This window comes from Dama dama, chromosome 5, assembly GCF_033118175.1.
Source record: "Dama dama isolate Ldn47 chromosome 5, ASM3311817v1, whole genome shotgun sequence".
In the NCBI taxonomy this organism is placed as follows: domain Eukaryota; kingdom Metazoa; phylum Chordata; class Mammalia; order Artiodactyla; family Cervidae; genus Dama; species Dama dama.
In genome coordinates, this window is record NC_083685.1 from 122,446,740 (window position 1) to 122,669,132 (window position 222,393).

Genomic DNA, 222,393 nt, shown 5'->3' on the forward strand with positions numbered 1-222,393 from the left:
CACCCAGCCCCTCTGGCAGGACAGTACTTAGCACCCACCTCCTGTCCGGAGAAGCTCGGGGCTCAACTCTGCTGCAGGGCTCTGGGGCCTGCAGGTAAAGCTGAGATGGCTGGGGGAGCTTCTGGAAGCTTCATGTGCAGCCCTGGCACCTCTGTTATAGGAGAAAGTGGCCAGGTCAAGGAGGCCCTGGGCTCCTATGTGCCAGAGCTGGCTTCTGGGGGTATGGGCAGCCAGCTAGAGGGTGCAGGTCCCTGCCAGCCAGGGCGTGAGCCTCCGCCCACCCCACCAGCACACCGTTTCCGGTTGGCAGGGTGGGCAGGCCTCTAGAGGGTACCCAGCCAGCTCACCTCCACTGCCTGAAGACCCTCTCAGCTGCCTCATTCCAGAACCCCACCGTGGCCCATGCAGCGCCGTCCACCCACCATGCCCTGACCTCTGCCCTCATCCGCCCCGAGCAGCCCGGTCCTGCCCACCCAGGTCTTAGCAGAATCTACCAGTAGCTTCTACCGCTGGGCACACTGCGGCTCTTCCGTCCCCGCCACCCCATCCTCCCCCCTCCGCCCCCACTGGAGGGCGGAGGTCTGCATTCAATGCCCTTAATCAAGATGAGGGGGCTCCTGAAGCTGGGAGTGGGGCCGGTGTGGGGGTGCCCTCCCTCCCACCCACCTGGCACCCAGGGTCCCAGATCCTGCTCCCCCACCCCCCACCCCGTAGCACACCCGGCAGTTGCTTCTGTGAACTGCAAGTCCTGCCTTTCTGTTTCTGTTGTAGTGAAAGCTTCTGCCGTTTCCTTCTTGGACCATGAAGGGCAAAAACAAAACAAAAAAAATCACAAAAAAAAATTCACAAAACAAAAAACAAAATAATAATAAAAAAAAAAAGATGTTCAGATCCAAGCAACAAAAACAACCAACCAAACCGAGAAGCATCCACCACGTCCGAGTCCGTGAGCCCGCGAGCCGCCGCACCCACCGCAGCGAGGGAGCAAGTCTGCGGGAAGATGGGGGGTGGAGGGGTAGGGGGGGCGCCTCATTTTCTACCAAGTCTTCCTTCCGGGCCCCACTCGGGGCAGCGTGGGGCCAGTGGTGAGAAGATGCAGGCCCGAGCAGGAGGAGCGGCCAGCAGGACTTGACCTTGGCTGCTGACGGTGCCAACAGAGGGAACGGGCGCGGGGAGGGGGTCGGCTTCTCATCCCAGGGCTTCTGCTGTGCCCGGTCACCCCCCTACCCGTGTCTCCTGCTCTGGGCCCCAGCTACCCCTCCTGCCTCACCGCCAACACCCGTGTCCTGCAAACCTGAGGAAGAGGAGGTGGCAGGGACTGACCAGCAGCAGCCCTGGGCTCCGAACCCAACACCAAGGGCTGATGTCTTTCCAGAACTCCGGGGCACCCAGGGCCCCTCCACGTCAGGGGGCTCCGGCTGCCCAGCCAGGGGGTGGGGGCCTGCAGGCTGAGGACTTGCTCGGACTGGTGGGTTTCTGGTTCCCTTTCTGGAGGCGGCCCTGGGTCTGGCCCAGGGGAGGGAAGGCCAGCCTCACCGCTGCAGCTGGAACAGAGGGACAGGACTGGCCAGCGCCTGGCTGCAGGGTGAGGTTGGGGTCACGGTGCTGTGGGTCTGGATGGCACGTCCGAGCAGGGAGAGCGAGGGGGTAGGGGAAGGCCTGGGTGGTCCGCGGCCCTCTTCCCCTGCTCCCAGATCAGGTCCCAGGGTGGCCGCAGACAGTGGGCAGCAGGGAGGAGCCCCTGGCCAGGCAGGGAGAGCTGGAGTCAGGGAAGCAGCAGAAAAGAACAAAAGATGTAGGCTGCCAACATGGCTCCACTGTCTCATGAAACTTAAAAGGTGAAAAAAAGAAAAGAAAATACACCTCACTTTATATTCAGCATCAGCTCCTGAAGCTACTGAGACGAGTCTCCTTTTCTATTCCCGGTGTACATAGCCCCGCGCCGCCTCCGGCTTCGTCCTCTGTACAGGCCCCTCGACCCTCTGCTGTTCTGGGCCCTTTCCTGCTCCGCACCCCCCGCCCCTGGCCCTGCGCCCCCCCGCCCCCCACCCCCTGCCCCCCAGGACTGCAGCCAGGCCCCAGGCTTCCTTTCTTACCATTCTGTATGCTTCCAAGGTGTGACCATTTAAATCAACCGTATTATTATTATTAAGATTATTAATAAAGATTTTTCTTCGAACCAGGACGACTCTTTTTGATTGGCCGGCCCCCTGGGCACAGAGGACCAGGACAGGCAGCTTCTTTCTCCCAGGAAGCCAGACGGCCAGGGGGAGTCAGAAGACCCTTCTGGGAGAGACTCTAGCACCCCCCATCCTCTCCTCCAGACTGTTGTCTCCTCCAGCCCATCCCGAGTCTGGAGGCAGGGCTCCTAGCCTGCGGGTAAGGTCTGTGAAGTGACCGGCAGGGTATAAGGCGGCAGCCCCACCCCACCACCCCACCAACCCCCCAACTGGCTGCCGCTCCGCAGTTACTGCCCCACATGGTCCCTGATGGGGCCTGACCGCAGGCAGACCCCAGCCCGCCCCCCACCCCAGTGGGGCATCTGGATGAGAGAGGGCAAGCTGGGCGGTTGAGGCTGCTGCACTCGGGGCCAGCCGTGGTCCCGAGGAACGGAGCTGCTTAAAGGTAAGCCCCCTCTTCGCCACCCCTGTGAGCCCCCAACCCTGGTGGGATGGGGTGGAGGAGAGTGGCTGCCACCCCCCAACCCCCACCCCCGGGAGAGGAGGGAGAGCTGGGAGGCGAAGCAGAATTCAAACCAGCAGCCTGAAAGCCGTGGGCTGGGGGCTGCGATGGGCGGCGGACTCCAAACCCAACCACACTGCCCCCTCCACGTCTCGCCAGGACCCGCGCTCTTCATTTTTCACAGCACCGGATAATTTATTTCAGGGCGATTACACACACCAGAGGGGCACGGGCTTAAATGCCGACATATTAATTTTCCTACATACGAGCCTTTACGTCGGCGGGACCGGGGGCCGTGCTCTAGGGGAGCCGGGGCTGTGCGATCCCTCCGCACGCCACGCTCCGCTAAACCCCCTTACCTCTAATTGCTTGCTCACCAGACTGTGAGAAAATAATTGCCACTATAAATTTTCCCTCCTTCTCTGCATAAAATATTCGGAAAACCAGCACTTAAAAAAGGAAGAGGGGGGTGCTCCTGAAATAAGAGCAGCAGGGCATCAGAGCTGTGCTGCCCACTTCTGGGCGCCTGGCTGCGTGCCCCCTGACCCCCATCCCTGGGGCGGCAGGGGCAGGCGGGAGCCCTCACCCCCAGTTCAAAATGGGGAGGCTCAAAACATTTCCAGGGAAAGTCAAGGGAGCAGTTCCCCAACCCTGACAGTCTCCTGGGAGAACCAGGGGTGCTGGGAGGCTTGTTCAGGGTCAGACACTGGAGGTGGCTTCCTGGCCTGCCGGAGCCATCATCCCCTCCCAAACAAACCTCTTCCCACCCTGGGACTGAGCTGGGCCGCACACGTGGGGTGTGAAGAATAAAACGTTCCCAGTTGGGAAAGACCTGGAACCTGAGTTCCTGCGTGGGGCTGTGAAAGGGGCACATGGGCACCTGGGAAGCAGGGCAGGTTGAGACAGAGGCCATTGTCCGCCGAGAAGGAGACTCCTGTGTCCTGCGCGAGCAGGCTCAGTGGCTAAGTCTGAGTGTCTGACTCTTCAGCGACCCCGTGGACCGTAGCCCCCGTCCTCCTGTCTGTGGGATTTCTCAGGCCAAGAGTACTGGAGTGGGTTGGTATTTCCTTCTCCAAGGGATCTTCCCGACCCAGGGGTCAACCCCACCTGTGCCCTGTGTCTCCTGCTTGGCAGGCAGATTCTTTACCACTGAGCCACTCTCCTCTCCCAGTTCCGAGGGCCAGGGCGGACGCAGTGTGGCTACAGTGCCGCCTGGCGGCCTCTCCCTTCCCTACAGCCTCAATCAAGTCTGCTGACCCCAAGCTGGCATAGGAGGCCCACCCTCCAGCTGGGAGGTCACCCCAGAGTGTCCTGGCCCTTGGCATCATCCACATCTCGTAGCACAGAGGGGAGGACAAGAGGAACAGGGAAGTAACACCTCCATCACTGGCCTATGGGGCCTGGAGGTGAGAGACCCCCCAAGAACAAGGGCCAACGGCCTTCACCAGAGGGCCACAGCAGAGCCCACTTGGGCCTCGAGAGGGGAGGGGAGCAGGGTTCCCCAAGGCTGCGGGGCCAAGATCCCTCCCAGGAAGCCACCCATGTGTCAAAGGGGAGCTGTGTGGCAGGAGGCGCTGTCTCTGGCTCGCTGACCCCCGCCTCGTCCCTGTGCAGAACCGCTGGGCAGCCTCAGCTTGGGCAGAGGATGGAGGGAGGTGCTGCAGAGAGAAGGAAGCAGGAGGAGGGACCGCAGTGGAGAGAGCTGCGGCCCCCGAGCCGTGATGCTCCGGGCTAACACCTGCTCGAGGGACCGGCTGAGCAGGAGGGTGTGGAGGCAGGAGGTGACCCAGAGCCCCCACACAGGGCTGGGGGCTGCTGGGTGCAGCCCAAAGGGCCTTCCTGGGCGCTGCCCGGCCACCTGCTGTCCAAGCTCACTGGGCTCACTAGCTCCCACCTATAACCCAGAAGAGACAAAGCAGGACCCAGGGCCAGTGGGGACATTCCAGAAGTGGCTCTGGCTCTGGGGAACAGTATACCAGGAAAGCCAGGTCACCAGGTGGTCTGGCCCATGTGCCCACCCTGCTGGGGGCTGGTGTGACCTGGCACAGCCTGGCTGGGGGCTCCCACGGCTGGGGTAGAAGGCACCCCGGGGAGCCCCTCCCAGCACCTGCAGGGGCTGCTGTTCCTATGCTACCACCCCCCCAATCCCAGCTCTGCACCCCCATCATGGCCCCTCTATCTCATTCCCACCCTTGGAAGCATCTCAGGGCCCTCCTGCCACTATGAAGCTCCTTCCTAATTGTTCCAACTGCAGGAATGAAAGGTCACCATTGTCAGCATAAGTGTCTCTCAGCCTATTAGGCAATACCCTTTACGGAATTCTCTAGGCTAAATGTTCCCAAATCTTTTCACTTGTACCTAGTATAGTATCCTATTGTACCTGGTATAGTATACTACTGAGAGAGATGAGACCAAGGCTGGGGTGGGGCGGGGTGTCCATTCACCTCTGGGAATTATCAACTCAGCAAACCGACTTCTCAGCTTTCCTATTGCAATGCCCCAATGAAGAGCCACAGCCTGCTCGCCCACGGTCTTCTCGTCCAGCCCTGGGGACCCGGGTCTTTCCTGAACACTTGTGAGGCCCCGGCGCAGAAGAAGCCTTTAGCCTTGAGATAGGAGACTCTGCTTTAATGTCTGCTCACGTGCGGGGCATGGAGTAGAGCATGGCCGCCCTGCCCCACTCGGCCCGAGGCAACAGGAACCCCTCTTTGGGGACAGGCTCCACCAGGAACTCCACACGGCCATCCCGGCCAGGCTCCGCGGCTGCCACTGCCAGGTCCACTATCCGATACTGGTTGACAAAAGCCAGGCCCAGCAGCCTGGGCCTCCCCGGCTCCGAAGGCCCGCTGCTGGGAGAGCCACCTTCCGATCCTCGGCAGCAGTGGATCCGGAAGCACCGGACGCGGGGAAGGAGGTAGGCCCAGTGGAGAGTGCAGCTGAGCCGGAGCCCGGCGGAGCCGCCCTCCCGCTCGGAGGTGGCCGGCTGCCAGCGCACGTGTGAGACCGTCACGGCCTGCACCTGGGGGAGCGGCGTCAGCAGGCTGTTGGCATCCACCACCTGGCAGAAGAGACAAGACTAAGCTCAGCCCGGGAGCCTAGGGCAGGTTGGGGGGTGGTGGTGGGGGGGTGCCTGGCTCTGCACGGTCCCAGCCCTGGCACCCCTACCCCAGCTCCCCTCTGAGCCAGAGGAGGGGGCAGGCAGGTGTCCGGCCTTGTCTGCAAAGGGCACAGACGCCCCAGCTGAGCTCCATCCAGGTCCCTGGGATGCCTCACCTGGAGCTCTCCAAGGCGACAGATGAAGTTCTCCTCCTTCTGGCTGCCCGGAGGCCGGGAGAAATTAACAAAGAGGTCTTGCAGGAGGCAGCCCCGAAGATTCACTTCGTAGCAGCTGGGAGAGACAGACAGAGACCAGTCACAAGGGGCCTCAGCCTGGCACCTGCAGACAGGCTGCTCACAGAAGCCCAGAGCCACAGGGAGATCCATCCCAAAGTGGACCCTGTGATCAGTGGGAAACCCGGACCTAAGCCATGACCGTGATCATGACTGCTCCCAGCAAGCATCCTGGGCTTGTGCCATTGAGCTGCCTGAAATCTGGGAGGACTGGCCCATGGGCCCTACATCCCTCCAATTCTGTGGTTTCTCAGTGGAGGGCCCCTCACTCTCCAATCCCCACCATGGTGTGGCCATCTTCTGCTGGGGGCTCAACAGGAAAGACGGGGCGGGGGGGACTCACCGCTGGACCCAGCCCCCACTGAGCTGCTGGCCGCAGCGGCCCACCCATTTGGCCAGCTTGGTTGGGGGCACTCGGAGGGGTCGGGGACTGCGCCTGGAGCTGGTTTCTGCTGGGAGAAGAGACACAGAACTTTAACAAGGGGAGTCCAAAGGAAACTGCACTGGGAGGTGTCACTGAACAGAGAGCTAGGGGCCCCCCCAAGACACCCTGGTGGCCCCAGGTGCTCAGCTCAATGGGTTGAGGCCTTGGGGGATGGAGGACAGGGAGGAGAGGAGGGAAGCTCAGGGATGGATGTTCAGGACTGGCCCGGGGACATCTTCCCTCTCGGGGCACTGCTGGCAGGAGAGCCGCCATGGGCACACACGTCCAACCCCACGCCACAGGGCCACCGCAGCCCAGAGGTTCCGGCTGAGAGGTGAACCCCCCGTCCACGCCTGGCTCAGAGCGGCACCTGGACCCCAGCAGCCTCCACACCCCTAGCCTCCTCCTCCCCGAGAGACCCCCTGAGAAGGGAGAAGCCTGTAAGGAAGGGAGTCACCAACCACATCCACTCACCACTCAGCGCAGAGATGCCTCCCACGTGACAGCTGCCCGCGTCCCCTGTGGTGAGCTCCAAAGCCACCCCCACAGCCGAAGGCCCTTCCAGCTTGTAGACCAAGGACAGGAAGATCTTGGGTGGCACTGGGACCTGCAGGGAGAACAACCTGGAGGAGGAAGGTCCAGCGATGAGAGGCTGCGGGGAGACTGCTGGAAAGCGGGCGCTGCTCCGAGTCCCGCCGCCAACTTTTCCCTCCAGGATGGGGAGGGGGGCAGGCCGCTGGGCAGAAGAGGCACGCAACAGAGTGCAGGCAGCTGAGGCTACTCTCCTGGATGCTCAAAGCGGCGAAGACGGTAAACTGGATGTTGCATGTTCTTTACACAGTAAAACAAAATCCCAGTTTGTCCTCCTCCTGGCCTCTGCTGCCCACCTGCCCGGTTTTAGCAACCGACAAGGATGACAGGGGCAGCTGATGGGCCCCAGGTCCCGGCCCCCCTCACTCACCTACCTCACAGCCACGGTTCCAACCTCGGGCGGAATCAGCCCCCGGATGAGCAGAGAGCTGCCCCCGTTCCAGGCATCCTCCAGGCAGCAGTGTGTCTTCACCCAGCCCCGCCCGTTCCCTTCCAGCCTGTGCTCTCCAAACAGGGGCTGGATCTCCTGGGCACTCGGGTGGTACCAGGGCCCCACGGCCTCCTCCTGAAGGGTGAGGCAGAGGTGGAGGGGGGCACTGGGGGCAGACAGACGCCCCTCCCACCAGTCCCAGGGGAGGGCCAAAGACCCGAGAGAAGGCAGCCCCTTTGCCCAGACGCAGCCACGTCCAGGAAGCCCCTGGCCCCCAGCCATGCAGCGCAGGACCCACACACCTGGCCATAGCAGACTCTTCGAGTCCCCATGCCCAGGCAGAAGGAAGTGACAAAGGGCAAGGAGCAGATGCTGTGTGTGGGCAAGTAGCGTTCCAGCAAACTCCAGAACCTACAGAGAAATGCATGGAGGCTCAGGTCTCCAGAGGGCACTGCAGGGCCCCGAACTCACTCTCAGGACCCTAGGCTTTCCTGCACCCCTTTCCAAGTGATGTTGGCCCCCGCTGAGCATCTGTGGGAAGTGGTCCCTTGGGGTCCCCAACTTTCATCCTTCCTGCATAATTGGTCTCAAGGACCCCCAGAGCAGCCAGGGCAGCAGAGCCCCGTGCCTTGTCTCAACCCCCACTCTTCAGGTGAGCATGGCCAGAAGCTGGGGAAATCACCTGAGACTCTCCCTGCCACTGGCCACACCCAGGCCCTGGGACGCCTGGGACTCACTTGTCCTGGTTCTGGAAGAAATCGCCCTTCTCCAAACACTCGTACACCCAGCCAGGCGCGAACAGGGCCGCCGAGAACCCGTGCTTCCGAATCAACTCCAGCGACTGGGGAGACAGAAGTCAGGGAGATGCCCCCGTGCCAACAACCAAAGTCCACGCACAGGATGAGGGGCTTAGGGAAGGGGCAACCTCCGGGGCTTTTACGGTTCATCCCTGCAGTTCCGCAGCTGCCCAGAAGAGGGCGCGAGGCGGCGGGGAGGCGCGGAGGGAAAAATCCAAAGGGCAGGGGTCTGTACGCGGGGCGCCCACGGGAGACACGTCTCTCTCTCTAACTACACTTCATGTTCTATTATCAGACTCACAGGGGGCGGAGAGAATCTTCAGTTATTGGATTAATTTATTCACTTAAAAGCTTAATTAATGAGTTGAGAACGTCCCCGCGCACCTGGGACGGGCAGGATTGACAGCCTGGGGATGGGTTGATTCCCTGTTTATCCCACACCAGGTGCAGCGCCCCCCGCGGGCCCCTGTTCCTCTTTTCTCACAGCCGACAAGACTTCCCTCGCCAGAAAAACCTCGCTAGTTAATCAGACCAGCAGTTCCCAAAACTGTGGATGTGTGGCCTCAGTCCTTCGCCATGAGCTAAGGAAACACCACAACGTGCTCCCTGGCTTCTGGCCCCAGCCCACCCCCCTCCACATGATGCTCTAACTGCCAGCTCAGTGCCCCTCAAAGCACGGGGTCCAGAAGGAAGTAGAGCTATCGATGAGACCCGTGGTCGGAACAGGTGCTTTTGTCCCTCAGCATCTATGGAAAAACCATACCATCTGTAGAAATGGGCTGAAAGTTAGGATTTTAGGGCACAGCTTGTGCTCGGGACCTCGGTGTCCCCACTTGGGGGAGGATGATTGCTGCCTCTCTTTCCCGTGAGGTGCAGGTGGGAATGAGGGGGCCACAGGAACACGAGGCACCCAGGCCACGGCCACCACCTCCCCGGCCTCAGAGGCCACCACCCACCTTGTTTGTGTCGAACCGGCCCCCGACGACATTCCCGCGGGCGAACACGTCCACACCCACGTACACGTCAGCCAGGCGCTCCCCGGCCTGCCCCAGCATCCGCTCCAGATGCTCCTCCCGCCAGTTATAGTTGGTGAAGAAGCCGTCGCAGGAATCGAAGAAGACCCTAGGGGGGCGGCACAGGTGGGCCGTGAAGCTCAGGCCTTCTCCCCTCAAGCACCTGCATCTGCTGAGCCCACAAACTACATGCTGCCTGCCTCCAGGACCAAGTAGTCCCCAAGAGCCCGCACCCAGCTCACAAACTGTGGCCTGTAACCCTGGGCGCTGCCAGGCTGACAAGGCGTTAATTCTGTCTGCTGGTGGTCGGGGTACCAAACACCTCTGCCCTCTCCCTCACTTTCCCTCAGGGCAGCTGTCTATAGACAACACCTCCGGGAGGCAGAAGGAGCTCCCAGCCCTGCCCAGGGGCCCGGGCCGCCCTCCTGCAGATTCACCTGTTCTGTTCGTTGAGCTCGTCCTGCCATTTGAGCTGCCCGCTGCTCACCACACTGTCGTACCAGAGCACTAGGCCCCCGGGGACCTGCTGATGCAGCTGAGAGGTCAGGTACCGGAGGAAGTGGGGCACATTCCCCACGGCGGCCAGCTGGAGAAAGGGGTGGAGACAGACCTTCCGTGAGGCCCAGAGAGGCCTGTCATGAGGAGTGCCTGGCCCCGGACAGACAGGAGGACACTTAACCCCAGGGGCAAATAGGTCCTAGAAGCCCCTCGGCCCCACAGCTGCTGAGCAGCTGGACCTCTGGTCCAGCCAGAGGTCCGACTTTCCTTTCTTTCTGAAGCAGGAAGGACATGAACTCCGCAATCCAGAGAAGATAAAACCCAATGAAAAGGGAGGACACCATGAAAGGGAAGTCACACATGCAGCCCAAGCAAAGCAGAGACAGAGGAGGAAGACAGGGCCGCCTCGAAGGAGCCAGAGAAGCAAAGCTCAGCCAGGCAAGGCTCCTGGACATCACGCTGGAGAATGTCCATCTGCCTGTGAAGAGGCAGAGGGGCTGGAGGTTGGAGCCAGGTCTAGCTGGGATGCAGGAAGCGCTGCGGTAGCAGGGACCCGGCCTGGTGAGGCTGAGGAGCACAGCGGAGGGTCCCCACGGGGCGCAGGGGCTGGCGGGCCAGGCACCAGGGGCAGGCATGCTCACACTCAGAGAATTCTCAATGTTGATCAGCCAGCCGTCAAATCGGAAAAACTGGGCGATCAGGACCAGCTGATCAGCCACCGCCCGGTACGAGCGCTCGTCCCCGGCCAGGAAGGCCTCGCAGAGCCGCTCCCCGTCTTTCCATTCAGTGATGAAAGTCCCTGTGGGGCAGGAGAGAAACGAGTTCGGGTCAGGGGATCATTTCCCCTTCTACCCAGCAATTCCCAGGGTGTGGTTCCTGCACCATCAGCATCACTGTCACCTGCAAAAAAATTGTTAGATTCCAAATTCCCAGTGTCCCCAGATATCAGATGATTCGGACACCCTGGGGGCAGGGCCCCGAAATCAGTGTTAGACAATAAATTATTCAGATGCAGGGAAAAGCTTGGGAAGCACTGCTCTCCCCCAAGGGTGGACCACCTACATCCTACATCCTGCCCCCAATTCTTGCAAAAACAGGTTTACGGGATCACAGTCAAGCCCATTTGTTTGTTTATTGTCTGTGGGAGCTGCTATCTCTCTGGCAGCCCCAGTATGTGACTCAGTGGCCTGGAAAGCTGAGAATATTTCCTTTCCAAAACAAGTTTGCCTTCCCCTGTCCCTACTCATCAAGGCAGGTAAGGAGGTCTACCCAGCCAAGAGTACCCTAAGCCCAAACCCTTTTATTACTGGGGCCCCTGACAGGTGTGCCAATGAGTCTGGTTGGGTTGGAGGTGGGTCATTGGCTCTTACCCAGCACGCAGACCCCATGCCTGTGGGCAGCGTTGGTCCAGCCTACTGGGGGGATGGTGACCGTGTGATGGCTGAAGTACACAAAGATGTCGATGTACTGCCAATGGTAAAAAGAATAGGGAGTCTGTGTGGCTGAGCCTTGAATAAACCTGGGTGAAGAAAGAGAACAAAATCAGGACCCAGAAACAGACGAGGACATGGTGACCCCAGGGTGAAAAGGGAGGGCAACACAAGTGAAGTTTCTCTTTAGTTCCATCCAGTTGGCACTAAAGGTTGTTGTGAGCCAGGCCCTGCCCAGTGACTGGGCTGAGAAGTAGCACCAGGTCACAGCCCAGATGTCAAGAGGGTTAGTTTTGTTTTTTTTTTTTTTTTTTTGCTGCGTCGGGTCTTAGTTGTAGCAGGTGGGATCCTGGGGCTCTCTAGTTGCAGTGTGAGCTCCAGAGCACATAGGCTCAGTAGTTGTGACATGTGGACTTAGCTGCCCCACAACATGTGGGATCTTAGTTCCCTGACCAGGGGTTGAACCCGCACCCTCTGCATTGGAAGGTGGATGCTTAACCACCAGACCACCAGGGAAGTCCTGAGAGGGTTATTCTTAAGGGAAGCATTTTCACCAGGCCCAACAGGCACTTGCTATCAGATCCGAAAGACTGAGCGTGTTTAGCCTCAATGGACAGACAGAACACGAGGAAAGAGACCTGGAGGGGCTCACGCAGACCTCCCAGTGCCCGGGGCCCTGCTCTATTCCAACATCTGCAGTTCACTAGGACACAGCCGGCTTGCAGGTACAGTTGGGGTTGACAACCACATGAGGTGCACCAGTGGCTTCACCACCCGCTTCTGTACCTTGATGGCCAGCTCTGACTCAAGGCTTCCCATCAATTATGATGTCCAAGCTTATTTTATGGATATTTAAAGATCTCTAATGGTTTCCCCAGTGACTCAGTGGTAAAGAATTCACCTGCCAATCCAGGAGACCTGGGTTCGATCCCTGGGTCAGAAAGATCCCCTGGAGGAGGATGGCAATCCATTCCAGTATTTTTGCCTGGGAAATCCCGTGGACAGAGGAGCCTAAGGGGCTACAGTTCATGGGTTCGCAAAGAGTCAGACACAACCTAGCGACTAAACAACAAGATCTCTAAGCTGACCCTGCAGGATCTTGGGAAGAAATGCCCCCAGCTGGGGTGGGGTGGGGGAGGGAGTGGAACGATTCCAGAACCAGCAGGCCAAGATAGAACGGGACTAAGGAGGGTGAAGGAAAGAAATCAGCAGAAGAACCAAGTTACTGGGCCAGGTGGTCTGAAGAAGGTCCCTGCAACGGTGCTTTCTCCAGCCTCCCTGACTTCAGGTGCAGGCAGTCCACAGAATCAGTTTCAGGGCTGAAGGAGGCATAAGCTATCCCCTAATCCAGTCCCCTCTTCTTGCAGATGAAAGGCTGAAGCCTGAGTTCCTCTCCCAGTAGGTGGCAGGGTGGGCTGGCTGACTCCTGACTCCACATCCAGTGCTCCTTCCACCACCGGGCACAGCCCCTCCCCTCCATCCCATCACGCCAGGCCATGCGCTCACAGTGTCCTCACTTGTCATCCAAGTACCCGCCCATCATGTCATGGCACATCAAAGTTCGGGGCCTCCGGCTGCTCAGAGGGGGCTGCCGACACTCGGGGGGCCCCAAGGCCACATTAAAGCCATCCTCCGCATCGGGTGTCCACGCCAAGAGTTCCTCCAGGGAAGACAAGTAAAAGCTGATGGGTCTGGTGGTGTCCTTCTCATAATATCTAACTGATCAGAGGAGGGAAACAGCGAGGAATCAGTGGAAATTATGGAATTCATAATAGAGAACTTGAGATGGGGAAGGGGCAGCCCTGCCCAGAAGCCCCAGAGTGAACATGGACACAGTGTTCAGAGCCTCGGTCCTTCTCACCTGGCAAAGGGTCTGGGGTAAAACTGACCACTTCTCGAAAGACTGCTTCTTCTTGATCCTCTTCAATTCTAAGCAAAGAAGGAGTTGAATTGTTTTTGTTGTTGTTGCTGTTTTTAATAATAGGGTAAAGAAAAAGAACCTGTAGAAGCAAAGGGACCAGACCCCATGAAGACGTGCAGGGGAGACGTTCTCTGGTTTACATTTTTTAATGCAAACTATGGAAACGTGCCTTTGCCCATTCTGTTCCCTCACACTAGAACGCCCTTTTCTGCAGTCTCCACCTACTGAAGTCCTCCACCTCCTCAAAGACCAGTTCAGATGTCCCGGGCCAGGCACCCTCCCTGTCCTCCCCAGCATGGACACTAATAATCCTAATTACACCCACTGGTCTGCACTGAGCAATTAAAATCTCTCTGCAGACCCAAGGCCAGGGGAGGGAGGCATGGTCAACCCATTTCTCAGATGAGGATGTCGGACCTTCTGGTCAGGGCGCCAGGATTCCCAGACGCGCCCGCTGCTGGGGTCGCACCCAGGCTCCGAGACTGTCCGTGCCTGCTGCTGTGCGGGGCGGGAGGGACGATGGGCAGAACGCGCCGCGAACAGTGAACGTGGGGGCCGAAGACCGCTGTCCTGAGCCCAGGGCCTCCCTTGGCCCGGGCCAGGGGCCCAAAGACTCCGGCCCACTGCCCGGCCGCCGGATCGAGCCGCAGAATTCTCCCGGCGACCTCTTACCCACCTCCTCCTGGCCAGCCGCCCTCTCGGCCGCCGATCCCGCTGCTTCTCCACGGTCGCTGGCGCCTGCAGCCGCCGCTCCTGCCGCCGCGCCGCCGTCCGGGTCCCTGTCCCTGCCGCCTCCATGACGTTGCCCCGCCCGCGCCACCCGCGGCCACCCGCCGGCCACCGGCCAATCGCAGGCCGAGACCCACCGCCCACCGGCCAATGGGGACTTCTCTGCGCGACTGCCCCGCCCCTACTAGGCTCAGGCTGGACACCCGGCTCGCTCTGTGGGCTGGCGCACCTGCCGCCCAGCCTTTGTAGCGGAGGAAGGCCTGGGGGCGGGGCCTGGGGCGGGGCGATGCGGTGGGCGTGGGTGGGCGGGGTCTTAGCCCAGGACTCCGGAAGACCCCTTTGTGTGAGTTCATTTTCAGATGAGCAATCTGAAAGTCAGTAAATTGTGAAAGTGATATCTGAACTCAGTTTGCTTAACCCCTGTTTCAAAGATAATTTTCTGGGAAAAGTGAAATCATAATTCTCATTCAAGTATAGATATGGACAAGTGTTAAAGACTGCCCTCGTTATTCAGACAGAATTATAACCAATTCAAAAGCGAATCAAAAAAGAGATCGTGTATAGATCAGGAATATTGAAATGAGTACGTAAATAGAGGCATAAAGAGTTTTTCCGCTGGGTGGATGGGGGGTGAGTGAGATCACTGAGCCTCTAGGCAAGACAATTTACACGTAAAAAAGATGACAAAAAGAAAACTAAAATCAGATGAAGAGGTACAAACTACTATGTATAAAATAAATAAGCTACAAGGATATATTGTACAACACAGGGAATATAGCCAATATTTTATAATAACTAGAAATGGAGTGTAACCTTGAAAAACTGTGTATCACTATGTTGTATGGAAACTTATATTGTACATCAACTATGCCTCCATATTTTATACCTCAATTTAAAAAAAAAAAAAAAAAGCTAGAATGAGATAACAACAGGATATGCAGCATGTAGAGAATGCATAGTTTCCATTGAAGCACCAATTTTTTCTGCACCCCCAAATCTGCAAGGCCCCGCAAAGCACACAGGGCCTGGAGGTATCTCAGAGATAGCACTTCCCCAGCATCTTAGGACAGAGGGGTCCCCAGAGTGTGGAGTGTGAGGAGAAGGGCCTGGACCCAAGGCTGGGCCCCACAGGACTGAGTGTGGGCCGGCTTGAAGCACTGCTCACCTCGGTCCCAACACCCCTTTGTGCTGCTTGGGAATGGCCTGCTGAGCGAGCCAAGCTGAGTGGGCCTCTTTATTATGGCTGCAGACTTTGAACTTTATGAGGCCCCAAGCGTCCATAAACCCATAGAGTGGGGAAGATGACTCAGCTGTGAAATATGGATCCTGGCCGAGCCTCGGGGAAGATGGGGCCCTGGGGATCAGGCGACAGTGATCCCAGGGAGGACAGGGACTGCAGCACCTGGGAAGTCTGCCTTGACCCCCCCCCCCCCAGGTGGGGGGGTGGGGGCAGTTGTAGGGTCACGATTCCCCTCTGGCTGTGCTCAAGTGAGCACAGAAGATGTGGTGTCTGTATTTGATCTGCATTTAAACCACTTACCTGCAGCTTAGCAGTGAAAATAAATTTTCATCCTCCGAACTAAAACAAAGTTCTTAGAGATTCTGTAGGGTAATTCTTAGTGTCTGGGGAAAAAATATATTCAGACCTCCCTTCTCTGCTCCTCTCAGCAGTGTTGGCCTCTGGTCTGGGGGTCAGGGAAATTCAAGTCGCCCTGCACACCCTCCGCCGGGCCAGGAAGAGCTGGTTTGCAGCCTCTGCGTTGGCCCCTACTTCGCTGCCTGCTCTGCAGGTCCCTGTGGTTCCTGGTCTCAGGGTCCTTGTCCTGGATCAGGATGAGTCTGGAGGTCCCCACATTTGCCTCAAGCTCATGCTGGTCCCCATGGGGCTCCAGAGCCTCCAAAGCCTGGATTGGCCACCTAAAATCCTTACCTTGTAGAGTTTCCAGATAAAGTACAGGATGCCCAATTAAACATGAACGCCAGATAAACAACGAATGGAAATGGGACCTGATTATACTAAGCGATTATTTCTCATTTATCTGAAATGCAAAGTGAACTCGATGCTGAGTTTGCTAAATCTGGCAGCCCCCATCTGTGAATTCTCACTGCAGCCTTGTCCTGCCATGGGGGCCCCTGCTGACATGTCCTGGCTCTGTCCACCTTCCTGGCTCTGTCAGCGCAGGAAGCCAGGATGGCTCAGGACCTGAGCCTGGAGACCCCCCTGCCTGACCGACTGACGGTGCCACTGGTTTGCTGCTGCACCGGCCTCGTGTATCCTGCACTGGCTGACACACCTGACCCTCACTCGGACGTAGGGGGAGAGCTGGACTCACATCTGCTTGCTCGTCCCTCCTCCGCTGTCTCTCTTCTGGCCTCCACAATGTCACCGGCCAGAAGCTAGAACCAGATGAGTGGACATCACCTGATCCACAGGCTTGGTTGTTCATAAGCTAAAGGCAGCAGCTAATTGTCCCCAGTATCCTTTCTTCCCCCTTGTACTTTAGGGAGAGAAGCCCATGTCTTAGCTGACTGCTGCCTGCCTGGATGAAGATAGCATCTCCAGCAGGCCTGACAGTTAAGAGGGGCCTGGCGAACATGTCTTGTTTTCCAGATGAGAATGGAAGTCACACTTGCAATTCTGGCTGTGCCTGCAAAACAAAGGAACACACCCACCCACACACACTTTTTCTTCCCTGCTTCCTGCTGCTGGCCAGATGGGTGTGAGATGTGATGGTAGGAACTGCAGCAGCCTTCTGGTACTGTAAGACAGAAGGCATATGGAGAGGGCCCAGAGCAACCAGAGAGAAGGGGCCTGACTTCCCCGATGGCACAGACCACAGTATAGCCCTGGAATGCTGGTGTTTGGATTCCTATGTAAGGAAAATAAACTTCTGTCTGATTTAAGCAATACTATTTTGGTATTTTTTTATAGTAGCTGAATCTAACTACAACAGAGGGAGAACACAGGAATTTATTTATTTTTTAGAACACAGGAATTTAGAAAAATTTCTCAAAATAATAGCCTGCCTTACAAGGCTGTCACCGTTTTTTGCAAGACCTTGTTAGCTTATTCTTTCTGCGTTCCTTCTGCAATAAATCCCAGTTTCCCTTCATTCAGAGAGCTGCCTCAGACCAGCTGGGATGAGAGCAAAACTCACATTAAAGACTCCAGAACTATAGCTCTGTGTGGTCAGGGCTCCCAGGGTGGCTGTTCTCTTGTTCTCTGTATATCCACTGCTTGACCAGTGCCTGTTTCACCTACGTCCTACTCAACTGACTGACCTTTCTACATATTTTCCCCTCCTGCCTGAGCTAGATCGTTCTAGACCAGATAGCTTATCTAAGGGACAGTGAGGCGCATGCCCCTCTGCTGGTTTTCCCGGTAACTAAAGAGTCCATCAATGTCAAATCCCTATGACTGGGAACCTCCTCCTCCCCGTGCCCCCTCCACCCCTCCCCGAGAAGTGAAGATGCTTCCATGTCCTGCCTGCCATCAGCTGCACACGAAACATGGGGTGTGCTCCAAGACCTTCCTTCCAACATGGAAGCCCCTCTATCCATTAAACCCCTCATGTGTCTGTCGCTGACTCTGGGTTCTTTTTCTGGTCTTGAAGCTAGGCCTGCCCAGGGTTTGCAGGCCTGTGTGGTGCAGCCCAGGACTCTCACTCCCCTTTACAGAGTTCTCCCAGGTGCTCAGCAAAGGCCAAGGAATGAAAGGATGCTCGGCCTGGCCTCACCTTTACACCCACCTGAGTCTGTGCCCCGGCACCTGCTTGAATGTCCTGCACGATGAATATCAAGCCCCTCCTAGTTCATACCTGCCTGTGCACCTCACAGATGCCTATCTGTGAACACACACTCCGCAACAATCATGGCAAACCTGGGGCGCCTGCCTTTGCTGGGTCCCTGTGTTATTAGACTCGCACAACGGTTATGTTCATTTTCTCTTTATAAAAATTTAAAGGCCTGCAGATAAAATTAATGTTCCCTTTAATCCACCTCCCTCTTGATTTCCTCCTCCCCTGTCCTACTGAGACCCCTTAACATTCCCCCCAGTTCTATCAGTTTGACCTGTACCCTTTCAGATGTCTTAAAATACCTTTACACAGCTATATGTATCTGGAACTATATAACATTGTTTGCATTTTATAAAAATGGTATCACTCGCACACATTATTCTGTATCTTGCTTTTCTCACTCAGCAATATTTTTTAAATGAAGCCACATTGAAGGGACTTCCCTGATGGTCCAGTGGCTAAGACTCTATGCTCCCGCTGCAGGGAGCCTGAGTGGGAACCCTGGTCAGGGAACTAGATCCTGCAGACCCCAATGAAGATTGAGGATCCCACATGCCACAACTAAGACCCAGCACAGCCAAATAAATAAATAAAATTTTAAAGCCACTTCGTTTTAAATAACTCTAATTTGTTTTGACTGTTATTACTATGCTATCATTCTGACACATCAGTTTACTTACCTATCTACCCATGAAAGTGAAAGTGAAGTTGCTCAGTCGTGTCCGACTCTTTGAGACCCCATGGACTGTAGCCTACCAGGCTCCTCCATCCGTGGGATTCTCCAGGCAGGAATACTGGAGTGGGTTATCATTTCCTTCTCCAGGAGATCTTCCCAACCCAGGGATCGAACCAGGGTCTCCTGCATTGCAGGCAGACGCTTTACCGTCTGAGCCACCAGGGAAGCTCCTATCTACCCATAGGTGGACATGTAAATAGTAAACATTTGCTTGCTATTATTTTTTAAATGTTAAAATAAACATCTTTGTATAGACCATTTTGGTCGTACTAACGTTTCTTCCTTTTTCAGATAAAACAGGATTAGAGTTGCTAAGAGTAATAGCATACACATTTTCAGTTTTAAGTCACTAACAAACCACCAGCCGACATCCTCCACAGCATGGGGTAAATACAGGTTACTCCACAGCCTCTCAAATACTGATATTATCGAACTTGAAGATTTTTACTCCCCTGGTGGGTGCCCATAGGGGTCTGGCTGTTGTGTTAAATTGAAGTTGCAGTTTTTCTTGCTGGTCAGCCATTTGGAAATGAGTTTTCTTCCGTGTCAATCCTGTTGGGGGGGCTTTGCCCATTTCTACTGTGTTGTCTTTTCTTCCTGAAGTAAGAGTCACATATATGCTAAATACTAATATTTTGCCTCTTATATACATAAATGGAGCAAATGTATGTCTGTTTATTTTTACTATAGGTCTTTTAGATTCCTGTATGGTCAAGTTTACTACTACTGTCTTCTGTGGCTTTGCTGTTTTTCTCCTGTTTCGGAGGGCTGTCCTAACTTTAAGGTCATGAAGATGCTTTCCTGCATTTTTAGTCAATAGTTGTCGGGTTTAGTTCTTTGCTGTTTTGTCTACAACTTTCAGATGCCTTTTGAGGATAGGCCTTTAATATTTCATCTTCCTGTCTGGTTATTGCCTATATAGATTTTCCTCTTTCTTCCTGGGCCAATTCTACCACAATGAGTATTTTCTTATAAAAGTATGCACTTCATTGAGGTTTTCCAAATGTAGGACAGTAAGCCATTTCTAATCATATTTTTAAAATCTCTTGATTATGCTCTCTCTTCAATTCCAATGTTGCTTATTTGTGTCTTCTTCCTTTTTGTCTTGATGCAATTTTTTTTTTTTCTGAAGGGCTGTCTATTTTATTAGTCCTTTCAAAACATAAACTCTTCATTTTGTTCTAGTTTTTGTTTGTTTTATATTTCACTCATCTCTGCTTTTATTTTCTTTCCTGTTATTTTCTTTGGATTTATTTTGTTGTTCTTTTTCTGGTTTCAAAAGTAGACTGTGCGGTTCACTTATTTTTAGATCTTTCTTGTTTTTCTGTGAATGCAGTTGAGGGAATACATTTCCCTCTGAGAATGACTCTCACTGTCTCCCAGTTTTTGATAGCAGCAACTTTCACTTCCAGTAAGTTCTAGATGCCTTGTCATTTATGTTAGTGCCCCCACTAACTCATCCAAAACAATCCTTAATTTTGCTGTGGTAGAATTAATCAGCCTTTTCTGTTTTGATTAGTACTTTTGTGTCTTTTTCAAACTGTATTTTACTACCCTAAACTGATGAGACTATGGAACACTGCACCCTCTGTTACTTTCTAGAAGTTTTATTTTCTTGCCCTCCCCTTTCAGATCTACAGGCCATCTGGAATTATTTTTGTTTATAATGTGAGGGAGGAAGTCACGCTTTATTTTATTTCATTTTTTAATTGAAGTATAGTTGATGTACAGTGTTATGTTAGTTTCAGGTATACAGCAAAGTGATTCAGTTTTATTTATATATACACACTTCCCTGGCGGTTCAGATGGTAAAGAATCTGCCTGCAATGCTAGAGACCCAGATTCTTTCGCATTCATGGGTCAGGAAGGTCCCCTGGAGGAGGGCATAGCAACCCACTCCAGTATTCTTGCCTGGAGAATTTCACAGACAGCGGAGGCTGGTGGGCTATAGTCCACGGGCTCACAAAGAGTAGGACACAACTGAGCAACTAACATTTTCAATTTGCCAAGGGCTTCCCAGGTAGCTCAAACTGTTATTAATCTGCCTGCAATGTGGGAGACCTGGGTTCCATCCCTGGGTCAGGAAGATTCCCTGAAGAAGGGTCTGGCTATCCACTACAATATTCTTGCTTGGAGAATTCCATGGACAGAGGAGCCTGGTGGGCTTTAGTCCATGGGCTCACAAAGAGTAGGACACAACTGAGCAATTAATGTTTTTAATTTTCATTTTATATGTATATAAATATTCTTTTTGAGATTCTTTTCTATTATAGGTTATAACAAGATATTAAATATAGTTCCTGTGCCATACAGTAGGACATTGCTGTTTGTCTATTTTGTACATACATTTTTTTTATCACACAGACCCTCAGTCATTCATGATTTTTGGAAAGACTGTCCTTTTTTAATTAAACAATTTATTTTTGTTTATTTATTTGGCTGTCCCAGGTCTCAGTTATGGCATGCAGGCTCTTAGTTGCCTGTGGGGTCTAGTTCCCTGACCCGGAATCAAACCCAAGCCCCCTGCATTGGGAATGTGGATTCTTAGCCACTGGACCACCAGGGAAGTCCCTGTGGTGTGACTTCTGAGCCTAGGTCTCAGGAGGTCTTTCTCAGTGTCACTTCTGTACAGATATAAACTCTATTCTGTCCTTCCAGTCTTTTGTCTTTCCTTGCTGCTTACTGGATATTTTCTTCTGGTTTAGCTTCTAATTCACGATTTTTCTCTGTATAACATGCTGTCATACGCATCCACTGAATTCATTTCACTTGTTTTATTTTCCACTTCTGTATGGCTTTTTATTTTTCTCATTAGTATCAAAGTCTTTGCCACAATTCTCAGTCTTGTCTTTTATCTCCTCAAATATAGCAAGCATAGATATTTTAATTTTTTATTGTGATAATTCCAAGAATATTTCCCCCATATTGTTGTTGTTTAGCCACTAAGTCATGTCCAACTCTTTTGCAACTCCATGTACTGTAGCCTGCCAGGCTCCTCTGTCCAGGGGATTTCTCAGGCAAGAATACTGGAGTAGGTTGCACTTTCCTTTTTCAGGGGATCTTCCTGACCCAAGAATCAAAACCATGTCTCCTACTTGGCAGGTGGATTCTTCACCACTGAACCACCTGGGAAGCCCTTTACCCCATATGGTAAGAATTTAATACGTACTTATTGGGTATTTTTCATAGGTAGGCTGTCAAACTGAATGGACAACTTAGTGGACATCTCTATTGAACAGTTGGATCTCAATCTTTATGCAGGGATGTTTTCAAAGTATCTAGAGTGTGTGGAATTCTAATCTTACTTGTGAAACCCTCTAAGGTGGAAATTTCTTGTCCTGCCTGGTCATCTATCTAAGGATAAAAGGACTCTGCTCTCTTCTTCCCTAGGAGGAGCTGGTTACCAGAGCCAGTTGAGGTAGGGGCATTTGAGGTCACTATGCCTTTCCAGTCCTTACTCCAGCTGTGTAGGGACTTCAGAGAGAAAGGCATGGTCTTCAATTAACTGTTCCTTCTGGAATGCTTCCCTTGGCACCTGAGTCAGTCTCCTGTGTTTGCATGATCTCATCCATCGGTTGATTCCAAAATGCTTGTTAAATGATGCTCTTGGAAGAACTAAACCTGACACTCCCATCCTACCTCTCTGGACCCTGGACCCTAGCCCCAGGCTAACTCAAGCCTGGGGTAATGTGAGTTTCCGCAGCTCAAAAGAGAAAGGCAAGGTATTCTGGTATGTGCATTATTTATTTGTTTTTATGACTATATTGAAAATGTAATTTATATACCATTCAATTCACCCATTTAAAGTGTGCAATTCGAGTGTTTTTCGTATAGTCATAGAGTTGTGCAGCCACAATTACTATCAATGTTAGAACATTTTCATCACTCCAGAAAGAAATGTCATACTTGTCAGCAGTCATTCCCCATCTCCCCCAGCCCCAGCCCCTGGAAACCTCTAACCTACTTTCTGTCTCTATGGACTTGCCTATTCTGGGAATTTCACATAAGTGGGCTCATACAATATGTAATCTTTCATGACTAGCTTCTTTCACTCAGCATAATGTTTTTAAGGTTCATCTATGTTGTAGCCATATCAGTGCTTCGTTTTTTATGACTGAGTAATGTTCCATTGTATGGATATGCCACATTTTATTTATCCTTTCATCCGCTGATGAACATTTGGGTTGTTTCCACTTTTTTACTACAAGTAATACTGCTAAGAACATCCACCCACTTTTTGTGTGTAGATATATATTTTCATTTCTTTTGGGGAACTACTGGGTTATCTGTAACTCTATGTTTGAGGAAGCACCAGACCATTTTCCAAAGCAGCTGCACCATTTTACATTCCTTCTGATGTACAAGAGTCACAGTTTCTCTATATTCTTGCCAACTTTTATCATTTTGATTGCAACCATCCTACTGGTGAGAGACATCACTTTGCCAACAAAGATCTGTATAGTCAAAGCTATGGTTTTTCCAGTTGTCATGTATAGATGTGAGAGCTGGACCATAAAAAAGGCTGAGCACCAAAGAATTGATTTTTCAAATTGTGGTGAAGACTCTAGAGAGTCCCTTGGACACCAAAGAGATCAAACCAGTCAGTCCTAAAGGAAATCAACCCTGAATATTCATTGGAAGGACTGACACTGAAGCTGATTCAAAGAGCCACCTGATGCAAAGAGTCATCTCACTGGAAAAGACCCTGATGCTGGGAAAGATTGAGGGCAGGAGGAGAAGCGGGGCAACAGAGAACAAAATGGGTGGATGACATCACTGACTTAATGGACATGAGTCTGAGCAAACTTCAGGAGACAGTAAAGGACGGTTTAAGCCTGGCATGCTGCAGTTCATGGTGTCACAAAGAGTCAGACATGACTTAGTGACTGAATAACAATCCTGTTGGTTGTGAGGTTGTAACTCACTGTGGTTTTGACTTGCATTTTCCTGGTAATTACTGATGCTGAGCATCTTTTCGTGTGCTTACTGGTCATTTGTTTATCCTCTTTAGAGAAATGTTTATTGAGACCTTTTGCCCATTTTTAACTGGTCTTTTTATTACTGGGTTGCGAGAGTCCTTTATATATTCTAGATATAATTTCCTTATGAGATACACAGTTTCCAAATATTTTCTTCCATTTTGTGTTGTTTTTTCACTTTCTTAACAGTGTCCTTTTATGCACAAAATTTTATTTTGTTTCATTTTGTATTATTTTATTTGGCAGCACGGCATGTAAGATCCTAGTTCATTAACCAGGGGTTGAACCCACGCCCCCTGATGTGGAAGCACAGAGTCTTAACCACTGGACCACCAGGGAAGTCCCTAATTCATAGAATTTTAAATTTTGATGATATCCAATTTATCTATTTTTCTTTGTGTTACTTGTGTTTTTGGTGTCACAGGAAATTATTGCCTAATACAGGTCATGATGATTAACACCTAGGTTTGTTTTTTTTCCCTAAGAATCTCATACTTTTAGTTCTTATATTTAGGTCACTGATCCATTTTGAGTTAATCTTTGTATATTGTATGAGGTTGACAGACAACTCTACTGTTTTGCATATGGAGGTATCTTGTTTTATTATTTTCTGTAACCTGCTGCTTTTTTCATGATTTGGGCAAGAAAAAATCATATTATCCCAGTCTTATTACTATGGCCAACTAACTTTCCATCATACCATTGTCTTCCCATAGTGAACTCCACTGAAAATTATCCTTGAGTGTGCACACGCACACACACGCACACTCTCTCTCTAAATCCCCATAGGATTGGGTGTGCCCTCCTCACTTCCCCCATCCCTGGCTACAAAGACTCCTGAAAGCCCTAACACAAGCAGTTCTTTCCTTTGGCTGAGTCATCAGCTATTTCTAAGTCCTTTTGGGAAAACACTAATATTTGCATTGCAACTGAGTTTATCAGACCTTTTCCAGGGAAGGTTAGCCAGTTTCTCAGTAGCCAGAGTCAAGACGTGAGGAAAGGAGCCCCTGCAAGGTAGACTGCATGGGATGGGAGTCAGGCGAGGTCGGTAACTAGGTGCCACGCATGCTGCTCTTCTGAGAAGGTGGCATCCATGTCACACTGCAGTTAAAGTCCTAGAAGAGTCCTCTAGAAGCAAGTACCGTGTCTTGTTTGTCACCACGCCCCAGCACTTGGCACCTGGGCTAGCACAGAGCAGGAGCAGGAGATATATCTGGAGAGAGAACAAGCAGAGTGGGAATGCCAGCAGGAATGGGCTGGAAGATAGGGTGTGGAAGAGCTTAAAGAGTGAGGGACAGTGAAAGGGGATCGGGTGGGCTCCAGAGCAAAGCCTGCCTCCTCTCCCACATTGGCGTGGCCGGCCGTGGAACAGGCATTACATGCTCCACGCGACTGTCCCTAGAGAGAGGGCGGGCAGTGGGCACCTGCCTCAAGCTGACTTGTTCTTTCCACTTGCACCTTTGGGAAATGCGCTCAGCCCCTGCTCCCAGCTGCATCCTCTGTCCAGTGGCCTCAGCTGTGTGGAGGTGGGGCCCGCTCTTTGTCCTGCAGGGAGCAAGATTGCAGTGTCCGTCTGCTCCGGTCTGGCCCCACCCCAAGGCTGAGTACGGCCACACAGGCCAGCTCCAGAACCAGGCAGAGGGAGGACAGCAGCTGTTTGCCAGCCTGCTGGCATCAGCGGGACCAAGGCAGCTTCAGCACTGCCTGCTGGCAGTCTGATAAGGGCACTGGCCACTAACCCAGTTGGCAAGCAGTGGAGAGAGAAGAAGAAACGTCTGCTCTTCACTGCTCAGGCGTAAAAGGCGCTGTCAGTGGGTGTATTCAAGCCTGCAAGCAGCTGTAGTAGGTTGAATTGCGTCCTTCCAAAAGATGGATCCAGGTCCTGACCCCCAAGACCTGTGAGCGTGACCTTATTTGGAAATAGGATCTTTACAGATGTAATCAAGGCAAGGATCTCAAGAAGAAGGAGATGGTCCTGGATTTAGGCTGGGCCCTAATTCCAACAACTGGGAGAGAAGGGAGGGGGAGATTGAAGAGATCCAGGAAAGAAAGCCATGTGAAGACAGAGGTAGGCAGGAACTGGAGCAAGGTGGCCACAAACCATGGAACACCTGGGGCCGCTGGAAGCCGGAAAAAGCAAGGAAAGCACCTTCCCTACCGGCGGTCCAATGGGGCCTCGTCCAGCTGTGAAATGCGTTCATGTGAGAAATGAGGCAGTTCATGGCCCAGCCTATGGCCACTGGCTACTCATGTTCCCACGTTCCAAGCTAAAGGCTCCCAGGCCACCAATGGACAGTAGGCGGGGTTCCAGCAGGGGAAGAGAGGATAGAAAAGAGGAGGACTTGGGACTTCCTTCATGGTCCAATGGTTAAGAATCTGCCTTGTAATTCAGGGGATGTCAGTTCCATCCCTGGTCAGGGAACTGGGACCCCACATCTTGCACAGCAACTAGGCCAGTGCTACAACTAGAGAGTCTGTATGCTGCAACACAGGATCCCATGTGTCCAACTAAGACCTGATGCAGCTAAATAACTAATTTTTTGTTTCAAAAAGAAAGAAAGAAAGAAAGGAGGAGGATTTGGCTCAAGGACCAAAAACTACGCGGGTGTGATGCTGAAACACACAATTCCGAGTTTAATGTTTTCTGGAAGAGCACCAAGGCAGCACAAAGCAGCAGGTGGGCACCCTGCTCACCAGCAGGAACAGAAACACAGTTTTCAAAGTCTGACCAGCAGAGGGAGGGATGTGGGGACCCCAGACCCCACAGCCAGGCCCGGCGAGGGCAGAGGGATCGGTCAAGATCGGGCATTACCAGCTTGTGAGCAGGAAGCCTCCTGTCGGGCCTAGGGCCCAAGCAGGCAGGGAGACCCTGGCCCTGGGGGTTGATGTAGGGAAGTGGGGGAGGGCTGCCTGGCCAAAGTCAGCCAAGAACTAGAGCACCGATCCAGGCAGTGCCCCCACACCCCGCTCAGAGCTCTGACACCGGCGGTGGGGATATGCCCTCTTTCAGAAGCTAAGCTGTGCAGGGGCTCCGGAGACAGGCAGGGGGAACCTTCCAGTCCCTTCCAGCTCTCCCCTGCTCTGGGGCCCAGGAAAGCCCCCTGTTGCATGGTCTTGGGCTGATGGTCAAAGAGGTCCCAGGGGAGGGTCCTGGTGGGCTGACTGCTGAACCCTCTGGGGTGCAGGACTCTGAGATGGTGTATGAGCAGATTTTATTGAAAATATTGTGCAATCATGACAGCTGCTACAAAATCAAAGGCCCCTGAGCCTTCCTTAGCTGACCCGTTGGAGAAGAGGGGCAGAAAGCCCATGCCAGGGTGACAGGCATGGAAGCCCTGCCCAGGATGCCAGGGTGGGGTGTGGTGGTGGGGGGCCGGTGAACAGAGCCATGCAAGGAGGCATGGCTTGTCTGGGCTGTACTGAGCTTTGCTCCTCAGAGACCCACCTGCTACCAGGAGCCCACGGGTTCCACTGAGCAAACTGTCCCCCCAACCAGAGGCTGAAGCCGAGGACGTGGCTGTCCCTCTGAGGAGCTGACACTTGCTGCCCAGTTCGAACCCCCTCACCGTTGTGGCTCAGAAAGACCAGCTGAGCCCCTGGGCAAGGCCACAGGAATGTCCACGGGACGTGGACCTCAGTCCAGCTGTCCTCCAAGAAGGTTCGTATGTGGCCTAAAAATACTAAGCCAGTGGTTTCCTCTTTAGTGGATACCCGTCAGCATCCACTTTAGATCTTGTCTTACCAGGAGCCTTCCGCTGCCTCAAGCGGAGACGGCCCTCCTGGGAGCCAGCGGGGCTGGCCGAAAGACAAAAATAACAACTGCCTCCCTCTCTTTTCATGGCTTACTTTGCTCCTTTCACAACCTTTAGAACTGGCTTAATTATTCCCAGTAACGGGAGCAAGGGTGGCTTGCTCTGGGACACCCTGGTGCATCGTTGTCGTGGGGCACGTCTGTGGGGGGGTCTCACTCAAGGACGTGTACACAGAGGGGGACTCCCGCAGGCACACCCACCTGGTGATTGCACGTGCAGACACAGCAAGGCTTGGGACCACCCCGCCGACGTTGCTTCCCGCTCCTGTGAGGGGCGTCATGTCGAATGCCAAAGCAAGGAGGCGTGAGGGGCCTGGGAAACCTGGATGCAGGAGGGGCTGACCAGGAGTGGGTGAGGGAGGTTCCAGATGGGGGGGTTGGGGGTGTGGTCCAGAGGAGCAGGGTGGGGCACGGGGAGAAGGGGAGGTGAGCCTGTGGCGACGGAGGCTGGCAGGTGGCTAGGGCTCGTTGGCCGGCTTGACCAGGTAGCCGCTGAAGGTGATGTAGGTGTCAAACTCGTCGCTGAAGATGGCGTTCTCCCGCTCGCCCTTGAAGAGGCGCACCCACACCTCGTCCTGGTCCCGCAGCTCCAGCATCAGGCTCTGACTCTGCATGATACTGCGGTCGCTCACCTGGGCGTACAGGATCACCACCTCCTCCGCGTTCTTCATGATGTGCAGGTACGTCTCCTTCTGGTTCCAGGTGTGCACGTTGAGGCTGAAGAAGTAGATGCCGGGCACGTAGCAGTAGAATTTCCCCGTGAACATGTTGAAGTGGCTGTAGAGGTTCACGAACTCTGTGTCGAAGATCACCGTCTGGTAGTAGTCATTGCTGTGCAGGGGCTTCTTCCGGCCCACGGAGAAGGCGGCATAGTGGTTCTTGCAGCGGTCCCCGGGGGCCCCCATGGACCCTTTCTGCCCTTTGGGTCCCGCGTGGCCCCTGGCACCCACAGACCCTGTTTTGCCGTATTTGCCTTGCAGGCCCCGGTCTCCCCGGTCGCCCTTCTCACCTAAACAGGACGGGAAAACACACGGTGTCAAGCAATCTCAAGGATTATTCTGTTTTCATCTAGAAGCAATCAAAAAAAATTTTTTTCTTCCTTCTGGAAAATCCCGGCAAAGTAAAGCGTTTATCCAAAAGCAACGGGAGCAGCAGCCAGGCCCACGGCTCCCTCGGAGCAGATGAATTGCCGACACAGGGCCCCGGAGATGTAGGACTCGGGCCGCTTTGCTTCCCGGTTCCGTTGTGCTGGGCTGTGCAAGCTGATGTGCTGCTCGCAGGACCGTGACCCTGAGGCTCGCGGTGCAAATGCAGGTGGGGTGAGACCCAGAGCTGTCCTGAGGCTCCTTCTCTGGTGGCCCTGTCCCCAACCTCTCCTCTTGGAAGGGGGCCAGAGCCTCAGAAACGGAATTCCCTCCTCCCCCCTAGATGACAGCATGCCTCAGCTCGGTGCCCCAAGGGAGCCATCTGCCCCTGCCCCCTCCTCCTTCTCCCTAACTCCATCTTCTGCCCCACCCTCCGATCAGGACAGGGCAGCGCCCCCTCCGCTCCCCAGGGGAAGGTGCGCTCGGCTGGTCTCTGTGCCTGACCTTTCAGGATGGTGATGTTGATCTGCGGCACTGGGATGGCCTGGTACACGGGAGTACCAGGGTCACAGCAGCGGAGGCACCGAGAAGCAGGGCCTTCCTCGTCCTGCCTGGGGCCGTATTTTTCATGCTCTTCTTCATCCCTAAGGGAGTAAAGACATTACCATGAAAGCCAGGAGCTCTCAGAGCCAGGAACTCTTCTCTCGTCTTCAGCTAGAGGGTCTGGGCTACCTGACGCACCTGCTGTCCCTCAGATGTGCTCCTCTCTTGCTGTGCTCTGGGATCAGTCATGTCTGACTCTTTACAGCCCCATGGACTGTAGCCTGCCAGGATCCTCTGTCCATGAAATTCCCCAGGCAAGAATACTAGAATGGGGTGCCATTTCCTTCTTCAGGGCATCTTCCAGATGCAGGGATTGAACCTGTGTCTCTTCTGTCTCCTGCATTGGCAGGTGAACTCTTCACCACTAGCACCACCTGGGAAGCCACATCTCTCTCCCAGAAGTGCTGCCCTGGCTCTTGGTGAACTCTGAGATCCTCAGTGAAGTGTCAGAAAGAGCCCCTGCCCTCCGTTAACTGCAGTGACCGTCATGGAAATAACGATGACAAAAACAGCAATAATTTGAGGGCCTGGCAAGATGGAGGCTGCATGGGAGAAATCTGGCACCTCTAGGAGGGGTCTCTGGATGACAGCCCTTGAATGAACGTCGCCTTCATGTATCTAGGGCTTCCCTGGTAGCTCGGACTGTACAGAATCCATCTGCAATGCGGGAGACCTGGGTTCGATCCCTGAGTTGGGAAGATCCCCTGGAGAAGGGAAAGACTACCCACTCCAGTATTCTGGCCTGGAGAATTCCATGGACTGTATAGTCCACGGGGTTGCAAAGAGTCGGACACAACTGAGCGACTTTCACTTCATTTCAGTTCACTTAATTTGGAACTCTGACCTCCAGGATTCTAGAAGACACTATGTTAAGCTGACTCGTTTGCAAATGAGAGGGCTCAGCCAGACGTGTGGGATTCCCGGGAGCTGCAGCAGCTGGAGACTCTACTGCCCTGTTCACAACCTGACTTGGAAACGGGCTCCTGAGGATCCCGGGGAGAGCGTGGGGAGGAGGGGAGCAACTGCTCCATGCTGCCACCTCCCGGTGTCACGCTGCACTGCACTGTGCTCTCTGGCTGTTTGGTTTTGACAGCACCGTCTTGGAGGTGGCACAGTCCTCTCATCAAGCGGTCAGCCCCTTGTTTTACTCTGCTCCTATTTTCAAACCACAGAGAATCCAGGAAAAGGATCTCCATGCCCTAATTTCAGCCACCTACAAGCTCTAGGGGCTTCCCTCGTGGCTCAGTGGTAAATAATCCACCCGCCAATGCAGGAGACTCAGATTCAATCTCTGAGTGAGGAACAGCCCTGGAGTACGAAATAGCAACCCACTCCTATGGTATTCAATACCGAAAAACGGTATTCTTGCCTGGGAAATCCCATGGACAGAGGAGCCTGGCGGGCTTCAGTCCCTGTGGGGGCGCAAAAGAGTCGGACACGACTTAGCAACTAAACAACAAGTCCTAGACTCTCAGAGGAAACCCTGCCCCACCTCCCAGCAGAACTCTCCACAAAATTTCCATGAGTCGCATACATGAGAAGTGTCCCAAACTGACGGCCCTTCACTGATGCTCAGCCCTGGAGTCTTCTCTTTCCAAACCCTGTCTCCAGCAGCGGCAGCAGCATGACCACTCATCCAGAATGGGACCCTGAGCCTCATTACAGATGCTTCTCTGGCCTTGCCGCTCCATTCTGAGAATCATGCAGTCCTGAGGGGTCAGCCCAGTCCACCATCAAAGTACCTCCAGGAGCTGGGCCCTTGGCTCTCCCCACATCTGGGACCACTGGCATTTTGAATGCTCCCCTGGAATTCATCTCTCCCTTGCCAGTTCATCCCCTGCTCTGCCACCCTCCAGAATTCTTTCTAGGACACCATGAAATGCAAATCTCTCCACAACTCCCCTATAGATGAATCTCCAGAGAGATCCTTCCTCACCAGGCTCATCCCATCCTCCCATCCTCCACCCTCCAACACTGGCTCCCACTACTCAAAGGACCCGCCAGCCTTACACAATCAGACACTGGAACCGTTGCCCTTCACACGTGTTGTCCTGGCTGCCAGGCAGCTTCCCCTTCTTCTGTGCCTGGGATGCTCCCCCAGTGACCTTCAAGACCCAGTCACTTCTCCACCTAACTTTCCCCGACCCACCCACCCCCACCCACCACATCCATCTTGTGGACACACTTGTACTGCAGAGCCAACCTCACTGAAGTGGGTCGTCCGTGTCTGTGCCCCCACAGCCTTGGAGTTCCTGCAGCCCAGAGACTGTGTCATTCATGTGTGTGTCCAGTGCCTAGCGGATGGCCATATCAGTAGCAGCACTTGATTAATGTTTGTTGAATGAAAAGAAGGAGAAGAGGAAGAGGAGAAGAAAAGACAAAGGTCAAGAATGCTGTTGTGTGTGTGAAAGGGTGAGTCACTCAGTCATGTCCAACTCTGCAACCCCATGGACTGTAGTCTGCCTCTGTCCGTGGAATTCTACAGCAAGAATACTGGAGTGGGGGGCCATTCCCTTCTCCAGGGGATCTTCCCAACCCATGGATGGAACCTGGGTCTCCTGCATTGCAGGCAGAGTCTTTATAGTCTGAGCCAGCAGAAAGGCCCAGGAATGATGTTCCTTTGCCCCAAACCTATGCGAGTCCAATATATTCCAAGTCAGCCCAAAGCTGACTAGCGAAACATGCTGATGAAACTCAAAGCCAGCACTGGGTGTCTAGGACCTCTTGTTTGATGAATGACATTTCCATCAGTAATCCTAAGTGTTTTATGTATCGCTACAAAATATCCCAAAGATCCTAGAGTCTGTATATCACTGAAGGCATATGTATATGAAGTGAAGTGAAGTGAAAGTCGCTCAGTCGTGTCCAACTCTTTGCGACCCCATGGACTATACAGTCCACGGAATTCTCCAGGCCAGAATACTGGAGTGGGTAGCCTTTTCCGTCTCCAGGGGATCTTCCCAACCCAGGGATCGAACCCTGGTCTCCCGCATTGCAGGCGGATTCTTTACCAACTGAGCTATCAGGTATATGAAGACAATGCCATGAGGAAGAAATTCATAACTTTTCAAGGAAAGCCACCACTTCCCGTGTCAGTCTTCACGCATTGTCCCCACCTGGCAATGTGATCAGACAGCAGGGTGGTGGAGACCACTCTCGGTCTGGCAGCATCCCTGCCTTCTACTTCCAGGTGGTGCTTAGAATTCTAATAGATACGTTCAAAGGACAGGCAAAAATGCAAAGAAACCAAAGCCTGGGGTGGGGGGTTGGCATGTCCCTTTTTTAAGGATGTGACTGCAGAACCTCAGGCAGACCCACATTCCTCTGGGGTTGGAATGAGGCTGGGTTATCCGCAGTTGCAGATAACACGCCCGGGTCACTGAAAGGAGAAATGCTGCCTCCGTCCCCCAGCTCCTCAGCCTCAGCCTCTGCCCCTTCTCCAGTGGCCGTCAACAAGCACTCGGGGCGGGGGGGGCGGGGGGGGGGGGCGGCCCGGACTTGGCCCTTATCCCCACCACTGAGCCGGAGCTCTGGCACCCATGCCCCGCGGCCTCACCTCTCAGCGTGGTCCATCGGCGGCTCCCTGGTCCCCTCCTGCTCCTGCTGCTCCTGCTGCCCATGGGGCACTCGGCCCAGCACCAGACCGCAGGCGAAGGCCAGCAGCAGGCAGCATGCCAGCGCGAGTCCCAGCCCGCGGGAGCCCATCTTCCCGCCGAGCCCTGCTGGGGAGACACACGGAGGGTGTGGGTTGGAAGAGCCCCACCGGGAAGAACAAGCCCATGGAGCTCGCCCCAGCCACCACGCCAGGAGGTGCTTCGCTGCCGCTCCTCCTGGGAGGGTGATCACACACTCACACACTCAACACATTCACATACCTCGCTACACACTCCCCCACACACACACAAACCCCAGTGCACATTCGTGCACATACACACATACTCACACCCTCTCTCACACAGACAACACACACTCATACACAAATACACTCCACACACACTCAAGACACTCAGCACACTTGAAACACACTCAAATCCATACTCTTGTGTTCACACTTGCACACTCGACACACTCGTGAATACTCCCATGCACTCACATGTATGCACACTCAGGCACACATGCATGCCCACCCCCAACATGCACACTCTCAGCACACTCACAAACTTAATACGCACAGACTCGCACGTTCCACCCTGGAGCACCCGGCTGCCTGTGGCTGTTGAGCCTGGCTCTGCCCAGCGCCCCCATGCCTCCCAGGAAGGAGACCCTTCAACCCTGAGCTCTGCAGATGATTGTGTCTTGGCCATGTCAGGACAATGAGCAAAAAATCCCGAATGAATTTGGGGGTCCACTGTGCAGCGACCCTGGCCCAGCCAGCACCGTGGGGGCTGGTGTGCAGGAAGGTGTCAAGTTGCTCTCTGGCCACCAGGTGGCCCACCAGTGAGTGTCCTTGAGCATCTGATGTGGGGGTGGGGGGTGAGTCTGCCCAGCCCCAGAGGGCACTTATCGTCATCGAAGCCAGCTCCATGTGTCTCCAAAAAGCTCTGGACAGGACCCTCTTCGTCCAGGATTGAGATAGTCCTTCTAGAAAGAGCTGACCACTGGGGAGTTTCCCAGTGATCCCACTAGGGGGCACTGCTTGGGCTTAAAACAGACACAACATCTCACCTGTTTCTCAGTCTGAGTTACCACCCTGGCCACCCGGGGCCAGCCGTGGGGTTTACACGCGTGTGGAGTCAGGACTCACGTGCACCTCAGCTATTTCTGGCGGCTGGAAAACCTCCCATCATGGAAGGGAAGACAGTGGTCAATCCCAACCCATTTTGTTCACCAAAACATACAATTTAACATGGAAAGGGCTGACGAGGACACTAAATTGGACCCTCTGGACTGCGCAGCGAACGGGCTGAAGCTGGGGGAATAAGAACGCCCACCCCCCTTCTCAGCCAGGCTGGGGCTGGGAAACAGGCCTCATGAGGAGCAAAGCATCAGAGCAAGGAAACGGAATCAGAAGGGCCTGTCTGATTCTCTGATTCTTCTTTAATTCCTCTTTTCATGTCTAAGGGGAACGAAAATACTGAGAGCAAGTTCTGTTTTTCTTGGTAATCGTCTATCCAGGTGAATGCTCCTTTCACACGTCTTGGGCCTCCGTGGACGTACTTCACCTCCCCTGGTTCAGAGACCTCGCAGCCCGGGAGGGCACGAGCCTCTCGTTGTGCCGACTCTCAGCTTTGTTCTTCTGTGTGTTAGTGGGCTCGCTGCTTTAGTGCTGAGGACAGAATGCTCTGGCCACCCTCCCTGCTGGAGCCCCATGCCAAGTCAGGAAAACCTAGGGGAGGCAGAGGACCAGGACCCAGAGCCAAGGGAGCTGAGGCTCTCCCAATGGGTCCTCAGAAATACGATGAGATTGAGCCAGGAAGGCTGGCCTCTGCGGGAACCCCACCCCAAGCCCCCAACCCACACTTCTACCACCTCTTTAATTCTCTGCACACCCCCTCCACGTTCTCTACCTGCCAAGAGTCAGAGCCCAGAGACCTTCCCAATGACCTAGAGACTGGTTGGAACCAGGCCCCACCACTCAAAATGTTCACTACTTCACCTCCACTTCACAAAGAAAGTTTGTACTTATAAGTGTAATTCGTAAAACACATATTAAAAGGATCTCTCCTGGACTTTCCTGGTTCCCCAGCGGTGAAGAATCCACCTGCTAATGCAGGGGACACAGGTTCAATCCCTGGTCTGGGAAGATTCCCCTCGCGGCAGGGCAATGAAGCCCATGCGCCACAACACTGAGCCTGTACGCTGCAACTACTGAAGCCCACACGCCTTAGAGCCCGCGCTCCACCGACAGCCGCCCCAGGCCCGGTGCTGGGGATCGCGACAGCATTTCCCTTCATCCGTGCAACCCTATAGGTTAGGGTTCCTGCTGAGATTACTTCCTCATTAATAGGTTTTACCCCATCAAAGGCCTCAGATGGACCTGCAGTGAAGCCTTTAAGGAGACAATATTCATTCATTATTATACCAAATTTACCACTGAAGAAGGGCTTCCCTGGTGGCTCAGATGGTAAAGAATTCGCCTGTCATGCGGGAGACTTGGGTTCGAACCCTGAGTTGGGAAGATCCCCTGGAGAAGGGCATGGCAACCCACTCCAGTATTCTAGCCTGGAGAATCCCCATGGACAGAGGAGCCTGGCGGGCTACAGTCCATGGGGTCACCAAGACTCGGACACAACTGAGTGACTAAGCACCAGTGAGGAAAAAATGACATCGAAAAGTCGATTAGCCTAAGGCTGCCCAATTTTTAAGCTGTGGGGGCTGGATTTGAATTCAACAGGCTGCCTTCTGATCACATCAAAATCCTACCCAAGACCCAGCCAGGTGCTTAATATTCCTCCTGAAGGTCTCCCAGACCCTGGTGCATGACTGTGTGCTAAGTCACTTCAGTTGTGTCTGACCGTGAGACCCCATGGACTGTAGCCCCCCAGGCTCCTCTGTCCATGGGGATTCTCCAAGCAAGAATATTGAAGTGGGTTGCCATGCCCTCCTCCAGGGGATTTTCCCAACCCAGGAATCGAACCCACGTCTCTCATGTTTCCTGCATTGGCAGGTGGGTTCTTTACCGCTAGTGCCACCAGGAAAGCCCCCCAGACCCTCAGCTGCAACCAACTCCCCCTGCTCTTTGTTGTGTTTCTCATATTGTCTCATCCTGCAAAGAGTTTTTCTTGGCCGGGAAGTTTCTGCACTGCAGACCCGTGACCTCCTCTGGGCCTGGGACATGGTCTTGTTCATCTTGGACCCGCCAAGCATCCTGCAGCACCCTCTACTTGACAAATATTTGTCAGATTGAATTCTCCAAATTTGTTTATTGCCCTATTTCTGTATTTCCTCTGTTTTTCCTTGGCGCCTTGATAATTACTCTTGTTTTCCTCTTCAATGCCAAACTTGCATCACTTGAAAGGAAAAGAGGTTTTCCTTTCTTTAAACATCTTATCCCCCCTGAATTCAAAGTAATATATAATTCATTTGGGGAAAGTTGGAAAATAACAGCAAAAGGAAGGAAAGCGTTATCTTGGATTCCTTTGCCCCCAGGGTCCCTCAGCCTCGGCACCAGGGACATCTGGGCCTGGACCAGCCTTTGTTGTGGGGTGGAGGTGGGGGGAGGTGGCTGTCGTGTGCACTGCAGGATGTTTAGCAGCATCCCTAGACTCCACCCACTCGCTGCCATCAGCGCAGCCCCACCCCCAGTTGTGACAGCCGAAAACCTTCTCCAGACTTTGCCACGTGTCCCCCGGAAGGCAGGAATCCTCCCAGTTGAGAATCAGTCCTCCACCCCCGATGGAAGCACCCTTCTGCACGTTGGTATGTCTCTTTCAAAGTCTAGAAAGGGAATTTTTCTGTACCTGGGTCAGAAGAGATGGAGACCAGGATGCAGCTGGGGAAGGGGTGGTGATATCGGCAGGGGAGGAGCAGCGATGGCCCGGCAGGGTCGGAGGCGCCAGGCGGACTGACAGAGGGCAGCAGAGGTTGGAGGTTCTCCTCAAGGACCTCCTCTTTGGAGCCAAGGCAAACCCAGATTGAAACCTTTCTCTCTTCACAACTATCTTCAGAACAAATTCCCCAAGTCCCACAGCAAAGTCAGCATCATGACTATGATCATTTTACTCACTTTGGGGCAAAAAACAGTGTTGCCCAACTTCCAAAGAAACTTGGCTCTGGCCCACTTTAGTGATTTCCAGTGAAACAAAGTCCCCTGCAATGGAGGGGGCGTGCACCCCAGAAAGGTGACTCAGGAGAACATGCTGTGCTTAGCGAGGCACAGGAAGGACCTGCTATGCAGGTCCAGGAAGTGGCCCCCTGGACACCTCGGCCAAGGGTGTGTAAGCCTTCTGAATCTGGTCCTGCACGGTCCAGTCTCCTGGCTGCCTTGCGGTCAAGGCGTCTGAGGTCGTTTCCAACATGACTCAAGTTCTGGACTTGCCCATCCCAAACCCTGCAAGACACTCAGTTGCCAGATTCCATGGCAATTCCATGAACATCTTTTTCTACCACTCGCTCCCTTCAGGACCTGTGGCTCCTCTTCTCGTCTCCCTCAACACTCCCCAATCCCCCTGCAGCTTAACCTCCTCCCCTCTTCCAACAGTAGGTGGGAGGGGAAAAGGAGGAATTGGGTCCGTGGCAGGGTCTGGAGGAAGGCAGGCAGGGTGAGAACACCTCCTGGTTAATTATTTTTATCTTCCAGAGCCCCGGAATGGATGTGTGGGGAATCCTTTAAGGAGAGAATTTTCATACACAAGTTCAAGTTTCTTTATATCTGTTTAAAAATCGGTCCCATCACTTTGGGGGGCCCGCCCACTTCCAGGGTGTCAGCCAATGTTCTGATGGTGAACTCCCAGCCCTCAGGCTCCACATGTTTGCCTCGTTCCTTGTGGTCACACCCAGCTCTGTGCCCTTTGACAAAAGCATTTTATAACCATGGTTTTCCCTCTTCCCTGATCATCATCAGGTAACCAGCTGCTCTGAGAGGCGAGAGAAGCCCGGGATCTCCCTGGATTAGAAGGAATTTAGAAGACAAGTCCAAACGGCCTGTGTAGCTCAGGAATTGCCTCTCAGCAGAAAACTGAACACAGCCACGGTTTCCTGGACGCCCGTGACGTGCACAGCATCAGGCAAGAGCGTGGGGGGCAGGAACACCACTGCACATTATAAACACCCCAGAACCTCAAGGCCATCACCAGCCAGTGAAGAAGACAGATACGTGCCCAATCGCAGCTCAAGGCAGAACAGCAGATGTTGACTCAAAACGAGACATTCTGGAGGCTTCCTGGGTGGCTCAGTGGTAAAGAATCCACCTGCCAATGTAGGAGACACGGGTTCAATCCCTGATCCAGGAAGACCCCACGAGCCGCAGGGCAGCGAAGCCCGTGCACCACAACCATTGAGCCATGTGCCGCAGCTACCGAAGCCCGCGGGCCCTAGAGCCGGCGCTCCACTACAACAGGGGCCGGGCAATGAGAAGACCACGCACCACAACTAGAGACTAGCTGCCATTCTCCCCAACTAGAGAAAAGCCTGCTCAGCAACGGAGACCCAGCACAACCAAAATGAAACAAACTAAAAATAAAAAAAGATACTCGTCTACAGAAAAAGAGAGAGAGAGACATTCTAGGCCCATGCTGTGTGCACTGCAGTGGCCACTAACCACCTATGGCTATTTCATTTTAAACCAATTAAAATTAAAGAACATTCTAAGGACTTCGCTGGCAGTCCAGTGGTGAAGACTCCACACTTCCATAGCAGGAGGCAGGGATTTGATATCTGCTTGGGGAACTAAGACCCCGCATGCCGCATGGCATGGCCAAAAAGATAAAATAAATGAAAGATCATTCTAAATTCTGTTCCCAGTCACGCTAGCTGCGTTCCAGGGTCTCAGTGGCTACGGGGAGCTGGGAGCTACCATACTGGAGGGCACAGAACAGAACATTTCAATCACCGCGGAAAGCTCCATTGGGCAGCTCAGTCTTATTAACATGAAGTTGGGGGGGGGGGGGTAGGGGAGTAGGAAGAATGAGCAAACGGCAGGCCAGAAATCTGGGAGTCATTTAGATGCCTTCCTCTCACATGTCCACCACACCGGATCAGTCACCAACCCTCTTTAATATCTCCTGAAGGTCTCTGCTCCTCTGTACCAGCTGACATTTTCCAGGAGCTCTGGCCGGGTCCCAGACCTCAATTCACACTCAAGACAAATATCTTCGTCTGGCCTTCCTAGGGCCTGGATGTCAACCCCCAAATTTCACACACATCTCCTGAGAAAGCTGGGCCTAAGATAGGATGTCTTCCCACACCTAATGTCTTCTAGGTAAGAAGATGACTTGGCTCAGCATCCAATCAGAGCCTGTCTCAACGCAGCATCAACCATCCCTCAGCCCAGCAACCGGCACATCTGCTCCTGCCCCCCCAACCCCTGCCCATCTCCTCTCCACCAGAAAGGAAGCCCTGGGGCTGCCCCTCTCTGCTTCGACATCTGGCGGAAATTCTCCACTTGAGATGCTCAGAGCTCTCCAGCTGCTGCAAGAAGTCCCCTGGACTCAGATCCTGAGGTGCCCAGAAAGGAGAAAGCCCCATGTTGGGGTGTCCCCTCTGGCCCCGATGACCATCAGGATTGTCTAACACGTGGCGTCTGCTTTCCTTCCCCAGAAGCCATTCATCACACTCAATTTCCATTTACCAGGCTCCTCCAGTGATGGGCAGGAGGGAGGCAGAGTGACTTCCCCTTGATAAATGACGTTTGCTCACCAATCCCAGGAACCCAATTCATGTCTAATTTTCCCTTCTTTAATGGGGCAGCCCCAGCTGGTCTTGGGCCCTCTCTGGCTTCCTCCCAACACGCTAGAGGAAGCAGCAGTGGGGGATAGGCATCCTTTATTAAAGGAACTCCAGTCAGGTAAAGAATTTGCCTGCAAAGCAGGAACTGCAGGAGACGCAGGTTCGATCCCTGGGTTGGGAAGATAACCTGGAGGAGGGCATGGCAACCCACTCAGCATTCTTTTTGTGTGTGTGTGTGTTTTCCTTTTTCAAAAAAGTTATTTATTTATTTAATCGGAGGCTAATTACTTTACAATATTGTGGTGGTTTTTGCCATACGTTGACATGAATCAGTCACATGTGTACACATGTCCCCCGTTCCTGAACCCCCCACCCACCTCCTTCCCCACCCCATCCCTCTGGGTTGTCCCAGAGCACCGGCTTTGACCCACTCAGTATCCTTGCCTGGAGAATCCCATGGACAGAAGAGCCTGGCGGGCTACGGTCCATGAGGCAAAAAAGAGCCAGACGCAACTGAATCAACTGAGCACACACGCACGCACGTGCTGGTCAACTGGGGGTGAGCTGAGCCTTTCCCAAAAGATGGAGGCATTCTGGCACTCATCTCCCTCACCGAATCTCCCTCTTTTCTTTTTTCCAAGAAGCTGTTCTCTGGCTTAGAGGAAGAGGGTTTGGGGGTTTATTTGGTTCCCTCCAAAGCCCCAGGCCAGAAATGTCATTGGAGTCTTCCAGGGCTACTTGCTGATGAACAAGCAAGGGCTTCCTTTGCACTGACTTGGGACCAAACAGCCAAGGAAAGAGGGGCCAGGCCTCCTCCCCATCCTGAAACATCTCCATCCTCTCCTGGGGCAACTCGCTGTGCCTAGACCAGAAAGGGCTCACCTGGAGCTGAGAGCAGACACTGCCTACATCTCTGCCCAGGCCCTGCAAACCAGGAGACCACGTGGGCTGCAGGCGGCGGGCCTTCAGGGGCACCTGGCCAGCCCAGCCTCCCCAGTGCAAACAAAGATTTCCTTGACTAGAGCCCTGTCCTTAGATCACCTCCCAGCTGTGAGGCCTCGGGCGGCAGGCTTGCCCCCGCTTTGAGAACCGTGCGAGAGAGAAGAGCCACTGACAGCTCGTGCCTCGCCGGAGCCCGCGCTGCAGGTGGCCTGGCCCCCGGCCCACTGCCCCGCAGCGGTGACACCCTCGGAGGGCTGACCGCCCCCAAGACGGAGGGTGGAAGTAGCTGGGAATTCCACAACCACCGCACCATCCCTTTTACAAGCAGCACAACCGTTTTCAATTTTCTGGGACCTGAAAATCACTGCCGTGTTTTACAGCCATCTCCAGGGATGGGGCGGGGCGGGGGAAGCTTGGCAAAAGGTAGAACGTTGTCCCACATCTAGTGGCTTCTAAGTCAAGGGTGTAATTTAGCTCAGCATCCAACAGTCCCGCCGCCTCCAGATCCAGCCCAGACAGCTCTGGCGTGCGCTGGGGAGCGCCTGCCGGCGATGACCACCCGCCTTTCTGCCCCCACTCTGGCCCACCCTGCGTGACCTCCCCTTTAGAGACAGGTGTTTTCCAGACTGTGTCCTCAGCTCTCAGCCCCTCTCACTCCAAACGCTTTCTGCCCGTCTTTTCCTGTACGATGGCTTCAGCAAACAGCTCCTCAATCCTTGTCCCCAGCAGGCGTCCCTGACCACCAAGCTCTGGGCCTGCTCTCTCCAGAACAGTGGCCTCTGGCCCCTGGGGCCAGATACATGAATGACAACTAAACAAAGTGAAAATTTCCATTCTCCGTCACTCAAGCACGTCTTACACGGCTACCCTCTTGGACAGCACAGCTGGGAGGACACATCCATGGTCGCAAAGTCCTACTGGACAGGGCTGGTCTGGACCCAGGTGTCCAGCTGTCTTCAGACCAGGTCTCCTCACTCTGTTGAATGCGCGAGCCCCTGGTTAGTTCACTGTCTTCTCCCTCGGCCCCCACCAGCCCTGCTCCTACTCCTGCACATACAACTGTTCACACAGGGGCCCCAGGCTGGCACCTGGGAGACCCCTAGACCCCTGCTTTTCCTGCACCATCACCAGGCCTCCTGAAGGTCTTCTCTCCCCATCCAGGTTGCCATCACCGCTTTTCTCTCAGTCCTGCACTTGTATCGCCTCTCCTCTGCCTTCCAAACTGCTTACCAGAGGCCACTTTCAAACCTGCACATCTGAATGCCACCCTTGGCCCCAAAGGCTTCCCATGAAAATAAAGGAAATGTTTAAGCTCTTGAGTTTCACCATCTAGCTCCCGTCTCATCTCTGGCCCCTTCATCCCCATCCCTGCACCTGTATCCTTCACGCCAGTCACTTAGAGCCACCAGGAGTCCCAACACAAGTCACACCACGTCTCATTCTCCATCTCTTTCTCCTGCCACCTTCCCCGTCGCCGTGTCCTTCAGAGCCCAGCCCGATGCCACCTCCTCCAGGAAGTCTCCTCCCTTAGCATCTGGCACAGAGCGGCTCCCTTGTCTGGTCTGCTCACAGGCCAGGAGGTCCTAACACACAGGAGATGCGTCTCATTTCACACGCGTCCCAGGTCTGACTGAATTCCACGCTCCATTTCAGGCCTTCTCAAGTAACAGAGCCATCGTCCAAAGAGGACTCAAGCCAGTGTGTTCAGATCTCTAATTCGGAACTTGGGTGGTCTGTGGTGGGGGGGAAGGGAAGTGGGGAGAGTGACCAAGGACACACTAATACGTGTCGTCAGAATGCTGAATCCTGGTGTGACCAGGTAGCCATCTTTGCCTCAAATGCTCCTCTTATCAGCACTCAGAAAGCCTTTTGCTTCAAAAAAAAGAGTTACGGGCTTCCCTGGTGGTCCAGCGGTTAAGAATCTGCCTGCCAATGTAGGAGACACAGGTTCCATCCCTGGTCTGGGAAGACCCCACGTGCCACGGGGCAACTAAGCCCATGTGCCATGACTGAGCCCGCGTGCTGTAGCTACTGAAGCCGCATTCCTGGAGCCTGTGCACGATGAGAGGAGCCGCCACGAGGAGAAGCCCATGGACCCCAATGAAGAGTAGCCCCTACTCACCACAACTAGGGAGAGCCCACGAGCAGCTACAAAGATCCAAAAAGAAAAAAAATTAAAAAGAAGAATAAGAGTTGCAACCCACTGCCTCCATCAACCAAAGTTACAAGCCACCTCCAAGATCCTGCAAAAGCCGTCTAATCAAATGATGGTACGTCCACACAATGGAAAACTGAAAACAAGGTGGTTGGTCAGGGCGGCAAACTCAAGTGCCTTTAGCCATCGACCGTGGTCTTGGGTGTAATGTTATAGGGAGGGGTAGAGATTGCGACAAACCAGGAAACACATGCTCCATTTAAAGGCATTTAAATAAACAAATAAATGATGCTGGGAGGTGGGCAACTTCAGCCAGCAGCACCAAGGACTGACCTCTGTCAACAGATGAGTATTTACGGGCATGAAAAGATGTTCATAAAATGCTGATGAGTTTAAAATGCAGGTTGAAAACAAACGTACGTAAAAACACATCCACACACGCACACAGTAACTGCAGAGATCCGAAGGCCACCCACCTGGCTGCTAACAGCAATTATCTCCGGGTGATGAAAATATGGATGTTTGCCATTTTCTTATTTTAGTGTCTCTGGGGTTTTCCCCTATAATAGTCACATATTTTTTTCACATTAAGTACACATTATTTTCCACTTAGAAAAATGACAAATAAGCCCCACCCCGGGGATTGAGAGAGCATTTTGTTTATTCTGAGGAATTTGAGTCTCTGCGAGGGAAAGGAGAATGGGGGAGGGGCCTGGGGACGCCGTGGCAAGTTTGGGGCTCAAGCCAGGCTGTGTGGAATATAAATTGTCGTCGTGCTGAAGTCCCATGTTCTTTCACAAGTGTGTGCTGAGTGTCTGCTGAGCACTGGGAAGAGGGCTGGGTTCTAGCAATGTGATGGAGAAAGAAGAAGACACAGCACTCCGATCAGGCAGCAGAACCCTGGAGCTACCGTGGATACCGGTTATGCAGGAAGGAGAAGGCACCGGAGCTGGGCTAGAATCAGGCCAGCCAAAGAGAACATGTTCTCCAGGAGCAGGAGATTTGTTCTGCCTTTCACACACCAGTCACTGGTGACTCGCTCCTGAAGGAGGCTGCCTGCAGCCATCAAACAGGAGGAAATGGAGAAAAACCCGTGAGCCCATCATCAGGCATGGTCAGGCGTGTTAGTGGGCCCGTGAGCAGCCCTGTCAATTACCAGAGATTGCTTCTCACAAAGCTCTACCGCAACCACTGGTTAAGCACCTGCTGTGTGCTGGGCTCTGGGCACACGCCTTACGGAGGCTACTGCCCTTGACCCCTACAGCCACTTCGATTTCTCCAAGGAACCAATGGGCTCAGAGTCAGGGAGTCACCCACTCAGGCCCTGCTGTGGCAGATGCTACAGCTCACGTGAGACCTGGGTGTGTCTGACAGCAGAGCTCCTGCCGCTGTGCCTCAAGGGGGGCCTCCAGGAAGAAGCCAGGTAGGATGAGCTGGTTCTACCAAACCACGATCCAGCGGGCACCCCCCCCACCCCACCCCCCACCACTGCTGCCCCTGCTGGGCAGGCATCCACTTGCTTAGCTCACTCGGTTACTGAGGGAACAGCAGCAGCGGCCCCGGGCCCTGCGGAAATTATCCGCTAGCTGGATCCTTGTATCCATCCCTCCAGCAGCGCTGAGGGCCTGTCCCAGGCCCAGCACCATGCGGGCACCAGGGTATCCCTGATAATTGTCTCATCAAAGTGATATGCTAAGATCTCCTGGGGCTGTATCTTGATGCCCACCGCTGGAGCTGAACTCCTTTGGGTTTAGGTACAGAATCACCAGGAACCCCTCCCCCTCAGAATGGAAGGGTGTGGGGGCTGTGGCCCATGAATGTAGATGTTGAGGACACTGCTCTTGCAGGTTAGAGAGCAAACGGTGCATGGGTGAGGTCTGGAGGGGAAGGAAGGAGGAAGCACACAACTCCTGGGGATGGTGAACGTCCCACCCCGATCCCCATGCCCTCTGATGCTCAGAAGCAATGGGGTCTGAGGCTGAGTGCAGCTAGCAGCGGGGAATGGTGTTAGAGAATCGACGTTGGGAGACTTCCCTGGAAGTCCAGGGGCTAAGACTCTGTGCTGCTAATGCAAGGGGTGCAGGTTCGATCCCTAGTCAGGAAGCTAGGATCCTGCATGCTGCATGGAGCGGCCAAAAAAAATAATAATAATAATCGACATTGGGGATGGACTGAGTGTGCCCTGTGTCTGCCTATCCCTCAGAGGTTGCCTGGGGTCAGGTATGCGGGCCCCAGAGGAGAGGTCCCTGCAGAGAGGGAACCAGGAGAAAAATACAGTATCAGGAGGGAACAGAAGTGGAAAGGGCAAGCATCGAACTCCAGCACAGCTTCCCAGCTTCCCAGGCCTGGTTCTGCTTGCTCCATGGGGGACATTCTCAGGGTCTCTTCCTCAGGGGTCTACCCAGATTACAGAACCATGGGTCTTGTTCTCACGTGAAAGTGTGAGTCGCTTAGTCATGTCCGACTGTTTGCAACCCCATGGGCTGTAGCCCACCAGGCTACTCTGTCCAAGGGATTCTCCAGGCAAGAATACTGGAGTGGGTAGCCAGATCCTTCTCCAGGGGATCTTCCCGACCCAGGGATGGAACCCAGGTCTCTCACATTGCAGGCAGATTCTACCACGTGAGCCACCAAGGAAGCCCCTTGTTCTCATAACTATGTCTTAAATAGAGGGAGGAAGGGAACTTCCCTGGTGCTCCAGTGGTTAAGACTGTACTCTTCCATTGCAAAGGGCACGGGTTTGATCCCTGGTCAGGGAACTAAGATCCTGCATGATGCACTGTGCAGCAAAAAAAAAAAAAAGGCGGTGGGGAGAAGTGGAAGGTGGGGGATAGATGTCCTGAATGCTGGAAAACCTGAGAGCCAGGGCCACTCCGAACCCCACCCAGATCCACCCATCTCTCACCAGAACTCACTCCAGACTCTTCACAAGCAGAAAGAGCCCAAGTGTTTCCAAGCATAGCCCAGTCACCCACCCTGACCACCAGCCTCAGAACCTGCAGGCAGAGGGGCAGAGCCCAGCCCAGCCAACGTCTGGCTTGCACCCGCCCACAGCTCCACCAGGGCTGGCAGTCTTCCCAGGCGAGGCCCTTTTCCTGTGCTGGTCCCCAGGGCAGAGGGCGGCTGGTAACCAGATGTCCCCACTTGCGGAGGGGGTGCAAGGGAGGCAAAGGGTTTGGGGCCTTCCCCCAAGTGGGATCCTCCAGTGGCCAACAGCAACATCAGGCCCAGCACAAGGCAGCATGAACCTGGTGTCCACAGGCTCCCCACAGCCCCATGGCCCGGCCTGCCTGTCTGCCTCCCTTCCCATCCTGCGGCCCTGCCCCTAGCCTCCTGCCCTGCTCCGTCTCATTTCAAGGAAAATTTCTACACGAGCCAGGGGGGTGGTCAGGCAGGGAAGTGGTCAGACATGGAGGAGCAGGCAGGCCCAAAGCGCTCCTGATGGCCATCCTGAATGGGACAGGAAGCCGGGACAGAACTGCCTGTGCCGTCCACAGCTGGAGAGGGGTTCACTCCAAAGCGCCCTGGGCAGGCCGGGGACAGCTGGGTGGGCAGTGGGGGCCTCCCACGCCCATTCCGCTTTGAGCTCAGTCCTGGGAAGCAAGCGTGGGCAAGGACGAGGGGCTTCACAGGGTCTGAGAGTTGCTTCTGCCTCCAACTGCTCAGGTACTGCTCGGTTGCAGCCTTGACGAGGACCCAGGGATAAAGATGCCCCCAAAAGTCTCAAGAGCTCCCACGCCTGCTCACGGCACCAAGCCACTCTCCAAGAGGCAGGAAGATGAAGGTCAGAGGTCACAGGCCGCAGTGGCAAAAGTTTCACCATGGGCTTGGGGAGGAGGGGAAGAGCCAGTGTGCCCGCTTCTGCATGTCCGTAGTTAAGTGCAGAACTGGTCCTGCCAGGCCGGGGATGCCCAGGCAGGGCCCCAGGGTTCCTGAATCCTGGGAACCAGGGGACCGGCTCCTTGGGCTACCCCAAGAGCACGGAAGGAAGCACCTGTTCAGGCTCTGATGGTCCTTTTCCAAATCCTTCTCTATGTGAGCAGGTGGTCCCTCGCACTGTGGGAGAGGTCAGTTCAAGGAGATGTCGAGAGTCCCATCCAGGAAGCTGCCCTGTCTCATTTGACTTTATGAGAAGGCAGACTTCAGCAGGTAAAAACGGGAAGAAAATAATTAGCCTTAGCACACGTGGTAGTTAAACCACCAAGATGAAGTGTCCTGGGATGCCATCGCCCCCACTGAAGGTCGCTGGGCTCTCAGAGCAGGGGGACAAAGTTGCTTCCAAAACAACCATTTCTCTCTCTAGTGGCTGAGCAGGCAGAGTTACCTTAAGTTGTCAGCAGAATGTGGGGACCATAATAGAAGGGAAACTTTCTATTCTTCCTCTACTTTGCAAACTACCACCTCTCGCCCACGATCCTGGAGCCTCAGCCACCCCCAGCTCCGGGAACAGGGGCCCACACAAGGGTCCGGCCCGGGAAGACAAAAACCCAATGACAAGCTCACATCCAGCGCGGGCACCCAGCAGCACGACTGTATCTATGAAATTCTTTTCATCTTTGTTTTGATGGGTAAAGTTCAATGCCAGAATACTTGGTTTATGAGTCATGCTAATTACAGCTGGGGGGGGGGGGTGCGGGTGGAGGGAAGGGAGAGAGGCACCAGGAAGAACAACAGAAAGAAGCATGTTGCAAAAGAATTATGCTGTGCTGGTTGCCCTGAATGGGAGGTTACATCTCAGGAATGAGGCGGGAGTTGCCTACAGGCTTCCCGGGGCCATGTCGGCTTTCTCGGCTCCCACCTGCGAGCGTGCCCCTCGCTGGCTGGCTGCACCTGCCTCAGATGGGCAGTGGTGTCCTCTGGCTGAAAGACAGTCTATCTAAGGCCTCTAGCACCTGCATTTCTCTATCCTCCTGACCCGCTGCTCACTTTGGCATCCCAAGAGACTCAAGGTGAGAGAAGGAAGGGGGAGCAAGAGATCCAGAGGAGAGGGCCAGAGTCCCTGGGAAGCAGAACCTGGCTGTCCTGGCTCCAAAGAACTTTCTCTGTGGGCAGCTGGGAAGTGGAAATCTGCAAACTTGAGAAGCTTAGGTTTTCCAGCCTCTGTTTGGAAAGCTGCACATCCTTGAGCAAGTCATATCCCTCCTCTGGGCACAGAGATGCAGGCCTCAGGTCCTCCACCTACTGCCTCTGGGCAAGCCACAGTCTCTCTGAGCTTATCAGGGATGACAGTGCCATTGGTAGGATTGTTGAGAATCAGCATTTGCTCATTGCTTACTGTGTGGGAAACACACAAATACACACATGCGCGTGCGCTATCATCATTTATACTGCTACTATTATTGTTGGGTCATCCCTAAGCTCCTCTTAGCGCTCAGGTTAAGGAGAGTAGAGAAGGGTGGGAGAGGACAGCTCAACCCTCTGGTTCCCCATCTCCCTTTCATCTGTATGTTTCAGTCCCCCATCTCCCCTTCACCTGTATATTTCAGTCCCCCTGTGTGAACACAGTTCACCTGTGTTTCCAGCCTCTCTGGTCAGCAGGGACAGTGAGCAGGCCTCGTGGAGCATGTACTTCTTCCCCGGCCTCTCCCGGCAGCACACACAGTCAAGTGCCTCTATGTGTGACCTTGCACGTGGGGCTGTCCGCGTGCTTCCCTGAACTATAAAAAGCAAAGGCCCAGCAGCCTCTGAGGACCTCACATCCTCCCCCGGGGACCCAGGATGTAGCTGGCGGTTGAGAAAACTCAGTTTCTCAGGACACTCCCCATTTTCAAAGCTTGGAAGGAGGAAACTCCTAGTGTGCCAAACTGCCTCCGTTCTTAGAAACCAAATGAAAGAGAGAAGAGACAGGAACAAGTCACAGAGCAGTCCTCCCTCCCGAGGGGGTCAGCCTGAAGCACGTTGGGGTCCCAGGGAAGACACGGCAGCCGTGTGCGGCGGGGCCCAGGCTCACAAGACATGCATGCCCTGAACAGGTGGGCTCACACCGGTGCTACAGAGATGCCTGGCACTTGGTGCTGCACCGAGAGGCATGTGCTGTCCGGAGGCTTAAGGGCAGCTCAGTGACTCCAGCCCCAACCAGGGCCACCTTTGTGGTGCCAGCAGACCAGAGGGTCCCCGGGAAAGGGACATTATTTTTTCCTGTCCAGACTGGATCCCTTCCAGGAACACCAAAGCCATCAGATGCAGGGGCCAAAGTCAGCATTCCCTGTTCTGTATGGGTTCCAAGTTGCCCACAGGCAAGGCTGGCTCTCATGTGAGCCAGGAGCTATTGGGGCAGGGGCTCCCCACCAGGAGTAGGGGGGACTTGGGTATCATTCCTTTCCTTTTCACACCCCGAGAAGAGTGAAGCAATGTAAACATGCCACAAAAATCAAGGGAGGTCCAATCATTCCCAGGGGCTTCCCAGGTGGCTCAGTGGTAAAGAATCCGCCTGCCAATGCGAGACACGCGGGTTCCATACGTAAGTCCCGAAGATCCCCTGGAGGCGGAAATGGCAACCCACTCCAGTATTGTTGCCTGGGAAATCCAATGGACAGAGGAGCTTGGCAGGCTACAGTCCATGGGGTCGCAAAGAGTCAGACACCACTTAGGGACTAAAACAAACAAACAAAACCAGTCATTCCCAACAGCATCTGCCACGGAGCCTCCTGCTTCCTGGTCACAGAGGGAGACCACCGCCACGGCTCTCCGTGGCATCTCCACCAAGGCAGGCAGCAGCAGGAACCCGCACCGGACCCTTCCCGCAACTTGTCTTTCTGCCTCTTGGCGACAAGTGCCCCCGACCCCTCCCACCACGCTCCTCGCCCGCTGCCCGCCCCAGTCTAGGTACCGGTTCTCTGAGTATGCTGAAGCCAGAAAAAGGACCTCCGGGCCCCACTACCCTCGCCCCGCACACACACCCCGCCCACCAGGCCACCTACCGCCAACCCCCGGCGTCCGGGAGCGAGCGGGGCGCCCGCGTTCTCCCCGCGGCCTCTCTTACAGCATCTCCCAGCGGCGGAGCCTCCTCCCAGCCAGGTCGAGGGAAGACCAGACTTGTCGAAGGAGAGAGCAAGCAGGAAGGAAAAAAAAAAAAAAGAGTCCTCCGGAACAGAGGGCCCCGAAAGTTTGCGGGGGAGGGGGGTGGGAGCGGAGGTGGTGCAGGCAACAGCCGACCCCTTCCCAGCACCTGGATCGCCTGGACTCCCAGGTCTCTTTGACCAGAAGCGGAAACGCGGTTTCTCGAAAGTAGAGGAAGAGCCGAAGAAAGCGGGACAGACGTGTAAGGAGCAAATCCCGGCCAGATGTGAGCGGCCGCGGAGCCTCGAACGCTCCCAGCGCATTTTATCCAAACATCAGCCGCCGAGGATTAACTGTGTGTGTGCCCGGGGGGAGCGCCCGCGCTGCCCTCCTCCTGGCCACCCTGGGAGCCGGAGGGCTGGGAACTGGCCAGTGGGGGTGGGGCTCTGAGGGTCTGGATGTCCCTCCTGGTGTGGGGGTGGCCGGGGGTCCAGGACAAGGACGGTTGGGGACTCCCAGAGTTGCTGGGTGGCAGGGGGCTGGGCTCCGAGGCTCTCAAGGGACACTTGCAGCCACACCACCCCCATCGGTTCCCAGATGGTGGCAGACCCGAGACATCCCGCTGGGGTCCAGGGGCCACCGACAGGTTTGAGGGAATCTGTGAACCCCCAAACAGAATGCAAAGTGGCACATGTGCCCGTGAGTGTGCACACACAGGTGTTATTGGACGCTGACGGTCTAATACTTTGATCAGATTCTTAGAGGAGGCTGTGATCCAAAGGTTAAGAACCCCGGCTGGGGGTGCAGACTTTCTGGGTGACATGTGAGCCAGGGTGGGACCAGCAGGGATGTCAGCGTTTCTGTCTCTATCGGGCCTTTCATTCCTTGATATGAAAAACAGACATTTTCTCCATCTTATACAAAAGTTCTTTTGCAACAGCGTCCTTTGCCCCCCCTCCCCTTTCCCTGCATCCTGACAACTGCCCTAGGCTTCTCAAGAGCTGCCCCTGGTCAAGCCGGTCTCCATCCCCAAAGTCTGAGATAGTTCTAGCATCTTATCATATCAAGAGAAGTGAAACAATCTGTCTTGAGAAACACAACTCTGTTGTAATGATAAAATTGTGGGGGGAGGAGTTTCTCCCCGTCTCCCACGGTCTCTCCAATCTGTTTGGATGTCTTCCCTGCACTTTTTGTTTTGTGATCACTCCTCCCAGGACCTCTCCCACTGGCTCTACTCAGTCAGGAGATGTAGAGGCAAGGATGCTGGATTGGGGTGCTCGGGGCAAAGTAGAGAGACTGAGTCTCACTCTTCCTCACCTTGGAATTTCTTCTCCACCTCTGTGCTCCACATGTCTGCCTGGAAAGCTAAGATATCAAAACAAGAGGAGGAGGGGAGTGCATTTCTGACATGCACCCAGCACACCTTCTCACCAGGGCGAGCTGAGAATGGTGGCGATGGAAGAAGACAGAGAGGATCTGGGTGGTGGAGAGTCCCCGGCCATCAACTCGCTTCTGTGGGAGCAAAGGCACGAGTGACCCTGATCCTCCGTAGCCTTGGAGAATTTCAAGGACACCATGGAAAGATTAAGTAAATGCTTTTCCCCTGGAGATATGGTTTTACTTCAGCTGGCGTTAGAAGACTCAGAACTGCTCATGATCTTTGGCATGTGTCTGAGACTTGGCAATCCCTACATCCCTGGTAGCTTATCCACACAGGAAAACCCAGAGATAAGCTCGTCTTCGTTCCGTGCATAACCCGAGGACACTTCCCGGTCAACAAGACCCCAGGCCAGCACACCCACTGACCTTCCTCTAGTTGTCCTGTCCTCGAATAACCTTCAAAGCAGGGAGATGGCAGTAATTGAAGAGGCCAGTAGGCTACATCTTCATGCATCCTCTGTGGGTTCTTCCTGGACATTAGAGGATTCAGGTCTTTCTCAGAACTCCTGTGAACTGGGAACCCCCTGAGTGCAATGGGAAAGCCCTCCTTTGTCCTGCCTAGGAGACTCAGACCTGGGAAAGTCCTGGACCAATACCAGAATTCAATGTGCATGAAGTTGGGCATACAGCTTGAAAGAGAAACAGACGTGGAGATGGAAGGTTTGTTCCCTTCTTGCCTCCATGCAAGATGGCTTTGGTGTCGAAGAACTAAAAGACAGTTACCTCTAAGATCATTCCAAGACATGAGTTCAGAGGCCCAATATAGAGCAGAGCTCTAGATATACAACCAAAGAAGGACCGTCCCTTTCAGCAGCAGTTGGCTTGTCCTAACAGGAGGCTTCGAGTCTGCAACCAGGGGATGCTGCCCTACCTCGGTGGGTCTTAGTCTACAAAGCAGAGCCAGGTCCAGGGTCTCTTCCTGGAACCTGTGAAGACAGATGTGTCCAGAGTACAATGCAACTGTCACAAGCATCCTATCCAGTGGGCTTTGGGTGGGGCCCCTTCATCAGACAATTGTGTCGTCTTTAGTGGGATAAAGGAAAGACATGCATAGTCTCACAACACTTTAAATCACACTGTTCTTTCATGCCAAATTGAGGGGAACACTGTGTTTTCAGAATGTTTTGTATTGCGGGGGATTTGGGGTCAAGTGTGAGAATATTCATGATAACTATCATTACAAGAATGATCTTTTTCCCTCTTTCCTGTTGATTTGAGCCCCCAAATCTCCCAAGAGTTAGAAAGAGGTTACTCTTCTTTTTTTTTTTTTTGAGGCAGAAACTGGGGGGTGGGTGTGTTGATATTAAATGTGGCAACAAGAGCCTGGGGTTTCCCAAGATAATCATGAGAAGCAGAAGACTCTGAGGCGTGGGAAGTTCCAGAGAACAGGAACTGAAGTCTGAGTACACGTTGGGTAGTGCCATTGGGGCCCACAACCCAAGCCAACAGACAACTGGGCAAAGATTCGAAAGTCTACGCTCCCAGAGAAAGCAAAGTCTGCCCTTAAGCAAAGAAATATTATGTCACGCAAATACGGAGCTGGCCGGGACCTTCATGCCCTTTGTCAGGTATTTCCTCAAAGTGGTAAGTAGTAAAGATTTTGGCGATGTTTGATTCTCTTCCATCGTGGCTATAGCTTGCCTCCCCCAGCCCACCCCAACCCCACCCAGAGCAACCAGGGCAGAATGTTCTCAGTTCAGCAAATATCTTCCCCTAGGACAGTCTGGGCCAGGGCTAGGACAAGAGTGATACTTTAAAAAAAAAAGCTAACAAATCAGAACTCAAAGCCAGCAGTCATGCCTGGGGCAGAGTTCATCAACCCTGTAATGGGTCAGAGGCCAAGGCCAACCAGAATGATGACCCTCCACCCCACGGGATCGAGGTCTCTTAGGTTCCCAGAGGAGCCATAGACCACGCCCATCCTGGAATTCCCTAGGAGCCCGCACCTCCTACACAAGGATGTCTGGGCCAAACTCCTAAAGTTTTCCTGAACATTCCCACATTCTCAGACACGGGTTGCTCATGGGATGTAAAACCCAGCGGCTCACGGTGGGGGGAGGGGAGCACACTGCCCGGAATCTCTGCCCAGAGGCAGCACATTCTGTGCACTCCCTGGTTTGGCAATTCCTTCTCTCTTCCCGGGCACGTCACGATGCTCACTGTTTTCTCCTCCTTGGAAAAAACTACGTGACCTCAGTTAACGTCTGCAAGACGCGCAGCTCTAGATAAGCAAAGCCTGTTATTAGCAGCTCTGTGATTTTTTTTCCCACTGAGGCCTCTCCCAGCTATTTTTGGGCCGGGTTGCCCAGCCATCCCAGTCTCAAGGGCAGAGATCGGTATTGCAAACTTTTGAATTCTGTTCCAAAGGGTAACGAAAGGCAGGCAGGCTCCGGTGGTGGTGTCCCTCGGCCAAGGGAGGGGGGTGGGAGAGATTCCATGGAGATCTGGAGAAGGAGCTGAGATGGAAACTTGGCAGCCAGACCCAGCTTCCCTGGCTGCTGGCCCACCCTCATTGCTCCTGGATGGCACTGCCCGTGTTCTGGAAGGCTCCGGGGCAGGTGGGAGTTGGACTGATAGCTGTCAGGATGGAACGGGCTAATCTGTGAGTGACCTTCAGGCCTGGAGAAGACACGCCCACTCAAAGGAGGAGTCCCCTCAGAACTCCACGCCAAGTTGGGCAGTAAGGGATAGAAAAATACAGTCGCCGTCTTTCTTTTGCCTTTTATATGCCTCCCGACTCTAATCAAGCCACTTAATGCCCCATGCCTCAGTTTCTCCATCTCTCAATGCTGACTCCCGTTTCCTAGCACTTTCAGTTACCAAGAGAGAGTCCTAGACAGACCAGTTAGGTAAGACTACTTTACTTGATGCACAAAACAGGAGGCCCTCTGGTGGACGGCACAATTCTATGCCTTTCACCATGAGTGGATGAGTAAGTAGACACATGAATGAACAATTAAAGTGAAGAATTTTTTAGTCTTTCATGCAGAGCCACAGAAATCAAAGGAGGAGAGAATTTCCAGGAGAAGGTCGTGGCTAAGTCTCCTATGATGCACAAAAGACAAGGACAATGAAAATTAAAGAAAAACCTGGTTGTACATGATTGCTGACTGGGAGGAGGGCAATTTCATGCCACAGCCTTCTGGGAAGGTAGTGTCTATTCACCAGAAGATGCAAATCCCCTTTGACCTAGTCATCTTTCTTCCAGGAATTTATCCTGCAGATATACTTACAATTGGGCTCCAATAAGTAAGTTCTGGGATATGCCCCCAAAGCATTGCTGTAATGCAGAAAGATCATAGATACCTAAAATGACATCATTAGGGGCCTGGTAAAGTAAATTACAGAACATCCACACAGCAGATGGCACGTGTCTCCTTAGAGAATGAAGCTGCTCTCTATGTAATGATATAGAACAGGCATTCATGTGAGGTGAAAAATTACAAACTTTATTGAAAAACATTAAAGAAGACCTCAGTAAATGAAAAGGCAAACCATGTTCTTGGGTAAAAGACTCATCACTATAAAAATTTCAATTCTCTCCCAATTAATCTACATATTCAAAGCAATTCCATTCAAAATCCTAAAAAGCTGGGGTGGGCTGGATGTTGTGGGAGGGAGGGGGGAATTGTCCTACAACATATAAATGCTTATTAAAAAGAGGCAATAATGAGGACAGTGGTATTGAAGCTACTATGAAAAAATACACCAGTACAACCTAATAGAAAGCCCCCCAAACAGACCCACGTATATATGGAAACTGGATCTATGACCAAACAGGCAGTATGATATGCATACATATCAATGGGAAAAGGATTATTTTCTGAAAAACACCAATGAGATATTGGGGCATCTGTAGAAGAAGAAACAGAAGTGACCAAAATACATGATATACAACCTCTCAGTACTCAGACACTATCCCAGAGAAGATATTTAATGCCATAGTTGGCAAAATTAATAACCTGATAATATCTCTGGAGTGACTTGATCTCTCATCCACTGCATAGTTTTATTTCTTGTTGTAAAAGTTATAATAGGCATATATATTGTTCAGGGATACATTGTGAAAGTGAAAGTCACTCAGTGGTGCCTGACTCTTCGCGACCCAGGCCTGAATACTGAAGTGGGTAGCCATTCCCTTCGCCAGGGGATCTTCCCAACCCAGGAATTGAAACCAGGTCTCCCGCACTGCAGATGGTTTCTTCACTGTCTGAGCCACAAGGGAAGTCCATGAGTACTGGAGTGGGGAACCTGTCCCTTCTGCAGTGGATCTTCCCAACTCGGGAATCGAACCAGGGTCTCCTGCATTGCAGGCAGATTCTTCACCAGCTGAGCCACAGGGAAGCCCCAGAATACTGGAGTGGGTAGCCAATCCCTTCTCCAGGGGATCTTCCCGACCCAGGAATTGAACTGGGGTCTCCTGCATTGCAGGTGGATTCTTTACCAACTGAGCTATCAGGGAAGCCCCATATATATGTAGATATCTTAATAAATAAAAGATTTGAAGAATTTAAAGTAATAATAATATATATGATATATATGGTGCTGGAGAAGACTTTTGAGAGTCCTTTGGACAGTAAGGAGATCAAACCATTCAATTCTAAAGGAAATCAACCTTGAATATTCATTGGAAGGATTGATGCTGAGGCTGAAGCTCCAATACCTTGGCCACCTGAGGCGAAGAGCCAACTCACTGGAAAAGACCCTGATGCTGGGAAAGATTGAGGACAGGAGGAGAAGTGGGTGACAGAGAATGAGATGGTTGGATCGCATCACTGAATCAATTGACATAAGTTTGAGCAAACTCTGGGAGATAGTGAGGGGCTTCCCAGGTGGCTCAGTGGTAAAGAATCTGCCTGCCAATGCAGGAGACTCAAGAGACGCAGGTTCGATCCCTGAGTCAGGAAGATCCCCTGGAGGAGGAAATGGCAACGCACTTCAATATTGTTGCCTGGAAAATACCATGGACAGACGAGTCTGGTGGGCTGCAGCCCATGGGGTCGCAAAGACTCAAACAGAGCTGAGCACGGCACAGTCAGTCCAGGAGACAGTGAAGGACAGGGAGGCCTGGCGTGCTGCAGTCCTCAGCGGGAGCTGAGTTAGACGCAACTTAGTGACTGAACAAACACAAATATGGTGTATGGCCAGGATTCAGTTTAGCATGATAGGAAACAAATGAATTCAAGAAGGGTCCCCCCACCCTAAAAAAAGGCAGAACCATGTTTAGCACATTTGCATTTTTTAAAAGGTAATTTAATGTATGTGTTTATGATTAGTCTGTGCGTCATAAAAAAGCTCCACAAAAAACTAGTAATAGTGATTTGCCTCTGGGCAGGGAATGCCAAACAGGGTAGTGGGGGGTGGGGATTGTTTTTCACTGTGCATCGTTAATATAATTTGAATTTTTCCCTTGTGCATCTGTAAGCTCTGGAGAGACCCAGGGGTGTTTGCAGGCACCAAAAGACTGAATCAGGTGCAGATAGAGCGCTGAGGCACCCTCCTAGCCCAGCTCTTGGGTGAAGCGCCACTGCTATCAGGCTTTTTTCAGGATTTCTAAAACAGGCACATTGCAGGACTTGGGAATGTAGGGCCAGGATCCCTTTTAACACTTCCAAGAAAACAGTCTGGGGGTTGGGAAGGAGACTGGCAAAAACAGGATGAAATCAGAGACCCTCATTTGGGAGAGGGTTCGTTGATTGCAAATCAGTGGCAGGGAAACCTCCACCCCATTCCCAGGACACTTCTGCCTGTAGCCCTGTGCCCGAACCTTTTCTTTGGAAACGATCAACATTCCGATGTGGCCGATTAGAACAGTCAAGGAGAGGGGCTCTCGGAAACTGAAAGTGTTAGTTGCTCAGTCATGTCCCAATCTTTGCGACCGCACGGACTGTGGCCGGCCGGACTTCTCTGTCCATGGGATTCTCCAGGCAAGAATACTGGAGTGGGTTGCTATGCCCAGGGATCGGACGTGCATCTCCTAGGTCTTGTGCAGTGGCAAGCAGCTTCTTCACCACTAGCGCCACCTGGGAAGCCCTAAAGAATAAGGAGTGGGGCGCGGGGGGTGGGGGGGAAGAATACTGGAGTGGGTTGCTATTTCCTTCTCCAGGGATCGACACAGGCGGATAGGGTTGCAGAAAGGGGCCCAAGCTTCCCTCCCTCCAGGCGAGGGATTCTACAATCTCAGCTGGAGGAATGATAACTCCTTTCTCAAAACCTTCATTCCATCCCCCCAACTTCCATTTAGGCCAAAGTTCCAGAATAATTGGCCGAAAAGGGCCTGCAGGTGGAGCACACCACCCTCGGGCCCCCTCCCAGCGAGCGGCTCCTCCCCCTTGACCTGCTCGCTGAGCAGCAAAAAAAACCACAACTCCCAGAAGCCCGCCGTGGGCGTCGGCGCGCAGCCGCAGAGCGGGGGCTGCCGGGAGCGTGTTGCCCGGAGGCGGGGCGAGCGCGCCGGGCGGAAGTTGGCCGCCCGCTGGGTCCCCGGCGCTACCCGCAGCGAGGCCCCGCCGCCCGCGGGCCCCGGAGCCAGACCGCACCGGGTGAGTGACGGCCTGCCGGCGGCTCGCCGGCGCCTGCTGCCCGCTCCGACCCCGCCGCGTCCCTCCTCCGACCCTGCAGGCTCCGTCCCCCTTCTCCCTGAACGGCGGCCCCCGCCCCCCTTGACTCGCTGACTAGGGTGGGACGCCTCCCTCTCCTCTGACTTGTAAGATTCTTACCTCCTCTGACCTACGGGACACCTCCCCGCTCCGACTTAGGAGATACCTCCCTCGTGTGACTGCAGGACGACCCCCTCTGACCTGGGGGACTCGTCCCACCTGACTGGCGCGGTCCACCACCCCCTCTTACTGCAGGACTCCTGGCCCCTCGGACTAGGCTGGGGCATCACCCCCTCTGAGCCTGGAGGATGCATTCCCTTCCTGAGGCTTAACTACCCTTGAGGACAACCCTGTCCTGCCCGCTGTGATTTCATTACCAGCCTCTCTGACCTCTGCAGGGCTTCTCCTGACCAGTTAGGGAACCCCTCCCCTCTCTGACTGGCACTTTGTCACACCTGCAGCAGGTCAGCGTCCCCCACCCCAGCAGGCCTTCCTCTCCTTCCCCTCTTTGCTTCTGCACCCAGACTGTCTGCCCTGCCCCCTCTTCCCCCTCCCCTCCCCACCTTCTGGTCAGGATGGGCACCATTCCTAGGACAGGCGCTTTGCCCATCCCTGTGGCTTGTCGTGACCCTTGCCCTCGCGTCCCTAGGCTTGGCAGGCCCCCTTCCGTTTGCCGGACACGTCTTTTTCCCAGGCACCTGAGGGTCCCCCAGGAGACGGGTGCCTTTTAGCACTCCAGCTCTCTTTCCTTTGCCTGCCTCAGGGTATGTGCTTGACATCTTTTCCTACCCAGTTCTGAACAAATTGTAGATGTGGGAGCCCGCATCTGCTGAGGTCGAGTGAATCTTGCTGGCCCTTCTGTCTAAGGACCAAACCTTAACAAAAGCACGGGGTCTCCAGCGGTCCATGAAAAGAAAGCAGGTGCTGCAGCCCTTCAGGAGCCCTAGGGTCTCTGCAGCCTCACCCTCCTCTCCCTTTGAGGAGCTTGATTGAGAAAAATCTTCCTGGGCTGGGCTGTGGGCCTTCCTCCAGCCCCCAGCCTCACCCTACAGGCCTGCCAGTGGAACAGCCCAGCCTGAGCCTGTGGGCTCGGTGGGGCTCCTCCCAGAACAGCCAGTAAGCAGCCTGCCCCTGGGGCGCCTCCCTGCTGGTCTCAATGAGCCCTCTATTCGGCCTGAGAGGCACACTGACCAGCCAGCCACTCCCTCTGCACTTGGTAGGGGTGTTCTGTCCTGAGAGCGTCTTTGGGAGAGAGGACTCAGGGGAGAGGCGTTGGTCAGGCGCTGTCACGCGGCCTCTGCAGTGGTCTGGGGCCAGGATTCTCTGTCTTCTCTCCTTTTCTCGTCCCAGTTAACCTGATCTCCCCAGGCACTGTGACGTCACAGGGTGGTGGAGGAAATCCCCTTCAGGCAAGTATGCTTTGTGCAGCTCTGTGATCTGATCGTTCCATTCCTTCTGTTAGCTGAGGGTCTGCTTTCTTCCCCCTAAAGATGTTACCCAAATGTAGTTCACCCCTTATTTTCATAGCCCACAGCAGTGATGTGTTTAAGCTGTCGATACTTGAGGGATTTCTTACCTGCCAGTCTGAATGCACCCTGCGGGTGTGCCCAGCCTCCCGGAGCCTCAGAGGTGGGGAGGCGGGACCCAGGGTGCAGGAGGAGCGGCTGTGTCCGCCCCACTCCCTGAATGTGGCCTTTGAGGTGAGCACTGTGGGCTCCCACACACACGCCCCTTTCATCTGAGTCTCGGGACTTCCCAGCAGCAACGTGGCGGTCCTCGTGGCAGCTGTGGAGGGTAGGTGGACACATGCTCTAGTGTGTTCTCCTTCAGAAACAGAGTACCTCAGATCTGGAAATGTGGTCTGGAGTCCTGAAATGGGTCTACACTGTGATAAGTCATTTCTCTATCGTTCAGATGATTGTGGAACAGTACCTAGGACATTGCGGGGGGAAAAGGTAGTGATGTTACTTTTCCCTCCAGTAACACTCTGGACTGTGGAGATTCCTGAAAAGATGTTTTTAAATGTCAACATTATGGGAATCGAAAACTTACATATTGATCTTTAACGACCTCTGTGTTGATTTCCCGTTTCACTAGACCAAGATGATCAATTAGAAAAAAATAATCCTGATGCTAGAGAAATCTGTTTGGGAAGGTGTTCAGTTTTCTCACTTCCTTTGCTTTTTTTTTTTTCTTTTTATCCTACTTGTTTACCTCTAGTAGGTCCAGTCATTAAGTGGAACTCACAGGTTCAGGTTCAGAAGCAGAGCCCGACTTCCATTCGTGTTCAGCTGGGGGAACAGTCCATGGGGAATGAGGCAGGAGTAGGGCTCTACACAGCAGTGTGCAGAGGGGCCAGACCAGATACAGTTATGGTTACTGACGGTGTGGGGGTGAGGGTGAGGTTGGAGCCCCCACAGAAGGGCTCCAAGGGTTGAGTGAGTGCCAGATTGATACCTGCTACTGAGAAAAGTGCGGGGAGGAGATGTGCTCTCACACGTGCAGCTCCGCTGCCTGGGAGTAAGCCCTGATTCAGGTGGATCATGGGATGATTATGTCTCGTATTTGTGGGCTCTCTGGGAAAACAGCCCCAGTGATGTGTGGTTTTGTGTGCGGCACCTCACTTTCAACTGGAAAGATCACTTTTTGCTAAAAACCCTCCAAGTATAGCTTTAATGATACAACTGAAGCAAATGCAGCCTTCCCATGATGGCAGTAACTACACACTGTGAATGATCCTGACACCCTGTGCCCACCCCGGAGACCCAGCCGTGTGTGAACGGCCCTGCCCCTTGGGAAAAGCCGGAGGTTCTTTCTCTGTCTCCCTCTTTGTGGTTGGCAGAATAATGCCCCCCGCCAAAGATGTCCACATCCTGACCCCCAGAATCTACAGATATATCACGTGGCAAGGGGGTATTAAGGATTCCCTGGTGGCTCAGATGTAAAGAGTGCCTACAATGTGGGAGACCTGGGTTTGATCTCGCGGTCAGGAAGATCCCCTGGAGAAGGAGATGGCAACCCACTCCAGTATTCTTGCTTGGAAAATCCCATGGATGGAGGAGCCTGGTGGGCTACAGTCCATGGGGTCGCAAAGAGTCAGACACGACTGAGCTACTTTACTTTCACAAGGGGATATTAAGGTAGCAGATGGAATTAAGGTTGTTAACCCACGACCTTAAAATAGGGAAACCATTCTGGGTTATCGAGCAATCACAGAGTCTTTAAACACAGAAAAGGGAGAGAGAACTTCAGAGGGAAGTGACGGCAGAAAGGCAGGGCGAGACAGCGTTGTTGCTGGCTTTGAAGGTGGAGGAAGGGGCCGCAAGCCAAGAAACGTGGGCAGCCACGAGAAAGTGGGAAAGGCCAGCTCCTCGGGAAGGGACTCAGCCCTTGATTTTAGCCCTGTGAGACCCATGTCAGACTTCTGTCCTCCGAGACCGTAAAGCGACTTTGTGGTGTGTAAGCTGCCGAGTCTGCGGTAATTTGTTAATAGCAGCAACAGAAAACAAACTCACTCCTCTTGGGTAGTAAAGCAAGCCAGAGGGCTGAAAAATAGGTTACCTCGAGCTGTATGTAACCGGATTCAGCACACAGTTGTGAATGCCTGTATACAAAGTAAGAGGAGCTGGGGAAGGTGCAGACTCAGGCAGGGCCCAGAGTTTCAGCCCTGACCTCAGTATTCATTGGAAGCACTGGTGTTGAAGCTGAACCTCCAATACTTTGGCCACCTGATGCGAAGAGCTGACTCATTTGAAAAGACCCTGATGCTGGGAAAGATTGAAGGCAGGAGGAGAAAGGGACAACAGAGGGTGAGGTGGTTGGATGGCATCACCGACTCAATGGACATGAGTTTGAGTAAACTCCAGGAGCTGGTGATGGACAGGGAGGCCTGGCGTGCTGCAGTCCAAGGAGTCGCAAAGAGTCGGACATGACTGAGCAACTGAACTGAAAAGGACATACTGGACTGCTGTGGACCTTTCCCTTCCTTCCTGGTTTCCTTCCACTGTCCACCCTGTCCACATTCAAAATGGCCTAAAATAGTACAAAGTAATAAGCCTTGGCAAGTCCAAAACAGAAGAATGCCATGGATCTGGTCATATTTTCCAGAAGCTGAGACACACCGTCTGCATTCTTTGAGATGCTGTCTTGCTGTGGCTGTGAAACCCTTGGCCTCTAGTGATGTCAGTGGGATGAGCTCTTGACTTTCTAACCAGGAAGTGCCCTTTGGCAGTGAGCAGAGCGGGAACTCGGAGGCCAGCCTGCCGTCTGGACAGGGCTCTCTAGGAGCGAGGCGGGGCCGGGAAGGCAGTTGCTCCCCAGGGAGGACAGTGGCTGCCCCCAGGGCAGCAGGGAGCAGGGAGGGGCCTCCTATCTCCACGCTGTGCTTCCTGCCACCCGAGATCCTGAAGGGGGCTGGGGGGCGGGTAGCCTTGGCAGCTGTCGTTAAACCTGTTTGCCCTGCCACCTGTCACACCCCTGTCCTGAAGGAATCTACAGAAAAAGGCTCCTGGCGGTGTCGGGTGTCACCACCCACTTTCGTCTAAGCCTTGGTAGAGTCTGGTGATGAAAGGCCTGTGGAAGTAGGGGTATCAGAGCCTGTCCTCCTCCTTGACCGTAACCAGACCCCGGAGGGGTTGCTGCTCCTGGGGTGGGGAGGCAGCGTCCCCCTGGGTGTACAGCAAGAGGTTGGTGCTGCCTCCTTTGGATCTGGAGTCCATTGGCCAGTGGACAGTCACCAACACCACACCTGGCTGTTTCCGGCCTCTCTTCTAAGGAAGTGCTGGTTCGACAGAAAGCAGAAAAGCATGAGTGTCAACGAGCCATTCTTGACACCCGCCCCAAAGAGAGGGGACCCAGAAGGAAATTAGGACTCGAAGCCCCTGGGTGGTTGTTGCCCCTTGACACCCAGGGACGTCTTTCCAGAGGTGTTGCAGTGGGACTGGCACAGGAGCAAGGAAGCCACGAGGGGTGTGGTCCCCTGGGGTTTCTGAACAGGAGCGAATGCAGGCATGCCCCCTGAACAGGTGAGCCTGGCCGGCCAAAGAGCTTGTGACTTTGACTGCAGCAACTTGATTCCAATTTCCTGGTTATATAAAGTCAGCCTGGGACCTCCCTTGTGGTCCAGTGACTAAGGCCACGCGCTCCCAATGCAGGGGGCTCAGAGTCAATCCCTGATCCGGGAGCTAGCTCCCACGTGCTGCAACTAAGACCCAGTGCAGTCAAATAAATAAAAATAATTTTTTAAAAAAATCGACCCATTACGATAGCAGGTAAAGAATCCACCTACAATGCAGGAGAGGAGATGTGGGTTTGATTCCTGGGTCAGGAAGACCCCCCAGAGAAGGAAATGGCAACCCACTCCAGTATTCTTGCCTGGAGAATCCCATGGACAGAGGAGCCTGGAGGGCTACAGTCCTTGCGGCCGCAACGAGTCAGACACGACTGAGCGTGAGCTGCACATGGTGGGGTTGACAGACGTCTTGTCACAGTAGGAGCAGACGTTTAACCTGCCTGGTGTTAGGAGGTGCATGGGCAGGGGGCAGGCCCTTCTGGGAGCGGCTTTGTCTATTCCACCTCTCACCTGCGCTGGCTTGTCTCTTGGTTTTAGTGGATGGCAGGGTTTTGTTTTTGTTCTGTTTTTTGTTTTTGTTTTTAATGAAAATGCAAGGTCTCGGAGCCAGACCTCCAGCAACAAGAGACTTCAGGCAGCTCACCATCAGTTTTAAATGATAAGCCGGCAGGTCATGGCACGGCATGAAAACGAGTCTGATCGGAAACTTTTTCTACAAAATAAAAATAATCCCTCGGGATGCCAAAGGAGGGATGGACACCAAGGTTGGGCTTTGATCCAGTGGTGAAGCTGAAGGGGTTTTCTGGAAGGCAGCCCGAGTTCTCCGGTCACCGAAAGCAATCGAATGAATGTTTATTTAACAAAACGTGATCGGAGTCCAGGCCTCCTTTGGTCTTGGGAGCTAACCTGACTGAGCAGAACCCCTGGGCTCCTGGGGCTCAGACAGTGGGGAGGCTGAGACCAGGTTGCACCTGGAGAAATGGCAGAGCCCCGGCCCTGCAGGTGGCATCAGGTGCGTTGATTTCTAGGCCTGGCCTCACGCATGTTACCACAAACTTCTTGGCTGAAAACAGCACATGTGCCCTCAATGTTCCGGAGGCCAGAAGCCAGGTGTCATTTCACTGGGCTGAAATGGTGTGGGCAGGGCCGCACTCCCGCCGAAGGCACCAGGGGACAGTGCGTCCTCGCCTCTTCCAGCTCCTCGGGGTCCCATGCATTTCTCGGCCGTGGTCATGTGGTCTTCTCCTCAGCCATCACATCCCCTGCTGCCTCCCCCCTGTGAGGACACGATCACACTTAGGGCGCACCTGGGTAACCTCGCCATCGCAAGGCCCTTGACTTGCTCTCATCTGCACAGTCCCTGTTGCCATAGAAAGGGACAGTCCCGGGTCCTGGGATCCGGCCAGGCTGCCTTTGGGACCAATGTCAGCCCCTCACAGGAGGGAGGCTTACTGGAGGCGGGGCACGTCACATAGATGCAGGGCAGGAGGGGGACAGGACAGCTAGGAACTGCTAGGTGGGTCTATGTGGCCCGCTGGAGAAAGCATCCTGTGCAAGTGTTTGGCACACAGATGGTGGGATCACAGACAATGCGGTGCTGAGCGTGGGGAGCGTGTGTGAGGATTCGAGGCTTCGCCTGCAGGCTGAGGAGCTTGTCCTTTGCCAGGGGCTGGTAAAGATTCACTTTTCAGGAAAGTCTCTTGTCAGCTGTGTGGAGGATGGATTGGGAGGGTCTGTTTCTCTCGGGGAGCAGAGTGTGGGTATTCTCAGCTTTGCGGGCCGTCCAGTGCCTGCCTCTGGCCGTGCCCGGCGCTCACAGGAGTGGACCGGCCCCTGCACCAGCTTCGCCCGCAGAGCTGGGCCCCCCAGGCCCGAACACAGGCGCTCGTAATGTGAGGAGGGAAGCGCTGGACGGCAGCGGGTGGTCAGGGCCAAGTCCCACAGCGTCTGACCCGGCGGCTGCGGCCCTGGGTCACGTGCACAGTTTACCTGTGGGGAGATGGAGACCCGGAGGAGCGAGGTCACTTGTTTGAGGTCACGCGGCTGGTAACGGGCAGAGCTCAGGTTGGCCCCAGAGGTCTTGGTCATCAGGAGGCCACGGTGAGACAAGAGCAGGGCAGAGGCTGGGGCGGGGGGGGGCGGTGCGGAATTGGGAGCTGGGGTGCGGACAGGTGAGGGGGCCTGGCACCTGCCAGGATGTGAGGGTATGAGCGATTTGGCTGCTGCCCAGGCTGGCGCCTGAGGGCTGGGAGCGCCCCTGGCCAGCAGTGCCTTCCTGCCGGGAACCTGCTGCAGGCGCGGGAGGCTCAGCAGCTGGGCTCCTGGCCTGGATTCCAGGGAGACGTTCGGGCTGGGAGGGTGTGCATTCAGAAGGAGAAGTGGTGGCGAAGAAGGAGCCCGCCTTGGGGGCCAAGAAGAGAGACAGGGAGGAAGACCGCAAGCAGGTCACCACTGGCGTCCCCGTTGCTGCTGGCAGGACTCCCTGTGGGCTGGGGTCTCAGGCTGGACCCCAGGAGCAGGCCTGTCTGTGGGTGGGGCGTCTCTGGGGCCAGGGGTGGACCCTAGCTTGGACGGGAGAGTGAGCGCTCCTCCAGGATGGGGAGGGTGGGCTCTGCATTCATTCACAGAGGCACGGTGTCACCCTTTCACGTACTGCTTGCTACTAGTGTACCTGAGGGCGTACCCCGGAGCTGGAACAGTGACTCGGATGGGAGATTTGGACAAGTACAGACTGAGAAGGAACCAGTAGACCAGGCGTGGCTGACCTGACCCCGAGCAAGCAGGACGTCCTCTCCTGGACCGGGGCCGGGGGGCTGGGTGGGCTCCACTGGGCCCTAGCTGCTGGTGGCATCCTCAGAGTCTGCTGGGAGTGAGTGAGGGGGGGACACCGGGACAGCGACCCAGGGATGAAGAGTCCACCAGGGGCCGTGAAGACACACATCACCATGGAGACACGTCTACGCTGGCAGGCACTCTGCCCACTGCACCCGCAGCCCTGTGACAGCAGGCAGCTCGACCGGCCGGCCAGCTCCAGGGCCGGGGGTTTGCGTGTACCTAAGGTGGGGCCAAGGGGCAAGGAGCCTCAGCTGCTCAAGAAGTGGGTATCCTTCTCATTCCTTTGGCGCGGTGTGCTGTGGGGTAGAGGGTGGGCAGGGAGGCCCTTCTGAGGAGTGCGAGCAAGACCGTCAGGAGCCAGGGCAGGCGAGCCCTGTCTGGAGGACGCGGGGTAGAAGGGTGGTCGGTCGGCAGGCAGAGGAGCCGGCTCGCCGGGGACAGGTCGGGGTTGGCAGGGGTTGTGTAATCAGTGAGGGTTTGCTCCCAAAGCAGGGAATGACACGGCCAGAGGGACTGGCTCGAATGGCAGGTGTCGGTGGCCACGGGGCACCAGTGGGTGTCAGGGTGGGGGGTGGCAGCAGGAGGGTGCCTGCGTGGTTCCTGTGAGAAGGGGCCGTGGGAGCCGATGTAGAGGAGGCAGGCGGCCGGGTCGCTGGGGCTGACGGGGCAGACGCTGCAGACAGAGGGGGATTGGGGCCACACCTGGGCTTTTCAAGGTGGCAGTGGCTCGTAACTTTCGGTTGAAGTGTATTCACAGAGAAGGTTTTGTCTCCCAGGGTTTCGATAGAAGTTTTGACCAGGGCAGCTGCGACGATGGCCATCCGCCATCGCTGCCTCAATTCCTGGGGGAAGAATTGCAGGCGAATGTGTGTCAGAAATCCAGGCAGAATTTTGACCAGGAGGTGAGATGTGGGAACGGAGAGCTCAGTGCCAGCAGTAGGCTGGACGTGGACAGTGGGCAGCTTTGGCCTGGCCGTGCTTGTGAAGCCGTGTTTGGCGAGACCAGAGGAGGGGCCAGGACTCCTGCTTACCCCGTGAGGTCCCCAGCGACCAGCTTGCGTCTCCATGGCAAATTGGGGGACTGATTCCTGGAGGCAGAGGGAGCCCTCTCCCAGGAGGGGAGTCGGGGGCTCATGCCCAGGGGAGGAGAAGAGGACTCTGAGGCCATTCCGCGGGGCCCCGCATGTCTTACCTGCTCCTTAGAAGTCCTTTTTCTGTACTTGACACTGTGGCCAAAACCTAAGAATCTGTCCAATAAACAAGGGGATGAGAGGCCTGTTTCCCGTGTGGGCCTGTTGCCTTGATTTTCCATCTCAGAAGCCAGACCACATGGTCTGCATTGTGGGGGGGTGGTTCACAGAAGTGCCAAGGCCCCGTGTGAGTCCCCACGCCCCTCCCAGCTGCCACCTGGCGGATCGAGGAGCATCTACACACAGGGTCAACCGTTAGTTGTTTTGGGGCCAAGGCAGATATCCTCCGTGGCCCCAGGGATGTTTCTCAGGCTGAGACATGCCAAGTTACAGCTGAAGGTCAAAACTGAGAGCGGTCTTGTATTCTACGGGCTGGTGTTTTGCTGCTTCTGCCCCTGGTGCTGCCGTGACCTGTGAGCTGCCGTGATCTGTGCTTGGGACAAGAGCCACTGTTCCTGGCCGCCACCACCAGCCCCGGAGCTCGGCCTCCAGCTGCACCCGGGGACCAGGCCAGGCTGAGCCACGCTGTCCTTGGAGCTGATGGGCTGACAGGCGGGGCTCCAGGGATGAGGACGCGTCAGCCTCTGGACCCTCAGCCTTTTGCATTACAGAAAGGCTCCAGGGGACGGTTGTTGCCAAAACCTGCACTGTTTCTGTCTGGCTTGATTGTGTTCCATACTTGATTTGAATGGGTTTCCCCGATGGCTCAGAGTGTAAAGGATCCCTCTGCAATTCAGGAGACACAGGAGGTGCAGGTTCAATCCCTGGGTCAGGAATATCACCTGGAGGAGGAAAGGGTGTCCCACTCCAGTATTCTTGCCTGAAAAGTCCCATGGACAGAGGAGCCCGACAGGCTCCACGGGGTCACAGAAAGTCAGACATGACTGAGCAGCTAAGCACAGCACGTTTCTGTTAGGCTGATTGTGTTTTATGCTTTATTTGAATATCACAGGAACGTAACCCAGGAGGAAGTAAAACTCCCTCACTGAGCATGCGTCTGTTCTGTGCACTGTTCCAGTAGCTGGGGGCACAAATTAATAAGCCGTAACATGAGGTCCGGTGGGGACAGGTGCCAAGGGAGGGGCTGGAGGCCGCCAGTGGGAGCAGAGCCATCAGAGAGGGCTTCCTGGCTTAGGTGACCTTTGCTTAAAGTGTGTACCTGTACTGTCTCTGATAGTTTGTCCTGCCCAACGCCCTCCCCCCTCACAGCTCCTCCCCACCTCCCCGCCTGCCACGTGCCCTCTTTCCCAAGATTGCAAAGCACCAGCTTACGCAGAACTTTCTCTCACTGAGCTTTCTGTCTTGCCAGCTGGGACAGAGGACATGGAATGATTTTGCTTTGGAAAGACTTTTCTTCCTGCTGAATAAGAGTAAACAAAGATACTGCTAGAGTCAGGGTTTACTTAAGCCAAGGGAGCAGTCATGGCAGAGTCGTGGTCACGCCAGTCACCCTGGACGAGGCCGCCTTGGGCCATGCGCCCGCTCGTACGTGGGGCGCTGTGCCCAGCAGGTCGTGACCGCTCTTCTCTGCCCTGCGCTGCAGGTCCCGCCCGCCCTTCAGTCTGATGCCCGTCCAGCTCTCCAGCCCCCCGGAATGGAATGAGTCTATGCACTCTCTCCGGATCAGCGTGGGGGGCCTTCCCGTGCTGGCGTCCATGACCAAGGCCGCGGACCCCCGCTTCCGCCCCCGCTGGAGGGTGATCCTGCCGTCCTTCGTGGGCGCCGCCGTCCTCTGGCTGCTCTACGCCCACCGCCCTCCTCCTGGCCGGCCCCCCCTGCCCAACGCCCACAACTGGAAGCTCGGCCAGCTACCTGCTGCCCGGTACAATGACACCTACCCACTGTCTGTCCCCCAGAGGACGCCGGGCGGGACACGATACCGGATCGCTGTTATCGCCGACCTGGACACAAAGTCCAGGGCCCCGGAGGAGAACACCTGGGTCAGTTACCTGAAGAAGGGTCACCTGACCCTGTCGGACAGCGGGGACCGGGTGGCCGTGGAGTGGGACCAAGGCCATGAGGTCTTGGAGTCCCACCTGGCGGAAAAGGGGCGGGGCATGGAGCTGTCGGATCTGATCGTCTTCAACGGGAAGCTCTACTCCGTGGACGACCGGACGGGCGTGGTCTACCAGATCGACGGCTCCAGGGCCGTGCCCTGGGTCATCCTGTCAGACGGCGACGGCACCGTGGGGAAAGGTAGGTCGGCCGTCTGTCCCCGGGCTCGCTGCGGTGCTGGAGGACAGGCCATCCGGCTGGTTCTCAACCTGTGCGCAGTGAAGCAGTCACAGGTCCAGAGGGAGGGGACGTTGGGGAGATCTTGTCTCCCCCACCTCTGACCTGCGGCCCCCACAGCCTGAGCAGAGTCTTGGAGACCTGGACTCTGCCGCGTCCAGGAGTGTGAGCTTCTGCTGGGGGCTGGCGGGGAAGCGGGGTCTCTCCCAGAGGAGCGCTGGGCTCTGACCTGGGGAACAGCCCATTTCTGTGTTCTCAACCGTATCAGTGTCTGGAGTGCATGCTGGGACTGCGCCCTCCACGTGCCTCAGCTTTAAAGCCGGGGCATCAGGTTTGCTCTTTCTGAACTGAGTCTTTGTTAAAAAGCAGACTGCTCCTTTCTGAAAACCCAGCAGGGGGAGGGTCTGAGTGTGAGCAGCTGTGCCCCCAACCCCGACCTGGAGTGGAATCCGACCTCTGGCATCGGCTGTGCCCCACGCCAGCAGGCGGGTAGCAGAGCTGTGGGAGGGAGCCTGCGTGCCCAGACCTTCACGTGGGGCAGCGGGAGAGTTGACAGCAGCTTCCGTGCGTGTGGCTGGATCTGAACCTGCTGGAAAGCCAGGCTCCACTGAGGCACCTGGGGTCGAGGGAGGAATCGCATTAACTCACTGGGCCCTGGGCTGGCTGCCAGGCCCCCCTTCCCTCAAAGTGATAAAAATCTGTCCCGACTTTGCCCGAGGCTGGGCAGGTTGGCAGGACTCTGTCTCAGCCACCGTTCTATTGAAAACTTCGATTGCCCGCTTCCTGCCTCAGGCCAGCTGCGCGTTTCCGGCACCATCCAGCAGTTCTGCTTGCCCCTTAGATCTGGAGGATAGCAGGACAGAGGGAGCTCGGGGTTGCCCGGTGGTCGGTCACCTGGAGGGAACCACAGGAAGTCAGTGGGGCCCCCAGAGCCACCTGCAGAGAAGCTTCCCGGGGCGAGGGTTGTGGCCACAGCTCCTTGGGCCAGCCAGAAGTTTGCAAAACATTTGGGAACAAGCACAAATGAGAACATGGTATAGGAACAGGTGAGAATATGCTAGAACAAAGTGCCCACACAGCCTTCAAAACTAGGCTCATGGTAAGTAAATCCATCTAAGAAAATAAACACACTGATTGGCATGGCTATTGTGAGCATCTGTGCTGAGCCCCACTCAGCTCTGGCCGCTGGCACATAAATCCCTCGGGGGTGTGGCTGTGTGATCTGCACTTTCTGCACTTTCCCAGGGTCGGGCGTAGTCTGAGGTGGGGCTGAGACGACAGCTGGAGAAACGGGGAGGTCGGGGTCTGCAGACGCTGAGTGGAGGGCCACTTTTCTGGCCGGGGGGAGGACTAGGCCGCTCCACTGGCAGGTTCACATGAGTTACAGCAGGGTTCCTGGGGTGAGTTTGGGAGGAAGATGCTGGAGGGCAGGGAGAGAGGAGACAGAAGGCAGAGGTGGTGCCCGTCTGCCCCACGTGAATGCCATGGTGTCTGCTCTGAGGAGAGGGGCCTAACCGACCACCCTCGGGTGGAGCTGCAAGCCAGCTGGTCTATCCCCTGTTCTCTCGTCATCGCCCCAAGTTGAGTCCAACATGAGTGACCTCTTCCACCTAAAGCTGCTGGGCCCAGAGGGCTCTCTGTTCTGGCCTGACTGGGCCCACAGGCCAGGCCAGCAGAGGGCTGGCCCTTGCCTCAGCCCTGCCCCTGTCTCCCTGTCCCCAGGCTTCAAAGCCGAGTGGCTGGCCGTGAAGGACGAGCATCTGTATGTGGGCGGCCTGGGCAAGGAGTGGACCACCGCCACGGGGGAGGTGCTGAATGAGAACCCGGAGTGGGTGAAAGTGGTGGGCTGCAGAGGCAGCGTGGACCACGAGAACTGGGTGTCCAGCTACAACGCCTTGCGGGCCGCTGCTGGGATCCGGCCGCCAGGTGAGAGCCAGGCCCATGGATGGGTACTGCGAGCTTGCCTGTTAAACCATTCGACTGTCTCTGACGGTTGCTCCCACCAGGCCTCTAGGTTCTGGGGCCAGTGAGCCATTTTTGCTTTCACCCAGGCTCACTCGGCAGGCTCAGACAGTAGCCCCGTCCGCAGTGTCCTCCTGGGGGCCGCCCCGAGGCCGGGCCTCGCCCCTGACCTGGTGGTGGGAGCAGGTACAAACTTTGCTTCTTTGCCCTCATTTCTGGAAGTTATGGTTTGTGGTAGGGAGGGGCGGTACTTGGAGCGGGCTTGGACACGTGGCTGAGGTCACAGCTTCACCTCCTGATAGGCGGACTTCCCATCCTTTTCGGCTTGCAAGGCAGCCTCTCCTACCCACCCTGATCCGCCTTCTCAGATCAGACCTGGTGTTACTTGTGCCACTTGCAGAAGCTCTCTCCTCTGCGCCCTGAGAGGAGCACCAAGGAGGTGAAATACAGACAGACCTTGTGGCCATGGCTACTCAGCAGTGCTGGGGGAGCCGGCAGGGGAGGGCGGCCAGAGAGGCGGCCCAGCAGAGGCTCGTGCGGCCCCGTGGGCTCTGTCCTGCTGGGTTCAGCCACTCTGGACAGATAGACAGCTAAAGAAAAGACGGACTGCTGCTCGGGCTCCGGGCCGCTCGCGGGTCTGCATGCTGGGCAAGGCCGCCCTGGGCCCGGGTCAGGCGGGCTGTGACCAGTCTGTGTGTCCCCAGGCTACCTCATCCACGAGTCTGCCTGCTGGAGCGACACACTGCAGCGCTGGTTCTTCCTGCCGCGCCGCGCCAGCCACGAGCGCTACAGCGAGAAGGATGACGAGCGTCGGGGCACCAACCTGCTGCTGAGCGCCGCCCAGGACTTTGGGGACATCACCGTCCGGCACGTGGGAGCGGTGGTCCCCACCCACGGCTTCTCCTCTTTCAAGTTCATCCCCAACACCGACGACCAGATCATCGTGGCCCTCAAGTCCGAGGAAGACGGCGGCCAGATTGCCACCTACATCATGGCCTTCACGCTGGACGGACGCTTCCTCCTGCCCGAGACCAAGATCGGGAGTGTGAAGTATGAGGGCATAGAGTTCATTTGAACTGAGAAAAGTCAAGATGACGAGCAAGGCCGAGGGGTGGACAGTTTTAAGCTACGTCAGGACTCAAGTTTTATAAAAAACCCAAGGACTGCACTTTCATGTGATTAGTTTATCTTTTTATCTTTCTTTTTTCTTTTTTTTTTTTTTTTGAACTCTTGAGGTGTGTGCCTGGTTTAGAAATTTCCAGAATTAGGAGCTCAGTCCCAGCCTGAGATGTGGCTTCTCAGAGGGGAACGGAAGTGGCGGGGTGGTGGGGTATCCCAGAACTACAGGCTGGACATTTCCCTGCGCTGCCGCCTGGTGGTTGAAGCTAGTCATTGCAGGCATCTTGATTCAGCCCTTTCTTCCATCTGACCTCCTCTTCTTTTTTCTCCATTTCTCCTTCTGTTCAATAAATATTTCTTGAGCTCCTACTGTGTGTCCAGCACTGTGCCCTCTCTGGGAACCCAGCAGTGAGTCTGAAGTGGGGCTGACAGCTTGGTGCTCCTGGGCCACCCCTCATCTCTTCCTTGTGAACCTCAGGCATTAAATTCACCCCTCCAGGCCCCTGGAAAAGAACCTGTTTACACTGCAGGGCCTCACAGGGCTGTGAGAGCAAGGGCAGGCCTCCGGGAACACGTCTGCTCAAAGTGCCGCAAGAGGGGACACAGGCCCACCGTCTGCCCCCACGTCAAACTTCTCCATTCAAGGGACTGGCCCTGTATTCTGTCTTCAGGGAAATTCTATGCCTGTGTAGCACTTTGAAGTTTTAATTATTAGCTTATATATTAATTAGTTTCCTTTCTTATAAAATGGAATCGGCAAATCTTATCAAGAGCAAAGTCCTGTACTTAAGAAATTCATTCCCAGCAGTGAAGAAAATGGTAATTAAGAAGTTACAGTTGGTAAGGCAAGTTTTCAATCATTTCTAAGTCCTTGGCCAAAGGATACAATGATAAGGATACAATACCTTTTTCTAGCAATTATCAGAAATTGCCATTCCTTGAAAGACTTCCGTGAATGACTTGAATGTGTAATTCCTGAGGCAAGAGGGGCCCTAGGTTCTGGCAAGCCTGCACCTGGCCCCCGACGCTGGGGCTCCCTTACCCTGGAGTTTGTGGACAAGGCCTGCCTGGTCCAGCAGTTTCTGCCCTGGCTTTTTATTTCTTCACTTCCCTATGGGAGTTCTGCAGCCTTTTCTTTCTAGAAACTTCAGAGAAACTTTGGCATGCCTTAGTCCCTGTGGTCTCTTCTCCATACCCCAGGGTAAAGGTAGAGAGTTTGGGACACAGGTCAGCCAGAACCACAGCCTAGAAGGGCCATCACCATCAGCCCATGGTCCCCCTCGCCCAGAAGCTACCTCACCTCTCAGGAGAATGTAGGTTTTGTGATGGCCGGGAAGCGCCCTGTTTTAGGCTCTGGCTGTTGCCTTGTGAACCCCCGTCTCATAGACTTTTCCCACTTTGGAATTTTAATACGAATGCTTGGAGGGGACCCAGGAAGGATCCCTCATTCCTGCGCTGGTTGTTTCTTCCACTATAAAATGAATAGCAGAAGAACAGAAAACAGGGTTTTGAACAGACATGTCTCTCTAGAACTCAGCTCCCACTGTACGCAGTCTGAAGGCCCAAGTCTTTTCTGACTTTGCTTACCTGGGCTCCCTGACCCACCTCCTTGATAAATATCCACGACATTCAGGGCTGTGTGATATTAAAAATACCAGAGATGAAATTAGGAAGGTTGGAGGACTAGGGATAGTCACTGGGTTGAGATCTAAGACCCAGGTGCTCAGGAGCTCCATTTTCACACAGTCAGTGATTTTCAAGTATTTTAAAGCTAGACTTTACCCCCACCCCCACCCCATTCGCTGCTGTAAGCATAATGATTGTGTTCCTTCCTACTGGAGCCATTGTTTTGTAAACAATAAAGTGAATTCTCTTTGTCTCCTGGTCTGTGATGGCTTTTGGCACTGCCCCAGGGGATATGAGAGCCAGTTCACACAGGGGCTCAGAGAAGGGTGCGCTTCCTGTGGGGATGAAGAGGGATCCTGGGAAGGAAGGAGCCAGAAGCATTCTTGATGCAGGATGGCCGGGGTGCCATGGGAGCTCATGGGATTGGGACCGTGGACCTTTGTGGACTAGAAGCCTTTATGGAAACCAAATCAGCCAGTCCAGCTTGTCCCTAAGCCTGAAGACGCTGTTTTGGTCAGACTGGTAAAGAATATAGGTTCTGGTTCCACTCCAGGTTCTAGTCTAGCTCTGACACTTTGCAACTGTGTGACCGTGGTTGGATCAGCTAACCTCTCTGCTGCTATTTCCTCGCTCGTGAAAGGACAGCGATAATGGAGCTACTTCACAGAGCTGTCATGAACAGTAAATGAGTTCATACACAGATTAGCATCTACTTATCCATTTTCTTGGAGGCTACTAGAAGATTGGTACTGAGGTGGGCTCCAGCAAGAGGTCTCGACTGGTCCAGATGTCATTAGGTGCCTGATGAGCCTGCAGGAACCAACTGGATCATTCTGGAGGACACGGGGGCCCTGAAAGGAAGCCTCAGGAACCTGGAAGGAGGCAGGTGTGGGTCAGGGTGCCCGTCCTCCTTCATCCCTTCCCCATCCTTGGCCTCCCCAGAGGCTGACCCAAGTGAGTCTCTGCGCCTCATCAGCACACTCTGGGACTGACCCCCGGCCAGCAGGAAGCAGTGGGGCAAGCTGGGAGGCCCTGACTCCCTCCCCAGGGCTGCCTGCCTCCTGCACCATCTCCAGGAGCTACTTCCTGCCTTTGTCACTTCTGGCCTGGGAGTGGCCAGAGCTCCAGATACCAGCTGCACCTGCTCACTCACACCTTGTAAATAGCTCCCCCATCTTTAACGCTTCCTTAGAGTATCCCAATCGGGGGCCACCTGCTGCAAGCCTGACCAGGACAGCCAGGGAGGAGAGTCAACCGTCAAAACCCTGCAGGCGTCAAGTAAGGAGGTCGAGTGTTTCCAGGGGCCCAGCAATGAGGACGCGATCCTCACGAGAACAGTCCCAGGATGGGAGGTGGGGAGCCACAGCACATCGAGCAAGGAGGGGGACAGGGTGAGCAACTGCACATGGAGGAGGAAGGCACAGAAAATCGGCTCTTGACTGTGTCTTAAGCAGCTGCGATACTCTGGGCTCCAAGTGACTTGCGCCTGCCTAGCACTCATGCTTGCAACTCATTAGTGTTAGTCGCTCAGTCGTGTCCGACTCTTTGTGACCCCATAGACTATAGCCCACCAGATTCCTCTGTCCATGGGATTCTCCAGGCAAGAATACTGGAGTGGGTTGCCATTCCCTTCTTCAATTTGTTAGCAAAAAAGAAATTCCAAAAAGTCATCTCAGAACTAGGTGAAAGAAAATGAGATTAATTTCTTTCCAAATGTTAATCCTGTCTTCTTTGTGCACTTCAAACTGGTAAATTATACCTTAATAAAACCATTAATAGATTTGGGTAAAGCAAAAATAAAATACCTTCACACAAAGAAAATTCCAAGGCCAAATGACTTTATTGGTAAATTGTGTCTAAGACATTTAAGGAAGAAGTCATAAGGAGCCAACACAAAATCTTCCATAATTTTGGGAACTGGGAACACCCTCAATTCATTCTGTGAGGGCATCACTGCCCTGATACCAAAACCAGACAAATACAAGAGAAGAAAAATACAAACCCTCATGAACATAGAAGCAAAAATCCTTGACAAAAATTTAGCCAGTTGAATACAATGTCATGTAAAATGGACAATACTTCATGACAAACTATGATTTACTCCAGGAACACAGGGTTGGCTTAATATTCTGAAATCCACATAATCCACCATATTTGACAGATGAAGAAAGTAAAACTGTATGATAATCTCAAAAAACCGAGGAAAAAAAATCTGATGGAATCCAGTACACACTGATGATTTAAAAGCAGAGAGAGACTTCCTTGGTGGTCCAGTGGTTGACTCCAGGCTTCTACTACAGGGACATGGATTCAATCCCTGGTTTCAGAACTCAGATCTGGCGTGGTGCGTGGCCAAAACAAAAGTATTTGTTAAACACTAAGAATATATTTTCTGAACATTTGTAATAATAAAAATGAATTTGCTTAATAATTTAAATATTTTTTAAATAATAAATATAAGTGGGAAAAAAAAAACCTTTGCAAACTAGAAATAAAAGGAACTTCTTTAAGCTGGTAAAGGGTGTCTGTGAAAAAAACCTTTAGCTAACATAATACTTCACGGTAAAAGACTTTCCTTTGAAGGCTGGGAACAAGGCAAGGATGTCAGCATTCACCACTTTTTTTCCCCTACCACTTAACTTTTTATTTTGAAATCATTTTAAGCCACAAAGAAGTTGCCAAACTAGAATTAGTGTTGCTGTGTTCCCTTCATTCTGTTACACAACCACAGCTCCGTGATCAAACTAGGAAACTGGCAATATGCTCGTCACTTTCCTTCACCCACCATCCTATACGAGGTCCCAGACAGTGCAATTAGGCAAGAAAAAGGAGAATCTTTAGATTGGGAAAGAAAGGGTAAAACTATCTTTTTTCACCAAGGACAAGTTCAACTAGATAGGAAAACCCTAAGGACTCTTCAAAAATTACCTGATAGCTGAGTTTAGCAGAGCTGAAGGATACACAGTTCACATACAGAAATTAGTTTTATTTCTGTGCAGTGAACAACTGGAGATTTTTTGAGACAGCAGCATTTATAATAGCACCCCAAAACGTGAATCAGATAAAAGTCTAACAAAATATGTACAAGATCTATATGTTGAGAGTATCAAATCCTGACAACTGACAATACCAAGTATTGGTGAGCATTTAACGCCACTGAAACAGTAATAGGAATTGCCAGTAGGGAAGCAAAAATGGGTTCAGCCACATTGGAAATTTGACAGTTTCTTAAGAAGTTAAACATACACCGACCATAGGACCCAGTAATCCTGTCCCTCCACAAAAGAAAGAAAAACTGATGTTCACACAAAGACTTGTCTCCAAATGTTCTTAACAGTTTTATGTGTAATACAGTATCCCCCCGACCCCTGTATCTACAGAAGATACTTTCCAAGACTCCACTGGATGCCTGAAACTGTTCAGTTCAGTTCAGTTCAGTCGCTCAGCGGTGTCCGACTCTTTGTGACCCCATGAACCGCAGCACACCAGGCCTTCCTGTCCATCACCAGCTCCCGAAGTCCACCCAAGCCCATGTCCTTCGAGTTGGTGATGCCATCCAACCATCTCATCCTCTGTCGTTCCCTTCTCCTCCTGCCCTCAATCTTTCCCAGCATCAGGGTCTTTTCAAAGGAGTCAGCTCTCCGCATCAGGTGGCCAAAGTATTGGAGTTTCAGCTTCAGCATCAGTCCCTCCAATGAACTGCCAGGACTGATCTCCTTTAGGATGGACTGGTTGGATCTCCTTGCAGTCCAAGAGACTCTCAAGAGTCTTCACCACCACAGTTCAAAGGCATCAATTCTTCGGCACTCAGCTTTCTTTATAGTCCAACTCTCACATCCATACATGACCACTGGAAAAACCATAGCCTTGACTAGATGGACCTTTGTTGACAAAGTAATGTCTCTGCTTTTTAATGTGCTGTCTAGGTTGTTCATAACTTTCCTTCCAAGGAGCAAGTGTCTTTTAATTTCATGGCTGCAATCACCATCTGCAGTGAGTTTGGAGCCCAGAAAAATAAAGTCAGCCACTGTTTCCACTGTTTCCCCATTTATTTGCCATGAAGTGGTGGGACCGGATGCCATGATCTTAGTTTTCTGAATGTTGAGCTTTAAGCCAACTTTTTTATTCTCCTCTTTCACTTTCATCAAGAGGCTCTTTATTTCTTCTTCACTTTCTGCCATAAGGATGGTGTCATCTGCATACCTGAGGTTATTGATATTTCTCCCGGCAATCTTGATGCCAGCTTGTGCTTCCTCCAGCCCAGCGTTTCTCATCATGTACTCTGCATATAAGTTAAATAAGCAGGGTGACAATATACAGCCTTGACGTACTCCTTTTCCTATTTGGAGCCAGTCTGCTGTCTCATGTCCAGTTCTAACTGTTGCCTCCTGACCTGTATACAGGTTTCTCAAGAGGCAGGTCAGGTGGTCTGGTATTCCCATCTTTCAGAATTTTCCACAGTTTATTGTGATCCACACAGTAAGAGTAAGCAGATCACCAGTTGCCAGGGTTGGGGGCTGGTAGAGGAGATTGTCAGCAAAGGGCCTAAGAGAACATTGAGGGATGATAAGAATGTTCTCTATGTTACGGTTGTCATGGTTACCATCTGTATACATTTGCCAAAGCTCATTAAATTGATGCACTTTATGTAAATCATCAGATCTCAAGTCAGTTTTTTGAAAAAGTGGTTGACATGCCAGCAGTCCCCCTTCTTGGCTGTGTAACTAGGTGGGTTTCCCCTCTCTGCACCTCTGTTTTCTCATCTATTAAAGAGTTAATAAGAGGACTTCCCTGGTGGTCCAGTGGTTAAGAATCTGCCTGCCAATTCAGGGAACACGGGTTCGATCCCTGGTCTGGGAAGATTCCACATGCCTCGGGGCGACTGAGCCTGTGTGCCTAGAGCCTGCGCTCTTCAGCAAGAGAAGCCAGCACCCTGAGAAGCCCATGAGGACCACTAGCGAGGAGCCCCTGCTCCCTGCAGTTAGAGAAAGCAACAAGAAAGCAACGAAGACCCAATGCAGCAAAAGTAATAAAGAAAATTTTTAAAAAAGAGTTAATAAGAGTTCCTTGGAAGAAAAGCCATGACAGCATTTTAAAACCTAGACAGCAGAGACATCATTTTGCCGACAAAGGTCCACATAGTCAAAGCTATTGTTTTTCCAGTAGTCATGTATGGATGTGAGAGTTGGACCATAAGGCTGAGTGCCAAAGAATCGATGCTTTCTAACTGAGGTGCTAGAGAAGACTCTTGAGAGTCCCTTGAACGGCAAGGAGATTGAATCAGTCAGTCCTAAAGGAAATCAACCCTGAATATTCATTGGAAGTACTGATGCTGAAGCTGAAGCTCCCAACACTTTGAACACCTGATGCAAAGAGCCGACTCATTGGAAAAGACCCTGATTCTGGGAAAGATTGAAGGCAGGAGGAGAAGGGGGTGGCAGAGGATGAGATGGTTGGATGGCATCACCGATACAATGGATGAGTTTGAGCAAACTCTGGAAGACAGTGAAGGACAGGGAAGCCTGGTGTGCTGCAGTCCTTGGAGTCGCAAAGAGTCGGACATAACTGAGTGACTGAACAACAGCAATTTCCTGTAGAGGCTGGGAGTATTGAATGGGTCCCATCAAAGATTATAGCAGTGCCAGCTATCTCTACGTTAGCGTCACAGGCAGCGTTCCCCTGTTTGGTGGGGCGGGAGAGGAGGCACAAAAGAAAGTCTTACAGGCTTCATACGGGCTCTGGTCTCTCACAGCCCCCAGCACACTCCTGACTGCATCGGCTATGGGCAGCCACGTCCACATGGTCCCCACCGGCCCGATTATCTGCGGAGCCGAGGCTTTCACGGACGGTCTCCTTATCACAGCTTAGTCACTCCTCTCTGGAGCAGATGGCCTCAATTCCTGGTCCAGTTCCCTTAGTGGGTGGAAGACTGGAAAGGTTCTGAGAGCCGGAGGGGAACAGACACCCCTGCTTTGATCCCATGCCCTTTGGGAGCTTGGGTTTTTTGACATTGCCACCAGTTCCTCCCAAAGGACTTCCTCTGCACTCTTGACCCTGACCAGCTCCTTACTGGGGCAAGAACCAATGGAGGCTAGACGTGACAAGGCCGGGGTTCCTGTGACAGCCAGCACTGAGGCTCCTTCGGTTGGGTGGGATGTTAAAACTCTCCAGTCTCTTCTGCCACTTCTGTTTCTGCGGCTCCACTCCCCCCTCCCCCCACGGAGCTTTACGGCTTCTTTGGAGGGGATCACAGGAGCCCGTAGCCCCCTCAAACCTCATGTTTTGGGCAAATAGTCATTAAATGGTTGGCCTGAGGGCTCACTCTCTTGGACTCAAAGCTACCAGGGAAACTCTGTCTCCCCACTAATGGTTCTCAGCCCTGGCTGTACATAGAACCACCTGCAAGGCTGTAAGGCCAACGCCTTTCCCCACCCCAGAGATTGTGGATCTGGACGCTGGGAGTTTGTGAAACTCCTGGGTGATTCTCAGGAGCCAACCAGGGCGACAGCCAGCAGGTTAGAGAGACCTGGGGACATTCCTAGGGGATAACTCTCGTCCAGAACCTGGGATGCAAATAACAGAAATAAAAGAGGATGCTGACTGCCTCATTTAAACTTGAAGCCAGGACTTGACCTTGACTTCAGGCCAGGGGGACGGAGGTGCTCAAACCATAGCATCAGGACCTAGGTTCCTCTATCTCTCATCTCCACCCTCACCTGCATCCTCAGCTGGGCTTTCCTCGGGGCACAGTCGGGGGCACCTCCAGGCCGCCTGCTCCCTACAGGGTCCCCTTCCAGCAATCTAAAACTGACCCCTCAGGTTGGCTGGGATCACAACACCTCCCTGACACCATTGTCTCCGACCTGCCAGACTCAGGCCAGACCCAGTGAGCTTCCCCAGGGGAAAATCGAGGTGCGGGCTCACTGTCAGAGGGAAGGAAAGGGAGTGGGTGTGAGGTGGGCAGAACAATTTATGTCCACTCTGGAGGTTCTGCCCCCGCCCCAGAGGGGTGAGATATTCAGGTCAGGCATGTCAAGTGCTTAGAGCAGAGTGAGCAGCCCCCCTACCCCCATCCCCGGCCGCACGTGAGACCCAGGAGCCCACGGTCCCTGGATGCAGACAGAACCTGTCCACGCCCATCCTCTGCTCTTCTGACCGCTGACCTCTGCTGCCCCTCCTCTCCACTCCCCCAGCACCCACCCCTGGCACCGGTTCAGCTTTCAAGAGAGTGTTGAAATTCAAATGTGGCCATCAGCCACCTTGCTCTGTAACCAGAGCAAAATCAGCCAGACTGCAGCCTTGGGCGGCTGCCAAGCTCCCCACCGCCATCCCAGCCGCCCCCAGTTGGCGCCAAGGGCGGGGAGGGGAGCAGGAAGCCTTGGCAGCAGCCAACCCCAGAAGAAAACGGTGTCAGGTGGTTTCTCGAAATCGAAACTACACTGAGCTTTCTGAAGCACTTCCCAGGACCAGCCTGACACCCTCTGAACTGGGAAGGTTTTCTGGGTCGGAGGTTCCTCTGCAGGTGGGAGGCCCCAGGACAGCCATCCGCAGGGGCCCCGGGCAGGTAAGCTGGCAAGCTCTTGCTCTCAGGTGGGTGTCCCTCTATACAGTGTAATCTTGCAGGGGCCCAGTCTCCCTGCCTGTGCTGTTAGGGATCTGATGCTCCTCCTGAATCCAGGGACCATCACTGCTACTCCCAGGCCCAAGGGGTCTCTCTGTCCAGTTGGGCAGGTTGTTCACTTCTGCCCAAAGGGGAAACAGTTCGGCCGAGGCGCTCTCTCTTATCTGTGCTTTGCAGCTCAGGCTAAGCCTGCCCAAAGGAAGAGCAACTTTCCCCAGTTTGCGCAAGAGTGCCGAATGGCCCTGCGCAGGCAACTCTGCCTCATCTCTGGAATGAGTCAGGCAAAAATGGGTGGCCAAAGCTGCAGGGCAGTGACATTTGCATACCATGAGCCAAGAGCCTGAATGGCCATCTGCCTGGGACCCTGGGTTCCTGTTTCAGGATGAGCAAAGCTGGTGGCCGCCACTCTCTGGGGAGTGCAGAGGGTGACCAGCTGTCCCCGTGTGCCTAGGACCAAGGGCATGTCCCAGGACATAGGACTTCCAGTGCTAAAACTGGGACAGGCCCCGGTGTGCTGGGTGATTGGTCATCCTGGCCCCTCGGCCATCAGCTGAAGTCCATGTAATGAAGAGAAGGTGGCCGCTGGGCAGATTCCCCACCACCCACGGCTCCCCAGCTGTTTGAGCAGAGCTGGCTCCCCTTCCAGGCTTCAGCCCCTTCATTTGTAAGGTGGAATCAGCAAGGCTTTCTCAGGGTCGTGGTCAGGATTCCGTGAGCCAGTGGTGTGAGCAGTCCTGAGGGACTCTGTTCGGTGACAGCAGGCCCTTGTGCATGGGAGCCCCCGGGGGGTCTGGTTACCAGGCCCTGACTTGAGGGTTGCCCACAACAGCGGCCACAGCTCTGCTGGCTGGGCCCTGAGGGTGGGTATGGATGTTGCAAGGTCCTTCCTGGGCCAGAGCAGCAGGGACTCTCTGCAGCCCCCCGCGCCCCTCTTCCCGCCCCGCTGTGCTGGTGTGAGGACACGAAGGGAGGGAGGCAGGCGAGGGGCAGGATGTGGGTGAGGAGAAAAAACGAGCTGTGAGAAGAATTACAGAGGCAAGACATCCCTGCAAAAGTGGAGAGACTTGGGTGCCCCCTGCCCCCCTTCCCCGGGGTTGGCTGTGTGGCCTTCGTGGTCCCCCACCTCCTCCAGCCTCTGTTTCTTGGGGGTGCTGACCTCAGAGGTGGCAGTGCCAGGCCCACACTGAGTGGACCCAGGGCGTCCTCTCATCTCGTTCCCCTCCGCCCGTCTCCCCCCACCCCCACCCAGCTGCCCAGGCAGAGGCCTGGGACTTAGCCCTCAGCCCTCTCCTCCCCCCACCCGCACCCAACCCCCCGTCCCGTCTCTGTCACTGCTCACCGTCGCGTGTCACCCCTGCCCGGGTTTCTGTGGCCTCCTCCTGACGCCTCCCCACCCTGCCCCGCTCTCATCCCCCTCCCCTCCAGGTCTCACATGGTCCAGAGTCCACGCAGTGTGCTTTGGCAGCTGCAGACCTCAGGGTACTCTCACAGGCTGGCCTGCCAGCTGAGCCATCCCTGCCATCTCTCAGCCACACTAAGTGGGGCCCCCCAGGCCCCCCCAGTCTCTGCCCTGCACCCTCTGCCTCCTCCCTCCCCGCCCTTCCCACCCATGCCCCCTGACAGTCACACCCAGGGCCTAGCTTTCTGATATGGGCATCTTTTTCCCCCACTGTCCTTGCTGCCCAGAGACGCCCCCCTCATCTGGGCAAGTCTTCCTCATCCTCGGAGGGCCACCTTCAGACAAGGTGAGGGGCCCTCGCTGGGACACCCAGAGCACCCTCCACGAGGAGGGCCCGAGGCCTGTCCAGCTCCACTCTCACTCCGCTGCCTCCTGTCGCTGCAGGACAAGGGACCCCCCAGGCAAGGCCATGGCCCTCCTACGGCTCCTCTGCATGTGGCTGCTGGTCGCGGGGACTCAAGGTGAGCTGAGCCCCAGGAATGCCGAGAGCACAGTCCCTTCCCCTTGCAGAAAGTCAAGGCAGTGTTCTGCCCGGCACCTGGATCACAGGGGCCAGCCCGGGTCTGCTCTCCTGCGTGAAGCCCTGGCTGCCCCCAGTCATGGCTCAGAGGTTTGCAGAGGAGGCTGGGGGCTCCATTCTCATCCAGGCGGAAACAGAGGGACCAGGCGAGAGGGGCCTACAGAGCCGCCGAGCCCCGAGGGGCCTGGGGTCGGTGCCCTTTGGACAGTCAGCTTCCAGTGTCCTGGACACCTGTTCTCACGCTCTTCACACTCAGAGGCCCTTCCTCTTCCTGGTGACCCCATGGAAGGCCGGTTACACCCCATCTGAGAAGTGCCCTTTGCCCTGGGACCCGGTTCCTGCCTGACCCTGTCGGCTCCAGCAGGGGCTGAGGTGGGGCTGGGTGGGGAGGTCAGCGGGCTGAGTCCCAGAAGGACGAGTGTGGAGCTGGGACCCTGCTTTCTCTCCTGGTCTGGCATACTCCTCCTGTGTTTCCAGGGCGCTCTGGGCCTTTGTCCCCAGGCGTTCCCGAACACCCCTCCCAGCAGTCCCTGCTATGGTGCCCAGGCTGCACCCCAAGTCCCAGACACCCACAGGTGGGGCCGGTGTGGGCCTGTTCTTCCCTTGGGGTCCTGCCACCCCACTCTCAGGCAGCCCCAAGTGCCCCCCGGCCCTTCTCTATCAATGGCATGAGGGACTCAGACCCCAAGGACTAGAAAGGGGATATCTACCCTCAGTGTGTGTGTGGGGGGGATCTATGTGTATTTTTCACTCCTCCCAGGGGGTGATCCCCTTGAGGATGGATGGGGTGTTCAAAGCTAATGGTCCAGAGTTCACCCCTGTTGGAGAGAACTCTACCGCCCCCACAAAAGCCCATGGCCCCCAAGAATGTGGGGTGGCCAGGCAGCCACCCAGGTTGAAGCCCCAGCACCCAGCCTCCATCCTTGCTGACCTCTGCTCTCCTTTGAGAACCTGCAGGCGTGAAAGACGGTGACATGAGGCTAGCCGACGGGGGTTCCGCCAACGAGGGCCGCGTGGAGATCTACTACAGCGGCCAGTGGGGGACGGTGTGTGAGAACATGTGGGACCTAACAGATGCCAGCGTCGTCTGCCATGCCCTGGGCTTCCGGAACGCCACCGAGGCTCTGGGTGGGGCCGCCTTCGGGCCAGGTAACCTGTGGGTCCCCAGGTCCCCCAAAGCAGGACGCCCTGCCAAGGAACCAGGCCCAGGAAGGGGTCATACCTAAGGCGTGCAAATGGCATTCCCACCAGCTTTGCGCTGGCAAAGGTTTCAAAGAGGCAGAAGCCCTGTGCTGGCCAAGAGCTGGTAGCCCGGCACACATTCACACTTGCCTATCGGCTGTTCCCTCCAGCCCAGAAACTCCACTCCGGGACTTTACCTTCTGGAAACAGTTTCCCGCCAAAAGAAAAGTCTGTGTGCAGTGCCTGTGATTCTGAAAAAAGAGAAATCATCCAAATATTCAGCCACAGGGGTAGATGAATAAGTTACAGTAAAATTATTTGCTCTCTTTACAAAGCCGACTGACCGGGTCGAACAAGGCTAGGTCACGGCACGAAGTTACAATAATAGATCTGCACCCATGCTCATGTAGTCACACGACGGTACTGGGTGAAAACACGTGCCCACGTGGACCCACGCTGGAAGGGACGTCACCAACCAGGGGCCGCTTTACTGGGATGGCAGGATTGCAGAGTGCTTTTCTCCATCTCTGTGCGTAACCGCGACTGTCCTTTACGAGGCTTCTCGGGGAAGCAGCGCTGTTGGCAGGGCCTTCCTCCCGTGGCCGAGAGCCCCGGCTCCCCCTCCAGGCTCTGTCGTCCTTGCTGTGCTTCCAGGACACGGTCCCATCATGCTGGACGAGGTGAGGTGCATGGGGACAGAGCCCTCGCTGGCCAACTGCTCATCCCTGGGCTGGATGCGGAGCAACTGCAGACACGACCAGGACGCCAGCGTGATCTGCACCAACGGTGAGCGGGGTGGGGGTGGCGCCCCATCCTGAGCCCCAGAGGCCCGAGGCCTGGATCCCAGGGACGGTGGTCAGGCCGGCTCCCCGGCTCCACGCGAAATCACACGCCTACCTATGCAAAGGTTGGCAGGTGATGCCCGCTCTCCAGGAGGGGCGGGAACGCCCGCAGGTCCCACCACCTTGCAGCAAGGGGTCCCCACTTCCTCCCCACCCTCCCTGGAGCCACTCAGAAATGCTCCGTTTTAACCTGATTCTCAGGCAGTGAGCCACCTTCCAAATACAGGCCCACCCTTCCAAATACAGAGACAGTGTGGGTTCCAGACATTGCAGCAAAGCACGGATCTCAGTAAAGCAAGTCATGTGAATTCTTTTCCCAGTGCTTGTAGAACTTGTGTGTACACTCTGCTGTCGTCTACTAAGCGTGCAACAGCATTATGTCTAAAGGAACAATGTACATACTAAAATATTGAGTCACTATGTTCCTCACCTGCAGTTAAAATAATATTGTGAGCCATATACTTCAATTAAATGAATAAACAGAAGCTGAGACTGGAACAAAGATTTTCTGATCCTAGCTGAGAGTTCGAGGATTCTCAGCGGGCTGCTGATTCGGCTCCACGCGAAATCACACGCCCACCTGAGCAAAGGTTCACGGGTGATGCCCTCTCCCGGAGGGGCGGGAAAGCCCACAGTTCCCACCACCTCACAGCAAGGGATCCCCGAGAGACAGGCTCCTGGCCCAGCAGCGCCCCCTTGCGGTGATATGGGGAAGTACAGGGAGACTAACCATGCTCGAGGCACAAGGGCGGGGCCTTGTTGCGATGAGAGGACTGAAGCTGAAGAGTTTTAGATAGCATAAACGTGCATATTTTCTCGGGCGCGCTTTTTTTTTTTTTTTTTTTTTTTGACGAGAACAAATTTAAAGAATGGCCAATCCTAAATATAATAGACCAATGGCATAAAATCAATAAACCAGTGCTCTCTTAGCCTCTCAGTCGTGTCCGACTCTGTGACCCCATGGACTGTAGCCCGCCAGGCTCCTCTGTTGATGCAGAATCTCCAGGCAAGAACACTGGAGTGGGTTGCCGTGCCCTCCTGCAGGGGATCTTCCCAGCCCAGGGATGGAACCCCTGTCTCCCACACCGCAGGCGAATTCTTCACCATCTGAGCCACCAGGGAAGCCCCAATAAACCAGAAAAGCTAGCAGTAAAAATAATGATGATAATATACACACTTTATTTTTTAAAAAAAAAATGTACATACCTTAATTAAACAATACTTTATCGGGACTTCCCTGGTGGTACAGTGATTATGACTCCACACTTCCAGTGCAGAGGACACGGGTTCAAGTCCTGGTCAGGGAACTAGGATCCCACAAGCCATGAGCTACAACCAAAAGAAACCAATACTTGAGTGCTAAAAATTGCTAACTGCCCTCTGAGCCTTCAGCAAGTCATAATCTTTTTGCAATAGTAACATCAAAGATCACTGAGAATTGCCAACCATGACTCAGAGACACAAAGTGAGCAAATGTCGTCGGGGAAAAAAAAATAGCATAGCTCAAGACACTCTTGCCGCAACCTTGAGTTTCTGGGAAACTTGCCGACGCACAGTAAAGTGAGTTGCCTGTGCACCCCGTGTCTACACATTGCAGGCTTGCCCCTTGAAATGGCAGCCTTCTGTTTCTGCTGGGAGAGGGGGTGCATCACCCCCAAACCAGGCTGGGGGCTTCCAGTAGCTTCTCTAGGCCTCAATCCCTTGTAGGAGGCAGCCAAGGACCCCAAAGCTCTAAAGCGCGTTGCTGTGGGACCCTCTTCAGACCAGACGAGGCAGGAGGTTCAGGTTTTAGAAAGTCACATCTGGGTGATTGATTGACTGACTGATTGGGATGGGACCCCAAGTTCTTGGAGTCAGCCCCACCAAATCCCCCCCAAGATGTGCCATCTGAATGTTGGGGAGCAGGTGAGCTACAATGTAAGGGTGTTTGACAGGATGGGGCTCTGGGCCATGGGGGGCAATGGCACCCTGTGTTCTAGGGCCGTTCTTTCCCCATCTCCCCAGGAGCCTTTCTGAGTCAATAAGGCGGGACCCACAGTAAGGGAAGAATCTGACTCCAGGGAGTGAAAGTGTTTTCGGGTCACAGAGGAAGCGAGTGCTGGGGCCCTTCCTAACATGCATCCCCCTGCCCCTTCATAGAAACCAGAGGTGTCTACACCCTCGACCTGTCCGGCGAACTCCCCGCGGCTCTAGAGCAGATCTTTGAGAGCCAGAAGGGCTGTGACCTGTTCATCAGGGTGAAGGCGAGAGAGGAGGACGAGCTGGCCATGTGCGCCCACAAGCTGATCTTGTCCACCAATCCCGAGGCCCAAGGCCTGTGGAAGGAGCCGGGCAGCAGGGTCACCATGGAGGTGGATCCCGAGTGTGTGCCTGTCGTCAGGGACTTCATCAGGTGAGTGTCCTTGGGGCTGGGCCCGGGGACTGGGCAGCGTCCGCTCCAAAGGAAAACCCCAGGGACAAGGGACATAGCACCAACCGCAGCTGTGCTCACACACTTGTGTACACACTTGCTCACACACCCACACACGTGCGCACACTCACCTTCACAGCCACGTGTCCTCACCTTTGCACACACATTCTTATGTATGCTTTCCACGAGGACTATGAGAAATGGGTCAGCCCTCACACACACACACACACACCCCCCCACACACAGCTCTCAGGTGTCATAAGCGGCCAAAAAATAACTCAAAGTCATTCTTCCTCTTCTCACCTCACTGATCTGCTCCTACAAAAATTATTTTAAAGAAACAGAAATCCAAGTCTGCTGCTGGAAAAAAGTGGGGAGAAAATCCCCAGGCAGCATCATCCAGGCAACGGTCTAACCAGCGGGCCGGCCACACCGGAAACCCATCTCCCAGTTGAGAGTGGGCCCCAAGGGGTCAGCCCCTTCCCCTGCAGACCATCCTGCCGGGGGTCACTATGTCACCACCTCGGGTGGTCTTCCCAGGGACTGGTTGGTGTTCTGGAAGCATCAGTTTGAAGAAAGAACCGAAAGACCGAGTGTATGAAAAGCTGTTCCCTCTCATGACCCAAAGTTGTCGGTAGCTGAAAGCGACGTTTAAGAGGAAACAGCAAGTGGCAGTTCAAAAAAGATTAAATGGCGTCTTTTCAGCCAAGGATGAGAGTTTGGCAGCTGTCCTGTGCCCTTCCCAGCAGGACTGAGGTCTGTGATGCAGCTGTGCCTGGCCCCAGCCTCTCGGCCCGTCAGTCACCGCCCTTGGCCAGAGTCAGTGATTCTCTGGACTGTCTAGCCATGTGCTCCAGCTCGCTCTCTCTGCCTCTCTCTGCCTTCCCGTCTCTGTCTGCCTGTCTCTTTCTGCCTCTCTCTGCCTTCCCGTCTCTGTCTGCCTGTCTCTTTCTGCCTCTCTCTGCCTTCCTGTCTCTGTCTGCCTGTCTCTTTCTGCCTCTCTCTGCCTTCCCGTCTCTCTCTGCCTGTCTCTTTCTGCCTCTCTCTGCCTTCCCGTCTCTCTCTGCCTGTCTCTTTCTGCCTCTCTCTGCCTTCCCGTCTCTCTCTGCCTGTCTCTTTCTGCCTCTCTCTGCCTTCCTGTCTCTGTCTGCCTGTCTCTTTCTGCCTCTCTCTGCCTTCCCGTCTCTCTCTGCCTGTCTCTTTCTGCCTCTCTCTGCCTTCCCGTCTCTGTCTGCCTGTCTCTTTCTGCCTCTCTCTGCCTTCCTGTCTCTCTCTGCCTGTCTCTTTCTGCCTCTCTCTGCCTTCCTGTCTCTGTCTGCCTGTCTCTTTCTGCCTCTCTCTGCCTTCCCGTCTCTCTCTGCCTGTCTCTTTCTGCCTCTCTCTGCCTTCCTGTCTCTGTCTGCCTGTCTCTTTCTGCCTCTCTCTGCCTTCCCGTCTCTCTCTGCCTGTCTCTTTCTGCCTCTCTCTGCCTTCCCGTCTCTGTCTGCCTGTCTCTTTCTGCCTCTCTCTGCCTTCCTGTCTCTCTCTGCCTGTCTCTTTCTGCCTCTCTCTGCCTTCCTGTCTCTGTCTGCCTGTCTCTTTCTGTCTCCTCTGTCTCTCTCTCTCTGTCTTCCTATTGCCCCCTCTCTTAGTGTCTCTCTCTGTCTCTCCCTCCCTCCCTCTCTCTCTGTCTCTCTCCCCCTTCTAAGGCAGAGAGGCAGCAATGAGCCCCATCCAGGCCCCAGAGGGCCTCTGGAGACCCTTGTTCACTGCCTCCACCCCCCACACACACTCCCCTCCCCTCTGCCTGGTGACCCCCACATGGTGCAGATGACCGCTTTTGCTCTCGAGTTCATGGTCAGTAACAGGATCACAGAATGTAGTGAGCACATCAGGGCAGAGCGGGTGGGCTGAGGGCCGGCCCACCTCTGCTGCTGCCACTGGACTTCGTGGGGCCCCGGCGCCATTCTGGGCCCCCGAGGCTCCGTGTTCAGGTGATGGGGAAGCCAGCCAGTCTGAGGCTCCCTGGAAGGCTCGTCATTCGAGAGAAGCGGTGGAGAGAGTTTGGTTCTTTCCAAAGCAGGGCCCCACTCAACATCTCCCAGGAGACAGCAGGGGCTATCACCTGGTGTTTCCCCTCCCAGCAGGCTCCCTCCACGTGTGTCTTCACGAGCAACGTGCCTCCTGGTGGTGCACTGAGTTACGTGGCGGGTGGCATAGACTGGGTGCCACCACAGGGCTCACGGCTGGCAGGGGTGGCAGACAGGAGGTGACCCACGACGATGCCCATGTCATGGGGGCACCAGACAGGTGCTGAAACACAGGGGCGCCCATGGGCACCCAGTGGGACACTCGAGTTCTGCCCAGGGGCGTGACGGGGGAAAGGGAAGGGCAGTGCCCCGGATGGCCAGCAGGTCCTGGTGTCGGGGCCCAGCCCATGAAGACGACGGTGATGATGGAGGAGGTGGTGGGACCGTCCCCACCGATGAGGATGAAGCAACATCCTCAAGGAGTCTGGGATCCGCCCAGCTGCCGGTGCACCTGGCTCTCAGCCATCGTAAGCTTAGAATGGGGGCTGACTCAGGAGATAAATCAGGGGGCTCTGGATGCCCCCTGAAATAGCTAGCACCCTGGGTATCAGCAGTTGGCCGCACACCTGCACTGGGGCACACCTGTCATCCTTCGGGAGAAGGGGTGTGGCCAGGCATCAGCCCTTGTCTCCCCCCAGTTACCTCTACTCCCGGAGGATCGACGTGTCTCTGTCGTCGGTGAAGTGTCTGCACAAGCTCGCCTCTGCCTACCAGGCCACGCAGCTGCAGAGCTACTGCGGGCACCTCTTTGCCATCCTCATCCCCCAGGACCCCTCCTTCCGGACGCCCCTGGAGCTCCACGCCTACGCCCTGGCCACCCGGGACCCCATGCTGGAGGAGATCTGCGTGCAGTTCCTGGCCTGGAACTTCGGGGCCCTGACGCAGGCTGAGGCCTGGCCGAGCGTCCCCCTGGCCCTTCTCCAAGACCTGCTCTCCAGGACCGAACTGGTGGTGCCCAGCGAGCTGGTCCTGCTGCTGGCCGTGGACGAGTGGAGCCGAGAGAGGCGCCCTTCCCATGAGGAAGTGGAGGGCTTGGTGGAGAAGGTGCGGTTCCCCATGATGCCGCCCCGGGACCTGTTTTCACTGCAGTTTAACTTGTCCCTGTATTGGAGTCAGGAGGCGCTCCTCCAGAAGAAGATACTGCAGGCCCTGGAGTTCCACACCGTGCCCTTCGAGCTGCTGGCTCAGTACTGGGGCCTGAACCTCACCGAGGACGCCTACCAGCCCCGGCTTTACACCTCGCCCACCTGGAGTGAGTCCATAATGAGCTCCAGTTACAACCCCTACCGGTCCTTCCAGACCCCCCCGCATCCCAGCTTCCTCTTCCAGGCCAGCTCTGTCTCCTGGTCTTTCGTCTACCTCCCCACCCTCCAGAACTGCTGGAACTACGGGTTCTCATGCTCCTCCGATGACCCCCCACTCCTGGCTCTCTCCAAGTCCAGATACTCCAATCCCACCATCGGCTATGAAAACCGGGCCCTGCTGCACTGTGAGGGGGGCTTCGTGGCAGACATCATCGACTTCAAGGGCTGGAAGGCCCTGATCCCCAGCGCCCTGGGTACCAACAGCTCCAGGAATGCTTCCTTCTTCCCCTGCCCGGCAGGGTTCTTCAGCAGGTTCCAGGTCGTCATCCGTCCCTTCTACCTGACCAACTCCACCGGCATAGACTAGACTGGAGGCTGGAGGTCAGGGCGGGCAGGAGTGCACAGAGGCTAGGCACCTCCTTCACCTCCTCTCTGCAGCCACCTCCAACCACCGGCCACCAGGTGGCGCCCCTGCTTCCATTGATCTCTCTGAGCTTACAGAAATTACTGGAAGACTTCAGCTACTGCAGACTTCCCTGATGGCTCAGATGGTTAAAGAATCTGCCTGCAATATAGGAGATCTGGGTTCAACCCCTGGGTCGGGAGGATCCCCTGGAGAAGGGACTAGCAACCCACTCCAGTATTCTTGCCTGGAGAATCCCAAGGACAGAGGAGCCTGGCAGGCTACATACAGTCCATGGATTCGCAAAGAGTCAGAGACAACTTGTTGCAAAGAGTTGGACACGACTGAGCGACTAACACATGCTTCCTTCCTTCAACCAGTGCACTCTACGAGCTGAGAACTCCCACTTCAACTGCCCAGCTAATTTGTTGAGAAGCAATGAGATGTGAGTCAGGAGCTGTTGGGTTTCCTACCTGGCCTTTCACTTTCTCCACCCTCTGCTGTCCCTTTCTGAGATCATTAAAATTGCCCTGTGGTTCCCAAGTTCTCTTGTTCACGCAAAGGGCTGTTAAGTCCATAGGGTGTTGGGACAAAGGATGATATGCTTGGCCCTGGGATCCAGTAATGAGCCGACGTGGTCTCTTCCCTGTGAAGCTGCTGCAGTCTTGTGGGTGAGACAGGCCATCACAAGTAAGCAAACACTTGGGCTGAGGACCAGCAGGAATAATGGGTGATGGAAACCAGAGGAAGGAAGGTGGGAGGCACAGGCTGGAGCTACTTTAGTGGATCTCAGTGGAGAAATGAAGAGTGAGGGGCAGCAGGCGTGGGGAAAATGGCAGGAGTGTGTGTGTTCCAGGGAGAAGGAACAGTAGGTAATCGGAATCTCATCCCCATCAATCTTCCCACTTGTGCACAGGAAGGGGGCAGAGATTCGCGTCCCAGCATCGTTTATAGAAATGGAAATTTGCAAAGAACCTAGAAGGCCACCAATGGGGTGCTTGAGCACAAATAAGAGACACCCATGATGCAGAGGGTCAGGCGGAAGAAGGGTGTACTAGGAGGAGACTGGAAGACCCACAGAATCTAGGGTAAGGCAAGGGAACTGGGCCTGGGGTCCCACGTGGACATTGCGTTAGAATGCCACCACTGGGTTCTGGGCGCTGGAGGCTGCCCCCACCGCAAGCAGGGCAAGAATTCTAAACTGTCCCCGCTTCTTTGTGATACACACGCTCCAGGCACCAGGCCCCGATGGAAGCATCTGGTTGGCCGGGCTCAGGCCACGTGCCCTCCACTCTTGGCCAGAGTCTGAGAGAACAAGCATCTGGACTGTTCTGGCCTTGAGAAGGGAGGTGGCCCTAAACTCACCCAATGGGAGGGAGATTCAGAAGCTGGGCAGCCGAGACGGCAGCTGTCCCCGCCACACACGCCTCTTCCCCTCCAGCCCTGCAAAGACAAGAGCAGGGACACACAAAGCCTCCCCCGACCCCACGCAGCTTCACCCTTTCCCAGAAGGTGCCCCCAGCCCTGGCCCCCTCCCAGGGTCCAGGCCCACCGTCTTGGCCTCCCCTATGGTGGTTCTTTGACGTCTTAAAAATCTACCGCTTTGTTTAGACCACACAGCTGACCAAGGCTGTCACCACCATCGGGGACCGTAGCTGGTAAAGGAAGAAAGGAAATGTTGGTTATCAACGTGCACCAGACACACACAGGGGAGCACCACTCTCCTTGAAGCAATGAGCCACAAACCCACAGCATCCTCCTCTCTTACCGGCTCCCTGGACCTCTGCCCAGAGCCAGCACCCCAGAAGTGAAGGTACAGGCCTGGTCAGGTAACCAGAACCTTTCCTCCAGAGTGCTTCGGGCCCCGGTGGATCCGGGCTATAAGGAAGCCTGCAGTTCCACCTTGAGCCGTGGGATCGGCCATTTGAGGACACACCCGTGGAATCCCCGAGTTCCTTCCATCCTCCTTGTAGGCTTTTGAGTGGCAGGCTTGTCCCCCTGATGATCAGGGTCCAGCAGCCCAGGATAGGCCTGCTGCCTTCTTTCCTCACCCATCCCATTTGCCCGATCACATGAGTGGCCCCCCAAGTCAGATGCTGGTCTCAGCTTCTGGCCAGTGGAGCCTGGAGGTGTCTCTTAGTGGAAACATTGCTTTCGTGGGTGTAAAAACTCTAAACCAGCAGAGTCCAGAGTTAGGGGGACTGGACACAGAACGTCTGGCCCTGGGGCCTAATCTGTCCTGCTGGGCCACCACCGGCTCCCGCACTAGGGGTGCAGGTCGGGGACGGACTCACACTGCCACAGACTAGAGCCCAGGGCTGGGAGTTTGTTTCGGATTGTTTTGTTCTGATCTGTCTGGCAGTAAATGATGAAAGAACGTATTGAGGAATCTGGAAGTTGGGCGGTTCCAGGATTGGCTAATGTGCTGTTGATGTCTTCAGACCCAGATTCTTCTGTCGCTGTTATCTTGAGCCTTGGGATTTGTCCTCGCCCTCTGATTCACAGGCCAGCTCAGGGGCTGCTCTTACAACAGCAAATCCCTTGACCTCGGCACCTGCATGCTCCGGGAGCAGCCGTCCAGCCATCGTGCTGGTCGGTGAGTCCAGGGCTGGTAGCGCTAAGGCGGACTGATGGCGGGGGAGGGCCGATCCAAATCGAGTTAAATGTCGATTCCCTGGATAGCAGGTGCTCTGACTCCAGGTTTTGGGTCACCACTAATGGGCCACAGCAGCTCCAAGTGTGGCACGTGCCACCTCAAACGTCCAGAGGGCGTGCCCTTCTCTCAGTGGCCAGGGCATTCCAGCTGTTGGGCTATAACACTCTGCTCCGATCAGGCTGTGTCTGGAACAACAGGAGGGCCCACTGGGATCTTCACCTGGTCTAGTCCAAGATAGTCTGCTAACCAAGTGTGTACTAGAGCCCACAGAACTTTTCCCAGGAGCTCTCGGCCACCTGATTATTGGCCAGGAGGAAGGTTGTCAGGACTGCACACTGCTGAAGTCCAGGGCCTAAGAAGTTTGACCACTTGCCTCTGAGGGGGCTCTGAGTGACCCAGCAATTTGGAGAGGACCGCACCCCTTTCTTTCTTTTTTTTTTTTGACCACACCCCTTTCATGATGGCTCTGCTCGGGTTTTTTCTCAGTGATAAGAATTAAGTAAGAGCTCTGCAAGCTGCTCGTCTATTTTGGTCCTGAGCATCTCATGAATAGCTAGCCACATCCCTCCCACTGCAGTCAGGAAGCCCTCTCAATGGCAGTGTCTCTGGTGGGGGGCCCCTCTCTGACCTTCAGAGATAAGCCACAAGGGCACTTTCTAAAAGGCTGGTGCCTCCTTTACCAGTGATTTCACCAGGTCTTGAGGCAAAGACAGCTGTCTGGGTCTTTCCAGATTACAGGCGAGAGATTGGTTGCTCACAGTACATTCTTCAGGGGTCCTGGCTTCTGGATTCCATTCTCTGCATTGTACCAAGGAATTCTTGGCCCCCAGGGAGGCCAGTTTTCAGTCAATGAATTGAGGAGATAGTTAGCATCACTCTTAGCTACTCAAGCTAGTGAGGAAGCTAGATGTCTGATAGATGTTACCTATATTAGCTATTTTTAGCTTCAGCTTCATATAATGACAACTGAAAATAGCAGTGGCTTATTTAAGATCCTTTCTTTTTCACTCACATAGTAGAGATGTAGGCTCCTTCTCTTTCTACACCATTTAGTATGTGACTGCCATTCTCAAGGTTACCTCATGGTCCATAATGCTGCTGGGGTTCCAGCCATCATGTCTGCCTTTCAGGAAGCAGGAAGGAGGTAACAGAAAAGGACAATGGGCTTTCCCCAGTCATCCATCCCCTGAGATGGAATGTTTCTAAAATTTTTCACCTAAGGTGCCTCACTTGCTTCATCCTTGCTTTAGTCCCATTAAAAGCAGTCATCTCTGACCCTGCAGGGCTTGAACACCTCATTCCAGGGAACCACAGGCAATGACTGAATCAGCAGCTTCACCACTGGGGGCAATGCCAAACTCCCATCCCTGGCAGCCAGTGGGATTTGGAGAAATGACTTTCCTGGGGTATAACATACACATATACCTACACATATTTATAGCTATGCATACATACAAAAATGAGCTCAGTTCATTTTGATATTACATCTACATACCATGAACCCACCACTCAGACCCAGACAGTGAAACCTTCCCTCATCCCCAGAAGGCTTCCTCCTGCCTCTCCCCCTGGTTAGTACCACCACCGCCAGCACAGCCACTGTTCTGACTTCCGTCAACATAGAGTAACCTTTCCTCATCTTGATCTTCACATAAAGGAATCAGAGTATGTGCCCTTCCATGGCAGCCTTGTTTGGTTCAATATTTTGTCCGAGATTCATGTGCGTTGTTCCAGGCAGCAGAGCAGGATTCCATTGTCTGAATTCACCACAATTCATCAACCTGTTCTACAGCTTTGGGGCTGTTTCCAGTGTTTTGGTTTTTGGGGTAAAGCTTCCACGAGCATTCTTGTGATGTGCTTTGGTGGACAAGTGGGCTCATTTTTCTTGGGCGTGTACCTAGGAGTGGACTTGCTGGGCATTTAGCTCTCCCAGAGCCCAGTCTCCCTGGCAGCGTGCATGTGTCATTTGCTCTGTATCTCCAGCAGCACCTCACAGCCTCAGTCTTTTTAACTACGGCAGCTCTGGGGTATGTGTGTGCAAATGGGTCATTCTCTGCTTTTAGCCCCTGATTGCCTGGAGGTCCATTACCTGATATCCATTTCTACCACCAATTTCTATACCAGCCAACCTTCTTAGTTGCTGAAAATAGAAACCGGCTCTGGTGAACTTAGGGCTTCCCTCATAGCTCAGATGGTAAAGCATCCGCCTGCAATGCAGGAGACCCGGGTTCAATCCCTGGGTCGGGAAGACCCCCTGGAGATGGAAATGGCAACCTACTCCTGTATTCTTGCCTGGAGAATTCCACGGACAGAGGAGCCTGGTGGGCGACAATCCGTGGCATCGCAAAGAGTCGGGCTGAGTGACTGACATTCGCACACATGCTGGTGAACTTGAGCAGAAAAGGGATTTCCAGAAGGAATTAGGAAGCTCACAGAATGAGTGGGGAGGCTGGAGAACCAGGCTGAGGAGCTGAGCAGGAATTAAGGAAGGTCAGTGTTCTGGATGGGCTTCCCAGGTGGCGCTAGTGGTAAAGAACCTGCCTGCCAATGCAGGAGACATGAGACCTGGGTTCAATCCCTGGGTCAGGAAGACCTCCTGGAGGAGGGCATGGCAACCCACTCCAGTATTCTTGCCTGGAGAATCCTGTGGGCAGAAGAGCCTGGCAGGCGACAGTCCATGAGGTCACAAAGAGTCAGACATGACTGAAATGACTTAGCAGCAGCAGCAGTGTTTCAGGTAACTTTCCACAAGGAGCTATCCACTACGAAACTTAGCCACTCATTCCCACCACCATACATCTGTGTGTGATCCACTGGGCTCGGCTGTGTTGGGTCATCTTGGCTCTGCACAGGGTTGGCTGGGCTCACTCATGTTGAGGCTTCATCTGGGACAGCAGGAATCGGGGGGGGGGGGGGGGGCGTGGTGTTCCCTCCCTATCGTCTCCCACCCTGGTGGACAATGACCCAGGCTTGGTCACGTGGTGGCAGGGGTTCCATAATTCAAAATGCAAGGCCTCCTGAGGCCCAGGCTTGGAACTCACCCCAACATCCCAGGGCCAGCAAACAGCCAAGGGTTGGCAAAACAGACTCCATCTCCCGCTGAAAGGAGCGCTATTTGTCATCAGCTCCTCGTATGTAACCAGAAAGCCAAAGACGGCAGGCCCCAGAGAGTTGGGTTAGAAGTAAAACCACCAGATGGGACTTCCCTGGAGGTCCAGTATTTAAGACTCCAGGCTTCTACTGCAGGGGCATGGGTTCAATCCCTGGTTGGAGAACTAAGATAAAAAAAAATTATAAAACTGCCAGCCCATGGATGTGCTCACGGCCTCATGGGACCTCAGCTTCTGGATGCTATGGCCATTCCACCGCCACCAGCAAGCTCCCTGGATCAGCCCTGTCTCACCCACCACAGGCCTCACAAGGCCCTGAGAGGGCATCTGAGAGCAGTGACCTGGTCTTTTCAGCTCACATGATGGCAGGTTTCCCAGACACAGGAGTGAGACTCAGATGCATTGAGAAATGAATATATCACAGGCCCTCTGAGGAGTGGAAGACTATACAGCTGTGCAAAAGGACTTCAGGGACAGCTCGTGTGCTGACGTGAAGGAGATTCAAGATGCACCATCAACTTAGACAAACGTGGAATAATCCTGCATTGAACACTCATTGCTGTCTATCGAGTCTCCGTTTCTCACGTCTTCCTTCCCCAAACGACCCAGATGTTCTTTGGGACCTAACCCCCACCCCTCTCACTGGGCAGCAGCCCTGGGTGATCCCTGGGAGGGGCCCAGGAAAGTCCCAGTTACGGGTTTGGGGCGCACATGGTTGGGGGTGAGGAGCTTGTGACCCATTTTGGTGCTTCTGTTAGGGGAGGGGATTTATGGGCAACTTTCCCCTTGAGGACACTGGTGTATCCTTCGGGCAAGGAGAGGTTTTTGTTTGTTTGTTTCTTTGTAATTTATTCAATTTACTTTTTCATGGAGGTGAAAATGTCATATAACGATGTGTTTTTAAAAAGCCGTTTCCCCCTGCTCAGGCCCTCAGCCTTTAGGTTTTGGCCACAGCCTCACACAAAGCGGCTCAGACCTCCTGAAATGGCCAGAATTCAGGATGACTGGTTGGTGCCTCACCCATGTGACCCTGGGTGAAGGTGGCAGGCCCTGGGGCCTCAGGGAGCGCTGGACAGGAAAGGTCTGATGTGGCAGCAGCTGATGTGCTGAAAGAATGTCGCTGGTGGGGACGCCAGGAGCTCAGAGCCAAGCATGTGGTCGTTGCAAAATGTCAGGGAAGGAATGCAGAGCCCTTCTCCCGGCTCCCTGGTCCCCACACGATCGCTGCCCAAGTGCCAGTCCGATCCGTCTGCACAGATGCCGGCGCCAGATATGTGTGTGCAGGCTGTCGGGACAGGAGGCTCTCCTGGAGGCCCCTCCAGGCTGAGCTGAGGTCTCTGCCTGCAGGAGACAAGCCCGTGACCGGCAGAGACGGAGAAAGAAGGACACACGCACCCGGACAGACGAGCAGCTGGAGTCGGTTTGGAGGAATCATGGGGAGCCGGCTGCAGGCTGTGATCTAAAGAGAGAAAAGGAGCAGGGGGGTGTTGGGAGAGGGGCCGAACAAGGCTGCAGATGAACCTAGGAGTCTCAGGGAGGCCAGGCAACTAGTCCAGAGGGGGCCGAGGGGCCCCAGGACGGAGCTGTCCTTGCCTTGCCCGGTAAGACAGGGAGGGTGCAGGGCCGGAGTCATGGTGGCCCTGCTGGCTCCTTGCTAGCAAGGGCCAGCCAGGAACAGGCTTGGGGATCTCTGCCTCGCCAAGCTCACCATCACCTCTGATCCCTCTGATCCTAATCCTGGAGATGGCCTCAGACCCCAGGAGTGTCCCTAGTGGTGGATCCTTCACAAGGAAAGGGGTTTCTTCTCCACCCACCCCCAAATCCTAGCTCTGCTCAGAGGAACTTCTTTTCTTCCTTAGACTACACACAGATGATTTCTTCTTCTGAAACACCCCCATCCTCCTCACTAGGTTAATTCTTTTTTATCCTTCAGGTCTGGGAGCCTCTCAACCTTGGAGGAGCCTCAGATCTCAGACTCTTACTAAAAGGGGCCTGAGCTTCTGCATTTCTAACCAGCTCCCAGTATTGCCAGCACTCCTGGTCTTCAGGCCACACTCTGGGGACCACGCTCTAGGAACCAGTGACTCAGATGCCTGAACTCTTGGGAAAGCCTCTGTCTTCAGCCTGGAGGCAGCTACCCTGTCCTGTGTCCATGACACACACTCCATCCCCCCACTCAATAATCTTTTGTTTTACCCAAAGTTTTACTTCATTTTAGGTTTGAAGGATTTGTTGAGAAACCACTCATCACACACAATAAACAATTTCAACACTTAACTTTAACATTTAACTTTAAGGATCCCTTTGTTTCACCTGGTGAGTCATGGGATTGCATTTAGACCCCTGGGGGATTGGCCAGGTCCTCCAGAGCTTAAGAAATTCAAAGCTTATCTTATCTAAAGTGCCTTCTGACTCGGTTGTTTGCAGGCAGGCAGAGAATCTGGGCAGTGTCCAGGAGAGTCAGAAGCAGGTCAGAGGCCTAGGCCTCTGGTTCTGAAGCCTGAATAAGACCTTCCTCCGTTTTGATTTCCCTAACATCCTTCCATAGGGCATGGCCAAACCTCACGTGTGTCTCTGCCACCTCTAGACTGATTTCATCTTTTTCACCATCAGATCCCAGGCACACCCAGCTCAGAGCAGCAGCACGGTAGCCTTTGAATCTTGGTTGAATGAGTGAATCAATTCATGCAGTCAGACTAAACATTGATACAAAACTGTGCCAGAAGCTCCCACGTCTACACCTTGGGAGAAAAAACCTCAAACACTTAGAACTTGAATCTTTTTTGGAGTCGTAAGAAGATGAAGTGTAAAATCTGTGAAACAGCAGCCCAGTGCAGCTGGGAAACTTGTTAGCAGTGCAAATGCTCGGGTCTGCCCCAGTCTGCCTGAGTCAGAAAACCTAGGGATTGCAATCTGTATCTCCAAGCCCTCCAGGGGACTCTGGGTCAGTCAATTGCAAAGTGCCCTGGAGTCTAGACCAGTGACAGCTGCTGGCTGCCTATGTAAGCCACCCAGAGACTTTGAAAGCTCTTGTGCCTTTGCCCCTCTATGCCACTGTTACAATACTTCTGATTCCAAATGAGGGGTTTCACCCTCCGAACACCAAATCTGTATTGTTGTTTCTAATACCACATCTCCAGCCCTCTGACACTACCTGGAGTTACAGCAGACCCCACAAGTTAAAAGCTCAGTCCCTTAACTGAGCTATGACTCACCCCCACTTCAGATGCCAGTTGCAAGCTAGGGTTGGGGAGTTCCTACCACCCCCTCTTCAGGTGTAGGATTTGCTAGAGTGATTCTAACTCAGGGAAACACTGTCCTTACTAATAGCAGCTGATTACAAAGGATGCAATGCAGAAAGAGGCAATTGGAAGGTGTGGGGGGGGGGGGTTGGAGGGGCGCAGAGCTGCTGTGTTCACTTGCTCACCACCCTCCCAGCACCTGCACACAGAGCTCCCTGAACCCCATCTTTTAGGAGTTTTCAGGGAGACCTCATTCCTTAAACATGATTGGCTAAATCATTGGCCATTAGGATTAACTCCAGCCCTGGAGAAGGGGACAACAGAGGACGAGATGGTTGGATGGCATCACTGACTCAATGGATATGAGTCTGAGCAAATTCCAGGAGATGGTGATGGACAGGGAAACCTGGTGTGCTGCAGTCCATGGGGTCGCAGGGAGTTGGACACAACAAAGCAACTGAACAACAAACTCACCACTTCCCAGAGGTCGGGGGGTGGGGCTAAAAATTCTAAGCTTTAATGAAGCTGGTTGGTTCCTATGACAACTAGCCCCATCCTGAGGTTACCAACGGGCCCACCAAGAGCCACCTCATTCTCATAATCTCAGTTTCGGTTAAAAGGGGGCTTCTCATGAACGCCAAAGGATGCTCCTCTCACCCTCTCATGAAATTCCAAGGGCTTTGGAAGTTCTTATACCAGGAACTGGGGTCAAAGACCCAGTATATATTTCTCATTTTATGATATCACAGTACCCGCCCCCTCTGCCCCTCCCCCCCCCCCCGCCCCTCCCCCCCCCCCCCCCCCCCCCCGCCTTTCTGGGTAGGTCAGCTCTGTTCTGGCTCCCCAAGCTCCATCTCCTTTTTGCTGCAATGGGGGTGAGGGAAGGATTAGACAGGAGAAAGCAGTGGTGAGCAAGATGTATGGCCAGGACAGCTCAATAAAGCGAGGGGAAGGGAGGCTGTCACAGGTGGGAGATGAGGGGTCACTGAACTCTTTTCCCAGAACCTTGCCTGAAGGGGGACGGTGCCCAGGGCAGCTCCCCGTGACTGTGTGTGTGCTGTGCTGAGCAGCTGGTCCCCATCAGACCAGCCTCAAGCCTTTTCTAAGGAGGCTTTCGCTTCAGTCACAGCAGACCCTGAACGGGGATGGGTAGCTCGGGAGGAGCGTTGCCTTGGCAACACAACGACTTAGGAGGGTGGTGCTGGTAACCAGGGCTGCTTTTGACCTTCACCGTCTTTCGGGCTGGTGGCTTTATCATCTCCTCCTCTGCTGCTGGGGCCTTCCCAAGCCTGCACCAAAAAGCCAGCCTCAGGGGAGGCCTTTGGCTACCCCCTTCTACCCACCTTCTCATCTTAGACGGCATTGCCTTGAATTACATTTCACCAGGAGGTGCCACTTGAAAGCATCTAAGCCAAAGCTGAGCCCCTGTTTGCCCTGGATTTACCCTGTAGCTGCTGCGCCAGGCCACCCCTGCTGCTCACCCTGCAGCTATAACCAGACAAGCAAGGTGACCTCCAGTTTCCAGATGGATCCAATGCAAAAGACAGTGAAACAGCCTTAGCATCACGTATCCAGGTTTGACTCCTCTCAGCTTGGTGACCTTAGGCAGAAGCCTTCACTTCTCTGAGCCTTAGCTTGATCTCAGTAAAGGGGGACTGATACACTTCCTCTCTTCAGGGGATGTCACTGGGGCAGCTGAAGGCTTCCATGGACCACAGTCCCTCATGTCATGAGGATGAGGGTGGGTGTTAGTCTGCTCAGGATGCTCTAACAGAGCACCACAGCCTGGAGCTCTGTTATAAAACAGAAATTTAGTCCTTGCTATTCTGGAGGCTGGAGTCTGATTCAGCATTGGATGAAGTCCTCTTCCTGGTTCATAGATGGCCATTGATTTTGGCTGCATCCTCACAGGGCAGAAGGGTGAAGGTGCCCTCTGACTTCCCTTTTATTAAGACACGAATGCATGCTAAGTCACATCAGTCATGTCCGACTCTGCGACCCGGTGGACTGCAGCCACCAGGCTCCTCTGTCCATGGGGTTCTCCAGGCAAGTATACTGGAGTGGGTTGCCATGTCCTTCTCCAGAGGATCTTCCCGACCCAGGGATCGAACCTGTGTCTCTTACGTCCCCTGCATTGGCAGGCAGACTCTTTACCACTAGTGCCAGCTGGGATGCCCTTTATTAGGACACTAACCCCATTCCTGAGGCTCCCTCTCCTGACCAGATCACCTCCTAATGCTCCCACTGTACTGGGGGTTAGTTGTCAACATGTGGATTTCAGGGGGACACAAACATTCAGCCCATGTGAGATGCTTATGAATCTTCTATCGTTGTGACCAGATGTTTGTGGGGGTCCAGTTCAGTGCCAGGACCTTCAGAAATATTGACTCTTTCAAAGACCCCTGTTAGAGACCCCAGTGCTCTTCCACCCCAGCCCAGCCATAAACATTCCTCCACCCCTTCCATCCCACAGGCAGTGTTGCAGGATTGGGGTTCAGGCTTCCCAGTAATTTGGAGGCTTTGCGTTGATTGGGGTTCAGAGAGGAGGAGAGGGGAGCTGGCCCCTGCTGGCACAGAGCCGATGCTGCAGCCAGGCAGGCCCCTGGGGGCACCCTCCTCGGTGGCCCTGGCCTTGAGAACAGCAAGGAGGCCCCGCCGCTGACCGCATGGCGGGCCAGGCCAGCTCCTCCACCCCGCTGGGCTGGGCAGCTCCCTCTGACCTTGGCGGGGCCAGTTGGACACGTGCACGGGCAGCCTGCCTGGTCTCATGCAAGGTCAGAGGATTTCTGAAAGTGCTTAAAAGCCTCAGCTCCTTCAAGAAGGATTTTCTTCATTGTGGCGCAGTGGGGTATTTCTGGGCTGCGGGCTGCCTTCCTCAGGTTGGGGGTGAACTCTGTGTAGCCAGGGAGGAAAAGGAGGCTGGTCAGGTGGCCGCCCCCACCCCGTCAGAGTGGCCTGGCCACCACGGTCCCAGGGCTGACCACGAAGAGAGTCCTCTGGCTTGCCAGCCCTAGCTGTCCCAACACTGGCACCTGCACCCCACACAAGATCAAGAGGGTACCTCTGGGGAGAACCCAGAGGGAGGGTGTCCCGAGGCCCAGAGGACCAAAACTAGCCGGGCCTCTTTAAGAATCTGTGTTGCCAGAGGAGAGAAAATGCCGAGGGAGGCCTTCAGTAAACATCTGAGAGCTTGCAGTAACAACTCCCAGCTGTGTGAGGGGCGTGGGGGCAGGGAGGCCTGCGCAGCTAGACTGGAGGGTGGGATGGGCTGAGGTCAGGCTGGGTGGGGACCGGCCAAGAACGCATGGAGGGCGGGCAGCAGGCTGAGCGGGGGCAGAGGTTTGTCCAAGCGCAGTGGGCAGCAGACGAGCTTCCAAGCTGCTGGGCCTGGAAGCTTCCACTTCCCTCCGGGCCTTTCTGGAATCCTTTTGGAGATCTGTAGCCCCTCCTTGCTGCCAGTGAGGACACTGATGGAAAGTAAGTTTTCCATCCCATGGGTGCAGAGGGGAGTGGGGAGGGAAAGGTTGGTGCAACCTTTTCCAAATCAGGGTCAAAAGCTCAATTGCCTGTCTGAGTGATATCTCTATCTCTATCACACAGAGGATCTCTATCACATGGAGGATCAAACACAGCACCTGTGAACTGCCCTCAGCAGGGCTCTTCTCCAGACCTATCCCCTGGAGGCCCACCTTCTCTGACCCAGGAGTTGTCCTGGCTTCTCTCCCTGCCTCCCAGCTCTGTCCAGGCCAGCCCCACAGAGCCACCACTGTTGCTGCTCTAAGACGCCTGATCAGGACATTTCCCTTGGCTTTAAACCCAGGTGGTGATCCTGTCAGTGATACTCGATATCCTAGTTAGGATGCTTTGGGTTATGAGTAACAAATCCAATTCAGAAAGGCTTAAATGTTGCAGAGGATACTATTGTTCAAATTAACTGGAAAGTATAGGGGCCGTGTGGGTATCATGAATGGTTGAGCTAGCCGTTCAGCCCTGTTCAGAGGGCTAGGTTCAGGCTCACCTCTTCTTTCTGTCCTCTGTAGCAGCAACTTTAGCCTCACAATGGCTTCCCTCATGATGCCAAAACGGCTGCAGTGGCTCCAACTCTATTTCAAACCTTTAAATGGCAGAGGGAATCTCTTTTTCCAAATTCCTGTTCGGGTTACATTTTTCAGTACAACAAATCACCCCCAAAATTTTAATTTTGCTTATAAAGCTGCTATTTGGGCAGGGCTTAACAAGAACAGTTCATCCTTGCTCTACATGGCATCAGTTGGAGCAGATAAGCTGGGGCTTGGAGAATCCATTTCAAGATGGCTCACTCATGTGGCTGACAAGTTGGTGCTGGAGCTGGCTGGGAACTTGGTTCCTCTGCATACAGAGCTGCTTGGGCTTCCTAAGAGCATGGCACCTGGGATCCAAGGGAACAAGGCAGGAATGCGTGATTTTCTTGTGATCTGGTCTCAGGAATCACACAGTATCACTTCCTTTGTGCTCTGTTGGTTGCAGTGGTCACAAAGGGTTGCCCGTATTCAAGGGAATGGACCGCAGTCCTTATCACTCATGTGTCCCAAGGTCACATCCACGAAGAGTCTTCGGTGGGACGGGAGCTATCATTGTCACTATCTTGGAAATATGATTGGCCACAACCCCCAGCAAATGTCTTTACTCTCTCTGAGCCAGCCTGGGGGCACATGCCCAGCACTAAACTGATAACCAAGGCCAGAGGATGGGTTGAGTCTCATCCCTGGAGCTGGGGAAGACTTGGCTCTCCCCAGCGAGTCTGGGCTGTGTGGGAGAGGTGTAGGGCCCCCAGCGAAAGCAAGAAGCCCAGGATGCAACCAGTGCCCCCTACAGCCACATTTGTGGCTGGGGCTGCGCTAAGTGTTTGGTCTCATTCACTTCATTACGTCTCACCACAACCCAATGAGGCTGCTGCTGCTGTTCTCTGGACTTCACAGACACTAAGATTTGTAAATTGCCCAGACCCACAAGACCAGAAGATGGCAGGGACAGAGTTAAAGCTTGGGTTTGTATGACTCTAAGTCTATGCTGGCAACCATTCCATAGAAAATCTGAAGGCTTCTGGTCCATGGCTGAAAAATGCAACTTGAATGTGGAAGCTTATAGCCTGGTTGCACTGGCAGCCATTTTGTGACCATGAGGCAATCCAATTTGAGAAAGAAACAGATGCACAGAGAATGGGTAAACCTTGATCAATCACAGCATTGTCCACCCTCCATAGGGACTCTTCAGTTATGTGAGTCAGTAAATCTTGACTTTACTGTTTAAGACTGTATGGATAGGAGGCATAGTAACTTATAATTGAGAATATCTTAACCATCAAAGGAGGCTATTGTAATATTTTTCCCATTTCATTATAGGAATTGTCTTTATGTCTGTCTGTGATTAGATAACCGGAGAAGGCAATGGCAACCCACTCCAGTACTCTTGCCTGGAAAATCCCATGGACGGAGGAGCCTGGTAGGCTGCAGTCCATGGGGTCGCGACGAGTTGGACACAACTAAGTGACTTCACTTTCACTTTTCACTTTCATGCATTGGAGAAGGAAATGGCAATCCACTCCAGTATTCTTGCCTGGAGAATCCCAGGGACGGCGGAGCCTGGTGGGCTGCCGTCTATGGGGTCACACAGAGTCGGACACGACTGAAGTGACTTAGCAGCAGCAGCAGCAGTGATTAGAATACAAGTAGCTTAGAAGAAGAGTCCAGGCCTCAAACATTCCTCTGTGTTCAGTCCTTAGCACAGCAAGTGACGCTCCATATTTTGAACCATCCTTGGAGAAGAAATAAATGAGAACAGGTATAACATAGTCTTCTAGAATTTTCAGGTATGATATGAACTATCATAACCCCCTTCTCTGCTTCCTTATCTGGTGCTGTTCTATCATTGTCTCTTGTTTTCAAAGCCCAAACACAGAACACACATTGCAACTGAACTCCCCATAGTGTGACGCTGGGGAAAGAGGCAAGGAGAAAAGCAAGTAGGTGCCTGGTGACCAGAGTAGCTGGGCCATGGAGGTGGCCCTTGGCAGATGGCAGTAGAGAGACTGAGGAGAACCTTCGTGAGAAACTGGGGTGTGGTTGGGATGAGGCAAGCCTGGGTGCTTTTATGCCATCAGCACATTTCATGGCAATAAACTTGGCCTTGTTGCTATAAAAGCGTTCAGCTCAAGACACACAGCCTTTCTTGTTTGCTTTATTGAAGGTTAACTTTTCACAAGGTAAATTTCCTCCTGCTCATCCAGCCTCATCAAGGAGCTTGGGCATACAGAGCTTTGCTGAGCGTGATAAAAGAAAGCCTCAGAAAACAGAGAGAAAAAAGATGAGCATTCCGAGTGTGTTTCTGGGAAAAGCATGTTCAGCCAGCTCACTCTGCAGCCTTCCGTTCCCCTGCTCTGCTCCCAGACTCAGGCCCACCCTCGTCAAGTGTGTGGGCAGCAGGGTCTGCCCCACCCCTGCTCGGGGCCACAGAACTTAACTTCAGAGCAGCTGGTTGGAGCCCAGCCCCAAGGCAGATCCCAGAATGGTGGTTCCTAGTCTGCCCCTTCTGTGAGAAACAAGCAAAATAAGGAAGATGTCTCAATCTTTTCAGAGTGGGATCTCTGCAGCTGATGCGGCCTGCTCTTGTTGAGACATTGGGTCTCTATGTGGTTTGCTTTCCCCAGCAAATCCAAGACAACTCCAGTCCTCACTTCAGCAGAACACATACTAAAATTGGAATGATACAGAGAAGATTAGCATGACTCCTCACTAATTCACTGAATGGGAGGGGCTATCCTTGCACTAAGGAAGACAGCAAATTCTTGAAGCCTTCCCTGGTGGCTCAGAGGGTAAGGAATCAACCTGCAACGCAGGAGACCCAGGTTCAATCCCTGGGTTGGGAAGATCCCCTGGAGAAGGGAATGGCAATCCCACTCCATTAGTCTTGCCTGGAGAATTTCAGGGACAGAGGAGCCTGGCAGGCTACAGTCCATGGGGTTGCAAAGAGTCAGACATAACTGAGCTACTTACACTTTCACTTCCATATTAAAAAAAAAGAAAAGGAAAGGAAAACTCCAGCTCAACAGGTGTAAACAAGAAGAATGGTTTAAAAATCTCATCTAACACTGAGCCCTGAATCAGCACCCCAGGGGTCCTCACCCACACACTCAGCCTGGCCACTCACACCTGTCATTGCTGGGTGCGGTTCTCTTACTCACAGACCGCCACGTGTTTGACATTTTTCCCATCTTAGCCGAGGCAGAACCATCCTTTAGTTCTTTTCTGGGCTGCTTCCCCAAGAAGAAAAGGGAATTATTCAGACCAAATTCTGAATATTCCAGGGGTCAAGCAATCTCTATAGACATGATTCCTGCCACCTGGTACCTTTTCCTCTGAGATGGTCACCCCAATACAGATAAATACAAACTATTGGCAAGAAATTAAAAGTTTAACCCAACTAAACAGTGACTGCATTTTCTTTCTTTCTTTTTGGCTGCATCATGCATGCAGGATCTTAGTTTCCTGATTGGGGATCAAAGCCACGACCCCTGCAGTGGAAGCTTGGAGTCTTAACCACTAGACCATTGGGGGAAGTCCCTGCATTTTCTATATGAATAAAATCATCTTTGCAAAAATGACAGGACAGGTTTTTGAAAAATGGGGATGTGGATTTAGGGTGGTCTGATCTATAAGACAAGCCCATTATGGTGGTTGCCCAGTGCTAGCAGTCAGGACTAAGGCCAACGTGAGGGAGTGACACGAGGTGTGTCCCACTGCTGGCAACAGTCCATCTCTCCACCGTTCCGGATGGTGGCCACTCCGTGTCTTCACTTTGCAGGTGTGTATCCAGCTCATAACTTAAGCTTTGTGCACTTCTCTATATGTCCTGATACATTTGTCCCAGAACAAAAAGTGTCTTTCAGTACCTCTCCAGCCAGGCCGCCCGTAATGTAGGGTATGTGATCAGCTCGCACACAATTCTTGGCTGGTCGGTTGGCATCAAGGTGAAATTTTGAGCATCACTAACCTTTCTAGTTTCAACTGGTCTGGAGTCCACCTGCTTATATCAGCAGTTTTCACTGGAGGGGGTCTGCTTCCCATAAAAGCAAACTTAGGAATGTGTGTCAAACATGTATTTATCTATATCTTTCGGGGAACTGGGAGTTCAGTGACTCTGCTACATGGCTGGTTTATAGCCTAAATTGTTACCAGTTTCCCTGACCAACAAATATTCTTTGTTTCTACATCTTCACATTTCCTAATCAGGAACTCTTGAGCCAGCCATGCTGAGATTCAGGGGAGGCTTGGGAGAAGGAGACAAAAACTTTTGCTTTGAAGGACAAGGACACAGGGGCCGGTAGGCTGTTTCAATCCCCCGTTTTATTTGATACTCCTCAATCTTGAGGAAAACAGGTGTGGATAAGAAAGGGAATCACGGTTGGTTGCTTGCTTGGGTTTTGGCCGTGCCATGCAGCATGTGGAATCTTAGCTCCCTGACCAGGGATCGAACCTGTTCCCCCTGCAGTGAAAGCTCAGAGTCCTAACCACTGGACCACCAGGGAAGTCCCTGGGAATCACGTTCTGAGTAGAGAGGCAGATCACAAACTTGGCAGAAGAAACTGATTTTAGGTGGACTTGGTTTCAATGGCTCACCTGTCCTCAGCCCCTGACTCACCCTCCCTGCCAACTTATCCTCAGATGCTCCCTGCCCAGGCCAGCCTATCCTAGCCCAGGTCCGGGCCCACAAGCTAGGCTGTCTCCCCTCTCTGCACACCTCTCCCCACACACCCCTCCCTGCCTCTGCCCAGGGAAAGTCTCTACCCCGACCACCCAAATTTAACCCAGCTTTCAAGATCCAATGTCCACCATTCATGTGTCTTTGGGGAGAAAAAAAAGTTATATGGAGATATGATTCACGTATCATACAATTCACCCATTTAAAGTATACAATTCTGTAGTTTTTTTTAGCACATCCCAGTGATGCAGCCATCTCCATAGGTAATTTTAAAACATTTTTATCACTTCAAAAAGAAATCGTCTATCTCCCCTGCCCCTCTCCTTCAGCCCTGAGCCTACTCTGAACACTTCATATAAACGGAATCATACAATACGTGGCCTTCTGTGTCTGGCTTCTTTCACTGAGCATGTTTTTGAAGTTCTGTGTGTTAGCGCTTCACTCTTTGTGATGTCTAAATCCTGATCTATGGTCCAGAGGCAGCTCATTTTGCTTATCCAGTCATCATCTGACCGACATTTGAGTGGTTTCCATTTTGTGCTGTGATGAATCCACCACTCACCTTTCAGCTTTTTCCAAGCAGCTGGTCTGTGCATTGTAATCTTTGCCGCCCCCGCACAAATCTTGCCACTACTAGTATTAAGTACCCTCTACCAAGGGGCTTCCCAGGTGGCTTTAGTGGGGGCGAACCTGCCTGCTGATGCAACTGTAAGAGACACAGTTTCCATCCCTGGGTCAGGAAGACCCCCAGGAGGAGGAAAGCGCAATTCACTCCAGTATTCTTGCCTGGAGAATCCCACGGACAGAGGAGCCTGGTGGGCTACCGTCCATAGGGTCACAAAGAGTCAGACATGACTGAAACGACTTAGCATGCACATACACGAACCAAGCACTTATTATGTGCCAGACTCCAAGTTGGGCTCTTCTTACGTCAGTAGGTTGAATTCTCGCCGTAACCCGAGGAGTGTGGTGAGTATTGTTTCCCCTTTATGGATGAGAAAGCTCAGGTCCAACGAAGTAAAGAGATTGGCCAAAATCACGGTGGAAATGGGACTTGAACCCAGGTTTAGCCTGCCATAAAGTCCTTCTGTTGTGTTTATTTCATTTTTGTCATTTCACCTTTCTTTAATTGGTTTTACGTATTTTGGGGTCTCCCTCAAATTGTAAGACTCTTCAGGGTAAGGACCATGTCTCACAGTTCTTTAGTCTTAGACCCACTACCCTCTTGGACATTCTTTCCATGCATATTTATGGAAGCTCCTACTGGCTTGCAGTCTGTGGGGGGATCAGTGCTTTTCATCCTGCTCTGCAGCCCTCCCCTTAGCCTCCTCCTGGCTACAGGATGGGCATATGCCTCAGGCCTAACCAATCAAAGCCCTCAATCCTGCTGGCCACAGTGATTGGCTTAAGGATGGGCCTAGGAGCCAAGCCTGGCCAATCATAGCCTTCCTCAAGTATTTTGCCATAGTAACGGCTGAGGACACCTGCTTACTCTTTGGGACTGGGAGCTATAGGGACCATCAAGCCTGGCACTGCCATTGGCAACTTCACCCTGCCTCCTGGGCAGAGCCTACATCAGAATGCCATGCAGATGTTAAAAATAGCATTGCAGGGAAATAATCACATGGAGAGACCTTCAGGATACCTTCCTGGGTTTAAAATAAGGCAGCTACAAAGTAGAACATATAATATTACTTGCTACACATGTGTTCACATACATACATGCAAATAAAAAAATGGATAATAGATGCCAAAGTACTAACATTGCTTCTGTGTGTATGAATATTGATTATATAATTTTTCTTTCTGTTTATCTGAGCTTTCAAAACTCCAACTGATTTCTATACATCTTAGGGTTCTTTTTTTTGTTGTTTTTCGGTTTGCTTATTTTAAGCTAGAGCCCTTCAGTTCAGCCTGAGTCATCTCATTCACCTTTTTAGAGCACACACTTTTCCAACAACCCCATCATCTGCCCTGGTCCTGGGCCTTCCCTATTCTTGGCCACTCTGCTCACCTGGGTCCCTCCTGACCACCAGGTTCTGCTGACCCAGCTGTGTCCAAGTTATGCCATCCCCCGGTGTCTCCCCAACTCAAGGAGAAAGGCAGGCCTCCCTCCCCCACTCATCCTGCTGCGTGTTGTATTTCCATTCTCGGCTCACAAGGAACCTGCAAAAAATATTTTCTTTGGCAGTCTATTAGAGAGTAGCAGCCCCAGACATGCCTTCCAGGCGACGTCCGAGCCTGGAGCGGCTGCTGCCCTCCCCTGCTGCCAGGAGACACGGTCAGAGTTGAGGCCAGTGTTCTGACATCATCGCCTCGAATAGGGCTCTTGTCCCCATCAAGGTGTGAGGATCTCAGGGCCCAGGAGGTGCGGTCCCCACAGGAATCCCCTGGTGAACCAAACCTCTCCTGAGCCAATTGCACAGAGCCATCATCCTGGGCCCAGAACCTGATTGCCTTCTCCCACTACTGAAAGATTCAAGGGTATGAGAGACTCACATCAGGGAGTCAAGGGCCCGACTGTCCCTCACCCTGAGTGTCTCCCCCCCGGGTGGGGGGAGGCTGTCCACTCCAGAGAGGTGTCCCTTCCTGTTCCCCTTCTGGGCTAGCCTGTCCTTCAGACCCCAGGACCTGAATACACAGTTAGTTGTTGATGTTCAGTCGCTAAGTCATGTCTGACTCTTTGTGACCCCATGGACTGCAGCATGCCAGGCTTCCCTGTCCTTCACGGTCTCCCAGAGTCTGCTCAAACTCCTATCCATTGGGTCGATGATACCATCCAACCATCTCATCCTCTGTTGGCCCCTTCTCCTCCTGCTCTCAATCTTTCTCGGCATCAGGCTCTTTTCCAATGAGTTGGCTCTTCCCATCAGGTGGCCAAAGTATGGGAGCTTTAGCTTTAGTGTCAGTCCTTCCAATGAATATTTAGGGTTTATTTCCTTTAAGATTGATTGGTTTGATCTCTTTGCTGTCCAAGGGACTCTTAAGAGTCTTCTCCAGCACCATAGTTGGAAAACATCAGTTCTTCAGTGCTCAGTCTTCTTTATGGTCCAGCTTTCACAGTTGTACATGACTACTAGAAAAATACATAGATTTGACTATACGGACCTTTGTTGGCAAAGCAATATCTCTTCTTTTTAATATGCTGTCTAGGTTTGTCACAGCTTTGCTTCCAAGGAGCAAGCATACCCAGTTAGTACCAGAAGCCATAGTCACTGAGCCAGGTATGGGTGTAGTCACCTGCCCCTGGCTGGTCCATTGATTCTGTACTGATGAGAATGATCTGGATAGAAGGGCCAAGAGGATAGAGCAGTCAGGTTGAGCTGTGAAAATGCAGAGAAGTTTGAGGAGAGAAAGGAAAGAGAGGCAGGCAAGTGGTTGAGATGAGCCTTTCTGGGGAGTGAGAGAAGCCAGAGGGATAAAGTAGCTCTGAGGGCCCTCCAGATTTCAGATGTCCAGGGGTTAGCATGACATTTGCTACACCGCTTGAAGAAAGCCCACTTTAGTCAACCCATCTCCTCCGGGTATTTATTCCTTCCAGCCCATAGATTCAGGGTTACACTGAGAGCACCTGTTTCCAGGTGGGAAAAGCCGAACCTACATCCAAGTGGAGGGAGACGCCCTCTCCTCATCCCTCTCCCCACCCTCCCATAGGCTGGGAGGCTCCATTTGCTGCTCCTCCCCATGGACCTTGAGTTCTTGAAGAAACCGCTTCCCTGGGACCCCCAATCCTGGTGTCCAAGAGAGGGGTGTTTCGGGGACCAGATCATGACCAAAAGTCACTGGACAACATTGGCTCAGTGGGCGCTAAAAACCCTGCTGACTGCGTATGCTGACCACGCCCAAGGTGTGCAATAGGTAACAGGCTTTGGAGTCTGCAGATTAAGGTTGGCATCCAGGCCCCAGCAACCTCCTAGCTGTGGGACCTGATTTGTTTCTTGGTACCCTCATCACAATATCATCGGGGACCTGCTAGATGCCTTCCTGGAAGGTACCGTAGGTGGGACTACCAGTGGGATCTCATTTTTCCAAACGAGGAAGCAGAAATGGGAAGAGGTGAAGCCTTGAACACAAGTCACACAGCTGATGACAGAGGATAAACCCCAGCTCATCTGATTCTGGGAGCTGGTTTTGCCCAAAGAGCAGAAAAAAGTCTTGTGAGAAACCCTCACAAAATAAAGTTAACACGCTTGCCTAGCTGGGAAGAGAGAAGGTAGACCTTCAACAAAAATGTTCTTCCTGTGTTTACAGAGGAACTACGACGTCTGGGATTTGCTTCCAAGCCATCCACGGGGGCACGTGTTGATGGGAGCAAATTGGATGAGCTGATCGTTTTCAAAGCTGGGCACTGGAGACGTGGGTGAACATTACACTGTTCTCTCTCCTCATAAACATGTCTGGAAGTTCTCAGAATAAAAAGCTTTTTTGAATGTATCGAGTAGGAACTCAGCCAGAGTTGAGGAACGTTATCCGGCAGAGGAAGGCAAGGCACAGACAGTGGGCACCGAGAGAGAGCCGGGAGCCCATCCCCAGCCCCGCCGACTACGCTCCCTCCCCACCGGTCTCCCTCTTGCCTCCCATGTGGTCCAGGAACCCTGGGCTGTGAGTAATGCATGCGCCTCTCTGCGGGACATGTGTTTCCAATCATTCTGCTCAGCAGTGAGTCACCACGGACAGCTGCTGGCTGTCTCGTCTCCCACCCCTCACCTCCGGATCCACCCTGCCCCCACCCAAGTCTGCGCTCAGCTGGCAAGACCTTCCTGAGCTCCTGCGTTCTCCTACCTCCAGGACCTTCTGCCTAGAACAGTTGTCGTTGTTGTTCAGACACTAAGTCGTGTCCGACTCTTTGCAACCCAGTGGACTATAGCCCCACCAGGCTCCTCTGTCCATGGGATTTCCCAGACAAGAATACTGGAGTGAGTTTCCATTTCCTTCTCCCGGGGAACTTCCTGACCCAGGGATCGAACCCCCGTCTCCTGCATTAGATTCTTTACTATTGAGCCACCAGGGAAACCCACCTAGAGCAGCACTCCCCTTGGTCTGGATAACTGTGACCACCTCCAGGTCTCTAGCCCAAGCCACCCAGACCTCACTGGTGCCCTTGCTCCTCCACTGAGCCCCTGGCATGCTTTGCCTTCATCTCTGTCTGTATTTCTGCTGAAGGGGGGATCACTCTGTAGGAGGCAAAGGGCTGCTTTTGTTCCATCCACACCCCCAGCACCTGCATGTGCCTGGCCCACAGCTGGGGCCCAAAGCAAATTTGCTGAATGAATGAATAAATGAATGAGCTATAACCTAAAGAAGTTGGGAGTCTTGGGGAAGGCGGACATGAAGACGAGTAACCCATGAGAGAAAATGCAAGGGGTCTGAAAATTCCAGGTAAATGGGACACGGAAGAGCAGTTTCCATCTCTACCTCTCCCTAGGGCGACCTGCTATTGGCACAACCCCAGCTGGGTACCTCGCTGAGATGGAAATCAATCACACACCCCCTTTGGCTGGCTGGGCTGACTCCTGGGGCATGGTGAGGAGGCTTCAAGGCTATGACCAGGCTCAGTGGGGAAGGAATGCTGGAGAGCGATGTGTCTGGTGGGGGCCTGGAGTGGGTGGGTGGGGGGAGTGGACAGGGGGGTCTCCTGGCCAGCCAGGAGGCCACACCTGGGACATCCCTCTGCTTGCCCCGAGGAGTCAGATCACAACTTGGTGGGGAGCACCGAGGGGGACCCAGAGCACCCTCCACATCTGCAGGAAGCCCAGCATGCCTGGTGCTGGCTGAGACGCAGCCTCCGCACTCCTGATGCTTTCTCTGTGGGCATCCAGGTGACCCGGCTCTGTGATCAGTGACACCTGTCAGGAGAGGCTGAGCTGGAGGATGTAGGGGCCGCTGAGCAGTGACTCGGCGTTGGCCGTGTTCCCAGGGCAGGGAACGCTGGGGCAGAACCGGGGCTGTGCGGGAGGAGGGGAGAAGCAGGGGGGTTGGGGGAGGGCTGCACATGTGTCCCACTTCTACCAGGGGCTGGCAGGCCCCGGGAGATGGGGTCCCGGCCACCTCTCGCCTGTGGCCCTGGGCTGCCGTCTCGTAGCTGAGGAGAGGGTGTGAGTGCCAAAAACCAGAGACTCAACCAGCCAGACTCACAGCTCCACACACCAGCTGGAAATGGCGCTGAGGATCCGATGAGTCACTTTCCAGGGCCCTCTTGCCGGCTCCGCTCGCTGCCTTCTGATCTCTTTGTCGGTGACCAGAGCCACCCATACCCTGAGCTCTATCTTGTCAGACAATTCAGCTCAAGGTTGAAGGTGGGGTTGTAAGCATTCTGTCCCTTCGCCCTCACCCTGGACGCCCATGGACAACCTCTAGGGGCTGGGACCTCATCCGTGTGCTACGTTGCTGATTACGGAGGGAAGGAGGCGGGTTGAAATCTGAAGGTGATCCGAAACCGGACTGGGGATGCAAGGAGCTTGGTGATGCCGACCACCGGCTGGCCCCGCTGAGAACCTGAGGCACCCTCAGAGAAGAGAGACTCGAGGGGGTGAGAAGGCAAGGCAGGAACACAGAAAGAAAAATAGGATTGGGGAGAGGAAGGAGAGAGAGGAAATTCTTGGGCACAGTCCTAATCATAGCCTTGAAATGAAATTTACTGCTGCACTCAGCATGGGACGCCAGCCAGCGCCGCCAAACCAGCCCCCCTTCTGTTTGGATTAGTCGATGACATCATGGCCATGGGCCATCACTCCCAACACCAAAGGAAGAGTAGGATGGCGGGCGGGAAACCTGAGCCTCCTGCCTCTGGCTTCCAGGGAGGGGAACCTGAAACCAGGAAAACTCAACCGCAACCCTCCCCTGCTGAGCTGGGCAGCAGTCCCCCAGCTGTCCCAACCCCCCTGTTCCTGGCCAGCCTCTGGTCCCCAGAACGCCAGCTGAGGCTGCTTCCGGGAGAAAGGCGGCGATGGAGGCGCACTGATCCCATCTCTGCTGGCTGGCCCTGCTCCCTAACCCGCCCATGAGAGGAAGCACATGACCGCATGCCCAGGGCCAGAAGGAAATGGCCTGGGCACCAGAAAATGCAGAGCAGCGCCCCGAAGAGAGCCACTGCTTAGCTCGCGTAGTGCTTTGCTCTCCATGGAAAGGAAGCCTAAAGGGGGCTCCGAGGGAGCCCATTTCGGGGATACCTAGGCGGCAGATGAGTGGGGAGCCAGAGGAGAAGGGGAGAGCTCCAGGGTGCAGACTCCCAGGGCACAGACTACGCAGGAGGAACAGCTGTTAGGGAAATTAAAATGGACAAAGTCTTGTTCAAGGCTTCAGAAGCAGGACAGCAGGCCTCCGACTGGTTTCTGAGCTGCCTGGACACTGCCTGGATTCCATGCCTGCCTGCAAGCACAACAGGCCAGGCGGTACTTTAGATAAGAAAGGAAGTGAGTCTTGGAATCTCTTAAGTCACCCTGGCCAGGTCCACAGGGTCTAAGAAGTGCTGTGGCTCCAAGGTGAAACAAACAGCATTGCAAAAGTTAAACCAGAGCTGCATTTTTTCCCCCAAGTTAGCTGTGCTGGGTCTTCATTGCTGTGCAGACTTCCTATAGTTGTGGCGAGTAAGGGCCACTCTCTAGTTGGGCCCAGTGTGTGGGCTTCTCATTGTGGCGGCTTCTCTTGTTGGGGAGCATGGGCTCAGTGGTTGTGGCCCATGGGCTTAGTCGCCCTGTGGCATTCCCAGACCAGGGATCAAACCCATGTCCCCTGTATTGGCAGGTGGATTCTTAACCACTGGACCACTAGGGAAGCCCAGAGCTGCTTTTTGCAGGCAAACTGATGATGATGTCAGTTTGTGGCCTGGGATGATAAGTAGGAGCCCTCAGAACTGCAATCTGAAATCCCACCTGTGGGGTGGACATACCGCTGGGGGACCCTGTCCCAGCTGGGACTCCAAACTGCTGTTAATGAGGGACCTCCCATCGCTGTTCAAGCCTGGATATAGGTTGGCTCAGCTTGGTGATGCATATGCTATTACTTGTCTCTATTATTTCTATTTTTTTTCCCTTTCATGACTGCATATTGAAACCAAGTCAAATAATCTTCTATAAAAATTTGAAAATTGTTTATTTGTGTGTAACGAGTGGTTTCTTTTGTTAACAAATCCTTTGAACCTAAAAGGGTTCAATCCTTGGGTTGGGAAGATCCCCTGGAGAAGGAAATGGCAACCCGTTCCAGTACTCTTGCCTGGAAAATCCCTTGGACGGAGGAGCCTGACAGGCTACAGTCCATGGGGTCGCAAAGAGTCGGACAGGACTGAGCGACTTCACTTTCGCTTTCTTTTGAACTTTCTGCTAAACTTTCTCCCTGGCCCTCCCTCACTCCAAGAAGGAGGGATGTGCCCTGCTTGGAGGACTGGAGACCCCTCTGTGTCACAGAGGCAAAACATGGCCAAACATGGAGGAGAGGCTGAAAAGGCTTCCTGGTCCAGGGGGAAACCACAGCTGTGCCAGAGCTGCCTCCCTGGAGGAAGTGTGTACGGGCTGTCAGTCTCTGCTGTCTGTCTGCATCCTTCAGATGTGGCAGTGTCTTCAAGCCAATGACTTACTTCATGGGCTTTCTGTTCAGAACCTCTTTCCTTCTGAATCACTCTAGACTGGATCAGAGCAGCACGGTTGGTGTGGGGACTGTCTGTGAAGACTGTGATAGTGGCGAGCAGGGGTTAAGGTGTGCGCAAGGTTCATGCCCGGGTCAAGGCTGCCTTTGCCCAGAGGAGGGCTTGCCTGAGAGGGGAGGGAGGAGGAGTTGACAGATGCAGAAGCAAGGAGTAAAGGAGACTGGCCAGGTCCCACCTTCTTGAAGATGCCTTATGGGATGGCATAAAATATTAGCCAAGTGTTAGCCAAAGGTGCAGCCAAAAAACCCCAATGGGAGGCATGAGTCAAGAGCAGCGCAGATGATGGAGCAGGAGCACTGGGAAGCCAGCGCCTGGGGGGCAGGTTTTAGTAGTGATGTACAGGAAGTGTAGAAAACCATCCATATTTCTGCCCCCAGGGGCTGTCCATTTTAGGGTCAGACCATCATCTGAAAGGGCTTCTCTGGTGGTTCAGTGGTAAAGAACCCACCTGCCAATGCAGGAGACGTGGGTTCAATCCCTGGGTCAGGAAGATCCCCTGGAGAAGGGAATGGCAACCCACCCCAGTATTCTTGCCTGGGAGATCCCATTTACAGAGGAGCCTGGTGGGCTACAGTCCATGGGTTGCAAAAGAGTCAGACATGACTTAGTGACTAAAGAACAACAACATCATCTAAAAATTGCTCTCCCTACACGAGGAGCAGGATCTGACATCTATCCTGTCACCTAAGTTCCTGCCACTCAGAGACATGCATCACACTTTCTGGTGAACACCTATTTATACATCTGTCTGCATCCCTGCATATGCATGCTGCTGCCGCTGCCAAGTCACATCAGTCGTTTCCGACTGTGTGTGACCCCATAGACGGCAGCCCACCAGGCTCCCGTCCCTGGGATTCTCCAGGCAAGAATACAACTTTCCCATAAATGAACTATCACACATTTGCTCCTGGACCCTTTTTACTTTTTTTTTTTTTTGGCTGTGTGGCTTGTGGGATCTTAGTTCCTCAACTAGGAATTGACCCTGGGCCCTCAGCACTGAGTGTGGATTCCTAACCACTGCAGCGCCAGGAAATTCCCATGGGCACTTCTTAAACAATAATCTTCTTACTATTTCTTGCCTTCCCTCTCTCCCTGGAGAACAGGTGTGGGCAGAGTGCCCGTTCTCTGGGTGATACGTGGGTACAGGGACCCCCGACCCACTCTGCATTACTATCTGCTCTACAGAAATAGAACCTTGTCATTTATATCTTTGCAGTTGGTCTCAAGACCTATGATTTTTATCAGTTTCCCTAGTTGGGCAGGGAATCCTGGAGTGCTGCAGTTCATGGGATCATAAAGAATTGGACACGAGTTAGTGACCAAGATTCCCTGGAGAAGGCAAAGGCTACCTACTCCCGTATTCTGGCCTGGAGAATCCCATGGGCTGTACAGTCAATGGGGGTCACGAAGAGTCGGACACAACTGAGTGGCTTTCACTTCACTCAATGACTAAGCACACGACAGTTAGGGGATCTGCTGCCCCTGGGACACTGAGCAATGTCTGAGGACAGTTTGGTTGGGGGTGGGAGATGCTATCACATCTCAAGCGGAAGGCCAGGGATATTGCTCAATACTCCACCGGGCACAGGGACAACTCCCCCAGAGAAAGGTCTGGCCCCAAGGTCAACAGTGCCAAGGCTGAGAAGCTGGCTTGGGCTGAAGAAGACTAATAATGAAATTAATGAAATGAAAATCAAAATGGCCTTGAGAGTGTTCCCGCCTGATCACGAAACTGCTTACGCAGACTGTGCAGTGATGTGCAGCCTGTCTTCATGCCACACACCCAGCTCTGCTGGGCTCTGCCTTGAGACAGTCTCTTTGGGAAGGAGGCAGGGCCAAAGTGGGCGTCCCTGGTGGGAAATAGGGGCTATAGGAGTGTGATCTGAGGGTCCCAGAAGCCCCTCCATCCCCAACTAGTCTGGCAGGTGCTGCCCCCTCCTGTCTGTCCTGAGTCCTGCCGGGAGCCACAGACCCAGGCCGAGGTCCAGCAGGCTGTGGTCAGAATGCATATGGGGGCCAGACTGGGGTCTCTGGTGTGATCAGGGTCTCCTGTTAATGCTCCCCTGTTAGGCTGCCCCCTAGGATCAGGGTGGGGGAGGCTGGCTAGGAGAGAAGCCCACAGAAGGAACTGTCAGCCCCAGGGTCCTCCTTCTTCCTGAGTCTGGGATATGTCCTGACCCTGACCTGCCTCCTTGGGGCAGTGGTCAGAGCTGAGCCCTCTATCTGCACTCACCCCCAGCGGTTGAGTCCTCTTGCCAGCAGAGCAGAGAGTGTGTGAAAAGGCCGCCGTTGAGTAATCTACTTCTTATGAGTATATCTGGTAGATTTCTCATCAAAGGGCTCAGTTCCCATGGTCTGGAGATGGGAAGCTTCTAGCTGTGAGCACAGGCAGAGGATGACGAGGAAGAAAGGAGAGGCCAGGGTGGTGAGGCGGGGCGCCCAGCAGCCAAGGCCGCATGGGAACTATGAAAAGGCTGGCGGGTCAGGGTGGGGCGAGCTCTCAGGGGCCACTCTGTCCCTTCACTTGCTGTGCTCCCATGAGAGTTTTTTGTCTGTTTGCTTGTTTTATCTAAGATTAATTTATTTATGGCTGCACTGTGTCTTCATTGCTGCATGCAGGCCTCTCCAGTTGCAGCGAATGGGGGCTACTCTCTAGTTGCAATACCCGAGCTTCTCATTGAGGCGGCTTCTCTTATTGTGGAGCACGGGCTCCAGACACGCAGGCTTCAGCAGTTGTGATACACGGCCTTAATTTGTTTTGTGGCATGTGGGATCTTCCTGGACCAGGGATCGAACCTGTGTCCCCAGCATTGGCAGGTGGATTCTTCACCACTGAGCCACCAGGAACGTCCCTTGTGAGAGTCATTTAATGTTCAGTACCTCCTGATGGCAGCTACCACTTGCACCAGATTTTAGAGCTTTCAGGGCATGGTCAGGCATGCCCAGAAATCCACTTGTTGTTCAGTTGCTCAGTCGTGTCTGACTCGTTGCGACCCCATGGACTGCAGCACGCCAGGCTTCCCTGTCCTTCACCAACTCCCAGAGCCTACTCAAACTCATGTCCATTGAGTTGGTGATGCCATCAAACTGTCTCATCCTCTGTTGCCCCCCTTCTTCTCCTGCCTTCAATCTTTCCCAGCATCGGTCTTTTCCAATGAGCTGGCTCTTCACATCAAGTGGCCAAAGTATTGGAGCTTCAGTTTCAGCATCAGTCCTTACAATGAGTATTCAGGGTTGATTTCCTGAATCAACTAGAAATCCACTCACCTCAGTTCAGTCTCTCAGTTGTGTCCGACTCTTTGTGACCCCATGAACCGCAGCATGCCAGGCCTCCCTGTCCATCACCAACTCCTGGAGCCCACCCAAACCCATGTCCATTGAGTTGGTGATGCCATCCAACCATCTCATCTCTGTCGTCCCTTTCTCCTCCTGCCCTCAATCTTTCCCAGCATCAGGGTCTTTTCAAAGAAGTCAGCTCTCCTCATCAGGTGGCCAAAGTATTGGAGTTTCAGCTTCAGCATCAGTCCCTCCAATGAACACCCAGGACTGATCTCCTTTAGGATGGACTGGTTGGATCTCCTTGCAGTCCAAGAGACTCTCAAGAGTCTTCTCCAACACCACAGTTCAAAAGCATCAATTCTTCGGTGCTCAGCTTTCTTTATAGTCCAAATTTCACATCCATACATGACCACTGGAAAAACCATAGCCTTGATTAGACAGACCTTTGTTGACAAAGTAATATCTCTGCTTTTTAATGTGCTGTCTAGGTTGGTCATAACTTTGCTTCCAAGGAGCAAGTGTCTTTTAATTTCACGGGTGCAATCACCATCTGCAGTGAGTCTGGAGCCCAGAAAAATAAAGTCAGCCACTGTTTCCCCATCTATTTACCATGAAGTGATGGGACCGGATGCCATGATCTTGGTTTTCTGAATGTTGAGCTTTAAGCCAACTTTTTTACTCTTCTCTTTCACTTTCATCAAGAGGCTCTTTAGTTCTTCTTCACTTTCTGCCATAAGGGTGGTGTCATCTGCATATCTGAGGTTATTGATATTTCTCCCGGCAATCTTGATGGCAACTTGTGCTTCATCCAGCCCAGCATTTCTCATGATGTACTCTGCATATAAGTTAAATAAGCAGGGTGACAATATACAGCCTTAACGTACTCCTTTTCCTATTTGGAACCAGTCTGTTGTTCCATGTCCAGTTCTAACTGTTGCTGCCTGACCTGTATACAGGTTTCTCAAGAGGCAAGTCAGATGGTCTGGTATTTCCATCTCTTTCAGAATTTCCCACGGTTTATTGTGATCCACACAGTCAAAGGCTTTGGGATAGTCAATAAAGCAGAAATAGATGGTTTTCTGGAACTCTCTTGCTTTTTCGATGATCCAGCAGATGTTGGCAATTTGATCTCTGGTTCCTCTACCTTTTCTAAAACCAGCTTGAACATCTGGAAGCTCGCAATTCACATATTAGGAAGGGGCTTTTATTACCATGTTGTGGATGGGGAGGCAGAGGCTTGGCAAGGCCACTGAAGCAGCTGGGCTGCTGCATCTCTGAGCCACAAGGTGGACCCTCTCCCCCCACTCCTGCCCATCCCACCACAGAGAGCATCCTTTCAGAGTGGATCGCTTTGCCCCTCTGCTCTAGAAGCTCTGACCTCAGAAGAAGATGAGATCCCCTCCCAGACCCTCAAAAGTCTCCTCCGTGGCTCCTCTCCCCTCATTTCTTTCCTCCTCCACCAGCTCAGGAGTCCCACTGGTCCAGGGATCATTGTCTGTTCCGTGGAGGCCTGACCATCCTACTATTTGAACAGTGTCCACTGTCGATGTTTAAGTAAGCACTGCTGATGGAAGGAAGGCCAGCCCAGGTACTGCCTTTCCTGCCTTGTGCCCAGCGTGGACCCCAATCCCCTCCTGTACCACCATCATCCTACCTGTAATGTACTTCTCATCCTCTGTGTACTTGATCATCTATGTGTCTACCTTGCCTAAAAGGCTAAAATCCCCCAGGTTATCTATTTCTTTCATAAAGTGACAAATGGATTTTAGCTTCTGTAAAGTTCAACAGCATTTTGTTCCACTTGCAATAACAAAGAAAGAAATGAAAAGGCTACAGACAGCCAACTTGTCATAATTTTCTGCATTAACTGTACTCACTAAGTTAGCATCAAACACCATTTCACAAATGACACTTTATTTTACAGAAACAAAAGCTGAAGCACTGACTTTGGAACTGTCCGGGTTCTAAGGTATTAATAACTTTTCTACCAGTTTAACTTTTCTCTAAGTTGTCTGTTTCCAAGTGATCCGGGGTGGCCACCGGCTGCAATGGCTTGAAGTGGGGCTTGGGTTCCCAGCCAGAGATTGGGGCCAGGTCGCGGCAGTGAGAGCACCAAGTTCTAGCCACTAAACCAGTGGTCAATGACAAGGCTCTGGCTCTTCAGCTTTGCAGAAAAGAATTCCCACAAAGACAGAAAGTAGTCACTCAAAGGATTTATTATAAGGAAAAAGAGTACACTACGTGTGGATAGAGACACGGGCAGACTCAGAGGGAAAGTCCCTGAGTTGCACCCTTGTGGCAATTTAAATCACTTAAATGGGGCGTTTCTTTCTGGTTTCCTTTGGCCGATCATTTTGATTTGTCTGCTTCACACTCTACATCTGGTGTGTCTCAGAATCCTTCTATATGGGCGTATGCATCTTTTAGCCAAGATGGATTCTACCACAAAAACCTATGGGTAGCCTGGCATTGGTTAGCATCACTCCCCTTTGACCCCCAACAAGCCTTTCTGCGCCTGTGTGGTTGGGAGGTCTCCTGACCTCCAGAATGAGAATGTCACGGTGGAGCCCAGCCTCCTCTCTTAATTGTCCTGCTATTCTCCTCTTGGTTTTTGGTCTGAAGGGAACGAATCCATTTACCCTGGGGGTGCCCATCTATTGGCTCAAAACCACGCATAAACAGGAGGCAGCCATTTTTTAAAACTCTTTCAATATTTTCCTGTTTCATATCTCAAGTCAGCATCACATAGTGGAGTGGACAGGATTGTTTGTGTAATTTTCTCAGTTTACAATTCCTGGGCTAGATGACAAGAATGAGGGCCTATGTGTAACAGCACCCACCACAGAGGGGGCTCAGAGACATGTAGACAGAGACCGCCGGGGGTCACATTTTCCATGCCATCCACAGCTCTAAGACCCTCTGCCTTTCCTGGAACACAGAACTGTTTTGGATAAAGTATTTCAGCTTCCACGTTTGTGGGCTAAGGGAGGAGAGCCCAGAAAACACCTTCATTCAAACCTCTTTTCTTCTGGGCCGGCTCCTCACTCTCGCCGGCTGGTCAAAACGACGGCCAGTTTATATGAAATCCTGTGTTGTTCATAGTACCCACCCCCTCCTCCCCCCGCCCTCTGACTCTACTGGCCAAGCACACTTAAAATTCTAAGGCCTTTAATTGAAAAAGGTGTTCTCAGTAAGTTTCAGGAGTCCACCCAGCCACAGGGGGCAGGGAGAAGGGCGGCAGAGAACCATCCGATCCATACTCCAAAGCGGCACATCCTTTTCCTCAATCCCTGGCTAGAATCGCAGGGATCCCAGGGGTGGAAGGGAACCAGGCAGCGTACACCTCCCGTGCCAAGCTGGAGGGGAAGGGGTGATGGGTGGGTCGCCTGGTGCCCTGGAGAGGTGGACTGCGAGTCCCAAGTGCTGAGTCAGGGTCCACTGGGCGCTGTCTGCCCGCAGACACTGCCCGCTGCCTCCCTCCCCCAACCTCTGGCGATCTGGGAGACGGCGGGGGTGCGGCCCCGAGCGGTGGGAAGCCAGGTGCGCAGCTGGGGGCCGCGGCAGTGCCAGGCTGGGCACAACAAAAGCCGGACTTGGGGGAGGGCCGGGAGGCGCGGGAGGCGCGCGTGGAGGGGGGCGGCCGAGAGCTCCCGGAGCCGGCATTGGCCGCCCGCCACCGGGGGGCGGAGCCAAGCCGCCTCGGAGCGCAATAAAAGGCCGGCTCGGCCCGCACCCGCAGCGCACACATCCATAGAAGGCAGTGGAGCACCCGGGACCAGGTCCGCGGCGCGCGCACTCGCTCGCTCGCCGCCCCCCAGCCAGCTCTCGCCTCCGAGCCGCCGACCGCGCCCCGCGCCCCCTCGCTGTACCCCGCGACCTAGAGCCAAGAAAGTTTGTGCGGCGAGTGAGGGCCGGAGAGGAGAGCGCGCCCGCGGAGTGCCGTCCAGACCAGCGCGGCCCCGGCCGGCGAGAGGGGAGCGCCCCGAGCCCAGGCGGCGGCGGCTAGCCCGAGCCCGCGCCCCCCGCCTCTCCGCCCGCCATGGGCGCCGCGGCCCGCAGCCTGCCGCTCGCGTTCTGCCTCCTGCTTCTGGGGACGCTGCTCCCCCGGGCCGACGCCTGCAGCTGCTCCCCGGTGCATCCGCAACAGGCGTTTTGCAATGCAGATATAGGTAAGGACGGCGACCCCGCCCCTGCCGGGCGCCCACCGCCCCCGCGGGTCGCGCGGGACCTCGAGGTTTCGCCAGAGCCCCGCCCGCCAGCATCCTGCAGAGGGACCCAGCGCCCGCCTCTCGGGGGCCTTGGTGCCTTCTAGAATCCTGCAAGTTGAGACCAAAATCGTTACTTTCTTTTTCCCCATTCCTTCTCTCCCTTTCTTTTCCTCTCTGCCGAGATGCTTCTCAACCTCAAAATTCCACCGAAATTCCGCTGCATTTCCAGTCCCAGAAAGGGAGCCAGGGAACGGATTGGGTTTTGGCAGGCGGAGGGCCCGGGGATGCCAGCGAGGGGGGGTGGGGGGAGAATGGGGGACACAGCGCGGGGGTAGAGGCCCTCTAGACCTCGGTGGGTTGAAGGACGGGGGACCCCAGGAAGAAACTTTCACAGGTGAGATGGGACTTGGCTCCTCTGGGCTTGGAGCTGGGTGGGGAAGAGCTGCTCCGCCTGGGCCTCTGCCAGCAACCCCATGTGGGGTTCACCAGATCCGGCTGGGGCTGGATGGAAGCGTCCCTCCCTTGGGCAGGTTCCCCAAGGGCTCAGTGGGACAGCCCGAATGATGGGCCCAGCCCCAGGGCCGGCTCCTCCCCCGCTCTGCCCAGGAGGCACAGCTCTGCAGGGACAGGCAGAATGGTCCTTGAGTGGGGACCGCTTTTTCTGGACATCCACACAAGCTTTGGTGACTGGAGATGGCAGGTAGGGTTGTCTGGCTGCCTAGAGTCCGCATATCCTTTCCCCTCCAGATTTCTTGTCCCCCAAATACGGGAGCTGGCAAGGAAAAGAGAGCCCAGTTATTCTGAGCCCCAGAGGGGCAGGAGACAGAGTGGGGGGAGAGAACACAGCAGAAATGGGGAGAACCAGCTGACCTTGGAGGTTTCCATCTAGTTCTGTCACCTGTGGGCCTCCACTGCCCTGGTTTTCCTGGGACAGGTTTCACCAAAACGACAGATGTACAGCAGGTGGGTCTCTGCAGCTCCCTCTCACTTCCGCACAGGTTTATTTTCTGCTTCTAAGTCTCAGCCAGCCCCGCAGCCTGTTGCCAGGGGTGGGGAGGCTGGGCCGCCCTCACCTGTGCAGGCTCAAAGCTGGGGTCTCTGGGTTTCTCCTGTTGTCAGCCATACCGCTCTGATCTCCCCATGACTCCTGGCCACACCCCAGTTGGCCCTTGGAGCTGCCGCCACTGCCTGCTCCAGGAAGTCTTCAGGTGATCCTACCTGTGCGAGTCACATAGCTCAGGCCAACCTGCGCTTGGGGCCTGGTGTGTGCTCGCAGAGTGGTTCCCCACAGCACCCTGACTGTGAGAAGCTCTCCAATTTGGCTTCACTGCTCAGGAAGATTGGAGTGGGGAGGAGAAGCTTGTCTCAGTGCGGGAGCCAGGATCGGCCTTCCAAGGGGTGTCCCCTGGGAGTCCAGACCTGTCCAGGCCCCTTGCAGAGAGAGAAGCTGTGTTTCTGGGGCAGAATCAGGCCCAGGCCCAGAAGGAATCCACAGATTAGAAGATTCTAGGAGCAGGAAGGGGTTGGGCTTGGGACCACCTCACACTCCTCAGCTGCGCAGAGAGGATGTCCAGCCAGCCCCTCCCATCCTTGCCCAGTGTCAGCTGAGGCAGCGCTGGGGCTGTTTTCTGCTTTGGGTTTGGATCAAGGGCAACAAAGGTCAGGGTCCAGGAGTGTCCATATGCCTCAAGGCTCCTTCTTGCTTTGCAGGTTGCCCTCTGTTCCACCTGCATCTCCTGGCATTTGTGTCTAAATCATTGCATCAAAGTCATGGTAGAGCCAAAACATTTCAGCCCAGCCCAGCCCAGAGGTTCCTCAGGGCCTGCTGATGCCAGGGTCCTGCTGCAGAGCCCAGTGTTTTTGGTCCCCATGGTTACTGTAACAAGTGACCACAAACTGGAGGGGCTTAAGACAGCAGAAATTGATCTCTCACAGCTTAGGGGCCTCAAGTCCAAAATGAAGGTGTTGGCCATGCAGGTTCCTTCTGAAAGCCTGGAGGGAAAATCTGTGCCAGGCCCCCTCTCCTGGTAGCTCCAAGCAATCTTTGGCGTCCCTTGGTTTGTAGACACATCCCTCCCATCGCTGCTCTGTCTTTAGGTGGCCGCCTTCTGTGTGTGTGTGTGTGTCCTCTCCTCTTACTAGGATACCAGTCATTGGATTCAGGGCCCACACTAGTCCACTGACCTCATCTTCATTTGATCACATCTGTGAAGACTCTTATTTCCAAATAAGGTCACATTCACAGCTTCTGGGTGGACGCGAATTTGGGGGGAATGCTGCCCAGTCTTGTTGTGCTGGCAGCCCTTCTGTGCTCAGTCAATTAGGGACATGTCACAGAGACAGCCCAGGGTGTCGGACCTGGGTGGCCGTGGAGGAAACCTTAAAAGCAATAGCCTTTCCACCTCCACTTTACGTGGTACAAGTGCATGACTTCCTTGATGATGATTCTTTGCTCTGACTGAAAGCAGAATTGCTTGAGGTCTGGAGCTCTTTGCAGACACAAAATCTTGGCTTTTGTAGTTGTCAAGCTCTACAGGTGACTGCCACCAGGGAAGTGGGCCAAGGATCCAGAAAGGGTGATGGCCTGTGGCACACTGGGGTTCCCTGAAGACTGATCTTTAATGCAGCGTGCCAGCTCCTTTCATTGTTGGCTGGACACGGGCTTAATAAATGGCTTGGGGTCGGCAAGAGGCAGTTGGCTTAAGAAACAGTTATGTTTCTGTCTGCCTGTGTAGAGATTACTGGGGGAAGGGTGGGGGTGGCATCTCCTTAGCTCTTGTAGCCTGTGGGATTGGAACTGGGATTGGCAGAAAGTTTGTTATGAGGTTATGCGATTGAGGAGGAAGGGGTGGGAAGGGGTGACCGGGGCTCCTCCTGGAAGGCCCTGCTCCCTGACCTTTTCCAGGAAAGTGGGAATGAGCCAGAAGCCTTTTGGGTCTCAGAGCCCTGCTCCAAAGTGCCGCTGGCCTGGCCCCGTCTCATCTAATGGATGAGTCCTTCACCATCTCCTGCAGGGCATGGCCCCAGAAATCTGGCTGGAAACCAGCATTGGGCTTGCTCTTCGGGTAGTGCCACAGTGGAGGAGCTTGGAGTTCCTTAAGCCAGCTGAGTGACTGGGCAGACCTGGGCTGCTCCGGCTGATTTCTGGAGTCACTGGTAAATCCAGGAGCTCCCTGGACCCAGAGGGTAAAATCTCCACCAGTGCCCACCCACCCTGGCCTGGGTGGCGGTGCCCAGGGCCACTGTCTTCCAAAAAAGTGCCTCCAGTCCATCTTTCTCAGAACACTCCCATCTCCAGTCTCTGCTTTCTGCAGACCCTCCAATGGTCTCTAGCACCAAGTGGGGCAGAGCCTGCAGCCAAGGCCACATGCTGGCTGCCAGGGCAAGTGGGCTGGCCTGGGGTACACTCTGATGGGGTCCAGGTAGTGGGCTCTCGGGGAAATACAGAGCAGGCACTCAGAAAGGGCAGTGCCCTCTCCAGACACGTGCTTGGGGAAAGCAAAGCAAAGCTTCCTGTGAGCAGAGTGAGGCCTTGGGTGCAATAGGGGTGTGGGTGGGTGCTCTTTAAAGACACTCTTGGCAATTCAGTTTGCAAAGTGTACAGTCAGCTGTGTTTTGTAATCCCAATTTGCCTATCGGGCTTGCTTGTGTTTCAATAAGCAGTTACGGAGTGACCCGCTCCACCCCAGGGGACAGCAGGGAGATGCAAGGCATTTTCCCTGCCCTCGGGAAGGAATACCAGAACTCCAGCTCCAGGCAGGGTGGAAGCGGATGTAAGACTGTATGAGTCAAGGGGGACTGAAGCCCTGTAGAACCCCTCACCCCAACCGACTGCCAGGAGATGGTTTAAAGTAAACCAGGCTACATGTGCTTTGGGCAAATAATGAACAAAGTAACTGGGTCACAAAATGAAAAGCATTTGGGGTTCTGAAGAGAGATTCCAGGTTCTGATGGGAGGAGGAGGGTACCATGGCAGGGGTGGGGCACTTGAGTTCCTGGTCCTGTTCAGTGTCCCTGGAAGAATGTATTCTCCAGCGGGGGTGACTAGAACCTGGGTTGGGAGGTGAGAAGAGATGTGTGCAGGGCTTAGAGGCTGTGCTGTGGGTGTGGCACGTGGCTGGGGGGGCACTCTCCCACCCTACATATTCTTCCCTCTCTGATCTGAGGGTGTGGTGCCATCTTGCAGCCTGGGGACTGCCATGTCCTCTGGAATCTGGTCTTGGATGCCAGTCCTTGAGCTGCAGGTGGGTTGGGATCCTGCTATTCCTCTTGGCCATCTCTACTGGGTTGCATCCCACATGTGTGGGTGTAGACGACTCCCAGGCTTGGGTGCGGTCATGCAGCCACCCTCATCGCGATGCAGAGCCACTGATCCAGTGCCCAAGGGGCTGTGGGAGCAGATGAAGCCCTTGGCTCCCAAAACATCTAAGAGATACACTTGGAGGACCCCAGGCAGTCTAGAGGATGGGCAAAAGAAAAAGGCAGGAAAAAGAAAAAGTGTGTATATTAACTGAACCACTTTACTATACACCTGAAACCATCATAGCATTGTTAATCAACTATACACCGATGTAAAATAAAAAGTTTAAAAAATAAGTACTAAGGATGTAATGTACAACGTGATGCCTACAGTTAAGACAGCTGGGTGATAGATAAGAAAGTTGTTATGAGGGCAAATCCTAAGAGTTCTCATCACAAGGGAAAAAATTGGTTTTCTTTCATTGTGTATTTATATGAGATGATGGGTGTTAATGGAATATTTCGTGGTAATCATTTCATGATATATGTAAATCAAATGATTATGCTGTACACCTTAAATTTATACAGTGCTACATGTCAATTATATCTCAATAAAGCAAAAAAAAAAAAAAAATACATGAAAGGAGATAAAGAGAAGGCAGAGCAGGGGTCGGACTGTAAATGCCATTGATTCTTTTCCCCTGTCCTGGACATGCCTTCCACCCTGCATATACACGCACACACAGAGCCGAGAGCAAATGGTCTTGTGGCTAGGACGGGCTTTCTGAAAAGAGAATGGCAGACTTAGGAAGTCAAGGTTGGAAGCATAAAGAACCCTAAATTGGAGGATGGAGCTAGGGGAACGTGGGTGAGGCGTGGGTTAAGTGCCATTTCATGGTGCCAAAGTAGACAGACAGGCTACTTGGGAAAGGTGAGAGTCTGGGTACATAGCAGACTCTTGGGCAGGAGGGCCCAAGAGGGCGAATGGGACTAGACATCTGGTTTATCACGTGGAGTTCGCATTCCACCTTGAAGGACCCGAAGAGAGGCTTTGAGGGTGTGCACCTGTGGGCGACAGTGGGCATCACCCAGGGAGTTTGTCAAAAGGCAGATGTCAGAATTAGCATCCCATATTGGGGCTTTCCAGGTGGCTCAGTGGTAAAGAATCCTCCTGCCAATGCTGGAGACAAGGGTTCCATCCCTGGGTCAGGTAGATCCCTTAGAGAAGGAAATGGCAACTCCCTACAGTATTCTTGCCTGAAAAGTTCCATAGACAGAGGAATCCAACAGGCTACAGTCCATTGGGTCATAAAGAATCAGACATGACTGAGTGCACACACAGACACACATGGGACCCTCAGGACCCAGGGCTTGGGCATTGGTTTCTCACAGGTGATTCTGATGCCCACCGAAGTTTGCACAGAGCAGTCGCCTCCAAGGTGGGTAACCAAGGCAACTTGGATTTGAGAAGAGAACCTTAGAGATACTTAGAATACAGACTGACAGCAGCGCTTGTGCCTAGTTTTACTGTGAGTGGGTAGATTTTGAGAGTGATGGGCTAGGTTTCTGTTTGGTTGCTACAGGGTCCGTAGACCATGAGACCACAGGGTGTTAGGGTACGTGAGATGCCCTGGAATGCTGGGAGGAGAGGCAGTCAGGGGAAGTGAGGCTGCCTGACTTGCAGCCTGAGGGACTTGCAGCCTGAGGGATGGTCAGGGGCACCAACATCTCAGAAAGGGCAGGAATGAAGCTGTCTTCCCCCAGCCAGGGCCCATAGTCCCGGGACCCCAAGGCCTGGTCTGGCTGGAATCCTGGAGCCTTCGATGCCGCCATCACTGCATGGATGTGCAGCTCCTGTGGAAAAGTGATAGAGACCCAGGGGAATCCCATTTTGTAGCTGATAAAATTGGGGTCAGCTGTGTGCAGTTAGCCTCCTGGGTTAAGCTTCTGGAGACCCCAGCAGGGTGGACCGGGTGAGGGTTTGCTGTAAAAAATCAACTTGAAGGGCTTCCCTGGTGGTCCAGTGGTTAAGACTCCTAGTTTCCATTGTAGGAGGCATGGGTTTGATCCCTGGTTAGGGAACTAAGATCCCACATGGCCTGCAGATCAGCCATAACAAATTTTAAAATATAATTTAAAAATTTTAAAAAGTTTAAAATCAAATTGAGATATTACCTCTATAAAAAAGGGTCCTAACCCGGGGGGCGGGGAGCTTCCCAGGTGATGCAATGGTTAAGAATCCGCCTGCAATGCAGGAAGCACAGGAGACTTGGATTCGATCCCTAGGTCAGGAAGATTCCCTGGAGGAGGAAATGGCAACCTGCTCCGGTATTCTTGTCTGGAAAATCCCATGGACAGAAGAGCTTGGCAGGCTACAGTCCATGGGGTCACAGAGTCGGACACGACTGATCCTTTTCATCCTTTCAACCTGGGGGGTGTGGACGTGTGTCCAGAGATGGGCCTGAAGGACACTCTCGAGTCCTGAAACAGTAAGCGCAGCTGAGTGTATGTGTGCCTGTGTTTGTGGTTTCCAGTGGACAGGGACTGTGGTTTCCACCAGATTCTCAAAGGAGTATGTGACCTCTAAAAGGTTAGCCACTGCCTTAGAAGGCTTTCTTATGGCCTGTGGGGGGAGTAGGGGCTCTGGAACCAAAGGGTGGGCAGCCTTGAGCCCCAGCAGTGGGGACCAGGGTGAGGGTCTTTGCTGTCCCCCTGAGAGCTGTTAGACAAGGCAGGGGAGGAAGAATGAAGCTGCAGGCAGCAGAGCCATGTTAAGGGGCAGAGCAGGTACCTGACGGGGGAGGAACTCAGGAAGGAGGGAGGGTGCCAGGCTGGAGGGGCGGGGCAGGGTGGGGGGTGCTGCCTCTGGGGTCTGACCTCAGGGCTGGGGCCAGGCATCCCCTCACATAGTCAGGTGGTCAGCAGGGGTGTGTTCTCTGCTGAGTTCTGGGAAAGGAGACAGAGGGGTCTCCAGCTGTAGCTCCAGCAGATCATGGGAATGAGTGAGGGGCCTTGGAGGGAAGAGGCAGAGAAAGGGGTGGGGGCACGTAGGTTCGGAGCAGCATGGTCAGGATGGCCGCTCTGCAGCCCAGGCCTCAGTCCAGGGGTGAGACTTGGGCAGGTGCCCTCTGCCTCGGTTTCTCCCTTTCCAAAGAAGTGATGATCACTTCCTACCTCCTAGGGCAGAGGTGCAGTGCCTGGGACGGTGCCCATGGAGGCTCTTGGGGTTGTGGGGGGGGGGGGTATTGACTTCTTCTGTGCGCGATGCTGTGCTGGGCGTGTAATTCTCACCCCACCCCGAGGGCTGGCCGTGGCACTCACACAGGTCGGGGGGAGTGCAGAGACGCACAAGCTGGGCTCTGGTGCCTTCTGGAGGGCGAGAGCCAGGAAACTGGGAGGGAAACCGCGCTAGGTCTGTGATGGAAGAGAGACTATGATAGACACTAACAGCAGCTGTCAGCATCAGGGCTAAGTGCTTGGAACCTTGTTTCACACAGTTTTCCTGCTAATTCACCTAATTTATAATTATCCCTGTTTTATAGATGATCAGATTGAGGCACCGGCTGATTCATTTGCTTGGGTCATATGACTATCAAATAGCAGAGTAAGAAGACAGGGTTTTAAAAATGAGAGGAGGCGTACAGAGGAAGCTGAAGGCGGCCATTTCGGTGCACCTTGGCTTGGAGGGGGTGGTCTCTGCGGAGCATGAAGGATGGAGGACCATGAAGGAGAACTCTTGAGAGCTGACCTTGTTCGGGAGATTCCCCCATCAATTGGAGATGAGCTAAATTAAATTAAGCTCTATCCTGACAGCAGAATATTAAGCAGTCATTTTAAACAGTATTATAGATTCATGTTTATGACCTAGAAAAATGTTCAGAGTGCATTAAATTTAAAAGCCCAGTTACATCTGTATCCTTTCACATTTCAAACCCTGTCTAATATAATTTTTAAATGCACAGTGCATAACTGTACACTGTTAACAAAGTTATCAAGCAAATATTCAGGTTAAGAAAAACAAGACCCTGCCACCCTAAAAACTCTCTTAATTCCTCCTGGTCCCTAAGGAAAGGGGGACCTCCTTTTACTTAGATAACCACTGTCCTGGGTTTTATGGTGAAAATTCCCTGGCTATTTTAATGTAGTTTACTGATTCTGTATTTATCTCTAGTCTACTGTTGTTTTTTTAAATTTAATTAGGCTTATATATACACATGTAGAGAAAAGTCTAAGAAGGATGTCTGTCAAAATTCTAGGCAGTGGGTGAGATCAAGGGTGGTTTTTATTTTGTTTTGCTTATCTGTATTCACTGAATTTTCTGTGATTAACGTGTGTTAGTTGTACAATTATTTTAAAGTGAAAAGGCAACAAGGAGACATGGGTAGGGGTATCCTCAGGATGGGAGAGGCGGAAGAGAAGGCTACAAGCAAGGCCATGAGAGCCCTGAGCCTAGAGGGTGGGGCTCACGTCCAGGGCTGCCTCCCTTTGCCTTGCTTCTCCGAGAAGCAGATTCGGGAAGGGTTTATTGCTTCTTGAAAAGAACTGCTACCATTTTTCTGCCTCAGAGACGTATGCTTTTTATCTGCTCTGTTGAGGTATGATTCTACTGTTCACCCATTTAAAGCGGGCAGTTCAGGGAGGGACTTCCCTGGCATTCCAGTGGTTAAGACTCTGCGTTTGCACCATAGGGCGGCACAGCGGTTCGACCCCTGGTCGGGGGAACTGAGATCCTGGCATGCCACGCAACATGGCCAAAATAAATACATTTCAGTTCTCCTTTATAAGTTAATTAATTAAATTATAAATTAAAGTGCAATTCAGTGGGTTTTTAGTGCAGTCAGGGCTGTGCAGCCGTCACCACTATCTGATTTTGTATCATCCCAGGGGCCCCGGTGCTGGGTTCAGGCTGATATTTCGATGAGACTCAGGTAATATGTTTCCACTTCAGGCTGCAGCAGCAAGGCCATGCCCTGCAACAGGACACATGGGATGTAGCCTTTCAGGCCTTGGCAAACAGTACCCCCACAACACCCCCCCCCCCACCTCTGATCTCCTATTAGGGTAAATACGGTTTTACTGGAATGCACCCACATCCATTCCTAATACAAAGTCTGCAGCTGCTTAGGGGCTGTAAAAATGGCAGCCTTGAGTGGTTGCAACAGAACTTCGTGAATTACCAGCTGGCCCTTTATGAAAACTTTCCCTCACCCCTGGGTGTGAGCTTCCTGGGGCCGACTCACCTCTCACCTGGTGGCCTGCTCCTTGCTTTCCAGAAAGATTGATGCCTTGGGGTATCATTCTCTGAACTGACCTTGAAGATGCAGTGAATCTTGAACCTGTGAGCCCGAGAGAGGGAGAGATGAGTTTCAAGGCTGTAACCCTTCTGCTGTGAGACATTCTAGGGTGAAGAGTTCCCGGGGACAGAGCCTGGTTTGGGATGAGTCTTCACTTGGCCCTTTCTCATCTGTGGTCTGGGGTCTTGATTGGGCTTCCTGGAGACCCTGTAGGGTCAGCTCATCTTCACCGACTCGGCTCAGCTCTCAGGCTCTGCACCAGGCTTTGCTTTGACTGACTCTAATGACAGTCAGGGACTCTAGTTAGGAGGCACTTCAACAGCTGATTCTTAACCAAGGACAGGATGGGGAAGTGGACTGACATTTAGAGAAAAAAAGATAAAAGATATCAGAGAAAAAGCCTGGGTCTTTGGAACCTACTCGAGCTGGTTCTGAGTCCTGACTCTGTGCCTCTGTGAGCCTCGGTTTCTTCTGTAAAAGCAGGATTAAATGTCTCGGGGACTTCCCTGGTGGTCCAGTGGCTGAGACTGTGTGCTCCCAGTGCAGGGGGCCCGGGTTCAATCCCTGGTCAGGGAACTAGATCCCACACACTGCAACTGAGTTCACATGTCGACACTAAGACCCAGCGCAGCCAAATAAATTTTAAAAATATTTTTTGAAAAAAGAAACTCCTCAGGGCTGGGCCACAGCAGATGGTGAGTGAATTTCTGATGAATGAGTAAAGTGTGTGAAAGCACGGGAGGGACTCAATAAATGTCAACCCCGCCCACTCCATCTAGATTTCTGAGATCCTGGATAATGCTTCTGTGAAACCTTGTGGACCTCTGTCCCCAGAGCTCCTCAAGAAGAAGGTCATGTGCATAAAAAAAGAAATAAACCTCCTCTGACATTCCTGGCCCCCTCTGGTTTTTTTGGCTCTTCCTTGTTGTTCAGTCGCTCAGTCATGTCTGACTCTTTGCGACCCCATGGACTGCAGCACACCAGGCTTCCCTGTCCTCCACCATCTCCCAGAGCCTGCTCAAACTCATGTCCATTGAGTTGGTGATGCCATCCGACCATCTCACCCTCTGTCGTCCCCTTCTCCTCCTACCTTCGATCCTTCCCAGCATCAGGGCTTTTTCTAATGAGTCGGCTCTTCGCATCAGGTGGCCAAAGTATTGGAGCTTCAGCATCAGTCCTTCCAATGAATATTCAGGATTGATTTGCTTTAGGATTGATTGTTCTTCTTACAACGTGGGAAACTCAGCCTGGTTTTTCTCTTCAGCTCAGCTCACTTCTGCAGCCCTTCCTTTGGTCCAGATCAAGAATTCAGGGCCCGTGGATGGGTTTTTAGCGCAGGCACGTGATGTGAGGGTAGTTGAGAATTCACTGTGCAGAGTTGGTAGACATGCCCCAGGCCACTGTGACCTCACATGGGTCACGTGACATGTGAGGTGGTGAAGAACAAGGACCGGGAGGGAAGGATGCCAGGAATGCATTAGACATGGAGATGCGTAGGAATGATCCTACAGGGCCCCATGTCTAGAGCGTTTGCACACACACAATGAGGCGGGTGCCCCAGGCGCTGGAGTCCAGGAGGCTGTCAACAGCTCTCCAGGGACTTCCTTGGTGGCCACTGGACCCCCAGGGAGCATGGAATCTCCCAGTGCAGGGACAGGGGTTCAATCCCTGGTCAGTGAACTGGACCCGCATATCACAACCAAGAGTTCTAGTGCTGCAGCTGAGACCTGGCACAGCCAAATAAATAAACAAATAAAAATAAATATTAGACAGACAGTGTTCTGTGTAGCTGGGAGAATAGACTGGGGGTCACTCATGGACTTCAGGTCCGTGTGGATTTTTCCACTCCCAGGGAAGCATCCCTTTTCGGAAGGACTGTTGACCCTGTGACAGGACGGCTTTGAGGGCAAACACAGTTCTCTCCTGGGGGCTTTTCTCTGCAGCCCCTCCAGCATTTACCCTTCAATCCTCAGGAGCCCCTGGGAGAAATGGCCCCGCTAGGCTCTGCCCAGACAGAAACCAGGTGTCTCAGGAAGAGAGGCCTTGGAGCAGAGAAGTGATGAGCACGGCTGGTCTCTGATTCTCTTGTTGTGACATCTTGGCCTCTCGGGCCCATTGGCTCCAGGAGGGGGCTTCCCTGGTGGCTCAGACGGTAAAGAATCTGCCTGCAGTGCAGGAGACCTGAGTTCAATCCCTGAGTTGGAAAGATCTGGAGAAGAAATGGGCTCCCCACTCCAGTATTGTTGCCTGGAGAATCCCATGGACAGAGGAGCCTGGGGGGCTACAGTCCATAGGACCGCAAAGAATCAGACGCGACTGAGCGACTAACACTAGGGAACAAAGGAACACATTTAAGGAGGTGTTTATTTCTTATGCGCCAGTTCTGGAAGGCAGGGTAAAATGACCGGCAAATAGTCGCCAATCAGAAGTCCCTTACGTAAAAACTACAACCTTTTGGTGCAAAAGGACTTCTGTCTCTTCCTGTTGACAAGGACTCATGAGGTAGGTGGTAGGTCAGGCAGGTGTCCTCCCCTGTCTGGATGGGGAACAGTCGATGACTCACCCAAGGTCTCGTGGTCGACGCGGTGCCAGGAATCTAATGAGCCAGAACCTGGCTCAAGTCTCTGGAAACAGGTTGGACGTCACAGCTACAGCCTTTCCATTGCTCTGTTCCACGTGGCCAAGAAGTGTGTTGTCCTTGGAAGGGCTGACTCTAGGTGGGTGTGTTTTGTCTTAACCTGAGCAGTTTAGAAGTTTGAAGGACATTTTGACAGCGCCGGTCTACAACTTTAAAAATAAGTCTCCCCTTGAATGTAAATTGGTACAACTGCTATGGACAACACTGTCGAGGTTCCTTAAAAAGTTAAACGTGGAGTTGCCATATGAGCCAGGAATCTCATTCCTGGGCCTGTATCTGGAGAAGCCCTGGTTTGTAAAGATACATGCACCCCAGTGTTCAGAGCAGCACTAGTCATGATAGTCAGGACATGAAAGCAACCTAAATGCCCAATAGATGAATGGATAAAGATGTGGTTTGTTCATACAATGGGATACTACTCAGCCATAAAAAAGAATGAAATAATGCCATTTGCAGCAACACGGATGGACCTAGAGATTATCATACAAAGTGAAATAAGTCAAAAAGAGAAAGGCAAATATCATAGGATGTCATTTATATGTGAAGTCTCAAATATGATACAAATGAACTTACAAAGCAGAAACAGACTCACAGACATAGAAAGCAAACATGGATGCCAAAGGGGAAAGTGGGTGGAAGGATAGATTATATAAACCGCTATATATAAAGCAAAGTTCTATTGTACAGCACAGGGATATATTCAATATTCTGTAATCATAATGGAAAAGAATATGAAAAAGAATATATAGTTTAATCACTTTTCTGTACACCAGAAACTAGCACAATACTGCAAGTCAACTATACTTCAAGAAAAAGAAAGAAAGGGAGAAAATAAGTCTCCCTTTTGATCAAACAACTCTAGAAATTTTTCTGCAGAAAATAATAAAGGACGTGTGCTAGCATCTCATCACAAGGATGCTCACCTCCATCATGCTTATCTCAGTGTTAGATATAGCAGCAGGGCAGTGGTCAGATACATCACAGCCACAGATGCTCTGCAGGACCAGCGGTTGCAGATTTTTTTTTTTTTTTGGCCAAGCTGAGCAGCATGTGGGATCTTAGTTCCTGACCAGGGATAGAACCTGCACCCCCTGCAGTAAAAGCACAGAGTCTTAACTCTGGAGTCCCCAAGGACTCTTTACTGAATTCTAAAATGTTCAGGTAAAGGAGGAGGAATTAGACTTGTTTCTGCAAGTATGGTTTTCTAATTTTTCTGTGTTGGACTTGAATGACATGTGTTGCTTTTAAAGTCAGAGTTTACTGAAGGATGGGTCTGACTGTGGGCAACAGTAGGAATAGGGCCCAGACTTTAAAGCTGGTTTGGTCCACGTTCAGCGATGGGCCCCATGAAGAAGGGCCCAGTGAGCAGAGCAGGTTCATCCAGAGGATGGGAACCGTGTTCTCGGAATCACTAAGGTGGTGTCGGGAGAGCCTGGGCTTGGGAGAATTGCCTTCAGTGCAGGAACATCTGGAAGAGGATGGCAGTGGTGGTTGTGCTGGGACATTCTGGAATGCCATCAAAGGCCTCACAGGCTGTAGGTTTGAGTCATGTTATCTGCCCTCCCCCCGACCCCACTCCAAACTTGTCCCATGCTGAAGGTGAGTGTCCATTACCTTGCTGAGAAGAGGCTAAGACTCTGGGGGCTGAGTATGCTCTGGGGGAGGAGAAATAGACATAAGGTTTTGTATCTAGGGGGCCTGGAAGGGGGGCCCAAAGAGTGGATGGGGTGGTCTGTAGTTGAGGGGTTCAGGGGCAGAATTCCTCCCACCACATCTGGTCAGGGACCAGATGACCTCTCCAGAACCCTTCCAGCCCCACACAAGAGTCTCATCCTTGGATCCACTCTGCTCCCAAGATTCCAAGTTCCTGCTGTTGACTTTCTCAAGAAATGAAACCCTGAGATCGGTTGCTTTGAAATCTCAGTACCGGGAGGGGGGATCGGGATTGGGAATACATGTAAATCCATGGCTGATTCATATCAATGTATGACAAAACCCACTGGAAAAAAAAAAAAAAAGAAATCTCAGTACCGATATCACATCCCCCAAACTAAAGTTCTCAATTGTCAAATTTGTGGAGAGTGTGCTCTTAATCCTAGCCATGAGGTCAGGCATGTATGATTTCTTAATTTGGGTGTGCAGTGGGGGCCCCAGGCCAGCATGCCCTCCCCCCACCTCCAGTCAGCTCCGCTCAGCAGTGGATCCTGGAGAGGCAAACGTCCCCAGCCCGAGTGGGACCAGCGCCCTGCCTGTGGGGGGGAGGGGTGGCCAGCGTTGTCAGGGAGCCCCGACCTTGAGGTGCCACAGCTCAGAAGAGAGACGCCCTGACGAGGACCACTGTGACCGTGCTGTCAAGCTGGAACAGGAGGGGTTTTCTCCCTGCCAGGCCGTCTTTAAACATCGAAAGTACGCTCTCAACAGACATCTTCATGGTGCCCCTCTACCATCCCTCTGCTCATTACCGAGGGCTTCCCAGCTGGCGCTATTGGCAAAGAACCCACCTGCCAGTGCATTTAGACTTAACAGACATGGGTTCAATCCCCGGTTTGGCACGATCCCCTGGAGAAGGAAGTGGTAACCCACTCCAGTAGTCTTGCCTGGAGAATCCCGTGGACAGAGGAGCCTGGCGGGCTACATTCCATATAGGGTTGCAGAACAAGTCAGACATGTCTGAGGTGACTTAGCATGCACGCATGCTGCTCATCGCCCCAGCCGTTTAAGCCAAATCTTTTGTGATCAGTAGACCCATAACCGGTGTGCGGACAGGTGCTCGCGCTCTGGCTGGCTCGTCACTGTCCCTGACTTCACCCCTGCTCTGATGTCACAGCACAGCAGCTCTGTCGTTTCCATGGCAGCGGCTGCCAGAGTTCACCAGCTAGGGCGGGTGCTGGGCTGCTGGTGAAGGTGGGGAGCTGCGATTCCAGCCAACTTTGGTCAGTGGGCCCCGGAAACCCTATGCAGACCACCCCGGGCCGAGGTTCTTGGGTCTGGCACCTTATCCATTGTGGGGGTGGGGTTCTTTCTGTGCCCAGTGGTTGGTGAGGCTCTGAAGGGGGCCCTAGGAAGTGGGCCAATAAGGATGTCCAGGCCACATGTCCAGAGGCTAACTGAAAGTCCTTGGCGCCACGGGGCTCTGCACCAATTCAGTTCGACTGAGGAAGATGGACAGTGGAAGCTAGTGGGACAGGGTTGGGAGTGAATACGGTTGGTTGGTGGGGGCGGGGATAGATCATTATACAAAAAGAACAGTTGTTGGCATTGGGGACGCCTCACCTAGGTGGGGTAGCCAGTCGTAAGGTTGGAGGGAAAGCGATTGACATCGTCAAGAGACATTTAGCTGGATCTGCCATAAGCAGCCCCCCATGCAGCTAGCCTGGGGTCTCCCGTAATTTTGGAAGACTCTATGCCCATGTCTGTCTGAATGAAACTGGTTGGGAAGGTAACAGACACAATGACATAGGCTTGTTCTCCTAAGAAGTTGTCTGCCTGGCCATCTCGGCTTTCTAGAACTGCCCTGGTCCTGAATGTGCATCAGGGAGATGGTTAAACATACAGGTTTACAAACACCACGCCAGGGGAAACCTGTGGTGGGGCCGGGCCAGGACTCGTAGTGATGATCTCTGTCCACAATCACCTCCTTGCCAGGTGATTCTGATACAGCTGGTCTAACACCCAGCCGGCTTTAGGAACCACCACTTAACTGAGGGAGGAGTTGTGAAGTGAGTGAAAACGGAAACGGGGCAGGGAAGTGAGCAAAAAACGGAAACTCTGGGCAGCACACGGGGTGTCACAAAGTGTGCTTTTAGAGGCTAGAGCTCAGAGAAATGGAGTTTGAAACGTTTCTGATGTTTGTTTTATCCCGGCTTGACTTGGAAGTTTCCAGTGATGGGTGTGTCACTACCTATCAACTCAACCCAATGATTTCAAGACAGCCCTGTAGAAAGTGCTGCTTTCCACCTGGGCCAGTTTCTGCCTCCCTGTAATGTGTTCTCAGTGGTCTGGTCCAGGCATCTGGAGACGCGCACAGTAAGTACCACCCTCTTTTCTAAACAGCTCGCCAAGCTTGTGGGTGTTTCTGATGGTGATGAGCATCTGCCCAGATGGATGTTGCTGTTATCATCCCCACCTTACAGGTGAAGAAACTGAGGCACCTAGGTTTAAGAAACATGCCCTAGGTCTCACAGCTGCTCAATACTCTGAACCACCAGAGTGTACTGTTCTAGACTTCTCTACCACCTGCAAGCATTCCTCCAAACATTCTTGGTTCCATAAGACTTTCCTTCCTGTGACCTGTTTTTGTCTATTTTTTTCATTCTCCTGAACTTTGAGGCCCTCCTCATCCTTTAACCATTCTCTGTCTTTCTGAACCTTATCTGGGAAGAGACAACGTCTCCCTTACTCAGGTTTTCTCCTTTTCTAGTAAATGTGTCGTTCTTATTTAGTATATATTTCTTTTTTTAAGCACTGTTTTATTTATTGATTTAGGGTGTTCTGGGTCTTCGTTGCTGAGGCATTTCTCTAGTCGTGGTGCACAGGCTTCTTACTGGTGCATGGATTTCTCACGCGGGGGCTCTCTTGTTGTGGAGCACGGGCTCTAGGCATTTGGGCTTCAGCAGTTGCAGCACGTGGGCTTGGTAGTTGTGGTTCCTGGACTCTAGAGCACAGGTTCAGCAGTTGTGGCGCATGGGCCCAATTGCTCTGCAGCATGTGGGACCCTGCCAGACCAGGGATCGAACCTGTGTCTCCTGCATTGGCATGCAGATTCTCCACCATTGAGCCACCAGGGAAGCCCTAGTGTATATTTTCTATTAGGTGAATTCCTAAAAATTTCAATAATTATATTTTGATTTTGAAACTTCCAGACTATTTTGTTTGGATCCTCACGCATCCTGTGGGGTGGGAATGGCATGGATAATCTTCCAAGTACCTTTTTCATGGGGCTGGGCTGGACCATTATCCTGCTTGTTTTTGGCACTTGTAGCAACACAGGTAAAGATCACGTTGGCGTTTTGGTGGCCACAGGTCTCTACCAACTCTGAGCTCACAGCTGGCTCAGACCCTGTCATTTCCTGCTTTGCTTCTTTAGGAACTATGGTCTCCCGCTTGGCACATGCAGGGTTGGACGTGGAGACCCATGTGTGGGTTGTCGATGGGTTCCCAGTACACTTGACCTTGTTAGATCTGACCAGGTGTTCAAACCTGTGAAAAATCTGAGCTGAAGCCTTGCATTCCAGCAGCATGGCTGGTTTTCTGTCTCCCTGTGGGTGATTGTGTGCTGGGGACGTCACATTTGGAGACAATGGACTTGGACTCAGACGCCCATGCATTTGACTCATGGAAAGCCCATTAGGGCCCCAGAGTTTTAAGACATTTCTTTGTGGGAGTCCCAGTCAGTCCAGAGCAGTTTAGAAGCCGTATGAGAAAAGGGGGATAGGATGCCGTCAGACCCCCCAGAAAGTTACAACTATGGAGGAAGCTATGAAAAGTTGACTTAAATTATATTCTGGGGTCATTTAGTTCAGAGGAATTGTGTCATCTATGTATGGTTTTTGTTGTTGTTCAGTTGCCAAATAGTGTCCAACCCCACGAACTACAGCCTGCCAGGCTCCTCTGTCCTCCACTATCTCCCCGAGTTTGCTCAAATTCATGTCCATTGAGTCAGTGATGTCTCCTAACGAGCTCATCCTCTGTTGCCTCCTTCTTTCGCTTTCAATCTTTCCCAGCATCTGGGTCTTTTCCAGTGAGTCAGTTCTTCGCATCAGGTGACCAAAGTATTGGAGCTTCGGCTTCAGTAACAGTTCTTCCAGTTAATATTCAGAATATTAAGAAATGAAATGTTTTTTGAGGGGTCATATATATCTTAAAAGCCCTTGAGGGATTTTCTATATTGTAGTCCCAAAGATAATCCAGAGTTCTAAAAAGGTCAAGTTATATCTCTTCTGTGTACACTCAGGAGACAGAGAAATGTTTAACTTTAAGAGTAAGCTTTAATTACATGGAAATGTTCTCGCTGGCCATGTCGCTAACTGGGGGCCCTTTTATATCTATTTTTAAATGTTTCAAAGAAAATGTGCTAAACCGTGTTACCTGGGCGCTGAGTCTGTGGGTCTTGGGAGAAAAGCCAGAACATTTTTCTCATTGCTGCGGAAATCAGGGGCCGCCTTGTCCAGGAGGAGGAATCAGACCAGGTCTGGGAAAGGTGGGTGGGTGGGATGAGGAGGGGTTCTGTTTGAGGAAGAAGGACGGGATTGAGCCCAGCGAAGGCACTGGGATGGCATGGAGCCTGGCCAGTTATGCCTGGCTGGGGAGAAGGGGGCAAGATCATGAACTGCTGGAATGTTCTCAAGCCTGCAGATCAGGGATCGACCAACTGACTCTGGTGAGATGGTTAACCGAGCACATTCCTGGGCCCTCTTCCCACTGAGGCTGGGGTGGGATCATCAGTCTGAGGCAGGGTCCCAGAATCTGCATTTTAGCCAGTAGCTCAGGCGACCGTGATGCAGGTGACCTCTCATTCTGCTTGAAGACTTGCTCTGCAGACCAGGGGGCTGGTTGCAGATGCTGAAGGGACATAGGTGGCTGAGTCAGAACAGTGGCTGTAACCACAGTGCTGGGGAGGAGGGCTGGGGTGGAGATGGGGGAGGTGACAAAAGCCTGGTTAGGAGGCTCAGGTGAGAGCCTCATTGCCTGCTTCGTGGTCACTGTACCTCCTCGTTGGAGTGGGGTTGCCCTGGAGCCTCCGTTGAGGGGTCAAAGGCAGGAGGGCTGCTGTGAGCCTGGGCGCTTCCCGGTAGCCTGGGAGGGGGTCTGCCTTGGCTGAAGTGTCGTCTGAGCCACTGCCCAGGTGACCACCGAGGGCTGGCTCTGCGTGCCAGGGGCGGCAGAGGGTGAGAGGAGAATGGGCCCAGTGTCCCTCCCGGCAGCTGCGCTGAGCGGGCCTTCTGTAAGGACGGGGCTGCGGCTTCCTGAGGGATTGAGGGTGGCAGTCACAGCCCAGCCTGTCCCCCTCTGGGGGAGCAGGAGCAGAAGACCCAAGGGAGAACCGGACGCCCAGAGCATTCTGGTCTGGTCAGCGAGCAGGGCAGGGCTTGGAGGTGAGGGCCCGGGGGAGCTGGGGACGTGGGCAGAGGGCCCCGGTGCATCTGCCCGTTGCTCCAGGGTTTTCAGTTCCTGGATGAGGGAGCTGACTAATTTCTGGGCTTTCTCCCCAAGGTCACCATCCGGATGTTACCGGTTTTCACCTATTTGCATGTCTCCAGGAAAACCAGCTGGACTGCACTGGGGCGCCTGCCCCCAGCTGACCTGGCTTGGGCTGTAATGGGGTGATTGAGTGGGAGATGCTCGTCCAGGTGATGCTGGTTGTCACCCGTTAGCAGGGCAGTTTACCCTGTTCTCTCTAGCCATCTTCCAAGACAGACAGAGAGACCTTCGCAGCTCTGTCTCTCCTCATCTGTTTGGACACCCTGTGGCCACTCCTATGTTGTGCTCAGTTGCTCAGTCATGTCCGACTCTCTGACCCCATGGACTGTAGCCCGCCAGGCCCCTCTGTCCATGGGGATTCTCCAGGCAAGGATACTGGACTGGGTTACCATGCCCTCCTCCAGGGGATCTTCCCAACCCAGGAATCGAACCCAGGGCTCCCTCATTGCAGGCGGATTCTTTACCATCTGAGCCACCAGGGAAGCCCGTGGCCATTCCTAGGGGTAGGAAAAACTCAGTCTCTGACGTTTGGGACTCAGATTCAAACCCAGCTCATCCCTGTGAGCTGGGACAGTTACTCGGTTTCTGCGCTTCCTTGCACTTCCAGCTTTCTGCACTTCCTTGGTGTAGGGACATGATTTCCTTTTCCTTGGGCATGTACCTAGGTAGATCTACTTTTACCTTTTATTTATGGCTGCACTGGGTCTTCATTGCTTGGCATGGGCTTTCTCTAGTTGCAGCGAGCAGGGGCTACTCTCCAGTTGCAGTGCTCGGACTTCTTACTGCAGTGGCTTCTTAGTTGTGGCATGCAGGCTTGGTTACCCTGAGGCACGTGGAATCTTCCTGGACCAGGGATCAAACCAGTGGCGCCTGCATTGGCAGACAGATTCTTAACCACTGGACCACCAGGGAAGTCCCATACATTTACCTTTGCATAAAACTGCCAAACTGTTTTTCAGAACAGCTGCAGCATTTTGCATCCCCACCAGGAACCAGAAGCTTGTGAGGGTTCCGATGTCCCCACACCCTCACCAACACTTGTCATTGCCTGTCTTTTTCATTGTTAGCCATCCTCGTGGGTGCGAAGTGGTATCTTCATTTTTCCTTTCCCTGGTGAGGGTTGATGTTGAACATCTTGTTATGGGCTTTATTAGCCATACATAAATCTTCTTTGGTGATATCTATATTTCAGCCTTTTGCCCATTTTAAAATTGGATTGTTTGTTGTCTTCTTACTGGGTTGTGTGAGTTGTTTATACCAACTGATTCAGGTCCTTTGTTGGGCGTGTGATTTGCAGGTATTTCCTTCCAGTCCGTGTCTTGTGTTTATACCTATTAACAATGTCTTTTGAAGTGCAAAGATTTTTAATACTGATGATGCCAAACTTATCAATTTCTTATATTGTTTGTGCTCTTGGAGTTGTATCTAAGAATGTGTGTGCAATCTGAGGTCATGAAATTACACTTCTGCTTTCTTGTAAGTGTAGCTTTAGACTTTACGTTAAGGTCTGTGATCCATTTGCATTAGTTTTTGTATATGACATACAATTTTGTATATGGTAAGATAGGGCCTAAATTAATCTTTTTTGTATGTGGATACCCAACTGTCCCAAGTACATTTGTTGAAAATGAACAAAGAACGATTCTGTCCCCCATTGAACTGCTGTGGCACTTTGGTTGAAAATCTCAACCATTGTGTTTAATGCCCTAGCTTTCTCTTTCTCCTCTTGCTTATCATGGGGGTTGGCAGACTGGTAGAATATGGTATTAACCAGATTCCCACGTGTCTAACTGCATGATCACAGTTACCAAAAGCTGCCGGCTATGTGACCATTGGTCAAAGACGAGATGTCTACCTGAGCAGCAGCTGCCGCTTGCCAGCTGTATGATCTGGGTCAAGTTTCTTAGTTGCTTCCTGCCTCAGTTTCCCCACCTGTGAACCAGGAGTGCTGATAACTCCTTACCTCCAGGGTTACTGGAAAAAAGATGAGTGGAGGGCAGCCCTCACAGTTCACATTAGTTGTTCCAATTGATGCAGTGGGATTTTTGGGGACCACCATTACTTTGAGCTAAAATTTGCTCAGCCTGACTCCACCTCGTGCACCCTACGATGAAAGAAGGGAAGGGAATCCTACACAGGTGAAGCAGGCTCTGTTCAAACTGTAGTGACCAGGAGGCGGCTCATGTAACCCACAAATAATGGTGGTTTTGTACATCAGCTGTGAGTGGCCACAGGCTCCATACTCTTTTTTTTCTGGTATAAATGCAGGTCCTTCTTTAGGAAGGTCTGGTGGAGCACATGTCCCTGCCTGATGCCAAAGAGATGTGAAAAAAGAGATACCACCAGCTTAACCTCTGTTTGCACTGAATTTTAGTACAAACATTCTATCCGTAGTCACCTGCACACCTCCCCCCACCCACATGCACACACACACCCACACACCTTTCTTGCCAGATTCTTCCTCCTACACTCCTTCCTCCTTTCATTTATAAGTAGCACCCTCCAGAGGGCCAGGCATTTGCACACATACCCCCCCGACCTGAGCCCTAACTCGTCTCCTAAGGTGAGGTCTTAACCTCAGCACTGTGGACATTGGGGCCCAGGTCCTTGTTAGTCGCAGGGCTGTCCATCCTGTGCATCACGGGCTGTTTCATAGCAGCCCTGCCTCCACCCACGAGACGCCTGTAGCACTGCCCCTCTCCCCCAGTTGTGACAACCAGAACTGTCCCCAGAAATGGCCACACGTGCCCTCTGAAGCAAAACCGCCCTCCGCTGAGAACAGCTGCCCTGCAGGTCTTGTGTGGAGGCGTGTGAGACAGAACTCGGGAGCTGAGCATGAGCCCGTGCGGGCGGGGGTCAGGAGGGCAGCCTGAAGGGACGCGTGGCCTCCCCTGGCCGCCCCCCACGCTCAGAGTCCCCCCTCTGCCTTGTCTCCAGGGCCTCGCTCTCCTCGGGACGCTCGGGGCAGCGCTGTGCGTCTTCCTGCCGGCTGGGCTTGACCCGGAACAGCCGTGGCACCTGTGGCCTCTCGGCCCCTGGTGCCCTTGAGCCCCCGCTCTCTCGGCTCCTACCACCTTCTCTCCGAAGCTGTGTCCGCAGAAGTCCCCGACATGCGAAGAAGCTCGGAGAGGGCCGCTCGACGGAGCCCCAGTCCCGACAAGGAAGCCTTGCTCTCAAGGCAGAACCTTTCGGACAGATTGCTGCAGGTCCAAGAGAAGGGAGATCTGGAGCCGCAGAGAGGACAGAAGGACCCCCAGCAGCGGAAGACCCAGCTACTCCAGCGCTTGGTCGAGGAGCTGAAGGCAGAGTGGCCAGAGGCCTTGGACCAGCAAATTCGAGGCCTGGGGCAGCTGTACCTAGCGCATCTGTTGGGCTCGGGGGGCGAACGGGCCGAGGACCATGAACCCAACTCAGAGGGCTCGGCCCAGCGAGGAGCAGCCAGGTTGCCCAGGGCCAAGGGGAAGCACAGAGTGGCCGTGCGGGAAGAGAAGGGACGCAAGGAGGAGCTGGTCCGACGGCAGCCATGGTGCGCCACGTCCCGGAGGAGGGCAGTGGACCGAGAGAGGCAGGGGGCCTCCAGAGCCACGGGCCCGTGTCCCCCTTCCCTGAGCCCCCCGGAGAGGAGTAAAGGAAAACGAGCGCCTTCCACAAAGACCGGTGGGGGCTGCCGTCACGGGACAGACGTGGAGAAGCTCTTGGCTGCCACAGAGGGGATCAAGCGCCTGGAGGAACGGGAGAGTGACGCAGCCCGGGAGGGTAGGAGGCAGCTGGGGAAGCGGCCAGCTCGTCGTCAAGGCCCGAAAAACAACTGTCTGGATCAGAACCCCGAAGGCAAAGCCGACCACCTGGAACAGCTGTGTCCAGTCGGCTCGACCCACAGAAGGGGGGCCTCGCCGCCCGCGAAGCTCGGGAACAAGAGCAGGTGGCAGAGAGAGCTGGAATTTGCCTTCGAAGAGTTGTTTAATACCAACAGGAAGCTGAAAAAACACCTGAACTTGCAGCTGGATCTCAAGCCCGGGCTGGATCAGAGCCCTGGTGAAGATCAGGACTTCAGGGAGGAGACGCATGCATGGAGAAGGGAGAGCCAGAGAGACAAGGCGGAAAGAGATGCAGAGATTCACGTGGTGCCCGCCGGGGAGCCCGCAAGTTCAGCGGGGATGGAAGCCCACCTGGTGTCGTCCAGAACCAGCTTGCAAAAGTTTCTAAGCAAGCTCGAGAACCAGAAATACCATAGGATGGCCAAGGGCGTGGTTAAGAGCGACAATACACTTTGGTCTCCCGAGGCAGGAACCTCTCTGGATGAAAAGGACCGGCTCTCGTGCAGCCCTGGTTCCGGATGGGAGCCGCCCCAACTGGATGTGCTGGTGCAGGGCTCCCTTCAGCTTCACCCGCAAGAACAGGCAGACAGGGTTGGCTTGATGGCATCAATGCAGAAGCAGAAAATGCAGGTGGAGCAAAGAAGACTGAAGCAGCTGGACTTGCTTGAGCAAGTCGAACACCCCAAGGTGAGCTTGGAGGCCGATCTCCAGACGGAGCTGAAAGATGGGAGGAGGGAACAGAGGCAAGCTCGTCTGGCTCATCCGAAGCCTGACTCCCCTCCAGACCCGGAGAAGGAAGGCGGGTATGACCGCAGCCCCACTTCCCCCTCGGCTGCCATCGTCGACGATGACAGGCATAGTCAGATGATCCGTGACATTCAACAGCAGATTCTAGAGCAAAACAAGTTGCACAAGCAGTTTCTTAAAGAAGCCAGGAAACACTTGCTGGAGTTTCAGAAAATATGTTAAAAGTGAGAGTCCCACCCATGGTAAATACATCACTGATAACTGGGCATTCTGCCGGAACTGGTACCCAAGTCTGTGCGATTGTATTTGCGTCATCTGCTCAGAAACCCGTAGCCTCTTTAAAATGGGCCATCAGTCATCCTCCTGTGCTTTTGGCGCAAGTTCCTCTGCAGAAATCCTACTCACTCCCAAACTTGCCTTTAAAAACTAAGTCCTATTCGGAAAGAATCCTTAGCACGAAAATAAGATCCCGTGTAGGGCGCGGTACGTGGTTCTGGCCAGTGTTAGCCCAGAGGTGTGTCCTGGAGCTGAGGCTGTTTTCATGTACTGCGAGCACAGATGGAAACGCCAGGTACATTTAAGTGCTTCAGATGTTTTAGTCAAATAAACACTGGACTTTGAGGGGCATCCAAGGTCAGACGGGCGCAGTTTCAAAAGATACATCATTGGTTGCTTAGCCAGTGGCTGAGACGTTCATGGAGAGGTTTCACGAAAATCTTTCAGTCTTTTCAAAGCAACGTCATTTCATAGGACATCACTTGGTAACATTCTTGTAAATTTAATATTAGAAAGCGGGAGGGAGGGAGAGAAGGGGGTGGGAGCAAGAGGAAGAAAGAGGAAAGAGAAGAAAAGAAAGGGGAAATGATTCTCAGTGACACAGCACTACAGACTCCTTTGGGGCTGGCAGTGGTGGGGGGCGGGGAACAGGGTGTCTGATCGGTTGCCTTTTTCCCAGCTTTACGCCTGACCCAGAAGCCTCAGCAGCCACGGAGACCCTACACTAGATGGGCTTTTGTCTACCAGTTGCATACTTAGGGATTGGAATAGAGTGGACAAACCTTTTCTGCAAGGAGCTGAGAGTAAACAGTCTAAGCTTCACTGGCCATATGGTCTCTGTGGCAGCTACTCAGTGCCTGGAAGGCAGCCATAGACTAAATGAATGGGTGTGACCGAGTTCCAATAAGATTTGATTTACAAAAATAAGGGGTAGGCAGGCTGTGGCCCTCAAGCCAGCATTAGCTGACCCCTGGGCTTAGCATATCAAGGAAATGGTCCTCCCTCCCTCCCTTCCAGGAACCTCAGCTGTCCTGAGTAGGAGCCCCTCTTCTGTCATGGTATGTGGCCTTTTTAACCATATGTATATTTGGCACCATAGCCTAGCTATAGTGACCAACAGGGAGTGAAGGCAGGGTCTGTTGGGACCCCAGCCTGCCCATATATAGACGGTGTAAGCATCACTTGTGAGCCCACCATTCAAATCTGAGATCTGAAATATTTGCCGAAAACCAGCTTTATCTGTGTGCCCCTCCCCTCTTCTGTACGCTGTTCCTCCTTAGCTGTATTGTGTATCCACAGAACCTGGGAGCTGTCCCCACTTCACACACCAGAACACACCCTATATTGTTCAGCTTTACTTACGCTTGACCCCTATAAAAAGGATGTTATAGCACATGTGGTCTTTTGGAAGCTTTTTTGGACCCAGTGTAGTGAGTTTGCCCATCTCACAGGCAGGTATCATTTTTGCCACTGAGTCACGTTTTCATGGGACCCTCTGAGCTTTCTTCCCATCACTGCTTGTTTTGGGCCAGTTCCCGAAACGAGAACAACATCCCTAATGCACTGGGGTCAAAAGGCCTGGCATCAGAAAGTGCTTTGGGAATGTGTGGACACCCCAGCTGGGACGGAGATGTGGGAAAGGTCTCCTTCCTCCTTTTCTTCCCATTTTTACCTCTTCTTTGCCTCTGGTAAATGTTGGCCTGAACTTGGACCATTCTTCCTTTGCAAATACTGACTGGCAGACACTGCCTTACAAAACTGGATGTGAGCAGTGAACACACACATGGACATGTTATATTCTGGTGGAGGATACAGGTAACAAGTGACCACAATGACTTAGATGGTGATGGGACACTACTTAGAGAGGTGGGGTGAGTGACCTGATGCATGTCTCTGAGCATCCAGCCCCCAACCCCTGAATGTTTGTATGGAGCAGTAATGGCATCCTACAAGGTGTTTGGTCTTGTTTGTTTGTTTTGGTTTGGGGTTTTGGGGGTTGCTTTGTTTGTTTTTTGGTTTTGTTTTAAAATCATTAGTTTTCTGTGAGGACCCTTCCACCATCTCATGTCTCCATCATGTGAGTCTCTGTTGTCTGTGGCTTTTACATTTGAAGTGGAGAAAATGTTTGATCCCAGCCCCGTTTCTCTCATCTGCTTCTGGAAAGTCATGGGTCAGGGCTGCAGAGGCAATGTGGATAAAAATAAAAGTCCTGGGGCTGGGAGAGCTTTGTCACTCCCGGGCCAAATGAGAATTCCCCACGGGGAGGAGCACAGGCCTTCAGCGGGTGCTCAGCCAGAACTCCCTCTGTCGCCACGGGATTGCCTCAGTCTGAGTGTGGAGGGGCCACCCTGGGGTCACCAGGTTTAAAGCCATAGCCACGATGGGACCCAAACACTGAGTAATGAGGTCCTCCTGACTCGGCCTGGAAGCCACAGTCTAATGAAGGGGCAAGCCTGCCTTTGAGTGCGTTATTTTTGTTTCCACTTTCAAAGGTCGTGTTTGCACCCCGTGTGTTCTAGGTGAGGAATCGTCCCCTCTTGGCCACACTTGAGCTAAAAGTAGGTGTCGGGGAAGAGCAGCGAGACATGGTGGAGGGTGACTCATCTCTGCCTGGACGGTCCCTCCCACACTGTCCCCCGGCAGCTATATGAGACACCCTGCCCTTCTCCGCCTGACCTGCCGAAGACCGAAGCAGGGTGGTCTGGAGCACCCCCTTGCCCGGACCAGCAATATGAGCAACGGAACAGCCCTCCAGGACCATCTCCCCCCAGACAGGCGACCCTCCCGTGGTTCCCAACAGAGGCATCACCCGTCACTTTGATCTCTTTGGGATCCCAGGGGCCGACTGTAGCGTCCCCAAAGACGCCGCCTTCACCCCTTGTTGCTCATGTTGATGCGACTGGACCCAGGGGCCAAGGACCCTGGGGCAGCGCCCCCAGGAAGGTGTCCACCCAGTCCTGGCAGAAGGCAGTGTGGACCCCAAAACGGTGGCTCCTCCTAGGGGGTCCTCCCTCCTTCCCCCATGGGCCCTTCCTCTCTGAAACTGCATCTTTTAGAACGTTCTCCTGGTTGTGTGCTTCCACCCCCACACTTGGGGCAGCTTCCCTGTTCCTGTTTCACTCTGGGTCGTCAGGTCACGTCCTTGCAGCCAGATGGCGGCCCCTGGGGAAGGCCTCCGTGGCCGATGGGCTGGTGGACAGGCCCCCCGTTTGCCCAAGAGATCTGCACGGGGCAGGCCGCCCCGGTGGCACCTGCCGCAAAGTCCACTCTCCACGGGCACGTGCGGGCCGGCAGTGACAGACAAGAGCCGGGACAAGGGACAGCAGTTCAGCTGAGATGGCGGGACAGGTCCTGCCCCGGTGGGGCCAGGGGGGCACCCTTGATTTTGGATGTGTCCCCACATTCCATGGCTGCTGCCCTGGGGGTCCTCACGCCTGTCCCCTCCCGCATCCAGCCAGGTGCCGGGTCGCAGTGTGAAAGAGAACATCCAGAAACTCAGAAGTGTAAAATGACGGGAAAATAGGTTTTTAAAGTTGGGGCATGGGGCAGGGGCGCCTCTTCTGGTGAGTAGGAGGCAGCCATGAGGTGCGGCCACTTCTTGCCTGCACCCTATTTGCTCTGTAACAGGCTGGAGAGTCGATGGCAGAGTGTAGCCCACCGTCATCCTGGCCTGGACACGAGGTGGGGGGGTGGATTGCACCCCCCACCCCACCCGCTCTGAGGGGCAGGGGAGCTAAGCTCACGAGGACTAGCCGAGGAGTGGGCGCGTGACCTCCCAGCCCACTCACCCAGGGTCCCTCCACGCTGACAGCTGGGATTGTTGTCCTGGGATTCCCGCCTTCCCATCCCTGCCCCTGGCTCCTGAGCAGTGCTGAGCGCCGGGGTCAGCCCACAGACTGCATGCTTCAGCATCCCACGCCAGGGCAGTTGCTGCTGCACTGTCCACGCAGGTGGGGACCTGAGCCACCGCCTGGCACCCTGTGTGTGTTCACACCCTCAAATGAGACCTGCCCAAGGTCCCAGCCCACCAGTGAGGATGGGACCTTTGCCTGCTGTCCATCTGGGCCCTTCCTCAGCCTGCGGGCGGGGAGGAATGAAGGCAAGGGGGGGTGGCCGGGAGTCCTCCCAACGTCTCTCCCAGCCTCCCGCTGCCCCCTGCCCTGCCCAGTTCTGCCCCTGCCCCCCACTCCGGGCTCCAGGCTTGGGTTTGCAGGGCTGAGCTTGGCTCCTCCTCAGGGTCTTGGCGGAGAAAGTGCAAAGCAGCAGTTCCCTCCACAAAGCCGCACTGTTCTCAGCAAATCCTCCCAGGAGCGGGATGCATTTTTTTCAAATGATTCAGCAGCACGTGAATGGGAAGGGCCCCGAGCCCAAGGCTTCGGAGACCGTGATCAAGGCCTCTGGCATGAGATCCCGCTGGGCCAACAGCGAGAAGGGAGGAAGGGTGGTGGGGCTTGAGTTGGGTTTCCATCTGGGTCCTGGGGTGGGGGGTGGGGGTGGTCAGGAGGGCAGCTTGAAGTGGAGTGGTGAGGCCTGCAGCGTGTGTCTGCATGGCACGGCTCTCCTAGATATGCTTCTCTCCTGCTCCCCAGGGGAGCCGAGGCAAACGGACAGAAAATGGAGATGGGCGAGCTGGTCTCCATGGAGACGGGGCATCCAGTGGACAGCCGCTCACATGTGTGTGCTAGAATCTTGAGCAACAAGGGCAGGCCTGGCAGATCCTCAGGTAGCAGGCTCACGAGCAGCATGGACCCGGGCTGGGGCTGTGCTGCTATTTCCTGTTTTCTGTCTGCACCCTCCCTGCCCCACCCTCGATTTCCGAATAAACACATCTGCGCTGAGCAGTTATCATTCCGGGTGTTTTTGACCTTGGCCCGAGTCATGCTGGCCAAGTCTTGACCTCACCCTGGACAGTCCAGCCCTGCCCTGGACATCTGTTGGCTCCTGGGGTTGGGGTGGTCTGGGAAGCTTTGGGGGACCTGGTGGTGGGGGGAGGGTCCGGTCTCTCTCAGCTGCTGCAGGGACAGATGAAATCCTCAGTTGCCTGCAGCATCCCAGGACTGTTTCTAATTACTTCATTTCCCTGAAAGCAACGAACTTGGAGGTCTCCTCCAGCCCAACTGAAAGGGGCCTGGCCTTGAAACCAGGGAAGGCAAAGCTGAGTGCCCAGGGAGAGCCCCCAGGGCCGTGTCCACCAGAGGGGCCGCTGGGAAGGTGAGGGCTGGGTGCACAGTGAGGCCGTAGGGAAGGTGGGGCTGGATGCTCCCAGGGCCTTCCAGGCATCAGGCCAGCGCTGACGTCATGCATTCCTGTGACATCTCCCAGGACCTGCAGCCACACCCCGTTTTCACGTGCTGTTCTGTAGGGAGGGGCGTGGCCCCGAAACATGGGCTATCTGCACGGTCTGCAGTCCGTGAGCACGACAACCCTGTTTCTAAGTCACCATCCAACCCCCAACCCCCGCCACTCCAGACAGTGAAGTTTGCCTCTCCCGTCCCCACCAAACAAGCAGATGCAGCCCCATTGCCAAGGCTCCCAGTGTCTTTACCACACACCCTACGGCCCCCTGAGATGATTTAGTTACATGCAAGCAGTTAGGAATCCTTCAGTAATACCAGACCACGGCTCTGAAAAAATATAATCATTCCATTACAGCTTTCAGAGGGCAGAGCAGCCAACTGTGTGTCTGGGGTGGTAGATGCAGGAAGTGGGGTGCCCCTCACTCTCCTGACTCTAGCCTCAAAGTTTAGTGGCAGCTGGGATGGAGGTGCCCCCGTTTCATGCCCCCCTGAGACTTGGGACACGTTCGTCAATCAAAGGTTGAGGGGCCTCAGCCAAGTCGACCAGCCTACAGTGTCATTGTGTTCACCCGAAAGGGACAAGAGACCCTCAGCCCAGGTGGCAGCCCTGGGATGTTGCTGCAGGGATTAAGCAGACCTCGGTGGCTCTGTGATTTGAGGGTGTAGATGTCTACACTTGAGGTGCCCATTCTCCAGTGAGTGTAGACAAAAGTGTGGAGCCCTCCAGCCCCCTTGCAAGTACTCCAGCAGAGCAGAGCACACCTGGAGAGTGGGGGGTCTGGAGCCCAGCCTGAGATAAGTGGAGGCTAGGAAGGACTGATGCTGAAGCTGAAGCTCCAGTACTTTGGCCACCTGATGCTAAGAGTTGACTCATTGGAAAAGACCCTAATGATGGGAAGGATTGAGGGCAGGAGGAAAAGGGGGCAACAGAGGAGGAGATGGTTGAATGGCATCGCGACTCAACGGACATGAGTCTGAGCAAACTCAGGGAGGTTGTGAAGGACCGGGAAGCCTGGCGTGCTGTAGTTCACCGGGTCGCAAAGAGTCAGACGTGACTTAGCAACTCAGCAAGGTCCTGTCTGGAAAATTGTTTCTATCTGAACTGTTCTGAAACGGTTGGTGTGTAATTCTTCCCAGAGACAAGCAGATGGACCAGGTGACCCTCCTGCTCTCAAACCAGGGCTCCCATTCCAGGCATGACAGCAGAGTGGGCCCCCCACTCACTCTTGACTGGGGCCAGTAAGGGTCTTTGGCCGATGTGCTGGCCAAAGTTCCCCGACCCCTTCCCTGCAGTAGATGACTCTCAGGCCGTGCATCCCTCACCAGGGGGACCACTGGGCATTTTCCATGCAACTGTGAGCGAGACTGAAGAGCAGGGCAATGGGGTCCTGGTTAATGCCATCTCCCTGGGCACCCCTTCCAGGTCCAAGCAGAGGCTGCAGTAGGTGCACTGGGCTGGGAGGGGATGGTGGCTTCTGTGGACGCCGAGCCACGCTTGCCAGCTTGAGTCAGTAAACACATAAGGTTCAGATGGTTCAGGGTGGATTTTGACCTTGTATTTAGATGGATGTTTTTCCGAATCCTGGAGATGCCCACACCTCTTCCAGGCAGACCTGTGATTTTTTTCTTAACCTGGAAGCTGTACCAGGGTTGGCACTGGGCGCTCGGGATTCAGGAATGTTGAGTCTGTTGGGACAAGGTCATGAACATCTACAAGTCAAAGTCCTAACATCCATGGGTTTACCATGCTCTTGGGTCAGGAGCCCATGTTGACAGAGTAGCCCCATTGGGAAAGGTCCTATAGGATATATACGTAGCATATGGGGTTCCTCCAGAGAGCATTTGGGCCGGTGGCAAGACAAGCAAAACAATTCAGTTTATTTCAGTGTGAAATAAATGAACTTCGGAAAGGCAGTTCTCCTTGTGGGGTCTGGTTTCCCCACAGACTATGTCCTTGGCTTGTTCTTAGCCTCCATCGTTTCCCCAATAAGGTCCGCAGGCACGGGAGGACTCACATGTCAGTGGGGTGTGGGAGAGACTCGAATCAACACGGGCCGATCAAGTGTGCCGTCCTTCCAGGCCACACCGTGTGCTGGGGACACCCGAGAGTTCCTGCCCGTCCCCTCCCCGCCTCCCCACCCAGGGCAGTAGCACAGTCTGGCCTCCGTGGGCTTTGCCTGGGCTGTCGTCATCTCTCAAAGTCTGAACGTCGCCTGTGTTCCTTGGATCGTCGTCCGCAACCTTGACTTTCCATCCACTCCGTTCTTTTCCATCCCAAATCTGGCTGGGCCGACTAAGGATTGTTTTTGCAGGCTCCTAGTGGGGGAAGTGACGTCGTGTGGTGTCCACAGCCCAGGGGTGGGGGTGGGGGCTCTGCGGTCGCGTGTGCTTTGAATTAAGTCCACGGTTGTGCATTCCAGTAGCCAACATCTGGCGGTGAATTCATCAGCCAACGAATCACCCTTGATCTCAAACACAGATGTTGTGTTCACGGCCGAAGGGAAAGAAACAGAAATCTGAGCAGCCTGGGGAGAGACCATCATTTTGGGGTGCAAAGCAGTCAGAACAGGGATCTTTGTAAAGACCCTCCCTCCTGCTGCTGCCTTTGGTTCTTGAAGGGCGGGGTGGTGGAGCAGAGCTGTCTGCTCGTGGGGGTGGACAGGACATAGCCTGATCCCCAGCCCCGGGGCCAGACACCGGGCTCAGCATGCAGCAGGTGTTTGGTAAACATGAGTCCATGCCTCGATTTTAATTTCTTCCCAGATTCTCCAGATCTCTTCGCTACTCCCCATCCCCGTCCTTTAAATGGCCTGGGTGTCAGAGAAGCCCGTCCCTCACTTGGAGTGGCTTCAGTCTAGAGTTCAGGGTGATGGCCATCGTGCTGGGTGCAGGAAACGTGTTTCTGGAACGTTCTCCTTGCCTCCTCCTCCTCCTCTATCTGCCATTGGCAGGTGGAAACAATGTGCTCCTCTGTTTTCCAGTCCATCATCCATCCATCCTGCCTGGATTGGATCTCCTTGAAGGCAAGCTCTGTTACTGAAGACTTTCCAATATCTTGCACCTTTTTCCCTTTGGGCAACAGAATCGGGCCCCTGCTCTCCGGGTTTGTACTTAAAAGGTAGCCCAACTCTGAGCTTGGCAGGGAAGACAGTCCCCACTCTGGCTTGTGCCGGGGGCAGAAAGCTGAGGGTCGGGATGTCTGTGGCTGGGCTGGCTGGGTTCCACCGAGACGCCATCTTGCCCTCCCTCTCTCATGGGGCCTGGACATCTGTTTCCCTTTGGGTCTGCTATCTGTAGCTTGCCCATGGGATCCTCTGGCTGTGATCGATTCCTTTGCTGACGCTTACATGTGTCTCCCCACCCCCACCCCGTGCAGAGGGTGCTGAGCCCAGATGGACAGGAGTGTGCCCAGCCCCTCTCCTTCGAGGTTGGAGGGTGTTGATGCTTTGGGGAAGGTTTTCCATAGAACTGAGCTCTCTTTTCTCTCTTCCTTCTCACTTTCTTTCCTTCTCTTTCTGTTGCATTCTGTAAAACATTGAGACTCAGTTCGCAGGCCCTGAAGAATCTGAACTCCCGTTCCTGGGTGGTGACAAGCCCACTCAGAGATCCTCCCCACCCCACCCCTGACCTTCCTGCGGGCAGCTCGCAGCTCAGGGGCCAGTGAACGTTCTAGGCTTAACTCTCTTCTTTTCTGATAGTTTTTGAAGGCAAGTGTGTGGTCTGTAGCCCCAAAGCAGGTCCTCCAGGAAGCTGTTAGCAGCCCCAGAACTGGCGTCCACGATGCCCAGGGTGGGGTCTCTGGGCCTGAGCAGTGAGCCTGGTGCAGTTCTTCTAAGTCCTCGTCGCTCTGGGGAGAGAGGGAATCGGCGCCATCCTCCGCGGTGCTGTGTACGCTCTGCGCTGAGTTGTGCATGTATCGTGTGCCAGGCATCTCTTAGGCCCAGCTCTTCGTCGCCTCCCTCACCCTGAGGGTGTGTCCATACTGGTGGTGGTGGTATCTCTGTGTTTCAGAAATGAGTAACTGAGTCCCAGCAAGGTCAGGGAGCTTCCCTGAGGCTGTGTCGCAGGGAGGGGCTACGGCAGGATGGAGTCCTGGTGCTGCCCACTTTCAAATAAGGACCCAGACTGCCCCGGAGCTTAAGGAGCTTTTACGAGAGAAAAATGCATGGACCTTACTGTGTGGAATCGAATGGGGTCTCTTGGCTCTTTGGAAGTAGTTTTTGCTTTTTATCCTTTAAAAAAAAAAATGGTTTCAGTGTCGTTGATTTAAGTGCTGTTAATTTCTGCTGTACCGCAGAGTGATTCGCCTATATTATATACATTCTTTTTCATCTTCTTTTTTTCATTATGATTGATTTATCACCAAATATTGAATATAGTTCCCTGTGCTGTATAGTAGGACTTTGCTGTTTATCTATCCTACATATAATAGTTTACATCTGCTAATTTCAAACTTCAAATTCCTCCCTCCCCCCACACCCCTCCCCCTGGACAGCCAGAGTTCTGCTCTGTCTGTGAGTCTGTTTATGTTTCATAGATATTGTTCATTTGTGGTTTTTTTGGATTCCACATGTAAGTGATATCACATGGCATTGATCTTTTTCTGACTTGCCTCACTTAGTGTGATAATGTCTAGGTCTGTCCATGTTGCTGCAAATGATATTATTTTGTTCTTTTTTATGGTTGAGTAACATTTCACATCTTCTCCATCCATTCCTCTGTCAGTGGACGTTTGGGCTGTTTCTGTCTCTTGGCTGCTGTAAATAGTGCTGCTTTGAACACGAGGGGGAATCTATGTATCTTTTTGAATTATAGTTTTATCCAGATAAATGCCCAGGAATAAAATGGCGTGATTATAGGGCAACTCTAGTTTTAGTTCTTTGAGGAACTCCATCCTGTTTTCCATAGTGGCTGCCCCAGCTTACATTCCCACCAGCAGTGTAGAGGGTTCCCTCTTCCCCACACCCTCTTCAGCATTTGTTATTTGTCGACTTTTTAACGATGGCCGTTCTGACTGATGAGTGGCGCTACCTCATGGTAGTTTCGACTTTTTGCTTGTTTTCTGATGGTCAGCAGAGTGTTTATTGAACACCTATAATGCAGTAAGCGTTGTGCAGAGTGCTGGACCTCTGAAAAGCAGTACCAAAAAGTTTCAAAAAGCATGCAGGATTGGGTGTACCATAATACAGTTTGGCAGCATTGCTTCTTCTAGACCCGTGATCTCCCTCGGATGGTCCTGGTTCTTTTAATAGCATGTGCTGAGGACGATACTGCGGAAGAGCAAACAGGATAGACTGATCTAATGTTTACTGATTCGCATAAAAACTTTTGTGCAGTGTTGCAATAAGGTATAGACTAGGCAGGTGGTAAGAGGGACCGAGACAAACCTCACCTGTGTTGCCATCCAGGTATCTCAGGTTCAGCTCAGCAAATAGTGCTAACTGTTGTGTGGTTCGAACGTACCTTCTGCCTGTAAGAAGCTCCCTGGGCTCTGAGTAAACAAGGGTACAGGTGTTTATAGCAAAATGGATGAGAGGTGTGGAATATACGAAGTGCCAGGAGAGGACAGGATTTCCCAGAGAGAAGATGGACAAGGGCTATTTCAGCTGGGTCTTGAAGGATGAATAGAAGTTCTCCAGGCAGAGAGGAGATGGCATTCAGGGCTGAAAATATGGACACCTGGGCAGGTTCAGATTCAGGAAGTATTATGGACTGTCAGGACAAACAAGAGTGGGTGACCACCAAGGCAGCTGAAATAGTCACTGGCTGGTACCAGGTTGCAAGGAGTCTTCTGTTTTAGAGGATGGCAGTGGGCAGCCAAGGAAGATGTTTGAGCTGGATAGGATGTGATTGTGAAAAGGTAACACGTGCTGGGGTGGGAAGATGGGTGGAGGGGTGGGAAGGAACACTGAGATCAGGATGACCTGCTACAAGGGCAAGGCCTTTTGTTCTGGCGTGGCCCACCGCTTGGCATTTCCTGGATGTGGCTTTGTAGGTTGGGGCCTGGCTCAGCCTGGGAAACAGGAACCTGTGGCCTCGGCCAGTCATGACTCAGCGCCAACAGAAGGAAAAATAAGGATGGCTTTGGGTCGGGGCGGGGCACTGGAGCTGTGGCGTGGGGCTCTGGTGCCAGGCTGGGGTCCAGGGAGCATTTGGGGGGGTCCAGGGGGGTGGGCACAGATGGGGGTCTGTGTCCTGGACCTCCCTGCTCTGCAGGAAAAGACAGCCCTGGCCAGGGGCCCTGAGATCCCAGCTGCTCACTGGGGTGGAGGGTGGGAGGCTCCTCCAAGCCAGGCCCTGTCTGCGCCTTGTTCTCTATTTTGCTCACACCCATGCTCACGTGACACTCGTCCACAGGGACCCTGAACAGCCGAATCTTGAAGGACAAAGCTTTAAAAGCCATTAGAGCAGCCTGTGCCACCAGCTGATGAGCCTCAAAATGAAAAAAGGGAGGGAGGACTCTGCCCAAGTGACAACACGAGCTGCTGACCCTGCCTGTCAGGTTACGGGGCAGAGCAGGGTCCCGGCTTAATTGCTAGTCGAAAGCTCTGGGTTGCAGGCCCCACGCGCAGCCTCAGACCTCAGGGAACATTCCAGAACCTTCCCAGCCTGACCTCTTCCCCTCTCCTCCATCTCGTGTCAAGGTCCAGGACCAACTTTCTTTGTGTTTTGGCCTTTTCCCTCGGCATCTGTCCCTTTTGTCTGCCACGGATGCTCTCAAATGTCTCCTCCTCCCGTTCCATGCCCTTTGGGTTAAAATGTTCGACCTTCCTCTGCCGTTGCCTCTGGTAGAATGTGTTATTACAAAAAGCAGCCCCAGGACTTTTCTCAGGGACATGTAGAGGACGGATTCAGAGGCTGGCAGGATAGGCTTTTTTGATGTCAGACCCCCATCCTAAATATGATCGGACTCTTGCAGGAAGGTAACTCCCCCTCTACCTTCAGCCTGAAAAAGCCTGATTGACCAAACGCTATGGGAGGAGGGGGGCAGGGTAGGACTCTCACCATCCTTAACTGCGTGATCAGGATGGGAGGCCGGTCAGTGTGCTTTTTCTGCTTTCCCAGCCACCGACACATACCCATTGGAGAGAAAGGGAGAAAAGCCCCAGAGTCCCAAAGAGTGAGATCCACAGTGATCCTTGTTCAAATCAGTGATGGCCTCAGCAACCCCCAGGTCTTGAGGGATAAGAGCTGCTCCGGGGTCCTGTCAGTGGGGGACTCTGGCTTCATTCCTGGTCTGCCTCCTCTGGGTGGAGTCCAGGGCTGTGCCCAGGCTGGGATTACCTGGCCTCTCGCCTCCCGCCTCCCTGCTGCCACCTCCCCCGCGCCCCAACCTCGGAGCCAGGATGGTCTTGCGGGGGACTCTGCTCACCTTTGCACCTTTGTTTTCCAGTGATCAGGGCCAAAGCGGTCAGTAAGAAGGAGGTGGACTCTGGCAACGACATCTACGGCAACCCCATCAAGCGGATTCAATATGAGATCAAGCAGATAAAGGTACCGGTGACCGTCCTGGGGTTGCTGTGTCCGGCAGAGCTTCGGGAGGTTTGGGAGCACGGCAGGGTGTCCCGCTGTCTCATTGCACCTCTAGGCCCCTAGAACTGGTGCAACCACGCCAGGGGCTGGGGGCGGACAGTGAGGAGCAGGGGCATCAAGCTGCAGGTAGATCTGATTTTCCTTAATCTGTAAATGCCAGAGAAATTGTGTGCATGTGGCATGTTCCCCTCGGCTCAGTTCTTCCAGAAATGTGTTGTCTTCATTCTGATGGATATAAGTCAGTGGCAGAGCTTCACCGTTAAGGTACCAGCTTCACAGCTTCTGTGGAACTTTCCATGAGTGCCTCTCCACCTCTTCCATGGTGGGTGGGTTCAAAGGCAGTGGGAACCTGGCCATTGTTTCTGGGAGCCCACAACTAATGGGGCAGATGACCTAACTCCCCCAAAGTGCGAGTGGGCTCCAGTCTTGCCTGGTTAGCTTTACTTTCAAGAGGTGTGAGGATTTGGAGAGAGGACGGCTCCTATGGAGAGGTGTGCTGGGACATTACCTAAGAGAGGGGAGTTAGGGAAGACATGGACTTGGCAGCCCGGCCGATGATGGAGAAGATGCTTTTCCAGGCTGGGTAGGACTGGAGGCGTTGGGGGCTATAGCCCCAGGGGAAGGTGGCTGGTATTTGTCAGTTTTTCAGAATGTGGATATTGTTCAAGATCATATGGCAAGGAGCCCGTATTTGGGAGGGAGGGAGGGAAGACACGGGGGAGGTTGGGAGGACAGGACCAGTGCTAATGGAAGGTTATTGTTGTTGATAGTAACTAACTTGGAAAAGACCGTGATGCTGGAAAGATTGAAGACGAAAGGAGAAATGGGTGGCAGAGGACAAGATGGTTAGATGGCATCACCAACTTAATGGATGTGAATTTGAGCAAACTAGGGGAGATAGTGAAGGACAGGGGAGCCTGGCATGCTGTAGTCCATGGGGTCGCAAAGAGTCGGACACGACTTAGCAACTGAACAACAACAAAACTTGGTCTGTAAGAGGGAAGAAGATTCCAGGCTCTAGCAGGAGAGACAGCTTTGTGACCTGGTTAGTCACTGTGGCCATCTATATTGTTACAAAAAGAGAATATACATGTTACCAGAAGGTCAGCAAAATGCTTAATCATTAAGTCTGTGTCATTTAAAGGGGCGCCCCGGTCTTTCAGTGCCAACGTCTCTATTTATGAAGCAGTTAACACAGTATCTCTGCTCTAATGACCCACTGTGGGGTTATGAAAAGGGAGGTGTTGACACCAAGGAAGCACCTTCAGCCCTTTGGTGACAGACGTCATTTGTAACCTTTCTTGGCATGGTTTGGGGTATAGCTCTTGCAAAGCTGGTTCATCGTGACATTGGGATGACCCTGTTCCATTTGGGTTTGCTTCTTGAAGCTCTCCTCCCCCAAAACCAACCAGTGCTATTACCCTGGGTTTAGCCACAGCAAGAGTCCTGATGAGGTTCGTGTGGAATTGTGGAGCCTTGGTTGTGTGTGTTCCACGGTGCTGTTTGGCCGCCTATGTTGTGTTGGTCCTGGCGCGTGTGTGCCCTCCCCTTTCCATTACCTCCACCCCCACTCACCTGGCTGCCAGCGAGCTGCACCCCCAAAACCGGAGTGGAGGGCAGTTCTCAGCCCATGCTCACGTCTCCGCCTGTCACTGTCCCTGGTGGGGCAGCAGGAACCCCCTGGCTGGGGCTTTCTCACTTCCTGCCCAGACCCTGGAACAGTGCACCCCTTCTCCTGAGCAGCAAGTCTGTTCCCAAGGGGCTCTAGGGAAATCTCAAGTTGAACTCCCCTTGCCCAGGGAGTTACATCCTAATTAAGAGGTGCCTCTCTGCCCTGGCATCAAGTAGCCAGTACTTGATCAGAATTCCTGGAGAGAGACGAAAGTGGCTGTCCTCCGTGGTGGGTCAGAATCACCTGGAGGTATCCAAGCCCCTCCCTGGAGATTCTGTGATGACCTCACCCGTGGTTGGGAAGGCAGGTGTGTCTGAGGCGGGTCCTTCTGGATGACCAGGTCATCCCCAGCCTGGTGATGCTGCCACACTAGGCAGTGAATCACAGTGATTCCGAAGAACTCTGTGCGTTAGGAATTGTCATCTTCCAGCCTGTCTGACCGGTGCATCCCCATCCCTTTTCCATGCTGGCAGTACCCCGGGTGCAGGTTGGGGCACGTGTTCAGGGAGGCATCCGGATTCCTGGCTGTGCCGCCCACGTTCACTTATGTTCCTCATCCTCCTTTTTCCAGATGTTCAAGGGACCTGACAAGGACATAGAGTTTATCTACACAGCTCCCTCCTCTGCGGTGTGTGGGGTCTCGCTGGACATTGGAGGAAAGAAGGAGTATCTCATTGCAGGTGTGTACGCAGATATGGGCATGGGATGCTCTTCAAGGGTGTCCAGGGGAGTGGAGGTGGGGCGGCTGGAGGTGAACCAGAGCCTTGACAACACGCATAATACACACAGTGCTACTCAGAAGTCTTGAGGATTCCCTGCTTTTTCCCATCAGAGGACTGATAAATTTTCAACCGTCCTCCACATTCCCCTTGTTAGAATAGTGGAACCAATGTGACTTAAGAGAAAGAATAGAGTAAACCAGTATTCATAGGAAATCTGAGGTCAGGTGGACACAGAGAGGTGAGAGGCTGGAAGTGCTCAAGGCTGGGCAGGAAGCGGAAGGCAGAGTTGAAACCTGGTTTTATTGTCTTTTTTGGTAGTTTTTTATTTATCTGGCTGTGCCAGGTCTCAGTTGCGACCATGCAGGATCTTCGATCTTTGTTGCAGCACACGAGATCTTCAGTTGTGGCATAAGGACTCCTCACTGCGGCATGTGGGAGCTAGTGCCCTGACCAGGGATTGAACCCAGGCCCCCCCTGCATTGGGAGCTCGGAGCCTTAGTCACTGAACTGCTGGAGAAGTCCCAAAACCTTGTTTTAAATCTCTTAATATTACTATGTGTGCTACTCACCCATTCCTTTGTTCATCGTATCCCTCTTTCATTTATTGTGATAAAATATACCTAGCATAAAGTTTACCATTTTAGCCAATTTTAGGTGCCTAGTTCAGCAGCATAAAGCACATTCACATTGTTGCACAAGCATCACCACCATCCGTCTTCAGAACGCTTTCATTTTCCCAAACAAACTCTGTGTACATTAAACTCCCCTTCCCACAGCCCCTGGCAACCGGTGTTCTGCTTTCTGTCCCTGTGAAATCTGACTCCTCCAGGGATATCATAAAAGTGGATTCTAGCACCATTTGTCCTTTGGTGATGGGCTTATTTCACTGAGCATAATGTCCTCAAGGGTCACACATGTTGCAGCAAGTGTCAGAATTTCCTCCTTTTTTCAGGCTGAATAATATTCTGCTGTGTGGATAGACCACAATTTTATCCTTGCATCTCTTTTAAAGTTTTTATTCTTTTAGTCTTACATAAAATGACTTTACTTTTTTTTCTTATTATCACTAGATTTTATTTCTTAGAACAGTTAAAGATTTACAGAAAACTTGAGCAAGTTAGTACAGTATAGCCAGCTATCTCAGGTCTTCCTACAGCTTCCTCTGTTATTAACATCTTAACATTAGTATGGTATGTTTATTACTATGGATGGACCATAGTAATACAGAATTGATATAGAAATCCCTTTACTTCTTTCCATTGTCTCCTCTGCCTGCCCCACTAGCTTGCACCCCCAGGGTCTAGAACAGGGCTTCTCAAAATCAGTACTATTGATATTTGAGACCATTTTTTGCTGGCAGGCTTGTCCTATGCATGGAGAATACTTAGCTGCATCTGTGACTTCTTGGAGTAGGAAATGGCAACCTATTGCAGTATTCTTGCCCAGAAAATCCCATGGACAGAGGAGCCTGGCAGCCTTATAATCCATGAGGTTGCAGAGTCAGACACAACTGAACATGCATGCATACGTGGCTTCTACCCATTAATTGCTGTCACATCCTCCCCCCAGTCATGGGGTCTTCCACATCACCAAATGTTCCCTGTGGTGGGGAGCAGGATCACCCCGAGTTGAGACCCACAGGTCTAACCAAACCTGCCAGAAATGCCCTATGTCTGAGCTGGTCAGTGAGCTACTGAGCACTTGAGAACTGTGGCTGGTGCAACTGAAGAGCTGGGGCTTTAATTTTATTTATTGCAGTTGATGTAAGTGTGACGGGGGGGCCTTCCCTGGTGGTCCAGTGGCTAAGACTCTGAGCTCCCAATGCCGGGGTCCAGGGTACGATCCCTGGTCAGGAGCTGCATCCCACACGCTACAACTAAACATTGAAGATCCTGCGTGTGGTAACTAAGACCCAGCCCAGCCAAATAACTAAACTAAATAAAAATGAATATTGAAAGAGATTATATTTAAGGAGTTTTTTCCTTCTTTTAGAAAGCCTTCTGAACTTCCTAAATGTCTTATTCTGAACATCTGTTATTTAAAATGTATTAATTCAAGGGTCAGGGTATATTTATTATTGAATGTATAATTCAAGGGTTAGAGTGCAATCGTCACCATGGTCTAAAAGAAACCCTGTACCTTTTAGCTATTACCTTCCTAACTGCCATTTTCCCCCCACCCCCAGCTCTCAGCCACCACTCATCTCTAGATTTCTTTATACTGGACTTTCTTATAAATGGACTCATGTAATATATGGTCCTTTGTGCCTGGCTTCCCTCAGCATAATGTTTTTCTTTTCTAAGTTGTTAATGTTTTACTCACTGTTCAGTTCAGTTGCTCAATCGTGTCCGACTCTTTGCGACCCCCATGAAGCGCAGCACACCAGGCCTCCCTGTCCATCACCAATTCCCAGAGTTTACCCAAACTCATGTCCATTGAGTCGGTGATGCCATCCAACCATCTCATCCTCTGTCGTTCCCTTCTCCTCCAGCCCTCAATCTTTCCCAGCATCAGGGTCCTTGCAAAAGAGTCAGCTCTCCACATCAGGTGGCCAAAGTATTGGAGTTTCAGCTTCAGCATCAGTCCTTCCAATGAACACCCAGGACTGATCTCCTTTAGGATGGCCTGGTTGGATCTCCTTGCAGTCCAAGGGACTCTCAAGAGTCTTCTCCAACACCACAGTTCAAAAGCATCAATTCTCTGGCACTCAGCCTTCTTTATAGTCCAACTCTCACATCTATATATGACTATTGGAAAAACCATAGCTTTGACCAGACGGACCTTTGTTGGCAAAGTAATGTCTCTGCTTTTTAATATGTTGTCTAAGTTGGTCATAGCTTTTCTTCCAAGGAGTAAGCGTATTTTAATTTCATGGCTGCAGTCACCATCTGCAGCGATTTTGGCAGTAACACCCTTTAATATGAGAGCCTCAGCCATCCCTCTGGGTCTCCACACTGCCCTCTAGGGGCTATGTGGCCAAACTGCAGAGCTGCAGAAGCCCTCATTCAAGGAGTGAGAGCCCGCCATCCTGTTGCTGGTGGCTTCTGGTGGGAAGGTAACTTTGGTCTGGGCCTGCATCTGCTTCCAGACATGCACAGGTGAATCCTTACCCACGCTGAGGCTCTGTCTTAAAGGCTTCTACATCAGGCCCCACCAGCTTCCTGTTAATAGAAATAGAAGTGCCCTTTTCCTGGCACTGATGTTCTCCAAATGCTTTTCATGTGGGTTCCACTTAATCCTCACTTACCCCCATCATGACCCCATTTTATAGATGAGGAAAACTGAGGAGTAGAGGATGGAGCCATGTGCTCAGACCCCATGGTGTGTGCCTGGACCCACTTTCAGACCGGTGACTAAACTTTGGTTGATGTCATGTTGGTAGCTTGAAGTTGGCCAGGGTAGGAGTATTGACACCACAGAATTCAAATGCTACACACTTAATCCCAGGAGAACTACTGGTTAGGCGTTTCTCAACACATCCCTGCTGGCATCACACTGCCAGGGAGTGGTGCTGTGGTGCTGCCAGAAATTAGACCCTGGTTCGCCTAACCCTGGGCTTGCCTGGTGGCTCAGCTTGTAAAGAATCCGCCTGCCATGCGGGAGACCTGAGTTCGACCCCTGAGTTGGGAAGATCCCCTGGAGAAGGGAAAGGCTACCCACTCCGGTATTCTGGCCTGGAGAATTCCATGGACTGTATAGGCCATGGGGTCGCAGAGTCGGACACAGACTGAGCGACTTTCACTTTCAGCCTAACCCTTGGTGGCTCAGTGGTACAGAATCTGTCTTCCAATGCAAGAGACACAGGTTACATCCCTGGGTCAGGAAGATCCCCTGGAGAAGGGAATGCGACCCATTCTTGCTTGGGAAATCCCGTGGACAGAGGATCCTATTGGGCTAAGGTCCATGGGGCTGCAAAAGAGTCGGACACGACTGAACAACAAACAACAACAACAGCATGACTCCTGGGTCTGTTACACTCCGCTTCTTCCATCACTGGTCCAGGTTTAGCAGTCTCGCTGCCCTGACGCCTAGCCCAGCGGTCCTCCACCTCCCCTCCTCTTTGGAATTCCACAGTGAGTTTGCAAAACTCCTGATGCCCAGGCAGCTCCCCAGACCAATTCAAGCACCATCTCTGGGGGTGCCTCCCACCCCCAGAGCATTGGTAAAGCTCCCCAGGAGAGTCCAGTGCACAGCCAGGGCTGAGAACCTGCCCTGCTCTGGGTCAGAGGCAGATCTTTTGTTCTAGAGGTGCCAAAGAGCCAGTCTGCACAGGCTCAGGAGGCCTGAGCCCTAGCAGCCAGGGTCAGTCACCCCCTCACACAGTGACCTCTGGGCATGATTTTCATCTGCTGGGGCCCTTCCCGGGCAGTCAGACCTGCCTTTTGCCCAGAGATCCTAAGGAGTGTGGCACTGCTCTTTTATTCCACGAGATGGGTGGTCCGCAAGGCCCTCTGGCTGGATCCCAGGGCAGGACGGGGAGAGGGCTTATGTCCAGCAGTCAGGAGCCCTGGCAAGGTCTCTCTGGAGCATGGGGCTTGGGTCCTATCCTTCCCTGCTTATCCCAGGAGTGCAAGGAAACCACGGGACTGCTAAGAAGGTGGATCCAGGACAGGCGTGGAGGGTGGTGCGATGATTGTTTTGCTGGTAGTTGCTTTTCTTCCTTTTGGGAGATGTGATAGGAACATCCATTGTGCTAAGACCCTTTTCTGAAAGGGAAAGGCTTCATGTCCAAAGGGAGCATGGTGAGTCAAACGCAGAAAGCCTCATAATTTCAGTCACTCTCTGATAACATTTATTTTCACTCACGTGTCATCTCAGCTGTTCATATCTGCCATCAAAGACTATTTAACATGTAATATGTACATGACCTGTGAAACTGCTCCCACACCCAAGCCCTTTCGGTTGTCCCCAGGCTGAAAGAGAAAACAGTTATACAAGTAACTGCCACACACATTTCAGAAACTTACTACCCGTGAAAGCATCCAAACTGTAGCTCCACTTATAAGAAAAACTACAAATGTTTGAAGATGCTCTCAGTTGATAAGTGTGTGCCTGTCACCTTAGTGCGAGCACGCTCAGTCGTGTCCTACTGTTTGCGACCCCGTGGACTGCAGTCCGCCAGGCTTCTCTGTCCATGGAATTTTCCAGGCAAGAATACTGGAGCGGGTTGTCATTCCTTTCTCCAAGGGATCTTCTGACCCAGGGATTGAATCTGTGTCTCCTGTGTCTCCTGCATCAGCAAGCGGATTCTTTACCCCTGTGTTACCCGAGAAGCTATCGTCTTAAGCTACCATACATTTCACATTGGAAGCAAGCAACAGGGGGCACATTTTAGTTTCCTAACTGGCCACAGAGCATAGGATTAATAAAAGGCCCTTCCACTGGCTACTGACTCACACCATTACAGAGGAACCTCTCTAAGCCAGCTTCGTTCCCTGGCTCAGTGAGACGGCTCCGAGTTCAATCTGGTGTTTACTTTCTGAAGCACAGAATCTAGATCTTGTTTTCCTGGAGTCACAACGGGCTAACCAAGAATCACGGGGCACAGAAAACCACTCAGCTAGTGCTGGCTGCGGCCCCACGAGTGACCACACAGCCTGGGGCAGCCCACCTCCTCCTGGGCTGATGACTCAGCTTCACATGTCGAGTTGGCACCGTGAGACGCTTGTGTTCAGGAACTGTTACAGAATCGGCCCTGTCATTTTCTTCTCCAGTCCTCATCTCCGGAAAAAAGTAAACATACAACCCTCAGTTACAAATTTTAATTAATTCCTGCTTTTCTGTGTCCAAGAAAGACTTTGCTTTTTTCCAAGGCAGACAGATGCTCACGTACCAAATCAAGTCTTAATTATCTCTACTGAAAGGCATCTCTTCTTAACATTCTGAGATGCTGCACCATTTACACATGACATTTAAAGCTAATGGGAACTGGGAACTGGGGCCATTGAAAATACACATTTTCAGACTTCCCTGGTGGTGCAGTGGTCAAGAATCTGCCTGGCAATGCAGTGGACATGGGTGCTATCCCTGGTCTGGGAAGATCCCATATGCTACAGAGCAACTAAGCCTGTGTGCCACAACCACTAAGCCTTCATGCTACAACTTTTGAAGCCCATGCTCTGCAGAAAAGAAACCACTGCAGTGAGAAGCCCATGCACTCTCTACAACTAGAGTAGTCCCTGTTCGCTGCAACTAGAGAAAACCCTCACGCAGCAACAAAGATCCAACACAGCCCAAAATAAGTAAACAAAATTTTTTTAAAAAGAAAAAAAATTGCATTTCATCTCCATGCTGTGCCTTTGCCCACTCTCTGTGGAAGCTTGAACTGGTGGTGGAAAGGCTTAAAAAGGAAAACAGCAAAAAAAAAGATATTGAAACACATTGTTAGAACAAATAACCATGTCATCATCAGTAAACTTTTACTGAGCCATTATTATGTTCAAGGAACTATGGATAAAAAAGGATTAAGACACAACCATTACCCTTTGTGCTTATGACCTGATTAAAGAACATGATATGCAAGAAAGGCAAAGAACAATGTGACGTGGGAAACTAATGCCAGTCACATGATGCAGTGGAAGTTGCTACCTAAGTTTGGAGGGAGGGACTGGAATGAATACTCAGCCTGCCTCTAATGAATGACCAGGCCAGGCAAGGTCAATGCCAGAAGAAACCAAGATATAGGAAAGAGTTACTTGCCATTGCCCATTTAGCTCCCTGTCTATTCTGTACGCTTTAGAAAATGGCTGTGTGTGTGTGTTCAGTTGTCAAGTTGCGTTCAACTCTTTGCAACCCCATGGACGCCAGGCCTCCCTGTCCCTCACCATCTCCTGGAGTGTGCCCAAGTTCGTGTCCATTGAATCGGTGATGCCACGCAACCATCTCATCCTCTGTCGCCTTCCTCTCTTTCTGCCTTCAATTTTTCCCAACATCAGGGTCTTTTCCAGTGAGTCAGCTGTTCGCATCAGGCGGACAAAGTATTGGAGCATCAGCTTCAGCATCAGGTCTAGAAAAAATTACAGCTGTTTTTGAAGCTTAAGGTCACCCAGACACATCTTTTTTTTAGTTATTAGGATCAGAATGAATGCAGTCAAGGAGTCCTCCTGCTTCTTGGTCCTTTACTTTACCTGGAATGTCAGACAAGTCCAAGAAAAAAATAGAAGGCTTGAAGGTTAGAGGCGTGGTTAAGACAGAAAGAAGAGCAGGAAAATTCACACCTGGGGAGTGCTGCCTGCCACCTGCCCAACACAAAGGATGTCATTGGTGCCACGTGCAGCCTCAGGCAAGCTGATGTCTTTCCCCTGACGACGGGTTTCTGTTTCACTTCCTTCTGACGGGATGCAGAGGATAGGCTGTCTGCATCAGCACTCACTGAGTTGTGTTTCTATTAGCGATTGTTGGTGGCCAGGGCTGTGCCTGAGATCATTAAGTTGGAAGCGCTGCAGCTTTGTCAAGCCAAGATGCCCAGGGTGCAGCCCGGGGCTCCTGTCTGCCTCTCAGGGAGTTGCGTGTCACTCTCTGCCAGGCTCTGGTGTCATCACTGGGCATCTGTGTCTCTTGACAAGGTGCCATTGTAACAGGAAGGACGAGATTTTAGACAACCTCCCTGGCCCTCATTAGGTCCTGTCATTCACCAGAATACACACTGGTCTGTCTTTTTCTTCTGCTCTGCTAATGCCTGGGCTGTCACCAGTGAGAACTCTTCACAAAAGGAGGAAGGGGGCTGAGTTAGAAGTCTAAGGTGCGAACAGTGTGTTATCAAGCATCTCATCATGCCCAATACAGGGAATGTAGGGCAGATTGCTGATTTTATAAAATTCTGCCCTTATTGTTCATAATGGAACAACCCAGAATTACAGGTTCAATGTCAAATGGAGGAAATGCTTGTGAATAAATATTTGGTGGAAAAAAACACAAGAAGTAATATAATCTACATACAACAGTGACATTTTTCACTTGAATACATGTGCATAAAAGAATATTGAAAGGAATGCATCAGAATGTTAGCTCTAGGTAATGAAAAGAGAGATGTTTTTAAAAGTTACTTTCTTAAGTTTTCTACAGTGAGCTTGCATTCTTATACTCAGAATAAATATTCCACGGTGTATGAATCTACTCAAGCTGCTATAACAAAAACCATAGACTGGAGGCCTTACGCAGTAGAAATGTATTTTCTCACAATTTTGGAGGCTGGAAATTCAAGATTAAGATGTTGACGGAGTTGGTTTCTTCTGAGGCCACTCTCCATGGATTGTAGATGGCCAGTTTCTCCGTGTCCCCACGTGGTCATCCCTCTGTGTCTGTCTGTGTCCTAATCTCTTCCTCTTACAAGGGCACCTACTGGATTCGGACATACCCTAATGACCTCATTTTAATCAATTCTTTAAAGACCTTCTCTCTCTATAGATAGTCACACATCCTGAGGTGCTAGGAGTCAGGGCTTCAATCTTGGAGTTTTGGAGGGGACACAAAATAGCCTACGGCCCAGGGTACTGTCAGAACTAACACTCCCTATGCCTGAGTCTCATCCAGATGCAGGAAAAAGAAGAGAACCCGTAATTTCATTCTGAGCTTGGTGACCCCTGTCTCCTCAGGGAAGGCCGAGGGGAATGGCAACATGCATATCACCCTCTGTGACTTCATCGTGCCCTGGGACACCCTGAGCACCACCCAGAAGAAGAGCCTGAACCACAGGTACCAGATGGGCTGTGAGTGCAAGGTAAGCTGCCACCACCTCCTCCAGGTGGACGGCCGGGGGTTGATCCCTGACTTTCCTAGGGCCTCTCAATCCACAGGGTCCTGACTTAGGACAGGGCTCTGGGGAGGTATGGTCTGCCCACAAGTGAGGGTGTCCAGCCAGGGACCTTTGGGAGGTAAGGGGAATCTGACCACGTAGGCTGCAGCTTCTAGGAAGGGAGCCTTCTAGCAGGAGGAGTTTAGTGGGCAGAACATGGGCCTTAGGAATGTCTTTCTACAAATGTACAAATGCAGAGACTTGGTGTGCCTTGTGAAAGAACATCCCAGATGTTATGGTTTTGCCAGTGTACCAGCCATTTCCACACATGGGTCCATGTAAATATGGGGTCTGTGTGTTGAGAACCCCTGAAGCCCCTGCCTTTCTTCTTGAAAGCACCCCAGAGGTGGTGCCAAGCACAGTTACAGCAGCGCAAATGCTTAGATGCAGCCATAGAAGGTGAGGTCTGCGTGGCCCCCAGGGTCCCATTCTGTTGTCTCCTAATATCCCTCGGTCCCCGCCGCCCCTCCCCCAGCCCCAGCACAGGATGTGAGTCTGGGCCCAAGATTGTGAGTCTGTGGCCCAGAGATTGGCCTGTGCCGGTTCACACTGCTTCTGTCTCCTTCCTGCCCATCCTGGTAGATGCTCGCTAGCCCAGCCCTTAGCTCGTTCACAGTGTGAATTCTGACCCACAACTACTTGTAAGTCTAGCAAACTCCTCTGTGCCTAAGGTGAAGTTAAAAAAAAAAAACAAGTTCCTCCTTTTTCTTTGCACGGCCTGAAGGTTTGCACCCTCCCGTGGACTCAGGTTCTTTTACCAAGACACTATTCATCCTTGCTGATCTCCTCGAAGCATCTGTGTGCTTGGGAGCAAGATGCTGTTCTAACTTTTACTTGAGTTGAATCTGTCTGATAGTCAAAACTCTATTGTTTTTGTTTTATTTATATATTATGAGACATCCCCTTCCTTATTTTTAGCCGTGCCATGAGGCATGTGAGATCTTAGTTCCCTGACCAGGGATTGAACCCATGCCCTCTGCTGTGGAAGTGCAGAGTCTTAACCACTGGCCCATGAGGGAAGTCTCTCAAGGCCCTTTATTGTTGTTGTTGTTAAACTCTCTGGAAGGTGGGGCTAAGCTGAAGCCGGTTTGTTGTGCTCAGAGAAGGTAGACCAGATGGCACAAAGTGGAAGGCGAGCTTACTAGCTAGGGGGTACAGAAAGGTTTCTGTCCTGTCTTGGACAGGCTGCCTGCTGCCATTTGGAGAGTCTGGGGCTCAGGAAAGCCTACTGATGGAGCAGGTTCGACTGCAATCCCAGCTCCCTCCCTCCTTCCCTGCTGCACTTACCTGGTCATTCATTCTGCACACTGCCCTTGAACACCTTCACCAGGTGAAGGCCAGGTTCTGGAGACGCCCCACGAGTGGCCTCGGTCCCCAGCTGAATCCACCTCATGTCCCCCTTCCCAGATCACGCGATGCCCCATGATCCCATGCTACATCTCCTCTCCGGATGAGTGCCTCTGGATGGACTGGGTCACGGAGAAGAATATCAACGGACACCAGGCCAAATTCTTCGCCTGCATCAAGAGAAGTGACGGCTCCTGCGCCTGGTACCGCGGAGCAGCACCCCCCAAGCAGGAGTTTCTGGACATCGAGGACCCGTAAGCAGGCCACCAGCACCCCTGGGGCCAATCGACAGCGTCCAAGAGTTCAGACTGGTCCAGCTCCGACATCCCTTCCTGGAAACAGCATGAATAAAAACAGTCATCCAAGTGGCTTTAAGTTAGTGTGATTCTCCTCTCCACCCCCATCTTCATTTTAAACACACAGGTGTGGGTCTGGAGGCAGAGATGGGTCCCACACCCCATCCGCCAACCTGGGCACTGTGCATCTCGGTCTCCCGTCCCTGGGTGCGGGCAAGGGCTGGACGCACAGGTGTCCCTCCCGGGCCCAGCCCTGGCACTGTCACAAACGCTGAGCAGACAGCACTTGGGGTCCCCAAGCCGGGTCAGGGCAGAGCCTGGAAATGTACATTTTGCGGGAACTTTCGAGGGTCATTGCCAGACTGTGTAGCAGGCCTACCAGGTCCCTTTCATCCTGAGAGGGGCATGTCCCTCGGTTCCTGCAGTTTCCACACCTCTGGCCCTAGGGTGGTGGTCCCTGTGCACCCCCTGTCTCCCCCACGCCCACCATGGACTCCCAGCGTCTGTGACTTCCGGGAGCAGCCCTGGACCAGTGGCTTGCTCTTGAAGGACCCCCAGTTAATCATATTAATCTGCAGGATTCCAGCAGGAGCTTCCCTCCCTGGCCTCGTAGAGATGTGAGGGCGGCAGGCTTCAGCTCCAGCCAAGTTTTTTGGGTCCCATCCCCGGCCCGCAGGACCCGGCCCAGCCCTTGAGGGAGCTGTGATGTCCTGCCCTGGCGTAGATGTTTGCCAGGGAGGCCTGGCTGCCCCTAGAGTTCGTTCCTGGGCTGCTAAGGCCCCTCTCACACCCTCCTCTGTCTGGTCTCGGGCACCCAGGTGGAGGGGCATGAATTGGCTTTGCGAGGGGCTCTGTGTGGCCAGTGGCATGAACTCCCCCTGCTGTCTGGCACATCTTGAAGACATCAAAAGCTGGATCCTGCCCTGTCCCCCAACACACCTCAGAGCCCCCCAAGCAGGTGCCAGAGTTTTAACAGTGTGAGCTCCCTGGAAGACTGACCGTCAGTGTGCCCCGGGGGTGCAGGGGTTCCCCAGAGTGAAGTCAGCAAAGCACAGAATGAAGACCTCCCTTGGGAAGGATGAATTTTGGCGGGGAGGTGGTGTTAGTAAAGCGCTCATGGCTTTTCTGGGCCTCCAGAATACTGTGGCCGGCTTTAAGAGACATCTCATTCTGCTAAAGATGAATTCTTAGGGAATATGTGAACCCAAATTTACCGGTGTACCCGCCCTCCTCTGCTTATATTTCTTGTATTACAAAGATCTCCAAGTTAAGAAACTTCATAGGGCGCTAAGGAGCCTAGCTGTTCCCTAAAGATGGTTTCCTGATGCCAGTAAATCGGGGGTTAATGGAGGCAGAAATTTCTCAGTAACAGTAAAGATAATCTCCTTTCTCTCCCCACTTGTGCTGTAAAGGTCAACTGTCCTAAGTTTATCATGCACGCTATGCAAACACACAATGAAACTGGAGTCTGTTGGCCTGGGAGTAGTCGTTCTGCAGAGTTTTCCCAAAGTCATCTTCTAAGCCTGCTCTATTCTGTGGTGACCCCAAAGCACCTCTGAGACTCCTGACCCTCCCCCGCTGTGGCATGCAGCCCCCATGCTCAGCCGGGGGCCTGGTCAGCACAGATTTTGATGACCCCCTTTCTAGGGCAGACTAGGGGACTCTCCAGGAATTCAGCCCCGCTCCAAGGGCATCTTCATGTTGTGCAGTGATAGAAAGTTCGTAAGATGTCATAATGGACCAGTCCGTGTGATTTCAGTATATATAAGAACACCAGACCCTGCAGTCAATACAACACCCCACCCCCGTCTGCTTCCTGTACGGTGTTATCACATGTAACATTTACCCCTGTTTCTGCTGACTTTTTTAATGTTTTGGTTTGTTTCTGACATCAGTTGTAATCATTCCTGTACTGTGTTTTCTATTGCCCTCGATAGGGGTTAGACTCGCACCTTTTCTTCCCCAAAGGTTTCTGCATCGTGGGAGCTTTGGATCCAGAGTGGATATGGCATGGTAGCTAGCCTATGATGGTGATTCCTTCAGACCTTTTCTTCCGTTCTTTGAGTATCACTGCTTTTCTGTCTCCTATTTTTTGTTCTCTGGTTCCAATTATTACAAAGCAAAGAATCTTTGTGTAGGTTGGTTCTAAAAAATGGCCTTTATATTCGATCCATGCACATTGGTCTTATAGCCATGCTGAGCAGGAAAAAAAAAAAGTCAAGATGAAGAACACAATGGTGGCCAAGAATCCACTCAAATACTCTCACAGTCAATAATTGCCATATATATATAGTTTAAGAAGGCTCTCCATTTGGCATTAATTTATATGTTATGTTCTAAGCACTGCTCTTTTCTCCCTCTATTCTTGTCTTCTGCAAGCGACTCAAAGTATTTAAAATAAAGTTTACATTGTAGTTATTTCCAAATCTTTGCTTGATAAGTATTAAGAAATATCGGACCTGCCGCCGTAATTTAAAGCTTTGTTGATCTTGTTCGTTTTTGTTTGGATTTTTTTTTTTTTCGTTTGTTTGTTTTTTCAATTTTGGGGCAATGTGATTTTGCTGGAATATGAAGTCTTGAGACCTTCCTGTGCTGGGAACACGTGAGAGTTGTTGAAAGTCGACAAGCAGACAGCGCATGTCTCCGATGCTTTGTGTCTTTCTCAAGTGACCGCTCGGTCCGTGGACAATAAACAGTATTATCAGTGAGAATGCTGGCTGTCTTCATGTGGTCATTTCCGACGTTCTGAGCTGCCCCTTTCTAACTTTGGAACAGGGGAGGGTGGGGGTTGGTCTGCTGTTGGTTAGTCACTAAGTCGTGTCCGAATCTTTTGGGACCCCACAGACTATAACCGACCAGGCTCCTCTGTCCATGGGATTCTCCAGGCAAGAATACAGGAGTGGGTAGCCATTCCCTTCTCCAGGGGCATCTTCCCGACCCAGGGATGGAACCCATGTCTCCTGCATTGGCAGGCAGATTCTTTACCACTGAGCCACCAGGGAATTCTATAGGTTGGTTTATCTCCTAAGAAACAGGCCTGGGGGCTTGGAGGTCTCCATGGGATGTGGCAGAGAATTAGGGCAGACGACAGCGAATATGGTTTCTTAAATTGGCCGAGAGGCAGGACAGGGTCCCTTCATTTGGTACATACATCTCCTTTTCTGTTATGGAGCATATCTCACACTCACACTCACACTCACACACACACACACACACACAAAAACAGACCTGCATCCATCTTGCATCTCCCACCATCAACCCACTGTTTTCTTTCTCTGCACCTACTTGCCCAACCACCCTGCCCAAGGTTATCAGGAAGTTTCTAGACATCAGTTTTGTCTGTTTTCAGTACGTATCTCTCAAAAAAAAAAAAGGAAAAAGAAAAAAAAACTATTTTAAAAACCTTTCCAAAATACTTAAATCACACCTTGAGAACATAATTCATGAATGTCATGGACTAGTCAGTGTTCAGACACCGCTGATGGTCTCATAAATGCTTTTTTACAGTTTGCTGCTTTGAATCAGGATCCAGATAAGATCCACACGTTGCAGTTGCTCCCTCAAGTCCCATGTTTACAGGTCCCCTCCTTGACCCCTCCGTCCTTGGCATCGGTGCCTGTTCTGACCTGCAGGCCACATTTGGGGTCTAGACAAAACCATTTCATTTATTTTATGTATTTAGGTCAAACGTGACTTTTTAAAAAGCACTTCTTATGGAAATTTTCAAATACATACAGAAATGCAGAGAATGACATCATAAACTCCATGCACCCATGATCCAGTTTCAACAATCTTCCCTTTTCTTGATCTTTGCAAATAGTTTTCAGTCCGTCTGAAGACCCACATATGGGGTGAGCAGATTGTTAGGGATCCTACCAGACACCACTGTTCCCCCACCTCAGCTTTGCTCGTTCTGTGAAAGAAAAGCATTGGGGGCAACTGAGGACAGCCTGGCACTCGGGTCGGAACCCACAACAGACATGTGGGTTCAGAGTGGAAACACAGAAGCCTCTGCAGGACCGGTTTAGGATGAGGGTTGGGGGTGGAGGGTGGCAAGGGGGTGGGGGAGCCACCCAGGCTGGTGAAACCCTTCAGATATTTGAGGGGCACTCTCTTTTCCCCCCCTAAATTATTCCTGGACATGTTTATCTGATCTAACTTAAAATCAAGCCAAGAGAGCAGAACTTGAATAATATTTTTTTAAATAATTTTATTTATTTATTCTTGGCTGCGCCTTCCATTTCTAGGAAGGGCCTTGTAGTGAGTGGTTTGTTCTTAACGTGTTTGTTTTCAGAACAAAGGCAAATTTCTCTCCTTTATTTATGAATTTTGCAGCAATGATGACAGCAAAATCCTAGTCTCAGTGAGGACACTTGATCACATCAAGATGCCTTGTTGCGAGTTGTAATTTCCAAATCTAAAGGATAAAGTTCAATGATGTGGGAAATTCACCTCTATATTCTGTGTCTTCCAAACCAGGACACTTTTGACAGAGAAAGGGGGTGTCGTGAACGATTAGTGGGGCTGGTCGGTGTCCAGCCACCTGTCCTGGGAAGCTGGGAAACTGTGACGCAGTGTCACCCTGCCATTATGGGACATCTTCCAACCACACAAGGAATATCACTGCCCCCGCCCTCCATGCTGTATTCCCAGGTGCTAGGGCTCATCCTCAGATGTAGCACTCCACAACCCTGGGACTGAAAAGCCTTGCCCTGTGGTCTGGGAGCAAAGGTGTACCAGCTAAGGCAGCTCTGGATGCCAGAGCAAATGACCCCAGCAACCCAGGGACTAACACAAAGGAGTTGATTTTTTGCCAAGACCAATGGAGACGTTTGGTGGACTTCCTCCATGGCTGATTTGGAACCTGGACTCCTCCCCTTGGTGTCCCCCACCACCTTCCAGAGCCTTGGAGTCCTCCGTTTTCAGCCAGAAGGAGGAGGGAAGAAGGCACCATAGATTCTCAGACTCTTTGGCTTGGGGGTGACCCCTACCACCTCCTCTCTCAGACACTGGATGGACTGAGTCACCATTCAGCCATTCAACACTATTCAACACGCAGCTTCTGCCCATGGCCCCTCTGTCTCTACCCATCTGCTTCCCAAGTAAGCCCAGATGGCACAGAGAAGTCTGGGTGGGCCTACTATATGTTCCCTGGGCAGTGCTGGGGGTAAGGGCCTGCCAGCAACGTGGTGTCAGGACCGAAAAGGCAGGGTCTTCAACACTCTTGAAAAGTTTATGCAATCTAGTCCTGAGGCCAAACAGATGCACGCAATGCTTTGAGGAAAGGAACACAGCCATACAAAGGACCACTGTGCTACAAAGCCGCCCAAAGGGAAAGGAGCAGACCAGACCAAACCCAGCAGCAGGAGCAACACTCAGGTGGATGAGGCCTTGTGGGAGAGTTTGGGAAAGGGAGGTGGGTCTGCAGAGAGGAGGGGGAGGCGTGATGAAAGCCATGGGGACTGGGGATCGCACAGCTTCCTTAAAGATTCAAGCAGGATTTCAGTATTGGCAGCTGAGGGAAGCTACTCCCAAACACAGGGAAAATACACACCTGTGGCATTTACTCTGGGTGAATTTTCCTTTTTATTTATTTATTTAATTGGCTGCGTTGGGTCTTCGTTATGGCACACAGGATCTTTAGTTGTGGCATGTGGGATCAAGTTCCTCAACCAGGGATCGAACCTGGGCTCCCCCTGCATTGAGAGCCTGGAGTCTTAGCCACGGGACCACCAGGGAAGTTCCAGGATGAGTTTTCTTAGAGAGGAAGCTTAGCCTGGGAAGAGAAGGAGGAGGCAAGCGCGTGGCTACGGCCAGCACAGGGATTTAAGGCTCATCGGCTACTTTTTGGCCAAACCACCAAACACCGGCCCAGATCCATTGCAGGACATCTGCATGCAGGGGAAAGAAGGCCTAAAGCAAAACTCTGGGAGCCCTGCCACATGGCTTTTCCTTGGTGAGTTCAACCAGACCGGGTTTAGATCTAATTTGGCAGTCTCTAGAAACTGGAAATTCTAAGGGTTGTGTAGGCCCAGTAGGAGCAGCTCATAGGAACCAAAACTTAACAATGACTGATGTAAAAGAAGAACAATGATTAATTTACAATTAGAAATGTGATGTAAATATTTCCAGAAATTAACATAAATCTTTGGTCATCTACAGGTTGTGAAATGGGGGGTTGGAGGGGGTAGGGAACATCTAGTCCCTTTTACCTCAACCTCCAAGGTAAGAAACCCCCAGATGACTTCTGGGCAATGATACTGTTAATTTGTTAATCCACCTCTTTTTTAAAAGTGAAAGTGAATGTCGATCAGTTGTGTCCGACTCTTTGCAACCCCATGGACTATATACAGTCCATGGAATTCTCCAGGCCAGAATACTGGAGTGGGTAGTCTTTCCTTTCTCCGGGGAATTGTCCCAACCCAGGGATCGAACCCAGGTCTCCTGTACTGCAGGAAGATTCTTTATCAGCTGAGCCACAGTTCAGTTCAGTTAGTTGCTCAGTCGTGTCTGACTCTTTTCGACCCCAGCTAAGCCACAAAGAATGCCCTTTTTTTTAAAAAAAGGTAAGTTCTAATTAGATTCATTTCAGTTACAGCTTTATTTTTTTTTTAATTGAGAATACTTCATTCTTTCATCTTCAGTGTTTCTCTGGATTCCTCCTTCAGGATTTAGAGATTATTCAGTTATCTCATCTCTAGCATTTTATTTGCCATTTAGTTGGATTTCACATTTATCCACTGTACCTTTGTTCACCAGGCCCAGGGACACACAGATGAAATAGGTCATGGTGGGGAAGGGAAGAGAAATCCAGAAAATTTCTAGCTGAATGTATAAGTGGAATGTTCTGCCAGCCAAATGCAGCAACAACAGAATGACAGGGATAGGGGGAATCCAGAAAGACTTCTCGGAGAAGGTGGTGCCGAAGGAGGTGGTTGAAAGACAGGCAGGCAAGCGAATGTTAGGCCAAAGACCAGCCTGAGCCTGGAGTAGAGATGGCCTGATTGGGGCCTGGTGTGGTGGGGGGCGGGGGGATAGGAAGGCAGGACTAGCTCTACTGAAGGAAATCAACCCTGAATATTCTTTGGAAGGACTGATGCTGTAGCTCTGATACTTTGGCCACCTGATGGCCACCTGATGTTACAAACTGACTCATTGGAAAGGACCCTGATGCTAAGAAAGAATGAGGGTAGGAGGAGAAGGGAGCGGCAGAGGATGAGATGGTTGGATGGCATCACTGACTCAATGGACATGAGTTTGGGCAAACTCCAGGAGATAGTGAAGGACAGGGAAGCCTGGTGTGCTGCAGCCTGTGGGGTCACAGAGAGTCAGACATGACTTAGTGACTGAACAACACCTGCTGAAAGATCCAAGGCAGGGAGTGGCTGGGGAGGAGGGGGAAAGGCCCGCAGGAGCCAGCCCCCACCCCCATCCCCAGGCTATTAGAGACCATGCTAGGGAGCTTGGTTTTCCTATCAGCAAGGGTGGGGTGTGGCAGGCAGTGAAAAGGAAAGGATTTCAGACAGGAGTGAAATGGGTTGGGTAGGCCTTTTAAGTATGTCATTCTGTTTGGCAGTTTGAGCAATGGACTCTGCTATAATCCAGTAAAGTAGGGGAAAGCAGAGAGCGGTTTTCCTTGGGCAATTGGATGGAGTGGAGGGAATGGCTTGAGGAAATCTTTGGAAAGTAAAATTAGCAAAATTCATTAAGAATTTACATGGGGGTGAGGGAGAGAGGGGAACCCAGGATGCTAGCCAGGCAGGTGGATGTTGGGGTTACAGTCTGCATCAGTCCAAGTTCAACCAGGAACCCCCAAACCACTCTGCACAGCCTTTAAAACAGCAGGGATTAAGGCAGGGACTGGTTACATTCTGATGGAAGAAACTCTGAGAAGCCAAGGGAACAGCAGGAAGCTGTTAGCACCTCCAGGGTGGAGGGGAAGAGACAGGAGACTGCCCTATCACAGCCCAGGGAGAGGACAGGTGGGAGGCTGCAACCGCAGTATGCCTCCCTGGATGGAGCCAAAGCCACTGCTAGAAAGCCACTGCCAGTCTCAGCAGTGCCCCCAAGTGGCCAGACTGGGAAAACAGCTGAAAAGGGCGAGGATTTGGTCTGAACTCCAGCACACCAGGCCAAGTGGGCAACAGGGCAAAAGGCGAGGAAGCTTAGCGAGGCGTGGGAAGCTTCGTTTCTGGGCATGATGAGTATCAAGATGGTCATCGGCCCTCCAGCGGAGGTATCCAGAAGGAAATGGATAAGGGCGAGAGTCTGCACGTCTGGAATTTACCAGCCTACAGGCAGTAGTTCAGTTGCCTGGTTACAGCAATGGATGTGCTCATAGGGTAAGTATGTTACATAAAAGAAACATTCAAATTATTTTCCCAAATGGTTGCATCATTTTCCAATCCCTGAAGTTTTACAATCTATCCACTCCACATTCCCTCCAGTATGTAGTCTTTTAGTTTCCAGCAGTTCCAGAGAGTGTGGAATGAGATCACTGTGGTTTAATTTGCATTTCTCTGATGACCTTTGAGATTGAGCATTTTAGGAGACTTTCATATTGGCCATGTGAACACACCTGTAGATTTCACTCAGAAGGCTTCTAGGAGGGTATTATGAAAGGGGAGTAGGGTGGAAATGTGTGTGGCCAAAGGTTCCTCCCAACTTCCAGGTCTCACATCACATACCAAGGCAGATGTGGGCTTTTCAGGCAACAGGTTTGTCATCTCAGAAAAATTTGGGGGTTACCTCTGAGGGCCCCAGCTAAAGGTGTGAACTTAGAGCCTGAGAAACCTGGGTTTAAACCACCACTTGCTTGCTGGGATGCTTCAGGCTCAGTATTTTCATCTGTATAATGGGCATGGTTATCTTTTTGTAGGGTTGCCATGAGAATTAAATCAGATAGTGTGGGTAAGTGGCCAGTTTGGTATCTGGCACATAATATGAACTCAGTTAACAGGAGCAAATGTCATTGGTATTGTTATTAGAATCAAAGATCTGTTGGAGATTATCTTTATTTCATAGATGATCACATGGAGGCCTGGGTTAGTTGTCTCCAAAGCTGCTAATTAGCACAGAGCTGGGATAAAACTGAGGTCTCCTCATTCTCTGGCTAGTTACTAGCCCCTCTGACCACCTGCCTCCAGCTTTTCATCACTCATTATACACTGTATCAGGCTTGGATTAGTGAAAACAATCTTTGTCTGAATCATTGTTTTAGGGCACAGAATGGACTCAGTGACAAATTCCAATCTGAATCTCTGAAGCTGAGGATTCTCACAGATAGGGCAGAGCTCAACATCAGGCTCTCACCAGCGTATGCTTGTTTGCTTTTTCAAAATAGCATCACCCCTCAAGTGATAACTACAGGTAAATTTTATTCAATTACACCCATTCTCTCTTTCCATCGCCAGCCCCCACCCACCTCTGTCTGAAGGACTGGGTGGGAAGGAGCATGACAGCTAGCTCAAGGCTTCTAGTTGCTTCACCCAGTATCGTCCATCCTGCCTTTCACATTTGTCACCCAAAGACACAGTAGATTGGGTTGCGTACTCCAGTGCTGCCTTTTGGAAAAAGTAGTTTACTGTGGAGTAACAATATTCCTTTGCTTCCGTGAAGTATTTGGAGGTCAGGCCTAGGATCACACTCTCTCTACTTGCCCTGCAGACCAGGATGGGTGGTAACCAAGAGGATTCAGGTGAAAAGGATTTTTTAAAATACGAAAAAGAGACTTGTTTGCAAACATTCAACCACAACCTTAACGCAGTTGTCACGGGATGACGGTTCTGAAATGAAGCAAGGGAGTGGGGTGAGGAAATTGATCAGGGCCCGGGACACCGCGGAGGTCAAATGCCATCACTTCCGACCCCTTCATCCCAAGAGCTCTCGGTCCGCTCTCCGGGCTTTACTGGGCCTGCTACCCTCTTTTTGCCCGATCGGTGTCTCGGTCACTAAATGCCCTGGAGGGTGCGACCAAGTGCCCGCCCAACGCCACCACCGGGACGGCAGGCGAAAATGACCGACCCCCAAAAGCATCCCAAAGCACGCCCAGTGTGCCGGACCCGGAAACAGGCACTTCCCGTGCTCTGCGGGAAGTCGCCAGGCGCCAGCCGAGAGGGCGGGGCACCTCCGACTCTGCGTGCTTACGTCATCGCGTAGGCTGGCGGGGCCGCGAGATGGGGGAGGTGACGTATCGGGAGCGTCCAGCGGCTGTGGGCGGACCCAGGGACTACGGCGGAAGAGAGCACCGCCTCTTAAAGCCACCGGGGGCCTCTCGGGGTTCCGCCGCGCGGGCCGCACGCCGCGTCTGCTTTAAGAGTCGCCGTGACACGTGTGTGAGGCGCCGGAGACCCGGATGGTGCGTGTGCGGGGCCCGTGCCGTGTAGACGCCAGCGACGCTGGCCTGTAGCCGGGCCAGCTGAGGGCTGGGTAAGTTGGGACCTGGTTGGGGCGGCGCGCAGCCTGGCTGTGGGACTTCCCCCGGGAGTTTGCCGCCCGACTCGGGGCGCACCCGTGGACACTCGAGGGGAGACATGGGTGTTTGTCTGCTCAGGGCTTGGAGGTTCACGAACGGTCCTCGGAGCTGTGCCGTCCGCGAGGGGCTCCGGGGTCCACGGGGAGGCCCTGGGGCCGTGCGTTCGCCAGGGGCTCTGGGGCCCACGGAGAGGCCCCTTAAATGCCCGTCCACGAGGGGTTCCGGGGAGGCACCAGGGCTGCGCCGTCCCCGAGGGCTCGGGAGTCCACGGGGAGGCCCAAGAAATGTGCCCTCCGTCCGGGCTGCCCCAGGTCTGCGACCCACGGTGCAAGGGAGAGCTGGCCCGGTCAGGAGCCCAGGCAAGCCAGGAGGCAGCAGCCTGTGACAGTGTTGGACATGGTCGTTACGCACAGAAGCATCATTTATGCAGAGTTCAGATTTTCTCTGGAGTGGCTTAAGTTAGAATCAGGGGGAGGGCATTCGGTTTGGCAGCAGGGCTGATGTCTTGTTTCTTTATCTTATTTGTAAGAGATGGGGGAAGGCTCACTCCTGGAGAGAATAACGTTCCTCATGGTTATAGTGAAGGTTCAAGATGTGAGTTTTTAAAATACCCATTTCTTTGGTCGGGTAGTATTGGGTCTCCCCTGGGGTTCCCGGAGTTAGAGCAGCCTCCTAAAATAAAGATGGTAGAGAGAGGAAAAACATCTTGGTCCTGCCTCAGTCCACCGTCTGTAAGGGAGGTGGAGAATCAGATCTCCAGGGAGACGGACACTCCGTTTGCTCTTTCCTGGCTGGGGCCCGGCGCTGGCTTTGCTGCAGAGTGCCTCAGGGAGGCCCCAGCCCCTGGGACGCCTCCCCGCCAGCACGTGGTTGACCCTGTGAGTCTTGAGCGCAGTTTATGCTGAAAAAATGCATTTACAGGGAGGAGGGGGGAAAATGTGCTTGAATGGCAATCGAGAACGCTTTGTTTGAGTAGAAGTGTGCATGGATAAATATGAGCTGTTCCTGGACAGTGCGAAACGTGGGCTGGAAAGAGCAATCTGCAGAGTTTTGAAGAGTGTATTACCAGGTGTGTACATCAGAGGGCTTTTGATGGTGTATTACAAGGGCATTTTTTTCTCTAGGTGGCTGCACCTCAGAGAAATCATTTGTAGGTTGTTGATTAATGTTGCGGGTGGGATTGGTGATGTAGAGTTTTCATCTTTCTGTCAAAACTGGAAAAATTCGATTTGTTCAAAATTTCTTGACTCCATATTGAGGAGTGGGCTATGTAGGGTGGGTGTTCTCTAAGTTATTTATCTCAAATGAAATTGGGTTAAATCTCCCAAGTTCTGCTTATCCTCTAGCTTCAAGAGTTTCCCAAACCCATTCTCTGCCCATGACAGAGTCCTCAGCGATATGAGGTGTTGACAAGAAGAGGGACATTGTAGGGAGTTTTCATGAGAAAAATCTTTACACATTGTCTTCATTCTGAGATCATGTTCATTGTGTCTTTTTTTTCTTAAGTTAATATGCTTTTATTTATGGACATCAGACTTGGTGTAGTATCTAAAACTTGCTGTGAAGTAACATGGGGACAGGAGAGGAATTGCCTGATCCCACCCAGTAATTATTGAAGCTGAATAAGGGGAGCATGGCGGTTCCCTGTGCTGTTCTCTCTACATTGTATACGAATGTTTTCACAGTAAAAAAGTTTTTAAGTGCCTTAATTTTCTGTAATCATAGTGATTGTGGTTGGTAATTCAGGAAAAAAAAACCCGCAGACTTAGCTAGAGTGAAAATTTGGCAGCTCTCATTGCACGTTTGGTTTTCTTTTTTCTCTTTTTTTTTTTTGAAATCTTACTGGCTCATGAAAACTGAAAGTTGGAGATGATTATCTGTTATCTCTTACTCTTTGCAAATGCAGTGGAGATTGGAGTTGACTAGTGAGTGTGGGGAAGATATTTGTTCATTGGACTTGTTGCTGGCGCGAAGGTTAAGGTCTCAGCAGAAGGCAGGGTTTTCATATTATATCCATCAAAATCGTTTGCAGCTAGTTAGCTTAGCTGTCCTCCACTCTTCCTGTGTCTCGCACTATCCATATTCCTTCTGCCTTAATGCTGACTGTTAGTAGAAGATGGTTGGCCTTCCTACTCCACGTCCAGGGAGGAGGGCTGGTGAGACATCGGGAAGAGAGGTGGCTTTATGTGGTGTGCTTTCATCCCACAGATTCTGATGCCCCTTCCGGACAACATGCTTGTAGCTCTGATGATTTAACTGGCCCAAAGCTGAGAAGCACGTGATTTTGAGGGCCCAGCACCCTGCCTGCCCAGCCCGGCCAAGCACCTGACCCCACACTGCAGGAACAGAACACCCGAGTTCAGACACCCCAGGTAAGCCCGCTCTTGGTCCAGCAGCCATTGTTCAGTTTGGTGAGCTCTCTTAGATAATTCTCCTTAGGAAAGCTTCTTTTATTTTTTTTCAAGTCAAAGAACTTGTGCTTGCTTTTTTTTTTTTTTTAATAATGTTTTTACATTTCTGTTCTTTATAGAAACTTTTATAGAAAAAGAAATTTGATCCATATACAGAATTAGGTGCCCCATAACTTAAATCTGGGTGGTTTCATCAGAGGTGCTGGAGGGAGTCTTTTCACTGCAGCAGAGTTTTGGGTCCGCCTGATCGGTTGGGTCTCCTGGATCCAACCGGAGACCACATACCCAAGGGAGTCATCTTTTTTTCTGATGAGAGTGAGTCGTGTAAGGAACCTCTTGTCTAATTGTGAGTCAAATAGTCCTTGAGCTTTGGCCAGATGGTTGAGAGGTAGTGGATGAGAAGGAAAAGTGGTAGATCCACGTGTAGCAGTCAGGGGTGACAGGGGTTTCTGGTTTGTTACACTGTGGTTCCTCAGCTAGTACTCAGCTCATATCCAGTGTGTGTCTCCCCATTATCCCCACGGGCACCTTTAATGCTGTTCTTATTCCCATTTTATAAAGAATAGGCTCTGGCAGTCACAGTGATTTTTTTTTTCCCCTGGAGTTTATAGCTAATCCAGGATGGAATACCGCAGGCATTCCAGAGTCCAAGCTGCCGCCACGCCCCTGCCTGCTACACCGCCTCAAGCTTCGGGGTCTTGTGTATACTTTTCTGGTCCTGTTACTATCATTTGTCTCCTCTCTCACTTTTAAAAAAGATAGTCTGCACAAGCACTATCCGATAACACAAGCCACAGGTATCATTGGGTTTGCATTGGCCACATTAGAAAATAAAAAGAAGGGGGTGGAATGAATTTTATTTAACCCAGTATACATCAAATATGATCATTTCAGGGCTTCTCTGGTGGTCTGGTGGTTAAGAATCAGCCCACTAGTGCAGGGGACATGGGTTTGATCTCTGGTCTGGGAAGATCCCCAGCGCTGCAGAGCAACTAAGCCCATGTGCCACAACTACTGAGCCGGTGCTCCATTGCAATGCGAAGCCTGTGCACCACAACCATGGACGACAACGAAGACACAGAGCAACCATAAATAAATGAATAAGATAAAAAGTACACTTTAGCATATAACCAGTCTTAAAATTACTGAGACATTTTACATTTGCAAACTTCAGTCTTGGATGTCCATGTGTTTTACACTCCAGCACATCCCAGTTTGGACCAGCCTCCTTTCTTGTGTCTGGTGACCCCTTAAGGCTCATGGCCTTCTTGGTTTTGAAGACTGTGGGTCTGAACACAGGGGTGTCCTTATCTCATTCACCTTGGGAATTCCTTTATTATGTGGATTTGTGTATGTGACCAGAGTGTCTTGCAAGAATTAGCATTTCCCTGGTTTTGAGCAGACATTAGGCCCATGTGGTCGCCCTTTGAGGGAAATGACACCAGGCGTGATGTCCAAAGTCACTTGATGGTATCTCTTTCTTTTTATTTAAATTTTATGTATGTATTTTACTTTGCGTTGCTGCATGCTGTCTTTCTCTAATTGCAAAAGTGGGGGCTACTCTCTAGTTGCCGTGCACAGGCTTCTTATTGTGGTGGCTTCTCTTGTTGCGGAGCACAGGCTCTAGGCTTACGGCCTTCAGTTGTTGCAGTGCGTGGGCTTGGTATTAGGTTGGTACAGAAGTAATTGCAGTTTCGGACCGTGAATTTTAAATCATTATAACTAGTCTTAACCACATCTATATTAATCAAAATAGGAACCCTTACAATCAACACATTTTTGCCGATGAGAAATAAGTTTGTTTATTCCTGTAGCATAAAAAATCCTTGCTTCAGGATTCAGTGAACTCTTGGAAAGCATTTTCTGCCTCCTGCTGGTTGTGAAAAACGTCTTCCCTGCAAAAAGTTGTCATGATTCTTGAAGAAGTGGTATTCAGTTGGCGAGAGGTCAGGTGAATGTGGTGGATGAGGTAAAACTTTGTAGCCCAAGTCGTTCAACTTTTGAAGCGTTGGTTGTCTGACATGTGGTTGGACATTGTCATGGGGAAGAATTAGGCCCTTTCTGTTTTGACCAGTGACGGCTGCAGGCATTGCTGTTTTTGGTGCATCTCATCGATTTTCTGAGCATACTTCTCAGATGTAATGGTTTCCCTGGGATTCAGAAAGCTGTAGTGGATCAGACCTGGCAGCAGACCACAGGTGACCATGACCTTTTTTTGGTGCAAGTTTTAATTTGGGAAGTGCTTTGGAGCTTTTTCTTGGTCCAACCACTGAGCTGATGGCTGCTGGCTGTCATAGAAAATCCACTTTCTATCACACTTTGCAATCCAGTCAAGAAATGGTTCATTGTTGTGTAGAATAAGAGAAGATGACACTTCAAAATGACAATTTTTTTGATTTCCAGTCAGCCCACGAGGCACCCACCTACTGAGCTTTTTCACCTTTCCAGTTTGCTCCAAATGCTGAAACATTGAGCTTAGGCAGCTTCTTCTGCAGTTGTGAGAGGATCAGCTTTGTTGATGGCTCTTAACTGGTCATTGTCACCTTCCAATGGTCAGCCACTGCGCTCCTTATCATCATGGCTCTGTCTTCTTTGCAAAACTTCTTTAACCACCACTGCACTGTACATTCATTAGCAGTTCCTGAGCCAAATGCATTGTTGTTGTGAATTGTCTCCACTGCTTTACAACCCATTTTGAATGTGAATAAAAAAAACTGCTTGATTTTGCTTTTTGTCTTAACATTTCCATAGTCTAAAATAAATATAAGATTGAGGGTAGGAGGAGAAGGGGATGACAGAGGATGAGATGGCTGGATGGCATCACCGACTCAACGGACATGAGTTTGGGTAAACTCCAGGAGTTGGTAATGGACAGGGAGGCCTGGCGTGCTGCGGTTCATGGGGTCGCAAAGAGTTGGACACGACTGAGCAACTGAACTGAAACAGCAAATAATTTAATTCATTAGCAAAAAACCCAGAAAGCAAGAAATGTGCATTAAAATGATGTATAGCATAATCACATTTATGTAAGACTGTATAGCATAATCACATTTATGTAAGACTGTATCTCCAGTATCAAACGGCAAAGTGCAACAATGCAAAACTGCAATTACTTTTGCACCAAGCTAATAGTTGCATCACACAGGCTCAGTAGTTGTGGCACAGGGGCTTAGTTGCCCCGAGGAATGTGAGATCTTCCTGGACCAGGGATCAAACCTGTGTTCCCTGCATTGACAGGCACATTCTTCACCACTGGCCCACTGGGGAAGTCTCTACTCAATGCTACTTCTTGAAGAGATGACATCAAGAGGGTAGTCTGACCTCCTCGGGACCATGTCTGTCCATTTAGTGCTGTTCATGGAGGCACTCTGTCTTTTTTGAGAGGAAAGGTGTGGATGCTGCTCTGTCTGAGCGGTCTCGTGTCTTCCGCTTGCTCTGTAGGGTTGGTGGCCAAGCCAGAGCCGCTTTCATGGTGGGACCATCTCTAAGGCCCAGGAGGGGATTTTCAGAGAAGGAACCCATTTCTAAGGCTCATGGGGGGGGCGTTGTCAGAGAAGGGACCCAGCCCTAAGGCCCAGGAGGGGTTGTCAGAGAAGGGACCCATCCCTAAGGCGCAGGAGGGGATTTTCAGAGAAGGGACCCATCCCTAAGGCTCATGGGGGGTGGGGGGTTGTCAGAGAAGGTTGCTCTGCTCCCGGGGCCCGCTTACCCACTGCTCTGTGTTCTTCCTCGTCCTCCAGTGATGCACCATGCCCATCGTGGACAAGCTGAAGGAAGCCCTCAAGCCTGGCCGCAGGGACTCGGCTGACGATGGGGAACTGGGGAAGCTTCTGGCCTCCTCTGCCAAGAAGGTCCTTCTGCAGAAGCTGGAGTTCGAGCCGGCCAGCAAGAGTTTCTCCTACCAACTGGAGTCACTGAAGAGCAAATACGTGCTGCTGAACCCTAGGACGGAGGGAGCTGGGTGCCACCGGAGCGGAGATGAACTGCCGGCCCGGAGACAGGGTACAGACGCAGAGGGTGGTGCCGAGAGGGCCCAGCCGTGTGCTGACAGGCGGAGGGACGGAATGCTGACTGGTGGTAGGAACAGAAACACAGTGTGGTCAGTTGTGAGTGTCAGGCGTGGGGCCAGTAGGTTTTAGCCGCAGAAGTAACAGAACAGGGTTGGTCAGAGAGCGAGCTCTGTCTCGAGAGGTTTCAGGAACAGGGCTTGGAAACTAGAAGGCGACGTGGGTGGGTCAGCGTCAGGGCCTGCTAACTCCAGCTGTCCTCGAAAGCTCATCCACAGAGGGGCTCTGGGGCTCCAGGCCAAGGCCGTTGGGGAGAGCCGTGGGGCCACAGGCTTCCTCCTGGGCTCCAGAGTGGGGACCCAGGTACCCCCAGACGCCACCTCCTGAGCGTGCGCCTGCAGAGTGTGCTGGGGCTCAGCCGTCAGGCCCTCCTCTCTCTCGTCCCCCACTCCAGGCAGCGAGCATGCCTACGAGAGCTGCAGCGACGGGGTCCCCGCGCCCCAGAAGGTGCTCTTCCCAGTGGAGCGGCTGTCGCTGCGCTGGGGGCGCGTGTACCGCGTGGGCGCTGGCCTGCACAACCTCGGCAACACCTGCTTCCTGAACTCCACCGTGCAGTGCTTGACCTACACGCCACCCTTGGCCAACTACCTGCTCTCCAAGGAGCACACGCGGGGCTGTGAGTGAGAGCGGGACTGGGGCCGGCTGTTGCACACGCGCGGCTCTGAGCGTGCCCTTGCCGTGGGGCTGCTGTGGGTGCTCAGGACCAGACTTTGTCTTATTTGGACAAACCTGCATGCTCGTGGTGCTGCCATTTGTAGCCTGGGTCAGATTTAGGAGTCAGGTTCATGCTACGTAGTCACTGATAAATCCTAAATTTGAGGTGTGCCGGCTGCAGGATGCACAGTGAAAGAGAATCCAGGTAGAGTAATGGTCTTTAAACTGATCTGAAAATGATCACCTAAACAGAAAAAAGGGCTTTTGGAAAATAATCTCCAAAATACGTATATTCAATTATCACGTTTATTATAGTAGCACCATTTTATGTGCATTTTAAAATGTTCTCCAAAGTGGAAATTGAATATCGGTAAACTAAAGCTGAAAGAAAAGATAACTTCACCAAACAGGATAGAACAGAAAGTCTGACTAGCCTTTCAACCATTAACAAAATTAAATCAGTGGTTAACTTTTTTCCCCATGAAGAAAACACCAGGCTGAAACAGTTGACGAGTGAGTTTTATTGAAACTTTTAAGAAAGAGATCATTTCAATGTTTCACAACCTCTTCCAGAGTAAAAGAGAGAGAAACTTCCTAGCTCATTCAGTAAGGTTCTCTTGATTTCGGTAACAAAATTAAACCAGCACAATACAAGAAAGAAAAATTACAGTTCCATCTCGTTCGTGAATATATATGTAAAAATTCTAGGTCAAATACCAGCAAATTCAGAAGTCTTGTAAGCACTGTGAGCAGCTTGTGTTCATCCTAGTAACGCAGGGATGGTCTGATGTCAGGCCGTCTCCACATGTAAGTGTGGAGTGCAGCAGCTGCGGGAACACCCCGGAGACCGGCCTGCTGGGTTCCATCCTGGTTCTGCCGCCCAGTGGCTGTGTGTCCTTGAAAATTACCTGACCTGTCCTTCATCTGCGAAGTAACAATAATACCGCCTTCACAGTGTTGCTGTAAAGCTTGAGTGAGTTACATAACATGCTTAGAATAATCCTTGGCGCACAGTAAGTTCTGCATGAAAGTATTAGTCTTTCAGTTGTGTCCAACTCTCTGTGACCCCATGGCCTGTAGCCCGCCCGGCTCCTCTATCCATGGGATTCTCCAGGCAAAGATACTGGAGCAGATAGCCCATTTCCTTTTCCAGGGGATCTTCCCAACCCAGGGATCAAACCCCAGCCTTCCACATTGCAGGCAGATTCTTGAACGTCTGAGCCACCAGGGGATCCCCAAGTTTTACGTACATGACTGCTAATCTTGCTACCTCAGTTGCTATCACTTTATTAATAGATTAAGAGAGAAAGATCACTTGAAAATAAATGTCTCCCTAAAAAAAATATGATTAAAAAAAACCTCTTAGTAAAGTAGCAACAGAAAGATTTTTACTAATGTTTATAAAAGATATCTAGCAAAAACTGCAAAAAAGCATTCCAGTTAGGAAAATACCAGAAGCACATTTTTAAAGTAAGAAGAGAAGCAAGGAGGGCCACTCTGTGCACTTGTGTTTGATGTTTGATGTGCTGGTCCCAGCCAGAGCGGTGACGCAGGAGACAAGAGGAGGGAGTGATGCTTTCTTTGGTTGAAAATTATGTTCCTGCAGCAGAAGTCATAGGCACATGGGAAATTTGGAGGAATTCCCTGGCAGTCCAGTGGTTAGGATCCTGAGCTTTCAGTGCTGAGGGCCCAGGTTTGATCTCTGGTTGGATCTGTTTGGGAAGGTCATGCACTGTATTTGAGATTACAGTAGCTTGTAGAACTAGAGATGTGCTTCCCTTTGGACCCAAAAGTGTATCTTGTAGGTGTGTGCCTTAGAGAAACCCACACCCATGCAGGAGGTGGGTGCAGGACTGTTCACCCCAGAGTTTGTGACTGCAGGAAGTGGGGGGGTTGACGTGAGTGAGTAGGGGGCTGTGTGGGTGAACTGGGGTCCGGAGGGAGGACTAAAGGGCAGCTTGGTACAGTTTATAGAAAGTGGGCTTAAACATGCAGCTGCAGTACGCCGGTGAGTACCACGTGTGGAGTTGGGTGAATCCGTGACTGGGAACAGTGGTGACCCGGTTAGGGTGAGGGTCCCTGCTCCCAGAGGTCAAAGGATGGACAGAGGACGTGGGGAACGTGGGTGTGAGAGGCTGAGATGGGAGTTCAACTATCACACCAGTGCTTGACTTAAAAATCGCCTAAAGTAGGGTGTTGTCTTTTCTCTTTGTATTTAAGATAGTTCATAATTAGAAGTGTAGCTAGAATTTGCCTGCCAGTGGAGGAGACGGAAGAGACGCAGGTTCAGTCCCTGGGCCAGGAAGATCCTCTGGAGGAAGAAGTGGCAACCCACTCCAGTATTCTTGCTGGGAAATCCCATGAACAGAGGGGCGGGCTGCAGTCCATGGGGTCACAAAGAGTCAGACACGACTGAGCACGTGCACACAGAGAGAAGTGTAACACTGTCTAGCCTAACGCCCGGCGGAACAAACAGTTTATCTCCAGCAGGGGGCTCGCCCAGCCTGAGGGGCACCATCTGGCCAGCAGCCAACCGTCCTGCCTCCACGTGGGTGTCCTCTGGGGCAGCAAAGCCGCAGAGTCAGGGCAGGTAGACTGGGGGAGTGGGCGCCTGGGCTCTCCTCAGAGCTGGCTGAGCCCTGATGTCTCCTGGGGGCAGCAGAGGTTCCCATGCTGAAGAGCGAGTGAAGGGATGTCTGTCGGGAAGCCCGAAATGTTCTCTGCCATTGACCACGTGATGCGATTTGCAGGTCAGAGGACACGTTCTAAACCAAGCTTGGCAGCTCACACTCCTTGGGCTGGGTCTCACGGACAGACGGGTTCCTGGGTGCGGCCAGCCTTGCAGGCCGTGGGCGGGCTGGGGGCTCTGCTCTCTGCCAGCCAGGAGGCTGTGTCGTCGGCTCTCCTGGGAGCTCCCGGGGCCCTACCGTGACCGCCTGTCCCCACCCGCAGGTCACCAGGGCAGCTTCTGCATGCTGTGCGTCATGCAGAACCACATCATCCAGGCCTTTGCCAACAGTGGCAACGCCATCAAGCCCGTGTCCTTCATCCGGGACCTGCGAAGTAAGAGCGGCTTCCTCCCAGGGTGGGCGGCATTGCCGGGGGGTGCTGGGGGGCGGGATGGGGGCGAGCCTGGGGGCCTCGTGCACAGAGAGGAGCAGACTAAAGCCGGCCCTGGAGCCGGATGGACACGGGGCAGTCCATGGAGCCGGTGATGACCGTCGCCCCGGCCCCTTCCCCCAGGATCCTGCGGGGTCAGCCATGCCAGGGGCTGTGTGTTTTGGGCGGGGAGGTAGGTGAGGAAGTGCTGCGAGGCCTTTTCTGAGCATCCGAGGAACCAGGGTCCATGTGCCCTGAAAGTCCGGTTTCTGTTGTGCTTGGCAGAGTTGGGCCCTTAGTTTCGTTGCTGTTGTGTATTTTATGTATTTACGTATTTATTGCGCTGCACTGAGCCTTCGTTGCTGCTCGCAGGTTTTCTCAAGTTGTGGCGAGTGGGAGCTTCTCTCTAGTTGCGGTGTGTGGGCTTCTCCTTGCAGTGGCTTCTCTTTTGCTGAGCATGGGCTCTAGGGCCCTTGAGCCTCAGCAGCTGGGGCCTGCAGGCTCTAGAGCTTGGGTTCAGTTGTTGCAGCGCATCGGCTTAGTTGCCCATGGTACGTGGGATCTTTCTGGACCAGGGATTGAACCTGTGTCCTCCGCTTTGGCAGGCAGATTTTTAATCACTGGACCACCAGGGAAGCCCGCCCATTGGTTTTTTTGAAGCCTGTGTATGTTGTATTGGGCCGACATGGTGGTGATCTGCCATGGTCTGTATTGGCTCCTGGAAGGCCAGCTTAATTAATTAGCGGAGCTCATATCCTTACTGCTGGGCGTCCATTCGCGCTTTCTGTTACGTGTAGAGAGTCTCACTGGAAAGATAACTGCCGTCAGGGAGGTGCCTGGGACGTAGGGCGTCCAGCAGGGCTCCGTTTCCTCACTTGGGTTTAGTCCTGGGTCCGCTAAGAGATGGCCACAAGACCAGCGGGAATGGGACGTTCAGAGAGAAGGCAGGGGCTCTTCTCTGCTGGCCTGACGCTTCTTCCTTCACTTCTTAGAGATCGCCCGGCACTTCCGCTTTGGGAACCAGGAGGACGCACACGAGTTTCTGCGGTACACCATCGACGCCATGCAGAAGGCCTGCCTGAGCGGCTGTGCCAAGTACGTGCTCCCCTCCCCCCAGGCTGCCTCTGTGGATGTCCACCCTGGGCCCCTGAGCGGTCCAGCAGCGGATCCACCGCTTCCCCGGAAACGGCCTCTCCTAGTGCGGGTCAGGTGGCGGCATTTCCACCCCATCAGCTTGTAGAGGCACATGCTCTAATAGATCTCTCCAAGGACTCCTGATAGGGGTTCTCCCCATTTTTTTAAAACCACCTTGTTTCAGTCCCATGGATGGGGCAGTGGGAAGTGTAATGTCTTTAGGAAAGAACTTGAAAGCCTGTGGGAAAACTCAAGGGTAAGGAGATGATGATTTTTGAGGTTCGCTCTCCCCAAATTTGAGAGCATAGACCAGTGTTCCCTTTTGTGAAACAGCTGCTGTCAAGAATGTTTTTGTATCATTCTTGGGTTTGTGGGTTCAGTTGAGGGGAAGCAGGCAGGAAGTGCTGCCTGGGTTTGGAATGGAACTGAGAATGGACTCTCAAAGTACGGCTGAGGAGTCACGTCTGGAATGTCCTTCAGGAAGGTTGAGTTGAGCTGTAGCCGTGAGGCTGGGAAACCTCTGTTTCAGCGGATGAGAATGGGGTTGAACCTGACCTGTCTCCTGGTGAAGCCATCTGTCTTCGGTGACCTCGCCCTGGCTGGGAAGTGACCCTCCCCTCGGGAACACAAGCTGGCCTTGCTTTTGCTGGTGTTAGAGGTCCCCTTTCCCTGTAATTCCTGGGAGTGTTTCTTGTGTTCTGGTTTATGTATTTGTCGGTGCAGTTCCCTTTCTGGGTGTTGGGCTGTTGGTCTCGCATCTCAGCTGTCCCCGCCACACACACACACACACACCCTGTGCTACACACACGCATGTGCACACACACACACCCCCGCGCTGTTGGTCTCGCATCTCAGCTGTCCCCGACACACACACATACACACACATACACACACACACACCCCTGCGCATCTCAGCTGTCCCCGACACACACACACAAACCCCACCCCTGCGCATCTCAGCTGTCCCCGACACACACACACACACACACACACACCCCACCCCTGCGCATCTCAGCTGTCCCCGACACACACACACACACACACACACCCACCCCTGCGCATCTCAGCTGTCCCCGACACACACACACACACACACACACACACACACACACACACCCCACCCCTGCGCATCTCAGCTGTCCCCGACACACACACACACACACACACACACACACACACACACACCCCCCACCCCTGCGCATCTCAGCTGTCCCCGAGACACACACACACACACACACACACACACACACACACACACACACACCCCACCCCTGCGCATCTCAGCTGTCCCCGACACACACACACACACACACACACACACACACACACCCCACCCCTGCGCATCTCAGCTGTCCCCGAGACACACACACACACACACACACACACACACACACACACACACACACACCCCACCCCACCCCTGCGCATCTCAGCTGTCACCCACACCCCCCTGTGCTCCCCTTTGCCGTGCCCCTCAGTGCCTCCCCCTGGGCATCTCGAAGTTCAGGCCTCATTTCTTTTCCCAAGTTCAGTGAACTTTCTCTCCTTTTGGTCATGTTATGTTAGTTTTAAGGCTCGTTCACAGTGGATTTCCATCTCTCCATGCACTTGTTTGGGGTCTTCAGTTCACCCTGGAGTTTTGTCGCTGACTGTTGCTGCTTCTGCTGCCCCCCGGGGGCTGGTTCTCATTTTGTACGGGAAGCGCCTTAGCTTTCGGATCCTAATGAGGATTTGGCAATTGGCCTGGTTCTTACTTCAGGCGCCCCCTTCTGGCCGCACAGCAAAGCGCACACTGGAGTGGGTGGCTTTCACTCCAGACTCAGAAGGGGCGTGTGGCCTTGGTATGTTTTTGTTTCTTGTTCGAGACACTCCTTTTCCCCCTTTGTTCTCCTTACACTGCCTCCCCCGCCCCCCAAGGAGCCTGTCTGCTTTTGCTGCACCAGGGGCTGCCCCCCAGCCACATCCGGCTGCCAGGACTCCCAGGAGCCTCCCCTTACAGGAGGTGCCGCACAGGCCTCGGGTCCCCTTGTCCCTCCTGTTTCCTCCTGACGCCCTCGGTCTCGGGTGGGACGCTCGGTGGCAGTGTCTCGGATAGCTTCTTGATCTGGCTCTGCTGTCCTGCTTCTGGGTAGTTGAATGTCTGCGCCGTCCCTGCGTCCCGGCTGGGCTGAGAGTTTGTCCCCGTGTGGTCCTCAGGGCTCCTGTCCTGATGGCTCCCGTTGACCTGGGGGCATCCCACCCAGAGGGTCTGGGTGTGTGTGAGGTTATGTCCTTGACGATTTTTGGACCTATGACGTCCCTCCTTTGATGAGTGCTGGTGACAGTAGGTGGCAGTTGATTTTTCGTTTCCTAACTTTGCAGAGCAAGTCTGCTGACCCAGTGTTGGTCCCCCATGTGTACTGGAGTTGTCCTCCTTAGCCAGCTGCCCATGTGGGGCAGCACAGTCATGAACAGTCCTGCGGCTTGGATGGGAGGCTGAGACCAGGGCGCCCTGACTTGCTCTGCAGGGGGCGCGAAGTAGCCGCCTGTGGAGAGAGGAGCAGGGTTAGCAGCATGCATGCAGCCTCCAGAAAGCAGCCCACGCGGGACTGAGGACAGAGCGGGAGCGGGGGGGCACTGAGGTGGGGGGGCCTGCAGGTCCGTCAGGACTCTTGCTCTCGGTGGGAGGTGAGGCCACCTGCTGAGAGGGCAGGAGGGTGTCACGCAGGAGGTGGCTGCTCTGGGGGAGACCTCCGGGCAGAGCCGCCGCTGATGCAGGTGATGGCACGGGGCCTGGCAGGGATGCCCGCCTGTTTCTCGGCCCCTGTCCTCCACCTGAAGGCCATGGCCTGTCTCCAGGTTGGATCGTCAAACTCAGGCTACAACCCTGGTCCATCAGATTTTTGGAGGTTACCTCCGATCTCGGGGTAAGTGGAGAACCGTCCTGTGTCCCTTCTGGCTGGGGATTAGAGTATTAACCCAAAACACTTCGCGTTGGTGCCCAGGCCGACCTTCCGGGCCCCCGCGGCCTCCAGCCTGGTCTATGCCCTGCAGCCCCGCCTGCAGCCTTCCTGGGAAGGGGTTTGGAGCAAAGTGCCCAGAGCCTGTAGACACGCTGGTGTTGCTTTTCCTCGGACTCCGTAGTTAATCAGACGTGGCTGCTGCCCTTGGGGTGGGGGTGAGCGCCCCTGGCCGGGCCAGCCAGGCATCTCAGGGTTTGCCCTCCTCTCTTCCTGAGCACTTCCCGTCCCGGGATCTCGGGGAGCTGGGAGTGTGCCTTCAGTTCTCGGACTTGAAAACCTGGGGGACCTGAGGGTGGTGGCCCGGGGCCCTGCACCCACCCCACCGTCCCCTTGTTCTCTCGCAGTGAAGTGCTCCATGTGCAAGAGCGTCTCAGACACCTACGACCCCTATTTGGATGTGGCGCTGGAAATCCGGGTACATACCTCATGCTAACTGATGTTCATTTGTGTTAGGACAGGGAGGCCGGAGGGCAGAAAACCCAAAACATGAAAACTGATCAGGGCATGTGATCCAAATAGATCAGGAAAGCTACTTGGAATCCTACATTTTTGTGTATTTCCTGCTAGCCATTTTTCTCTGTGTTCCTTTTTTCTTTTTCCAAGAAAGAAGGGTAAAAAGACAGTTTTGTGCCCTCAGATGTGAATTGCAACCCCACTGAGTGCAGGGCTTGAGCAGGGAGGCCTGTGTGGTGTGGGCAGCTTCCACACAGAGTACGCACCATTCCGAGCAGCCTTCCTCTGTCCCCGCTCTGAGGCTGCCAGAGCCGAGCTCACCTCAGCCTGAGGTTTGGATCAGACCCGCTGTGGCCGTGATAAACGTCTGGGGCTATGATCCCAGTCCACAGAGAAGGGGTAACAGCCTGGTTCCCTGTTGCCTCTGTGATGGGATGCTCTGACTCCCAGAAGGCGGCAGCGAGCAGGCCAGTTCTTACGCAAGTGAAGTGTCGTGATCTGCTGCCTCAGCCTGAAAAAGACCTTACATTTGGCATTTCTGGAGTCAGCCTTTTTCTTCCACTGTTCACTGTACTCCCTGTTTCTGTCCTTCTCAGCAAGCTGCAAACATCGTGCGTGCTCTGGAACTTTTTGTGAAACCAGATGTCCTGAGCGGAGAGAATGCCTATATGTGTGCAAAGTAAGTTTCGGTTTGATTGTGGCCAAAAAGATCAAGCCGGCCAGCAAGGTAAAATACGTCACCTAACCTGACCTGGCTGCCGTCCCCTCCCTTGCCCTCAGAGGTGACCGCCGTCCATATTCTGACTCTCTCTTTTTGGCCAAGCCTCGTGGCTTGTGGGATCTCGGTTCCCCGAGCAGGGGTTGAACTCAGGCCACAGCAGTGACAGCGCTGAGTTGTAACCACTGGACCGCCAGGGAACTCTTGGCCACCATCCTCATTCTTGAGTGGTATAATATGTCTTAAAACTAAAAGCCTTGAAACAACACAAATGATAGTTGTGGTTGTCCTAGCTGCCACTCGTGTGGCACTTAGCCAGGCTGGTCTCTGTTCTGAGGGGCTCACGTGCACGTGCGTGCGAGGCAGGGCCTGTTGTTACCCCCATTCCACAGGAGGAAAAACTGAGGCCCAGAAGTGGGGTGATTGCATGTGGAGGCCATCCTGCCGCCTTGATGAGCCGTGCCCTGCAGCTTCCGTTTGGGACTTGAGTGGTCTTCGGCACTGTTCCATCTCAGCAGACGTGACTCTAACCTTCTCTTCAGGGTTCTACAGTCTCTGTGGGTGTGCTACCTTACTTCCAGCTCATTTTTTGGTTTCAGCAGATGTGACTGTAACCCTTCTTCTCTTTAGGGTTCTTTAGTCTCAGCGTGTGGATGTGTTACCTTATATCCAGGTCATTAAAAGCCATAATCACTAAAGAAAGTTTCTCTCCATGTGTTTTTTAGGTTTATGATTCTGTGCCAGAAGCCTGCTTTTTGTCCCTCAGTTCACGCCCCTTAGCTCTAGAGGCTGTTCATTTTGGCCTCTATCTTCTCCCCCTTCATTTCCTCTTCTTCTGGCTTTGCTTTCGGTGATTTCCTGCCTGCCTGTTTATCTCTTGGCCACATCTGCTTAAATTTGTTTTTTCCTGTGTTAGCCCTGTTATTTTTCCATGCCTCTGACTTAGTCTCCCGGTGGGAAAAGTACTTCGTTTTTGTGTTAGAATCTCCACCTTTTTTCTAGTCCTTGTCCTGCTGTAGCTTTCTTTTTCTTAAGTCGTGTTGATTTGACTCTTAGGGGTACAGAGGTCACAGTCTCATTCAAGAAGACTCCTTGTTGAAGAGCAGGTCCCAGGAGACTTCCCTGGTCCAGTGGTTAGGAATCCGCCTGCAGGGCAAGGGGTGGGGGTTCCATCCGTGGTCGGGGAACCTAAGATTCAAGCCTGAGAGCAACTAAGCCCTTGTGCCACAGCTGGAGCATCCTTGCCCCACAGCGGAAGCTCCCACTTGCTGCCACTAAGACCCGAGGCAGCCAAATAAATAAAAATTTAAAAAAAAAAAAAAAGCAGGTCCTGATGTTCTGCTCCTGACCTTGTGAGGACAGCAGTCCTCAGAGCACAGGCCGATAGCTCTTCCTCTCCCTTCCTCGCAGATGCAAAAAGAAGGTTCCAGCCAGCAAGCGGTTCACCATCCACCGGATGTCCAACGTCCTGACACTCTCGCTCAAGCGCTTTGCCAACTTCAGTGGGGGGAAGATCACCAAGGTGAGCCCTCGAGCCAGTGCCCTGGACCTCGTGGTCGGCACTTTTAAAAATTCAGATTCCAGGCTCTGTTTCAGAGAGAGTAGATTCAAGTCTCTGGAAGCCAGGGTCCAGGAGCCTGCATATCTGCAAAAATCCCTAAACGATTGTTAGGCAGTCAAGTTCTAGAACGTCTTTTTTTTCCCCCCAAACTCTGCCTGTGCTTGGGCGTTCCTGCAGTGGAGGGTCCAGGTGGCCTTAAGAATCAAGGTGACGAACGCCGCGCTCTGTAGCTCCCGTCTCCCGTGTCCCGTTTGTCCCCGGAGCAGGTGCAGCCCTGGCTGTGCTTTGTGGAGCGTAGAGTAAAAGGTTTCTGCGGAGTGGCGGTGCAGTCGACGGTGCCTCGTTTCATAAGGGTCTGAAGACCTGTTCTCAGTTGCTAGGGCCTAGCTGTGTGATTTCAGGCAAGGTGCTTGTCTCAGCTTCGGTGTCCTCACTGGTGGTGGTAGGGGGCCTTGTTTAGGTCAGCGTTTCCCAAACTGCTGTTCTGCAGGATGGTAGCATGGTACTCTGAAAGATGTTCTGTGTTCAGCTGAGCTTGGGAAACGCCAACTATCGTTAAAATAATTCTTTTTTTTTTTTATTATTATTAATTTTATTTATTTTGGCTGTGCTGAGTCTTGTTGCTGCTTGGGCTTTTCTCTAGTTGTGATGCTCGGACTTCACGTTGCAGTGGCTTCTCTTGTTGCAGAGCACAGGCTCTAGGGCACCCGGGCTTCACAAGTTGCGGCACGTGGGCTCAGTAGTTGAGCACAGGCTCAGTAGGTGGGGCACGCGGGCTTAGTTGCCCCATGGCATGTGGGGCCTTCCTAGAGCAGGGATTGAACCCATGTTCCCTGCATTGGCAGGCAGATTCTTGACCACTGAGCCACCAGGGACGCCCCTAAAACAGTTATTTCTAATCGCAGGCCTCCTCAGAGCCTTTATTAAGCTGTGTTGCATTTTGAATCTCCCAGGGGAATTTATTATGAAGAATTCCTAGACTCAGTTGTTGAGGGAGTCACTCATTCCTCCGTTTTACTGACACTCACATGTTTACATTGCACTACGCGATGCGAGGCTCTAGGAAATCAGGGGGAGATGATCAGTGCTGAATGAGGTCACGTTGTTTCTGCCCAGAGGAGCTCATGTTTCACCATAACACCTCCTGAAACCAGTTTGCTGTTAGAACACAGTTTGAGAGACACTGGCCTGTGTGGTTTCGGCCCTGTGTCCGGCAAGACTAGACTGGGGCTCCTGAGCCTACTGGATGTGTTTGCCTTTAAGATTTCTGAGACTGTCAATAGATGAGGAAAGACATGTTGGTGAATAGCATGACATTCTGTTGAATTAAAGAAGCCAGACACAAACAGGTCTATATGAGCCCCAGGAACAGGCAGCAGTAACGCTGGCCATGGGCTCAGAACAGGGGTCCTAGGATGGGGGCATTCCCTGGGCAGAAAGGGGTTTTCTGGGTCCGTGTCTGTCTCTAGAATGGAGCGTGGGTTGCCATCAGTGGAGGCGGGTCAGAGCTCAGCAAACTGTAAACTCCTCAGAGTTACATGTTTCGCTCCATGTAAATTGTGCCTCATTTTTTTAAAAAGCCTGTGTGAGCATGGGCAGTAATTGCAGTATATTACACCCCTATCGTTCAAGGCTCACTTTCGATAGTATTTTCTTATGAAAGATTGTTCATTCCTGAAATAAACTTTGACGTGACCTTTGTCCTGATCCATTAAAATTTTAACTTGCCATTGCAATTGCCCATATGGAGTCAGCCTGTTTTTCTGAAGCCCTGGGTCCCTGCCCTGTCCCCTGCCCTCCCCTCAAAGTCTTCTCTATGGGGACGGGCAGGAGAATGAACAGCTCTTCTCCTACTGTATGTGGGACCCAGGTAGCAAGAGAACCAGTCTGGGCATACGGCCAACACAGGAGACCGCAAATCGCTTGACGGGACAATAAGAGTTTCTCAGAGAAACTCCCTTAAAAAGGATGCATTCCACTGACCAGAGGAGGCTCCTGCCTGTCACGCCACATCGTTCAAGACCCACCGATGGGGAGGAGGAGTTGACCCTTACTCTCAGTGGTGAATTGTAATTGCTTGTTCCTTGGCTCTTCCAACAGGATGTGGGCTACCCAGAGTTCCTGAACATCCGCCCGTACATGTCCCAGAGCAGTGGCGAGCCTGTCATGTACGGGCTGTATGCGGTCCTCGTCCACTCGGGCTACAGCTGCCATGCTGGCCACTATTACTGCTACGTGAAGGTCCGTGGCTCTGGTGTCGGCATCCGACTGCCTCGGGGGGTGTTGTGTGTGCTGCCTCCTGGCCGGGGGGTGAGGAGAGGCAGGTTGGCGGTGCCTGATTGCACAGCTCCAGGTGGGCCCTCATTATACTCTGGGAAGTGGCCCTGTTTTGTGGTTACGTCCAGGTCCTATTGCTGCTTATTCATGGAGCACAAAGACATCCTTCTGACCTGTCCCACTCAGTTCGGTCCTACTTTTGAAGGCCTTGCAGTGAGACACGAGGGGGGCTGCTTTCGGTACCCTGTTCTTAGACCCCTGAAGAAGTCTCAGAAGGCCAGATGTTGGTGGGAGAGGCTGTGCCAAGCAGACCTTCCAAAAGACCCTTCAGGAGGGAAAGCATGCATCTTTGGGGGTTCCAGGAAGGAAGCGGGGGGCCAGCACACTTGGGAGGGCATATTCAGAGTTAGCTATTTGGCATTTTTGTGTGAAATCATTGGAAAAGACCTTGATGCTGGGAAAGATTAAGGGCAGGAGGAGAAGAGGGTGACAGAGCATGACATGGTTGGATAGCATCACCAACTTCATGGACATAAGTTTGAACAAACTCCGGGAAACAGTGAAGGACAGGGAAGCCTGGCGTGCTACAGTCCTTGGGGTAACCAAGAGTCAGACATGACTAAGCGACTGAATAACAGCATTTGCTAACTCAAACTCAGATATATGTGGCAGTTGAAAGGTTTGTTCCTTCCCTTGTTAAAAGTAAGGATCACAGAAGAGTTGATCATTTGGTTTTCATCCTCACCCTCTGCTGCTTCAGGCAAGCAACGGACAGTGGTACCAGATGAATGACTCCTTGGTTCACGCCAGTAACATCAAGGTGGTTCTGAACCAGCAGGCCTACGTCCTCTTCTACCTGCGGTAACCAACTCCCCACCCCACCCCCTCCCCCCGCACCTCCACTCTCGCCCTGACCAGCCTCCCTGGCCTTTTCCTGTGTGAAAGTAACTGAGAAGTCTGAAGGACGGAAGAGCTGTCCTCCGGCCAGTGAGAGGTAATAGAGCGCGGCCACCGGGAAGGATGCTTAGACTGCGTCTGTCTGGCTGCTAAGTCAGAGCCAGAGCCCGAGGGAAGGTCGGAGTGCAGTCCCATCTGCCCCACGTGGGGGTGACTTGGCATGAAAATGGGAAGGCCGTCTGGCATTTTACATTATTGCCCCTGATTAGCTGCGCTCTGTCTGGGTATTGGCTCGCCCCCACCCCATCCTCTGGGGGTTGTGGTCGTGGTGGGCAGGCAAGTGGGTCAGCAGAGGGTGGAGGCCTCAGAAGGTGTGTCTTCCCGGGACTGGTGGTCGCCCACCTGGAGGATGAGGACGTGGCAAAGGGTGGTATTGTTGCTTCAGGCTGACTTTCTAATAAACTGAGAATCTAGCTTTGGAAGAGCTCTCGAGTGATTTGCTCTCTGCTTATATTGAGTGACCTCCAGAGCTATGTAGTAAATTCTCATGGTCTGCCTTTGCTTGGTCCCCACTGCTTTTTTTTTTTTTTTTTTCTGGCTGTGCCACTTGGCTTGAGGGACTCAGTTCCCAGACCAGGGATTGAACCCAGGCCATGGCTGTGACAGTCCGGAATCTTAACCACTGGGCCACCAGGGAACTCCCTGCTTGCCCCCCCATGAAACTGTCACCTTGACTTTGGTATTCTGATTTCTTCTCTCACTCACTTTGGGTCAGGCCTCTGCAGCTTCAGTAAGGCAGTCCCTGCCTCCTTCTGTCCCTTTGACAGGATTCCAGGCTCTAAGAAGAGTCCCGAGGGCTCCATCTCCAGGACGGCCTCCTCCCTTGCCAGCCGCCCCGGCGTGGTTCCGGACCATGTCCGGAAGAATGTCAGCAATGGGACCACAGCCTCCCCAATGACCGGAAAGGTACTTATTTAAGAGGATCGATGGAAACCTTGCTGTCCTTGCGGCCAGTGCCTCTCAGAGTATCATGGAATACCCCCTCCACCCCCTGATCTCTGCACGCAGCGGGGCTTGACCCAATTGAAGGAGAGTGCAGACGGCTGTCCTGCTCTGTTCCATGTTCTTTCTGAAGCGGGTTACGGGGCCGATGCTGGTGAGGAAGAGGGAACAGTGGATAGAAAATGCAACTCAGCAGATCAAGACTTAGCTCCCAGCTGCCTTACACAAGTGCAATGACAGGTCCCCCAAGCACACCTTAAGCACCTGGGAAAAAATACTTTATCCCCACACTTTAATACTGAAAATGTGAGTAGTTTGTACCAGGGTTAATTTCCTGATTTTGATAGTTATACTATGGTTGTGTTAAGAGAACGTCCTTCCTTTCTTCTGAGGAATACTTGGTGTTTATGGAGGTAAAAGGATGTCTTTTGTTTAAAATTTACTCAAGTGGTTAGAAAAATATATATGTATATACACATGCATATGTTGATATGTATATGGAAGGAGAGAGAGCAGGAAACTTAATGTGGTAAAGTGTTAATGATTAGGGAATATCCCTTTGAAGTTTTTTTTGTATGTATTGGAAATTTCCTACTAAGAAAAAGTTAACTCAGTTTTATTACCAAGATAAGTAGCAATTTCCTTTATTACAACATAATTCGTAATTCAAAACTAGAACAGCCGTCTCTGTTGACTGCTTCTGTGATCCCAGTCTGAAGATAAATCCAAACCCAGGCTGTCAACGGCCTCCACAGCCTGCAGGGTTTTTAGTCTTTTACGAAAATCTGTTTCCCCGCCAATGTTCAAGAAAACAGAAGCTGAAATAGAAGCATTGGAATTGACACAGCAGTGATGAGCTGTGACCCAGTTGCAAGGGTGATGGTCACTCTGACCAGAGCAGGAAAGCCAGAAGCCTCAGTCATAGCTCAGAGGAGCAGCAAGGAGCACAGGGGTGCCTGAGGGTGAGCATGGGTAACCCTGGGTTAGGCTGGGTTAGCAAGGGCACTCCACTGACAGTGTGTGTTTTCATTACAAAAGCAACTTTCCAAATACACTGCAGTTGCCCAGAAGTCATTTTACTTTAAATAGCATTGTATGGTCCCAGGTACTTAAACGCCCAACGATTGAACAGGTTGTGTAGCACAGTGGGAAGGTGTATTCCCTTTAGGAGGAAGATTAATAAAGAAATAATGATCTAAGTGACTTCAAGTCCCTCTGTGGCCTGTGCAAAGGATATGGGTGCTTAATGATTCAAAGTAGTATCAATTTAGCAAACATTTTGGGAATACCTCATTGCTGGTAAGAGGATAGTAAATTCAGTGTGGCAATATGCATCCTAATTTATGAAAATATTAATAGTCTAGTCATTCTATTTCTTAAAAAAATGAGTATGGAATACTAAGTACAGGAGAAGATTCAGTTTTTTGATTATTCATTGACAAGTAGTTACTAAGCGTAGGACCTTGACCTGTTGGGAGGGGGAGGTGACTGGTCACGGTGAGTGGCCCCGGTGCAGGCCTCGGGGAGCGTTTCAGGGTGTGGGTGGTATAGACCCAGGTGTGATGGTGCTGTGGAGAAGGATGGGGCACTTAGCCCCCAGCTGGTCACTTCAAGGCTACCTGGAGCCAGTCTAGTTCCTAAGGTCTTCACATGGTGCGCTGTCTGCTAGTCAAACGTTACAGACCTTTGCTGAGGGCCCGAGCATGCACGTGATACAGCGCATGCTTGGAACTGAGGCGCCCGTGTCAGCAGAGAAGCCCCAGGGAAGGACACTAGCGTATCAGTCGGGTTATGTTTAGAGGATGGAACTTGGTAAATTTTTTCCCTTTATACTATTTTTGTATTTCTCAAATCCTGATGAAAACGTACTGCTTTCATAGTCAAGATGATTATAGAGACGCACACCCATTTGTGCAGAACTCAGGAATTGCTGAAAAGAAGTAGCGATGTCTATATCGTGTGCCCGTGTCAATAATTTGTTTGGAGTGGCTCCTCCAAAGCTCCCGCCTGCTGCCTCCTTGTGGGGGCCGTCCCTACTCCCTCTGGCTTTGACCACATCCTCTGCTTTGCTCCTCTCTTAGAGACCAGACCCTGCAATGATGAAGAAGCCACAGACCCCTGAAGAACTTGGGGTGCCCATTGCCAGGAATGGCTCGGTGTCGGGTCTGAAGTCTCCTAATGGATATGCTCTTCCCAAGCCCCCGCTGGGGTCCCCTTCCCCCAAACTCTTCAAAACACCCACCCACACGCCAGCCATTCTGGATGAGCCTGGAAAGAAAGTCAAGAAACCGGCCTCCCTGCAGCACTTCTCCCCTCCGCCCAGCACGAGCGCGCTGGGCGGCAGCAGGAGCGAGGGTCGCAGGCCAGGCTCCTGGGACGGCCGGGCCCCTGTCTCTACCTCACCCCGGGCCCCAGCTGCAGGGACCCCCAGTGGGCTTGGGCTCCAGGCGGGTGACGAGGGCCCCACCCCTAAGGGGGGGTGCTCCAGCCCTGAACACCCCACCAGCAGGCCCCCCCAGGCCCCCCGGAGCGGAGCCGCCCCCCTCGGAGATTCTCAGGGAACCCACTTCGCCACTGCCGGCCCTGCCAAGGTGCTGCCGGCCCGACAGGACCCCGAGCCGGAGAAGGCCAAGTGCCCCGTCCCGAGCGGCACCAGCCCCGAGCTGGCCAACGCCATGTCTCCTCCTCCGGCCAAAAAGCTGGCCCTCTCTGCCAAGAAGGTGGGTGTGTGGGTGGCTCGACCCCGAAGGGTCTTGGTAGGAGCCAGGAAGTGGGGTTGCTTCTAGCTTTGTGGAGGGCGGTGAGACAACAGCTGAGGGCGTCCCGCAGTGTTGGAGGGACGCGGGAGCTGTCCTGGCACGGGCGGGGGCAGCAGCAGTGTGATCAGATGAGGCTGGGAGCCGATGGGCCTCCATTTCTGTGGACAGACGTCCTAAGGGAGCCTTGGGGATGGGCCCCAGCCAGGAGCTCTGAGCACAGGGGCACACAGGCTGGCCGGCACCTCTATGTGCAGCTTGACGCGCTGTGATGTAATTGTCCTACTGAAGTTTTTGTTTAAACTTCCTTCCTTTTTTCCTTTTTGTTTCTAACCAAAAACACTTCTGATTCTTCTTCTATCATTCCCCCCCTACCCCTCACACTCCCTTTTTTTGTTCTCCTTCTGTCCTCTCATTCTCCCTTCTGGGCTCTTTTTTCTTTTTTTTTAATTTTATTTTTATTTTCCTCCTCACTCACGGCAACCTTTTTTAGACCACCAAGTTTTTATTTATGTCAATAACTGCAGGCCAGCACCCTGCGGAGGGCAACCGGCAATGACCTCCGTCCACCTGCCCTCTCTCCATCCTCCGACCTCACCTACCCCCGGAAACCCACTCACCCTGTCGCCGCCACCACCTGGCCTGTCAGTGCAATGCGGTAAGCAGGGCAGCTGCTGCTCCCCGTGGGGCTGGCGCAGAGGTCTGCCGACGTCTCCTCTGTCCTCCTGCCCAAGGGGCTTCCGCGGGCACAGGCAGCTTGGTCTCTGCGGTCCTGGCTTTTTTTGACTCTGTCTTCATCTCCTGTCCGCCTGCCACGTGCACTTGGTGATGGATGTGTTTGAACTGATCTCCCTGGGGATCCCCAGCGCCGAGACAGGACCCCAAAGTGGAAGGCCAGGGTTGCGGGGGTGGTGGGTGTTTGGACAGGCGCCGTGTGAGCTCAAAGGCCTGTGTTCAGGTTGTGTCTCCTAGCAGCGCTCCGGGGCTTATCTTGGGGCAAGGTGGGGTCTGTCACCCTGGCCCTCAGGGCATTCCCAGTGGGCTCTGGGGGCCACCGCAGGGGCCGTGGCTCCGTGGGGCTTTTCAGCATCTGGGTAGTTGCCCCTCTGGAGGCGTGGGCTGTCGCCTCCTGGCCCGCTCTGCACAGGGACGCTTGAGTCCCTTCAGGTGTTGAGGGCAGAAGGCCCAGAGTTCCTGATAAATGGCTGTCTGAGAAGTGAGGCTCTGCCTTTGACAGCTGGGGAGGGAGGGAGGAAAGAAGGAAGGAAGACAAGGCAAAGTCACAAGGGGGTTTGGACGGGTTCAGCATTTACGTGGCGCCATCGTGCCCTCCCTGCCCCCCTCATTCAGTGCCCTGCACTCGGGAGCCCCCTATTCCCTTCCCCCAGCCCCCTCCTACTCTCACTGCTGGCACAGGGGTTTTGCACTTGGTAGGTCCTTAAACGTTCACAACATACATTTGTTATTTTGTTCTGTGTTTCTTTGACATACGTTTTTTTTTTAATTCCAAAAAAGGCAGAGTAACATGTTATAGTAATACAATTTGTGTGGCCATCAGGGTTTGTTCTGATTTAGACAGCGATGAGACAGTTCTGTTTAATTAATAACTCTTAAGAGGTGGGCATTATTGTCATTCATTCACAGATGAGAAAAATTGTGGCTCAGAGTGGAAAGTTGACTTTTCCATGTTTGCATAGTTGACAGAAGTGTTTCCCAAATGGCTCAGTGGTAAAGAATCCACCTGCCAATAGGGGACCTGGGTTCAATCCCTGGGTCAGGAAGATACCCTGGAGAAGGAAATGGCAGTCTACTCCCCTATGCCAGCCTGGGAAATCCCATGGACACAGGAATCTGGCGGGCTACAGTCCATGGGATCGCAGAAGAGCCGGACGTGACTTAGTGACTCAACACACACAGAGCCACAAGTTAGCAACACACACATTTGACAGGAAGGAGACCCAAGAGTCTCTCGCCTGTCCAGTCCTGCCCCTTGCTCATCTTGCTGTATAGCTGGCTGAAAGTCTGTCTCCCTGATCTTCATAAACCCCAAGTTTCAGAGGAAAATCCTAGGAACGTAATAGCAAAAGACAGGTAGGCTTATATCTGCCTTTCTTGTAAGACTTAACTGCCTGTGCTCCGACACCTGATGCTTGTGGAGGCTGGACGTTTATTGCTAGGTGGAGCTTTCCTCTGAACACATTGGTATTGAAAGTTTAAAACACTGGAGTTTGTGAAAGTACTTTGGACTATCTGGTGACAAGAAACCGAGATATGTAGTGATTTTTATGAACTTTGATCTTGAGGTTCGAATTTGCTTGTTAGCCTGTGTTTTCTAACTGCTCTGAAACATGTACGGTATCTGAGGTTTACCGGGGAAAATCATTGAAAATCCTTACCTGAGAGGGATGGGGCTGAGGGAGGGCAGGGCAGGAGAACTTGGCCTGTCCTCACTGCCCGCCTCTCCCTACAGGGCTGTCTCACCTGCTCCCAGACCCTCCAGCCATCTGAAGCCCCCTTTCGACCCCCATCCCCCATCACTGTCCAGCAGCCCCCAACCTCTTGGGACATCAGACCCACAGAGCTGCTCGCCCGCCTCTGCACCCCTGCCTCAGGTCAATGGGGCCTTCCGGGCCCCCCTATACCAGCTGCCAGAGGCCAGCGAGCCCCCAGAGAGCCTTGGTAAGAAGAGGAAGAAGACTCGCATGGAAGGGGGCTGTGTCTCGGAGACCTGCATGGCCGTGGTGGCCCTGCCCGGGAAGAGGAGGAAGAGGAAGAGGAAGCACACAGGGGACGTGGATGCCACCCCACCGCAGGACGAGCAGACACTGGGGCCGCCCTGGAGCCCCGAACGCAGGAAAGAGGGCCGGGCGGAGCCATTGGTGGACAGAACGGAGGAAGAGGGCAGACACCAGCCAGGGAGCAGCCAGCGCCTGGAGAACGGCTGGCCTGTGGGATGCATGACCGACGGCCCCTACATGAGCAGCAGGAAGAGGAGGAGAAAGGGACTGGAGAGCTGTGACGGAGGAGACTGCCTCCCCGGGGACCCATCTTGGCACGGGTGAGAGTGAGGAGCCAGGCGGCCCTGCACCTCCACTCACTCACACACAGCCTGCTCCGGGTGGGTGCTGTCTAGAGATATAGGCGCCCAGACCTCTGGGGTGTGACTGTGTTGTCCCGGGGTTTGGCGAGTGGAGGCATGTCCCGAATCTGGCCAGTACCCTGTGTGCTGGGAGGTCACGTGACCCGGGCTGGGCTGGGCTGGGCTGGGCTCCTGTTGTCCAGTTTGTAGGACTTGCCTCGGTGAGGATTAAAAATGCACTCGTGTGCTTTCCTGGGCTGCGGCCGTGGATCGCTGGCGCACTGTCCTGGTCAGGTTCGGGTGGTATCTCCTGGAGCTCTTCTCCAGGGCCAGGCACACACCAGCAGAGTTCTCTAGATGTCTGGGCTTCTATTTGCTCGGAGCCGACTGTCCACTCTGACTTCCCAGGAGCAGTGCACCCTCGGACGTTGTCCAGCCAGAGACCGTTGCAACATCACTGAGGAGAAAGAAAAAGAAAAAAAAGAAGCAAGAGCCGCAACAAGAAGTAGAAGAGAAGGAGCCTGAGGGCCAGAGGGGCCCCGCTGTTCCTGGGAGCACGCCCCTGCCAGCTGTGAATGGCCAGGCTCCCGGGGGCCCCACAGGTGTGCACGGGGCGGGGAGGGGGCGCTGAGGGTGGGAGCCATCCTGCCGTGTGTGTCCAGAGGCAGGTGCGGTTCACTGGGGAGCCCTCCGCCCTGGGGGGAGCCGTCTGCCCACTGGCCTCCTCACCTGGTTGATCCTTCAGCTGGATCTACCCCGCAGGAGAAGGCAGGACACACGTAAATGTCTGCACATTCTGTGAGCCCAGCATTTCTTCTGGTTCAGGGCTGTTCCCTTCTGAACCTTCCCACTGCAGTGACTCCTGGGCCGCCCAGCCTGGTGTTGTCCTTTGCCACTTGAACTTGGAGCGTTGAGTTCAGAAGCTCACTTCCCTCTGCCTCTCTGTTGTGAGCCTGACTGACCATCACACAGCTTCTTGCTTTTGAGGTGCTGTGGGTCTGCCCAGGCTGAGGCCCCTGCCAGGCAGCTCATTTGTGTTTTGTCTTCTCTCTCTTTCTGGCTGGCAGGACTCACTGGGCTCTCCTGGTGGAGTGTGTTACACGAGGGAGGAGAAGGTCCTCAGCTCCTCCGGAAGGGGCCCAGATCTCAGGGGATCCGCTGTTGTGTTAGTTCTTTAGGGGTACACTGGCCTCTGGGGATTGACCTGGAGTTTGTATCAGACTCCAGAGAAACGCAGCCATGAATGAACGTGGAGTTTTAATAATTACACGGCAAAGCACTAACTGCTAGGCAGTGAGGAGTGGCTGCGGCAGGTGGCCGGAGCATCACTGGAGAGAGGGCTGCAGACAGTGGCCGTCACCAGACCGCGGCATCGTCTGTGAGCCCACTGGCCCAGCTGGGGTGCCGGGGCTACAGGGAGACCCAGTGCCGTGTGCCCGCTCACAGTCCCAAAGTGGGGACAGGCCTTGGTGGCCGAGAGTCGGCTAGAGCTACGGCTGTCCGTGGCTCTGCGTGACCACCAGGCCCGAGCTGTGCTGAGGAGCAGCCAGTGGGGCTGGTGGGAACAGGTTGGGGGTAGAGAGTGGACACTGTCCTGCTCAGGGCACTGAGTCTTAAGGACACAAGGTCACTGCCCAGTTGGCAGCCCGGAGAGATGAGGTGAGGCTCGTGTTTAGGACAGCGAGTCCATTCTGGCGGTTGGAGGTGGTTGGGGGGCAGGGCAGAGGCCAGGGCCAGCTCAGATGTCGTCTCTAGAGCCATGATGAGGGGCAGTCAGTACTGTCTGTGCAGATGTCCTTTCTTGCTGGCCAGGCTCTCTGAGGACAGGGCCAGCAGACAGGAGCTGCCCCACCAAGCCGCGGTGGTGGTGGTGGCGGTGGAGAGAGGCGCCTTGTCCCTCCAGTTCCCTCCGCTCCATGTTTCTGCCGGTTCTCTCCAGGCGAGGAAGAGAAATCGTTAACACTCTTGCCACAGGCAGGCAGAAAGAGCTCGCTTTTACACATTCTCAGTAATCTGTGATTAGTAAGTGTTGCAGTGCTGTTGTAAATAAAAGGTGTGTGATCATTTTCTCGGTGATTTAAATGTATGTAAATATTCCTCTGATTACAGGGCTGGGACCGGCTCCACTTGCATCCTGGGACAGAGAGAGAGAATCCGATGTGGTCCAAGAATTGCTAAAATATTCATCTGATAAAGCTTATGGGAGAAGAGGTACTGTTTTGCGACCTGACTTCTATTTTCCTATGATCGGGTTATGTAGGAGATAGAGGCCTGAAGCGGGCCTTCTATGTTGAGCCTTGTGCACAGAGATTGCTTGGTTCTGAAGACAGGAAAAGGAATGTGAACGTCAGTTGTACCCTCTCTGGCCTCCACAGCCATTGCGTGCAGGTCAAGGACCCTGCAGTTGGGTTTAGTCTGCGGAAGGATCCAGAACAGCTTCCCCCTGGGGTCTGGGAGCAAGGAGAAGGCGTGTGTGCCTCAGGGTGGGGATGGCTGTGAACAGAAAGGCTCGTCCGGCTTGTGTGCTGTACGTTCTTATTTAGAACATTATTTTTCTAATTCGGACTTGGAGAAAAAACACAAGGTCTTTGTCTCTCAAATGAGAGCAGGGGTTTATAAAAATGAAATTTTGAGGATTGGTGGTAGAGAGAGTTAACAGTGTTTGCTCACGTGACAGAGTCATTGACTGTCCTGCAAACCAGAGGCCACGCCGCCCCTCTTCTTTTCCTTCTCTGTGGGTCCATTCTCACCAGAAGGTGGCACTCAAAAATGGTGAATCCCTGGGAGTAGACCCTCATATGTAAACTGCATCCTTGAAGTAAATCGCCAGGGCAGCTGGGAGCCCACCCAGGTCCTGACGCACGTGTCTGCCTTGCAGTTTTGACGTGGGATGGCGAGGTGTCGGCCGTCAGTCAGGACGCCATCCAGGACAGCAGGCTGGCCCGCACGGCCACGGTCATTGACGACTGGGACAAAGAGTTCGACCGAGGGAAGGTGTGACACGTGGTGGACCTGGCAGGGGGGACTTGGGTTTTCAGGGCGGTTTGAAGTGGCCGAGGGCGAGGCTGGAGCCTGGCTGCCTGGGAGCCACGTGGCCGGGTGCAGGGTCTCCGTCCCCCAGTTGCTTGTGCTCCGCCATCAGTGAAGTTGGGGTCGTGGGGACACCTCCTGAGGGTCACGTGGAGGACAAGTCTGCTTAGATCACACGTTGAGACTTGAGCTGGCATGCAGTAAGCACTCGGAAGGAGCCACCAGGACCTGGGGGAGGCCTTTGTGGGAATTGTGACACTGATTCTTGACATAGGAGAAGAAAGTGAAAAAGTTCAAGAGAGAGAAGAAGAGAAACTTCAACGCCTTCCAGAAACTTCAGAGTAGACGGAATTTTTGGTCTGTGACTCATCCAGCTAAGGCTTCCAGTCTGAGCTATCGCCGCTGAAAGTGCTGCTGTCAAGATAGGTCAGTTTGTGTGCGTGTGTGTGTCTGGGGGGGCGGGGGGGGCAGTGTGTATGGTATGGGGTGTGGTGTGCGTGCTCTGTCTCTGGGCTCCCTCTCAGTCACGTGTCGTGGCCTCTGTTGGACACACACTTCAGGGATGATGGTGGGACCCTCAGGGTCTCTTCTCTCTCCATCAGGAACCATGTTCTCTGCCCCCACAGCCTCCAGAGACACAGCATCCCTCCCCGCGGACGGTCTGTCTGGACTGAAGAGCCGCTTGCCGTGGACTCGCTGGCCTCTCAGTGGGGAGACGGCCCACAGAGGCCCTGGGCTTCTGCCCAGGTGAACACGACGTGCACTGTGACAGACCGCGTGGTGACGCAGGGAGCAGGGGCAGAACAGTGATGGGAAGCAGGGTGGGGCCGAGCGCCCTGTGATGCTGGCCAGCAGTGTCCAGCCTGGGACCGCGGGGGAGAGTGGGGAGGACGCGGCCGAGCCTTCCAGGGTGACCTCGAGCTCCGGAGGTGACAGCGTGCGGCCAGTTGCCCTTCTCCGTGGACCGTGCGGCTCCCACTTCCTCCCGTGGGGGCTCTGTATGCCTTACCAGTCCACCCTCAGAAAGTCAGAGCCCTAGGCTGGCCCCACGCTGCAGCCTCTCTCTTCCTTTGGAGTTGGGCAGAGGGCAGTGCGTCTCTCCATCTCAAGAAAAAGACTCCCTCTGGAGAGCGGACGGCCCAGGTGGGGCGGGGCGGGGGCCAGAAAGATGCAACAACACATCTACTGCTCAGGCTGCTGCTGTTCTGAGGTGGCTTTGCTGGACCTCCCCGCTCCTGCCCCCAGCCCTTGCAGCTGCAGTAACCCCGGGGTCCTTACCAAGGTGGTGTTCTTGGGGTAGATTCCTCCTTTTATTTTACTACTTGATATAAAACGTTTATTTTTGACCAGGCCTGTGGCTTCCATTAGCAATATGTCTCCTTTCCCTAATATGCAAATACTGGCTTCGTTTGCTCAATTTTGTGAGTGCTTTTGAATTGAAGATGATTGTGTAACTGGAGACGATCACTATCCCTTTTTTTCTTATCCTCTTCAAGCTGTGCCTGCAAACTTGTAATTTAATAAATACGGGAAATCCTCAGTGAGCTGATATTGTCCAGAAAAAAGACCAGTGTCCCAGTGGTAGAAGGTACAGAAGTTAAGTCTGAAGATTATCACTCAGCACATGTACTCTTGGGATCACTTCCTGTGGGCGTGGCTCAATGTCTGGCCTGGTCCTGCCCTCCAAGGGGTCTCCTGGGCCTGAGCCCCAGTGCACTCGTCCAGCCCCTGCTTTCTTCCTCACCAAGCTTTGCCCTTTGTTCTGGGACCTGGGGGACCCAGGTGGTGTCGAAAAAGCGTTAAAACATTTTTTATACGGGGAGATACATTAATTTTTTCATGTGGGGGGTGGTTTTTGTTTTTCCCAGGTTTGTATTCCTCTCTTAAAAGGTAGGGAGGATAATACCCCGTGGCCTGAGCTGGGGCTGCTCTGGCCTCAGCAGATGGGAACCAAGCTCTGCCTGGACTGGTCAGGGAGCCCTTTTCTGGAGGCCTGACTCCCGCATGTCAGCCACGCCTGCTCAGAACTGAGCGGCCCGCCCCGGTGCCCTGTGACTTTGTCATTTGTCATCTCAGGAGGGAAGGCAGGTGCCTCCATGGGCAGGAAGGATTTTCTTCTCCCCATCTGAAGATGTCAACATTCATTCCTGTGTGAACTGTTTCCCCGACCGTATTCTTGTTATGTTTTGTTGGTTGGAAAAGAAAAATTCTGTTGTCTGCTCGCACAGAATTTATCTCCTCTTCTTTCTCTCCCTCTTCTCCAAATCAGTCTCCCCTTTCTCCACTGTATAATTACAACGCCTTTTTCTGAGGAAAACACATCACCCGTTTTCTCCCAGGCAGTGATGCGCATTGGCCTGACTCCACAGCGTTTATCACTGTTAGGTAGGCGAGTCCTCCAAACTGAGGGAAAGGAACGGCCCAGAATGTGAGCCCAGATCCTGGCTGCCTGCACATCAAGGTAAAGAACTGAAGCTTTTAGGGTGACCCTTGTTGACTGAGAACGTGGGTTTCATTTAGCTTTGTGTTTGTGGAGGGGGCACCTCTCCTGGTGGTCCAGTCTTCTCACTCCCTGCCTCTCCGCCGGGGGCCCTGGTTACACCACGGCCCCGTGTGTGCAATGAGCCCGCAGCTCATGGCCAGGGACCCAGGGGGCACAGATGTTGCCAAGATCTCAGTGCAATAAAATAATGAGTTTTTGTGAGACCTGCCTGTGTCTTTTCCCTATGGCTTTTAAAAGGTTCCCCCCCACCCACCTACTTCAGTCCGCTGGCCCCGTTCACACGCGACGTCGGCCTTGGGTGCTGTCACCCGTCCGTGAGTGGGAGCCAGGCACTTCGGGCAGTCTGTGGGAGAGAGCTTAGAGCAGGTCTTCATTAGGAATAAAGAGGTTTATCTGAGTGTCTTAATGTTATACATACACTTACCCGAATTTAAGAAGGCAGGGATCCTTTGAAGTGGCTCCCTGAGCTTTGTTGATGATTTTCAGTGAGCATCAGATTGAAACATGGAAACAGTATCATTCCACAGAGGTCTGTTGTTTGAAAATTTTTGTAACCGAATGTTTGGATTTCTGCAGGTAAAGATGAGGGAGACATCATAGGTTTTACCAAACTGAGTTTTTCTGACAGCTGTCAAGGGCGACACAGGCCTCCAGTCTGGGGACACTGCCCCTGCTCCCAGCCTGGCTCGGGCACAATTATGTAGTCAGGTCGCCTTCAGCCTTGGCCTGAGTGGACGTGCCCGGCTACTGCCTCAGCCACACGCTGAAGGCCCTGGTAAGGAAGGCTTGGTTCCTGCATGGACTGGAATTCAGTGGCCCATGTGAACATTGCTGGTCTGGTCAGGCTGGGCCTAACGAGCAGGAAGGTCAGGGTCTGGCTGATCGCACGTGTCCTGGAAGTTGGGGCAAGGCCCGGAAGGGCACGGGGCCCTGCAGAGCCCCCCATGATTGGGAGGTTACAGGTGGCAAGAGCAGCATCAGTGAGTGGGTGACAGTCCGGGGCAGGTTTCTGGTGGGTGGGTTTTGGTACCCAAGCCCCACAGCTCTTCACCCCTTCCTTCCCTTCAGGGATGCCCTCAGACACAGGACTGTCTCTACCCTGGTCACCGTGGGGGTATGGCCAGATGGCTCAAAATGACATCAAAGTAAGGTGAAGCGAGGCATCAACTGGACCCAAACCAGAGCGGGTGCTCAGCAGGTGGGCGAGAGTTTGGGGTGACCGAGTACAGCTCACAGGCCTGTCCGGCCAGCCGAGCTTCTGTCCAAAAGTTGCATATCACAGGCTGGGTGGCAGCCAGAGTTGATGCACCACAAATCCGGCGCAAGGGTCATACGAGCCAGACCAGAGCTCTATGCATGTTGTGGTTCTGGGTGTGCGGAAGACAAACATGGCCAAGTTTCCCCTGTCAGCCTGTGGTCTCAAGCTCAGAGCTGCCAACTCCAGTGGGAATCAGGAGGAGGCCCAGCTCTACCAGATGTGGCCTCAGAGACGAGGGGAGGCTGTGAACGGATCATTGGCCTGTGAGCAGTCTCTGGCCAGCCAGGTTCCCTTGACTGACACGGTCCGGTGACAAAGCGAAAGCCCAGGGTATTCCTCATTTGATACCTTCAGCAGGAACCTCGTGCCTCCAGCTTTTGTGTGTCTTTCAGGCTCTGGTGAGTGCCTGGGGTATTTTCAGCAAGAGAATACAAGGTCTGATTCACTCTACACACCCGAGGCAGACGACTGTGTGTGTGTGGGCCAGAGGGTGGGGATGGAGAAGATGGGCAAGGATGACCAGTCCAACAGGCCAGACAAGAAGTGCTCCTGTCTGGAACTATGACATGGCAGTAACTAGACAGGTGGGGCCACCTGGGTACTTGGAATCGAGAGCAGAGGTAACAAATGTGGAAAGTTCAGGCCCGGGGGAAGACCTCTGGCTTGGGAAGTGGAGTGGTAGGGCACCGTTGTACCAGAGGTATCCTGTATCACGTGGGGCTGTGATACAGACAAGCCTGCGATGTTAGCATGCTATCAGAACAGGAAATCGGGAGAACCACAGGTACGAGAAGGATGTGACCACGGAGCTCGGTGTCTCCCGACTAAGAAAAAAGTGCAGTTGTCTGAACACCTAGGGAACTAGGCGAGCATCCATTAGAAGCGTGGCCTAACCTCAGGAGTCAGGAGTGAGCAGTGAAAGGCTGGCTGGTGTGATGGAGTGGGAAAGGCCAGGGTGTGAATCCTGCCCAGTCTTGGTAGCATGGACAGCCTTGGTGTAGACAGGACCTGGGTGAAATGAGGTTCTGGGAGAAATGAGGTTCTGGGAATCCTCTCGCCCTACCAGGGACCAGCCTGAGGATGTGTCACGTGACACCTGGTGGGAGCTCAGCAACGTGATTCCTTCTTGGCCTTTGGGACCTTGTGGCTAGTCACCTGCACCGGCTCCTTCCCTCTAACCCATACTCACACATGTTTGATCCCTGGGTTGGGAAGATCGCCTGGAGGAGGGCATGGCAACCCACTCCAGTATTCCTGCCTGGAGAATCCCATGGACAGAGTAGCCTGGCAGACTACAGTCCACAGGGTCGCACAGAGATGGACACGACTGAAACAACTTAGCAGGCATGTACAGGCCTGGAGGGGCCCCTGCTGCACACACCCTGCTGGTCCAGCCCCAGGCACGTCCTGCTCCTTCCTTCCCCACCCCCTCAGGACCAACTGGTTCTGTTCGGGAGGACCATCCGGCTACAGAAGCTGGTGACAATGCTCTGTTAGGCTGTCTTCAGGCGGCCCTGCTCTCCCATCCCTTCTGCAGTTATTGCATGTTTGTGCCCTCTCAACTGCCTGTGTGCCCCTTACTCTTGCAAATGATTTTCATCCCACTCCAAAGTAAAATAGCGAAACACGAGGAAACCAAAACTGAAACCAGCTGCTTTCCTTCCGCTTGTGATCTATTCCCCTTCTAACACAGTGGTTCCAACACTCATGGAGCAGCAAAATCACCTGGGAGAGTTATTTAATACTAATTTAATTGACAATGAATGTGCCGGAAATGAGACTCTTGAGGGTGAGGCTCGGGCTTTGGCGTTTGAACCCTTCCTGAGTGATCCTACTGGGCAGCCAGTGTTGAGAGCTGCTGTCCTAATTCCAGGTTTGAGGGTCAGAATCAACCAGGGGTTCGTGAGAACACAGGTTGCTGGGCCTCAGCCCCTAACACTCTGGTTCAGCAGGCCTGGGCTGAGGTCTGATAATTTGCAATTCTAACATGTTCCTGAAAAGTGAAAGTGTTAGTCGCTCAGTTGTATCTGACTCCTAGTCCATCAGGCTCCTCTGTCCATGGGATTTTCCTGGCAAGAATACTGGAGTGGGTTGCCATTCCCTTCTCCGGGAGATCTTCCCAACCCAGGGATCAAACCCAGGTCTCCTATGTCAACAGGCAGATTCTTTACCATCTGAGCCACCAGGGAAGCCCCTACGGACGCTGACCCCACTGCTGGGCGGGGACCACACTCAGTTCTGATCTAACGGTTCTTACATGGAATGGTCAGTAGGACCCTCTGGGGACCTCAGCGTGCTCTCCAGACCAACCTCTCCCAGCCCTTGGGGACCTCACCTCCTAGCTGCCTCTTGTGTCTTGCTCTTCCCCCTTCCTTCTCTCATGAACATGTTCAAGTGTCTGCCGTCCTAAAAGAGCCCCCTTGTTTCCATGTCCCCTGCCAGCCACCCTCTCCCTCGACTTAGCTTTGATTTGCCTTCTGCTTCATTCTCCTCTTAGTCTGCCTTCTGCCTGCGTCACTCCACTCAGTGATCCAATTCCCAAATTTGATGAGCGTTTGCCACGACTTCTTTTCAGGATTTGACACTGATTTCATCCCCCTCTCCCTGAAGAGCTCTTCTTTTTCTGTCCCTTAAGTGTTAAATCTGTTGGATCTGGTGAGCCCTGGATACTTAGAGGGAGCCAGAATCAATCCACTTCAATCAGTATGCTCCATTGTCTAATCAATATATCCAGAGGGTGCTTGTGGATATCCTACTGGCACATTCGTGGCCCAGACAGCTCATAGCTCTGCCTGTCCTCCTCTGTTCAGTCCAGTCGCTCAGAGCTGCTCAGGGGACTCTGCTAAAATGCACCTTTATGTGGTTCTTTGCTCTTACGGTATTTACAAATGATCCGTGTTTCATGTTCTTCATTCTCCCTTCTTTGGTGTATTACTCTTTTCTGCTTTGCACGGCCTTGGTGAGACGCTTTCCCTTGGCAGAGACCGGTGGGCATTGACTCTATCAGGTCTCAAATTCCAGCTGCCCCCCACCCCCCAAGAAGTCTTGGTG

General features: G+C 52.9%; 7 protein-coding genes, 1 long non-coding RNA gene, 1 other non-coding gene and 1 pseudogene across 25 annotated transcripts; 7 read left to right on the forward strand and 3 right to left on the reverse strand.

The window, feature by feature from the left end:
• Positions 1–5,295: 5,295 nt before the first annotated feature.
• ENGASE (endo-beta-N-acetylglucosaminidase) lies at positions 5,296–13,982 on the reverse strand. 4 transcript variants are annotated; one of them, XM_061144626.1, is made up of 14 exons: positions 13,853–13,982; positions 13,117–13,184; positions 12,773–12,974; positions 11,196–11,344; positions 10,467–10,624; positions 9,765–9,913; positions 9,271–9,436; positions 8,255–8,358; positions 7,820–7,928; positions 7,462–7,652; positions 6,971–7,119; positions 6,416–6,521; positions 5,956–6,070; positions 5,296–5,740 (listed from the first exon to the last, which is right to left on the reverse strand). In XM_061144626.1, the coding sequence occupies exons 1-14, from the start codon at positions 13,972–13,974 to the stop codon at positions 5,321–5,323; spliced, it is 2,208 nt and encodes a 735-aa protein (XP_061000609.1). In that variant the 5' UTR covers positions 13,975–13,982; the 3' UTR covers positions 5,296–5,320. The 4 variants fall into 4 exon arrangements, with proteins under 4 accessions (XP_061000609.1, XP_061000608.1, XP_061000611.1 ...); XM_061144625.1 differs by having other exon boundaries at positions 6,416–6,524; XM_061144628.1 differs by having other exon boundaries at positions 6,416–6,524; positions 12,773–12,970; positions 13,853–13,923.
• A 4,549-nt stretch (positions 13,983–18,531) lies between these two features.
• Positions 18,532–18,603, reverse strand: TRNAC-GCA (transfer RNA cysteine (anticodon GCA)). Its single transcript has one exon. It is a non-coding gene; the product is annotated as a tRNA-Cys (tRNA).
• Positions 18,604–26,025: 7,422 nt separating this feature from the next.
• C1QTNF1 (C1q and TNF related 1) lies at positions 26,026–51,212 on the reverse strand. 9 transcript variants are annotated; one of them, XM_061144636.1, is made up of 4 exons: positions 51,145–51,212; positions 32,473–32,635; positions 28,818–28,957; positions 26,026–28,237 (listed from the first exon to the last, which is right to left on the reverse strand). In XM_061144636.1, exons 2-4 carry the CDS (start codon positions 32,619–32,621, stop codon positions 27,687–27,689), a joined length of 840 nt encoding a protein of 279 aa, XP_061000619.1. In that variant the 5' UTR covers positions 32,622–32,635; positions 51,145–51,212; the 3' UTR covers positions 26,026–27,686. The 9 variants fall into 9 exon arrangements, with proteins under 9 accessions (XP_061000619.1, XP_061000618.1, XP_061000617.1 ...); XM_061144635.1 differs by lacking the exon at positions 51,145–51,212 and adding an exon at positions 49,508–49,654; XM_061144634.1 differs by lacking the exon at positions 51,145–51,212 and adding an exon at positions 49,508–49,653 and having other exon boundaries at positions 32,473–32,638.
• A 6,029-nt stretch (positions 51,213–57,241) lies between these two features.
• CANT1 (calcium activated nucleotidase 1) lies at positions 57,242–73,663 on the forward strand. Of its 2 annotated transcripts, XM_061144641.1 has the most exons (4): positions 57,242–57,320; positions 68,017–68,669; positions 70,428–70,631; positions 71,372–73,663. In XM_061144641.1, the coding sequence occupies exons 2-4, from the start codon at positions 68,039–68,041 to the stop codon at positions 71,740–71,742; spliced, it is 1,206 nt and encodes a 401-aa protein (XP_061000624.1). In that variant the 5' UTR covers positions 57,242–57,320; positions 68,017–68,038; the 3' UTR covers positions 71,743–73,663. The 2 variants fall into 2 exon arrangements, with proteins under 2 accessions (XP_061000624.1, XP_061000625.1); XM_061144642.1 differs by lacking the exon at positions 70,428–70,631.
• A 7,155-nt stretch (positions 73,664–80,818) lies between these two features.
• LGALS3BP (galectin 3 binding protein) lies at positions 80,819–91,765 on the forward strand. Of its 4 annotated transcripts, XM_061144646.1 has the most exons (7): positions 80,858–80,976; positions 82,720–82,778; positions 82,877–82,953; positions 83,970–84,161; positions 84,849–84,980; positions 87,176–87,428; positions 90,154–91,765. In XM_061144646.1, exons 3-7 carry the CDS (start codon positions 82,902–82,904, stop codon positions 91,184–91,186), a joined length of 1,662 nt encoding a protein of 553 aa, XP_061000629.1. In that variant the 5' UTR covers positions 80,858–80,976; positions 82,720–82,778; positions 82,877–82,901; the 3' UTR covers positions 91,187–91,765. The 4 variants fall into 4 exon arrangements, with proteins under 4 accessions (XP_061000626.1, XP_061000627.1, XP_061000628.1 ...); XM_061144643.1 differs by lacking the exon at positions 82,720–82,778 and having other exon boundaries at positions 80,819–80,976; positions 83,961–84,161; XM_061144644.1 differs by lacking the exon at positions 82,720–82,778 and having other exon boundaries at positions 80,819–80,976.
• A 161-nt stretch (positions 91,766–91,926) lies between these two features.
• On the forward strand, positions 91,927–98,470 carry LOC133057744 (uncharacterized). The gene is made up of 3 exons (XR_009693076.1): positions 91,927–92,310; positions 92,834–93,035; positions 98,336–98,470. It is a non-coding gene; the product is annotated as an uncharacterized LOC133057744 (long non-coding RNA).
• An 8,464-nt stretch (positions 98,471–106,934) lies between these two features.
• Positions 106,935–106,998, forward strand: LOC133058126 (U6 spliceosomal RNA; annotated as a pseudogene).
• A 17,633-nt stretch (positions 106,999–124,631) lies between these two features.
• On the forward strand, positions 124,632–177,678 carry TIMP2 (TIMP metallopeptidase inhibitor 2). Its single transcript, XM_061144649.1, has 5 exons — positions 124,632–125,055; positions 161,997–162,097; positions 164,380–164,488; positions 173,125–173,249; positions 174,732–177,678. The coding sequence occupies exons 1-5, from the start codon at positions 124,926–124,928 to the stop codon at positions 174,927–174,929; spliced, it is 663 nt and encodes a 220-aa protein (XP_061000632.1). The 5' UTR covers positions 124,632–124,925; the 3' UTR covers positions 174,930–177,678.
• On the forward strand, positions 140,427–149,819 carry CEP295NL (CEP295 N-terminal like). Its single transcript, XM_061144648.1, has 2 exons — positions 140,427–141,291; positions 147,403–149,819. Exon 2 carries the CDS (start codon positions 147,576–147,578, stop codon positions 149,250–149,252), a length of 1,677 nt encoding a protein of 558 aa, XP_061000631.1. The 5' UTR covers positions 140,427–141,291; positions 147,403–147,575; the 3' UTR covers positions 149,253–149,819.
• A 7,540-nt stretch (positions 177,679–185,218) lies between the features above and the next one.
• USP36 (ubiquitin specific peptidase 36) lies at positions 185,219–218,285 on the forward strand. 2 transcript variants are annotated; one of them, XM_061144651.1, is made up of 21 exons: positions 185,219–185,395; positions 187,650–187,813; positions 191,593–191,854; positions 192,314–192,535; positions 195,526–195,636; positions 196,665–196,767; positions 199,645–199,712; positions 200,153–200,223; positions 200,858–200,940; positions 202,390–202,501; positions 204,641–204,781; positions 205,578–205,678; positions 206,542–206,680; positions 208,798–209,436; positions 210,000–210,130; positions 211,943–212,530; positions 212,966–213,153; positions 214,661–214,762; positions 215,430–215,545; positions 215,856–216,007; positions 216,208–218,285. In XM_061144651.1, the coding sequence occupies exons 3-20, from the start codon at positions 191,602–191,604 to the stop codon at positions 215,985–215,987; spliced, it is 3,300 nt and encodes a 1,099-aa protein (XP_061000634.1). In that variant the 5' UTR covers positions 185,219–185,395; positions 187,650–187,813; positions 191,593–191,601; the 3' UTR covers positions 215,988–216,007; positions 216,208–218,285. The 2 variants fall into 2 exon arrangements, with proteins under 2 accessions (XP_061000634.1, XP_061000633.1); XM_061144650.1 differs by having other exon boundaries at positions 185,221–185,395; positions 212,960–213,153.
• Positions 218,286–222,393: the final 4,108 nt, after the last annotated feature.

Bases quoted from the DNA above. Each gene is read 5' to 3' on its own strand.
- ENGASE (XM_061144625.1), bottom strand. From the start codon at position 13,974: ATGGAGGCGGCAGGGACAGGGACCCGGACGGCGGCGCGGCGGCAGGAG. The intron at 7,120-7,461 runs GTAGGTGAGTGA...TTCCTCCTCCAG, and splicing joins GTTGGAACCGTGGCTGTGAG to GTTGTTCTCCCTGCAGGTCC. The intron at 6,071-6,415 runs GTGAGTCCCCCC...TGTCTCTCCCAG, and splicing joins AGTGGGGGCTGGGTCCAGCG to CTGCTACGAAGTGAATCTTC.
- C1QTNF1 (XM_061144636.1), bottom strand. From the start codon at position 32,621: ATGGGCTCCCGCGGGCTGGGACTCGCGCTGGCATGCTGCCTGCTGCTG. The intron at 28,958-32,472 runs GTGAGGCCGCGG...TTACTCCCTTAG, and splicing joins CCGATGGACCACGCTGAGAG to GGATGAAGAAGAGCATGAAA. The intron at 28,238-28,817 runs GTCAGGCACAGA...CGTCCTGTTTAG, and splicing joins CAACATCACCATCCTGAAAG to GTGAGAAGGGCGACCGGGGA.
- CANT1 (XM_061144641.1), top strand. From the start codon at position 68,039: ATGCCCGTCCAGCTCTCCAGCCCCCCGGAATGGAATGAGTCTATGCAC. The intron at 68,670-70,427 runs GTAGGTCGGCCG...CCCTGTCCCCAG, and splicing joins CGACGGCACCGTGGGGAAAG to GCTTCAAAGCCGAGTGGCTG. The intron at 70,632-71,371 runs GTGAGAGCCAGG...GTGTGTCCCCAG, and splicing joins TGCTGGGATCCGGCCGCCAG to GCTACCTCATCCACGAGTCT.
- LGALS3BP (XM_061144643.1), top strand. From the start codon at position 82,902: ATGGCCCTCCTACGGCTCCTCTGCATGTGGCTGCTGGTCGCGGGGACT. The intron at 82,954-83,960 runs GTGAGCTGAGCC...CTCTCCTTTGAG, and splicing joins GCTGGTCGCGGGGACTCAAG to AACCTGCAGGCGTGAAAGAC. The intron at 87,429-90,153 runs GTGAGTGTCCTT...GTCTCCCCCCAG, and splicing joins GTCGTCAGGGACTTCATCAG to TTACCTCTACTCCCGGAGGA.
- TIMP2 (XM_061144649.1), top strand. From the start codon at position 124,926: ATGGGCGCCGCGGCCCGCAGCCTGCCGCTCGCGTTCTGCCTCCTGCTT. The intron at 164,489-173,124 runs GTGTGTACGCAG...CTGTCTCCTCAG, and splicing joins GAAGGAGTATCTCATTGCAG to GGAAGGCCGAGGGGAATGGC. The intron at 173,250-174,731 runs GTAAGCTGCCAC...CCCCCTTCCCAG, and splicing joins AGATGGGCTGTGAGTGCAAG to ATCACGCGATGCCCCATGAT.
- CEP295NL (XM_061144648.1), top strand. From the start codon at position 147,576: ATGCGAAGAAGCTCGGAGAGGGCCGCTCGACGGAGCCCCAGTCCCGAC.
- USP36 (XM_061144650.1), top strand. From the start codon at position 191,602: ATGCCCATCGTGGACAAGCTGAAGGAAGCCCTCAAGCCTGGCCGCAGG. The intron at 200,224-200,857 runs GTACATACCTCA...TGTCCTTCTCAG, and splicing joins ATGTGGCGCTGGAAATCCGG to CAAGCTGCAAACATCGTGCG. The intron at 213,154-214,660 runs GTGTGCACGGGG...CTCTGATTACAG, and splicing joins GGCTCCCGGGGGCCCCACAG to GGCTGGGACCGGCTCCACTT.